We start from the raw sequence: 255,412 nt of genomic DNA, 5'->3' as shown, positions 1-255,412 counted from the left end.
CCTCCCCCATTTGTCTGGCCTATTAGAGAAGAGAAGAGTGGCCTCCTCCATGATAGGCCTTCTCGCTGATCTATTTGACCTTTTTATAAGTATCTTGTACAGACTTCTCATATGCTTTTTAGACAACTACTTTTGTTGGTCTTTAAGGTTCCATTGGACTCAAATCCTGCTGGCACGGCAGAGTATAGAGGGAGAGGTGGTCTCACAAATAGGAAGGATTATGGCCATGTAAGGCTTTTTAGGTGGTAGCCAATAGCTTAAATTGAGCCTAGTAATTGATGACCAGCCAATGGAGTGACTACAGAATAGGAGTAATATGCATTCTCCACCTGCTTCTTGGTAGTAGCCAAGTTGAGGTAAGCCCAATGTAAAGAGCATTACAATAATCTAGTCTTGATGTAACCATTGTATGAATCTAGGTAGACAGATCATCTGTACCAAGGTAAGGGGGCCATCTTGAAGGCTAGACTGAGTTGTAAGAAAGTATTCTTTTCAGTTGCATTAACTTGCTTCTCCAGCACTAATGATGGATCCAGAGGCTATTAACTGAGTCAGCAAGGGTCAGCTGAAAGTCGGGATCTCAATGTCCTTCAATACCTCCACCTTCCCAACCAGCATCACTTCTGTCTTGCCTGGGTTTTGTTTCAGTTTGTTCACTCTTTGCCAATTGACCACAGTAGCCAGGCAGTTATTGCTGTTCCTGATCAGATTTTTTTATTCTATACCTTGTGCATTTTATTTCAGTGGGTGGCACATTCCTGCCTATATTTTTTGTTTCTAGTCATCTGTGATAAAATTCAAAGATACTGAATTTTACACACAAAGAATCCTCTTTGCCAAATTTCATACAGATATAGGCAACACTTTACAATTTTAGAAGCAATTTGAATTAAATTGCATAGGGAGGAATGAGTTGGCATGTGAGGTTTTCCTCCCTGGTTCCTCAAGTAGGAGGTAATCAATTTTTAAACAAATCTGGATGTGTGGGTAAGGGGAACTAACCCCACCACTGCCCTGTGCATTCATGTCTCTGTTCATTTTTTCCCCTTCCAGCCTTGCAGACTTAGTATTATATTCTGACCAGGGGGGAAATGCTTCAATCAATGAGGCCAGCATGGGAGGAGGCAGAGATAATTTCCCTTGCTCACTCCAGAAAATACAGAACCACTACCGTTCACTTTCTTTACACATGAATAGGAGGTTAATTGTAGCTAGAGGGAGCTATTTCTTGGCAGGGGTGGCTGCTTAGTTCTTTTACATGAAATGAAAGATGGTGAGAGGTTTCAGATTCTGAATCAGCAATTCACTCTCAGACTCTCTTAATAGCACCTCATCACTGATTTCTTGTACCTCACATGGTTTAGATTGTTGGGGAAGGTAAAGCCTTTGCCTCTACTCCTGCCTCCAAGTCTTCACAGCAGGAGAACTATCTACTTGAGGGAAGAAACACAGCTTGGGGGAGAGGAGCTAATTTCACCCTTTTTTTCCTGCCAGAAATCACCACCACCTAGCCCAAGCCCAAGCTGGGCCGATTCCAGATGACTAACCTTAAGGCGGCGCATGCCGCCCTGTTCCGGATCGCGACGGGGAAAACGCGAAATATCACGTTTTCTCGCGCGAGTTTGGCGCGATGTCGCCAAACTCGCGTGAGAAAACGCGATATTTCACGTTTTCCCTGTCGCAATCCGGAACAGGGCGGCATGCAGCGCCTTAAGGTTAGTCATCTGGAATCTGCCCTGTTTTCACACCACCTGAGGAATTCTTAAAACCATTCTTAAACTGGCTGAAATGTTTTCAGAGGTGTATGGTTATAAACTCTGGAAATATTTTTTCAAGAAAAAACAATCCAAATGGACCTGACTATTGTGAAGAGGGGGGTGAATTTATAACCCAATTTAACAGCCTGTGACTAGACAAATTACCAGAACTTTCTTGGAATGGTAACCTAAACAGGCCTGTTGTAAGTACTGCTGACATTTTGTATATAGAATACTTCAAACACTCTCTGTTTAAATCCTAAGTAGCAGTATTATCTTTGATTTCGTAAGCTGCAGATCACTCCTGTTACTATTCTGGTAAGCTTTAATCTTTAAAAAGCTGAAAAGTGTACAGCAGATCGACTTATTACTGCTTTCCTTTCCTGAAGACAAACCAGCTTTATTTTTTTGATGAGGATGAAATCTTGGTATATGTGAATACTTTTTAAACCAAAATGATTAAAAATATTGTCCCTTTCAGTTGTTGGCTAGAAAGGCTGAGTTTAATCAAGAATCTGGAGCACCCCAGAGGATGCTGCTGGTGTTTCAAAAGCAAATTGTTCATGAGGCCCACAAGGGAATGGAAGGAAAGCTTCAGAGTTTGCCTTTACCAGCTGGTCCATGACGGTGTTTTAATTTTTCTGTATGAGGAATCAACAAAGGTGTCAGGAGAACAGATGCAAAAAGGACAGGAGGGAAGGATATGGCTTCATAAGAATAATGGAATTAATTTAAAAATGTAAATTGAACAAATAGAGGAACAGATGTGAAGGGACTTGAAGTTCCTTTTTGGGTCATATCCTCTAACTTTTCTGTATTCTCATTCAATTTGAAATGCCATTTTAGTTCTATGACAAAAATGTTATTAAGTGAAAAATAAACACTACATGCACTTTATTTTTAATACTTATTTGCACAGTGTAGGTGTTTACATTCTTAAGGGTGGTACCACTTTACGCTATCCTGGGAGTATCATATAATCTGCAGAAACAATGGCCGATTCTAGACGGCCCTCCCCATGCCGAAACGTCGCGCGTCTTCATGCGGAAAACGCAAAATATCGCGTTTTCTCGCGCGAGTTTTGCACAACGTCACGCAAAACTCGCGCAAGAAAACGCGGTATTTCGTGTTTTCTGCGCGACGACGCGCGACGTTTCGGCATGGGGAGGGCCGTCTGGAATCGGCCAATATCTCGTATTTCTGTTGAATAGAACTATATAACAGTGCGGCCTTGCAGGACCTTACGTTACTAAGATAGCAATTCTAAGCAATTTTACCCAGAAGTAAGTTATTCAGTGGGGCTTACTCCCAGGAAAGTGTTTTTAGGATTGCAGCATAAGGGTGGCCTGTGGAAGGGGGAGTAAGACAGGAGGGAAGTTGCTGGTAATTAATAGATTGTGTGTTATTATTCCTTGTTCATCCATAGCCTGGTCAGTTCACTGTTTCACACTGATGGATTACTCTTTAAATGAAAATAACTGAATGGACATATGTTCTAGGCAGTGGTCCCCAACCTTCTTGAGCACATGGTCACTTTTGGGATTCTAAGAACAGGGACTGAGTGCCTCCACATATGGTTGCCAGGCCGAACTGAGACCAAAGCAAAATGTTGGAAGCTTCTGAAAAATGATGGGTGGTTCCAAGTCAGGCATTCTCTTGCAATGAAGGCAGCTGTTTCTGAATAAATGCAGATGTAGAGATGACCCTTCTGGGTAAAACACATTAGTTCATATGATAGCTGTTGCTGTTCTAAGAGCAGGTCCAAAGAATTACTTTATAGCCATCCAAAGAGCATTTCATGTCATGATAAGCTTTAAATATTTGCTTCATTTAAAAAGCAGTGCCTTCAACATAGGGCCAAAGCCCCTTATGCTTTAAAAAAATTAAGGTCATTATATAAAAAAAGAAAACAAATGCTCTTAAAATTTTGCAATGTCCACAAGCAACTATTTAGATATGATCCCCCCGCCACTTACCTAATGAAGTTTGCACCTTCCTTAACATGTTTTTATACCAGAGACTCTTGCATAATGGGTCCCTCTTCTTGAGGAACAACACCAGAGCTGAGCCTGTGGCACAGAAGTCCACAGGACTGGGTTAAAAGCAGGGCTTTTTTTCAGGGGGAACGGAGTTCCAGAACCTCTTGAAAATGGTCACATGGCTGGTGGCCCCACCCCCTGATCTCCAGACAGAGGGGAGTTGAGATTGCTCTCCGTGCCGCTGAGCAGCACGGAGGGCAATCTCAACTCCCCTCTGTCTAGAGATCAGGAGGCGGGGCCACCAGCCATGTGACCATTTTCTCTGAGGGCAACCCACTGAGTTCCACCACCTCTTTCCCCAGAAAAAAAGCCCTGGTTAAAAGAATTAGTAACAAAAAGAATTAGTAACAGCTAGCTATACAATTTCAGCTTGCACAAAATCTATGAATTTCTCAAAAAAACACAATATTATAAACTAATGAGAAGAAAAAGAAAAGAAATCTAGAAAGATGGCTTAGTGAGGACAAAAATGTTCCAGAAAGGAAGAATGCTGAGGGCAACCTAGGGCTGGAGGAGGTAAAAGGAAGAGAAACCCCCCTCCTCAAGCCTTTGAGGGCTTGTAAAAGCCTCCAGTGGGAAATTTGAGGGGAGTGCAGTTCCTCCTGTGATTGTTCTTGGGCCTCCCAGCTTGTACTACTTTAATAAGAGAGTCCTTCATCCAACCATTTTCTTTCATTGGAGGATGGTAGGTGTGTATTGTAAGAACTAGTTCCAGTTTTGGTGAGGCCTGGGCAGAGAGTGCTCAGCCCTCCTGCCCACTGCTAGGCTCCCCTTCTTGTCCTCTCACCAATATGCCCCCACCTGCCTATGTGTCCTTCCTTTACCCACGCATAAGCTGTCCCACCCACCTGCAGCCAAAGCTGCCCACACTGCCTATATACCCTTTCCTTAGGGTTGCCAGGTCCTCTTACCCTCCTGATGGGAGAGGGGGCCTGGCACTTATCTGGTCTTTGCTTCTCATGTGCATGATGATGTCACTCCCCAAATCAGCTTGCTATGAAAGCGTTCTCGGGGTGATGTGATGACTCCACACCACCCTGGGAGCATGCGCAAGAGGCCCATTCCCATGCCCCCCCCCCTACTGGCAAGGTGAGGGAGGGAGGGAGGGGTGCAGGGTGGGAGCAAGAATCCCAACCTTTCCTTGAGGGTGGTGGGTGCAGCTGCCACTGCCATGGCCACCAGGAAAGCTGATGCTTTGTGCATCACCCACATGCCCTTCTCCAGCACATGCAGCATATATAGCTGGAAGCAGAGGTGACAAAGCACTCAAAATCAGGCAGTAAAAGGGTGTGATTGTAGCCCTCAGAGGGGATATATGAGTAGGAAGTCAACAGCAATGGGCCACACCAGAAAACATGGGCCCTGGCAGCTACCAACCTTGTCATGAGCTGACACTGGCCCTGGCCCTGGCTCTGGTAGAATATAAAGATCTTTAGGATTTTGTATATAAAGGAACTAGTGTGTGATTTTTGTCTTGTTCTTACAAATACCAGATAAAGTGGGATCTATTTCTTGACTTTTATCACTTCATACTGTAAGTGGGGGTTCAAATTATTGGAATGTCTTCCATTGAAGTAATTCCCATTGAATCTCTGGGGCATCTCCACGGCCATGGTGGGATGCTGGACTAGATACAGTCATCTGATACAGCAGGGCAAATACTCCTGAGCAAATATGCATAACATCAGGCTGCCCTTGATATTTCTGCCTGCACAATTTCCTGATATGCCAAGGGCAAGACAGAATATGGAAAGGAGGAATAGTTCCATTGACACAGATCAAGTGTGGGCTGTGATTTTTACCCTTCAAATCGCCATTAAGCGCACAATGATATACAAGTTTTCTTCACACAAAATACCTGTTGTCATATCAGCTACTAGACTGTAACATGATACAAGTATTTAATTACAGAGGAAAGAGGATGGTTAAAATGCTACAGAGGAATAGAGAAAAACCATACTGAACTCAGAACAGAGGTATGATTGATTATCAGGCAGGAAAAGTAGAATTTTCATTGAGGCAGACTTTTCAACAGTTGCAGGAATGTGATCTGATTTCCTGGGAGTCAGAAAAGTGAAACAATAATTACATTTTGTTTTCAAACACCAAAACAAATTGAAACAGGTTAATCTAATCTTATTAGAATGTTTGGTTAGTAAAAAGAATGTGTTAGCAGGCAATTTCTCTTCAGCCCTCTCTAAGAATAACAGAACTTGGTCCTCCTTCTGGCCTGTGTAATCTGATTACCTGCAATACTGTTTTGGCCTATGAGTCAAGTTGCCTCAGGAAATACCCAGCACCTGTGGAACACCACCCACCAGCCATGCCGAGCTATTACCACAACAAAGGAGTATGGTAGGTTTAGACAGGGCTTTTTTTCTGAGAAAAGAGGTGGTGGAACTCAGTGGGTTGCCAGCACAGGACTCAACTCTTGGCAGGAGGTGGTGCCCCTGGTACCACATGTGTGTGCACAAGGTGCATGCACACTCCCTGGACCACACAATGACTTCACTTTGGGTCAGCAGGAACAAGGAGGGAGTTTTTAAAAGTTTAAATTGCCCTTGGAGAGAATGGTCACATGGCCAGTGGCCCCACCTCCTGATCTCCAGACAGAGGGGAGTTTAGATTGCCCTCTGTGCCACTGGCGCAGAGGGCAATCTAAACTCCTCTCTGTCTGGATATCAGGGGGTGTGGCCACTGGCCATGTGACCATTTTCAAGAGGTGCCGGAACTCCGTTCCACCGCGTTACAGCTGAAAAAAAGCCCTGGGTTTAGATCTAACAAAGGGTGTGACACAGTAACCATTCTGAAGCTAAGTTGATCTGTATGTGATCAGTGCCTGGATGGGAGACTTCCTATAGGCCCTAAGATATGCTGCCACCAGCTCCATGAAGGAAGAAAGGTAAGAGGTAATTCCAAATAATTTGGAATTGTATCATGTTAGTCTACAGGTGGGAGCTCTTCCACACAAACAATGTAGTGCAAACAGTAGCTTTCCATCAATCATATTTTTAATCCACCTTTTCTTTGAGGAGTTCAGAGTGCCATACATCAGGTTCCCTTCTGCATTTTATCATTGCAACATGGTTTTTAGACAGTCTACTCATTGAGAGAGTGAGTAGCCTGAAGTCCTAGAGAAAGCTTCAGAATTGTATAGGAATATGACTCTTTCTGGTTAACATGCTGTGCTTAAGTCACAACACACATTCACACTCAGCAGATGGCACCCATTTTCTCCAGGGGATCTGATCTCTGTTGCCTGGAAATTAGTTGTAATTCTTGGAGATCTCCAGCCACCACCTGGCGGTTGGGAACCCTACCACTAAAACTAGCAATAAAACTTAACCAATAAAACCACAAGAAGCAATGAACCACTCAAAACTTAAATTCACCAAAACATAGCAAAATAAAATTTCTTTGTCTATCGAATGCCATTAAAAAGGAAACTAAACTTGTGGAAAGTTATTACAAAGTTCTGGGGCTGTGACCCAAAAGTAGCTGCTCTGGTGGCTTCCACATAAGTTCAGTCATCAAACACACTTTCACTGATCTCAGGCGGCTTGTCCTGAGAAATATATCACCAACATACAGATTCTAAAACATTCTGAGTTGAATCCAAAGAACCACAAGTGGAATGGATCTTGTCATGGAACCAGTCATGGAATGGATCTTCCCTCCCTCATCTTTTCCAAATTCCAGCATCATCCAAAAAGCTGCTCATAAAAGTCAGGGAACCCTTGGGAACAGCATGGGATGCAACACAGGGGCTGCTGAGCAAGTGGAAAGTCTGTAGAAATTGTAAACAGAGCCACTGAGAGCAGCCAATGGAGGTACAAAATTCAAGGGTCCCAAAGTCAGTTTGAGGTTAGTGAAGCCAGTGTCGTGCTGCATTCAGTAAATGCATTTCAATTCATTTTACTTTTAATGCACGTCTGCACTACAACTATGTGGGCTCAGGGAAGGCACAGCACAGTAAACTGCAGGAGTTCTGATCATCTGCTGGCTAAGCCTTTCTGCAAACTTTGCTACAAGGAAGTTGAGACAAGAGATGGGCACGAACTGAAATACGACCCAAAAAAACCTATGAAACAGGCTGGTTCAGGGTTCCTGAACCAGGATTTGTGGAAGCTCCTTTTCTGGAATTTCCACAAACTTTATATTGGTTCATTGGGTCATATTTACAGGGGCAGTTTAAATGGCCATTTCCCCAGGGAAATGGCCATTTAAACTGCCCCTTTAAGGAACTTACAAGGGCAGGGGGGATCCTCCTGCTGCCTGCTAGCTGATAGTTTAAAGGGACCTGAAACGGCAGGTCCCTTTAAACTGCCCAAACCCTAGCCCCCCTGCCCCCCTACCCCCTCACACCCCAACCCCAGCCCCACACTTACCTTGAGGACTCCTGCGGCCCATGGCATCCTCCTTCTCCTCCTGTGAGGGACAGCAAGGGCATTTTTGGCCTCCTCTGCACCTGTGCAGGCCCGCAGAGGGATGGAGGAGGCTGAAAATGGCCTTGCCGCCCCTCAAATGGCTGCGCTGTGCACGGCCATTTGAGGGGTGACAAGGCGGTTTGGCCTCCTCCGCCCCTGCACAGGCCCACAGAGGGACGGAGGAGGCCAAAAACAGCCTTGCTGCCCCTCAAATGGCCATGTTGTGCTGCGTTTTTGGCCTCCTCCATCCCTCTGTGGGCCTGTGCAGGGGTGGAGGAGGCCAAAAACCACCTTGCCACCCCTCGCGGGAGGAGAGAGAGGACCCCGTGCCACAGGGGAAGGTAAGTGTGAGGCTGAGGCAGGGGCTGGGGGTGGGGGAGTGGGAGTGGGCAGCTGGGTTAGGGCAGTTTAAAGGGTCCTGCCACCGGCAGGTCCCTTTAAACTATCAGCTGGCAGTTGGGGGAAATCCCCCCTGCCGCCTGCCAACTGATAGTTTAAAGGGACCTGCTGCTTGCAAAGCAGGAAAGGGCCCTTTAAACTGTTAAATGCCCTTTCCCTGCTGCTGCTAAGCAGCCAGAAAGGGGCATTTAAACCCCATGAACCATGAACCACAAACTGGGTTGTAACTGGCCCCAGTTCCATGCCAGTTAGTGGTTTTGGTCCGTTAAAATCCACGAACCATGAATCTCATGGTTCGGGGTTTTTTTGGTCCATGCCCATGTCTAGTTGAGACACACAGTACCCTATCCCAAGGTACCGCTAAGCCCATCAAACAAGCCAGTACTGGAGCCAGGCAAGATCATCAAGTGCAGTTGATGGCTGCTACAAGAGTTGCCAGGCTGCAGCTGGCTAACAAAGCCATTGACTTCAGTAGCCTATTCCCTCTTCCTTTACTTCCAACCAGTTCCATAGTTTTTAATTTTTTTTTACATTTTCCCTCTTCTCTCTTTTTCCATCTTAATTGTTCCTTCTTCCTTTACTTCCAACTAGGGATGTGCGTTTCGGCATTCAGAATGCCGAAAGAATGCCGAAACAAAAGTGTTTCGGCATTCTTCTGCTATCCCGAAACGTTTCAGGGAATGCCGAAACGTTTCGGGGTAGCCGAAAGAAAAAGCCGAAACGTTTCGGGATTCTTTCGGCATTCTTTCGGCATTCGAGAATCGCCATTTTGTTTTTGCTAGCCGTTTGCCTTAGCAAGCGGCTAGCAAAATCCTGCTGGAAGCAAAGGCTTCCTGCAGGCTCTTAGAAGAGGGGAGGGGGGAGAAGGAGTGAATCACTCACTCCTTCTGTCACCCCCACCCCTCTTGCAAAGGAGGATAGGGAATCCTGCTTTGCCTTGCAAATGCAAGGTGCAAGCATTGCATTGCACTTTGCATTTGCAAAGCAGCAGAGATTCCCACCAAAACTAACAGGTAGGGGAGGGGGAGCAGGAGGAGGGTGGCTCTTGGAGTGTGGGTGGGGAAAGGCAGGGGAGGGGGGACTTTAGGAGTCACCAATCCCTCTGCTGTATTTTCATGCCAGCCAATAGATTTAAATCTTTGGCTGAGGCTGCAGCAGGGGGTTTAAATTTGGAGCTAGACTGTCTGGAGCACCTCTGTTGCTGCCTGCTGCTGACCGAGAGAGGAGAAGAAGAGAGACTGCACTGCACCTGAAGCCTGGAGGACATCTGCCTGGAGGATCAACTGTGCTGCTGGACATCCTGAGAGGACACCTGGTAGGCCTTTTTAAAATTTTTGAAATTTTTTTTGATGCTGGGCAATGTGCTGCTGTGGCCTGCCTCTGCAAAAAGGTGTTGCAGTTTATTCTTGGCATGGCCTGGGGGACAGGTTGGGCAGACAATGTTTGATGGTGGGGGGGGGGTTCAGCATTGGCTGTTGTGCTTGCCTTCTTTAAGCTTGATCTACTGTTTTAAGATTAAAACAAGAGTGTGCCAGCTTTGGGCCTACACAGGCCAGAAGCTCTGCTGGGTGTCTTTGGTGCCTTTCTTCTGGCTGGCTCTCACAGTTATGCTTCACAATCTGGAATGGTGTGGCTTGTTTTTCTGTGTCTGGTCCCCTGCTTGCAAGGATTCCCAACAGGCTCCGTCCTGAACAACTGTGCCAGCCTGCGGCCGACACACAGGTCTGCTGCTTTGGCTAAGGTAACCCTTTTTGGTTGCTGGCCTGGCACTCACAGTTGTGCTTCACAAACTGGAATGGTGTGGGCTTTTTTTCCTGTGTCTGGTCCCCTGCTTGCAAGGATTCCCAACAGGCTCCATCCTGAACAACTGTGCCAGCCTGCGGCCCACACACAGGTATGCTGCTTTGGCTAAGGTAACCCTTTTTGGTTGCTGGCCTGGCACTCACAGTTGTGCTTCACAAACTGGAATGGTGTGGGCTTTTTTTCCTGTGTCTGGCCCCCTGCTTCCAAGGCTTTCAAACAGGCTCCATCCTGAACAACTGTGCCAGCCTGCGGCCCACACACAGGTATGCTGCTTTGGCTAAGGTAACCCTTTTTGGTTGTTGGGGGTTTTCCGGGCTGTATTGCCGTGGTCTTGGCATTGTAGTTTCTGACGTTTCGCCAGCAGCTGTGGCTGGCATCTTCAGAGGTGTAGCACCAAAAGACAGAGATCTCTCAGTGGTTGTTGGGGGTTTTCCGGGCTGTATTGCCGTGGTCTTGGCATTGTAGTTTCTGACGTTTCGCCAGCAGCTGTGGCTGGCATCTTCAGAGGTGTAGCACCAAAAGACAGAGATCTCTCAGTGTCTTTTGGTGCTACACCTCTGAAGATGCCAGCCACAGCTGCTGGCGAAACGTCAGAAACTACAATGCCAAGACCACGGCAATACAGCCCGGAAAACCCCCAACAACCATCGTTCTCCGGCCGTGAAAGCCTTCGACAATACATCGTAACCCTTTTTGGTTGCTGGCCTGGCACTCACAGTTGTGCTTCACAAACTGGAATGGTGTGGGCTTTTTTTCCTGTGTCTGGCCCCCTGCTTCCAAGGCTTTCCAACAGGCTCCGTCCTGAACAACTGTGCCAGCCTGCGGCCCACACACAAAGGCCTGCTGCTCCGGCTTTGGTAACCCTTTTTGGTTGCTGGCCTGGCACTCACAGTTGTGCTTCACAAACTGGAATGGTGTGGGCTTTTTTCCCTGTGTCTGGCCCCCTGCTTCCAAGGCTTTCCAACAGGCTCCGTCCTGAACAACTGTGCCAGCCTGCGGCCCACACACAAAGGCCTGCTGCTCCAGCTTTGGTAACCCTTTTTGGTTGCTGGCCTGGCACTCACAGTTGTGCTTCACAAACTGGAATGGTGTGGGCTTTTTTTCCTGTGTCTGGCCCCCTGCTTCCAAGGCTTTCCAACAGGCTCCGTCCTGAACAACTGTGCCAGCCTGCGGCCCACACACAGGCATGCTGCTTTGGCTTTGGTAACCCTTCCCGTTTGCTGGCCTGGCACTCACTGTTTTGCTTCACATTCAGGTTGTTTATCGTTGGTGGACCTCTTCTGGACTGGACTGCACTTGGTGGACATCGGCCTGCAGATCTCTGCGTGGAGGATCAACATTGCTGGACATCTGCAGTGGTGGACTGGTAGGGTTGTTGTAAAATTTGTTTTTTGAGCTTATGTCTGCTGCTGTGCCTACCTGCGAGCATATGCTTTGGCTAGGTCTTTATGGCTTGGGCTAGGGGGGGCATTTTCTGGTTGGGCAAGAGGACATTGTTTGGGGGTTAGGGGGGGCCAGCATTGATTGCAGTGCCTGCTTTCTTTCATGTTTTATTTGTCAAGTTTGAGTGTGGGGTGGGCTTGAACTACTGTTTCACAGGACTAAAAAATGAGTGTGCCAGCTTTTGGCCTGCACAGGCCAGAAGCTCTGCTGGGTGGATGTGTTTTGTTTTGCTGCTGGTTGGCCCTAGCCTTTCAGGGGGGGGCTGACTTGGCTTGTGCAACGGGGCCTTGAATTTTGGGGGTTGCGTGTGCGGCGTGTGGTGTTGACTCTGTTAACATTTCCAATTTTCTTGACAGCATCGCAGAGGAGAGGAGGACCAGCTGCAAGACCGCCTGAACATCGCTGGACTGCAGGACTGGTGTTAGTGTGAGCGAGTCCGGGTTCACATTTGGGTGGGCTTGGGGGTGGGTTCTTGCTAGCTTGGGAGGGGGGAGGCTCATCTTCAAAACACCACATCCACACCCCACACCGACATACCACAGATACATTGGTCCCGCTAAATAGTGTCTCTTAGGTAGGTAGGCCAGTTGGTAGGTGATCAGTGGATAATTGCCCTCAACATAATTATTAGAGAAACCAAGCCTAGTTTTTTTAAAAAAACTAAATAGGGACTCAGCAGGGAAAGCATTAGGGAGTGAGTGTTAGGTTTGAATTCTCTCTCTCTCTATATATATATAAAAAATTTGTAATAGCTGTCAATAGGCTTCCCATTAGTGCCCCCATAACTAGGGTTCCACTGCCCATCTCTGGCACCCGTGGTGGTGCCAGGCCGGCCCGGGCATACTAGTGTGTGAGTGTTTAAGGCTTAGTCACCTCTGTTATTGGGGTTTAGGGCCAGCTCAATTCCAGAGGAATTCAGCTGATTGGCAGGCTCAGGTTCCCTGACATAAATAGGGTTGCTTAAAAAGGCACTTGATTGTTCATCTCCAAGTCACAGAGCCACTAGAAGCACAGATTTAGAGCAGGTTAGTTAGGTCTTGAAAACAAAGTTGACCTTTGTTTTCCAAATCTTTTCTGATTAGTTAGGGTAGATTTTGGGAGGGGAAAGTATGTCAGAGAGGAAAGCAGAGAGGGGCCCCGGGGGAAAGGCTAGGGAGAAATCTAGAGGGGAGGAGGGGAGGGGGAGGGGGACTGCTGCGGCAGCCCCCCCATCTGAGCGGAGGAGGCCCTCCCCTGCGCTGCTGCCGTTAACCAGCCTGGCTTCTGGTGACAGGAAGAGGGTTCGCAAGACTCTCTTTCCTGAGGCAGCTGCTGGAGGGCCACCCCCAACCCGGGTGCGTGAGGCAGGGGCTGGCACTGGGTGGGGGCCTGCTGCTGAGGCTCCTCCTCCTCCAGTGGTTGCGAGCCAGCTGCTGGAGGAGGGGCAGCATGTGGTGTCTCCTGGGATGGGCGCGGAGCACATGACTTTCCCTGCGCTCCCGCTCACCCCAGGAACCCAGAGGATGTTGGAGGAACTGCCCGTGAGACCCCCCCCTGGGGCGGTCCACCCCAGTTTCCGCTGAGGCCAGCAGCAGGCCTCTCGCGGCTGTGCAGGAGGAGAGGATGCGGGAGGAAGAGGCAGAGACTGTGGTGGAAGAGCCCACATCTCTGCCCCTTCAGCCTCGTCCATCTCCACCTGCCCGGCCGAGAGTGGGACACGGTGTGTCCGGCCAGAGCACCTCACAGTAGGTGCCTCAGGGTGATCTGGAAAGCGCTTCTCCTGGGAAGCGTGGGTTGCCCTTTTCCTCCGAAATCTGGAAGCACTTCCAGACAGCGGAGGATCCCCGAGCAGCCCTGTGCCTGCATTGTAGGCAGCGCGTCAGCCGTGGCAAACATGTGTGGCATCTCTCCACGTCTGGGATGAGGTACCATATGAAGAGGCACCACCAGGCGGTGCTTCTTCGGGAGGAGGGTTCGAGTGGCGCCGCACGGCCGCCAGCTAGCCAGAAGGAGGCAGGCTCCTCTGGTGCTCTCCCCCTAAGGGTACCTGCAGGAAAGGGACGCCAAGCCTCTCTCCCGGAGATGCTTGGTATGCAGGGCGCTAGTGTGCCCAGAGAGGGGATCCGGAGGGCGAGCAGGCGCATCACGCGCCACATCGTCAACATGATAGCAGTGGATGGGCAACCGTATTCCGTAGTTGAAGACTTCGGCTTCTCAGGGCTGCTCCGAGATTGCTTTCCCTGGTACGCCGTCCCTGCTCGCACGTCGTTGAGCAGATCGGTGGTGCCCTCGTTTTACAGGGCTGCCAGGGATCATGTGAAGGCACAGCTGTCCCGGGTTGCTGGGAGAACTGTGCACTTCACATCGGACATCTGGACCTGCCCAAGTGTGCAGCAAGCGTACCTCTCGCTTACTGCTCACTGGTGGGAACCCGAGTCGGTTCTGGGTGGGGGCCGGGGGGAGGTGCCTAGCACAGCTAGACAGGGAAGGATGGGAGACCGCCAGGCCGGCTACTGCAAGCCCTTGCTTCACGCCGAGGTGCTCGACGTGTCCCACACGGCGGAGAACATCGCTGCCACCTTGCGAAGACAGTTGGACGAGTGGATAGGCCAGGGACCCGCCACCGTGGGATGCATGGTGACGGACGGTGGCAAGAACATGAGGGCAGCGGCGCATCTAGTGAGCCGAGAGAGCGTCTACTGTGCCGCTCACAAGCTTCACCTAGTGGTGAGAGATGCGCTGGGGTTAGGCTCCTCGAAGGAACCCGTGGATACCCGGACCCGTGAACTCCAGTTACTTGTCCAGAAATGTCGGAGGCTCACGGGTCACTTCTCGCCCAGCGTGAAGGCCACGCACGAACTGCGCCAGACACAGGTCAGGACAGGTGTGCCAGAGCACGCTCTGATCACTGACGTCAGCACTCGCTGGGACTCCACCTGCGCCATGCTTGAGCGCTTGGTGGAGCAGAAGGCCGCACTCCACGCGTGGCTCTCCGAGAACCGCAGTGCGAGTCAGGTGGGTGAGTTCAGCCGGGAGGATTGGCTCACCATCACCCAGACAGTGGAGGTCCTGAAGCCCTTCAAGGACTTCACTGTGGCGGTCTCGTCAGACACGGCGACCCTCGGTCTGGTCATTCCCCTGGTGCACACACTCCAGAGGAATCTGGCCACCCTTGCAGACAGGGTCGCGCCCCGTGCTGACCTTGTTCCAGCGGTGCGTGCATTAGTGAGAAGGCTGCAGCAGGGCATAGCTGCCAGGCTAACTCCTCTCACTAAGGAAGAGTCATACATGTTGGCGACCATGTGTGACCCGCGTATAAAGGGCACTTTCGCCGAGCGGGACGGGAACCTCACCCAAGCCAGAGACGGGCTCTGCTCTTGGGTGAGGCGCAGGCAGGCCAAGAGGGGACGCCTGTCGACAGGGGGGACACAAGAGGGGCCCTGCCGTGCGGGTCCCTCTGACGCCCCCTCTGCGCAGGCCCCCCCCCCGAGGCCACCACCGGAGTGCCGATGGAGATGGAGATGCTCCGGTGGGCCCTCGTCCCCTCTGGGGTCGTGAGGACCGTGAGAGAGGATCCGGCGGAGGCGATGGTCAGGGACTACCTCACGGAGCCCTGCGAGTCGCTCTCCACCGATCCGCTCAGCTACTGGGCCAGGAAGGAGTCGGTCTGGCCGGACCTCTCCCTCGAGGCGCAGCGGCTGCTCTCATGCCCTCCGATGAGCATGGAGAGCGAGCGCGTCTTTTCACATGCGGGCGACATTGTCGGCCCACATCGCACTCGCCTTCTCCCATGGAGAGTCGAGCAGTTGACCTTCCTGAAGGTCAACTCTCGCCTCTTCGATTTCTCAGGACTGGACTTCCAGAGTGACTGAGGTGAGCCCAACTTGTGGCCTGCATCCTCTGTGAGTCCAATCCTTTGGAATCGCGCTCTCCCCTGTATAAAACCCTGTATATACAGTTAAAACCGGCCAGTAGAGGGAGGGTGGTTAGGAACCAGTGGCAAAGGGAAAACACCCAGCAATTTGAAAGCCCCCCCCCAGGGTATTCAAAACATCTCCCATCACTGAGACAGACCCTGTGGGACCAAATTTATTATGAAAAATAATGCCCCAGAAACATGGATTGCTACTGGAGGGAGAAACAGGTTAGATAGGGATTGCTTAGGTGTTTTTATCAGATGAAATCCTTGTAAAAAAAAATTGAAGAAGAATTGTTGTCCTGTTTTTTGAAAGTTGATGTTCTGTTCATGTAAAAAAAAGAAAAAAAACCAAAAAAAATGTTGTGATTATGTTTTTTAAAAGTTGATTGAATGTTCATGTTTAAAAAAAAAAAACCCCAAAAATTGTTGATGTTAATGTTGGGTTTGCATGGTTGGGGGATGCGGGAAGAGTGGTGGATGGGTACCGGCCAATGATGATCTCTCGCAGATGTTCCCAGGTAAATTCTGAGGCTGGTGTGGGGGTGGGGGGAGACCTCTGCAGAACTGCTCCAGAAATACCATTGTCCAGTGCCTTGGAAGTGCCCAGTTCAGCTTTGTGTGTCTGAACTGAAAGCACAGCCACAGGAAATGACATAGGTTCTGCTGGACCCTGTTGCAGTGGTTGCCCCCCATTAAGTCGTTTTATGGAGGGAGAGTTGTATTAGGCTGGTAGTTATTATGATCATCTTGTCTAGTGTGGGCTTCTGTTTCCATGCCCTGTTGTGCCCGCTTACTATGTAACCTGTGGAAATGTTCAAAACTTTACAGTTTGTCCATTTCAAAAGAAAAATTGTTTTTAAGATTCTCTGATGTGTAGTTAATTGTGTTGTGTTGTGCTGTGAGGGACAATAAGTGTAATATGTTGTGTGATTTGTTGACCACTTGTAATTTGAAAATGATAAAATAAAGTTTTTTTTAAACTTAATGATTGTGTGTCTGTGTTCCCTTCTTTGATGGGAGGTTGGTTCCCAGCATAGGGAACAATGGGGCAGGCTGGCCAGCCTGTTCCTGGGGTACTGGGTGTGGGGCAGGGCAGCTGAGGGTGGTTTTGGTTCTGAGAGGGGCTGAGTGGAGGATTTGGGTCTGTGTGTGGCAGCTGGGGTGGGGGAACTGGGTTTGTGTGGGGCTGTAAGGAGTGGACTATGGGGGATGAGAGCACTGGTCATCCTTTGTGCCCAAGTAGGCCCCTGCTACTGTCCTGGTGTGGGCTTCCATGCCTCTATCAGTTGCTGGCCCTCCTTTGCCATCTTTTTCAGAAATTTTCCTAGGGCTGCCAAACTCCAGGTTGGGCTTGAGTTCAGGTTAGAGAGAGTAGTTCCCTACAGAGAAACTGGCTGCTTCCAAGGGCAATCTCTTTAGAGGGCAAATGTGGACCATGGATTCTGGGGGAGATCCCTACTCAGATTTCCCTTTCCACAAGTCCCACCCCCAAATTGCCAGTAACTTCCAAGGCCAGAGTTTGCCACCCCAGAGAGATCCCGTTCCCACCCTCTTAGCCTTGGCATGAAAGTTGTAGCCCCCATGGAACACTTCCAGGTTCCTGATTCCAAGCCCAATGACACCAATGTAAGACAATCCAGACCTCCATCAAAAATGGATTTTAAGTAGCAGTGGGACTGGGCTGCATTTCAGTCATTCACATATCTGGTTGTGTTCCCAAACATTTAGCTTATGTTTTTTTAAATCAGCGTATGGCACTTAAAGACACTTTTAAATGGTTTTAAAAACATATTTTTATTATGAAGTATTTAAGGTGGCATTGCTCAAGGGCAGGCCTTTTGGCCAAATGAGCAGTATCAGTACAGTAAAATTTAGACAAAGCTCATAGGAAGAAAACGCATTCATACTGTCAAGTGGGAAGAAAGTTTTAATTTACATGTACCATGGACTCCGAAAAAGACATGTAAGTGGCCTCCAGACCAAACCAGGCCTGCTTTCTCCCTTGAAGATATCAATTGATGATAGTGCTTACTGATTAATGTCACATCATGAGAAGACAAGGTTCACTAGAAAAGACAATAATGCTAGGAAAAATTGAAGGCAGTAGGGAAAAGAAGAATACCCTAGATGTGGTAAATTGACTTCGGTTTGCAATACATGGACAAGGCTTTTGGGACATTTTGGAGCTCAATAATTCTAAAGTACACCACAAGTGATTTGAATGCATAAAACATACAGACACATACACATAAAATGTATATACCCCCTCCCCACCAAATTAAAGGTTTATCTTATGCCCCGGTTTTCTCCCCCATGGGAACCTAGAGTGGTTTACACATTGCTGTTCTCCCTTGATTTGTTTCACCCTCATCACAACCAGGCTAACAATAGACAGCTGCTCCATGCCTCACATTGGAGTGACTACATCCACCGATGGCCTTCTTAGTTGTTGGAGGGGGTGGAGGGGGGGGAGGAAGGAAACAACGCACTCCTGCCCACTCTATCTGGGGCCTAGGTGACCAAATTGCTTGGCCTTGGCAAGGAGCCAGTGGTGGGGCGGCACTGGTTCTGGGGCCCCGTCCAGAACATTTGTCCAGGGCCCCAAAATCACCTAGACTGCCTCTGGAAAACACAACACAATTGTTTACTTAGGCTGAGCCAAGAACATCCATCAAGCCTACAAGGCACAGAATCAGAGTCTGCCAGATTCTAGACCAACTCTCTAGCCATTGCACTACAGTGGATATCTAAAAATTGTTCATACCCCCACCAGCAACTTGAACATTTTTCTCCAAAAGGCACACAACTTGGCTGGGTCTCAAAAAGGACTATGATGCATGGGCCTGTTAATGCATACTGGTACTAAGGCTCTGGCCGGGGGGAGGGGGGCATTGTGCCAATGCCACCGTGGCTTTGGAAGGGGACAGTAAAATAGAAGAAATAATCTAGGTTCAGTGCCTCCCCCCCTTCTCTGTCTCTCTCTCTCTCTATAATGTGTGTGAAAACATTACTGACAGACTATACCATCACTGAAGCCTACAGGATACTTAGGGTCTGTTCACACACGCATGATCATTTCATGGCAATGCTCTGGCATGATGATGTCTGTTCTAGGAAGTGATGTGATCATCACACAAGGCTGGGGAGCACGCACAATTCACAGCAGGCAGATTTGGGCCACAAGTGATCCTGCTTTGGCCTGTAGGGCCCAAATCAGCCCACTGCAAAGCACAGGAATACTCTCAGGGCAGCCAGATGACATCAGTGACATCACGGCAGCAGCCCCAGGAGCGTACCTTGAAGGCTCATTCCCTGACTTTCCCCCTTCCAGCCAGGTAAGCAGTGACAGGGGGTGATAGGTGAGAGTGGGGGATCCCCCACCAAGGGGAAACGGATCCCTAATTGTGTCTGAGGTTGTGGAAATCAAATGGGTCATTACCTCCATATTGCTTCTGTCTTTGAGGGACTTACATGCACATTATATTTAACTCCAGATTTCTTGATTGTCAAGGAATGCATGTGGTGGGGGGTGGTAGGAAGGGTGGGAGAAGGGCCCCTGAGGGTAAGGGTGGCATTTGGCATGCAAAATGCCACCCCTGGCAAGACAAGCCTCCCCCAACTGTCAGTGGTAGAGATGAGAGCAGAGCACCTACTTGGGGAGGCCATGAAATGCCCCCCCCCCAAGTGGGAGCAGGCTGAGCCTTGGTGGGGGGGTGGGAGGAAGGGTGGGAGAAGGGCCCCAGAGGGTTGGGGGGGGATTTTGTTGCAGTGGTTCCCCCCCATTAAGTCATGTTATGGAGGGAGAGTTGTATTAGGCTGGTAGTTATTATGATCATCTTGTCTAGTGTGGGCTTCTGTTTCCATGCCCTGTTGTGCCCGCTTACTATGTAACCTGTTGTAATGTTCAAAACTTTACAGATTGTCCATTTCAAAAGAAAAATTGTTGTAAAGATTCTCTGATGTGTAGTTAATTGTGTTGTGTTGTGCTGTGAGGGACAATAAGTGTAATATGTTGTGATTTGTTGACCACTTGTAATTTGAAAATGATAAAATAAAGGTTTTTTAAACTTAATCATTGTGTGTCTGTGTTCCCTTCTTTGATGGGAGGTTGGTTCCCAGCATAGGGAAAAATGGGGCAGGCTGGCCAGCCTTCTCTGCAGGTGGTGGGGGGGTCAGGGGGGTGGTTGTCTGTGTGCCAGGGCAGGTGCTCTTTCCCAGGGACGATTTGGCACTGCCACCATTGTGGCACCCCTGGTCTGTGCGGAACTGCCCTGGGAAAGAGAGTTTAGGGGTTCCCAAAAGGGGAGGGCAGGCCAGCCTGTTCCTGGGGTTATGGTGGGTGTGGGGCAGGTGGGGGTTGATTTGGGTCTGTGAGGGGCTACTGGGGGGATTTGGGTCTGTGTGTGGCAGCTGGGGGGGAATTGGGTTTGTGTGGGGCTGTGAGGGGTGGACTTTGGGGGCTGAGGGGACCTACTTGGGGAGGCCATGAAATGGCCCCCCCAAGTGGGAGCAGGCTGAGCCTTGGTGGGGGGTGGGAGAAGGGCCCCTGAGGGCTGGGGGGCATTTTGCATGCAAAATGCCACCCCTGGCAAGACAAGCCGTGGAGAACAGAGCACCTACTTGGGGAGGCCATGAAATGGCCCCCCCAAGTGGGAGCAGGCTGAGCCTTGGTGGGGGGTGGGAGGAGGGGTGGGAGAAGGGCCCCTGAGGGCTGGGGGGCATTTTGCATGCAAAATGCCACCCATGGCAAAGGAAGCCTCCCCCAGGTGGAATTGGTGGAGAACAGAGCACCTACTTGGGGAGGCCATGAAATGCCCCCCCCCCAAGTGGGAGCAGGCTGAGCCTTGGTGGGGGGTGGGAGGAGGGGTGGGAGAAGGGCCCCTGAGGGTAAGGGGGCATTTTGCATGCAAAATGCCACCCCTGGCAAAGGAAGCCTGTCTCTTCATTTTTTCCCCATAGGAAATAATGAAGAAAGATTAGCAGCAGCATGCTAACAATATGCTGCTCCTTCGCTTTCTTATGGGAGGATGGGGGGACCTGCTTTGGGGGCCATAACATGCCCCCCCAAAGTCCAATCTGTACGAAACTTGGGTGGTTGTTAGAGAAGGGTTAGAGGAAGGTCCCCACCAATTTTGGGCTTATTCGGTGGGAAAATGCCTCCTCCAGGCATCCTGGAAGACGGAGGCATTTTCCCATAGAAAAAAGCCGAAAGAATGCCGAAACAATGCCGAAAGAATCCCGAAAGGCGAAAGCCGAAAGAGATTCTTGTTTCGGCTTTCGGCTTTAACGGTAGAGAATCTTGTTTCGGGTAATCCCGAAACAAGAAAGCTGAAAGTTTTTTCCTTGCACACCCCTACTTCCAACCAGCTCCATAGTTTTTTTAGTTTTTAAATTTGTCCCTCTTCCCTCTTTTTCCATCTTTTAATTGTTCCCTCTTCCTTTACTTCCAACCAGCTCCATAGTTTTTTTTTTTTTAAATTAAAGCATTGAAGGGATACAGAAAGAAAAAAAGGGAAGGGAACAAAAAATTAAATTTAAGAAAAGATTGAAAATATGCATTATAAGGATTATTAGAATGCTACAACCATATAAAATTTTTCAGGTATGCAATATAGATGAATTAATAAAATATTTCTTCTTTCCATCCTAATCACCTCCCTCTCAGATCAACAATATTTAACTATATAATCCAAACTAATTCAGAATAAAAAATTATTCATCATTAACTATTACATATAAAATATTTAACATTATATACTAAAATGTTACTACTACATTGCTACAATAACATTTCTTTTATTTATAATTGCTGTTTTGATAAAGAACCAATACATTTTAAAATAATCCTAGAAAATATTCTAGAACCAGCTCCATAGTTTTGTTTGCTCAGCAGGATATTTCAAAATGGCAGTCCTATTAGTATGTTGTAGCAAAAGACCTCAATCTTTCCTTCTCTTTTCCTTAATTTCGCTCCTTTTCCACACTTTTCTCCTTCATTTCACTCTTTTCTTTTTATGGTCTCCCTTCATTTCACTCCCCCATCGTCACCTTCTAATATTTCAGTGTGTCCTCCCCTACCTTCCCCCACCTCCCTTTATTTGCAGGTCTTGATCTCAGCTTCTATCCTGCTTGGCAACTGAGAATGTACTTAGTAGTAGTATAGCGGCAAACCTTTGTTTCATAATATTCTGTTTATAATATTATGAAAGGAAGAACTGAGTTAATATTTATTTCCCTTTACATGCATGGTAATGAGATGTTAATCTGTTTAGTGGTTATAAATGTGGAACAGAAGTTAGAACTCCTTATTTCCCTTTCCCATTCTTTAATTATATTTTGAACATTTTCCAAGTAGTGGGTTGTTGTTGTTTTATTTGTAGGATATCTAATATCCCTTTGTAAATGTGACTTTACTACTATAGGCTTAAGCTTCATGTTAAATAATAAACAATATAACCTTTAAAAATAAAGGTTACTAAACCAGCCCCAGGTAGGAGGGGGCAGTGGGAGAAAAAGCTGTTACACTGTCAGCTCCAATCAGAGAGGGTTTGCATCTCCAAAGTGTTAGTCTATGGACCAAGAGGCAAAAATTGACATACAGGTATCAAGTAAGGTGACAAATCTTCTTTACATTTTTTCTGGAAGGTGTATGTCTATCTATCATGTTTTGATGTGATAACTCTTTCTGATTGGCAGTTTAAGCTTTTTTATAATTTATTAAAATAAACAGTTTACAGATACGTACAAAAAACAAAATATTTATAAGCTACATTGCCAAATCCCCTTCCATCCTGCTTCCATGGACATATAAAACAGTTCACCATTAACTGACATTATCAATAATATTATCAATACTAATACCATCTATGATATTATCAAAACTACAATACTATTTCCAGTTATACAATTGCTAGTTCCATTCTTTGTATCACTCTTGACCATAAAAGATCTACTCTATAAGTGTATCCAGTTTTTTGATAAACTGGTAATTTCACCAAAGTATAAATCCTCAGCTTTTTATGTCATCATCAAGATGGCCAAAGCCAATTTTTCCGACTGTTTCTGACTTGAACTATAACTTGTGAACCAATTTCAAATTTTAAAGCACTGTTGGAAACCTAATAAATTCCCCTATGTTGTGAGAAATAGTTTGGGGGACCCCTCCTCACTCTCCGTGGGTCCCCATTGGCACCTCGGTTCTTTGTTCTGGGATAGCCACTTACCAAGGTTTGTGTAGATGTGAAGCTAAACTCGCTTTCCCTAGTACTAATCTGAGCTACTGACATAGACAGACACCTTTGTACAGACAGTACTGAAGGTTTATATTAACACAAAAGAGATACAATAGTAGCAGAACAAGGCTCTAAAACTGGGCCTGTCTGCCCTTGAATGTTTCCGATGGTTATTAAGACTGATAATGACACAGACATACAAGCATACAAATAGTAGTACTATAACCTATAACCCTTATACAGACCTAGCAAAAATACTTAACACTATAATATAGAAACCTATACAAACCTATAACAGTTGTATAATAAAGATCCTTATACAGACATATAAGCATGTAAACTTCGCAGCTGTATAATATTAATCCTTATACCTGTAAGCAAGCAAAAAAAAAAAGGACCATAGCACAAATCCCTATCCCCACAAGAACTCTTCTACTCCCTGTTGGAAAACCCAGGACCAAAGGCAGGTCACTATGAGTCAGTGACTGCCATTGACACACACAGGACTGAACAGGGACCTGTGTGTCCCCAAGGGCCAGTCAATGACTACCACTGGGAGGCACAGCACCTAAACAGGTCTCAGTACCTCACCAAGGGGCAGTGAAGAGTATTCCTGTGCCTGGCGCTTTTATAGGCCAAGTCTCTGGGCCTCTGACGTAGCTGGACACATGGGTTTTGTTTTACTTCTTCTCAGGTATTTCCTGACACAGGGATATTAGAGGGAGCCAGCTGAGACCTTCTCTTCTCCTGACATAGGGATGTTGTTAGAACATTCTCTTCTCACATGATAGTCATTTTACTTAACGTACATATAAGCTGAAGCTGTAAATAACAAAGGAATGTGCATATTTTTCCCATCACTGGCAGATTACCATGTTCTAGGAGCCCGATAAAGTGTCCACTTTGCTTGTTCTGTTATATTTTACATGTAGAGGCCAGAAGGGTCCTTGCCAATTAGTCTTTACTTATGACCCTCACTGGCTCTTGTTGTGATTTACATGTTGAGGCCAAACGGCCTTTGCTCAATTAGCCCTCTTTTATGGCCCTCCCTAGTTTTTGTCAGGGAAAGGTGCTGCAGCCTTCAGCCAGCTCCCTCAAGAAACAAACTGACATGCAATGAAACTTTAAATGCAGAGAGAGCCTTAGGAAGGTCTTTTCAAGACAGGACTGGTTCTGTGCTATAGGTTTGGGTCCAGCCTTGGTCCAAACTACAGAATTCTGACCACACCCTACAGATAACTAATACTAATAATGCCTCTATCTGTTACTGGTTTTGTGATATAAGGCATAAATCAAAGAAAAAGTCCATTTTCCCCACATTTTTATAAGATTTACAGTATATGGTGCTTTGCCTAATCCAGACAGTCACCTGAAGTATATTAGACAATTGTGGAAAGGCAATATTGGCAGTCTGTCCACAATAAATGCTGCTGCAATTGAGATGTCAACAGTTTATGAAGTCCTAAACTGTCTGTCAGCATCATGCAGTCTCTGCAGTTATCCAAGACTGTGTGTGTGTTTGATCAGGCACTTTATGCAAAAGCTGTAGAAATCATATGGAAGCATCTATAAAAATTTAAGCATACTATCATAATTAAAATGGGGGTATTTCATAATATATGCATTTTTGACCTTCATTGGTAAGAAGTTGGACTGTAGAATTTGTGCACTGAGTCAGGCACAATTGCAAAAGGATCAGTAGCTGGGGTAATAGATCCACAAGATTCAAGTCCAGCAGCACCTTTAAGACCAGCAAGATCATCAGCTTTCAAGATTCAAACCTCCTTCATCAAATACAAGTAGGAATGAAGATCCTTGAGTCTTTATATTCCATCTGGAAGATGGGATGGGTGTTGTAAGGAAAGGCATCAGGAAGCGAAGGTACAATGGGGTAATAGATGGCCACAAATAGAACCATGCAGTCAGACTTCACAAATTAGTTTATGAAGTGTTCATGCAGCTAGCATGGCAGAGTTTCCCCTCATGTTTGAAGGACATTCATGGAGGAGACATTCTGGTTTTGAATGAAAAGTTGAATAGCATAAACAACCTTTGCCAAGATGTATGCATGGCTTCACTGAAGGAAATCCTTATTAATCCATCATGTCAAGGATTATGGAGCTTTATAAGACTGTTATGACCTAAGATATGAACGTGGAAATATGTTAGCATTCTGGGGTGTATAACATTAAACAACTGCAAGGGCTGAAGTTACAAAAGAGCACCTTGATTTCTCTTCCAAGCAAAATTAAAGAGAAACCCTGCTCTTGAAAGAGAAAAAAGAGAATAAGAGGAATCAATGGCTATATCTTTTTCCATATAATAGAAAAAGAAATTTCTCACACTATAACAGCCTTAATTTTGGGTATCCTATCCGGACATGGTAGAAATTTTTCTGAGCTCAGTTAGAGAATCATGAGAATGTGACTGAATGCTTTACTTGACATGCATCTGGGCAATGATCCTTTGGTTCTTCATCTATGACAGACTGAATTATACCCGCTACCTTCCATCCTATTACACCCAGATGGCCACTCTTCCTCTTGAACATCCAAACATACATGAATATTTCATGCCATTTGGATTTTCAATATAGTTAGGATCTAGCAACCCATTTAGGCAAATTCCTGTAGACCAGACAATAAAAGAAAGAGTGAACTAAGATTTCCAAACATCAGGAGGAACAAAGATTTAGTTCAGGAGCTGTCAGACATCAGAATACAGAAACATGTTTCTGAAGAAGTTGAGAGGCATGATGGCCAATGCAGAAGTAAGATGACACATCCAGATTTCCATCCTAGAAGAATAAAAATAGATGGGACAAGTGTCCAAGCTTTAGCTGACATGATGATGAACAATTATCTGAATTATCTAAGTGCTGCGGGCACTTAGGCTGGGATTTGCATTTGATGACCACTTCTACATGGACAGGGCGCTGTCAATGGGGTGCTCTGTTTCCTTTGCAGCCTTCAAATGTTTTAGTTCTTTCTTGGAGTGGGCATTGTAGTCCCACCTTCATTGTCGGGACATGGTCCATTATCTGGATGACTTTCTTTTCGTAGGACCTGCAGGGATGGAGCAGGGTGCCCACCTGCTAGACGGCTTTGTTCGTCAGGCTGACAATTTGGGAGTCCCACTGGCACACGAAAAGACTGAGGTCCCGGCACCAGTGTTAACTTTCCTTGGCATTTAACTTGATAAAGTGCGGCAGACTTCACGGTTGCCAGCTGAGAAGTTGCACAACCTTAGAGCTCAGCTTACCTCATTTTGGAAGCTGCATAAGGCTTCCTTGCTTGAGCTACAATTGGTTGGGCAGTTAAATTTTGCTTGCCGAGTGGTTGCGCCAGGTAGGGCATTTCTTCGATGCCTCTGTGACCCCATGGGGAGCTTGCAATTGCTACATCATAGGATTAGGATTAATCATGGCATGACAGCTGATTTGGAGTTCTGGGAAGACTTCCTCCACAGTTATAATGGGATTACCTTCTGGAGGGATGACCTTCTTTTGGAAGGTGAGCTGCAGATGACGTCTGATGCCTCTGGGTCCAACCGTTTTGGGGTCTATTTCCGGGGGCACTGGCGTGTGGAGCAATGGCCAACCTGGTGGGTGGAGGGGGGTCTCACTTCAGACCTTAACTTTTTGGAGCTGTTTCCTATTCTGGTTGTGGTCTGTTTGTGGGGAAGAGAGTTTGCGAACCATATGGTCCACTTTTGGTGTGATAACCAATCGGTGGTGCATGTTCTCAACTCCCTTTCATCTACGTCCCCTTGGGTCATGAGACTGGTTAGGGCTTTTATACTGCTTTGCTTGCGAATGAATATTTTGTTTTGGGTGAGACATGTTCCTGCCGTTAATAATGGTGTGGCAGACACTCTGTCTTGCTTTCAGATGGAATGGTTTCACCTGCTCACCCCAGAGGCTGACTTACAGCTGGCCTTGATGCCCCTGGACCTTTGGAGCCTTAGATGTTAGAGGCACACAGGGCGATTAACCTAGTGATTACCCCCAGCACAAGGAAGTCCTATGATCAGGTGGTGCTCCAGTTTGCGGACTTTAGGCTGACCATGGGGCTGCAGCAGTTATGGCCCATCCCTGTACCGCAGTTTATGCAGTTCTGTGTGGAACAAAAAGGTAAGGGCCTTGTAGTGAAATCAGTCAGAGGACAACTGGCGGTGTTAGCCTTTGCTAGTAAAGCAAGGGGTCAGCCTGATGCTACAGGTGACTTTTGACTGAGGAAGATGTTGGAGGGTTGGTCCCGGGAAGCAGGTTCCAGGAGAGATGACCAGCAACCAATTTCCCCCACAGTCCTCTGTGACCTTGGTTCCATATAGGGCAAAGTTTGTAGTTCTGAGTTTGAGGCTACCCTTTTCCATGCGGCAGCCCTCACCACTTTTGGCACTTTACTAGTTAGTGAATCGGTTGCCGGCCCACTTGCAGATGGGTCAGGTTGGGCCTTACAGGTTCCTGACCTTAAGTTTGTGGGTGATAAAGTGTCTCTTCTGGTACGTAGGTCCAAAACTGACCAGAAGGGTAAGGGGGCAGTCATTCTGCTGGGCCCTTGTGTTGAGCCGGGCCTGTGTCCTGTACAGGCACTCGGACTTATGCACAGTGAGGGAGAGGGTCCTTTATTTTGTCATGAGAATGGTTCCCCCTTAACTAAGTATCAATTTGGGGCAATTTGGCCTTAATGAGTGGGCCACAGTTGAGTGGCAGGGCCATCGGAGCTTGAGATGGCCCAGGCTGCTGCCACTGCTCTTTGAGGGGAGGACTAGCCCCCCACTTCATATCATGGTTATCCACTTAGGTGGCAATGACCTTGGCTTGATGAAGGGTAGGGCCCTGACTTCGCAGGCTCAGGCTGATTTGCAGCTGATAAGTGAGTGCTGGCCTGGTGTCCTCCTTATATGGTCTGCAATGCTTCCGCGCGAGTGTGGCAGGAAGCCTTGGACCCTTTGGCAGTTGAAAGAGCTAGGCATAAAGCTGACAGAGCCCTTGAGAAAGCTATGGCTGGGGGCTTGGGGCTCTATTTGCCACACCCCATGATAAGGACTGAGTGTGCTGACCTCTACCAAGGTGACAAGTGTCCACCTATCAGTGGCCAGTAACAATATATTCTTGAAGGGCTTACTGCAAGGGCTCAGGTTGGCCATAAACCACCTGTGGGGCTCAAGGGTCTGAGCAGAGGCTCAGCCCTGGTGGTGGCAGGATAGGATGGGAAATGAGCGGGACAGTGACCCCCTTGGCGTATCCCCATTGGGGGGAAATGGGGGTCAGCTGGTAGGCTTCACAGCAGCCAGTTGTGAGGGCAGACTGCCTGGTGGGACCCCTGAACAAGTCTGCCCCCTCTGGGCTCCACGGCAGTTTAAAGGGGGACCAGTGGCCTGGCTGCTGGATACCAGCCATCCTTTGGAGGGCTCACCCCCAGGGCAGTGGGGGCTCACCCAGGCAGGGCAAGGCGGAGGTCCAGTGCGACCCCAGGGCTTGACCTGCACCACTAGTTAGATCCCTTGCCGTATTCCAAGTTTATGTTGAAAATAATAAAGTGGCCCATAATTTATACCCAAGCACTGTATCTGCCTTTTATTTTGACGGGGGTGGCAAGTCCCAACCCCTTAATTTTTGGCACACAACTCCCATCATCATTCTGAGATTAGTGGTCAGTTTTCTAACACTTTGCATTATTCTCTGATGAGTTATACCTGCCACAAACAGAGAATCTTAGCTCCATAGCAAATAGTTGTGGGTAAGGAGTCTGGAGTTAACCTGGGCCAGAATATTCCAGTTCCTATAATTTTTGGTACTGGAATTCTCATGATCATCCTGAAGCGGGCGGCCAATTTTATTTATTTATTATTTATGTCATTTTGAGACTCTTCACTTTATTTTCTGGTGAGTTATACCTTCCACAAATGGACCTTTTTACTATTATAGATGCATAGTATAAATGTAATAGTATTTGGTTTGTATGTGGTTTGTCATGTGCGGTGTGTGTGTGTGTGTGGAATCTTTGTCTTGGAGCTCATGGTGGCTCTCAGCAGACCTGATTATAAATTCTTCCCTTACTCACACAAGAGAAAATTTAGATCTAGCCCTCTCTAATAAAGCTATTAATGTAAAACATAATGTCTCAACTTCTTGACCAAAATGAATTCAAGTTCTCTTCAGGGAAATAAAGTATGCAATAATTTGATACCTAGCCTTTCTATCATATTTTTGTCCCAGTCTTGTTTCAAGGAGTTCAGGATGCCATATGAGGCTTCCCTCTCTGTCTTATCCTCAAACAACCCTGTGAGGTTTACTAGGCTGTGAGACACTAGACAAAAGTCAATCTATGAGGTTCATATAGGGTTGCCAGCTTCTAACTGGAAATGGGGGATCAATGCATAGCTGGCTGGTGGGAGGAAATGCCTGGGGAAAATGGAGGGGTCAGCTTCCCTGGTGCGATGTTGTTGCTTCCAGACCCAGTGTTTCCCAGCCTTTTTTCCATAAAGGAACATCTAAATTACTTTTTCAATTCCCAATGAGCCCCTACTTATGAAAGTGTTTACAGGCCAGAAACAGTTGATAGAAGAGAGCACAATTCAATTACTGCAACATTATTGTCAAGAAAATTTCATCTTATATAACCTTAATAACCACAATTTTTAGAGGGATATTTGAAATTTTTTCATGGTTTGTTTGTGTTTGTTTGTTTGTTCCATGATTCCTCATAGAACAATTGATGATGTCCTGTGGAATCTGGGGTACTTTTCACACTAAGGTTTTAAAGCGTGTTCGTATCTGTTCTGCATCCTATGTTTGCAGGGATTTCAGACTTGCAAGGCAGTCATGGGATGTGATGCCGCTCTTTTTCCCCATTACCCCCAATTTTTCTTCCTGCTGACATACCCCGATGTTAATTTTTAATCAGCTGCCCAGTCGGGGCAGACTCGATTAATGCCAATGTGAACGTTTTGCAGTGTTCCCCCACTTCTTTTCCCTGGGAGCTGATTGGTTTGTGTGGAATTAACCACACCCACATAGTTCAGCTCTCTGAACTTCTCTTTTCTGCCATTTTTTTGGCTGCACATACCCAATCTCTCCTACTTTATGACTCTTACATATACCTTTCCTTTGGGTGGGACCTACAAGAGAGGGTGGGCTTGTTTAAACTTCACTCCCCTTTCTCTGCTTTATGTGCTATCTCTGCACTCAGGTTTTTGGCATGTTTCATGTGAGCACTGCCTGTTTACTAAGCCACGTTGGGTTGTTTTTCCTCCCCTTCTCCTCAACATGGATCCATTTCCTTTTCTCTTGCTCTCTCAAAAGTGTCTCTCAATGCGCTGTCTTTCAGTGGCGGCTACTCTTTCATCTTCTCCCCCCCCCCGTCCACCCTTTCCAGCCAGCAAGCGAGAGGTGGGGGAGGAAGAGTGAATGGAGGGGATATTAAAGTTACATTACTGGTGAGAGGGAGAGGGAAAGAGAGAGGCATACAGAGAGAGAGAGAGAGAGAGAGCTCTCAACTTCATGCAGCCTGGGCGCTAAGCTCAGCCAAACTGCACCGGCAGTTCAAGAGCTGCCACAGCTTCTCCTCTCCAGAGTGTGAGTGCGCAATCCCTACACAAGACAGAATCTTGCAGCCCCTCAGAAGGCACACCAAGCCCTGGTTTGGCGCATCTCAGCAGAGCCAAGGGTATAAGTCTGCTCCCCTCACTGTGTCTAACCCCTGGGGAGGCAAGTCCTGCCTTATCCCGGGAAGAGTAGGGTGGGGTGGGTGGGTGAAGGGGCGGCATGGGGGGAGGCTTCTCTGTCCAAAAATGTAACACAGGGCTGTTACCACGCATGCTCAAAGTTAAAAAAAAAAAGTGATGTGCACTAATGCCCAGAAAGCCTGAAACTGAAAAGAGGCTTCTAGGCAGTTGTCTGAAAGGAATTGCAAGAGGCCAAATCAAAACTGCTGGGAAGTGTGACAGGATAGGTGCCAAGCCGAAGCCACTACGACTGCTAAAAAATGGCACTTTAAATGGTGAGTGCGAAAACTACCTGGGACTATCCCAGATTGTATTGGGTCCCACATCCCAAGCAGGCCACACACTGCATTTGATCTTTTGGTCGGGGATAAATGTGGATCTGATCATGCCATGGTCAGATCACTTTGCACTGAAAGCCTGGTTGAGTGCGTCATCCCCACCCTGTCTGGGTGGCAAGCAGATCTATGCTTGCCTGCAGAGACTCATGGATCCTATTGGTTTCCAGAATGCTCTGCAGGTTCTGTTACCTCCCAGCGACTCATTGGATAGGCTGATAGAGGACTGGAGTACTCGTTTTTCTGAAGCCATCAATGAAATCGCTCACCAACACCCTCTTCGTTCTCACCCCAACCTGGCCCCATGGTATACAATGGAGCTCAGGGGGATGAAGTGAGAACTCAGATGGCTAGAGGGAGCCTGGCGGTGGTTTTGCAACAAAGCTGCAAGAACATCCTATACGTTGTTTATGAAAACATATGAGATGATGGTGAAAGCTGCTAAATGGGAATTTTTTACAGTTTTCATCACATCCACTAGCTCTTACACAGCACAGTTGTGGAATTTGGGTAACCAGGTCTTCAACATGTCTTACAGGGAGATCCCAAAATGTGAGGAATTTGGACATTAGCTAAGAGGTATTTGAGAGCTTCTTTGCAGACAAAGTCCACCACAACATGCCTGCCACCATTGATACAGTAAGGGAACTGGAGACCCATTGGCCACCTGTGGACACAGTATCTGACGACTTCAGCTGGTTCTCTCAGGCCGACATTGACCAGATTCTGGGTGCTGTTAAGCTGACCACTTGCCTCTTAGACCTGTGTCCATCATGGCTGATGAAGGCCAGCCCCTGATGGACATTATCAATCTATCTCTTAGTTCTGGGGTCTTTCTAGGGGGCTTAAAAGCTGTGGTAACACCACTCTTGAAGAAGCCATTGTTAGATCCCTTGGGTCTTGTCAATTACCACCCAGTCTCGAATCTTTAGTTTCTGGGCAAGGAAATTGAGAGAGTGGAGGCGGAACAGTTACAGAGTTTCCTGGAAGACATATCAAGACCCATTCAAGTCCAGTTTCCACCCAGGCCATGGGATGGAGATGGCACTGGTTGCCCTCATGCATGATCTCCACAGACAGCTGGTCCGAGGCGGGTTGGTGCTCCTGTTGTTATTCTGAGAGTAGTGTTCAATATGGTTGACCATGAATTGTTGACTATGAATTTCTGATGCTGGAATTTGTGGGGTAGCCTTGAAGCTGTTTGTCTTGTTTCTCCAGGGCCAGTGACAGAAAGCAGCACTAGGGGAGAGGGTTTCATGGAATCCCCCAAGGGGAAATCCTCTCTTCTATGTTGTTTAACATTTACATGCAACCTCTTGCCCAGCTGGGGTGGAGTTTTGGGCTGGGAATTCACCAGTATGCTGATGACACCCAGCTGTATCTGTTGATGGACGGACAGTCAGATGCTGCCCAAGGCTGAGAGTCTAGAGGCTGTGATTGGCTGGTTGAAACAGAGTTGGCTGAGACTGAATCCATTGATGATGGAGGCCCTGTGGCTGGGGAAGGGTGATCCAAGGTTGGGGTGCCAACTCCCAGCTCATGATGGCATGCATTTAATACTGGCATTAATGGTCAAGAGCTTGGGTATGGTTCTGGATGCATCCTTATCAATGGAGGCCCAGATCATGAATGTAGCCAGACTGGCGTTTCTCCAACTATGCCAGATCAAGCAATTGGCCCCCTTCCTCTCTTGCCCGGACCTAGCCACAGTGATCCATGCAGTGCTCAACTCCAGACCAGATCATTGTAACTCACTTGATGCAGGGCTGCCCTTGAAACTGACCTTTAAATGACATCTGGTCCAGAATGCAGAAGCAGTTACTTACAAGCACCTCAATGATAGCACACATTCAAACAGTGCTTCGCCAGCTGCACTGGCTCCAAGTTGAGTATTGGATCTGTTTCATGGTTATGATATTAACCTTTAAGGGTCTTCACAGTCTGGGACCAATGTACCTGGGGGATCACCTCTCCTGGTATGTCCCCTGGAAAGCGTTGCACTCGGAAGATCAGAATTTCCTGGTGATCCCTGGCCCAAATGATATCCGGCTGTCCTTGACCAGAGCCTGGACCTTCTTGGCCCTGGTGCCTGTCTGGTGGAACTCTCTGCCAGGGACCTAACACAGTTCCACAGGGTGTGTAAGACAGAGCTGTTCCACTGGGCTTGTAGTTGAAGACAGCAACACCATTCTATCTGTCCCCGTTATTTGTCCCCTTATGGAATGTATGCTGTTTAACACCATCTATAGTTCACATTTTAATGGTTTATTTTAATGGTTTCTGCCTTGATTGACTGTTCTAATTTGTAAATATTTATATATTTAATTATGTAATTTAATTATGCTGTTGGAACTGTATTAGAATGTTGTATATCACCCTGAGCCTGGTCCAATTAAAAATAAATATCATTGTGTCGATATATCACTGGCACACAATTTTCAATAAAATGTTTACCTCCTACCATGCAAAATGGCAAGGTGGGAAGAGCAAAGACAAAAGGTATGGCCACTACGGACAAGCATTACAGAACTCTCTCAGCCCCACCCACCTCACAGGGTGATTGTTGTGAGGATAATAATTAATGACACACTTTCTAAACAGGTCTAAGTGAGTGTTAAATTGTCCTGAAGGGCGGTATATAAATCAACTGTTATTGTTATTATTATTAAAATCAAGCAGTTTCAGAGGAAAAGACGGGCGGGGGGGGAAGAGGTTTGAGAAAGAGCTGAAGAGAAACTAAGAAAAGTTGGGGCATCAAGGAAGTATTAATGAAGTTGTGTGGAAATGATGAAAAAAAACTGGTAATAAAGAGAAAGGAAACTAGCACATTATGGTTGTGTGGAAGACACCATCAGGCCATTTGGGTCATTTCTTTTTCTTTGTCTTAATTTGCAGTTATATTTTTCTGAACTGCCAAATTTATTATTAGAGGATGATCTCCTCTCTCTGCCTTTGTTTTATCTCTTTCCAGGGATTAGAATTGTAAACATATTAAAACAGAAGGTGGTACAATTGATTCCAGGAAGTGAAAATTAAGCACATGATGATTCTACTGAAATCAATTAGATTTAAAAGGAATCCAAGATTCTTGAACTGTGCTAAGACACAGCATACTTCAAAAAAGAAAAGGATGTCAGACTCAGCACACAAAAAGAAAAGGCTTTTCTATAGTGTTTAGTGGTGGTGGTTGCTACTGATCTCAAACTCGTTGATTCTGAGGCTGCTTCATGCCATTCAGCTTGAATGAGGATCACCCCATTATCACATGAGAAGAGTATGAGATCATGAAGGGAGGTCTGTTGTTTTGGTTTAGTGTGTTATTTGTCCAGGAACAAAGTTTAATAAATAACTCCCCCTCCCCACCAAAAAACAGCCAAAGTAATGTCACATTTGTGTACCAATTGTTTACAAATTAAAACGGTGGCTTAACTTCAGAGACATAGGGTTGGATCTAGCACAAATTTTCCACTTGCACTAGAGCAGTTGTACTAGCAGCTGCAAAAGAAAAAAAAAGTGGTAGCCTTTTGCACTAAACCAAACTTATTGTATCCCCATGTGCAATTCTGCTTGCACACTACAGGATCCATGCTACAGGAAACATGTGGAACCAGTTTCTGTGCACAAGGCATTGCAGAAGATCTTGGGCAAGCAGAACTGTTTTAAATCTGTTTTATGTTTTTCCTTGCACACCACAGGATCCAAGCCATGTAGCAGTGTTTGGGGAGGCAAACAATTCTTTAAAGTCTTTACTATTAAATAAAATACTAATATACACTTCCCCGCATTGTAAAATAAGACTAAATAAACGTACAGTAAGTAATAACTCTATGCATGTAAAACACTTGAGGTCTACTCTGTTAGTACAGCATGCAACATTCACTGAATTAGGCACGTTGACGGCTCTATACTGCCACCTCCTGGCTTTCTGGAGGCTTCAGCTCTACATGGATGATAAATTGACTCCTGTCAATACCTCCCCCCTTCACAGAATCTGTAAGTATTAAAATCCTTTCAATACAAATTAGAAATTACTTCCATAGTTTGACTTATATAGAGACAGAAAAATATTTGGAAAGTTCCATCAAGTGAAATAAGCTGCATCATTTCCTATCTTTGCTTCCCATGAAGTATGATGACTCTCTGTAATTATATCATTGATATCTTACCTTTCTTCCATCACAAGACTACAAAACATACATAAGGTTTCCAGGAATTTCCCATCTAAGCACTTATCAGACCTGCTTAGCTTAGGAAAGGTTGCTCTATCACATGCCTGCAGACCAGACCATGTTTGAATGGTAAATAAAGCTGCAGCCAAAGGTCTGACAAAGTCCAGCATAAGACTTGACATTTATTCCTTATTTCAAGGAACCATGCCTTATTTAATATTGAAAGAAATGCTCATGAAAAGGAGGAGATGTGTCATGGCAAAAAGCAACTTTAATCCATTACAAAGACAATGTTAATGTTCTGACACATGTAAAACATTATAGTCTCATAGTATATTCCTTATTTCAGAGCTCTTCCAATGACAACCCTATCCAGGACCAGCACTACTCCACACTTTAAGGTCCTTCAAGTAACTGTATTCAACACCATTATTTTCCACACACATGGCTAGCAAAAGAGCCAGCATAGGCTTTCAGTATGTAATGTGGGTACTAATCTGTCTAGACAAGTGGTATATAAACACACTTGGTATTACTGTTATTACTGTTATATGACAAACTGCAGCAGGAACTTTTCCTTCTTTGGATTCAGGCATGTCATATATGGATGCTACAGAGTTGCAAGGAAAAAACAGCCATACTGCTGATACAGAAGGCCTGAAGAGAAATGAGAAGAGTTACAGATCAGTGGGAAATGGCCTCTCAGGACTTCGGGGGACTTAGAGAACTGCCATTATCAGCCTTCCCCCATTAAACAATCCTTTCTGCCTCCAAACATGGCAGAATGAAGCAAATTAGGTTCAGAAAATGGAGATATGGGGTTTCTTGTGCCAGCAAAACCATTTTCATGCAGAAAAGTGAAAAAAGTGAGCCTTAATCTGAATATAAAACTGAGGCTTTCTTAAGGGGTATCAAAATATTTTTTAAAATTTTCATGGAGGAACAGCAAATGCATTCTGAAATGATTTCACACATAGTAAGTCAATAAAGCAGAGTGCTTCATTATGTCACTGGCACGTTATAAAAACTTTAAGGTTACATTGATAAAGTACCATTTACATTGGCAGTTGGAAATGGAGGCAAGAGATCATTGCAAGCTATCCAGAATCCATTTGCCCTTTTTTGTTACATTCTACCTCCACCACTTTTCCTCCTTGGGATTTCTCTCCCCGCCCCCTCCCCCCGCCTCTCATTTACTTTTTTTTATTCGTCTGGCTTCCACATTGCACTTATTTTGCCTTATGAAGTTTGTAAGTCTAAAGTGCCCTTTTGCACTCATTAAGCTCTCAGTAGAAAATTGCTATAAGTATAAGATGACTCATACTGCCAAAGCATCTAATGCGAGAAAAGAAAACATTGCAGAATTGCTTTGTGTGAGGAAAAAGAGGAAGACATGTGCTGGCCCTTCCTTCTCAGTGCCTAGGCAGTATCAATAAGTGGGCTGGAGGTCACCACAGCATGCTAATGCAAAATTTGCTTTGAGCCAACTCCATAGTTCTTGAACATGGAATGGGGGGGGGAGCTTTCAACTTCTAAGCTTCTCAGTTAAAGTTGCCACATAAATTGATGATACGTGTTGGAAAGGGGTGAGGGGAATAATTTTTTAGATGTCTGAAGGGCACTTGCTCTGACAAGTCTGGTCAGCCCACAATGAAACAATGTTCTGTACATAATCATAGTGAAACAGCTTCTGGCCCTCTCCTCTGGAAATCTTCCCTAATCCAGGTCTTTGGGACCAGGCTGCTTTGACTGGACAATGAAGGACGAATATTCTGTTCCTGCACAGAAGGCATTATTATTATCTTGCACATAAAGACACTGAAAATGGCTTCATGGAGCTAAGCAATAGTGAGCCTGGACTCAAACTCTGGAAGATGGACAGGCAAGGTTCAGATGGACAGGCAACTCTCTGTAAGGCAGCAAGCACAAGGGCTGACTGATAAGGGGTTCTTAGTGTCTTGGATGAGACCAGAAGGGGAATGATATTTATGACCATCAGTGTTTGTGGTGGTACCAAGGCTGGAAAAAAACCTTATCCTGCTGGATAGCAGGGCCGGATCGACGGAGGGGAAGGGGGGTAGTCTGCCGAGCATAGCTGCCAACCCCAGGAGCGTGCGGGCAGCAGGACAGGGGGCAAGCTTGCCGTGTGCCCCCTGTCCTGTGGGGCAGGTGAATGGCACGGGTGGCCTCCCAGCCACTTGCGCTGCCACCACCAGCTCCGCGGCATGCCAGGACAGCCGGCTTGCTTGCTTGTTTGCTTGCTTGCTCGCTCACTTGCTCGCTTGCTTGCTGAAGAGCTGTTTGCCTGAACAGGGAGTGAGAGCAGCCCATTGGGCACTTGGGCAGAATTGTCACACTTAACTGTATGGCAGGCTCAATGGAGCCCCACAAATTTTTCCAATTCTCTACAGTGTCGGGGACAGGTTTGCATGAAGATCATTGTTATGGGTTTCTGATACTTGGCAAGACCCCCACCCTCCACCTACACACACAAAGACCTCAATAATATATTCTACTTGATATCAAACTAGGAATTTCTGGAAGCAGCAGAGATACTCCAGGACACTCTGACCTGGGAGTGACCCACCTGCCTGAATACTTTACAGAGCTATTAATCATGGCCTTATTCAGACTCCGAAGATGGTCCTTGATCCTTTTTTACCATAATTTACAAATGAGGGTGCAGAACAATAAGCCAGTCACCCAATCTTCAGAGAACTCCCTGCATAACTTATTTAACCACTCTTCTACCTCACCTAACCAAATTTCAAATCCTAGCCTAGCCTTGCCCCCAGTACCACACCCCTCCTGGCTAATCCAATTAAGGAGGTATAAAATACCCTTCCAGACCCCATGCTTTTGTAGGCTGTCTTGGATCCCACCTGCTGCCTCATCTACATGTTAGACTCTGCCTTGAACTCTTGTATTTCATCCCTAGACCTGCTTTTCATCACCCACTTGGGTTGCCCTGGGCGCCGGCAACCCTAGATCCGGTCCTGGATGTTGTGCTGGGTCTTATACATGTAAAGAGCATTTTGCCTGTTATAGCCCCTGTACTGGTACCTATTTGGGTACCATTCAATGGAAATGGGAAAGTGCATGAATGGCAAAGCCCATGGTAAGCAAAGCAGACATTCCATGCGGATAATGTTGGAGTGTGTGTGCAGATATACCTTCTGAAGAAAAGTGGGTGGCTACCAGAGGTATGGTCTTCTCTGGGATGGCACTCTGACTCTGGAACTCAGTCCTTATTGCTGTTTCCCTGGTGTGAGTTTAACACGCCCTTTGGCATCAGGTCAAAAGTTTTCTTCAAGCTTTTGCTGATTATTTTTTCTTCCCCTTGTTGCCAAGGAGCCCCCCTCTCCCGTTATAAGGCCTGCAATGAACTGTGTCTGTTTCCTGTGTTGCCGTTTGAAGCTACACTAAAGACTCTCTTTCTGGGCAGCATTGCCCATGCCTGTCTCCTGATTACCCTGCATGTGTGAACTCTACTACATGTGTCTGTTTCCTGCCTATTATCTACTCTGGACTATGCCCGCCTCTGCCTCTGCTATGGACTATGTTGCTTATAGTGTTTCCTGTCTCCATGGACATCTGCCTCACCTGGGCCCAGAGCCATGCTGTTAGCAGCACGGTGCCAGCCAGGGAAAGCCCTCAGCGAGCCTGGCCAGGCACCCCCTGGTCAGTTCCTGCCGGGAGCCTCGCACGGGCTGGTCACCAAGCTTGCCCTCACTACCGGGCAGCCTACTAGCAAGCCCCAGTCATGCCCAGCTGGCAGCCATGTTCCCAGGCAGCCAGAAGACCAGCCTGAACAGCCTGCTTAGAGAAGCCATTTCGTGGAAGCGTGCAGACCACGTCTGCAGTGGCCTGCCTCACCCTGCTCTGCATATCTTGATAACCGCCCCGGAATGGAAGCTAAGTGCCGGCCATCCTAAGCACTTAATGGACGCATCTCAAAGCAGCCTCCGCATTCCAGAGATGATGACATTGTGACCAAGCCCAGTGTCCTGAAACATCCATTCAGCCCGCCTGGCATTCCCCCTCCCTCCTTTGTCCCCTCTTCCCGAGGTGTCATAATAACAATCAGATTCTAAAGTGGCCCATCTAGGGTAGTTGTAGAGCCATTAAAACCTTTGTTTCACCCATGAGAACCACTGGGAACTGCACCAGCCCCAGGGTACATTTTGGCATATTTAAGCTGGCCTCCCAGGCCACATGGTGCGCATGCCATTCCTATCCAGACTCCTTGCTGTCACTCTATATTGGATCTACTGCAGGCATTAGACCATCTCATCTCGCTGCTACGTCTTTGCTCCATGTCGGGATTGTGAGTATACCCAGCTTCATCGCTCTCAAGTGGGCTACCCTGCTAATGCAATTGTCTCTATTTTCCCACTCTGTTTTCCTAGCTCTTGTGCGCAATCTTGTATGCGTGTGCGAGTTCAGGCATACACCACATTATTTAGTAAAACACGTTTTATTGTTATTTAGTCTGTCTCTTTATTGCATGAGCATTTGGAGAGGGACCCAGGTATATATTGGTTAAGACCCGCACTAAAACCCGGACTGCGCTCTAATTTCCCCATTAAAATAGAGCAGTTCTGGTAACACCCTTCCCTTCTTAGAAATGACTCATTAGTTGGCTTTTTATTGTCAGCTTCTATAGAAACTTTTTGATGTTGTTCTATTTGATTTTATTTCACTTTTTCCCTTAATATTGTTTTACTAGTAGAGTACCTTTAATTTGGTGGATTATCTTTATTGTTTTATTGCTTTTATATTAGAAGCCACATCATGATTATTGATACTGAGAGGCAGGATAACAGGCAAGAAGAGAGTCTCCTAATTCTGCAGCTGCTGCACAGAGCACTCTGCCTTTTACATGAGAATATTCAGCAAACAGGACATCATATGCCTGGTGGCTTTATGGGCACAGCCACTATTTTTAGAGACAACAATCTTGTCAGAGAAAGCAGACTTCAGTTGTAATCCCTGTAATTTATCTGCCTCCTGCACCTCCTGTGAAGATGGCCACTGAGTAAGATTTCACTATTATTAACAGGCTACGTGTCAATGCTGTTAAACATTTAAATACCAAAGGAAGAAAAGATGACAGAAGCAGCAGGAACTGTTGACTAATGCAGCTAAATTGTAGTTTGCGTATTCCAGTGTGTCATTTAGCAACTAATAAGCAGCTTCCTAAATCAGATATGGATTCTGATTCCTAAATCAGAATTAACCCAGTTTCATCTGATACTACAAGGAGAAAAATAGTTGTACATAGCATTTGATTGGTCTGTTAAATCTGTTTAGCAATCTGATGTCAAATGCATGAATGCCTTTGCTGTTCTGGACCACTGGAGAGATACTATGGTTATTATCTATCCTTTTTGGTTTCCATCCATAGATGTAGGTTGGCTTTGATAAATGTTTTTTAAAACTACTTTGCTGAACAACATAGTTTGGTTACAATGTGGCTTGGCAAAGAGATGGAAGCAAGGGATTTCAGCGTTTATATTAATAATTACATCAAAATATCCATGATTATGATGATCTAAGTGTGTGTGGCTGAAGTGCTTGAATATTGCAAAGGAACACTAAGATACATCTTGCACCTTGCTAGAATTAAAAACATTGGACCCCAGAAGGATCCCTGTCAGTGGGGGCCAGTGTCAAAGTGGTGGGCAAATTCTGCCCTCACCTCAGCAGTGTCCACTTTACTTTCTCCCATATGAATGAATGGCACATATTCAATGGAGAAAGTAAAGAAATACTTGGGCTTGGACATAATTTGGGTCTGGGGGGTGGGTACTACTCTTCCTTTCCTCCAAGGAGCGAAAGGTAGTGCACATGATTTTCCCCTCCCCATTGTATCCTCACTACAACTATATAAGATGAGACAGCTAAGAATAATTGGCAAGCTTTGTGGCTAAGTGGAGCTCTGAGCCCATGTGTAATGATTCCAAGTAAATGTGTGCATGTATCTTTAAATGCTTGGTGTGAGATAGGTGAAGAGCGGGGGGGGGGGGTGAAAGAGAGGGATGAGTGAGTGATATGATTGGTTGATGACTGAGAGTGTGGGCGGAGTGAATGCAGTTTAGACTGAGAGTGGAGAGAAAAGTTTCAGTCAAGAAGAAAGCAGGCAAGCTGTGTACTGCCTGAGCAGTTTAAGCATTTCTGTGAATAATATTGAGTTAAAGAGAGGCTAGCTGTGTGCTGCCTGAGCAGTTTTAAGCATTTCTGTGAGAGAAATATTGAGTCAGGGAAAGAGAGGCTAGCTGTGTGCTGTCATAGCATGTTTAAGTATTATTGAGAGAAATATAACCTGTGTGGAAACCTGAACTGAGGATGTTTGTGAAAGAACATTCAGTCAGAGAAAGAGAGGCTAGCTGAGTGCTGCCTGAGCAGGTTTAAGGATTTCTGTGAAAAATATTTAGTCAAGAGAAAGCAGGCAAGCTGTGTGCAGCCTGAGTAAACTTAAGCAGTTCTGAGAGAAATATTGAGTGAAAGAAGCTGTGTGTGAAGCCTTAGAAGAGATCTGTGTGAATGAGTTTAAATGAAGTAACTTTAAGAACAGAGAACTACTTTTATGAAACCGATACGCTTCTTAAAAAAAATAAAAGTTTATTTTGTTTTTGTTATATTCCAGAGTAGCTGTCATTGCTATATCCCATTCCTACCGTCAGGGCCACATAGAACCATGAAGGAGCCTGACGCTTAGGCACGTTACTAAAGGGAAAACTTAAATAAAATCTCTTGGAATATAATGTTCCTGGTGGCAGCAATCTACCCAGAGGGTGTAAGGGAAAGATTAAAGGCAAAAATCTACCCTAGAGAATGTAAGGGTCATAACACCATGCTTCCCAGATCCTAATCCAATACTCTAACCATTATGCAACACTTGTTCTCCTTAAATCTTCTCTTTAGTTCTAATGGTTTATGTTTGGGAGACATGCAAGTTTAGTCCCATCATCCATACCCCAGACTATAGCTCATGGACCATAAGTGGAGCTACTTAGCATATGAGGATCCCCTGTCTGCATAACGTTGTGCCTTCAGTTTCATAGACCCATCCTAGGTTCAAACTCTTGGTTGTGTTAAGGAACTGCAGAGCTGACTTTAGTATAGAAAGATAATGATGCTTGATGGAGTTTACCATTTGGAATAGAAGCAGAGTTTACTGAGGCTTTTTCTGACCAAACTCAGAATCACTAGTACTAATAGCAGAGCATAAAAAGTCTCCAATTCGTTAAGTGTGTTGCTCACTTTCTCTCTAAATGCTGCATTCCAACTCTGATCTTCAGCAGACTGTTTTTTCAAGACATATTGTAGATTTTTAGGCATTTGGTGTCTTGGGGAACAGTCTCCACAGCAACCATCTTCAATGCGTCATGAAGGAATGACTGTCTTGATATTAAGAAAGAGGTACTAGGCAAATGACGGTCTTTAGAATAAAGATCTTCCTTTTTCCCCAGCCACTGTACAATAATAATAATAACATTCGATTTATATACCGCCATTCAGGACAACTTAATGCCCACTCAGAGCAGTTTACAAAGTATGTCATTATTATCCCCACAACAAAACACCCTGTGAGGTGGGTGGGGCTGAGAGAGCTCCAGAGAGCTGTGACTAGCCCAAGGTCACCCAGCTGGCTTCAAGTAAAGGAGTGGGGAATCAAACCCAGCTCTCCAGATCAGAGTCCCGCGCTCTTAACCACTACACTAAACTGGCTCCAAAGTGGCCAAACTGAGGACTCCCACAAAGGAAATTCAGTATTAATTCAGGGAGACAAGATACCATTGGCTCAGTTGTGCCATGTTATGGGTGCGCTTGGATCTGATAGCTCTGGCGCAGAAGTCATACAAGTAACCAATATGCAACAGCACACTGTTCAAGAGTCTGGCAACCATGATCCTGGGTGAACCTTTTGTGGCAAACGGAACAGAGTTTTGTGATTTGAACCACTTTCTAATGACAGAATGCAGCTTTATCTACAAAGGCACCAGTGTTTGTTTCAACTGATATAAGTAAAATAGGGTCCGAATGTTACATCCCTAGATATAGCCGGTTTCTTCTATCATGGAGAGAGTAGATGCAGAACCAAGGCAGTTCTTATTGTGATTGAGCCACCCCAACAATGACACTGGAACTACTGACATGTTTCTGCATGACTTACTGCTTTGGTCTTGCCAATTCTACCGTGTCCCTGCCATCTCTGGTATGACTGGATCATCCACAGTGCAATCCTAAGCAAAGTTACTCCATTCTAAGCCCATAGATTTCAATGGGCTTAGACTAGAGTAACTCTGCTCAGGATTGCACTGTCAGTCACTTAAATGCAGAGACTCTGCTCATAATGAACTTGCCTGTCCTCTCCAGTCTTCTTTGGAGGTCCTGCTTCAGAGGATCCCACTGTATGAGTCTAGAAAGGCAGCAACCTGAGAAAGGGCCTTCTTGGTCTTGGTGCCAAAACTTTGGAACTCTGTCCCTAGGGAGATTCCTCTGTCCCTATTGTTGCTTTCCACCAGTGAGTGAAGACTTTTTTGTTTGGTTTGGCATTTCCCCACTATTACTGGCCCTCATTCCTGGTTGTGTTGTTAAGTGTGTTTGTAAGTGTATACGTTTTGTTGAATTCTTTAAATATTTTATATACATTTATATTTAAAATGCTGTTTTTATTGTATTGATGTTTTAATGCCGTTTGTTGTTTTCCACCCTGGGGATCCTGTTTGGGTGGAAGGCTGCATAGACATATTTTAACACAAACAAACATTCAGAACAGTAATTACTGAAGACCTCTTTTGAGTGTGGTTAATTCTTACTTTTAGTCTAAAATAAAACTTTTTTGTGTAAGAGTGAAGCATACTTCCAGTTTTTAAAAGGCTCATGTCAGCTATCAAAAATTTGGAAACACTGATTTAATGGAGTTCACTCAAGTTCAGGAAACAAGACCACGTAAGAGGATGGCCAACTCCAGCTTTAACCATACGACTGAAAATATGATTTTCAAAGTTTATGAAAATGATGTTTTCTATTGCTCTTCGGGCATTCCTTCTCTCCTTTAATGAATCCTATCTACACGTTTCCAGCTTGTTGCAGGCACTTACCATTGATCTGTCTGCCAGATCTCTGGAAAGGTCAAGTACCACAGGGATGTCTCTAGTACTCTTTGAAAACACTTCATTCCCTTGCAGAAAAGAAGATAACTCTCTCAGGTGGCAGGCTAATCAATTCAGCCTTTTTCAGATGGGATGAATTGTATGACGTATAATTTACAGAGGAAAATAAATATAATTCACTCTTGTCTTTAAAAGTTACCATTTTCCCAGCCAAAAATCATGTATTACTACAGTAGGGGATGGCAAGGGAGCACTGGATTCCTTACCTTTGCCCAGGTGTTCCGCACTGCTTGCTGATGACATCATTTCTGGTGTAACCCAGAAGCACTAGGATCACATCACGGCTGATTCTTTGGGAATTAGCCTGGGTATAATGCCATTGCTTTCAGGTCACACCAGAAGTGACATCATCAGCAGGCACCATGGGTGGGTTTATGCCCATTTCTCCAGCCTATCTCCTGGCTTCCACAAATGGTGACCAATCTTCAGACAGCCTGCCTCCTGCTATAATTGCCATGAGATTGCCTACCATTGGTGGGAACCCTGGCAAGGCTTGGGTCCAATATTGTGTTAGCACTCATAGTGTATGTTATTTCTATGCCTATCTCATGTCAAGAAACCAAAGATCTCAAGTGAATCTGAAAACATTATAAAAAGTAGGAAATGATGTGATAGCATCTGTATTAAAACAACACTACTAGAATGCAAGTGAAATCTCAGTAGTTTGACAAATTTATATGCAAGCCTACACAGAAAGTCTCCTTTGTGGATTCAGAATAAGAGCATCTACATCCCTCTATTCAAATAATGACTATGAGAAGGAGGAAAACACGACTGACAACTCATCGTCTACCATGTCTTTTGAGGGGAGCCAGAGTCCACTACCCATCACAAGAAGCATTCTGTCCACCAGAAACAAGAAACCCCCATGGGGAAAAAGACAATACAAACCAAATAAAATATGGAGACTCTGATGTATAATTTTATCTGACAGGATTCTCACAGAGCAGGAAGAACATGTTTTAAATAGAGGCGTATCCTTTGTACTCACACTTCGTCACAATCCAGTAGAGATTAGGTTGGATATATTTAAGTTCATTAGAAATCTGAGATTAAAAGCTTATTTGGCTGAAAATGTATTAGGAAATTGTTTTTCCTCTACCCATTTCCACCCTGCTTCGTGTTTTATACCCCCAAGCCCAGTACCTCTTTCTATTCAGGTATTTGAAAATAAACTATTGCAGGATTTAGAGAAACTTGAAAAAAAAACACCAAACCCTATTGGTCTAATTTTTAAACCATTTAGAAAGGGCAGCTCTAAATAACATGACCCAAAAACATAACATCATTATAAAAGAAGCTCATAAGGGGGGAACTATTATTATACAAAACAGAGTGGATTATGAATCAGAGGTTATGAGGCAACTCAACAATCAAACTTACTATATCCCCTGTAGTTAAGGCCATTTACAATCCATCCAAGAAGATATTAGATTTCTACTGGAGATCATGGGTTATATCTCATCATGAGGAAAAAAATTGTATAATGCAAGCCCTAGAACACCAGTATTTTATATATTACCGAAGATTCACAAAGGCGCAAACCCTTCCCTAAGGAGACATATTGTGTCAGGCAGCAATTCAGTGCTAGGACCTATTCCCAAATATGTGGGTCACTTTCTTAGACTCTTTGTTCCTAACATTTCTTCCTATATTAAGGACACTACACATTTCATTAATATGCTGATTTATCCCATGTAAATGTCATCACCTTGACCTGGATAGCTCAGATGAGCCTGATCTCGTCAGATCTCAGAAGCTAAGCAGGGTCAGGCTTGGTTAGTAATTAGACTCCAACAAAGACCAGGGCCGATTCCAGACGACTAACCTTAAATCGCTCCATGCCGCCCTCTTCCGGATCGCGACGGGGAAAATGCGAAATATCGCGTTTCCTCGCGCGAGTTTTGCGCGTCGTCGCGCAAAACTCGCGCGAGGAAACGCGATATTTCGCATTTTCCCCGTCGCGATCCGGAAGAGGGCGGCATGGAGCGATTTAAGGTTAGTCGTCTGGAATCGGCCCAGGGTGGCAGAGGCAGGCAAAGGCAAACCACCAGTGTTCGTGTCTTGCCATGAAAACCCCACCAGGGGTCACCATAAGTCAACTCTGAGGGCTCTCTCCACCAGATGAAATCAGCTTGTTTGTTACATTTGATATGGCCTCATTATACACTATCATTCCTCAAACAGAAGCTATAAAAATCATAGAGAAGATATTGAATAGAAGATATAACAATTATCCACCTTCTGTTTTAACAGCCTTATCAGAAATTGTGCTCAAGAAAAATTATTTCAAGATTAATAGCAAGTTCTATTGGCAGATCCAAGGTATAGCTATGCGATCTCCAATGGCTCTAGCGGTAGCAAATTTATATATGTGATTTTGAAGACAGACATATATATTCTCCAAATAATCCTTTTCAGTAATATATTATTAAATGGTGGCTTTATATTGAGGATATTTTTATGTTATGGAAGGGAACTTTAGACCAATTACATACATTTCACAATTGGCTTGATAACAGACACATAAATCTAACATTTAAAATGCATGCAAGTGATAAACAGATAAACTTTTTGGATGTTATGGTTTTCAAGGACAACAACCAAATATGTACAAATTCATATAGAAAACCAACTAATAAAAATTCCCTCCTCAGATATGACAGCCCCCACCCACCACATGTGAGAAACAATGAACCTTTTGGTCAGTTTCTCAGAATCAGGAGAAATTGTACTAGCATAAAGGATTTTTCAGAGAGAAGCTTCAATACTACAAAGAAATTTGGAAGACAGGAAACCCACAGCAAGTTCTGCAAACATCTCTCACTAAGGCCACTGACAAAGATAGAAGTGAACTATGAAGGGGCAAAAAAAAAGTGGCCTTGGATGACTTGTATGTAGCTTAACTATAAGTGCAGTCTTTAAAAAGAACTGGAATACACTGGATGACATGCCTATGTGTAGTAAAAAACTAATTGTTTCTTATAAGAAAACAGCTAGCTTGAAAGATTTCTTAGTACATAGCAATACCTATTAGAAAAAGAAACTACAACCTGCATTACCAGGATCTAGCCCTCCAGTGGGCCACTTTCCCTGTGGGCATTGTTGCTTTTTCTAAAAATGCAAAATCAATGAAATACTTTATAAACCCTACAGACAATAAAGAATATTATCTTAAAGAATTCACAACTTGTAATAGTGATGATGTGGTTTATGCAATATCATGTGAATGTGGGGAAATCTATATAAATAAGACAAACAGATCTCTTAAAACACAAAAGTAACATATCACATAAAGAATTGGTGCTTCTCTGGTAAAACATTTCTTAAGAGTACGAGCTTAAACCCACAGACTTTTGGGGGGGGGAGTTATATTTAAATATAATAGACAGAATGATAGAGTTCTGTTGAGGGAGGAAGCAGAATGGATTTTGAAACTGAAAACTCTGCACCCTAATGGTTTAAATGAGAACATCTCCTGACAAACATGCATGTAGACAAGAACTGTGGCAAGCCCAGGCAACTCAGTCGGCTAAAGTTCAGATACAGGAAAGAAACTAAAAGGAAGGTCGGTAAAGTTTGCAGTGTTTATTCATAAACAATTTAAATGAAAAATGTTTGTGATTATGAAATATGTAGTGTATGTTTATGTTAGTTCAGTTATGTAGATAACAAGTAATTATTATGAATTGCACTGCGTACATGCTCTGTGAAATTGTCCTGTGTTTTATTCATGTTTTATTAACCTTTGATATGATATACTAATTATTATTTTATATTTAGTTTGAATTGATAGTTTTCCCTGACAAAGCTGTATGTGAAATGCATAGGAATGTACATTTATCAAAGATTCTTCCTTTTGCACTAATTGCCTTTTCCCCCAAGGAAACTCACCATATGATTGGGATTTTTAGATATAACAATTAGCTGCAGAAATAATGGAATGCTAAACCTGACCCTCACTAGTATTGCAGGAAGGCTTATCAGAATGATTCTGCGAGATACACTCTATTATGATGGAGAAATCCTATTTTTATGTGAAATGATGCTAATTTGATTGTTGCTTACACAGTTAACATCCAGCTATATTGTCTTTCATCATCAGTACATTTTATTCTCAACATGGCCAGATCTGTGGATATCTAAAACTGGAGACTAGAGCCATGAGCAGACAAGACATATCTTTCTACAAACCTGAGAAAAGCCCCAAGTTTGCAGAAAACCCTGAAATCTAAAATATCACATTAGGGCTTTAAAAACCCTGAAACAATAGAAACAACATCTGTCCCTTTAAGAAACAGGTGCCCTCTGCAATGGCCATTGTTGGGGTTGCTAGGCAACCACAATGGTATTGCCAGTTGAAGCCTTGGTTTCTGTCAGAAAATGACAGGAAGAGACGGCAGGGCTTTTCCAGAGCTATTCAAACCTTTGAGGGAAGAGTCAGAGGGGCCAAGCTCAGCAGCAACCACTGAGCAACATGATACCACATGGGTTCTCTGACTTACCCAGGCCCAGCAGCTCACTAGTGTTCAACATCAGTCATCGCATGGGAGTCAGTTTGGTGTAGTAGTTAGTATCAAACTAGGATCTGGGGGACCCCAGTTTGAATCTCCACTCTTCCATGGAATCTTGCTGGGTGACCTTGTACCAGTCATACACTTTCGGTCTAACACTGACTGCATAAGGTTGTTATAAAGATAAAATGGAAAAGAATGATGTAAGCTGCTTGTTGTCCACGTTATGGAGAAAGCAGAGTATAAATGCAGTAAAAATAGTAAATATAGCTGACTATGGGGTAGATAAAATGTAGGTGGGTGGGTGGGTGGGAAGGAGAGAAGAAAGAAGGGGAAGGGGAAGATATGGGGGCAGCCAGGTGATGGGAATATGGAGGAAATTAAGTTGTCCTTCACAAGTCCTTACAAATTTCCCATTGCACAACATGGCCTGGCCCAGCAGCTGGCACTGTGCAACATGGCCAGACTTTTCAGAGGAAGAGTTTGCCAAGGATAGGGAAGGAGAAAAAATTAAGGATGTAGGGTGATAAAGGTAGATGGGCTGGTAGGTGGGAAGGAGAGAAGGAGGCAGCAAAAGGAGATAAACTATGGGGGCTTTCAAGTAAGGGAAATGGTGAGAGAAGTGGAAGTGATATGCCCCTGAAAGTTGCTGAGGGGTCCCCCCATTTGTTCATTTCTATTTTCTAAATCTGCCTTCACAAAAATACAGACTGCAGTTAAATGAGAGCTGATAATTTGCTTCATAGTAAACACACGTCCTTAAAATAGCAGCACACTCCTGGAATTCTGGCAGCTTCTTCACACGATTTTTGTTTAAAATGGATGCTGGGTGTTTTTTCGGCGCATATCACACAAAGAAGCTGCCAGTGTTCCGGAAGTGTGCTGCTATTGTAAGAATGGGAGGAAACAGCTGTAGTTATGCAATGCTATATGAGAGATATAGATATAGATATAGATATAGATATAGATATAGATATAGATATAGATATAGATATAGATATAGATATAATTTCCAAGCTTGGAAATACCTATATCTGTATCATGCTCTTGTACCAAAACAAATTAATAAATGTTCTAAAACAGGCTGGCATTTCTGAAATATTCAAAATAAATTTAAACCAATAATCTGGAGTCAAGTGCTATTGGAGCTGTGTAGACAATGGGGATACCATATTATTCCAAATTTGTTTATAGAAAAGTCCCACTGAGTTCACTGGCACTTATTCCATAGTAAGTGTACTTCAAATTGCAATGTGAATCAAACTATTATTTCAATTTTTTATTCAGGAAAACACAGTCCTGCTAACAATTTATTGTTAATCATGAGTCCTGTTCACAAGTTACAGTAAAGGCAAGCCCCACTGAATGCACATACAATTTAGCATGTTTCACAAATTACAGTGACCACATGTACAGGCTGTGTATACAATGTACACTTGATTATTCTTTGTATGTGCATTGAGTTATTCTTATGTTACAGTAAATGCCAGATGGAGAGGGAGGGAAGGAGTTATTCTCATGTTACAGGGCTGCCAGAGAGAAAGAGAGGGAGGGAGAAGAGCAACCACCTGCCTGCCTGTGTGTGAGAGAAGCCATCCTCTCAGTCCCACCCTTCTCTGTACCTGAGGTATGTACGAACGTTGTCTCCAGGAGCCTGAGCTGCCAGAGAGGGAGGAAGGGAGAAGAGCAAACACCTACCTGCCTGCCTGCCTGCCTGCCTGCCTGCTGAGAAGCCAGCCTCTCAGCCCTGCCTTTCTCTGTGCCTGGGGTACTTTAACAACGTTGCCTTCAGGAGCCTGAGCTGCCAGAGAGGGAGGGAGGGAGGGAGAAGAGCAAACACCTGCCTTGCCTGTGAGAGCGAAGCCAGCATTGAAGCCAGCCTCTCAGCTCCACCTTTCTCTGTGCCTGAGGTACTTTAAGAACATCTTGAAGCGCCTCAGTTGCTTAAATTAATGTTGTGCTTGTCTGTTGTTGTGGGGAATGAAGAGTAAGTTGGATGATGGTGGACATAGGGAGGAGAGCCGGCATGGGGTCAGGGATCCCAGTCCTCTGGGGACATGGGAGCTATGACGGTGGGAGCTGCTCTCAGTGGAGAAGGGCACGGAGATATGGAATGGCTTGGTGCCCTTCTAACCTGCGTCCCATCCTGAGAAACGCTGGTGATGGGGCTAGGAAAAAGATCCTTCCTTCAACACTGATGTTGTGCAATGCCAGGTCCATAAACAATAAGACCGCAATGATGCAAGATCTCTTTGAGGTGAGTGATGTGGACCTGGTGACCAAAACCTGGGTGAGGGAGGGTGAAACAGTTGCTATGGGAGAACTGACAACCCCCCCCCCCAGGATATTCGGTCCTCCACCAGTCCCAAATAGGAGGTTGAGGGGGAGGGGTGGAAATCCTTTTCCGAGAGTCTTTCTCCTTTAGGCCACTCCCCACCCCTGAGATCTCTGGCACTGAATGTGTAGGCCTGGTGTGGGGTGCCGGGGAGCGTTTGTCTATCTGTCTGGTGTACCAACGGCCTAGTGCACCAGCAGATACCCTGTTGCGCCTCCTAGAGGTGGTAGCAGGGTGGGTCTTGGAGTACTACAGACTGATGGTGCTGGGGGACTTCAACATCCATGTCGATGATGCCTCCTCTGTGCAGGCTGTGGACCTGGTGTCTTCCATGGCAGCACTGGGACCCTCCCAATCTGTGTCGACTCCTACACATCAAGCAGGCCACACGCTAGATTTGATCTTTGGGATGGGATTAAATGTAGATCTGGAAGTGGTAGAACCGGTGCCATGGTCAGACCACTCAGTCCTGAAGGCTCGGCTGGGGATACCATCCCCCCCTCGCATGGGCGGTGAACTGATTTATGCTCACCCATAGAGACTTATGGACCCGATTGGGTTCCAGAATGCTTTGCGGGATCCAGTGCTTCACGGTGGTTCGTTAGATGAGCTGGTGGAGTACTGGCAGTGCCGGCTCTCCAAAGCCATCGACAAAATCACTCCCCATCGCTCTCTTTGTCCCCGTGCAAGACAGGCTCCCTGGTATACAGAGGCGCTCCAACAGAAGAAGCGGGAGCTAAGACAGCTTGAGCGAGTGTGGCGACGATCTCGGGACAAAGAGGCAAGATCATCTTATAGGACGTTTATGAAAGCCTATGAGGTAGAAGTGAAAGCTGTGAAGAAAGAGTTTTATGCAGCCTCCATTGCGTCAGCTAGCTCATGCCTGGCAAAATTGTTTAAAGTGGTTTGGTCATTGGTCTCCTTGCCAGAGGGAGGCCGTCAAATTTTGAATTCAGATATTAGCTGTGAGGCTTTGGGGAGCTTTTTTGCTGATAAAATCTTGTCTCTCCGCCACAACTTGCCAGCCACAGCTGATTCAGTGAATGAGCTAGAGACCCCTTGCCTATCTTTGGGGCCAATATTTGATTATTTCAGCCCACTCTTTGGGGAGGAGATTGACAGGACCCTGTGATCAGTTAGGCCCACCACATGTCCCTTGAACCCATGCCCATCGTGGCTGGTAAAGGCTAGTGCCGAGGGACTGCAGTCCTCGCTGGAGGCCATTGTTAACCTATCCTTAGGCTCTGGGGATTTTTCTGGGCCATTAAAGGAAGCCGTGGTGAGACCTCTCTTGAAGAAACCATCGCTGGACCCCACTGACCTGGTCAATTACCGCCTGGTTTCAAACCTCCCGTTTCTGGGAAAGGTGATTGAGCAGGCAGTGGTGGAAAAGTGCAGGGCTTCCTGAAGGATGTCTCAGCCCTAGACCCCTTCCAGTCTGGGTTCCATCCAGGACATGGGACGGAGACGTTGCTGGTCACCCTCACAGACGATTTTTGTAGACATCTGGATTGAGGCGGCTCAGCACTGCTGATATTATTAGATCTGTCAGCAGCGTTTGATACAGTCAATTATGATCTTCTGACTCACCACCTCACCGATGTGAGGATACAAGGGGCTGCCTTACAGTGGCTTGTCTCTTTTCTCCATGGTCGGGGACAGAGGGTGGCGCTTGAGGAGAAATTGTCATCCTGTCACCCTTTGGTGTGCGGGGTCCCACAGGGAGCAATACTCTCCCCTTTATTGTTTAACATCTATATGCGCCCCCTTGCCCAGTTGGTGCGAAGTTTCGGACTTGGATGTCATCAATATGCAGATGACACCCAGTTGTATCTGATGATGGATGGATGGCCCGACTCAGCCCCAGATGTCCTGGAACATGCTTTTGCAGCAGTGACTGGTTGGTTGAAGCAGAGTCGGCTGAAACTGAACCCAACGAAGATGGAGGTCCTGTACTTGAGCCATGGGGGATTAGGTTCGAGACACTGGCTCCCAGCCCTCAATGGGGCACCATTAGTGCCAGTTCCGAGGGTTAGGAGCCTGGGGGTGATCTTGGATGCCTCCTTGAAATTGGAGGCACAGGTCACAGCGGTTGTCAGTTCCTCTTTTTTCCATCTGCGGCAGACCAGGCAACTTGTCCCTTACCTGTCAACCCGTGACTTAACTACAGTGATCCATGCAACGGTCATCTCTAGGCTAGATTACTGTAACTCGCTCTACGTGGGGCTGCCCTTGAGCCTGTCCTGGAGATTACGGAGAACGAAATGGCTATTCCCTTACAAAACAGCAAATAGAAGAGGAAAAACTCCACAGGGAATACAATACTAATTTACAAAATTACAAAATTGTATTAAGAGTGCAAAGGCTACAAAATTCCACCATTGTATTCACATCAATAACAACTTCTTGATGCAATTTTCAGGCACACACATCAACAATACAATAATCTTTACATAAGCATACAGGGCAAGTTGCAGTGGACACACACAATTCCCAACTGTCTTCTTGTTGCTATAACTGCAACAAGAAGACAGTTGGGAATTGTGTGTGTCCACTGCAACTTGTCCTGTATGCTTATGTAAAGATTATTGTATTGTTGATGTGTGTGCCTGAAAATTGCATCAAGAAGTTGTTATTGATGTGAATACAATGGTGGAATTTTGTAGCCTTTGCACTCTTAATACAATTTTGTAATTTTGTAAATTAGTATTGTATTCCCTGTGGAGTTTTTCCTCTTCTATTTGCTGTCCTGGAGATTACAGCTGGTACAAAATGCTGCAGCACATGTTATTATGAGAGTGCCAAATAAGGCGCATATAACACCATTCTTACACGAGCTGCATTGGTTGCCAGTGGAGTACCGGATCAGATTCAAGGTTCTGGTATTGACCTATAAGGCCCTGTGCGGACTGGGACCAGCATATCTACAGGACCGTCTTTCCCCATATATTCCTCAGAGGACACTCCGATCAGGGGACAAATAGCTGTTGGTGGTCCCTGGCCCTAAGGAGACCCACCTAGCCTTGACTAGAGCCAGGGCCTTTTCGGTCCTGGCTCCCGCCTGGTGGAACGCTCTGTCTGCTGAAATCAGGACCTACTATCTTTTTGCTGAGCCTGCAAGACAGAGTTGTTCTGCCAGGCATGTGGCTGAGGCTGGGCCTCTGCCAGCCTGGAAAAAGGGGTGTATAAATCTTAACCCTCCCTGTGAAGGCTGTCCACCATCCTGTTTTAAATGTGTTGTTTTTAATGTACATGAATTTTTAATTGTATTTTTAATATGTTGTTATCCGCCCTGAGCCCGCTTGTGGGGAGGGCGGAAAACAAATCTGAAATAAAATAAATAAATGCATGTATGGCTGAACATGTGATACAAATTCTATATTTATCCAGGTACTGTCCCCAGTTTTATTTATAAAGTGAACAGGTGCTGGCTCTCTCTCTTTTTTACAGATGCATGTGGTCACTGTAACATGTGGACAGGACTTTAATAGTGCAATTCTAAACAGAGTTACACATTTCTTAGACTTAAATGGGCCTAGAAAGATTTTACTATGCTTCAAATGACACTGCATGACTCTTAAAGAAGTCTGAAGTGGGTGGCGTAACATGACTATGAAGAGAGATCTTCTGCTTCTCTCATCAGAGGATGCAAAAAAATCAAAACCAGAATACTTCTTCCACTGAAGACTGGCCCAGATGGACATTTTTTCCATAGGATGAAATAGTGTACCTTTCATTTGTGTACTTTTCACCCATTCACTATGTGACTTTTCATGTCAAGAGGACATGTCAGCTATACTGATGTAGAAAGCTAACAACTCTGAACCTTCTAGTGAAATGCCTGTTCTTCATATCATATCTGGTGTGTTTATGTGAGTACCACCTCCTCAGTACAAACTCACAAACACTGATTATAATCCCCATTTTAAACATTATTACGTTACAGAAAGAATACAAGGGGAAGAAAATCTTACTCTTTTAACTCTCAATACAAGATACAAAATGGTGTATTGAAGGGTAATTAATCGGTATGAATCAATGTTGACCATTAGTTGGTTACTTAGCTAGAAATGAAATGGATCATCAGATAAAGTGAGGCTTTAAAGACCCTGACTTTTGTATTGTAGGGAGGTGGTCTCAAAGAGATGCTTCACTAAAGAGGTTGGGGTCATGGACTTCACCACTATGTTGCTTTACATCCTATCTGTTTCTTTAAGTATGTGCTCCTCTGTACTACCTGTTACTTTAAGTATGACCCTACTGGGTAGTTCTATGTTGTCTAATGTCAGTCCTAGAATTGCTTATGATCTGTTTCAGTATTTCTTCACCTCTGTATTGGATTTTTGCTAACGTTATATCTTTGTAAACTTTCATTTATATACCCTATGGAATTATTTATTGAAATGTCCTTGATACTGACTATACTAATCTCACACTATGTGATCCACCTTGAGTCTCAGTGAGAAAGGCAAGCTATAAAGGACATAAATAAAATAAATAATAATTTAAAAATTATAATAATATTGTAGGTTTTATACGCTTGATATATGTACTTGCAGATCTTTATAATTTGGTTATTCTGACCTTATGGTTTAATGTAACATTATTTTAGAAACCATAATTTTACCAAAAAAAACCTAATATTGAACATAATCTTCAGAATATACACAAATAGTTCTTTTTTATATAGCGTATGAATGGTCAAGTAGTTAATAATCATTTTTAGCTGCAGAGGGCAGCATATCCCCAAGAATTAACTAGGAAATCATTAACCCAAGTTTGAATAATGTGGAAGCAATGTCTTTTTCTTGAAATATCAGTAATAAGCAGAAACACACAAACTATAAATGGTTAAAATGGTTATAATGTTAAAAGATAAAATAGCACTGATAAAGAGCTTTTTTTTGTAAAATAAGAACTGGACATGACTACTTCAGCTGATCTGCAGTCATAAGTAAATATAAATACAAATAAATGAATGGAGGCACTGCAAGGAAAACTCTCAGCTGGTATGACATCTACATGTTGAAGCTTTCCATCTCTCTTCCTAGGAAATCCAAAGTCACACACACAGTTGGGTGACAGCAAATGAGAGCTCAAAAATCCTAATCATTGATATGTCTTTGCCTAATATAATAATTTAATTCCAGACCTTGCATATCAAAGCAAACAGAAAATTTGTGTCTCGTATAGTATCTCCATGGTCAAAAACAAATAAAAACCAAAGAATTTCATACAAGAAGATATATCCTTGTGTATAGTTAATCTCAAGTCCTGAAGGACAGGGTGATGAAAGTGATGCCATAGACTTGTACTAAGATGAAAAAAACAATATTGTTGCACAGTGGATACTTTCCTACATTTACATTCCAGAGAAACATGAAAGGCGTGACTGCTGACAACTAAGACAAAGCTGCATAGTGTATATGATCCATCAGGTTTGGATCACAAGGGCTTGACAAGCCCCCAGGTTTTACTGTCATTGGCCAGCAACAAAATCTGAAGTTTTGTCACATGGCTGATCAACTTCATCTTATTTTGTTGTGCAAGTAGAAGCTAAGAATATACACATGAAACTGCTGTATACTGAGTCAACCATAGGTCTATGACTAGAGTTTCCAGGTCTCCTGTGCCCTACTGGCCCTTCCCCTGCCCAGCTAAGCAGGAAAGAGGGAATGGGAGGTAACTGGCAGCATCCTACCATGATGGCATCACTTCTGGCACAACCAGAAGTGATACGGTCACATTGCCAGTGAATCTCTATAGCATTCAGCAAAAGTCTATGGTTAAACCATAGAGTTTTGCCCAAATGCTAGAATGTCACTGGCAATATCATCACATCTCTGACAAGGGCCCTACTACACATGTGTGTCTCCTGCTGGTTACCGGCTTTGTGCTGGCAACCCTAGTCCTGACCCAAAAGTGGACCCCAAACTTTTGCAGTTACATTGATTTGTGCATGTTCTTCTTTTCTTTTTTTAAGTGATTCACCATACCAAGTAAATTTGGATTTGCGGGTAACCATACCAAATAGGTTGGGGACCACTGATCTAACCCAATCTGGAAACCAAAGGGCTACTGAAATAGGGGCGTGATCAGATATAACAATTACATCTATGTCACAGGCTATAATCCCACAGCCACCACTGGTGCCAATATGAACTTCAACTAATCACCCTGCCCACTTCAGTGCAGCTGAGTCTGTCAGATTGGCTGTAAAGGAAGCATGCAATCTCTCATGTGAAATGGTGAGCTGGACTGTGCTCAACAGTGTGGGTCCTTAATGCTCCTTAGTGTACAAGTGCACTGAATGAAAATGGTGCCCTCCCCCCCTCCCCCGCAAAAAACTTGAAACCAAACTCATTTTATCTTTAACACAAAAATATTCTAAAGGAATATTGGGGAAAGGCTGAGAAAATTTCTTTACGGCTGGCTGGAAACAATAATTTAAATAACAATGATATTCATTCCCCAGCCCTCCCTGAAAAAACCCTAATAGAACACTCTCTCCAAATTCTGAAGAGCACAAGTCCTATCCGCATCTATTTCTCTGCTAGTGAAATAGATAGGCATAGGACTCATGCATTCAAAAAGTGGGAGGAGGAGGACTATTTGTTGTCATATATGTTGGGGGGGGTGTAGTGATACCTGAGAATGGGGCTGTGCCCTCCCCCACACTTACCAGCCCTGCAGGGTCAACCAAGCCTGGTGTGACCACACCAGCGACATGAGGCTTCCAAGCAGCCCAGCAGGCCCAGAACACCCTGGGTCAGAGAAGCCGGGAGGTGCCTTTGAGGCCTCTAGAAGAGGAACACTTGGGAAGAAGGGAATGTTAGTGCAAAAAGGAGACTAATGGCCCCAGACTAGCCCCAGACTAGCCGGGGGAAAGGGAGATGCTGGAGGGTGTACTTCCCTTGGACTCCTGCACCCAACAGGCAGAGTTTGGCAAGTGGTTAGAATGTTGATCTGTGGAAACTAAGGTTCATGTCCACATATAACCATAGAGCTCACTGACTAACTTTCAAGCAATTGTTCTCTCAGTCTAAGGGTTGTAAGCATAACAAGAAGTGAAAGAGACAAAATAGCCTGGATATATTGAATTATTTTCATTTTTTTTGTACTGTGCTTATAGATGGCTAGAAATATTGTAGCCAATTTTATGAGGAGGAAAATCAGATAGGAAGTAAATGCAACAAAAAAGAAAGGGCAAGTTAGCGTAGATGTCTATGCAGTCACATTCAATAAAGTTGACATCTGAAGCAACTAATAGTGGAATCAGAAGAACACTTTCTCAGGAGTAAGCCCCATTGAACACACCTGAATAGGATTCTGAATAGACCTGCTTGGGATTGCTCTTTAAAAGCATTTCTTCATCCGTAACAATATACACTTTTTTGTCCTGGTTTGGCTATATTTTTCACTTTTAAATGTTCAGTTCTGCTTTGACATATGAAATTCAGGCTGCATCTTAAACATGTTCAACATATTTAGTAATGTGGCTACTGTGGGTATGAGCACTGTGATCCGGGACACTCGTAGGCTACCAGCTGATAGTGCACCAGGTAGGAGGTTGAGTCTCCATGCTACCCTCCACCTTTCATGAGGAATCTTGAAACCCAGGAATGGTCAATAGTCCTTTATTTCAATTCCACTTTCACCACAGCACTCAGCCCATGAACAAGGGGCCCCCTTTACTCCTGCTCAGGAGGTGGGCCTCCCTCTGCCTCCTCCTCCAACATCTACACTAGTTTCTCCTCACTACTGTTGGAATATAGGTTGCATGGTCTGACATTCAGTCATTATGGGGTTAATGTGTTTACCCAGCATTCTATTGTTTATATAGACCTGGAAGGAAACCTGGCAGAGAGCCAATAGCCTTATCTATCTGAAAGCCCTGGGAAACTGAGATGTGTTTGTAAACTGCTATTGGTCACTAGGTCAGGTATTTTCCTCTCCTGGGGTCAAGAAGAAGGACAGATTCTCCATTATTACTCATATGGACTTTGTAGATGCAAAGATGTAGGAAATAGATTTCTTTATTTTGTAGGAACCCCGTGTACCTTTTTCCTTGAGAAGTAAACTTTCTTAAAAGTAACTAAAGTGACTGACTCTCTATTGATTCAACATCCATTGCAACTCTGAATTTAAACTATTTTTAACGCACTTTCCCCAACAACTACAGCCTTTAAAGCACTCCCCAAAAGGCAGATCAGCCCTCTGGCCCAAACTCTATCACCTCTTTCCCCACTTCACCAAGCACAACACAGCCATAAAGGCACTCCTTCACCCCCAACAGCAACTGCTACACCTCAACAGTTACACCATAGGAGACTTGAGAGTGGGTTTATATTTGCTGAGAATGTATTTCTTCAGTGACTTTAATCAAAGTCATGAAAGCTTAATTGTGAAGAATAGTACAGTAAGAACCTCAACATTTTTTTGTAGCATAGTGGCTCCAGCACAGGGATTTATTGAAGCAGAAGGGAATGGGTAGAGAGAGAAAGTCACCTTATGAGTCAGAGAGAAAGGGAACTGTCCTTTGTGCATGACTGACACAATGGGACAGATTCACTCCCTGAGAAGAGAGCACTGAACACTGGTGCTTATGATTGCATGCAAAAAGGCTTCCTTTCTGTAATAGAGCTTCAACAGAGGAGTGGATGGAGCTGGAGGAGGTTAAATGAAGGTAACAAGCCCAGGCGCACTTTGCTTCTTTAGGCCTGGGAAGCTCGTAACTGTCTTTTGCAAATGAAAACATTTGCTGCAAATATTTCTGAGAGGCAATCCCACTGTTTCTCCCAATGTCTGGTGCAATGTCAGTTCTTAATTTTGCATTTGTTAACACCTTTTCTCTTTTTTCTTGTTGTTAGTGGCATGGCCCCATAGTCCGATGAGTGTAATCTCAGATTACAGGTTTAACATCAAACAGGAAATGGAGATCCTTTTAAGAACAAGTTTACAATTATTCAAAAACATTAAATAGTACAGTACAATTCAATTTCCTCTCCTTTCCGTTGGCTATATATTTTATAGTAGTCTCATTTTAAGATTTATGCACAATTTAAAAGAAATGGCAGTGCCACAACATCTGATTGTTTTGATTCGCAACCTGTACTCTGGACAAGAGGCTACTGTGAGGACAGAATATGGGGAAACAGAATGGTTTCCAATTGGCAAGGGTGTCAGACAAGGATGCATATTATCTCCCTACCTGTTCAACCTCTATGCAGAGCATATCATAAGGAAAACTGGATTAGACCTAGAAAAAGGTGGAGTGAAAATTGGTGGAAGGAACATTAACAATTTGAGATATGCAGATGACACCACATTACTGGCAGAAAATAATGAAGACTTGAAACTACTGATGAAGGTTAATAATAATAACAACAATAACACTCAATTTATGTAAACTCTTCAGGACAACTTAAACACTCACTCAGAGCAGTTTACAAATTGTTATTTATTATCATCACAAAAATCACCCTGTGAGGAGGATGGGGCTGAGAGAGCTCTAAGAGAGCTGTGACTGACTCAAGGTCACCCAGCTGGCTTCAAGCAGAGGAGTGGGAAATGAAACCCAGTTCTCCAGATTAGAATACTGCCACTCTTAACCAGTACACCAAACTGACACTTTAGCTAGAGAAAGCACCAAAGCAGGATTACAGCTGAATATCAAGATGACAAAAGTAATGACTACTGAGGAATGACAAAATTTTAAAGTTGACAATGGGGAAATTGAAATTATTCAAGATTTTCTATTCCTTGGCTCAATCATCAACCAAAGGGAGACTGCACTCAAAAAATCAGAAGAACATTGAAACTTGGAAACGCAGCTGTGAGGGAACTAGGAAAGATCCTTAAAGATAAGGATATCTCTCTGGTGATCAAGATAAAGATAATCCAAACTATGGTATTCCTCATTAATATATGGATATGAAGGTTGGACAATGAAGAAAGCTAAAAGTTATTCATTTGAAATGTGGTGCTGGAGAAGAGTTTTGCAGATACCATGGATGGCCAAAAAGACAAAAAAGTGGGTTCTAATCAAATCAAGCCTGAATTATCCCTAGAAGCTAAAATGACAAAACTGAGACTATTGTACTTTGGTCACATCCTGAGAAGACAAGATTCTCTTGAAAAATAATAATAATAATGCTAGGAAAAGTGGAAGCCAGTAGGAAAAGAGGAAGACATAAAACTAGATGGCATGACTCAATAAAGGCAGCCACATGTTCCAGTTTGCAAGATCTGAGTAGGGGTGTGCAATTTGGGTTTCCAATTTGGGATGAATACCCAAATCGAATCCGATTTGTAAAGATTTGGGAATCCCAAATCAAAGCTTTCCAAAGTGATTGGGGTCTCTTTGCGTCCTTGCTCCAGATGACGGGCGGGCTCCATCAGTCAGCTGGAGTGGGGGGGGGCTAAAGTGCCCACCACGCTGCTTGAGAGTGATGCAGAGGGCACTTTAGGCTTGCCCATTGCTCCAGCTTACTGGCAGGCATTGCCAGTCAGCTGGAGCAGGGGGATGTTAAATTTTAAAACGCCCTCCACTCTTCTTGTAAGCAGCATGGAGGGTGCTTTAGGCTTGCCCATTGCTCTAGCGGACTGCCAAGGGGGGGTAAATTTTAAAGCACCCACTGCGCCACTTGCAAGCAGCACAGAGGGCACTTTAGAATTGCTCATTGCTCCAGCTGACTGGCGGGCAGCACTAGTTAGCTGGAGCAAAGGGGGGGTGGGGGCTGGCCTGAAACAAAGCTTCCTCCAGGTTTTTCACTTCGATGTGCTCCGAATCTTTATGAAGCATACCAAACTCGAAGCAGGAAACCCAAAGCAGGAAACCCCTGCACACCCCTAGATCTGAGCAAGTCTGTTAATGATAGGATGTTTTGGAGGTCTTTCATTCATAGCGTCGTCATAGGTCAGAGGTGACTTGTCGACACATACACATACTTTGAGGACCAACAATATCTCCACCTGATCAGCATCACAAAACAGATCCCTCTCCCCACAACTGCAGTCCCATCTATGTATTGTCCCATCACCTATACACTTAAGGGAAGCATATATCAGTCTTCCCTCCTCCATTGAAAGTTTACAACAACCCTATCAGAGAGAGAGAGAGAGAGAGAGAGAGAGAGAGAGAGAGAGAGAGAGAGAGAGAGATGGGCTCAAGGTCAGTGAGTCTCCCAGATTACAGTCTGACAATATAACCACTATACCATGCTGGTATGCTCTCTAATGCTGTCAGCATTCATCTGCATTTGTAGTTGATGGCTGCTCATTCATAAATGAAGAATTCTAATGAATTCCAGCAGTCAAGTATTTGGGTTTATCCAAATTAATATTTTAAAATGTGCTCCCAAAACTTTTTAGATTTTAGAATGATCCCAAATACCACAATCAATGTGTCAGATGTCAAGCAGCCGACAAAGATAAATGAGATTGTTGGGCGAACAGGAGGAGAGGGGCCCCTCCCCTCGGGTCCCGCTTCATCTGTACTCCTCAACCTAAAGATATAGAAATCAACAGAAACTACACTATTATGGGACTCAACCGCGTTTTACATCTGTGACATTCCATCAGAGGCTTGAGCGGGGTCTCCCATTAATTGTCTACTTCATTGGATCATCACCTACACGTAACGCAGTGTTTTGTCTATATGAGCAGACTTTTCAGGACTGAAATTAAATAAGACTTTATACACACTGTTGGATACTTGTAAAGTTATACGGTCCATGAATTGCACTTATGAGAATCTATATACCCATACTGATGGTTTGGCTTTTGTATAGAGTCACTATTGGTTTTGTATTTTGAATTTATGACTCATTTACCTATTCATTGAGTGATTCTATATTATAAGAATTTGTATGAATTGTTATTCATTATTCTATTTATGAGTGTGCATTGAGTTTTCTATTGATTGTTTTCAGAAACCCTTGTGAGGACTATGTGGATTTATTTTCTGGAGCAGCCTCTTTTGCTGATATTGTCACCTCTAGTCACCAGCATGCCACTTCCAGGTACAACCGAGAAGTAACTGTGGTAGCTCTAGGAATTACCATAGAGATTTACACAGAGTTGCAGTAATTCCTAGAGCTACCACTTTCACTTCTAGGTTGTAACTGGAAGTGGTGTAATGAAATCAGTGACATCACATACCCTCCACATTCCTGCCCCCCCCCCAACATTCTTACTGGTTGCCAGCCTCAACCCTAGATACACCACTTTAAAAAATCAGGCTGTGAATTTCAGCATTGAGTAAGAACACGGGCATTGCAACACACACAAATAAAAAATCAATTTTTTTTTAAAAAAAGTAGGGATATGGCAGTCGTGGGAGAAAGTAGCATAGATAATTCCACCAGTGTGAGCTGCTGCTAGGCCTATACTAGAGTCCAGTTTTTTTAAAAAGTGTTTTACTTTGTAGTCCTAAGTAGAGTTGTACCCTTCTAAACCCATTAGCTTCAAAGCCCCTCATTGAAGTTAATGGGCTTAGAAAGGTGTAAAACAGCAGCCTGACAGATGCTTCTGGAAATTCCACAAACAAGACATGATGTCTACAGGTTTCCCCAGCTGTTTGTTCTTCAAAACTGGTATTCAGAAGTGTGCTGCATCTTACACATGTTCCGACACAACTGTCACTACCAATAGCCCTATACTCCATGAATTTGTTTAATGCCTTTCAAAGGCTATTTAAGCCCAGTGGCCATCCGGTGACAACAAATTCCATAAATAAATAATATGCAGTATGGGAAAGCACTTACCTTGTCTGCCAGAATCATACCACCAACCAGTTGAACTGAGTGGCCCCTGTTCTAGTACTATAAACTTTAAGCATGCCCCCCTCCAACAAGTACCTGCGGCACTCAGACAACCACAACTCATACAGCATTTGAAAGTACAACAGGAGAGCTAGCTGAAGAGGCAAAAGGGAAAGAAATCACATTTCCCCAGCAACAATGTGTTTCATGTCACTGGGAAAAGGAAATTTGATCAAAAAAGTAGCCTTTCCTCAAGCATGCATTTCTGAATTTCCTGCAGTGGAGAAATCATTGTGCCTTCCGTGATCTTTTTTTTAATGACCACTTGGGTAAACTCTGCAATGAATCTTGGTTCTCTCTGAATGAGTTAAATCTTAATAACTCCTATTTCCTTGCAATTAAGCCTTTTTCCTGACGCTACCATCTGTGAATGAAGCCTATTGTGCTAGTGCTTACAGTCAATTGCTCCCAATACTTATAAATGTCAAGCCATCTCATCACAGGCCCATTGCAATCTTTTCTTATTCTCTTTGCACATACAGGCAAAACACAAAAGGAGAGAAGACATTCACAAAGAAGGTGTCTGTAAAACATTTAATAAGGATCCGAAGAAATGAATGGAGAAAGGAGAAATGAATGGAGAAACAGCATCTCTTGACATTCAGTACCAGCTGCAATGCACCTTTCTCACAAGGAAAATATTTGCTTTCTAGTTACTACAGAGCTAGTTCTTGATTCAGGGGGTGGGTGGGCAGAGAATGCCGGAGGCCCTCCTTGCTTTTCTACTGCTTCACATGCACTCATTCACATCCCCCTTCCCCATCACTCATGTGTTCCTTTCCCTTCTTGCTCACAAGCCCTCTAACCACCCATGAGTCTTGGCACTGGGCAGCATGTATGGCCAGATATGCAGATGGTATGATGGATTTCAACCAAGTGAATCAGTAGGAAAAGGGCACACAGGTAGATGGCAGAGGAGGCACATGAGGCAGTGGCAGTGGGTCCCTGCCATATGCCCTGGGCCTCAGCAGCTGCCCCACCTCAGGGTATGCTGATGCTGGCCCTGCTACAAATGTATTACAAAAAATTATAGTTGTTCAGCAGCAATTTCACCAATGGCCCCATCCATTAAAGTGTGCCTCAGAATATTGTTTTTCCAGAGCTGTCATACTATTTGTCACTGACCTATGCAAGATAATATAACTTTCTGTCTAGAACAATAGCTATGTGTTCTCACCAAGGCTACAATCCTTTGCGACCTTCTCCCTCCATGCCTCCCCACTACTACCTGCCAGGTGAGCAGGGCTGGGGGAAGCAGATGGAGGTGGGAAGGGCTGGCAGGCCTAGACACAGATGTTGATGAACAACAAAGATTTATTTAAAGAAAATAAGGTGTATAACAAAATAAAGTTTTTGTGTGGAAAGAAGGACCTCATGCCTGGCACAAGGTAAGTGCCAGAGACACTACCCTCCCAGCAGGTACCTGGCAACCCTATGCTTGAATGATATAATCTACGTCATGTATGGTTCCAAAGAATGAGTTGTCTCTGGTAATGTGCCTTTGGTGGTTTTCTCAATAACTATGCTTCCTACCTCATCTCCCCCCCCCTCCACCAGTTGCAGGGCAGCTGCTACCACGACCTGCTACTGCTTATTACACACACACACACACACACCTACCACCTTGGCTTCTTCCCTTCTACCACCCAAAGTGGACATCAGAGCCATCAACTATTGCCATCCCCAGCTAACAAACTGGCTGTAGGTACACTCTCTTATTACTACTAGCTGATAAAAAAATGAAGGAAAACTTCAAATAAATGTTTTCCAACTACTTTAAGAGTACAAGAAGATAGATCAAGATGAGTAGCCATGTTAATCTGTCTGTAGCAAGAGTCCAGTAGCACCTATAAGACTAACAAAATTTGTGGTAGGGTATGAGCTTTCGTGAGTCATAGCTCACTTCAGGCTCACTTCAGGTATCTGAAGAAGTGAGCTGTGACTCACGAAAGCTCATACCCTACCACAAATTTTGTTAGTCTTACAGGAGCTACTGGTCCCTTGCTCTTTTCTACTGCTTTAAGAGTATATTTAGCCAACAATTTTCCCTTGTCACCATAAGGGAGCAGTATAGATGTAGGTTATCCAAAGAAAACCAGTGAGTCAGAGTCTCAGCAGTCAAGAGTGTTTTTAGTAACCTAGATCACAGTGACACTAGGATCTGTGCTTTAGTAAAGTCCTTAGACAATCTTGTTTCAAGGTCACTGCAAACTTTATTGAGGGAAACAAATAAGTAGGGTGCAATTCAGTTCAAGACAAGCACTGAATTAAACTGGAGCATGTTTAACTCTTCCAGTGTAATCAGTGGGACTTTAAGAAGCTTGGGCAGATTTTGCTCATTGTTTGATTCTATCCTCAAACTGCTATATAATTGGTATATTAATATCTTTGCCATTCCAACTGATAGCAGTGATGTCTACAAACTGTGACTGTTGGATGGTGCTAGAGGTGCTCAGGTTTCACAGCATTCAGTGCACATTAAGCTCTTGAGGGGGGAAAACAAATTCTTCCGTTGTAAGGTAGGAAATTCAATTGTTTTAGCTGACAAGTCTTTGCATAAACTGTGTCATGTATCAGCATTTAAGCTCCTCCTTGGGCAAAGAGGCTAAAAACTCACAGAAGGAGACAGATGGGTAATTAAAACTACCGCAGAAGGAGGCAGTTGCGATACCTCCTTTGATGTGCAGGAGGAGCCCCAAGACACTGAATCAACCTGCTCGCTCTGGGATACAACTTTGCCTTCTGATTCAGACTTGGATCCAGAATCTTCCACCAAGAGCCTGCAGCTGAACCAGAGGTCTCTCAACTAGAGATGGGCACGAACAGAAATATGAACAAAAAAAGCCATGAACAACCCAATCTGCTGTTCGCGAACAAGCTGTTTGTGAGGCCCCATTCTAAACGAACAACTGGTCATTGCAAGCCTCGTTCGTTGCTGTTCGTCAAGCCAGACAGTCTGGCACCTGCAATCAATTCCCTTGGCAATTTAGGCAGGGATTGTCTGAACTCTGAACTCCTGCTGTTGCCCTGGAAATCCCAATCTAAGCCCAATTTAGCTTGATAGGCAGGTCTTCCTTTCAAGTGTGGAGCTCCAAATTTGTTACAACAAGGGAGCAAAGAGCAGGGGGCTCCCAGCTCTGACTTTGCAGACAGTGGTGAGGGAGAGAGACAATTGCTATTGGCATTTTGATAGAGAGAGTGCATTGGAGCTTGAATTTTCTTTGAGTGTGGTGGGATAGGGATCTACCCCTTCAAGTTCCAGGGCTGCTGCCAGGCTCTGGGCCAAGTTATTATTTATTATTGGAACCTTTCCTGGTGCCTGCTCAGGTCAGGTTTCTGGGAGTGGTGCGGTAGGGATCTTGACTTGGATGATGGCTAGAGGAGAGCCTGCTGGCCCCCATGAACAGCCAACCACGAACATGTTCATGAACAGGGCTATGTTCGTGGTTGTTCATGAGTCGCTGTTCATGGATGGCAATGAACAACAAACATAATGTTTTTTTTCTGTTTGTGCCCATCTCTACTCTCAACCACTGACCCCCCCACCAAGACTCTCAAAGCCCTCAACCACAACAGCCTCTTTGCAGTACTTGCCACCATAACCAGGTGTTGCATCTTTAAGTACTAGTAGCCCAACCCTGGAGGGAAGGGTCCGGTATCTCCACCTCATTGAAAAGGATTTAAAGTTGAAGTTCACCTTCAGACTTCGCTGGAACAAGCACCATGCTATAGTGTTCTTGGTTCCTGCACCCTGTCTAGACTCTGGGACCTTAGCTTCAAGCAGGACATGCTGTTCCTAAAAAATGAACTGTAGTCCATGCACTATCTACAAACTTAAGTGTAAATCTAGAGTTTCTGATGCCACATATGACTTGCAAAGCATACATTCTATTATAGATATTTTATTATTTCAAGACCTATGCAGGCATAATTCATAACTTGAGAGATTAAACTCCAACCAGTGCACTGCAGCATTAGCAACAAGGATAAAAAAATAGGACACAGTGAGTTTATTCCATAATAATGTTTTATTGAGGATTTTTTTAAGGATTAAGGTATTAAAGCAAGCTGAGTAGACATGTTTAAATTGTACTAACATTTTAAGGGCTTTATGTTGTTACTTTAAAGTTAAGGGTAGTCATGTATCTTCTCTGAACTATGGGCACTGTCTTTTAAAATTATTTTTATTTATTTACATTATTTATAGTCACCCTTTCTCACTGACACTCAAGGCAGATTACACAATGTGAGTCAATACAGTCAGTTTCAAAGACATTTTAATAATAGAGTACACGCATACAAATTTGCCAAGATTTAAAACCAGCAGAAATGCAATACAGAACTGAAGAAATGCTGAAACAGAGCATAAGAAATTTTAAAATTTACATATTCAAGAACATAGGAAGTATCCAGTAGAATCATACTTATAGCAATAGTCACAGATTCACAAGACAAAACCTTTATTGGCATAACTGTAACTGTGTCAAAAACAGGCAGAGCCTGTTAATTGCTAAACATTCTAAACACACTTCTCCTCTTGTATACACGGTAAAGGAAGTTTGCCACCATTTCAGTGACTTCAACCTTGGTTGAGGCTACAAATCTTACTCTCAAGAGATTTGCCCTCCAGCGATTGCAGTAGGTAATCCAAATAAAATGCACATAAATCATCATAAAATCTGCACGATAAAAGTACATGGTGTCAGGGCTTGTCGCTGCCGCTGCTGGGCGGGGCCCCAGCTGGGCCGGCCCTGACATCAGAGGGGCACCAGGGATACTGCAGGACCCTGCTCTGTGCAAGGAGGGGCGGTATACATCACCCAGACTCCCTCTCAGTCCACTCGCTGGCCTGCTCAACCTGGCCTGTTACCCTCTGCCTCCTCCATCATCTCCTTCTCCCAGAACTCTCCTCCAAGCCTCCACTCTCGCACTGCTCTCACTCCACACCATCACTCCTTGCTCTCACCCACCACCTCAGAGCTCTTCCTAGCCACCTTATATAGGGTTTCTGTTCCCCGCCCCGCCCTCCTTCTAGGCTTGTTCCCTCTCCTGACTTGGCCCAGCTGTGCCTTCCCTCAGGTGTTTCCTTCCTACTACTAATCCCTTCTTGGCTTCCTTGCCTTGCTGGCAGGGTGGGGTTGAATGCGAGCCATCCCCAGCTGAGGTCTCCTTGGCCTTGCTCATGAGGAGCTGCCCCAGCTGGCTTCTGTGCTGCTGAGCATGCCTGGCCTTGCTTGCGAGGAGCTGCCCTGGCCAGCTTCTGGGCTGCCTGCTCATTGATGCTGGGCGGGGCTACCCATCTCCTCCCCCAGAATGCCAGTGGCAGCTCCACCTGGAGGGGCTTGGTTCCTAGTACCTCCTGAGCCAGGCTGCTGTCCTCTAGCCAGGGTGTGGCTACTTCTCGTCCTTGGCAGGTAAGGGCTCTGTTTGGGCTGTTGCTGGGTCCCTGTTACCCCTGCCTTGGCCCTTTGCCTCTGTCCTGCTTAGCCCCCTCTCTTCCCCCTGGAGGGTGGGACTGGCTGGTCTCCCCCTGCTCCCCCCAGCCCTCTGAGGCTTGGGCCTTGTCACGTTCAGAGTCTTATGTGCTGTACCAACTCCATTTTCTCATGCTTCTAGTGTTTAAGTGCTTCCTCTGCAGGTGCCAAGGTTCCCAGGCAGATTTCTCACAGAGAGAGATTGTTTGGTCTACCGACGTTCCACCCCGGACCGGCCTTGAGAGACTCCAACTTCCCAAGCCTCAAAGACGATGTTTTGAGAACTGTGGGGGAGGCTGGGCCAAGTGGGAACTGTTACTCTGTACCGTATGCTTTGCTTGTCATTGGTAACAATGCTCTTGTACCATCCTGAATATTGTATTCAGGCCCGTGGACTATAATGAACTATTACTTCAGTAAAGATTCCTTATTCAAACAATGGACTCTTGTTTGCTTGTAGAGGATACTCTGAAGTAGAGACATTATCTAGCCACAAGTCTGACATTTTGTTACCAATCACACTTTTCTCACCCCTCACCCAGAGAGGATGGATACAGGAGAGCCGTCCTCACCTGGAATGGAGGAAGTGAGATTTTTTGATCAGACCGCCTGGGGCAGAGCGCATCAGAAAGGCACTCGTCAGAAATCCCGCAAGAGGTGAGGTGGTTCCCGGCGGACCCCGCTACGAAATCCCTGGAGGCCAGGTAGCGAAGGTTGTATCACCCCCATGTTCCCTTACTGGGGGGCTAGCCAGGAACCCATGCCAGGGATAGTGGTGCAGGGATACGTAGTCGAAGATGACTTGGGCTGGCTGCTCCGCGAGGTACCCTCCCCAGTTTTGTGAGAAAGGTCAACAGAGGTGGAAGAGAGCGTAAGTTGCTGCCAAAGTGCCTGGGAGCCGAAGCCGGACGAGGGTGTATTGCCGGTTGTACCTCCCGGGAGGGACAAAGGCGCCATGCAGCCAACACTGCCAACCCTCTGCCAAGTGGATATGGAGGGTCAGACCAACATTGCATTTCCACGTCCCCTGATGGACTTAGCCATAAATCCCTTGCCAAAAGAAGTTAGGGAAACGAGCATAGGGATGCTGAAGGCAGACCAAGGGACCACGGTGAGAGACGATACTTTGGGAGAGAGTCTCCCGGTCCTGAACGCTTCACTAGTGGAACTCAAGGCCTCAGATTACGTGCAAGCTAATCCGGCAGCAGCTGAGAAGTTGCCCAGTGAAGAGCTAGAAGTGTCCTTAAGAAGCTTGGAAGATAGTACAGAATGTATTGCTCACAGAGTGGCCGCTGGTCGCAAAACTCGCCCGTCCATTGAGTTATGGAAACCAGGCGAGACGGCGAATGGTCAGTTACTTATCTATGGAGGAGGGGAAGTGGAGCTGAACCCTGACAACCATGCTGTAAAGGCCCCAAGGAATCCCGGAGGTGAAGAGCTGGCCGCTGAGCGCGGGGGAAGCCTGCAGCCGCGGCCAGACTCCCGAAAAGAGGACTCGCTCCTGCCCACACAGCACCTACGTTTTCCGAAGGAAGCGGTGCCAACTTGAATGATTGAAGAGCTGGCCGCTGAGCGCGGGGGAAGCCTGCAGCCGCGGCCAGACTCCCAAAAAGAGGACTCGCTCCTGCACACACAGCACCTACTTTTCCCGGAGGAAGCGGTGCCAACTCGAATGATTGAAGAGCTGGCCGCCGAGCACGGGGGAAGCCTGCAGCCGCGGCCAGACTCCCAAAAAGAGGACTCGCTCCTGCACACACAGCACCTAATTTTCCCGGAGGAAGCGGTACCAACTCGAATGATTGAAGAGCTGGCCGCTGAGCGCGGGGGAAGCCTGCAGCCGCGGCCAGTCTCCCGGAAAGAGGACCCGCTTCTGCGCACCCAGTGCCTACCTTGGAAATTTTCCGCCGCACAGCAGCCGTCGATGACCACGCAGACAACTGCAGAAGCGGGGCGAATGGCTGAGAAAACTGTAATCTCATACCATCTAGTCCTGCAAGATACTCCAGCACAGCCTAGGATGCAACAAACCTCAGCAACAAACCTTAGGGCTGAAATTGCTCAGCACTGAGCAATTTCACCACCTTCCCCACAGCCGCCTGTACGAGGAGAAGAAGAGGTGCATCCGTTCCTTCCATGGGAGATGGATACCAAGCAATACTTGTTTGATCTGTCTGATAGCGGTACTAAGGGAAGGGAGCTTACAAACCTGATCCAAACGGGTCCTGACTCCGCCAACAACACTGGAATGGATGGAGGAGTGGATCCCGTGCGAGGTGAGGACTCTGTTCAAGGGTGTGGAACAGCACCTCATCTGGAGGCGCCTCGAGAGCAAGTCCACCCGTCAAATGGAGGTGTTACATTCCTGCAGCGCCCAGCACCCAGCGAATCACTAGAACTAAGAATGAAAGCCGAGGGTGAAACCCCAATGCAAGACCAACCAGACGAGGAGCGGTATGAGCTCCAACTTCTAAACCAAGCCTCCAAAGTGCCTACCATACAACAACAACTGCCGCCAACCTCTTTGGGGGAAGAGAGGCAAATCCTTCTGCAACTGCTTCAAAAATCATCAGGGGAAAGGGTGATAAAGGCACCAGCCCGGATAGGCGCGCCCATGCAGCGATCACGGAGGACAGTACCGGTTCAACAGGTGCAGTCACCGCAGCTCAAAGAGCAGCCAAAGCCGAGAGAACGAGCGGGGGCTGAAGCCCCAATTGACTACCAAGATGGGGAGATGCCTACCCCTCGGTTGTCCCCACGTTTTGGTGGAAAAGAGAGGCCTCCTTTGTTACTACAAATGCCTCCCGCCATCCCTCGCAACAGCCTCTCTCAATCGCCTCTCTTACAACCTGTAAGAGGAGAGGGGAGATGTCTTGAATCACTCGGGAGGTAGACCAGGGCAAGAGATCCCGCGCAACAGCAGTTTAGCGGGGAGCCAAATCTGCTGAAGCAACAGCAGCTCACACAACCTCAAACAGCCCTTGGAAAAGACAGACCTCTCAACTCTACGACACAAGAATCCACGCAGCACTCACCTAGCAAAGCAAAATTAAAGCAACAATGTCTGACACCAACGCTGATGAAAGAAAAACCGGTAACGCCGCCCGAAAATCCAGCCCCACCCCAAGTAGGAAAGGGAGAGACACTGAGAAACTTGTCCAAGTTAGAAAGGACTTTGAACAAAAGGACTTTGTTCAAAGGACTTTGTTGAAAGGACTTTGAAATCCTTCTTATGGGGTTCACAGTGATGCAAGTGTTACGATCTTGCCACCAATGGCATCCCAGTTGGGAAGGATGCTTCTCCAAAGATTGGGGGATATTTAGCCCACAAGCACGCCCTGCCGTACGGAACATAAGGAAAATCCTACTACAAGATCCAACGTCTTCATCTGATTTTCCTCAAGCACTAATCAAATTGGATCAGAAAGAAAATACAGAGAAAATAGACCTTGGCATGAAGAAGAACCTCAAAGACTTTGCCAATAATGTACCTGTCTACCTGTTTCCAGTGTTGGCAAAAGATGCAGATTGGAAAAAGGGATGTTCCAAAGCTAACTGGAGTTGGCAGGGACTCCTGAGCACAATACATGACCTTATTAGAGAGACTACTGCTTGCCATACAAGTAAGACTATGCACCTGTCCCCTACTCAAGAACGAATGCAACTTTCTGGGGTCCTAAATGAGCATGGTAAGTCTTTTTACTTTACACTGACCCTGCAGACTTTTAGTAAAAATAAATACACCCAAGTTACTGAGAAGCCCAGAATTATCTTGGTTGAAAGAACTCTAACCATTAAACTGGGGAAGGTGTCCTGCAATTATAACTTAAACCTAAATTGCAAAACCCAGGAGATTCTGTATATGATCTACTATTATCAAACTCCGGGGATCGAAGCCCTCTCAGGGGTTAACTTCTCCCTCTCATCTCCTCCCAACCGAACCAACTTTTTAAGCATGCCCCAAAGCGAAGGGGAAGCGAAACCACTTCTCCGTTCCAGCAAAAGGAGGGAGGGGCACCAGAATAACTTCTCCGTTCCAGCAAAAGGAGGGAGGGGCACCAGGAGTAACCAAGCAAACCTCCTTCCAATCGGACGGGGGAGGTGGACCGTTGAGGGGGAAAGCAACTTAGAGAACAAGGGGGAGCGAATGCCCACAAGGGAAACACCCCTACCGGCTAAAAGGAACGGGTTTCAGAGGGTTGCTCCGTGGTTTAGCAATACCTGCTTTCATCCACAAGAGAGCGTGCAATTACTTCATGTGCAAATATGGAAGGCAACAATGAAGACACCTTACTCACTCTACATATTAAATACTTCTATGCAATCCTGGGGAAGTTCAGGAGTCTTGGTCCAACTTCCAAATAACCATGGCCCCAATGCTATTCGGATAGCCCTGACGTTAAATCATATACAGCCAAGCAACAAACAGAATGGCCATCTGCAGAGACGGTTCACACACCGGAATAGAATTCAAACAGCAGAAACCAACACAACTACCGACTGTGCATTTTTTAACAAATACCGCCATCTAAAACTAAAGACCTTGCCAGCTAAAACCAACGTCTGCTTCTATAGAGGTGAACGACCACAAAAGATCGGCACATTTACACAACTCCAATTGGACAAGGAGGATCTTATAAACTCTAACCTTATACTCCCAGAATCTCCTACTCTACCTAACCTGGCAGGACCTTGCAACGCGCACCAAGGTAAAGGTAGGGGGAGGCAGCCCAACAATGAACTCTCATTAAGAACCACCTTGAAACAGGATTACAAAGAATACGCCGACCGTCACCGTGCGGCTGAAGGAGAATTGCAACCAGGAAATCTTGTTTATCTAACTACCCAGAACGTAAGACTTCCCCAAACCAGCTGTAAACTTGCATTGAAGTTTCTTGGACCCATTCCGGTGCACAAAGTGATCAACAAAGTAACTGTTGGATTTGCCAAAGAAGTTCCGCCATGTCCACGATACTTTCCACGTCAGCTTGTTAAAAATGCCCCAGCTTCTGACAACTGGCACACCAAAGCACCTCCCATCTCCTCTTAATCGATGATCGAACCCACTACGAAGTACAACAAATTTTGAACTTTAAATTCAAACGCAATCAGCTATTTTGTCTTATCTGATGGACTGACCTGGACTCTGGGTATAATGAGTGGGTGAATTCTATACATGTCCCTGCTCCTAGAGTAACCAAAGCTGTTTATTCTCGCTATACATATAAACCTGGGGGGGGGATTTATTTTAGAGGGGGCAGAATGTCAGGTTCAGAGTCTTATGTGCTGTACCAACTCCATTTTCTCATGCTTCTAGTGTTTAAGTGCTTCCTCTGCAGGTGCCAAGGTTCCCAGGCAGATTTCTCACAGAGAGAGATTGTTTGGTCTACCGACGTTCCACCCCGGACCGGCCTTGAGAGACTCCAACTTCCCAAGCCTCAAAGACGATGTTTTGAGAACTGTGGGGGGAGGCTGGGCCAAGTGGGAACTGTTACTCTGTACCGTATGCTTTGCTTGTCATTGGTAACAATGCTCTTGTACCATCCTGAATATTGTATTCAGGCCCGTGGACTATAATGAACTATTACTTCAGTAAAGATTCCTTATTCAAACAATGGACTCTTGTTTGCTTGTAGAGGATACTCTGAAGTAGAGACATTATCTAGCCACAAGTCTGACAAGCCTTTCGCCTCTTCCCCCTGGAGTGGGCAGGTTCTGGACCTGGTTGCTGGCTGGGGTGGTAGGGCCACTGCCTCCCGGTTGCCTCCCACTGCTCCCTCCTGGCAAGTCTGGGGGCTGGGACCCAGACCCCGGACACATGGGCTGTATCCTCGATTTCCAACATCCCACAGGGGCGTAACCTTTCTCCAAATGGGATTTTTTTGAATCTCCCAAATAGTACAGCAGAAGTAGTCGTAGATTCTATGGTCTATCATACTTAAAGCAAAAGGAGTAAAGTCTATGGTCCCTCCATATCTTTTTAGTGATAATTCTCTTTGAGACCACTTCCTTAAAGTACAGCCCTCCTATGTGAGTAAAAAGCCCTCTTGAATCATTCAGTTTTGTATAATTTGCAGAAAGCCAGGAGAATGGGAGCTTTCCTAACCTCTTCAGGTAGACCATTCCATAAAGTGGGGGCCACCACAGAGAATGCACATGTATGGGCAGCTGTTGATTTTGCCTGTGTGCAAGGTGGCACCTGCAGGAAGCCCTATTCAGAAGAGCAAAGCATGGTAGGAGTAGGGTTGCATGGCCACTGTCTGGGGGTGGTGTCAATAGAATTTTCGCTGTTTTATCCATGGTTTTAAATGTAACATATTTTACTGCCCTGAAGGCGTGATAGAAGTTTAATTAATAAAATAAATAAATATTTCCTGTTTTATACAGCTTGCCTTTCTTTCCTGGGATATCCTGTCTACTGTTACAAGGGCTCACCTGCTCCATGAATTAATTCACACTGATAACTGAATGTGTATCAGAGTACAGCTGCAAGAGGGAAAGTTACAAACAATGCTGAATGAAAGGAGATTTGTATCTTCTTTACTGCCTCCACAACTAGCATTATAAAATTATTTTTTCTTCTTCTTCAATTTTTAACATATTACAGGAATGTCAACAGAAGGAATGTAAACCTTGTATTCTGCCTTTACTTTCAGCGAGGGCCAAGGGGTGGGCTTTTTGTCTTTCTCCAGTGTACACATCTCTTTGAAATCTTGAACACATGGAGCTGCCTTATACTGAATCATACGCTTGGTCTATCAAAGCCAATATTGGATGATTCCGCACATGTTGGATAATGCACTTCCAATCCTCTTTATAGATCATTTGGAACGGATTTTTTCATGTGCAGAACAAAAAATCCACCTCAAACGATTGATAAAGTGCATTGAAAGTGCATTATCCAACGTGTGCGGAATCAGCCATTGTCTGCTCAGACTGGTAGGGGCTCTCTGGGGTCTTTCCCTTCATCTCCTACCTGTTCCTTTTATCTGGAAATGCTGGGGACTGAACCTGGATCCTGCTACAGGCTAAACAGATGCCCTGCCACTGATTTATGGCCCTTTCCTATATTAACAAGTGCTAAAATAATAATTGTCTTGTGGAATTCTCTGCCGCAAAGTGCAATGACTACTCATTTAGTGGGAGGTAAAAGGTGGTCAGACACCTCTGACTGTCAGATGCTGGACAGCAGCCAGCCAGTGAAGGCTGTTGCCAACCAGTCCTGCTTATGGCCTCTCTGCAGCACTTGACAGGGCATTGTTGGAAACAGAATGCAGGACATGGTGACCATCAGAAGGCTGCTCTCATGTTCGTTTGTTTATCGGTGGCACTGCCATGAGGGTAGGTGAGTGGGAGACCCATCATCAGCACAGTCCACCAGTAATGATGGTTGTGATTGAGACAGACAGCCTTACAAAACAGAGAGGGGAGTTTACAGAAGATGTCTGCTCGCTAGAGGGGAGGAGCTGCAGGCCCTAAGAGTTGGAGAGTACCCAGGGAAGCTAGGAGAACACTGTGTGTGTTTGGCAATAAACTATGATATTTGTTTTACTCCGCTGTGTCCCTCCTACCCTAACTTATCCCACCCCCAGGAAGTTATCCTGTGCAAAACCCCTCAAAGCCTCAAAGCACAGCTCCTTCCCAGTCATTTCAATTAGATTTGCTAAGGAAAACTTCAGATACATCTTACCACTTGTGTGTGTTGATCTGCAGGGGGTGTGGATATTTGGAACCAAGATATCTTCAGCTTGCATTCTCTCCTTAATTCATCTATCCCCAAATGTCACAGCACAGCTCCTCATGGTTCTGTCTACTACTGGCCCTCCCCTCTAACAGCCACTGGTACAATACCTAGGCCTGGTCAATGTGAACAATTTTGGCTTAAGACAGAGGGCCTCCATCTTGCTGAGCCTGTAGTCTCTGGGGGAGTTTTGGGCATGGGAGTGGACACCACCAAAAACGGCTGCCATGGGTATTAGGGCAAGTCCCCAAATGTTGGGCGACTGCAAGCCAAATATCCTCTTGTGAGGGAGCCAGATATTTCAGAATGTGTGCCCCTTGCAGGCACACTTGGAAGATCACTGGAGCATCAAGATCCCAGATCAAGATTTTATGCAGATGGGATCTGCCAGTGGCAAAAAGCCAGGAACTTGGCTGCTTTGGAGGTTGTACGATGGAGAGGGGAGGGACTAAGGTCCCTCCCCTTGCCTCCTCCAGGCTCCACCCTCCAAGTCTCCAGTAATTTTACAACCCGGAGCTGGCAACTCTAGGTCTAGAAGCTGGAAGAGGAGAGCCAGTGGCTCACTCTCTGCACTGAAAGGGCCTGCTGGGATCAGCACAGCATGAAAGGAGGCTCCTTCCAGAGGGAGGAAGCCACATGCTGTGACTCAGGTCCCTACAACCTCCCAGCCCACTTCACATTGGGCCAATTCAACCCCTTTGGGGCCAAAATTGGCCCCAATGAAGAGCAGGAGCACTCCTACAGCCAGCAAGATGGTGTCACTTTGGGAAGTGACGTTGTCATGTCCTGCCAGGAGCACACCTGATAAGCATTTACACAGATTGCCTGCTGGTGGCGGTGATTGCCGGGTGTTTTGCCACCTCTCACAGATCACCAGAAATTGGTGAACAATGGGGTAAATCCCTGAGAGATTCCCTACCACCAGGGGTCAACTGGGAACTGTAGGCAAAACCCTAGGAAGGAGGGGGAATGAAACTGGACAGCTCTAGGCAGTGGGAGTGGGGGAGCCCAATGAAAAGGGGACTGCTGATGGCCCCCAGGCCATAACTCTATGGCCCCTGCTTTGAATCCATCCTTTCTTTCCATCCCCAACACCATCCCATGTTATCTGCCTCCATCTATTTTCCAGAACATTCCGGGGGGGGGGGCAGGGACCTCAGACCACTCATCCCTGCCCACTGTTTGAGACAACTTGAGCCAGGAGTCTTTACCTCCTCTATAGAATAGCCATTTTGGTGTAGTGGTTAAGAGCAACAGGACTCTAATCTGGAAAACCGGGTTTGATTCCCCACTCCACTTGAAGCCAGCTTGGTGACATTTGGTCAATCACAGCTCTTTCAGAGCTCTCTCAACCCCACCTACCTCACAGGGTGTGTGTTGTGGGAAGAGGAAGGGAAAGTGATTGTAAGCCACTCTGAGACTTCTTCGGGTAGTGAAGTGCAAAGTATAACACCAACAACAACAACAATTTTTTTCTTCCTCTTCTTCTTCTTCTAATAATAGCTGGAGAGATAAAATGGCTTCAGCTGCCATCCCTATGGTGATCTTACAGCAAAATCTTCCTGACATTGTGACTCACCTCAAGCATTCCATGCAGGGACTCCACTAGGGCTCAAGCTCCCGCAAAGACTGGGTCAAGGGGTGGACTGAGCCACCCCATTCCCATTAATAATCTGGAATGATCAAGCCAAGCGGGGAGGGTAAAAGACAGATCTACATGGATCCTCATGGATCCTGTCGGTTGCCCTGAGCCCATTCGTGAGGAGGGTAGAGTATAAATTAAATAAAAATAAATAAAGAATGCCCCAAATACAAGATGTAAAACTCATGTGGAAATCCTGAGGATACATGAGGATCTGTACTTTGGAACTGCATTTTTTGCACCAGGGCAGTGCCACAAAGGGGTTGATGTGTGTTGTTTGCGGTGCAGTCTAAGGATATGAACATGATCTGTTAATGGATGATGAGTTTCTGGGAACTCTTGTAATATCAGGAGGATCCATGAAGATCCATACCTTAGATCCATGTTTTTGTGCCATGGGGATACACAAAGCAGGTAGATCAGTGATTTTTATGGTGTTTCCTAGTGACCACGACATGAACTACAGAGTCATGGTGGTTTGGTTTCAGTGAAAAAATATGAATTCATGAGGCTCCTTGCCTTGTATCCATGTTTTTGAACTGAAGCACTGGATTAAGGTTGCCAGGTCCATATACCCTCCCAGAGAAAAGGGATGACCTGGCACTTACTTCGTGCCTTCTGCACATTTGTTTTCATGCAGGTGCAAAGTATGTGCATGCTCCCAGAACTTCCAGGAAGTGTCATCATCATGCCAGTCGTGGTTGTGCTCCCATGCTTTGTTTGGGGCTAATTTTGACCCATTTGGGGCCAAAATTGGCTCCAGCAAAGTGTGGGAGAATGCCCGCAGCTGGCATGACAACATGACTTCAGGAAGTGTTGTCATCGCGCCCTGCCCGGAGTGTGCCCAGTGCATGCTTTTCTGGGTTGCCTGCCAGTGGTGGGCAATCTCCAGGGAGCTTGCTACTTCTTGCTGATAGCCAGTGATCAGCAGGCAACGGGGCAAACCCCCAGGAAGCTTATAGTGGATCCATGTTTTGTATGTTATAGTCTGTGGACCTTGCTATGATATGTCATTTCATGTGGAATTTGGAGGTGTTCTGTTAAAAAACAAACAGAATGTTTGTTTCACATGACAATATGTGAAGATCCATCTTTTCCTTTCCCCCCTGCATTCTGTACGTTCTCAGAGACGCTGTTCCTGCAGCTTTGCTTTCTCTCAGCTCAAATTCAGCCGTGATCTAGCTGCCTCCCTTAATGTGCTTTTCTCCCTATCCACAAGTGTTTGTGACCTAGGGGAGAAAATTGGTGCAAAACATGCAGATTCAATTGCAAAGAGGGCCCTTGCATTTTCAGAAACCTAGGTATCGGTTTTCTCTGAGCTCAGGCAAAGGGAGCTGCAACAGGCTAGAATAGGCCAGAAAGGGCACTGAATAAATAATAGTACTGAAAAAACAATGGGATACACTAAACATGCTGGAGAAATTTTTTTTAGAAATGAAAACACTGAAATATCACACTTTTGTTAAACCTTTCCCAGCCAAAAAGGCATTCGGATTACCACGGAATGGACTGGAACAGGCACTAAACAAATAGTAGGAGTGCCAAAAAGTGAGATGTATTAAAGACACTGGTGAACAATATTTCAAAAATGAAAGCATGGATATATCAGGCATTGATTAACCTTTTCCCAGCCAAAATGCATCTGGAACACCATGGAACAGGCATTAAACAAATACTAGAACTACAAAAAAAAAACAGTGAGATGCATTAAGAACACTGGAGAACAATATCTGAGATAATATTTTCTTTGAAAGCATTGGGGTGGAACTTGGTCTGTATGCTCAGAATAAATGGACTTTTAAATTAAGATCAAGGTAAGCTTATTTCACATGGCCATAGCTGAAGTGCTGCTTTTGGCATAGCAACAGAAACATAGATATGAAATACAGCTAGCTTTCTGAGAAAAACATGATTTTATTCAGAGAAAAACATTTGTTTGAATCTTGCTGTTCAAAATAATAGTCTCTGTAAGGTTTTCATCATAACTTCCTAAATATAAATAATAAACATTATAATAACATTTTCCCCCCTTATCCTACACCGGCTCAAAGTGCCAAGGGGGTGGCAACGTATGACTTACCATTCGTGGCTGTCGTACAGCTAAGTGTGTTGAGTTGGGGAAAGCAATGGTGAACTACCCTGTAAAAACTTCACTGCGAGACTCTGTGGATCTCTCTCAACGCGCTATAGGATAGAAAGGCCTGGAGGGGGACAATCTACGGAGTAGCCGAGGGTCGGACACGACTGTGTGGCTTGGATTGGATCGGAATAACATTTTTGCTCATTACTACTGCTAATCTACTCAGAGTCAATGTATAGCATTGGTTACAACGTCAGACTAGGATCTAGGAGAAAGCCTCCCTCTGCTGTGGAAGCTTTCTGGGTAACATTGGGACAATCACACACTCTCAGCATAATCTTCCTCACTGGGTTGTTGTGAGTGTCCTCAGTGCATCCCATTATATTTTACAGCACTATGTGCCTGTTCCAGCTTTTACTTTGTCCATGCAATTTTTACTGTAGCTCAGTTCTCATCCCCCCTCAACCTCTTGCACCAGAAAAAAACTTTTTTTTCTTTCATGATTGATATGTTTATTCCCCCAAAGGATATGTATTATGAAATAAGAAGGGTGATATTTTATGGTGCAATCTGTGACATCAGGATTTGAACAGCTAAATCAAAAAAGCTGATATAGAAAGCTTAACAATTTGTTTGTTAATATTTAATTATATGTTGTTGACCCCAAAAAGTAATTCCCCAATAATATAAATAAGCTTATGAAGCAGCATATTTGTCACCCAGGGCAATAAGCTTTAGAATCGGTATTCTCCCAACCCCACCCCATGCACACGTACGCAGAAGTTATTTGAAATCTTGATAGTTGTCTCTGCAATCACCTTTCCCAGAAACATCAGCCACTTTTCTTTCTCTAGTTTTAGCAGGCCATTTCTTTAGTGTAAATTTTGATGCAGCCTTTGCAGTTTTCATTAATTCATGCATTCTTCTTTCTGAAAAAAACAAGGAGTCCTGTGGCACCTAAAATACCAACCAATTGACTGCAACAAAATCTGTTTGTCTTTGAAGTGCCACAAGCCTCCTTTTTTTGTTGCTTCTTCAGCCAATTAACAATTCTTTTCAGGCTGACTTTGTGGTCTCTAACTCATCTCCCATCACTGCACTCCTTGACATTTTGGTTTTCCTCCCCCAGCATATTCTCTTCCCTTAGTAGTACTGCTTCTCAAATTGGATTCATTAACTAATGGCCACACGCCATACAAGATTCAAAATATTAATATATTGTTTAATAAACTACAGTCATTCTTTAACAAATTATATATATATATATATATATATATATATATATATATATATATATAATTTATAATACAATACACACATATACACACACATATACACACACATATACATACATATATGATTTGAGACTGGCAGCAAGCAATTATGTATATAAGTGAGACCGTGAGAGAAGAGCATCCCAGCAACTTCTACTATCTGTCGTGCCCGATCAAACCATTGCTGCAGCTGAGGAGGCGACACAATCGGTGTGTATTAGAGCCATATCTATAGCACATTTTTTCTGTCTACTGCATAGTCCTCATTTCCCTCTCAGCCTTCTACTCTGGACGTGCGCACGCATCCACTGCCCGCGGGTTTTTAACTAAGCCTGGCGGGCGTCTAAGCTTCTTTCCGAGGTACTGAAAGGGGGCGGGAACTATGGCCAGGCGCCGGAAATGACGGTATCAGCACGGCGTAAACAGTTCGGCGAGCGCCTGGTAACCGAGGGTTCGTTTTTCTAGCAGGGAGGGGTGAGGAGCGGCTGCGGTAGCAACAGTCGCTGCCTCCGAAGCCCGTTGGTTCGGTTTAGCGCTGCCAAGGCCAGGCCGGGCCGGGCCTGAGTCAGGAGGAGGGGGAGCCCCGTGGGCGCAGGAAGACGGCGGGGGGCGCTCCGCTCGGGCTCCCCCTCCCTCGCGGGACCGAGAAAGGACCCCGAGGGTAGCGCTGATCGTGGGAGGGACGTGGCCGGAGCTGCTTCTCCTTGGCAAAGAAGGCAGCGGCGGCGGGAACCCTCGGAAGAGGCGGCTTCGCCTTGCCTCAGACTTCTCTTTCCCTTCTCCTCACCTGGACCGAAGGGCGGGGAAGAGGGGCTCGTTCCCCCCCTCCCCGGACAATGGGGCCGGAGGGAGAGTGACAGATAAGGGTGGGGGAGCGGGGGAGATGAGCCTGTGAACGTCAGGTGCTGCGTGTGCCCGGGGAGAAGGTGCTGGAGGGGGCTTCCCCTTCTTCCTGCTCCAGCCACAGGCTGTCCTCGTCTCCCCCCCTCCGCCACCCTGCGTTCCCTGCCACCTTCCTCCTCCTGGCAAAGCTGTTGACAGGGTCTCTTAGCTGTGGAAGATGGCGACACCAGGGATGAGCTGGCAGCAGCATTATTACAGCGGCGGCTCCTCGACCAGCTCTGGAAAATTCACCACCACCTCTTCTTCCTCGGCCGCCTCCTCCCAGCTCGGCATGGAATATAACCAGGATCTCCATCTCAAAATGAGCAAGAAAATAGCTCAGCTCACCAAGGTAGGCGGCTGCCCTCCATCCTCCAAGTCTCCCTCGTGTATACTTCCTCCCCCACTGGCAGTGTGTTCATTCTGTCTTTCTTAGTCCCACATATTTAGAGCATAAAGGGAAAGATGATCTCCATTCTGACTGCTTAACTCTGGCAAGATATGTTTTTAATGGAAAGCTATTTGTTTCACCATGGTTTCTTGGTCACTTTTTGCAGAGTACAACACTGTTACTTTCTTCAAATTCACTTAAAGTGTAGTGTTGTACATCATTTTGGCACACTTTACAGGGCTATTTTAAACTTTTAAAAGACTGGCTTTAGAACCAATGCATGGAGCTGTATTTTCATACTTAAAATCTAATTTTGTGTACTCCACATTACATGTTTTAATTATAATGTTATATTCAGCCTAGCTGTTGTTGATTTATAAATGTGTTTAGTTCTTTCATTTATTCCAGCAGTGGAATTTTCTAAGGATTCTATTTATCATTCCTTTGCATACTAGTTCTACGAAATGTCTAGCTTTGAGAGTTTCAGGTATGAGTGGTGAGAGGACCTGCGATTCCAGACTATTGATGCTGTAGTATGACCCACTGTATTTTCCTTTCCTATCCAGCAGTCTCACAGTTGGATACATTTTACCTTGTGCTTTCGACTAACTGTGAAAATAGGCTGTGTCCTGATTCATGTATGACTGGTTTCACATGTACACCTAAAAATGTAACTCTGAATGAGGCAAGTGTGTCTAGAAGCAGATGGATCACTCAGGTAACATCAGAGATCTTAATGTAATTGTAGCTTTCTGTCACTGATATACACCTGAGTTTGCTATTACATAATATGCATATGAATGGCCTGTGCTGTGATGTGTTCCCAAGGCCACCCCAGTGAGTTCCAGAGCTCTGTAGATATGATGATGTGCACATATCTAAATGCAACAGATTTTTCAGTACATCACACTAGCCTCAAAACCTCTGTAGATCCAGAGGAGTTAGCCGTGTTAGTCTGTAGTAGCAAAATCAAAAAGAGTCCAATAGCACCTTTAAGACTAACCAACTTTATTGTAGCATAAGCTTTCGAGAATCACCGTTCTCTTCATCAGATGCATGGAGGGCAAGAAGAAACTGGTCAGATATAGAGGAGGAGAGGGGAGAGAGTTTAAAACCTCTGTAGTTCTGGCTTTATACTTCAGAATAATGGTTGTATATGTAGTATAAATTTCTCTTAAAATGTATACACTTCAAAGCCAGTAATTGTGCATCACTTATATAAAAAGTATCCTTTGAAAAAGACAAAAGATATATACATTTTTGTTCTAAAAGAGATTAAGGAACAATATTTGCTATAATGATATTTGGGTTCTTTGAAGCAAACAAAAATTTTCAGAAGCTTAGGCTCCATATTTAGATTTGGGAGTGGAAGTTTACCAAGCTATGTTTCTGTATACTGCATAAACTAGTTCTGTTTGTTGGAAATGCTATGGGATGTCTTCCTAACTTCAGTGTTGTCTATTCTGACAATTCAGTGAGTTGTCTAGTGTTGTTGGACAACTGTATATGAAAAGCGGTAGTGTCATTGATAAGGACATGCTTACTACCATGTGTATGAGAAATTAATATTTACCTCTTAATAACAATATTTTCTTATGTTCATCCCAGTGGCCATTGATATTTGTAGGGCTTTGGGTGAAGAAGGCTGCAAGCAGGCTTTCATTGTAGAAAAGCACTGAAGATAGGTGGTGTATTTCAACTCTTTTGAATTCCATTGGGAGTGCAATAATGTCGATTAATAGTAATTTAACTCCAAATAGAAGAGCAGTGGTGTCAGTTTAAAAATTCATGCTTTAATGGATTCTTTCTCAGTTCTTTCTCAAATGTCAAAAATGTTAAATTGGATATGGAAACATTAACTTGGTAGCTGCTCTTCATCCCATATGAGAATACTTCAGTAACCAGTACAAGATTAACTTTAAAATGTTCAGCCACTTGTGTGAAGGAAAGGAACAATCTGATGTACTGTATGGAAAATGTAGTACAGGTATTTTGTATTGGAGTTGTCCCACAACATGCATATTTTGTGCGAAGTGCCTTTTTTTAAAGATGATGGGAAGAAATAGTAGCATATTGAAGGGACATTTCAGCATACTTTGAAAGCCTTTCTTTCTCATTAAACACACTATTCTGAGCTGCAGCATAATCCCTCTTGTAAAGCTACCTGCAGTACAGTGTATGCTGCTCTCCTATAGTGTTCCACCCCAGTGGGTTTTCTAAATCCAGCTTGGCTACCTTAAGGCTGGCTTTCATACACAACTCACCTAATGAGGACACAAATCCATTTTACTTTCCCTTGTTTTAGAGTACTGAACAAAGAAGCAGGCTCTTGACCACTACCAGCCACAGCAGGCAAGTTTGGCTAGAGGGCTTTGAAGAACTGGCTCGCTGTGTATTTTTTCAGCAGTTTCAGGGAAGAGTAGTAGAGCAGTAGGCCCCAACTGTCTTTAGATTTCTAGAATAGTTAATATAGGAATCATTTACCTTTGCATGTGAGACAAGAGCAATTGATATTAAATTAAGTGATGTACTAATATTATTTTAAAAGGACCTTTCTATTTAAGTGCTCGTCATGAAGGTTAAAAACAATTACTGTCCTCTAGTTCGAATCTAGAAGAGGAAACTGAGAAACGGAACAGACACAAACTAAAACAGAAAAAGTGTTAGTTTTGTGATTGTTACTGAATTTTTGTAAAACTAAATACATTCAGTACAATTAAAACTATGTATGCAAATTGTTCCAACACTATAAAAGCAATTTAAAATAAATATATATTCTAAAAATTCATTATAGGTACAAGTGTTTTAAATCTTTGTCTGAATTGGACTCTTGGTGTTAAACAGATTGCCCAAAGGAATCTCTGCACTTAGTATTTTATTTTTTGCTATTTAATGTTTTTTGTTGTGTGTGTGTATATATAAAAAACTTGAATTCATTACTGAACAAAAATAGGGCATAGAAATTTCATAAAATTGACTCATTTCTTATTCCATGTCAATAGAGTATCTTTTAGTTTTAACTTGCAGACCTGTTCCTTTGTCTGGATCTGCATCAAAGTAAATACATTTATAAAACTAGTTGAGACACAGCAAGTACTGAAACAAATCAGACTCAATATGAGGAAGTTTACTTCTGAGTAAATTTGCAGATGTGAGGAAAATATATGTGCACTCTCCATTGCTTTTTTTTGCCATGGCAGCTAACTTTTATGTGAGCTGTATTAGCTTGTGTTCCTTCTGTCCTGTTTCTCTGCTGTCCAGTCATTCCAAGCCTTGTCCAAACAACCTGAAAACTGTACATCTGAACAACTGTGCAGTTTCCTCATGATATATGCACCTCATTTGTTAAGTCTCTATGCTACAGATGTCTTCCGTACACAGTGCTCTCTCAACCCTTTACTGTCTTTATAGTTCTCTGAATGTAAATCTACTGAATGTATTTAGGAATGTATTCAGGATGTAATGTAGTACATTAACTTCAAGTGCAAGTCTGAAGTCTCTTTCAGCTTTGCTTACTGTCTCTCTTGCTCATCTTGGGGAAGGATGGATATGTGAGTACTACTGTTGTAGAATAGAATCTTTGCTCGTTCTACTAAGGAATTCACTGGAGTGGAAATGTTGGCAACTTGCCTAGAATGCAACCAACACTATTTCAGATTGAAGAGCTTGTCTATATGAAAATGCTTAGGAAGAATTTTTCTGTTTTGTTTTTGATAGTTGTGCACTAATAAGTATAGACATTGCTCAAAAATAAAAGTTGAGAAGCATTGTTGCTGTAGTCTGCAAGTGCAAACACAGTATTATGGCACTTGGAGTTTTACATCAGGCATACTCATCAAATGCATTATTGGACTAAAAAGATGGAAGGTTATGGTTATGCACATTTTTCCATTGGTCACTGGAACCCAAGTGTGTGCAACATGCCTATAAAGCTTGGGTTTCTTCAGCCGGCCAGCATGGAGCATCTGTTCTCTAGAATATTTTATCTTGTGTAAAAAGCTCTTGAGTGAGGAAGGACAGCCTGTGAAAAAAGAACTTGCTTCCAATCCTGTGCTAATTTTGTTATTTTAATATTTTAATTATCACTTGTTCACCATCTTGGGGACCGTATTTTGAGTGGAAAGGTAGCATGTAAATGTTTTAAATATATTTAATTAAATGATTATTTTTAACTAGATGAAATATCTTTTATTTCAGTTATGATACTGGAATGATATTAATTATAAAAGACTAATTTGCATTGTGTGTTGCCTGCAGGATTTATTTTCTCTCCCTTGTAATCCTGGAAACTGCCTGCATTCTTTCCTTTATATATCATCATCACTTTTGGAAATTTTACAGCATTTAGAAGTAAACGCCATGCACTTATGTTGGTAGTAGTTCAGGTTTGTTACATGGCCATCTTGTCAGAAGTATTATTAACTCATGTCTCACAACTTTCAGGAATTATAATATAAGCTATATCAAAGCAATAGTAAAATGTTAATGTCTTTTAAAAATTAGCAGCTGTTGTTCTGAATTCTCTAATGTTTTGACAAAAGATTTCTGAATTTCTTCTAATTTTTACAAATTATATAGTTTTGAAACAAAACACAAGCTTAGACAGTTTTGTATTTTTAAACTTTTATATTGATTTGACCGCAAATCGGGTGGTTGCGGGACCCAGGAGCACTGCTGGAGGGGCAGAATGGCCCCAGGAATGCTCTTGTGCCCTACAGCTGCTCGATTTGGCCCCAATTCAGGTTGAATCAGGCGGCAGCAGGGCCTGGGAGCATGGGGGGAAGGGCCTTGGAGTGGGCAGAATCAGCCCCGTTTGGCCTATGGTGAAATTGGCCTCAGGAGCGTGCCGTGCCACCAGGGAGTGCGCCCAGGAGGCATGTTCCCCTGCCTTTCCCCCCCATTGGCCAGTTAAATGGGGATGGAGGGTGGGAACAGGGGATTCTCCTCAGGACCTCCTCAGCAAGCCCTGTTACCGAGGCTCTCCTTTTATCCCCACAGAGGGGCAACGTGAGTGTGCCTGCGATGGGATAAAGGGTGAGTCGTCACCAACACGGCTTCCCTTTTATATGGTAGGATCTGTCATTAAGGTGGGCTGTTTAAATCCAAACAACAAGTATTTATGTTGCATGTTTGCTGGACATAAGTTCTGCTAATTACGCAACTTGCCCTAAACCAGCTGGGATCCAACAGGCCAGGTGTGATTTTTCATGCATACTGTTTCAGCAGCCACTTCTATTCATCTGAAAGTCAGGGACATCTGAAGAATAGCATTCTAGTAGAGTAAGGAGTTTCTGCCAGGAAGGAAAATTATCAAATTATTTGCATGCAGGCACATAGAAGAGTTTTAGGTGAAGCCTCTGGATCCCTGCCATTGTGATTATGGTAAGGGGATTAGTTAGATTTTGATACAGGTACATTAAACATTGCTTTGCTACCTAGAAAGATTTCTTTTTTTAGAACCAATGTCTCAAAATGTAACACTTCTGTCAAGGTCTGAATACTCAATGAATTAATATACAATGGCAAATAGTTGTACCACTATGCCTTGAACAGCATGCTCTTGGATAAATGCTTCAGGTCAAATGTTTCTGTTGTGAGGGTTCAGTTCAAACAGTTTGTGCCTTCTGAAGGCCCAAGAGATTTCTAATTTTTGCCAGGTTCCCCTGTCCCACTTGCAGACCTCATTGTTACAGCCATACTATTCCTTGTGGTCCCTCAGTCTTTAGGAACAGCATTTCAGGGGAGCACTTTGTGTGGACTGCACTGCAGTAGGAAGGGTATGGAAGAAATGTGAGGGGACCTGACCTTACAGTCATTTGGTTCAAACTCTTATTGCTTTTCAATTGTCTTTTGTTCATTGCTAAAGATTCTTTTTTAAAGATGTTACTTTTCTTTTATATCTAGTTAAATTTATAAATACAGATTTTTAGCTTTATTTTTAAAAGTTCAAGGAGCATAGTCTTTTCTTTCATGCATAGACTAATCAATTCTGAATGGTTCAGTATAATCCAAATTTCACTTACAGTGCTAACTGGAATTGAAGTTTTTAAAAAAGGAATAACCGGTACTACCTCTGAGAACAACAGATGTGAAATGACACATTTGTTGATATATAGTATTTGTGTGTATCTTGCATGATAGAAACCTGTAAGCTATTAAAGTTTTCCAGTAGACCACTATATCTTGTCTCAGCTTATAGCCTTCAAACTTAAAGCTGAGCCTCAGGAGAAAATTGGTTTGGAAGAAGCAGAACAGGCTGTGATGCCTAAAGCAACTTTTCAGAAGTCTTTTAAGATATTTGAGCATATACTCACAACCCTTGACGAATATCAAAATAAATAGTTTAACTTCAGAAAAGATACTAATTCACAGAGGAACAAAGTAAGGCTGCCCCCTTTCACCCATTCTGTTCACAGTCGCTTTGGAACCACTTGCAATAACAATTAGAGAAAATAATCACATACAAGGTTTAACAATTGGTCCTAATACCTATAAGCTGAATATGTTTGCAGAGGACATGCTAATTTACATCACAAACCCAACATCATCTCTCCATCATCTGCAATCTACACTTTCAGAATTTGATCAAATCTGGATTGAAAGTTAATCAAGCTAAATCACAGCTATTGCCTATCAGCTTCACAACTAACACTCAAGCAAATTAACTAACTCTGTATCATTGGACATCAAAGCAAATCTCATATTTAGGTATTGTAAGCCCAGTCAACCTGCTAAAGCTAAATCACTTTAAAATAATTAAAGTGATTTAGGTTTAGCTGCTAAATCACTGCTAAATTTAAATCACTTTAAAATAATTGTGCAAATCAAAGTAGAGACATCTAAATAGAGCAAGTTAAACCAATCATGGCATGAAAGATTTCATCTAATAAAATCTTTTATTCTCCCTAAGTTATTTCTTTTCAGAGCTATTCCAATAATGACACCACTGTCGATTCTACTACGGGAATGGCAAGGAATTTTAAATACATTCCTGTGGCAAAATAAGCATCCAAGAATTGCATTCTCCACACTAAACTAAGAAACACACAAGGTGGGTTTAATTATCCTGATTTAGAGTTATACCAAAAATCACTTAGGTTAACAAACTCACTTCAGATGGTTCTACTTAACGGTTCTACAGATTGGATAAAGATCCTTCAACCCCCTACATAACCCGACAGCTATCCAAGACCTAATATGGAGCATTCCCAGTTGCCGACCACCTGATACCAAGCAAAATATCTTCCTGGCAGTGATTTTAAAAGTATGGGACCACTATAGGAATAAAATCGTATCAGAGACATCGAGATTCACTTCATTTATTTCTCAAAAATGGTTCCCACCAGGCCAAACCAAAGCTTTCAGCTCTAAATGGAGACAATTCAATATTAGACACGACTAATAGACATTGCATCAAAAAAGGTATACTAGAAAAAGCAGAACTAGAAAACACACCAAAACAACCCGTGGTTCACTTACTTGCAACTTAGCCATATGGCCTCTCAAATAAACTTTTTAAAAATCAAGAATAGTTCAAAAACAGACTTTGAGCAGTTATTAAACACCACAGTTTTTGTCCAAAACGGCCTAATCTCTCAGATTTACAATATCCTCTTAGCTTCTTCAAAACCCCAAATCTTAGGTTATCAAGAAAAGTGGCATTACGACTGTAATATCATGCCAGCAATAGAACAATGGAATACTATATGGGCCTCAGGAAATTATTTTTGCTTTCACTTGTTGCTTTCACTATTTTTGCTTAAGGCCTAGTTTGAGGGGGAGGCAGTATAACAATCTAATAAATAAATGAATAAACAATAGAAAATGCCTGCGCTTTGATTCATGCCAGGCAGGCCATCAGTTATGTGGGCCCCACACTATGAAGGGCTTTAAAGGTCACAAACAGCGCCTTGAACTGAACTTGGAAACAAACTGGTAGCTAATATAACTGTTTAAAATAGGTAACATGTTCCCATTGGCTAGCTCCTGACCAGAACTGAGCTGCTGCATTCTGGGCCAGTTGCCAGCAGGGCTGAGTCAGCATGCTTCTCCAGATGCCAACAATAAAATACCCCAGAGTCCCTTCTTTTTCTCCCCCTTGTACTCATAGAGTTTTCAGCTAGGCTGTAATGTTTTGCCATATAAATAGTTTTATGTTATGTTTCTGCTGGTTAATGTGGGAGTTTTGAATATTTGTTACTGTGGTTAAAAATGCAGGCCTCTAAAGCAAGAAGGAGGGGGCTGGACGGGTGAGTGAAGCATGCTGTGATTGGATGGTAGCTGTATCCTAGGGGGCGGAGTGAACTGCACTTTGAGAGCAATGAGGAAAAGTTGTCAGTCCATTTTAGTGAGCCTGCCTAGTTCAGTGAGTCCGTGGGAACTGAATATGGCAAGAGGAAAGATTTACTCTGTTATTCTATGAATGAAGCGCTGAAGGAAAAAGTCTCTGTGTTCTGCTTTGTGGGTGAACTCAGCCTGTGCCAATGTGTAGAAAAGAAGTCTTTGTGATTTTGTCTGTGAATAAACTTTTAAGGTTCTAACCCTATTTTGAAAAAGCCCAGCTTATGAACCTATTCTAAAACCAATATCCTTATCAATACTCTGCAACCATTATACACATGTACTTATAAACCCTGTTTCTGGTTAAGCAAAATATCTTTTTCAGCTAATATAAAGGACCCCTTTTCTACCTCTCAGCCACTCCCACATGTTGATTATTCTGTTATACTACTATCTGTTGCTAAGATTTACTATACAGTAGAGCTGCCTTTGGTGACAGCGAAAATCTAAGGGAACACAAAGGAAATCAGGGAGGCAGCAATTTATAGGTCACAAAAAGTGGCAAAATGCCACATACGCTGTCCTCACTGACCAGAGGCAAGAAGGAGGATAGGAGGAGTGGAGGGTCAATCTGTCCTTCCTCCTTCCAGGCTGTCAGGATGACTACAGGCATTTAGCTGGTTCAACAAGAAGACTGCAAGGCACAGGATCCCGCATGACACCTCTCTCCTTTGTATGGGCACTTGTAGAGATAAATGATCTTGGAAAGTGAGTACTGTGGCTCAAGCCAGTTCTGAAGATCTGGTTGTTGCACGAACAACAGAATGTCTGGTTAACTATTGCAATCAAACATCTGGGAAGAAATCTGTTGTGCAACACAGGATCCAGTACAGCAACACAATCACAGCTTGCCCAAGAGTTGAGAGGTGATTTTTACATTGTGATTAGTTTTTACGCAACGTTATGTACACTTACAAAACCTTTACACTTTATGAAAAGTCTAAATTTGGAACTACTTTGTTGGTGTTTTTGAAGCAAACAAAGATTACCCAGACAGAGGGCACCTAGGATCAGAAGCACTTTCTGTTTTATTATTCACATTTTTTAATGGTTAGGTTACTCAAGGTTGTTAAATTATACAGTGCATGCTTTTATCGTTCATTTTTATATGGGTTGAAAGTAAGTGGAGAGCGCTTTCTTTTCCTGTGGGCCAATATGTAGAGCTGATTCTGAAGTGAGGTGGAAAAAAAGTTTCCCATCAAGAAATTGTTCTTAATTTTTCTCTTGAGGTGGATAAGTAACAAAAAAACAAGCTATATTTTTATTTCTTCATCCCTTAAGGAGATCTTTGTCCATGTTAAGTCTGAGACTGGAACTGTCTGTGTAAACCATTACCATTGTTGTCCAAATTGGACAACACTCTGGTTCCCTTTTATCTATCACTGATATACAAATCAATACAATGGAAATGGAGAAATCAAAACAAGTAAAGAACTAATGAAAATTTCATTTGATTTATTACTCATGGAAAAAAATCAGTGAAAAACAAAACAATGAGAATCCGTGGGCAACACAAAGTAATGCAGTGGAGGCATTTTATGCTGAGCATAAAAGATAGAACAGCATGCAGAGTTTACAGAAAGGTTGCAGGAGGAAGAGAGAACAGTGTAACTGACAGGGTAGCCTCTGCGTCTTTGAGGCAAGAAGAGCAATCCTGTAAGCAGGGGAAGATTGGTATCTTGGTTGGGTTTCTCATTGAAATCAATGAGAATCTGTAGGATATACACCTTTTTAATTGCCCTTAAGTGGGCATCCTTCCCCTTAAATGAGATTAAGCAGGTAGGATTCCTTGAGATAGTAGTTTAATGCATGAAAAATCTTACCATTTGGTTGCTGAACACCAAACTTAAAGGTAGAAAGTTTAATCTCCTGTTGAAATCAGCAGAGAATGAGAATGGCAGAAACCAAAAGGAGCGGTATACCAAGGTCAGTATTGTCTACTCTGCTGGACAGTGGCTCTCCAGAGTCTCAGCCAGATATCTTTCACATCAGCTACAATGTGATCCTTTTAAGTGGAGATGACAGGGCTTGCACCTGGAAGTTTCTGCATGCAAAGCAGATGCTCTGCCACTAAACAAGGAACAAGGTTGCATGCATTGCTTGGGATACTGCAGGATGAGAAAATTGATGTGACTTGCCTAACTTGGCTGCAGGAAAATGACATGGTGTGTCTTTCCCAACTAATTCCCCCTGGCTATGCAGTCTTACACCAACCTTGTTGTGGCAGCTGGGGTGGAGGAGTTGCTATCATTCTTCGTGAGTCCTTCAACTTCCGCAGATCTCCAGTATCTGGGAAAGGGATCCCAGATGTTTCGCTAATGAGTTAGAAACCATAGATTTCACCATTATGTTGCCTTACATATTATCTGTTGCTTTAAATATGTACTCCTATATCCTACCTGTGCTTTATGTTGTTTATTGTAAGTCCTAGAATTGATTATGTTCTGTTTCAGCAATTCCTCAACCCCATACTGGATCCTTGCTAATACTATGTCTTTGTAAACTTACATTCTTGTACCCCATGATATTGTTTGGTCTTGACACTGCATGGAAATGCCTGCCCTTGTCCTTGCCACTAATTGTACTAATCTCACACTATGTAATCCGCCTTGAGTCTCAGTGAGAAAGGCGGAATATAAATAATATAAATAAAATAAAATAAAACCATGGACCCTCCTCAAATCCATCAGACTATTATGGTTATGGAGTCTTTGCCATGAGTGCAGAAATTGAGCTGCATTTATCTAATAAATGTTACATGTTTATACTTACAGGTAATATATGCGTTGAACACAAAGAATGATGAACATGAAGCTTCTATCCAAGCCCTCAAGGATACTCATGAAGAAGAAATTCAACAAATTCTTGCAGAAACCAGAGAAAAGATTCTGCAGTACAAGAGTAAAGTTTCTGAGGAAATGGATTTGAAGAGAAAGATTCAGGTTTTAGAAGAGTCATTGGAGGACCATAAAAAGATGAAGCATCAAGCCCTAACAGAATTCGAAGCTTATAAGGACAGAGTTGAGGATATGCAGCTTTGTGCAGAAGCCCAGCATGTCCAGCGTGTAGTGACTATGTCACGGGAAGTGGAAGAGATTAGAAAAAAGTTTGAAGAGCGGTTACGAAGCTTTATACAATTACAAGTACAGTTTGAGAAAGATAAACGTTCAGCTCTTGAAGAGTTGCGAGCTGCACATAGACTTGAGATTCAAGAACTTATGAAGACTCATCAGAGTCAGAATGCTACTTTAAGTAAGGGACAGGAAAAGTTAGAAGAGCTGCACAGACGGGACGTGGAAGACTTGAATGCTAAAGTTGAAGATCTAAGACTGGAAAGAAAAAAGCTAATTGAGGACTACGAAGGTAAACTCAGCAAAGCTCAGTCTTTCTATGAGCATGAACTTGATACTATGAAAAGGTCCCAGCTCTTTACAGCTGAAAGCCTGAAAGCTTGCAAAGAGAAAGAAGTGGAACTAAGAAAAGAATTTCAAAGCCAAGAATCTATTTTACGAAAAAACCTGGGGAAACTAAAGACCGAATTGCAGATGGTACAAGATGAAGCAGGCAGTCTGCGAGAAAAGTGCCAAAAGCTTCAAGTAGCATTAAATACAGCAGAAAACAATGTACAGGTGAGATTACCATTGTTATGTAATTTGCATAGAAGAAAACTAATTTTAAAATGAAAAGTAGTGTTTAGCCAGTCAGTATATGGATTGTTGATAAAGTTTCAAGTCTTTGTCACTACCATTTTGCTGACAGTTCTTTTTTTTCTTTTACTTTGGTGGGTTCCATGTAGAGAATTTACACTATGTGGCTGGTGGGGTGTCTCCCCCCCCCTTTTTTTTAAGAGTCTCCATGTAACGTGATGCTCTTGGCACTGCTGTGAAAGGGATGAGTTGCCCATCAGGGCTGTGTGCGTGATTGTGATTGTTGTTTCCTCAGTGCTTCTGAGCTGACATGATGAATCAAAAATGGAGGCACAGGGTGGTATACACAAGGCCACGGTCAGTGAATGGGCATGTGGATGGGGCTGTGTGAAGGCTGTCCCTGCTGCCTCTACCCACTCACTTCTGCTTCTACATCAGGGGGTGCTGTTTCTCACCTCTGTATGCTGTGTTTCTTTGATATTTTCTTGATGAACTACTTCTTAAAAGTTGAATCTCAAAACAGTTCAGTATTTTCTAGACAATGCTGAACTTTGTAGAAAAAAGCATGGAAAAGTCTCTACATGAGACATCTTACACAGGGATGCTCAAGTGTAGGGAGACCCAATGTTAACCGGGAAGCATAGTTTAAACTACATGAGGGTAGTTTAAAAAGACAGAACCGGTAGAGATCACTCTTCAGAAGGTTTGTTAATTTCATCTTTGACAGAGCCTTTGGGGAGGCAAAGATAAAACTAACAAACCCTCTGAGGAACGATCTCTGCAGGCTGTGTCTTTTTAAACTACCCTTTTGTAGAGAGGTGGAATTGACAGAGTATTTGCAACTCTGTCTTTTTAAACTACGCTTTCTGACTAACAATGCGTCTCCTGGTGGTGTTTTGCCAACTTCTGGGCATGGAGCAGGGGTCACTGGAGGTGTGGGAGGGAGGTAATTGTGAATTTTCTATATTGTGCAGGGGGTTGGACTAGATGACCTTAGTGGTCACTTCCAGCCCTATGATTCCATGACATCCCAAAGCTTCTAGCAGCATGAGATGCTCACCTAGCCTTTTCACACACTTCCCCCCCCCCCCCCCATGTGTGGCCATAAAAGGCAGAGTGAGCAGCTCCAACTAGAAGTTCTCTAAGCTGCTGGTTCAGAAGGAAGATAAGAAAAAAGTGCACATGGCAGGGAAGGAGGGAGGGATGTGTGCCTGCACAGAAGAACATTTGATGAACAACAGTTACAGGTAAGTGCAATCCTGTTTTCATCATCGTGTCTTCTGTGCAGTCCCACATGGGAGATTAGCAAGCTAACTTACCCAGCAGGTGGGTATGCAGCTCTTTAATGGAAGAGACTCTTCAGGATAGCCTTGCCAACAACTGCATCCCCTCTGGAGTCTATATCAATGGCGTAATGTTTGATAAATGACAATGGTATAGACCAGATGGCCACCTTACACAAATCCACTATAAGGATGCAAGTTGAAGGCTGACGAGGTGGATTGAGCTCTTGTAGAGTGTGCCCTTATGTGCAATGGGCATGGTTGTTTAGACTGAATCCTTAATGAGCCAAACTATTCCATTTGAAATAATCTGTGCCCTTTAAACAAGTCAAAGAGATTAGGGTTCTTTCGGAAAGGAGCTGTCCTGTCCAATTAAAAGCACAAAGCACATCTAACATCAAGGGTGTGCAAAAGTCATTCTGAATTGGTTGCAGGTGTAAGGAAAAATACCAGTAAGACAATGTCCTGATTTAAATGAAAAGTGGAGATGACTTCTGGCAGATGGGGAGGCTCGGATGGAGGACAAACTTATCTGTGAACATCTTAATGAAAGGAGGGTCACATCTCAGAGCTTGTAATTCACACACACACACACACACACCCTCCTAGCCAAGGTTAAAGCCACCAGAAAGGCTGTTTAGCTGTCAGTGCCTTAAGGGAGCAGGTAGCTTGAAATATTTATGAATGTTTGAAGTGAGAACCAAGGAGAGACTCCACTGTGGAATCAGCCTGGTGCTGGAGGATATAGGTTTGCTAGACCTCTGAGAAAGGACCTGATTGTGGCTGAGCAAAGAGAAATTTCCCTCTTACGTTGTCATGGTAGGCCAAAATAGCTACTTGGAGGATTTTAATGGAGGAATTAGCAGCAGAAGGAACTTTCTGAAGTGAACATTTATCGGAACATGGAAATACACATCCTTTAAATCTACAGTAGCGTACCAAACTTGACCTCTTAAGAGGTAAAACATCTTTTAATGACAACATTCAAACCTTTTTGGAAACTATAAATTTGTTTAAGGAATGAAAGTCTAAAATGGGGTGGGACTCCCATGACTTTTCTCCACAGTGGAAAACACTCAGTTGGTACAAACTGGAAAACACTCAGTTGGTACAAACAGATGGAACCGGTTTTATGGCCTATTTTTCCAGAAATGATTGTACTTCCTCTTTGAGTAAGGTGGGAAGAGGTTGGACAGAGGAGGGATGTTTGTAGGGGTTGTCTTGAACTCCAAGCAATAGCCTTTATTGACTGTGGACAACACCCAAGCCTCCTGGGTGATCGACTCTCAAGCCCACAGAGGAAGAGAGTGGCTGTCTGACACTGCACAAGAGGGATTGATATCAAAAACTTTGTTGATTGTAGCCAGATGTATCCTTTGGGGATCGGAAATAGTCTTTGATTCGGTTTGGAAGTATCTCCTCTGAGGCTGAACAGGGGCTGAGAAGGAAGGCTGTTGAGAACCTCTGGATAATGTGTGCATCAGTTGAGAACTGATTGTATTTATTATTATAAGGCGGATATGACCTTGAAGGGTATTTCTGTTTGAATGGATGTGGGTAGAGACATGTGATACCCAATGCTCTCGCTGTCACCTTATTGTCCTTAATTGCTTTAAATGCCTCATCTGTAGTTGACAAAAATAGGTCTGCACCTTCAAAGGGAAGGTCTTCCCACCTCATTCTGTGCTAGGGTGCTAGTTCTGTAGTTCTTAGCCATACATGCCTACTTATTACAATAGTGGAGGCCATAACTTCCGGAGAGCAAACTCCAATATGTCTGGCTGTATTAATCTGTTGTTCGGAGAGCCTCAGAGCTTCTCCTTGCAACATTTTTGCAAGCCTTTGCTTGTCTTCAGGAATATGGGCCTGTCTTTTCCCATAAGAAAAACTGGTAGCGGGCCATGATGGCTTCATAATTACCAATTCTAAAGGTTAAAGCTGCCGAAGCATAAACCTTTCTACTCAGTATGTCTAGTTTCCTGCTCTCCTTATCGATTGGAGCCAAATGGCCCATGGTCTTTTGAGGGCCTTTCCCTTGGAAGGACTCAGTGACAATAGAATTGGCAAGGGGGTGAATAAAGAGAAAACCTGACCCTTCTTGTTTGATCTTATACATATTGTCCAGCTTCTTTGATATTGATGGAGTTGAAGCTGATCTGGACCATACATCTTTGGTCATGTCAAGTATCCCTTGCATAATCGGAAAGGCCACCGGTGTGGCTGCTTCCGAGTGCAAGACCCTGAAAACTGGATCTGAAGAGGTTGGAGCAGAGCAGGCCACCTCAATGTCCAAAGACCTCGCCATCTAAACTAACCATTTGGTGTACAAATGGACATCCTCATTTGGGGAAATAGTAGAATCTTCAGTAAGGAAGTCTGGTGGAGATGGTATTCTAGAACCATAGTCGGAAATGATGTAGGTTTAGTTTTAATTCTTGGTTCAGAGTGAACCGAAACATAAGGGTCTTCTTAATGGAAGAAGTAATGAGGGGGTAGGCATGTACTTGGCAAGCCTTCAAATCCGTAAGTGTTGTAATGGTAGGGGGAGCCATACAGAGAGTAATAGAACCAATGGCATCTATGATGAGGAGCCAGTTCCAAACGATTGTCATTTTCAGATGGAACTGAGGAACCCTTTTGCTTTCCAGAGGCTGTATTGGTGATGGCAGCAGTGAGTTTCAGGAATCTCACCTTCTGAGAGAAATGAAACCAAAGTGAGATGATATCTGGGAATTGGGAATGGAGTTCTTAGAACCTTTGAGAGGCTTGATGCAACTGAAGTGGTCAGACCCAAAGTGGTTAAGACCTATGCTCGTAACCACTACACCAAAGAGTGGCGGGACTCTAATCTGGAGAACTGGGTTTGATTCCCCATTCCTCCACTTGAAGCCAGCTGGGTGACCTTGGGTGAGTCACAGCTCTCCAGAGCTCTCTCAGCCCCACCCACCTCACAGGATGAGTGTTGTGGGGATAATAATAATAATGTACTTTGTAAACTGCTCTGAGTGGGTGTTAAGTTGTCCTGAAGGGCAGTGTATAAATAGAATGTTGTTGTTGTTGTTTAATTTAATTTATTGCATTTATATTCCGCCCTCCCTGCTTCAGCGGGCTCATTGTTGTTGTTCTGGCATACAAGAAAGGGTCACAAGAGCCAAATACCAGCTCATTCCTTTATGTACTCTCTTGATCTGTGTACATTCATATTAAGTCAGAGATCACCATAGCTGTCAGATGACCATCTAGCCTCTTCTTAAATACCTCCAAGGAAGGAGAGCCCATCACCTCCTGAGGAAACCTGTTCCATTGAGGAACCGCTCTGTCAGGAAGTTCTTTCTAATGTTTGGCCAAAAGCTCCTTTGCTTTAATTTTAAGCCATTGTTTCTGGTTCAGCCCACTGGGGCAACAGAAAACAATTCTGCTCCATCCTCTATGTGACAGCCCTTCAAATACTTGAAGAGGGCTATCATATCACCTCTCAATCGCCTCCTCTCCAGGCTAAACATACCCAGCTCCTTCAACCTTTTGCTCATAAGGCTTGGTCTCCAGTCCCCTCACCATCTTCATTGTCCTCTTTAGATATGTTCCAGCTTGTCAGCATCCTTCTTAAACTGTGGCGCCCAGACTGTACACAATACTCCAAATGACGTCTAACCAGAGCAGAGTAAAGCGATACCATCATCTCATGTGATCTAGACACTATACTTCTGTTGATACAGCTACTAAAACTCCTAGATCCTTTTCACTCCTGAAGCACTCTACTTGTCAGTCCTCTCCAACAAGATGAGGAACCATTTACAAGCACTCTTTGAGTACGATATATCAACCAGTTACAAATCCATCTAACAGTAATAGGATCCGAACCACATGTTACCAGGAGGGTCACCAATCTTCAGCAGGGCTTTTCAGGGGTGCAGTAGGTTGTAGCAGGTGAGAACAGGTGGGAAAGCTGCATAGCTGTGTCCAAGCCAATGTGAACATTTCTTCTAAATCTCTTCTAAAGACTTAATAGTTCTTAAACATCTTTTAAAAGCCACATTAGTGTGCTACTTTAAAAGAAGGAATTCCATGACAGAAGATCCAGAGGAGTTAGCCGTGTTAGTCTGTAGTAGCAAAGTAGAAAAGAGTCCAGTAGCACCTTTAAGACTAACCAACTTTACTGTAGCATAAGCTTTCGAGAATCACAGTCCTCTTCTTCAGATGCATGACAGAAGATAAAACATTAAAATATTAGTTCTGTATTCAAAACTTTATTTTGAATTAGAGTCCATGGCCATTTCCCCATGGTCTAAAAATAGCACGATACTCATGGAAGACTGGCTTCTTTGTGGAATTTTTGACACCATCCGTTTACAAAATGGAGCCAGGCAGCCACAAAAGCACCATCATCACTGGATGGTGTCAAAAATTGCGCGAGGAAGCTGGCAGCCTCCTGTGTATATCGTGCTATTGTTAGACCGTGGGGAAACGGCCCATATTTTGCTTTGCTTTCGTTATGCATGAAACTGACTCAAGTGATTCAGTGTGCCACTGATACAAGAAGAGTAGGAAGAAGGTTAGTAATATTGTTACATCCATTCTTCTCTCATCACATTCAAATGCTTATCACTTTGCCCCTGGGCAATTTCACTTTTGGGGAATTTGCAAGTGTAAGAAAGTGATGATGACGTAGTCTTCCCCATACATGCACCTAAATGCTACAATGTCCTGAGCATAAAGCCATGGTTGCAACCCTTTCATTTGATGTACAGAAGAGGATGTGCCATATGTACTAAGCATGAGGACAAATCCATTTGCTGGAGAGAGAGAAAGAGAGCAATTGTTTCTCCAGCAAAGCTGATACTGTTTTGGCTGTTGTGAGGTATAGAAGGGGATATCAATTCCCTTTCCCCTACCAGTTTGGTGTAGTGGTTAAGAGTGTGGGACTCTAATCTGGAGAGCTGGGTTTGATTCCCCACTCCTCCACTTGAAGCCAGCTGGGTGACCTTGGGCTAGTCACAGTTCTCTGGAGCTCTCTCAGCTCCACCCACCTCACAGGGTGTTTTATTGTGGGGATAATAACATACTTTGTAAACCGCTCTGAGTATGCATTAAGTTGTCCTGAAGGGCGGTATATAAATCGAAAGTTAGTATTATTTATTATAATTTAAGTTCAATTTTATCCAAGACTCGAATTTTAGACTTGGTTTAATCTTGTTGTCTACTATTAAAATGTAAAAACTTTTTTCTTATACCACCCCCACCCCCGGTTCTTAAATTCTGTTCTATTTCCCATTCATATTGGTTCTTTTACTAATTCAATTGTTATCTGAAAATGTTCTGTGACTTCAGGCAATCAGAAGATCTCATTGCTTTTCAGTGCCTGTAAAGTCTATTTGATTTTCATTCTAAAATACTAAACAATGAAGAATCTTTGGTTTTCTTTGGAATTTTGCATAAACTGTTGGCTAAATAATACAGTCATTAATATTTAGCACAATGGTGTTTTCAGTCTTCTGTCTCTATGCATTTTAAGTATTTAACAATTTTCTATGACCATGATCTAACATAGCTTATGTCTTGGAAAAAGGGTAAAAATTGTATATTGTGTACGTATAATACATGACATTGATTTCCACACAATGAGAGATAGCTTAATCATTCTTTTTTCTTGTTTATTGTAAGCTGCTTTTTAAATTAACATCTTTTAAAAATGAAATCTCATTTTGGTAACAAGAACATAATATTTTTTTCTAAACTACATCTTTACTTGTCATACAAATTAACTTTGTCAACATGTTTATAATATTACTAGATAATTTAGTATAATTGAGTTTTAAAATTGTATTTACAGGAAAGGTAACAGCAAAGGATTAAATTTAGTAAGGGATTGTTTGCTAAGGTCATTTTGTAGAAAGAATACTCAATGGTTATTTTCATGTAGCACCAATAATACTTTGAACATTGGGTTGGATCCTGCTTGGGGAAGTAGATCTTTCCTTGCCATCCTTTTCTTTTAAAACCCCTTGAAAACTTGTGCAGTTGGGTGAGAGAGCCACATGGAGAAATTGCCACGAGACACAGAATAAGGAACAAGAATTTGGTGCCCCCCCTCTTTTCTGGCATAGGAAGAATGGCAATGCAAACTTTCATGCAAGCAGTTTATGCAAGAAAGATGTGGGCCATTTCAGTGATTCTAGTGCCTCTCTGTACCTTGTGATTATTTTGTCTGTGAGTTTCCCTTGATCCCATCATCAGCTTTATGGGCATCTTAGGGGGCTGCTGGATATGGTTGACAGCTGTCAGCATGAGATGTGGGGCAGAGACATGGGGAAACACTCTCAGCCCAACAGTGTGATTAGAGGTATGTGATCCAGGATTCATGATCCATCTTTATAGCTAGATTTATGCCGATCTGGTATAATCTGGCTATTGTCACGGGCTGGGCCAGCCCAGGCAGGGTGGTTCAAGTCCAAACCTTAATGCCAGAGTCTGAGGGGAGTTCCAAGAGCAAAAGCCAGGTCAAACCGGTGGTCAGAGCACGAGATAACGCCAGGAGTGAGTCCAGAGTCCAAGAACAAGGTCAGGTACAATCCAAGATCATTTACCGGTAGTGTCAGGTCCAAAAGTGGGCACGGAACACGGAGTGGTTGCAGGCAGTAGACACGTTGCTTCCACGCCCGGCAGTTCCTCCAGACTGGCTCTTATAGCCAGGCGTGGTTTTCAGCCAGCTGCTGGGGCTCCATCCTGACGCTACTCATCGTCACTCTCCAGCAGCTGGCGTTGGCTCAAGAGGCGAGCACTGTGCCGTCTGTCCTGCAGTTCCAGTCTCTGGCGCTGCCGGCGGCATTCCTTGGGCGTGGGTGAACCTGGGGGGGGGGGTGGCAGCTCTTGGCTGCGCTGCACCTGTAGAAGTCCCTGGCTGAGCTTCCCCTGTGGTGTTGGAGCTAGAGGGTGCTGGTGTCTCAGCTGCTGGCTGCAAGCTCTGATCAGCCAGCAGCTGTTGCTCCTGATTGCTGGCTTCTGCTGAATCAGGGCTAGGGCTGGCTACACAGGGCTCCTCTTCTCCTGAGGAGTCCTGGCTGGCTACACGAGGCTCCTCTCCTCCAGAGGAGACCTCACTCTCAGACTGGGCCATGACAGCTATGCTGGATCTCATAAAATAATCCAGGGAACTGAAATCTGCTCGGCTGAATTATTTGGTCGCAGGCAGCTGCAGCAGAGGCAGAACAGCAGAGAGCAAGTGGGCAGTGGTGTGTGTCTGGTGATGTCATCCTCTTGTTCATCCCCCTCCTGTTCAATCCTCCCCACCAGCCCTGCAGCAGCGGGCACCATCCTCAGGTCTTGCAGTGCCACCTTTGTTAGTACCATAGCAACAGGTGTCTCTACAGAGCCCCAGGCCACCTTCACCATTAGGACAGCAGTAGCCGACGCCCAAGCACAACCCTAGGAGCAGCCTGCAGCCACCCAGCTGATTCACCATTCTCCTGCAGTTGCCCAGACAGCTCAACCTCAGCCTGGTTCACAGGAGATTGCTGTCAGCATAAGTCAGGCACAGGCCCAAGCTTCCAAGGGAGCCAGTGGAGAGGCTCCAGAAGCAGCAGGGGCAATCCTGGCAGAGAACAGCTGGGCTGGGCTGGAATGGAGTGGGTGAGGCCAAGAGACAGCAAAATCTATCCAGCCCTCCCATCAGATAGGCAGAGAGAAAGGCCAGTCAGGGAGGCTCGGTGAGGATTGGGGAAAAAAATCCAGGGAGGTGGGGCAAGGAGAGCCGGTTTAGTGTAGTGGTTAAGAGCACATGACTCTAATCTGGAGAACCGGGTTTGATTCCCCACTCCTCCACTTGTAGCCAGCTGGGTGACCTTGGGTCAGTCACAGCTTCTAGGAGCTCTCTCAGCTCCACCCACCTCACAGGGTGATTGTTGTTGTGGGGATAATGATAACATACTTTGTAAACCACTCTGAGTGGGTGTTAAGTCATCCTGAAGGGCGGTATATAAATCGAATGTTGTTGTTATTATTATTATTAATCCTTTAAAGTCAGGTTCCTGTGAAGGCTGAGGAGGAATTGCAAGGAGAGGCAGCTGAAGCATGCTGTCACTCCCAGGGCAGGACAAGGAACAATAGGGTACAACCCCCTTCCCTGCCCAATTGAGGCCAGAGGACACCTACATGGGGCTCTGGTAGGATGGCAGACTGTCCGATGGGAGCACCAGTGAGGGAGGAGCCTGACACTGAAGTGAAGGCAAGTTTTATGTCATGGTAGGCTGGCAGGGAACAGGAGGCCACAGGTAGATTCCCACCCTGCCCACCCCTTCAAAAGAGCCCTTCAAGCTGCTGCTGGCCTGCTTCCAGTGAGCGCCCCCCCCTCATTTCAACTCAGGTCAGGAAAGATTCTCTACTTTTACACTGGAGTTCTCTAGTTGGAAATTGGAATTCTCTGGTTGAACACTGGGTCTCCTACTTCACTTTGGTTCTGTTGAGTTTCATTGGTTCAGCTTGCATGAGAGTTGGACTTGTACTTGGACTGGCTTTTGGCCAGAGGTTGCCTTTGCTTAAGATTCCCTTTGCCTGGAAAGCTTGGAAATGTTTTCCCCATAGGAAACAATGGAGAGTGGCTGGGGGGCCCTTTTTCAGGGGCCTATAGAATTAGACCCCAGGGTCCAATCTTCCTGAAATGGAGGTGGGATTGTGGACAGGAAGAAGTAGGTTCCCTGCAAATTTGGTGTAGTTTGATTGAAAAATAGCCCCTCCCCCAGTTCCCCAGATGATTTTTCCTCATAATTCCCCATAGGAAATAATATCTGGATAAATTTGAGATTCTCTGAGGGGATTAGATTGTTACAGGTGGGTAGCCATTTTGGTCTGTAGTAGAAGAGTAAGATTCGGGTCCAGTAGCACCTTAAAGACCAACTAGATTTTTGGAGTATGAGTTTTTGAGAATCAAAGGTCTCTTCACCCCAGAGAGAGAGTTCTGATGAAGAGAACTTTGCCTTTCGAAAACTCATACCCTGGAAATCTAGTTGGTCTCTAAGGTGCCACTGGACCCAAATCGTGGTGTCACACCAACAGTGATTTTTAAATTATTTTTTCTTCTGCCAACCAAAGGAACAACATCAGGAAGTGGGGATTGGGTGATGCCATAGCAGGAGACTTGGCAACCCTACTTTTGGGTGGGTGGGCAAGATGCTATTCATGGTTCATGGAATCAAATCCAGTGTACTAGAAAATATGTACATTTTTGGGTGGAATATCAATAGTTTTTTTCCTGAAAGAGTAAAAGCATAGACATGAGTTAATCAAATTTGTGTGCAAACGCCATATAAGAGGTGGTGAAAACTGAAGAATTTTATTAGTAAAGCCCTTCAAAAATATATATGCAAGGAGGTGATTAACTGTCTTTATTTTGGATCCAGAGGAGTTAGCTGTGTTAGTTTGTTGTTGCAAAATACTAAAGAGTCCATGAGACATGTATCTGATGAAGAGAGCTGCGGTTCTCGAAAACGTATGCTACAGTAAAGTTGGTTAGTCTTAAACGTGCTACTAGACTTTTTACTGTCTTTTTAAAATAAATTGGGTAATAATCCATTACTAACATATGTTCTCTTAGGCTCTTCAAAAACAGCTAGAAGATGTCAAAGAAGAGGAGATGTCTTTGTTAAGTAAACACAAGGAGGTTGAAAGTGAGCTAGCTGCTGCTAGGGAACGCTTACAACAACAGGCCACAGATCTTGTCCTAAAAGCCAGTATGTATGATTTTTATGTGCCAATATATAATCTGTGTTATTTATTCAGAATGATGGCTTTTATTCTGTTTTTAACAATCTTAATTTTTTATTTTTATTCAATGTAAGTTGTGGCATAACTGCCTTTTTGAAATCAATGTTGTTTTTCTGCATCTGTTTCCATTTTTTTAATGAAATATCATTTTATGATCAAAAAGAGCAAACTTTTGAGAACTGGGAGGGGGGAACAACGTCCTCAACGTTATGTTGATGCACAATCTTTTTTCCGATGTAAAATCGGACATGACAGCATCACTTTGGGGCAACACTCTAGGATTCTCCCCGAACTAGTTTTGGACAAATCCTAGAGCATCACTGCAACATGATAACATTGTTTCCAATTTAGTGCTGGAAGTGAGGAGGAAATTATCACATTTTTCCACCACTGGCCTTTCGAGTAGCATTGGGGAACAGGGAGCTAAGGACAGGTCTCTGCTATAGTAGGAAACTTGCCTCCCCATTTGAATTAAAAGCTTATACGGTAACATTTCTCTTTAGCTTCAAAATGTTCCAGTATATGCATGAAGTATAGGTTTTCCAGGCCTCCTGTTGAAGAAGGAGGCCTCCAGTCAATTGTCTCTGTTGCCTGCTACCACTCCAGGTGGCAGTGGGAGAAAAATTAAAATGCTGCAGTCCTCTATGCTGATACATTGTACCAGGTTGTATCTGGAATGGGTAGCTCTGAGAATCACTGGAGACATTATGGTAAAATCATAGTTTCTAGCAAACCCTAGACCTTTGTCACTTCTGGGTTGTATAGAGAAATGATATGGTGACGATGATGTCACTGACATCACTCAGCTACCCCTTTGTCTTTGCTCTTGAACCCTTGTGCTAGTTGTCAAGCTCAGCCTGACAAACCTAATGAAATATGAAAAATAGGGGGGGGGGAGCATGCTGCTAAGGTCTAATGAAGAAGCAAGAATGTACCCTGAGAGAGTGTATCCAAGACACTTAATAACAACAACAACAACATTCAATTTATATACCGCCCTTCAGGACAACTTAATGCCCACTCAGAGCGGTTTTACAACGTATGCCATTATTATCCTCACAACAAAACACCCTGTGAGGTTGGTGGGGCTGAGAGCTCCAGAGAACTGTGACTAGCCCAAGGTCACCCAGCTGGCTTCAAGTGGAGGAGTGGGGAATCAAACCCAGCTCTCCAGATTAGAGTCCCGTGCTCTTAACCACTACACCAAACTGGCTCTCCTGGCTTAGAAGCAATAACTATGCTGGATTGACTTCTATATAACTGCCACAATTTAGGGGCCTTGTGGGCAGTTTTTTATCCGATTGAGGACTGTTCCACATACTGATGAATCCTGAGTAGGTCCTTTGCCTGCTAATGAACATACTCAGATATGTGTACCTGCATGATATGCTTGTTTCCCAAGATACCTTATTTTACAAGGGGAATGGATTGCAGGTTGGGCAGATCATATGTACTGATGTACTTACATGTTTGTATCATGCTTCATCGTCATGACTCATCAGTGTGTGAAACTGCCCTAAAATATTGTGCTTAAGATCTGAAAATTTTAGAAGTTCTAAATATTTTGATCCAAAAATTTAAAATTAACATGATCTAAAATAAACATTTTGCCATCAATTCACAGCTGACTTACAGTGACTCTATATGGTTTTCAAAGTAAGAGATATTTTGAGGTGGTTTGCCATTGCCTGTCTTTGCAGCCAAGTTCTAACAAGATCAGGCCAGCTTGGGTTATCCAAGTCAGAGAAAATAAATCTTACCAACTAAATGATGTGGCCTGATTTGGAATACTGGATGCAGTTCTGGTTGCTAGCTCTGAAAAGGGACATTGCAGAGCTGAAAAACGGACAGAAGAGTGTAACCAAGTCAATTAAGGGGTTGATTCTCACCTGTCCTGTGAGAAAAGGCTTAGAAAAGAGATAATGACTAAAGGGGACATGATAGAACTTCATAAAATAATGCCTGGTATAGAGAGGGTAGACAGATTTTTTTCCCCTCTCCCATAATGCTAGTACTCAAGAGCATCCAGTGAAGCTGATGGACAGTAGATTCAGGACAGACAAAAGGAAATGTTTCTTTACATGAGTGGTTAAGATTTTGAATTCACTGTCAGAGAATGTTGTAATGGCCACAGGCATAGACAGCTTTAAAAGGGGATTAGAACAAGTCATAGAGGATAGGCTTAACAGTGGCTACCAGCCATGGTGACTAAAGGAAACTTCCGCTTTCAGAGGGAGTGAACCTCTGAAAACCAGTGGCATGAGGCAACGTCAGGGGAAGGCCTTAGCCTCTATACCCTGTTATTGGTGCACCAGAGTAACTGATTGGCAAGATGAGACAAGATGTGAAACTAGAAGGATATCTGGTCTGATCAAGCAGGGCTCTTCTTACGTTCTTAAATTTGCTGCTGCCTTAATTGTGTATCTGAGGGCTCAAAGAGAAAGCGTAATCAGTATATCTCAGTTGCTCTATTAAGATTGCTTAGTTTCCCCTGTCTCTCTGTCTTACAGTGACAGGGCTGAAAAATTATGGTTTCTCGAAAGCTTATGCTACAGTAAAGTTGGTTAGTCGTAAAGGTGCCACTGGACTCTTTTCTATTATATAATTACAACTCACCCTATACATCCTGCATTTCATGACTCTTTGCCCCTGCTGTTTATAACTTTTTTCATAAACGTGTGTAATTATGTATGTGTTTACTTAGTAAGGACCCACCAAGTGGACTGATGAATTGAGCTATAGACCATGAAATATAATGCTAGATAATTTTTTTTTTAGTTTGTAAAGGTGCCCAAATACTCCTATTTATTTTTGCTGCAACAGACTAACATAGTTACTGTTCTGGAAACAGAATATAATAATTTCTGTTTTCTTGAAAATGATATCCTATTCAATTAGCTTATTAAAATTGGTTATGTAAAATTAGATTTCCAGAATATTTTTTTAGAATGTGTTTTATAAAAACAAACATTATGTGACACAATGTGCATTTGATTATGATTTTTATAAGTTCCATATGATTAAAGTGTCCAGGCTACTCAATCTCATCGGAAACTAAGCAGGATGAACCCTGGTTAGTACTTGGATAATAGACTACTAAGGAAGTCTAGGGGTACTGCACAGAAGCAGACAATGGCAAAAAAACCCTCTGGATGTCCCTTGCCTTGAAAAGCCTGCTGTCATAAATCAGCTGCAATGTGACAGCAAAAACCAAAACAAATGTTTATAATACTTGACCGTATGAGTTTAGTCATTCTAACTCAAAAAGGTTTTCCGGGTATAAACTTTCAAGAGTCAAAGCTCCCTTCTTTATTTGAAGAAGGAGCTTTGACTCTTTAAAGCTTATTCCCTGAGAATCTTGTTGGTTTCTAAGGTGCCACTGGACTCAACTCATGCTGTTCTACTGCAGACCAACACAGCTGCCTACCTGAAATTAACTAAAAAGGTGCAAGAATCCCGAGATTCTAAATTAATGCTATTTTTTTGCAGGTCACATTGGAATGCTTCAAGCTACTCAAATGACCCAAGAAGTTACAATACGGGATTTAGAATCTGAAAAGTCCAGATTACGGGAGAAACTGTCTCAAATGGAAGAAGAAAGAAATCTATTGCAAAGCAAAACTCAAAGTTTGGATGAACGACAAAGGCAGCAAATTCTTGCTCTGGAGAAGGTGAATGTTTTGTCTCCCCTACCAGCCCATCCATAGTTTCTAACTGATATTATGGCTGTATTTAGATGTCACAAACAAACTCGGGTATGTTTTTGGTAAGAACAAACCTGATACATTCCTTTGGGCTCCTCTCTTCTCATGCAGAATCAAGATTGAAGACTTTCTGATTTTCTTCATTCAAATCAGTTTATTATGATGTCTGAATTCAGGCACTTCATCAAACTGAGGTTGTTTCTTCACTATAAACAGGGATTTTAAACAAGGATTTTTAAATATATATATATATTTATTTGTTTTAGTTCCATCTTATTCTAATAACAAAATTAATCAAGTCTTACATTCTTTGGATACATGTTATAAATCATACATTCCATTTCATCTCTACAATTCCATCATAATTACACTATTTTCACTACACTATTATCACTATAAGTCTGCAGTCTTTAATTCTAGTACTTCTTTACTCTGCTCATTCATTTGATTGTATTCTGCTAACATAGTTATGCCTCTATTTTATACTTCCGTTTAACCCATCTATAAAACAGGATTTTAAACAAGGATTAAACCACAGTTTAGAATCTAGGTTTGTACTCAAGAAACAATCTTCAGTTTGCTAAAGCACCTACATTTGGATGTCACAACAAATTATGGTTAGTTTAAAGGAAATCTTCATTTTCAGATTCATGAATGAAGGCGGAGGGAAGGAACATATAAGATCATGAATAAACCTGACTTGTTCTCATCAAAGAGGGATTGTGATGTCTGAACACTGGCACAGAAACAGAGGTAGCAAGTTATATACTTTTCTAATAGTAGCAATTGAGTTGGTGACTGTCACCAGCCCCGTGGTTCCCAGGAAAACAGGAAAGTAAAATAAGAAAGACTACCTAACTAAAACCTAAGTTACTTATCAAGTTTCTCAGCCTTATAATCCAGATGTTACCATGTAAAGTCAATCCACAAAGTCCAAAAAGAACAGAACAGAACTTCAAGGGCCAGTAACTATCTGACTGCTGGTCCAAGATTAAGATGTCCCAAAGACAAAATGGCCAAGGCCAGCAACTGTGCCTGCTGCTAGGCCAAGAGCGAAATGGCCTAGGGCTGACCTTCTAACCAAATGTTAGTCCAAAAGCAAAGGACTAACTTACAACTGCATTTTTTCCCATACTGGCCTGCAACATTGGCTGATTCTAAGAACCAATCAGGGTGTTGCCAAGAGCCGTGAATGTGGCACTTTGAAGCTGAGACAAGTTCCCCAGTCAGCACAACAAGTCCCCACCTGAGCTCTGATCCTTAATAAGATGGAATGAAGAGGATGAACCTTTCTCTCCTGCTTTCAGCTTTGATACTCTCACTGGCACCTGTGTTCTGCAAGCAATATGTTCAAGCTTAACTTTCTAGGAATTGCCTTCTCTGATTTTTTCTAAGTTTCCCAGAATTCTCCTTTCAGGCCTAACCAGGCAGAGCTGCTTGAACAAGAGTTTGGCCAAGAAACAGGCTAGAAATAGGCTAGTTTCTTTACAGTGACAAATCTAGATTATGTACACAACAGAATGTATTATTCCAGCAAAATAAAAGAAATGAGGAAAGTAAGGGAAAAGCTAAGTCATACAAAGTATAACTGAAAGCTTTTTGGTATGTATTCATTCTCATCCAACTTAAAATATGATGTGAAAATTATCTTTGACTTATATTACTGGACTAGTAACAAAGCCCATTGTGGGGAAAAAATACAACAGGCCCTAGAAAGGGGAGGGAGGGCAGGTGGGCATTGCCTCCTCCTCTGTGACTGATCCTGGCTAGATGAAGGCGGGGGACAGGCATTGCCACCTGCTCCGCTCCTAATCCCATTTGAGTGATGGGAGAACGGCATTGCCATCTGCTCTGCTACTGATCCTAGGCAGGTGAAGGGGGGCAGGCATTGCTGCCTGTTCCACACCTGACCCTGGCTGGATAAAGGGGGAGGGGGAAGGCATTGCAACCTTCTCCATGCCCAATTCTGGCATAGTGGGGGGGCATTGCCACCTGCTCCATGCCATATACTGGCTGGGTGAAGGGGGGGGTGAGCGTTGCCTCCTGCTCCACACCTGATCCAATCCAGGTAAAGGCAGGGGACGGGCATTGCCACTTGCTCCATGCCTGATCTCAGCTGGTTGAAAGTGTGGGACAGGCATTGCCATCTGCTCCGCTCCTGATCCCAGCCGGTTGATGGTGGGGGGCGGGCATTGCCACTTGCTCTTTGCCTGATCAAGGCTGGGTCAAGGAGGAAGCGGGCATTTCCACATGCTCCATGCCTGATCCTGGCCATTGTGGAGAAAAATACAACAGGCCCTAGAAAGGGGAGAGAGGGCCGGTGGGCATTGCCTCCTGATCCATGACTGATCCTGGCTGGGTGAAGACGGGGGACGGGCATTGCCACCTGCTCGGCTCCTGATCCCATTTGAGTGAAGGGGGAACGGCATTGCCACCTGCTCCACTCCTGATCTTAGCTGGGTGAAGATGGGGGGTGGGCATTGCCCCCTGCCCTGCACCTGATCCCAGCTGGGTGAAGGTGGGGGCTGGGCATTGCCACCTGCTCCGTGCCTGATCCCAGCTGGGTGAAGGTGGAGGCGGCCATTGCCACCTGATCCACTCCTGATACCAGCTGGGTGAAGGTGGGAGGCAGGCATTGCGGCCCGCTCCGCACCTGATCCTGGCCTGGGCTCCACACCACAGAGCATACTCTGGGGGGACAGGCTGCCTTGTCTGGATTTCCCTCCACAGCAGCGCTCTCTGGAGGCACACTAGGGTAGGAAGTGAGTTGTCAGGAACATGGTTAGCCTTTTATATAGCAAGATACAAAATAATAGTCTAGAAACAATAGGTTGTATCCAGTCTTTCTGGTCCTATCGAAGGAAGACGCTCAAAGGCCGCACAACAGAAATGTAAAAGATTCTCCCATTCCCAAATTACAATCTCTTAAAGGTAAATTCTATGTATGTGTTGTTATATTTCAGACGTGCTTCAAAGTGAAAAGTACAAAGTGCTAATAATAAATATCATTCAATAATACAATATACATACAATATAAAGGAATAAATACAGTAAATAAATAGTTAAATATCAAGATATAAACACATCCAATATAGCAACTTGGTTTAAGGTAAGTCCTCAGTACAATCTGTATGGAGTACGTGTGGTTCCTTCTAATTCATCCTTATAGAGTCAATTTAGGTTGTAAATCAGGAGTTCCATTCTGCAAGTTCATCTAGCTACCCGATAAATGGTAAATACGGTAAATAGATGTATATCCACTTGGTGCAAAATGCAGTTATATAATAATGAATAAAATATCACTCTTACTCCGAAGGAGGTAGCCAAATGCGGCTCAGCCCAACAAACCAAGTCTTTATATTGTATTGAATGATATTTATTATTAGCACTTTGCCCTTTTCACTTTGAAGCATTTTTGAAATATAATAAAAAATATATAGAATTTACCTTTAAGATATGGCAATTTGGGAACGGGAGAGTCTGTTACATTTCCAATCTTTCTGGACAGCAAATTCATAGTACTTTTTTTCCTGCCGCACCTCGCAAAAAGCCAATATTGAAAGTAGGGGGACCTTCAGGAATAGCATGAGATGTGGTACAGTAGACTGAAGCAAGAAGGTGCAAATTATCAGAAATTGCTCCTCTTTGCTTTTATGCAAAAGGAGCAAAAGCTCACACAAGAGAGATTTCTTCCAGTTTCCTTTTTACTGTGTCCCCTCCTGCACTACTTCTAACACTGTTCCTGAGTAGGGGTGTGCAACAAAAAAAAATCGTAAATAAGGGATTTCCGATGTGGCAAGCCGCTTTGAGAATCGCTTCTTTAACCTGCTTTGGTGTGCTCAGTAAAGTTTCGGAGCACACCGACAAACTTCCCCACCCAGCTGGTTATTTCACCCGATGGGAGGGGGAGGAGGGGGTTCCCTCCTCCTCCTTCTCCCATCGGGAGAAATAAGTGGCAGGGGTAGTTTAAATCCCTCCAGCTTCAGCTGCCTGGTGGAGAACTCCCTGCCAGACAGCTGATTTGGGGGTTAAAATGCCCCTTTCCATGCCACTGCGCAGCGCCACGGAAAGAGACATTTTAACCCCCAAATGTACTGCTTGGCCAGCTCTTATGCCTGGAATTCCCTCCCTGAACATGCAGGACAGTTGTTACCTCCTTTTTATTTCTTGATCCCTTCCTAAAATTCTCTTAAACTTTATACCTCAAAATAATCTCAGCTGCAACTAAATCCATGTATCTTTAATTGCATTTGCTAACATTCACCCCTTTCTGAACTTTTATCTCGGTTTCACGATCCCTTACTTCACTTTCTCACTGTCAAATAGGGCAAGCTCCTAGGAGAAAGTACCTTTTTGCTCATGAAACAGTGTGAAGACACACTAATGACACTGAAATAACAATTGCTTGAACAGTTCAGCAAACAGATCAGGGAAAGGAAATTTATTTTCCTTCCCTTCACTCAGCAACCACCACCCCATCCATGACAGTCTGGAGAGTCAGGGACTGCTCAGGAACAGGGGTGTGCAATTTGGGTTTGGGTTTTGGGGAAAATACCCAAATTGGACCCGATTCACAAAAATTCGGGATTTCCGAATTGGCCCCAGCATGCCGGATCCATTTTGGAAACCCCGAATCAAAGATTCCTGAAGTGATTTGTATTGCTGCGCAGCAGCACGGAAAGAGGCACTTTAACCCCTGAATCTACTGCTTGGCAGGAAGTTCCCTGCCAAGTAGCTTGAGTCCAGCTGGCAGCTCCACGGAAAGGGGCATTTTAACTGTCCTGCATATTCAGGGAGGGAATTCCAGCCATAAGAGCTGGCAAGAAAGTTGTGGGCAGGCACTAGATTTTGCAAAGTCCACATTACAAAGTCCATATGGTGAACAAGTGATCTTCACAAGGACTTTGGGTAAAGTGTTCTCCTGGAGTTCTGAATTCACGAGGAGAAGGGGCTTAAGAAGAGGAGAAGGCACATGCTTTCCCTCTCTCTTGCATTGTTTACTAGGCTTGAATCAGCCCAACAGATCTGCTATTCGTCCCATTGGGGAAGCTTTTGTGTAGCCATTTGTATGTTTAAGCTTCTTCAACAAGCATATAGCAGCTCCCCAGAGCTGTTTCCTGTCAGGAAACAGGAGAAGAAAGTGGAAGCCCCTTCCCCTTGTCTGCTACAGTCCTGATCCAAATGAGGCCCCCATCCACAATGGAATTAAGTTTCCAGCAGAGAGTTCCAAGATCATGACTGTTAAAAGCCCACAGGGTGCCATGTGGACTTGGTAATGTGTGAATGAGACCTAATACTACATTAATTAATCAAATAACAGATGGGTTCAAGAGTACGTGATTTTTGGCAATAAGTTTAATTTTGAAATCCTTGTTGTTATTTTATGTTAACAGAAAGTGAATGAAGCAAGGGAAACACAAAAAGAATATTACGAGAAAGAGCTGATAAAATTGCAAGCCAGACTAGAAGGAGAAGCTGTACAGCTAAATGAGGCTCATTCTAAGACTTTGGAGGAATTGGCATGGAAACATCATAATGCTCTTGAGGCAATACATAGCAATGCTAACAAGGAAAAAAAGAAACTGCAGATGGTAAGGGATCCATAATATAGGGAGTATTGCTGTGTTTGTTTTGTAAAGATTTTTCATGTATTTTAACATACTGTAATTGTTCCAGTTTTTTTTCACTGATAGGATAGAGAAAATCTTCACCTACTCAAATTATTTTTGGTAAAGCAGAGACACTGAATATTAATATCTTCCTGCTCCCAGACTTGTTCTAATTGAAGATGGACAGATGGAAGGAATTGGTTTTCTCATTTTTCCAGAATACTGCCTGGAATATGCCACTTTCTGGTTTTTACTTCTTTCCTAGGGAAAGTTGGAAGACTAGCATATGGGACTGTGAGTTAGGAATGCTTCCAGCGCCAAAAGACTTGTGAAAGTGATAAAATATCATATTCTTGACCATGTATTAGTATAGGCATGTGATCTGTTAATGGAGCACTAACTGTCTGAATCGTCAGGATATGTGTGCAGATTGATGGTAAAAGTTCCTGGTTAATCATCTCCAACTGCTGCTGCATTCCATTGGTTGGAAATGTAAGCATTTTTTTTCACACTAGTAAAAAAAATGTAACATCCTGCCTTAGTCTCTTTCCAGTAGAATCCTATGCAAAGTTATTCTTGTTATGTTCACTGAAATCAGTGGATATACAGAGAAATCCTAAGCAGAATTACGCCACTGCATTGTTAGACTGCAGTAACAGCATAAAATTCACTGTGCTGCTTCTTGTTTCCTGTAGGAACATACTTTGTTTTTATTTTGTGGGCTATATAAATATTCAGACGGGGGGACAGAAGAGCATACACCTGTCTACCTCCTTCCTGCAAGTTAGTATATGTATAGTAGGATATGGCCTGGCTATATCCTACTATAGGATATAGTGCTCACTGATTTTATTTTTGCACTCCTACTGATACCTTTTATACTGTGACTAATTTTAATCTTTTCATGATAAGATTAAAGCATTTATTGCTTTAAGATTTAAGATTCAGCATTTATTGTTAATAGAAATGTGGCATATAAAATTTAAGTATTTAAAACTATAGTTTTTACAGTAATTAGGTGAACAGCTCAATCCAGCAGGGCCATGTGCACATGGAAGTAGCCTTTTGCATGCACAATCTTCTCCTACATCTGCAACTGTATCCTCCAAGAAGTATTATGCTTCTTAGAACTGGATTGCTGTATCCATTACTTGGCCTTGTAAGTTAGTTAGAATATTTCTGTGCAGCCTCTTCAGAGTCCTGCTTGAGGCTATTTTCAATTAAAAACTAGTCTTAAAACACAAACCATTAGAAATAAGTAGCATAAAAACTATTGATAAAACAAGCAAACTATAAAACCCCTAATTAAGAATCTGAGTAAAAAGATGTTTTAGCCTGATGCCTAAAAGAAAGTAAAGTAGGAGCCAAGTGAGCCTCAGAGGGGAGGGCATTCAAAAGGTGAGTAAGTGCCCTGTCTCTAGTCAGTACTTACATCACCTCTGAAGGTAGGGGCACAGAGAGTAGATCTTGAGAAGCAGATTTTAACTGGCAGGCTTGCTAGTAAGAGAGGCAACAGTCCTTCAGGAACCCTTGCCCCAAGCTGGACCCACATGGTCATTGAGCGGGCATTCAGTCAACTGAAGATGCACTTCCAATACTTGGATCACACAGCAATCTGCAAAGCCATGCACTGTTGGACATCACCTGCCCCAGCTGGGTCTACATTCATTGAAGGACCGCCAGTACGGCCATAAGCAAGTGCCTGTTTGGTGAAATGGAGGGGAGTTGGTGTACGGTCAGGTACAGGATGCGGCCTCCCAGCTAATGGGCATGCCATGGCTTGTGGCCCCCAGGACAGAATGGGGCTGACTTTCCCCCTCTTCCCATGGCGCCCACTTGGAACACACTAACCCTTAACAGGATGTACCAGAAAGGACCAAGGGAGTCACATTGAATTCAAGACTGTGATGCCCTCCATGGATGCTTTGGACCTTCTGCTGGTCCAAAAGAACTTATGGCAATGATGGCTCCTATCCTCAGTGGATCTTGCTAGCTCTGGCAGGCTTTAGTCCCCCATGGACTCCTCCAAGTCTGCAGTGGCCACGGATCCATCCTTACTGTTTGGGTCCTTTTGGGAGTGAACCAGCACTGCTTGGCACATAGTCATGGAGGTTGATGTTACTCCTGTTTGATCTATCACTGCTTTGGGGTATGGGTGGTGGGTGACTTTATATAAGGGCAGGGGGATGGGGGCCTTGGGGGACACACATGGCATGTGGGGGGCATGGTAGCACCAATGTCCTGAGCAGATTCCTAGGCAAGGTCCTACCCCTACTCACTTGACCTCCAGATGTTGAGGCTTGAGCATGCAGCAGGGGCCAAAGGTACCACAGCATAATCAAGGAACCACCTGGGAGACTGCCTCATGACCTTGCTACCATATTGCCATGACCCCCACTGGCCAGCCCAGTGACTGACTCAGTCCTCAGAGGATGGCTTGAGGAGCCAAGGCCAGGGAGCCAGATGGACCAATGGGATCAGGGAAGGCCTAGTGCTGCAGAGGCACTTGCTGACCCTGCTCCAGCAGCACCAAAAGCCGCCCTTTCCAAACCTGTAAGCGACCCCTTGCTACCAGTCTCTGAGATGACCACTAGGCATCTGCCAGGCAGGGCACAAACTTGGGCTCATAGCTCCCAGGATGCTTTCCCACTCAACAGGAATGGCACCAATGAAAGGCTCAGGCTTAAGGGGCACAAAGGTGAAATGCAAGACTGGCTGCAATCAGACTCTCTGTAGATCCAGAGCAGAGTGCTGAGAATAATCCTTGCAGGATCCTGGCCAGAGTACAGTGCAGCCTCAAGAGCTTCAACACTTGCCAGCAAGTGCAGCTGAGCCTGATTAACACCCAGCCTGTTTAGGCTGAAGCATAAGAAGGCTGCCTTGCTGGATCAACTGATCCACTAGGCACAAGTCCTGTGCTCCAAGCTCTCTTCCTGCAGCTCTACACTCCAGTCTGTGCTCCCAAGTCTAGCCAACCCAGGTGGTGGCCCTACTCCAGAGAAGCCCAGACCTGACTAGCTGAGAGTGCAGGACACTTATGTATTACTGGACTCACTTCCACTTGGCAATATCACTGGCTCCAGAGGCACATCCTCTGTGCCCCCAAACCAATTCCCCTCCCTCTTGGCTGAGCAGCAGTAACTGCTGCCACATACAGCGAAGACCTTAGTAAGGGCCCAGGAGCTGCATGGCTTTGCAGCTTGCTGTGTGATCTAAGCATTAGAGGTTGACTGAATGCCTGCTCAATGACCATGTGTATCCAGCAGTGGACATGGATGTAGGCAGCATGATCTACTGACTTGTCCTTGTCGTAGGGTATGAGCAGGTACTGTAGCAGGAGTAGACTTGGTCACCTGTGAGGGAAAGAAATACAGCCATCAGGGTCCTTCCCAACTGAGCAAGCATACTCAACAGATGTGCACACACACACATTCTGCAGAGGTACAAACCTAGCTGCCAGCCCTTGTCCTGCAGCCAAGTGGCCTGCTTATGGTTGAGACAGGATGCAACGAAGATCTGTGTATTGTGCATGCTGCCCATGAACTTGTCCATGGGGTGTGTGAAGATGCCCTGGTGGTCAAAGCTGGCCTGAATGTGCAAACTGTAGAAGTGGTGTTGGTTGCTGTAGACCTGCAGCTCATCATAGGGGGTTATGAATCCACAGCCCCCATGGTTTTTGGGAAGCCTGCAGACATGGAGAACCTGGCACAAATAGGGATCAGCTCTGCCTCCTCTGTGGGGGAGTGGGCATGCTTCTGCAGGCATAGCAGCATGGGATCCAGAAAGCTGTGAAGGCAGTGGCTAGCCAACTATTGGGACACCTCTAGAATTTCAACCATGAGTTCCTGGAATGAGCCTAATGGCAAGGGACAGCAGCACCTTCTGCAGGATGAGGTTGGCCCAGGGAATGGCTGGCTATGCATCACAGGGCTGAATTTCTCGCACAAGGCTTGAACGGCTGCCCTGTCCAGGCAGAACTGCTCCAGGCAAGTGTTGTCAGGAGCTGCAGGGTGCTGATACGCTCACAGTAGCGCATGGCACAGTGCCTCCTGCACTGTCTCATTGTCATCCAGATGTACACAGGCAAGAGGTTGATTATCTGGATCCCTGGTGGGGGTGGCAGGTAAAATAGTTGTCATGCTGATTTGGGCCTTCCATTGGTTGGGGGTAGGGAGGCTCATTAAACACATGGACTGTGTGGGGGCCTCAGACCCCTTGGCCCATGGTGCCCCTCCTTAGCTTAGCACCTTTACCTACCACCATCCCCAGGGGTGTCTCTGCTGTTATCTTGTGATGTCTCGGGAAGCGACAGCACAGTTGCTGGGAACGCTGGTGCAGTAGGAGCCTGTACTGCAGTAGGAGCCTATACTGTACTGTACTGTACTGCATTTGCCTGGTCCCCATTCTGTGTGGTTTCTGCTAAGGGAATGGACCAGTGGTGCCACTGTTACACCAACAGCTGGCTGCCACCACCGTAGCATCCTTCAGGATTGTGCTGCCTAAGAAGTTTTGTCTGATCTGTCACTCATGAAATTTAGCATACGCATCAATTTTTTATTTGCAATGACCCTATCATTAGACTTGCAATATTTTGTTAATTGTTATAACTTTGCTATTATTCTGTCATTTGTGATGTTGTGCTTAGGTTTTAGATATGGGGAATGAGATTTGACATTTATAGCTCTAGAACTAATTAACTGAAAACAAGAAGTCTTTTCATTTATTTTATGAATAAGTAACATACACAAGTACAGTAGTCAGGGCATGTAGGCAACATACCAACCATTTTCATGTTAAAATTATATGGGAAAAATTGTACCAGTGAAGTCTTGCACTCAAGTTACTTGTCTAATTCTTTTATAAGTATATGTTCTGTTGAGTGGGAATCTGAACCCAGGTCTTCCTGGCCGAAGTCCAATACCCTAACAACTGGCTTTTAAACTTTTGTTTCTAATGTGAATATTGAATCAATATGACATTCTATTCCATGTTTCTATTTTCTTAAGGAGTTAGAGCAGCATTTTGAAAAAGAGAAGCTACACTTGGAAGATGAGAAGAATCAGCTTAGACAGCAGTTGGAAAACCTGAGGGAAGAACTGACAGCCAAGCTGACTTCATCCAATCAGGAGGCAAGAATCAGCTTTGTCTTTTCAGCTAACTGTCATGTGCCTTAAATCATATTTAATCAATAATGATATTATTCTTACTTGATGACTTAGAATTGTATATTAAACTTCGCTAACAAAAGATGTAGTAATGACCACAAGCATGGGGCTTCATGGGCTCACTTCAACCATGTGCCTGAGAACCAAGTGCATTATTTACTAGCTACCAGCCATAACTGCTATCTAGCACCTGTAGCTGGTAAAGCTACACACTCCTTGTTGTTTTGGACCTTCAGTAAGAGATTGAAAATGTACACTGAAAAATCCATCTTGTTCAAACCTGTGCTGTATTCACACATTAGCATTCATTCACAACTAGATTTTCCTATCACAATTCGGGATATGAATGTTTGCTGCACTGCAGTGAACGTGCAGTATCCAGTGACATTTGGATACATCCATGGAGGCATTACCCTGGTCTTTCTGGGGCATAATTAGACCAAAGTAACAGATGGCTTTTAAAAATCACTAACCAAGTTTACAGCAGGTAGGTCTATCAACAGCTATTTTATCTCTCAACATCTTTGTGTACATTAAGATCACAGAGTGTAAGAAAGGGCATTTGGCTGGATGGGCAGTTTAGTTGGGGGAAAAGGGCATCAGAGGTCTTTATGGCTGAGCTTCTGAGGGAAGCGGAGGACATGAAGAAAGGGCTAGTGAGTGGAGGAGGACCAGAGCAGGCCTGCCCTTCCCTTCTCCGGCAAAGGTGTCTGAGCTAAAAGGGTGAGGCACCAGCTGAGGAAGAGTGGGATGGAGCCAAGAGGAGCCTCTCTTGGCATTAAAAAGAAGATCTCCATTTTGCCGTAGTACTAAATGGCCTTTTTCTCTGGCGGGCTGCTTTTAGGGATACCCCAGATCATACAACGAATAAGCAGTTTCACTATTGCACTTTTAAAAAGTTGCTCTATTTTAATCTTGCCTCCCTTCCAAGGAACTCCAGGCAGCATAGAGAAACTTTCTCCTCCACTTAGAACTGCCATGCCTAACCTGAGATTTTATTCTTAGGGTGCCCTGCTGACTTCCTTGGAGCAGTAAGACTTAGTGTTTCTGAAGCAGAACCCCCCCCCCCCCAAAGTAGCATGACTCCAGGCTTCTGCCCCTTTCCTCAGCACCAAAACTCTAGGGTATCGTATCAGTTAACACTACATTTTTTTTCAATTCAGCCTCTCTCCCCAGTTTCTTTAGTAGCCTCACATTATGCTCACCCTTTCTTTCTACCGCTCCCTTTTCCAAATCCCAATTGCTTTAACAGATTTCTCGTTGCTTAACCAGATAAAGTTTTGAAATTATTTATGGTGTTTATAAATATTTATTATTTATTTTATTTTATTTGATTTATACCCCGCCCTCCCCACAGATGGGCTCATCCCTAAGCAAATGGTGGCATTTTATGGCCATTTCAAGCCTTATGCAGAAGCAGCCCCAAATAAGCTATTGAACCTTTCTGACTTTCCTCTCTGAGCTCATCTTCTTGGTCCTCCTCCCCCTGGCCTGTCCCCACTTGCAATTTGAGAACTGTAAAATAGTGTTGTTATGACCATATTACAAGCTGAAAGTGACTTGCCTAATACCACTCAGGCCATTCATGGCACAGGTCGGGTTTGAATCTACAGCTTTCTGATTTGTAGTTCACTTGCCTTACATACCATACGGATACCTACATGCTCATTTAATTTTTAAAAAAATCAAACTTATCCTGCCCATCATTTCAACAGAGGCTCTAGACACAAGTGATTTTTAAAAAATCCCCTTCAACAAAAATTAAAAACGAGAGGACTTCCGGCTGGGGATCATGGAGGTCTGAAGCAACTCAGGGAGCTGGGCTGTCCAAGTTGCTGTTTGGGCTGATGGGGTGCAAGATTGCCCGCGGCCCCCTGCTTTCAGGCGGAGAGCAGGCAAGAACGCTTGAGACCCAGAGAGTGAGTAGATCTCGGCTGAGGGGGGGTTCTGAATAAAGGACTCCCTTTCAGCCTTGAGGTCCCGCTCTAAGGCTTGAACGGCTGCCCTGTCCAGGCAGAACTGCTCCAGGCAAGTGTTGCCAAAAAACAGTGAACTAAATTCTTCACACAATATTCACAAAAATAATTTAGTGAATTTGAAAGTAATATACAGGAGTGAATACAACATGTGAAATTCTAAAACATCATAATCACTATAATATCATCACAATCAATCACACACAGCAAGGTGTTACAACACCGAGTAGCATGTGTATCCTCAGAAAAGGGAAGAATCCCAAGAGTTCTCTTATGAGCTGTCTTCAGTCAGTACACTGAGGATTCCCGCTGAAACTGCGGGGGCAGATGAAAAGTCCCTCCGGACAAAGTGGAAAGGAGCTGGAAGACTGGGAGGAGAATAGAATGTGCAGGTGGAGAACAGCAACCGGGAGCCCCCGAGGGGGACCTCCCCGCCCGACAAGCCTCCGGGTATCTCAAGCTTGTTTCATGAGCACTTCTTCACGGGGCGTGGTTTCTCCTACCACGATGGTATTTCTCTATACAATAAACAAAGGCAAAATGCAGCATCTGCCATCATAATCCTTACCAAACCACCTCTCCAATTCCCAAACACTCACCCGACTCTCCCACAAACTCTTTCACGTGCTGAAACTCTGCGCACTTCCAGGGACCGCCTCAATCTCGCTACACCAACCCCAATTATATTCTGAAATGACTGGTACACTTAAAGCAATATGCACATGAAACTCATACCACAGCTCACTATGAGAGAGAGAGAAAAAAAGGGGAAGGCGAGGAGAGGGAGGAGGAGGAGAAGGGAAAGAGGGAGAGGAGGGGGAAAGGGGGAGGAATGAAGGGGGAAAGGAAGGGGGGAAGGGGGGAAAGGAGGGAAGGGAAGAGGGAGGGGAAAGGGTGGAACCTAGTGAGGTTCTGAATTATCCCACAAAGCAGTTTAGATTAAGATCCAAATTGAGTCCATTAGGCTGTAATGTCTGGAGGCGGAAGATCCACTCCACCTCTCTTCTCAGAAGATCTCGTTGGACATTGAAATGTTCGTCACGTCGTGCTACATGCAAAACTGTATAGACCAAGGAAACAGAGCCGCTGTGCTGGGACATATAATGTTCTACTAATGGTGCTTCACTAACACTATGGCGAATCCTGGAGACATGCTCACTGATCCGGACGCGTATTGGACAATTAGTACTGCCAATGTAAAGTTTATTACACGGACATCTAATAACATATACTACCTTGTCTGTTTGACATGTTGAAAATTGATGGCACTTGAAGTCCGTCAGTCTCCCATCAGTTCTGATATCAGCCTGTGGCCAAACAAGCGCACACGCCTTGCAGTGTCCACAGGCAAAATGCCCCTTGGGAAGATCGTTGCTTTCCACTCTCCTATTAAATGCAGTATGTACCAAACGATCCCCTATGCTCTTGGTTTTTTTGAATCCAATGATGGGTAGAGATTCGCACCCCCTTATATCCGATATAATGTGCCAATGTTGTAAGATAGTCCGCTTGATATCAGTGGCCAGGGTCGTGTATTCTAAGGAGCACGCAATGGTGGGTCGTGAAGATCTAACTCCAGATTCTAGTAAGCTTTCTCTCACAGCCGAATCCGCTCTGTTCTTTGCTCGTTGAACTATCCTGAGGGGATAACCCCTATCCTGGAAGGCTTGACACATTTCCTTACTTCCTGTTTGATAATCACTATCGCGGGTGGAGTTTCTCTTTAAACGTAACAATTGGCCATATGGGATGTTCTTGACCAAGTGTCTGGGGTGGTGGGACTCATAATTTAGGTATGAGTTTCTGTCTGTATGTTTCTTGAACGGACTGACTCCAATCCTACCCGATGTATCCCTAAATGTAACAACGTCCAAAAAACTAATGCAGGCAGTCCCAATTGCCATGGTGAATCTGATGTTAGAATCCACATGATTCATCCACATTTCAAAGGCATTAACGTCCCCTTGATCTTTATAAAGGACATACACATCGTCAATATATCTCAAATATTTCGCGATCTTATCATAAAAAGGATTCACGTCAGCAGACAGAATATATTCTGATTCCAGATGTCCCATATAAAGATTTGCAATGCTCGGGGCGGCCGAACATCCCATGGCCACCCCTTTGATCTGAAAATAGCATTGATCCTTAAACTGGAAGTAGTTCTTCTCCAGCACTAAGTCTGCTAACTGTAAAAGAAATGGGGTGCTGGGTACTTGATGCTCCCTCTGGTGCAAGCACCTCTCAATAACTCCCCTAGCACCATCATGAGGTATGGATGTGTAGAGTGATGAAACATCCATGGTGACGAAAATCCAATCCTTCCCCATCTCCATCCCCTCAACTTCTTTAATGAACATGCGTGTGTCCTTTAAATAGGCTGGCCACCGTACCCAAGCTTCAGTAACACCAATGAACTAATTTGAACATCAGAAACAGTGATTACAACCCAGAAAAGAGCCGAAAAGGTAAAGATCGATATCTGTTCTATGATGCTAGATTTGGACTGGAAAAATAAAGTAAAAGTGGAAATCAGGCTTTGAAATTGAGTAAAGAGCTAATTAAGTTCACTCCGAAAAGGAAATAATGTGAAAATAAGACTTTTTAAAGCTATTAGAGGAGAAAAGAGACTATTGTTTATATACTTGCGGTTTTGAGAGATAACGAACTGTGAGAACAGAGGAAGTATCACGAGAAGGTAGCTGTGAGACGGGAGAAGGAACAGGAAATGCATCAGAAACCATCGAGCTAAGGTGACAGAGGGACTGCTGAGAGGAGAAGGAAGTAGAAAATTGCCATTTTGGAAGAGGGAAAGGGCATGACTTCAATGTAAAAGGAGGTGCTCCATTTTGAAGAAGGGAAAGGGCAAGACTTAAACCTTAAAGCCATAGAGAAAAGACGCCCAACATTTTGGATGATATAAAGTGCATCACAGAAAAAAAATCGAATTTTAACTGATTAAAATAGCGGAAATAAAATATTTAAATCACGGATTTGAGGAAGAGAGCAGACTCGTGGGAGCGGAGTAAATCAAGCCCCACGATGTCGAAAAAAGACTGGCAATCAGCATTTGATAACTTGGATAAAAAAATGGTGGAAGGTAATAAAGAGTTAAAAGAAACTATGCGAGAGATGTTGAAAGATCTTAAGGAAACAATTAAATCGGAGGTGGCTGAACTGGTGAAGAATATGGAAGATGTTAAGAAGGAATTACAAACGACGCAGCAAAATGTTAAAGAAGTTGAAGAAAAAACAGAAAAATTGGCTACCTCTCTCAAAGTGGAAACTTCAGTGCTAAGCGATAGAATGGCTGTGATGGAGTGTAAATACATGGACAGACAACTTTGTTTTAGAGGCGTCCTGGAGGAGGAAGGAAAAATCGCCCAAGAACAGATTTTGGAGATTTTGACAGTATTCTTAAATAAAACACTGGAGGAGATTGCAAGCAACGTGGATGTGGCGTACAGAATTAACTCAACATATGCAGCTCAAAAAAATCTACCCAGAGATATGATTGTGCAGTTTATTACAAAGAGAATGAAAGAAGAAATTCTTAGCAGGCATTTCCAAAATCCACTGGTAATGGATGGGGAAAAGGTGAGAATAATGAAAGAGCTACCCAAGAGAGTTTTGATGGAAAGGAAAAAATACAGAGAACTTTACCCAGGTTCCGAAGGAGTTAAATATAAGATACAGATGGGAGATACCAGAAGGTGTGGGCTTTGAATTTAAATCAACTAGAAGAACCATCAGATCACGACATGAGATGGAGATGTTCTTTTTTGACAATGAAAAAGACTTACCTAAGAGACCCGGAACATAATCATGGAGTGCAAAGTAATTTCATGGAATGTAAACGGTCTAAATTCACCTTCCAACCGCAAGGCTATTTTTCATTGGCTATCTAAACAACAATGCAGTGTAACTTGTTTACAAGAGACCCATGTTAAAAAACAAGATCTAAAGTATTTAAAATATAGTAAATTGGGTAGAGAATTTGTGACTGCAACTAAACAAAAGAAAAGAGGAGTTGTTTTGTATGTTAAAGAAGAGTTACAACCTAAATTGATATTTAACGATTTGGAAGGCAGATATGTGGTGGTGGAATTTATTTGGAACTTTCAAAAAATATTGATAGTGGGAATTTATGCACCCAATCGGGCCAAGGACAATTTTTTTAAAGAATTGATGAATCAACTAGATCAAGTGACATATGCTCAAATAATTTTGGCGGACGATTTTAATGGAGTAGCAAATTTGCAAGCAGACAAAAAAATGAAGGGAATACAAAAGAAAAGGGGACTATTGCCAAAATCGTTTTTTGAAATACAAAATCAGGAGAATTTAGAAGACGTTTGGAGAAGAAGCAACCCTAAGACCAAGCAATATACTTTCTATTCTGCAAGACACTCATCGCTATCGAGAATAGATATGATCTGGGCCTCAAAAGACTTAACAATATGGACTAAGGAGGTTGAAATAATGCCTAAAGTGAGCTCAGATCACAATCCGATTATGTGGAGATTTGGAAAATGCGTGAAAAAGTACAGGTGGAGAATGAATGAATTCGCTGATTAACGCATCAGAGCAACTTAGACATGTTACAGAAAGAAGCCAGATTTTTTATACAATATAACTTAGACAAATCGGTACCAACACCTAAGGTATGGGATACTTATAAAGCTGTCATGAGAGGCATTCTAATGGACTTAAATGTAAGAGACAAGATAAGAAAGGAGGAGAAACGGAAAGAAATTCAAGAAAAAATAAAAGTCAAAGAGATGCAATTAAAGAAAAGACCAGGAAAAAAGAAATTACATCAGGAGATACGGATGTTACAAAAGCAAATAAGAGCTGTGGAGAACAAAGAATTGGAGTGGGAATTGAAAAAAATTAAAACAAAAGATATTTGAAGGGGCCAATAAACCAGGGAAATATTTAGCTTGGCAATTGAAAAAAAGGAGAGAAAAGAGAACGATAACCAAGATTGTGGAGAACGACAAAATGTTAACGGACCAACCAGCTATAAGTAGAGCGTTTTATAAATTTTATGCTAAATTATATCAGAGTAAAAGGGTGGATGTGAACGCTATTGATCGATATTTGGACAAAATTAATTTACCAATGATATCTGAGAAGTGGAAGGAAAAATTAAATGCTGAAATAACAGAAACAGAAATTATGGATGCAATACAATCGACCAAATTGGGGAAGGCACCAGGACCTGATGGAATAACGGCTAAATTTTATAAAGTAATGGCAAAAGAAGTGGTGCCTTTCCTGGAAAAAGTGATGAATGGGATTTTAAAGGGACAAAAAATTCCTGAAACCTGGAATGAGGCTAACATATCATTGATTCCAAAAGAAGAGCAGGATTTATGCAATGTTAAAAACTATCAACCTATATCATTGTTAAATAATGACTATAAGATATTTGCGAAAATATTAGCGGAGAGGCTCAAAGAATGGCTGGTTGAATTTATTGCAGAAGAACAAGCAGGATTTTTACCAAACAGACAGATTAAAGACAATTTAAGGACGGTAATAAATGCAATAGAGTACTATGATAGACATTGTGAAAAAGAAGTTGTTTTCTTTTTTGTGGATGCAGAGAAGGCTTTTGACAATTTAAATTGGAATTTTATGTTCGGCACAATGGAGAAGTTACAGATGGGAAAAGAGTTCATTCAAGCGGTAAGAACTATATATAAAGACCAATGTGCAGCAATTGTAGTAAATGATGAATTAACTAAGAAATTGGAAATACGGAAGGGCACAAGGCAGGGTTGCCCATTGTCTCCACTGTTGTTTGTCATGATATTGGAAATTTTATTGATGCAGATACGAGAGGATGATGCCATAAGAGGTATGATGATTAAGGGATTTACATTTAAAGTCAGAGCCTTTGCAGATGATGTAATGGTTATTGTGGAAGACCCAATTCAAAACATGCCAAGATTGTTGGATAAGATAAAAGAATTTGGAGATTTGGCTGGATTTTATGTTAATAAAAGAAAATCTAAGCTATTGTGCAAGAATATGGTGAAACAAAGACAAGAAGAGTTAATGGAAATTACCAATTGTGAGGTAACACATAAAGTAAAATATTTAGGAATAGAACTTACTGCTAAAAATATTGACTTATTCAAGAACAATTATGAAAAGCTATGGCAACAAATATACAGAGACTTAATCAAATGGAATAAGTTGAATTTGTCATGGCTGGGAAGAATAGCAGCAATTAAAATGAATGTACTACTACGGATTATGTTTTTATTGCAAACAATACCAATAATAAGAAACAATAAACAATTTGATAAGTGGCAAAGGAAAATATCGGACTTTGTATGGGCAGGGAAGAAGCCTCGAGTGAAGATGAAAGTGTTATGTGATGCCAAAGAAAGAGGAGGACTACAATTGCCAAATATAAGACTATACCATGAAGCAATATGTTTGGTGTGGCTCAGGGAATGGATGTCGTTAGAGAATCTTAAACTTTTAACACTTGAAGGATACAAGAAACTCTTTGGTTGGCATGCGTACTTATGGTATGATAAAATTAAAGCGGACTCTATGTTCCCGCATCATTATATTAGACGAAGCCTCTACACAGTCTGGCAAAAATATAAAAAATATTTGGATGAGGGTATCCCGACGTGGGTGGTGCCACTGGAAGTTATTGACCCGAGAACAATTTACAACAGAGAGGAATGTTTGTCATATAAGGAGGTGCTGAAAATGGAGCAAAATATGATTAAACTTAAAACAGGAGAAGAATTATCCTCTTACTATGGATGGTTCCAGTACAGACAGATTAAAGACTTATATGACAAGGATCGTTTAAAATCGGGATTTAAATGGGAAAACTCTGAATTGGAAGAAAGTATACTACAAGAAGGCAAGAAACAGATTTCTAAAGTCTATAAGATTTTGTTAAAATGGTATACATTTTGTTAAAATGGTATACATTTTGTTAAAATGGTATAAAGTCCAGATGGTGAAGTGGGCCATAAATTGTAATAGAGACATAACAATGGAAGCATGGGAATACTTGTGGAAAAATACATTGAAGATATCGACTTGTACCAATATTAAAGAAAATGTTTATAAGATGATATATAGATGGTACCTAACGCCAAAGAAAATAGCATATGGGAACAACAAAATGTCAGACAAGTGTTGGAAATGTAAAAATCATGAAGGTTCATTATATCATATGTGGTAGACCTGTGAGGTAGCAAAGCAGTTCTGGGGAGATATTACAGAAGTTATGACTGAAATTTTACAAATCCCAATAAATAAGAACCCAGAACTGTTGTTGCTAAATCTGAAATTAGAAGAGATTCCCAGGCAACAAAGAACTTTATTATTCTATATGACAACAGCGGCAAGAATTGTATATGCACAGAAGTGGAAGACACAAAAAGTACCATCTATTGAAAATTGGATACAAAAATTGCTGTACATGGCAGAAATGGATAAAATGACGAGAAAGTTGAGAGAACAGAATCCAGAAGAATTTCTTAATGACTGGGGTAAACTAAAACAGTATTTGGAAAAGAAGTGGGACGTAAAGGGACAATTATGGTTGTTAGATAACTATTAATTTTGCAGAAAGGAGGAGATACTGATCTTTACAAGAGAAGAGAGGAGATAAGTTAGAAACATAATGTAACTGAAAGTCTGATGTTAGGTTTTGTTTAATCTAATATATATTATCTATTTTACTAGTGTGTTAAGATAGTTAAGAATAGAAAAGGGGATATAAGTAGTAGATTCAGACAGCGGGTTGGAAAACTGTTGGAAGTCTTAGATTAAGGGGGGAGGGAAAAGGGTGGGAGAATATGGAAGTGAGGGTTTTAATTGAAAATCTGTAATATTAATTTTTACTCACCCAATAAATTTTTTTAAAAAAAAACAAAAACAAAAATTAAAAACAAAAAAGCTACCCTACTTAAGACAATAGAAAAAAAAAAACCTCAGCAAATTTACAGCAGTCTCCTTACTAGTATTCTAACTTTGCAAATCGACTATACACATTATATGATCCAGCCAAAGCTAAATACTTTTAAGTACTATTGACTCTAACGTGAGAGAGCACAGTACCGTTTAACTCTTCCACTGAAATTGGGATATGCGCTGCAATGATCTTGAGTTCAATGGAATTTTTCCTTCGTAAATGTATTTAGGGAAATTGATCAGAATTTCTCTTGAATATATACAGGATTGGGCTTCATGGTTGCAATCCCATGTACACTTACTTGAGGATGTCCCATTGAACTGAGTGGGACTTACTTTTGAATAAACAGGCTCAGGATTTGTTTGCTCAGTTTAAGCCTCAAATAACATGTACAGTGTGTTTTGCATTCCCTATATCAAAGATCTATTTAGAAATTTTATGAATCTTCATTTGAAAAGAGCCAAACACATTCAGAAAACAAGTAAACAATCTTATATCAATTTGGAATGCTCTATCAGTTTTTCTTTCCTTATTGTAGGTGTGTCGTCTTCAAGACATGGTAAGAAAAAGTGAACAGGGCCTTGGTACTGCAGAGGGGCACATCTCCAATCTTCAGGAAAACCAAGAAATATTACAAAAAGAACTAGAACTGACAAGGACAAGATTGAGGGAAGCCACAGATTCTCTATATAATGTTGAGGTAACCACATACTTCTTTACCGTATGTGAACTCCATCAACTTGTTCCAGATGCTCAGAGGATCTTGAATACATTGGTTGTCTACATTCAGACATGATGTACCATAGCTTATAAACTGTGGCTAGATCTAACTCCAGTTAGTTGTGATATCCATATAGAGAACCTAGCACACTGCAGGTTTTTTTTGGTTAGCACCATGTTGCATTCTTGAATTAGGTCTTGGAGCTGGTTTGTTAACTGCAGTGTGTATTAATTGTGATTTATTGCAACATCTGAATTCACAAACCACACTTTGTTTACTAGTGCTGCTGCTCATTGCCTGGCTATAGGGATGGCAGTATGTTCTTCCTTCTGGTGTGTGGGAAAGAGGCAAGAAGCAGACAGAGCTGGATTTATGCACAAGGTGGAACTGTTATTTATGTCTGGTTGACTAACCAGATTTTGTTGCACAAGCCATTGTTTGTTGTAACTGTAAATGCAGTCATGAACTACTTCCCAATTTACTACACTATCAGAGACACCTTCACACTTATTCCCATTGCTAACATTGAACTTCCCTGTGTATACATCAGAGTATTCATTTAGCTTTCAGTCAGGATATGCCTTTATTCATCTTTAGTTTAATTTTGACAGATTTTGAATGGGGAACAAAATAGCAATTCTTTGCTGTAATAGTTTATTTTAGTTACCTAGAGTGGTAGCTTTTTAGCATTGGAAGGGCTCTTGGAGGTCATCTAATCCAACTCCCTGCTCAGTGCCAGAATATGCAACTACAGTATCTCCAATCCATCCTCTGCATAAGACCTGCAGTGAAGGATAGTCTACCATATCCTGAGGCAGTCTGCTCCACTGTTGAGAAAGTTTATCCTAATATTTGCCAAAACTGCTTCCTTGTAATTTCCATCCATTTATTGTCTTCTCTTCTGGTGCAAGACAGCATAAGTGTGCTCTACATGACAGCCCTTCAGATATTTGACCGTGTCTCCCCTTAGTCTTTTGTTTCAAATGCTTTGAAAACATGGTTCTTTTTTATGAATACTCAGGGAAAAGAAGCCCAATTAATAGATAACTAGGCTATTATGAGATTAAAAATATCCATTCTGACTGTAGTCAGTACATTAATTAAATAAAAATAAATAGACTAAAATGTTTCTCCGATTAGCCATTTAAAATTAATAGTAGATTTTGGAAAATATATTAATATTGCTTCAGAGAAAGATATTGGCATGGAATGCATTTTTTTGTATTTTAAATCTATATTGTGAACTTGGTGTTTCTAGGGGGAATTAGACCAAGAAAGGCAGCAACATGAAGCAATGATTGTAGCCATGAGAGAAGAAGAGAAATTCAAAGTTGACAGAATGGCCCATGATCTGGAAATAAAATGGACAGAAAATCTTCGGCAAGTATCTTCCCCCTTCCCTGGCTCATTCATGATACAGGATGAATTACATTTAATAATGTCATATTAATAGAAGGTATTAAGAACATAAGAAGAGCCCTGCTGGATCAGAACAGTAGTCCATCTAGTCTGGCATCCTGTGTCACACAATGGCCAAAAATGGCATAAGAAGCCATGAGTTTCCCCTGAAATTCAGAGGTGTACTGCCTCTGAATGTGGAGGTTCCCCTTAGTCATCATGGCTAGCAGCCACTGATAGACCTATCTTCTGTGAATCTGTCTAATTTTCTTTTAAATGTAAAGCTGTCTATACCTGTGACCATCACTACAACCTCTGGCAGCAAATTACACATTTTAATCACTTGTGTAAAGAAGTATTTCCTTTTCTCTGTCCTTATATATTGCCTATCAACTTTACTGGATATCCTCAAGTTCTAGTATTTTGGGAGAGGGAAAAAAGTTCACTCTATCCACTCTGTTTACCCCATACATAATTTTATAAACCTCTATCATGTCCCCTCTTTAGTCATCTCTCTTTTAAACTGAGAAGCCCCAGACTCTTCAGCCTTTAATAATAGGAAAAGGTGCTCCAACTCCTTAATCACCTTGGTTGCCTTTTTTGTACTTTTCAGCTCTGCAATGTCCTTTTTGAGATATGGTGACCAGAACTGTACTCAGTATTCCACATGAGATCACATGATCTATCCGAGGGAATTGTAATATTAGCCTTTTTATTTTTCAGTCCCTTTCCTAATAATCCCTTTATTATTCAGTCCCTTTCCTAATAATCCCCAGCATAGAGTTTATCTTTTCAGTTCTTTAGCACACTGGTTTGAAAGTTTCATTGAGCTATCCACTACGACCCTGTAATCTTCTCCCCCTCTCAGTCTCACAAATTCAGACCCATTAGCATATACCTGAAGTTGAGGGGGGGGGGAACTGTTTCCACTGTGCATCACCTTACACTTCCATTAATCTTCATTTGCCACATTCACCCCTTTTGTGGAGATGCTTATGGAGCTGTTCACAGTTGCCCTTGGTTTTCACCATCCTGAATTCACCATCTGCAGCCTTGCCATTACACTGTTCACTCTCAGTACCAGATCATTTATGAACAAATTAAATAGCACTGGCCCCAATATCAATCTTTGTAGGACCCCACTGCTTACTTCCCTCCATTATGAGAGCTGTCCATTTATTCCTTCTCTCTGCTTCTTGCTGTTTAACCAATTTTTAATCCCTAAGTGAACCAGTCCTGTTATCCGATGACTGCTAACTTACTAGGGAGTATTTGGCAAGGTACCTTGTTGAAAGACCTTTGAATGTTAAAGTATATAAAGTCTGTGGGTTACCATTATCTACATGTTTGTTCACTTTCCCAAAGAACTCCAAAATGTAGGCGAAGCAGGACTTCCCTTTGCAGAAGCCGTGCTGACTTTCCCTTAGCAGGCTTTGTTCCTCTGTGTGCCTAATAATTCTATCTTTGATGAGAACTAGTGTGATGTAGAGGTTAGAGTATTGAACTAGGATCTGGAAGACCCAAGTTCAAATCACTACTGTGCCATGGAAGTTTGCCAGGTGATCTTGGGCCAGTCACACACTCTTAGCCTATCCTACCTCACAGGGTTGCTGAGAGAATAGAAAGGAGGAAAGGAGAATGTTGTTAAGCCACTTTGGGTTCCCATGCAGACAAAGGCAGGGTGTAAATGACGTAAGTAAATAAATAAATTACAGTTTCTATTAATTTGCCTGGGACAGCTGTTAAGTGAACTGGTCTCTAATGTCCTGGTTCCCTCCTGGACCCCTTTTTAAAAATTGATGTAACATTTGGGGATGTGCTACTCAGGTTTCCAATTCGGGATAAATACCCAAATCGGACCTAACTTGTAAAGATTCAGGATTTCCAAATCAGGCCCAGCATTGCGGGCCCGATTCAGGAATCCCAAATCAAAGCTTTTTAAAGCTTTCCGGAGCCTGTCAGTCAGCTGAAGCAACGGCTGGGGGGTTAAACTTTAAAACTTGTAAGTGGCATGGGGGCACTTTAAAGTTTGTACCCTTGCTCCAGCTGACTGGCAGGCTCCGCCAGTCAGCTGGAGCAAGGGCAGGGGTACCTGCGGCAGCATCCTCCACCGCCTCACTGGTCGTTGCGGCGGCGGCAGGCCCTCCTGCCACCCAGCTGTTCATCGCGGCAGCGGTGCCTACAGCGGCCTCTGCCACCACCCAGCTGGTCATCATGGAGCTCCCAGCTGCCTCCTGGCCTGCCAGCCAGGTAAATTCAGGAAGGTAGGGGGGCTGGGCCAGGACAAAGCTTCACCCAGCTTTTTCACTTCAGTGTGCTCTGAATCTTTACAGAGCATACTGAAGTGGTTTAAATACCTGAATCCCAAAGCGGCTTGCCACTTCAGGATTCGAGTTATTCTAGATTGTTTTCCCGCCTCGGGAAACCCATGCACACCCCTAGAAACATTTACTACTCTCCAGTCCTCTGGTACAGTGGCTGATTTTAGTGACAAGTGATATATACAGGTTAGTAGATCAATACTCTTACATTTGAGTTCCCTTAGAATTCTCGAGTGTATGCCATCAGGACCAGGTTTTAATTTCCCCAGTAGGTCTAGAACTTCATCTCTCATCACCTCAATTTGACTCAGTTCATCAGTCTCGTTTCCTGAAAATTGTTGCTGTAGCATGGGTGTGAGCCCCACACTTTCCTCAGTGAACACAGATGCAAAGAATTCATTTGGTTACTCTGCCATCCCCCATCTAGCTTTAGCAATCATTTTATTCCTTGGTCATCCAAAAGTCCAACTGCTTCTCTGGCTGGTTTTCTGCTCTGGATATATTTAAAGACATGTTTATTGTCTTGATGCTTTTAGCAATTCCTTAAATTCTCTTTTTGCATACCTACTTATTAATTTACACGTCTTTTGCCAGACCCTGCGGTCCCTTCTGTTTACTTCATTGAGGGTAGACCTTCTACTTTTTAAAAGAGACTTTTTGCTTTTTAGAGCTTCCTTGGCTTGAGTAATTAACCATGCAGGCATTCTTTTAGCCTTGGTACTATCTTTCCTAATCTTGCAAATATATTCTATCTAGGCTTCAATTATTGTGATTTTAAATAGTTTTCAAGCATCCTCTAAGGAAGTGACCTTCTTGTGCTTCCTTTTCAGATTCCTTTTAACTATTTGACTCATTTTTAAAATCAATTGTTACTTTTTTGGATTTTAGGGCTAACCTTCTATTGACATAATAGCATTGTGGTCACTGCTTCCAATTCCAAATCTACATTTCTCACCAGGTCTTGAGTTGTGCTCAGCACCAAGTTCAAGATTACTAACCCTTTGCTTGGCTCTGTGACCAGCTATTTCAGGGCATAGTCATTTATGATGTCTAGGAATCTCATTTCTACAATATGACTCAGGCACATTGTAACATTTTGCCATGCAAATATTTTGTGTATTTTATTTCTGCTGGTTAATGTTGGGGGGTTTGAATGTATGTTGCTATGCTTGAAAAATGCAAGCCTCTAAAGAAAGAAAGGGGGGTGGATGGGTGAGTGAAGTGTGCTGTGATTGGATAGTAGCAGTACCCTGCAGTTTAGTCAGAGTCGATCAGAGGGCAAGTGTTCAGTAAGTGTGGAAGCCAGAGTCAGTCTGTGTCAGTGTGGGTGAGAGGAGAGAGTGAAGTGCTGAGAGAAGAAGTCTGTGATTTACTTTGCGGATGTAATTTGCGGATGTAATCTGCCCATGTGTCAAGTGAACTTCTTGGAACACAAAGAATTCCATGTGCTTCTCTTTTGGGGATATTTTTAGCCTAAGTGGCATCTGTGGGGAATATGAGTCTTTTGACTGGGTTTGTGAATCAACATTTAAAGTTCTATACCTATTTTGAAACCACTACATTTATGAACTATTTTGAAACTAATACCCTTATAAATTACTCTGAAATCATATGTACTTATAGTTATGTACTTATGTACTTATGTGCATATGTACTTATAATTAAAGTTTAGTTTTGGTTAAGTAAAATACCTATTTCATCTAGAATAAAGGATCTCTTTTTTATCTCATGGCTACCCCAAGTGCTAACCATTCTGTCATACTACTATCTATAGCTAACATTTTCTATCCAGTAAGTCAAACTGAGAGAGAACTAAGGCAAGAGCTTTTGGTGGCAGCGGAAATCTAAGAGAACACTAAGGGAATACAAGTCACGTAAAGGGGCAAAACACCACAGATTGTTTACCCATTCAGTGTGAAGATAGTTGAAGTCACCCAGTATCAGAACATTACTTGCTTTAGATACTTCCCTTCATTTCAAAAAAATATTCTCCTAGTTTTATTAAGGCCCAGTGTGTGTTTCTTCTCAGGCAGGAATGTAGTAAACTTCGGGAAGAGCTGAGGCTTCAGCATGAAGAAGATAAAAAGTCAGCAATGACGCAACTTTTGCAGCTGAAAGAGAGGGAAAAAAATGCTGCCAGAGATAGTTGGCAAAAGAAAGTAGAAGATTTGTTGGATCAGGTAACTGGAATTATTTACAAATGTTATCATCTTTGATATAATTTAACAGAGATATACTGCTGCAGAACTAATTAGTTTAGAATTTGTGAAATTAAAAAAATTATGTTTAGAGATCTTTGTTCTGATGCTATACTGATACTATGCATATTTTAAGAACTCTAAATGTGCTGTGCAGAAGTAGCTAACTGGAAAAATGTCTGTACAGGATAAATTATAACTATCCTCTCCAGTGTACAGCTTTGGAACAGGAATTTTGTGACCATCAGGTCATGATCCAGGCTCATGGAGAATCTTGGTTCAAAATATTGGAAAGTCATGAAATTCCAGTCCATTTATTATTTTCCTCCAAAAGGTCAGGCTTCCCAGTATGGGAAGAATAACAATACTCTCCCAAATCTAAAAACATATATGTATTAAGCTATCATGGCCAATATAGCTAGCAAAAAAAATTGCACAGCCTAATAATTTTACACATAAGAGTGAGGAACAAAATTCACAATACTACCTTAATTCTGAATTTCCAAAAGCCATGTAGAATACACACATTTCAAAAAGAAAACAAAAATATAGACATATGCTGAAGACTGGTTATAAGTATCTTAGTTATAAAGCATATCACAATACCAAAAATTTGTTCCCGTCAGAGACTACCTGGTTTTGTGTATGGAGTGCTTCATAACTACAAATCATACCTAAAAATATCAAATCGTTGTTGCAGGCTCTCTATAAGCAAATAAAGAAAAACAGGTTTAGACTTGTATTGCAGTCCATTAGACAAGACAGGCAAAGCATAGGAATCGATTGCACAGGGAGATAATAAGTCTTATTATGGCATAGTTTCAACTAGGCCAAAATGTTCCCCTACTAACGGAATTTCTCCTTGTTTTTTTTTCTTATATCTTCGGAAAGTTTCAAAATGAAACTTGTGAGATTGACCTTTCATTTTCTGAAATTCAGCATGTTAATCTGCTAGAGTTAAAGTAAAGTAGAGGCACCTTGAAGAATCGTATTGTAGTATAAGTTTTTGGGAGTTACAAGTTCACTTTGTCTTATACATGAAGTCAGCTACAGACAACAGAAAAGTGGAGAGTTATTACAAAGAGAGGTCAAAAGGCCTAGTTTCCCAAGATTGTTTCAATTATATTGCAAAACACAGATGAAAACAATATCTGGTCAGAAAAGAAAAATTCATTCAGAATGTGGACCACTTCCAATTGTTGATGAATTAACAAAGTAGAAGGAATGTAAATATTGTACCAAGAAAGGGGGGGGGGGCTCCCAAGTCTGAAAGTATCAGATCTGCATATGAATTCTAACTCTATAGCTTTCCCCTAGAATCTCCTTTTGAAACTCTTTTGCTGAAGTAGTACAATATTGGAGTCAATTGAATATTCAGGAAGTATTAAAAGCTCCCCTTTGGTTTCTGAGGTGTTCCATTTTTAATGTTCTATTTGTGTCCATTTACTCATTTGCATAGAGAGTATCCAGTTTGACGAATGTAAAAGTCAGAAGGTCATTGCTGGTACAAAATGTATATCTCCTTGCAGGATATGCCATCAAATTAGTCTTTGATAGCTATAATTGTTGAGTCCTGCAGTAGTGTCACAGAGCTGAAAACTGGGATTCATCATCATGGTGCCTGTGCCATCTCACATTAGTTCTATGCATGTGCAGGCCAGTCATGGAGAGATTTTTAGGAGCTCTAAACAAGTAGAGGGTGCTCCTTTCACCTCACGCACACTGTTTTCGCACCTTTGTCAGAGGGAAAAGGAGTGGGGAGGAGTGCCCCTCCCTTAGTTCTCTCCCACTGCTTTTGTCTTTTGTCAAAGCTCCTTTGCAAAAAGTTAAATCTCACCATTTATTTTCTCCTAAGGAAAACAGGGCACAGATTTTTCTTTAAGTCCAGTATTTTTCCAAAGAAAAATAATTAAGAAAGAGCAATCAACTGCTGAATATGGCTCAGAAAGCTCTGCTTAGAAAATGTACATCTTGTGCAGCAAAAATTCCTCACTCCAACAGCCATACACATTACCTACTCTGCCTTGATGAGGAGCACATCTCCAGATGCTCCACAGTAAACAGTTCATTCCAAAGCTGAAGTATGAACAGGCTTTTTGCCTTAAGGCAGCATTGTGGGAGAAAGTCCTTTCTGGCTCAGTTTCTGAAAGCCATTCTTGCCCAGCACTGCTATAGACTCCTGAGAGATGGGTGACTCTTAATAAGTTCCAATGTTTCCAAAAAAATTCAGGTAATCTGGATCAAGGTTTCAGAAATACCAAAAAAAATTCAGTATCCCTAAAATCCAGGTCAGATTCTCTGATCCAGATTAGAGAATACATGAGCCAATTGGGCACCTCCAAAAGACAAAGCTGCAACTACAAAAAACTCTGGAGGAGAACTATAATACCCACACTATACTGTTTTTAGAAAAGTTTTTTAGCAAAGTACTAATTATGTGCAATTTCTAAGCAATATAAATATTTACAAAAGTATACAACAATAGTATAATTCTATACTCTAAATATCAGTATACCCAGCAAAGACAATAAATAGCACAATCAATAACATAGTCCATCAATCAATAAAGACAATGCCGTCTGGCTTTACCAACTGAGTGATGCATCTGAGTATTGTCGGTGACCATGTGTAGTAACGACACGAGTCAGGGTCTGGATGCAAAGTCTGTCCCTCCAAAGATGGAGGCGAGAGTTTTATTAGTTTGTATTCAGGAAGTCCCGGATGCCCAAATATGGTTATAGCAACAGTTACAAGTTACACATTCCATTCTCAGCCAACTAAGCAAAATATGCTGTGATCAGACTTTTGTCTTATCTAGGAAGTATAACGGAAAGAAAGGTACATCATGAGCCTCTGAGCATAGGAGAATGTTACTTGGAGTGTATGGGAATGTTGTGCTCTGTGAATGGTGAGAGACTTATTGTTACACATTTAAACTACTCCCTGAGTCTTCCCGTGTGGCATGCCAACTGACCAGGAGATCAGGAATGTAGAAATGTAAAGAGCAATTAATGGAGGCTGTGTGGCATGCCTACTCCGGCCTACAACCATGTATAAAAGTTATGCCCATGAGGAAGTATTAGTATGAAACGGGAATTGGAAACCTGCTAGCAAAAACCCGTCGGCTGTCTGTTTGAAGAAACGTTCAGCTCCAGTTCTTCTCCACCTGACTGATGGTCGTCTTTATGAAAATAACATCTATCCAAGAAAATGAAGGATTATTAGTATTTGAGTTCTCACCAGTTGGACTATTATGATCTTTATTGAAATATTATTGTCTTGATTGATGGTCTATGTTATTGATTGTACTATTTATTGTCTTTGCTGGGTATACTGATATTTAGAGTATAGAATTATACTATTGTTGTATAATTTTGTAAATATTTATATTGCTTAGAAATTGCACATAATTAACACTTTGCACTTTGATAAAAAACTTTTCTAAAAACAGTATAGTGTGGGTATTATAGTTCTCCTCCAGAGTTTGTTGTAGTTCCAGATTAGAGAATGCCAGATTTAACCAGCCATTAATCCCTATGGAGGAAAATACCCAGGGGGTTAAGGAGTATATTTTAAAGCTAACTCAAAATTTGCAAGGAACCTGCTCCTAATTTTCCCTTAAAGATCCCCAAAATTTCTGGCACCTTGGGGTCCAGTTCTGTGGACCCCTGAACAAACTGCCCCCAGCCACTCTCCATCGTTTTTTATTGAGGAAACATTTCCAACTCCCTTGCAAGCTCAACAAAGCACAACAGAACCAAATGGCAGCAAGGGAACCAATATCAAACCTGGGAATCCTAATATTAAACCAGAGAATCCCTTGAGCTGCAAAGTTTAAAAGGCACCTGATGGCCATGGCTTGATGGGCTCTTCTGGACAGTTAGGGAGGAGCAGAATGGTATGGGAATCCACTCTGTCTGCTGCCTCCTCCCCGTTATTTATTTAGTTATTTATTTAGATTTTTATTCCGCCCTCCCCATAAAGGGCTCAGGGCAGATTACAGCATATCAAAACACATTAAAGTTAATTTATACAGTTAAAACCATAATAGATTGATAAAAATATAATATAATATAATATACTCACATATAAAAATATATATTCAGATGGCGGCAATCAATAGCAGCAGACATAACTCGACACGATAAGGTGGGGAACAACCTTAGTAGGGAGGGGTTCAAATTTTATTCTTCTCCATTTTCCTCCATTTTTGAGCCAGTGTAGGCCAAGCCTGACCTCAACCTGGCGGAACATCTCTGTCTTGCAGGCCTGGCAAAATGATAACACATCCTTCCGGGCCCTGGTCTCAGTAGACAGAGAGTTCCACCAGGCTGGAGCCAGGACCGAGAATGCTCTGGCTCTGGTTGAGGCCAGGCAGGCCTCCTTGGGGCCAGGGACCACCAATAGATGTTTCTCTCCCGACCAGAGTGTCTTCTGGGGCACATATGGGGCACATACCTCTCCAGCCTTGTGCCACACTCCTGGAGCAGTGCGGAACTCAACTTGACGGCTTAGTGCCGCTGCCCCTCTCACTCGGTGTCTACAGTGGCTGCCTACTGCCTCCTTTCCCACCCTGCTAGCCTTATGCCACTTTTCTGCTAGGTTTAGTGCCACTGCCCCTCTCACTTGCTGCTAGGTTTAGTGCCACTGCCCCTCTCACTTGCTGTCTGCAGTGGCTGCCTGCTGCCTTCTCCTTCCATCCTGCCAGCTCTCGGTTTGACTTAGTTCTGCTGCCTCTCTCGCTCACTACCTATGGCAACTGCCTACAACTTCCTGCTGTGGACAAATAATCTGGCCCAGCAGAGTTTGACCCCCAGATTGGACCTAGTGTTTGCCCTGGGAAACCAGCAAAACCAGATTATTCCAGATCAGCATAAATCCAGCTTTTGGGCTGGTTCCCAGACCCGAATCACACACCCCTCATTCTAACACCTTTGAGTCCATCTTGAGTTCCAGCCCAGGACCTTGCCTTCGATTCCAGCTACTCCCAATCACAGCATCTCAGAGCTGCCTCTGAAGATCGCATACCATAAGCACAAAATCATGATAAGGCAGACATCTGAAACTGACCAAGCCATCTTGGTGCGTGTCTTCTCGCAAGAGTTTTGCGCAATGTTGTGCTAAACTCGTGCGACATCGCACTAAACTCGCGCGTGAAGATGCGATCTTCCGCGTTTCTTGCACTACATTTCGCGATGTTCCGGAGGCACGTAAGTAGTGTGAAAAGGGCCATACGTTGTAGACCGCTCTGAGTGGGCATTAAGTTGTCCTGAAAGGCGGTATATAAATCAAATGTTGTTGTTGTAATAATAAATAGGAGCTGCATCGGGATTGCCTTTTTCCAGTTTTCCAACACTTGAGCACTCCTGTCATCAACCTATTTGCCAACAGCACCAACAAACAGTGCAGGTACTTTTGCTCCCAGGCAATCTGGGACCCAGCATCTCTAAGGGACACATTTCAACTTTCATAGACACAGGTCATCTTCTGCACCTCCCCCTCCTTACCTCTGATTCCACAAGTCCTATTCAAGATGACAGGGAATAAATTAGAGCCATATCTTTCTGGCCAAGGCAAGCTTGGTTTCCTATCCTACTAGCAGTATCTCAGGGCTGCTACCACATTTTTCTTCTGGAGATCAGTCTTTTTCAGGGACCTTCCTGTTCACAGACATTTCCAGCCTTCATTTTACTGCATGGCTCATTTATTTTTGAATTAATCCTTTTTAAACATGAAGTTAGTGACTAAATGCTAAGAAACCTTCTACCTGGTGTTCCTATTCTTTTTTAAATGAAAGTGTTTTTCCATCTGGGATGAACAAAAGGGTATTAACCCTATTTTCTGTTCCTTGGGAGATATCTTTCATTAGATAACAGCCTTCCATATCCATGTTAAACGAAGGTCAGTTTTTCCTAAAAGGACTCCGTGTATTTCCTAAGGGATTTATTTCATCAGTTTCATCAGTCATATCCACCATCCTGGCCAGAATGGAATATCTCCCTAGTTTTGGCTAAATTAATGGGCAAGCCTCTTGAGCCTCTGGCTACCTGACCTTTCCAGCTACTCAGCATGAAAACTCTATTCCTTGTAGCAATAACTTCTGTCCATAAAGTCAGGCCTTCCACCTTTTCCTTAAGATTTTTGATTCCAGGGTAATTCTACACCCATTACTTTAATTTCTACCAATTTCAGTGGTCTCCAAGTTCCATGTCAGTCGGGACATTTCCCTACCAGTATTTTCCCCACATCTCCAGGATTACAGAGAGTCTCTCTACACAAGATACTTCTGTGCATGTTCAAGTGAAGGGAGATGCAATGTTAGCTGGGAAGCATAGTTTTAAAAGACAGAGCTGGTGGAGATTGCTCATCAGAGGGTTTGTTAATTTCATTTTTACCTCCCCAAAAACTCCATCAATTGCACCTCTCAAGTCTAAAACTGTGTGGGGTTGCAACAGAGGGCCGCAAGGAATGGAAATGGGATGAAGCTGCCTTCCAGAGCCGGGCTTGGACCTGGAGAGGATATAATGGGCTGAAGTTTTCCTTCTGGCATTTCACATCCTCTTCATACAGCTCCAGCGTATAGCAAAGCCTTTGCCCTGCCGCCAGCTCTGTCTTTTTAAACTACCATTCCCGGCTAATATTGCATCTCCCAACATGTGTTCTTCATGTGTCAGATGTCTCGCGTAGAGACACTCAGAGAGTGTGCCCTACATATACTTGATGTATGTGGAGCCTGATTTTTTTTTTGTATTGGACTAAATAAGAAAAGGCTCAACCTGTTCATTTCTTGTTCAGGACCCAAGTCAGGACAAGTTTGGCCCAATTCATCTCCAGGTGGATTGTCTCCTGCATGAGTTTCTGCTATGAGCTCACATTAGTTGATGGCCCCCTGACTGTTCAATGCTCATTTGATTCCAGCACAAGCAACACCTGCTTCTCTTCACCGTGGTCTCTCTAGCAATGCAATGTGCAAACCAGCAGCTTGGTCCTCCTCCTGCACATTTGCAAAGCACAAAAGATGTGAATAGGGCTGTGCGCTTCGAGTTTTGCTTCGGGTAAAGTTACCCGAAGCAACCCAATTCGGAATGCTTCGGTATTCCCAGAAGCAAAGCTTTCCGAAGCATTCGGAAATGCTTTGGAAAGCTTCGGGGCTTGTTTAAAGGGCCCCGCCGCTGCTTGCAAGCAGCGGGGGGGGGGGGCTTTAAACATTAACCCCCACCTCCCCTGCCACCTACCTTGTGGTGGCTCCAGGCCGGCTCCTTGGCCGCCATTGTGCTGCCGCCTGAGCTTACAGGGTGGTGGGGAAGGCCGGAGCCGCCGCCTCCGGCCCTTCCTGCCCCTCAAATGACTGCGGCATGCCAGTGCCACGGCAGCCATTTGAGGGGCAGGAAAGGCCGGAGAAAGCCCTTCCTGCGCCTCAAATGGCCGCCGTGGCACTGGCACATCACGGCCATTTGAGGGGCAGGAAGGACCGGAGGAGGTGGCTCCGGCCTTCCCCACCACCCCGCAGGCTCAGGTGGCGGCGCAGCGGCAGAGGAGCTGGCTGGCTCCAGGCCACACAGTCTTGTGCTGCTGCCGCTGCTGCCACCCAGCTGATAACCCAGGTAAGTGGGTGGGGGTTGGAGGGATCTCCCCAGGGTTGGGTGGGGGTGGAGGGGTCTCCCGGGGATGGGGGTGGGGGTCTCCCCAGAGGGGTGGGGGGTTGCCCCAGGGAGGGTGGGTGGTGGTGGTGGGGAGTTCCCCCCCTGCTTCAGTATGCTCCGAATCTTTACGGAGCATACCGAAGCAATTCCCGAACCCCGAATCCGAAGCAGCTTGCCATTTTGGATTTGGGGGTATTCCAAATCGGTTTGCAACCCATGCACAGCCCTAGATGTGAAAGTTGGAAGAGCAGTGCTCCAATCCTTGTTCACCTAGAATTGAACTGCCATAATCTGTTAGTCAGCCAGTTATTCTCCCATGGGGGAATGCACAGGCATTCCAGTGATTAAAACATGATTGCACTTACCTGTAACTGTTGTTCTTTGAGTGGTCACCTGTGCAGGCACCCATCCCTCCCTCCTGCCTTGCTGTGAGCTCTCTTTTTAAAATAATTTTTAGTAATGGCACCTCTCTCAGTGACAGCTTCAAGAAACTGAAAAAATGGACTCCTCGCCCTTTTTTCTATGCTAAAAAGGCTGGAAAACTATGGGGGGGGTAAGGAAAGAAGCATCCTCTGCTGCTTTAGAGCTTCTGAAATCCTTCTGCAGCTCACTTGTGCACACGCAGAACTCATGAGGAACAGTTACAGGTAAGTACAAACATGTTTTGATTGCACAGAATAGTTCTAGATTTGTATCTAGTATCTTTGTTAGGCAGGAGTTGCTTCAGGTGTTTGGGGGGCAGTCTGTAAAGACAAGCATATAATCTCCTTTTTCCTTCTGTGGGGAAGAACTAGGCAGTTCATAGTCCTGATGATGCACTATAGAGGTTTTAGATGTGAGCTATAGGTGACAACAACCAATGGTGGTCTGCAATCTGGGGCATGTCCTGTAGAAGATGTGTACCTATCTAGCCTTGTTGATGTCTCTTCCTCCTCCAGGTGGGTTCTGTAATTTTAGGAATGCTTTGTGTAAATTCTGCAGCTGTTTGTCCCTGTCTGAAGGACTGGTAGATATGGATGTATGTCAGGGCTTGGCTGTAGAGTGCTGGCTGGTAGCAAGAAGTGATAGGTAAGTGCGATGATCAGTAGTTACACAATGGTGTCCCAAAAGTGAGCCTGCTGCATGTACTGGTCCCAGCTCAGATTAATAACAAGGAAATGTATTTGTATTTGTTACCCCTCCCAGTTTAGTATCATCTGCAAATTTAATAAGCATTCCCTCTATTCCTTCATCCAAATAATTTATAAAAATGTTGAACAGAACAGGTCCCAGGACTGATCCCTAAGGAACTCCACTTGTCACTCTTCTCCAAAAGGATGAGGAACCATTAACTAGCAATCTTTAGGTGCAATCTGTCAACCAGTTACAGATCCACCTAATAGTAATAGAATCCAAACCACATTTTGCCAACTTGTCGACAAGGATATTATGTGGAGCCTTATTAATAGCCTTACTGAAATCGAGATAAACTATGTCTACAGCATTCCCCTGGTCCAGCAAGGTAGTAACTTTTTTTTTAAAAAAAGAGATAAGGTTAGTCTGACATTAATTGTTCTTGAGAAAGCCATTCTGGCTCTTAGTAATCACAGCCATCCTTTCTAAATGCTCAAGGACTGACTGTTTGATGATTTGTTCCATCCAGGATTTGTTGACATCCAGGTATAGATGTCAAGCTGATGGATCACTAGTTACCCGGATACTCCTTTTTCCCCTTCTTGAAGATGGGGACAACATTTGCCCACTTCTAATCTTCTGGCACCTCACCTGATCTCCAAGAATTCTCAAAAATAATGGACAGAGACTCAGAAATTACAAGTGCCAATTCTTTTAGTACCCTTGGGTACAGTTCATCTGGCCCGGAGGGCTTCGTTCCATTTAAAGAAACTAGGTTTTTATGTACTACTTCTTTGCTGATCCTAGACTGTAACTCCCTTCCCCCATCATGTATTCTGTTATTGCCATGTTGAGCATCATTTCCCTCGCAGGAGAAGACTGAGGAAAAGTAGGAATTGAGTAGTTCTGCCCTCTCTTCATTGCCTGTTACAATTTCACTTCCCTGTCCCTGCAATGGGCCTACCATGTCTTTGCTCTTTTTCTTACTTTGAACATAAGCAAAGAGCCCTTTTTTGTTGTTTTTAGCATCTCTTGCTAGCCTAAGCTCATACCAAGCTTTAGCTTTTCTAACACTCTCCCTACAAGCATTGTTTATTTGTTTATATTCATCCTGGGTTATAAGGCCCTCCTTCAATTTCCTAAATGAGTTTTTTTAATTTCTCAATTCATTCAAAAACTGTTTATGAAGCCACCATGGCTTCTTTAAGCTTCTCTCATTTTACCTTCTCATAGGAATTGTTTGTGATTGTACTTTCAATATTTTGCTTTTAAGAAACTCCCACCCCTCTTGAACTCTCTTCTCCTTAAGTATTTCTGACCATGTGATTCTACCCAGCATAGCTTTCAGATTGTTAAAATTTATTTTCCTGAAGTTCAACCTATATGTCTGACTATGTACAGCTTTTCCCTTCCCCAAGACTGTAAATTCCAAAATTACATGGTAACTGCTACCCAGGGTGCCCTCTACACTTTCACCTCATCAACCAGTTCTTCCCTGTTGGTGAGTATCAAGTCCAAGATAGCATTCTGTCCATGCACTCTTCACCTTCCCTTATTAAATTGAGTGTGGACAAGCATGCATCAAATAAAGAGAATTAACTAAAATATTAAATAGAATAAACTCTGCATTTTAATGTGTTTGACAGACAGCATATCTACAGGCACATTTTAGAAGTGTGATAGCAACAGTTAAATAAACAGTAATAAATAAACAGTTAAATAAAAGGAGGTAGTCTATCAGTGCCCTTCTAATGAAAAATAGCATGAGTAAAAATTTGCTTTAGAATATGGGGAATATTATGCTTGAGTTTAGCATAATTCTCAGAGGTGGCTCTGAGCTGTTTTCACTTGTTTGCTTCTGCCAGTACATGTAACTAGCAAAGTTAGAATCTTGTATATTTTAAGTTAGAATCTTGTATATTTAAAAATAATAATAAGTGTGTGTGTACATGTGTATACACACACACACACACACACACACACAAAAGAAAAAAAGTGAAAAAACAGTATATACACAGATAAAACCAATCACATTCCACATTTTTCTTGACACAAACCTTGTATATTTTTTATTATTTATTGGGGGGGGGGATCTGCCTTATTGCACTAAGGCAACTAGCAATTCAGATTACATAACTTTAAAAATTTACTAGTGTTATACCACAGTAAAACTGACAACTATTAACCATTTTAAGCCCCCCAAACTGATTTGAATTACACACAGCATATCTAAGAAAATGAGAGATTTGAGGCTGACTTAGGGATAGTTTATAATGTATATCCTCATTTAGATGCTAGTAGTACAAGTTGGCTTTAACATTAGTTTAGCAGAAGGCTGTTACAATTTCTCAGATACGTTTTGTATAAACAATCCGCATGTTTCATAGTCTAGGATTTCTGCAGCTCATTCAAGATTTTGTACGCTGTAGTGTATGTCACAACTACTGGAAAAAGTTATTTGATTTGTGTGTTGCACTTGAATATTGAAGCTTTTTGCAAAAGTAGATTTTGAAAAAAAATTCTACTCGTACTTTAACAAATGGAAAGCCATAAAACATTGAGCAGCTTATTGAGGTCCTTATTGGTTTGACAGATGAAACACGAAAGGAAATTAATCTAAAATGACTGATGTCTGAATCATAAATCATATATCAAGCAGTGAGATTACCCACCATTCACTTTTTACAGTTGTACTAATTGTATGTTATGCCTGATGTATATGGTGATGTACCACTTATACATGCTGGTAGTACATTTTCAGCTTGTTAGTAAATGGTGCATTATTATTATTATTATTATTATTATTACTATTATAACTATTATAACTATTATATAAAATATCATTTTGCTATGGATCTATGAACAAAAAATTAAGGGAAATTTGTATCTAAATCTAAAAATAAAACAATATTTCAGTAGAACTAAGACTTTTGGGGGCTGGGAATAACAAGCTAACATATATCATATTGTAAGGTTGTTTAAAAACAACAGCAAAACATGTATGTTAGCTATTTCAGAAATGTAGCTGAACATTTTTTTAAATATTTAAAGTGATATGCCAAAATGTTAAAAGTGAAAGGCAACAAATACTTGACCTTTCTGCCAAAGTTCATTTACTGAAGGATCAGATGCATCCATTTTTGGACCAAAAATTTGAATGCAGGAATATAATACATTTCTGAGACCTACACCAAAAGGTTCCCCCCCACCCCCAGTTTTTAACTTTAAATAAGAGATAAAACACTATACATGTGATTTCCTCATGTGTCTCATGGTTTTATGTAATAAACCATAGCAAAAATTTTGTATGTCAATTTTTTCCAAACAATTTTCAGCATATTTTCCTTGTGAATTAATATTAATGTTTTGTGTTCTACTGTCCCTTCTTTATTCCATCTTCTTAGTTATTTCTGAATGTTTCCCTTTATTCCTGTGATCTTTCCTTCATAGCGGCACTGTCTGGGTGAAGCTTTGCATAAATCTATCAGCAATGTAAGTGAGTTGCACTTACAATTTGTACATAAGGGCATGCTTGCACTTCTCAGCTTGCGTTCTGGCCAGTGCTGCTTCAAAGCATTAGCTTCTGATGTATTTTAAAGAAAAGATGTTCAAAGGAAGCAGTTACACATTAATTTCATACAAAGCTCTGTGCTGCATTCATTCATGTGTGTATATGTTCATATCATTCAACATCAAGCATCACACAGTCATTTTATGTGATGTTAAAGCAAGCTTGCAGATAGTAGATGTGAACATTATAAAACTTTCTATAAAGCATGAAATGTGTGGTTCTTGATTATAGTTTACAATAATAATAATGCAACCCAGTTATAGTTGAGCTACCATATTTTCTTCCACTGTTTCTCCAGAGAGGGATTCAAATTACTGTGCCAGCACACTACACATTCACCAGTGCTTTTCACTCCCCTTTGTGAAATCTCTCTCACACATACCACAAATAAGCTAGCCCTTGTGGGTCAAGAAACCCTCTCAAATACCATGCAATGCAACACAGGTAAAGCCACTGGGTGATGAGGAAATCAGTGACTCCTTGGTATCCATATAGAAGTTATTGACTCTGAGATGGGGATTTGGAGCCTAGCCAAAATTTTAAGGTAATATTCAAGAAACATCCAAGCATATTAATACCTGATATCTTTAGGACCAAGAAATAGTCTGAGAGCCCCATGACAGTGAATTGTTATAGTAAATAATGTGAGAGTAAAGCTCTTTGGCTGTGCCACAGTTTGCCAATATAGCTGCAGCAAGTTCAAATCTGGAGCTAAAATAGTCCCTTAGTGTCTTAGTGAAACCCTGGACAAGTTAGTAGCCATGTTCTGCAGTTCTAGACAGCCATATACTTTACAAGGGAAGAAGCACAACTTCAGCTAGAATTGCTTTACTGCAGCTGGTCAGCTGTCAAAATTGGCACACAGTATTTTGGTTTAAAACATGTTTTCTCATTCATTCAAGTGAACATCTGTAAGCAAAAACTTCCATAATATCTCCAGCTGCATGTTGACATGTGGCTCAATATTAAAGAACATATCCAGTAAAAACAAACTGCATGCTAAGGTCTCAACTAGGGGTGTGCACAGGGAAAAGATTTGGGTTTCCTGCTTCAGCTTTACCCAAAGCAGGAAAAGAATCCGAAATACCCCGAAGCTTGCTGCTTCGGGATTATGGCATTTCAGCCACTTCGGTATGCCTCGTAAAAATTAGGAGCATACAGAAGATCACAGCAGGAGCTGTCGGCTTTTTCACCTGATGGGAGGGGGAAGAGGGAGCTCCCTCTTCCCTTCCCTTTCACCCCCATTGGGTGAAATAGCCAGCTTGGACTTTTTCTAAGCTCAGAGCAGGACTTTTCAGCGCTGCTTTGAGCTTTGAAAGAGTATCCAAGCCGGCTATTTTCCTCCCACTGGGTGAAATAGCCAGCCTGGATATTTTCAACGCTCAGAGCAGCGCTGAAAAGCCCTGCTCTGCTTTGAAACCTCCACGCTAGCTATTTCACCCAGTGGGAGGAAAATAGCCAGCCTGGATACTCTTTCAAAGCTCAGAGCAGTGCTGAAAAGCCCTGCTCTGAGCTTTGAAAAAGTCCAAGCCGGCTATTTCACCCAATGGAAGGGAGCTCCCTCTGCCTCCCTCCCATTGGATGAAATAGCCAGCCTGGATACTTTCAAAGCTCAGAGCAATGCTGAAAAGCCCTGCTCTGAGCTTTGAAAAACTCCAAGCCAGCTATTTCACCCAATGGGAGGAAAAACGCCAGTCTGAAAACTTTTAAAGCTCAAAGCAGTGCTGAAAAGCCCTGCTCTGAGCTTTGAAACCTCCAAGCTGGCTATTTCACCCAATGGGGGAGTTCCCTCTGCCTCCCTTTCATTGGATGAAATAGCCAGCCTGGATACTTTCAAAGCTCAGAACATCGCTGAAAAGCCCTGCTCTGAGCTTTGAAAAACTCCCAAGTCGGCTATTTCATCCAATGGAAAGGAGGCGGAGGGAGCTCCCTCCCATTGGGTGAAATAGCCGACTTGGGAGTTTTTCAAAGCTCAGAGCAGGGCTTTTCAGCGCTGCTCTGAGCTTTGAAAGAGTATCCAGGCTGGCTATTTTCCTCCCACTGGGTGAAATAGCCAGCTTGGAGGTTTCAAAGCTCAGAGCAGGGATTTTCAGCACTGCTCTGAGCTTTGAAAATATCCAGGCTGGCTATTTCATCGAATGAGAGGGAGACAGAGGGAGCTCCCTCCCATTGGGTGAAATAGCCGGCTTGGAGTTTTTCAAAGCTCAGAGCAGGGCTTTTCATCCAATGGGACGGAGGCAAATGGAGCTCCCTCCCCTTGGGTGAAAAAGCCAAGGGCATTTCCCTTACCCTTGGATCAGCTGTTTGGTGGGGATTTCTCCACCAAACAGCTGATCCCAGTTTAAATGCCCCTTTCCTTGCTGCTTTGCAGGGACAAGGAAAGGGGCATTTAAACCCTTGACCCAAAGCTTCCAGAATCAATACGAATTGCTTGGGGAAGCTTTGATTCGGGGTTTCTGAATCAAGCCCAGCATGCTGGGCTTGATTCAGAAGTCCCGAATCTTTGCAATTCGGATCCGATTTGGGTATTTTTCCCAAATTGGAAACCCGAATTGCACACCCTTAATCTCAACTTCAGTCTCTGTGACATCTACTTTTAAAAGATAAAGCAGCTTCTTCTTGCTTTCACTGTTAGTTATGGCTGTATAGCATTGTTGACATGGTAAATAATGAAAATAATATTTATTATGACTTATAAATGTGGCTTTTAAAATGAGCTGTTTTATTATTATTTTATTTGTTGCCCAAATGGGAATATAGAAGAGGAAAGAAAAACTAAAGATAATCATGCCAATTAACACAATTGGATTGCTTCTTTCATTGTGTGTTATTTTGAAGAAATTCCTCTTCTCTAAATGCTTATATAAACCTAAAGCAATTGTGCTGTGCAAAAACGGACATTTCGTATTGCTTTCAATAGGGTTTTTAAAAACATGATTAAATATTAATTGTAATCATTAAAATGTTACACAATTACAGATTTTAATGCAGAGGCTCTTAAATTCTGCTACATGAGCTGGCCTAGTTAGGCACATGATAGATATTATCATTGATAATTAATAAAATTGAAAAAAATAAGGTTTTAAATTGTAGATTCCTTATATACATGTTTGTCATATTAAGGGCTAAGTAAGTTTCATAACTCAGGTTACTTACTAAGGGTGACTGAGTTGAATTTTCCCTGCTCATCCTTCTGTTCAAAAGTAAGTTTCTAAGATTGGTTTATATAACTAATTGTATGAAACAACTAATTTCATGCATGTTTGCATTGCACATAAAACATCTTAATTCTACCTCTTTTGTAGCTTTGTTTTCAAGAAAAAACATTTTTCTGTACCAGATATGTTCCCTGCTAAGCTAAAGAATAATAAATTACTTTCACTAATCTATACAGGATATTTTAGGGTTTCTTTGTTTCTGTACTATGTCTAAGCCTGGTCAGTGCTGGATGATTAGAAACTGAAATAATTCCAAGAAGAAATAATTTAATTACAGTGCCGGAGCATAAAACCCAAAAGTAGAGCTCTGCTCAGGCAATTGTCGGTCAACTCCAGGGTAAATGCTGACTAAGCAAAAATGGCAATAACCAAACCGAGTGAAACAAATATGGCTTCTGGCAGAATAAGTAGTCAATGGTGAAATCAAAACTGAGACTTTAACACAAAATCAACCGGATAACCATCGTCTTGCATTCTGTTTGCTATTGAATGTTGGCCATCTCAACCATTTATGGACTTGGGGGCATGGTGTAGCTACTGAAACAATTCTTTTTAGTACTAACAGTGTTAAGCTTAAGCTGTTTACAAGGCTTTGGTTGTACAGGCGCCTGTCTTAAGCCCTAGATTCACAATTATGAGGCCCCATAGATATATATAGAAAATTAAGATTTTTTTTAATAAGTTCAGATTTAAAATACATCATAAATTTTAGTTTAATACTAAATTTCTTATAATAGCCTTTCAGTTTGTTGTATCTATCATATATATGTATCCTTTCTCCATCTGTTTATAAATCCAGTATAAAGTAACTAGCTCAATTATTACTTGCATTTGGGGTGTAAAATCTATTTTAAATGTAACTTCACTTACACATTGCTATAGCTTGCCTTTCTGGGAAATCAGCCATGTTAGTAAATAGCCCACGGGAAGATACTGGACTAGTCCCAGTATCTTTACCAGTTCCTTAAGGGAGCAGCCATTTTTTCATTTTGCTATGTTAGTAAATAGTACTGCAAACAATTGGTGTGCTGATCATATTTCATTTTAGCTGTGAACGGTTATAAACAAGTGCAAAACATATTAATGGTCACAAGAATGTTTTCAAGCAAGTTTGTTCATTATGGAGAACCATAATCTCTACTGCCAAGTTGCTTGAGGGCCAGTACATGATGGCAGGATGGGGGAGGTTTCAATTGCAGGGAGACAAATGTGACCAACTTTGGGTCATAGAATGGTATTACCCAGGGAAAAAAATGATCTTGATGGCCCCTGAACAAAGTGAAACCTCTGCAATGCACTTTCTTTTTTGGTGGTGAAAATGCCATTTGGATTCAAAATGACATCCAGTTCCCTTGCTGACTGTTTTGTTTTTTGTCCATACAACATACTATAGGAGCAGCACTGCCCAGGCCACAATTAGTGTGTGATTTGCTTTTGAACTGATTGACCCCACCCCCACCCCACCCATGTTGCCTCTTACCTGCTTGGTAGTTAGATTTGTGGGTTGTGTAGGAAAACCTCTAGTGGCCTGTTCACGGGCTGCCAATTGGCAATCAATGATCTAGAAGGGTGCAAGATATGTCACAAGGTCAATAGTCTGGGGAAAAAATCATTACAATTAAAAGAACATCGATTTTTCTTAAAAACAAAAGAGAATTAATTATTGATTATGTTGATAATGATTATGTTGATACAGTGGCACTTACTAATTCCAACAGTTTTAAAACTATAGAACAGTCTGATATTTAATCTCTTGAACTTAATAGTGGGATGCTTTCCTTTTAAAAATTACAAATGATTTTCATCCATAAACAACAACAAAGTAGCTATTTATCAGAAGTACCAATTAAAAGGTTTACATCAGAGCATAGAAGAATCTTGAATCAAGCAATAACAGTACAAGAAATTAATGATGCTATTAAAAATACTAAAGAAGGATAAAACATCTTGACCACATGGCTTGACTGCAACTTATTATAAATGTTTTGAAGAAATATTAGCAATACCTCTGCAGAAAAGTAATGAATGAAATACAAGAAAGAAAATACATACCACCTACTTGGTGAAAAGTGAATATAACTTTAATATATAAAGAAGGGAATGCTCTATTATTACTACAGTCATACAGACCTATTACATTACTAAATGTGGACTATAAAATTTTTAGTATGGCTAAGAGTCCAAGAAAATATATTCCAGATTTAATTCATGAAGATCAAACAGGATATGCTCCAAGAAAGATATATGAAAGATAATATCAGATATTTGTTGAATGCAATAGAATATTCAAGGAGAAAAGGAATAAAAACGGCATTCATGTTCATGAATGCAGAGAAAGCTTTTGACAATGTATCTTGGCTATTTTTAATTAAAGTTCTACAAAATATGTACTGTGGAATAGACTTTTTACATTGGATGCAAAGTAACTACACAAGTCAAGAAGCCAGAATTTTAATAAATGGTTTTTAATAGCAATAGCAAATAGCAAAAAGAATGTGACAAGATTGTCCAATATCACTGTTATTATTTCTTTTGGCAGTAGAAATATTGGTTATTAAAAATTTGACAAGACACCAAGATTTTTGGAATAAAAAAAATAAGAAATATAAGATGAAAAGTTATGCTGATGATGTTATATCAGTAATTGAACCAAGTATTTCTCTGAAATGTACAATGGAACAAATAGGTTTGGAACTTATTCTGGATATAAATTAAATAAAAAGAAGACAAAGATAATGTTATTAGTGATGACCAAAGTAGAAGAAAGTAGAAAAAATAACTGAATGTGTTGTTACCCAAAAACCAATAAACTATTTGGGAATATATGTAAAAGGACAAAATGACAAATCTTTATAAAGATAATTATCAAAACATGAGGGCAAACATTATTGAAGATTTACAAGGATTAGGGAAAAGTCATTGGACAAACATATTATTATCTGGAAGCGCCTTACTGACTTTTTGCGAGAAATAGAGAGAAATGAATTGATGATATGCATGTTTGACAATTAAGATTTGTTTTAGAGGGAAAGGATAGTCACTTAGGGTTAATTAAGTGCCAAATTATACTATACTGTTGAATACGTGTATATCTTTTCACAGAGAAAATTGGTACCTATTTCTAATTTCAATTGTTTTTTCTTTGTATCCCTATTTTTCTCCTTTTTTCTTTTTTTCTCATTTATATTTTTTATGTACTTGGAAAAATCTTTTCAATAAACAATTTTTTAAAAAAAGGTTTACAAAGAGGGGAAAGGTTGAAAATTTCTGCTGTCAAAATGAATATATTACCAAAGTTGTTACTCTCTATCTATGCAGTCTTGAGGGAAGGGGGCTAAAAGTGCTCAGGGAGCGAACTAAAGGTTACACTGGCATATCTCATACTTATGCGGGCATAACCCCCTATGACAGCGCTCTTCAATGTTGCCCCCCCCAAAGCAGGGTTTCTCTCAAGCCAGGCGCTTCTGTTGGAGTATGGCAAACCCAATCATGGGGCTCTCTCTGCCCTGTGCACTTACTACCTGTGAGGCAGGGGAGTAGCCCTGGCAGTTGGCGAGAGGAGATGTGGCTCAGCCCATGAACTGGCTACAGCTTCCCCTGTCACTCATGGCACTGTCAACTGCAGCTGCCCTGCTGGCATTGCTGGGGCAACTGGGGAGCATTCTTTCCTGGCTATGCCTTGCCAGCCCTGCCCCCTGGCGGGCTGCAACTCCCACTAGAATAAAGGTTTTTTTAAAAAAGTGAAATATTAAAAAGTAAATTTAAGTAAGTTCTATATTATCTGATTTGAGTGTAAAAGATTACAGATGTATGAATTTTATGTTTGTATGTTTGTAAAATGAAATATTAAAAAATCAGTAGCTAGAAGAATGTTCAACTTATCTTATAGATCTGTGGGACCTTCACAGAGTCTGACGCCTTTTCTGCATGGGCGATTTTTGCCACTTTTGACCCCATACCTCTTCTGATGTTCTTACGAATTCTAGATGTTTAACTCCTTCAGATTCAATGTGGCATTTTCAAGATTTTTCTTTGGATTTTCTGTCTGTGCTTATTCCTGATGTTTTGTTGTGGGGATAATGATGACATATTTTGTAAACCGCTCTGAGTGGGTGTTAAGTTGTCCTGAAGGGCAGTATATGAATTGAATATTATTATTATTTGTTTTCTTGATGCCGTTTTTAGTCAGTTTTTTCAATCATGGAGAATTTTCCTTTTTATTTTTTGTCCGTCCTCTGTTCCACCCCCCCTTCCCCACAGACTATTTCTTACAGATTGCTCTCTCCATCCTCCTCTCAGCTCCTCCCTCCTCCTCCCCTTCTCCTTCTCCTCGTCCCCTCCTTTCCCAAGACACTTTCTTGTGATGAAAAATTAATGACATTGTAACATAATGTTGTTGTTACTACATTGTGTTGGTTTGCACACACACACACACACCCAGTGCCAGCCTCTGCTTCCCTGCTCTGAGTCAGCCTGTGTGGGGCTCTCCAGTTTAGACTGCAGGGGAGGGGGTAAATGGTAAACAAATATATCTACTAGGAGCATCATTGATCTGTATCAAAGAATTTTTTTTAAAAGCAAGCATAATGATGTTATAATGCTATAACGTCATTAGGCTTGGTAAAAAAATTTCCCCATTACAGGACAGTCATGCTCCAAGTAGACATTTTTAAGCATTTACAATCCCCCTCCAATTGAAACCAGAGGGCCCCACGCAGGCTGACCCAGAGCTGGGAGGCATAGGCCAGTACCAGGAAGACAAGCCCGCACAATGCTGTAACAATGATGTTACCATGTTATTATGTCATTAAGTTTTCTTCACACACACACACAAAGAAATGTGTCATAACAGTATAATGTTGGTTAATTTATATTTTGGTTTCATGTATCTCTTTTAGGTTTCTATGCTTTTAGAGTTAAAAGTTCTGTGTTTGAGGTGACTCTGTGTCAACACTCACATGCTCCATGCTGGGTTTCTTTTTGCTTTCATTTCTCTCTTTTTTCTTACTGTTAACGTCTTAGTGCTGGATGCCTTTGGTTGTCATAATGTTGTAATGTAAAAACACAATTGAGCATATACAAAAATAAAAAGATGTGGTTGTGATTTGATGGCACCAGTGACACCAACAGTGATGCCAACGATGACATCTACATTTCACCACATACCCTTCTTTATTTCATGGCAGTGCATACAAAAAAAGAGAGTACCCTCACTATCATTAGGAGTGATGTGGGGAAAAATAGATGGCCAAAACAAATCTGATCCTTGAGGAATGAACACACAAAAAGAGAGGAGTAAATCGTTGATGCAGAAAAGGCCTGACAGTACTAAGGTAGTTTCTATAATGTAAAGTGGCAGCTTGTTTGCCGAGTTTTCTTCTGTTTTTAATTATAAAATAGTGTTATGTTTAATAATTTATTGGCAATACAGGGGGACCAGAATTCTGTTAAAAATGTTATTGACAAAATAAGCCACAATCCTCTGATGACATTTAATGAAGTGTAAGAGTTTTTATTTTCCAACAGTGAACCCCTGTCCTGACTGTCCCCATACTAGCATACCCTTCCACCATATTACAAATTGTTTGGTATAGTAGGAAAGTGTTGCTATTGGAGTGGGGGGATAATCATAGAGATGTATAATAAATATAAACACAGATTTCTAATATGATACTTCTACTAATCTTTGCTTTTCTCTGAATTAGATCTCTCTGCTGAAGCAGAATCTAGAAATGCAGCTGTCTCAGTCTCAAACATCAATGCAACAACTTCAGGCACAGTTCAGTCAGGAGCGACAGAGGCTTGCCCAAGAAATTGAAGAGCTAGAAGAACAACATGAGCAAAAGAGTAAGTCCCTCAAAGAAGCACACATCCTTGCATTTCAAACAATGGAAGAAACAAAAGAACAAGACCAAAAGGTATGTTAATTTCAGCTTTGAAGACATTTAACATAATTGAATGATTGAACACAATAAAAGTAGAAAAGTTGTTTCTTTATTTTGAAATATTCAGCGAAGAATCTTTCCCTTCTTTGGGAACCCAGCAGGTTTTTGAGAAATAGTAATTTTTATAGCCTTTATTTTATGATCTCAGAAAACAACCGTAACCAAAATATTGTGCCAACAAAACAGTAGTCAGATGTAGAGGAAGAAATGAAGGCTATGCTATAATGTGATGAGAGTGGGTTGCATCTAATGGGCATTTTCTGCTATCAGAAGAGCACTTCTACCAACACAGTAAATGGAGAGCAAGTTTTGCAGATTTCTTTCTTCCTGCTGCAGACCATCACATGATGTCCCTTTGCTGTTCTTGGGGGTCCTTTGAACTCAATGGACAGTGTTTTTGAGCCATGCAGTATGCTGCAGCAATGTGAAAGAAGACAGGAAAGATCATCTTTGTGGTTTCTGTGCAGGCACACATTGGGACTAGAGATGGGCACAAACCGAAATATGAACCAAAGTTCGTGACGAACCAGGCCAGTTCGTGGTTCGCAAACCAGCGGTTCATCAGAGCCCATTTCTGACGAACCGCCACGAACTTTAGGCTGGTTCATTTGGTTTGTTTTTTGGTTCATCACTGCAGACAGCCTGGCGCCGATCAATAAGTTTTCTTTGCAACAGGGGATGGACTTCCTTCAGACCTGCTGACCCAGAAGTGGCCTTCTGCTGGCCCGGAAGTGACAATTTGCTGACCTGGATGTAACATTTTCACAAACCAAATGAACTGGTTCGCGAACCAGGGCAGGTTCATGAAAGTTCATGGTTCATAAAATGCGACGAACCACAAACTGCATGGTTCATTTTTTTCCCGGTTCGTGCCCATCTCTAATTGGGACTGCACACACACAGACCAGCCCCAGAGATTTCCAGAGCTTTCTAGAAGACTAGGAGCATCCCTCCTAATGTTTCATTTTTAGTATGCAGCACTTCCACCTGTGGAATTAGGATATTGTGGGTTCTAATGTAGATGAATTTTTATTGTATTTTAACATGTTGTTATCCGCCCTGAGCCCGCTCGCGGGGAGGGCAGAATAGAAATTTGAAATAAATAAAATAAAATAAATAACGTATGCTCCCCCCCCCATTCATAGTGTTTCACAGTTTTAATGAGTCCAATGTCTTAGCCAGGATTCTCTACCAGAGGTTGGCTTTCAGCCCCCATGGCTCACAACATTGAGAGACCTGATAGTACCTCACACAACCTTTCTTTTGTGGGTTGGTAGAGGTTATCACACTCTCGTGAGTGCATAACTGTTCAGTGTCCTTTACTTAGTATGGTTCTCCCCACTGTTTTTGCCTTGCTGCATTCCTGCTTGTACTTTGACAGGTACACTTTTAGAGAGCTCCCTGCTTCTTTAGAAGCACCTCTTGGTTAATAGCAATGAGACACTGAGCATCTGTTGGGAAGGTGGTCCTCCATAGTCTCTTACTTTGAGAGCTTCACACCCACCTCCTTCAGTCAGTGAGCTTGCTACTCTCCTAGTGTGGGACTGCACAGAAGTCACAAAGGTGAAAACAAGGTTGCACTTACCTGTAACTGTTGTTCCTTGAGTGGTTGTCTGAGCAGGTGTACATCCCTCCCTCCTGCCTCACTGTGAACTCTTTGGGACCTTAGTTTCTGGGGGGCCTCCAGCAGCGGCATGGAGATAACTGAAGGAATAGCACCTCCTCCTGGTCATATTATGTTTTGGGCAAGAAAGGACCAAAGGAAGGAGGGGCTCTCCTCATCTTTTATAAAGCTCTAGAAATCTTCTCTGTGGCTGGCCTACGTGTGCACAGTTCCAATGTGTGTCTGCATAGAAGACTACTTGATGAACAACAGTTACAGGTAAGTGCAGCCCTATTTATCAGACTAGTGGCCCATCGAGTCCAGCATCCTCTTTCATGCAGCAGCCAACCAGTTGCTCTGCAGGGAAAACAAACAGGGCATAGAGGCCAAGGCCTTCACCTGATGCTGCCTTCTAGTTACTGGTATTCTGATTTTGTTGGCTCTTTACTCACTATTACTAGTAGCATTGATGAATCTCTTCTCTGTGAATCTATCCAATCCACCTTTAAAGCCATCTACACTCGTGGCCATCTATATGTCCTCTGCTAATAAATTCCACAATTTAATCACTTGTTGAGTAAACAAGTATGTCCTTCTAGTACTTCCTGAATTTATTGCAATGAACTTCATTGGGTACACTTGAGGTCTAGTATTATGGATCACAGTGAAAAAATTATTTCTACCCACTTTTCCACCCCATGCATATGATGACCCTTCTTAATCATTTTTTTCTAAACAGATAATCCCCAGACACTTTAGCCTTTCCTCAAAAGAAAGGGGTTCCAACCTCTGAATCATATTGTTCTGTACTTTTTCCAGCTCCACAATATCTTTTTTAAGATGCAGTGACCAGAACTGCGCACAGTATTCCAAATGAGGCTACACCATAGATCTCTACTGGGACATTTAAAATATTTACTATTGTCTGTGTAGTAATCACCAGGAAAGTCCAGACCAATCCATGCATTAGCAGATTAACATTTGAATTTGTTAGTTGGCTTTTGTCTGCTGCAATTTTATTTTTCTAACCATAGGCATGGTTAGGTACTGCTGTAATTAATACTAGTTGTAAACTTAATCAAAATCCTCCAGAAAATTAGAATATCTCTTCAGTAATATGTGGGGTGCTGGTGTACAAATAAGGCAGAAAAAATTTGTACAGCCTCTCAAGTTTCTTTCCTTCCTGTTCTAGTTCATAATATTAGTTTTATTAGTTTAAGGCAGGATCGGGAAGGAATTTAAATGCCATCCCTTCCTTGATCCATCTTCATGTAACAGGCACTCTGAGCAAAAAGCATTATTGCTCATCTTAGGTTAATCTGCTGAAAGGATACTGTCTTGTACCAGCATACCAGCACCAACCTTTATGCTCATCTCAGTCACATAGACAGATACAGGCAAGCAACTTGTGTTGTTCAGGTTTCATAGAATATACATGATAATTAAAATGCTTTGAAATAAAAAACACTTCAGGCTTCAGTAAATAATGAGCAGAGGTGGTTTAACAGTAAAGGAAATACTAGACAAAAGCCCTGCCTATCTCACTGTTAAAATATTTTTATATTTTTATTGAGCAATTCTTTCAAATTTTTTAGGAACTTGAACAACGTTTGCAGCAAAAGCATTCAGAGGAACTTCAGGCTTTAAAAGAAGCCCACAAACAAGCTATGGAAGCTTTCAAACTAGAAATGGAACAGGAATTGCAGACGCTTCGTTTTGAACTGGAAGATGAAGGGAAAGCTATGTTAGGTACAGTACTTTCATGTTGCTTAAAATTTTGCTTCTGGTGGAGATGACTGACAGAAATTGCTGCCCAATATATAGAAAGCAAAATAGGGACTGTTTTCCAGGGTACAACTAGCCATGTTCAAATGCTGATTACTTTCTGAAGAGCAATTTATTCTCCAAATTGTATCATATAATATGTGCATGTTTCATAGCCCTGTGAAGCAATTGGCACTGCACCCTGTAATGTGTCACCCCTTTTTCTAGTTGATGATCTTGTTTGGAGGGGGCGGCTTTCTTGCATAAAAAATTTTCCATAATTGTTCTGGACACATGTTTCACCCTGTCCCTCTTTCTCACTCTTCTCCCTATCCCCAGTTTTTCAGTGTAAAATATTTGTGCTGTATCACACTATTCACCATATTTTTTTTCTCCTTTAGTAGAAGCTAAATATGGCTGCCTCATGATTTCACTTCAAAGTTCACTTGCTTTCTTGCTTGCTTTCTGGCACATTGCATCAAATGTATCATGTTCTTGAATGCAGTGCAGTTGTACAAATTTAGAGGTTGGGGGAGAGAACCGGTGCTCACAATTCTAGAGAAGGAAGCAAATTTCTTTGCGGAAATCATCATTAATACCAAGAAAAAATAGGAAAGAAATGTAAATAAGCAACATTTCAGGTTAAAAATCTTGAACACTGGGAAAATAGAGGCTAGTAGTATGAAATTTAAGAAAGTCTAGTGAAAGACTAACTTGCTGCTAAAGTTGTGTTATAAGTACCTTTCCAGTTGGTTAAAATACACTTTTCTTTTTTTGTTGTACCCCACTATCTTCATTCAGTTTCCCTCATTCAGTGTTACTTGCCATGTTTTCAAAGGACATATGGATGCTTTCTTGTTTGAGTGATAAAGCAAAAAAAACCCCCACACTAGATCTTCTAAATAAGAAAATAATATTACTAAAATAAGACTTCTTAAACCAAAAAGCATGGAAGAGCATTGTGTTGCTTGCCACTAATGTTACAGACACAGTCAGCTGAAACTAGTGACATGTATGCAACCACATGTCACTCAGCAGCATTCATAAGTGCTATCAGGGAAGAAACAGGGTTTTTTTCCCCAACTACAAATATTGCTAGTTGTTTGTTAGGAAAATATGATCTTCCCTAGCATTTGTTCTACTTTGTAGAAAGGTAGAAATGTATCTTATTGATGATATGTTATAAAGTATTTTCACTTTATTAATTCATTCCTTTTGTTGCTGATATGACTTTTTTTTCAACTTGGAGAGGGAAAACAAGTTTGATAAAAATTGGCTTATTATTTTCCCTTACAAAAACAATAAGTCATATACTGTGATATTGTCCATCCATGTAGTTTTGTTGTGATTATTTGCTGAGTTATTTTTGTTGAAAATTCCTGCTTATTTCTATTTCCCAGCATCATTGCGCTCAGAATTAAATCATCAACATGCAGCAGCTATTGATCAACTAAGGCATAACCATCAACAAGAACTGACAGCAGCTAAAATGGAACTTGAGAGAAATCTAGAGCTCAGCAGGCATCAGGTACCTTCCCTATAGCCAAAAGTGTATAAATATGCTTTTATCTCTAGGTACATAGTATTTGTTCTGCAACTATCTAATCTAGTGCATTTTTATCTTGCCCTTCTTCCAAGGAGTTTAGAGTATCTTACATTGTTCTCCCTTCCTTTTTTTTAACCCTCACAACCATCCTGTGAGGTAGGTTAGACTGACTGGCCCAAGGTCACCCATTTATTTATTTACTTCATTTACACGCAAAACATCTTATAACATGCTCCCAGTCTAACACTCTAACCACTACGCAACACTGGCTCTGTATTATGTGATGATTATAACTTCATTGTTGTGAATCACAGTGCAGTACTACATGAGTACTGTACCCTACTAGGCCTGCCATGGAAGAAACTTCTGGAACTCTAAAGAACACCTAGCTTGCTCCCCGATCCCATCATGTCCATGATTTTCCTACATTTTTTCTGGCATACTAAGGGGGAGTGGGAACACCTTCCCCAAGTTTTCTCGCTGGCATTATAGAAAGTAGTTTTTTACAGTCCTTGCTGAGTGTATTACCTTTCTTTTTAATTTTTTAATTTTTATTAGACTTCTATTCCACCCTCCCCGTCAGGCGGGCTCAAGGAAGATCACGTCATTTAAAACACATTAAAATGTGATTTCCTACAATTATACATAAAAACATTAAAAACACTAACAATCTAAAACCAGTTTTTTAACAATAATAAATAATTTCCAAGATGGCAGCAAACACTGCTTGGCTATTTGTTTAGTCATACTTTGGGTGGAATAGGCAGCAGCTGATATAATAACCAAGCAATTGAAACAGTGTGATGGACAGAGCTAATGGAAGGTTTAATAATTCACTTCCTCCTTCTACAAGATTGGCGGAGGCCTAGCCCAGACTCAGTCATATGCCTGGCAGAACATTTCTTTCTTACAGGCCTGGCGGAAAGATAGGAAGTCTTGCTGGGCTCTAGTTTCGGTGACAGAGAGTTCCACCAGGTTGGAGCCAGGCCTAAAAAGTTCTTGGCTCTGGTTGAGGCCAGGTGGGCCTCCCTAAGGCCAGGGACCACCAGTAGTTGTTTTTCTGCTGATTGATGCATCCTCTGGGGTAAATATAGGGAGAGGTGGTCCTGCAGATATGCTGGTCCCAGTCCGCTTAGGGCTTTATAGGTTAATACCAAAACCTTGAATCTAATCCGGTACTTCACTGGTAATCAATGCAGCTGGAGCAATATTGTCAAAACTAAATACATCATGTTATTTTTACTTTTACAGCGATCTACAGATGATCTAGTTATTGACTTAATTATAATAAATACTTATTTTCCTCCCTCAACGAATATAATTCAATCAGCAAGATGGGATAATTTTTCCAAATTTTTAACTTCTTTACAAAAAATATACCCTTATGCCCAGTATATTTTATTAGGAGACCTTAATGCTCAAATTGGACCAGATAACCAAACTTTGAGTTTACGACTGGGCTGCAAAGACTCTGAGGAATCACTTCCCCCATCCTCTCCTATATTCGAAATTCGAAAGATCCTTTGATTAATAGAGCAGGGATCGACCTTGTGTTCCTAATACCACTGTGATTACATATGTTTCTCCCCGGGGCTGCCGTGCAGTAGATTATTGCATCTGTTCGCCCTCAATTCCTTCTTTTATTGGTAGCTTTTCATTGGGTCTAGTATAAAAAGTGACCACCTCCCATTAGAGATTATTTTAATTTGTAAAAACAACTCTCAGCCTAATGAACCTCCTTTTGTGCAGGACAATCCTGAGAATATGCTGAAAAACATAAGGTGGTCCCCTATAATAGAGGAAAATCTAATTATGCTGCTCAAATCTGATTCTGCTACCAACCTAAAAGTTTCTTTAACCTCTACAAGTTCTCTTGAAGATGCTCTCTGTCTCTTTTACCAACTAACTGATTTGACAGGCTCCCTTCCTAAACCCACTTCTTCAGTTCCATGTAGCCCTATGTCCTGGTTTGATGTAGAATGTATGCAGGCAAAAAAGTCAGTAAGATCCGCTTACAGTGGATTTCGCATATCGAATAACTCTGATAAATTAAAAAAACTATCGCTCATCATTCTCACTGTCTACTCTAAAACAATGTCTCACTCCAACCCCCGCCCCCCTGTTAACGGTCCTCATTCCCAAAGGTGGGAATATTGCCTATAACTAACCTTGCTAGCCCTGCATATGTCACTTCTGCCAATTTCACTGTCTGAACACACTGGCCACTGCAGTGGAGGCGGCGGCGGCGCAGGCCCCGCAGGAGCCGGCTGCACACTTCTGCACCGCCCAGCTGGCCGCTGTGGCAGTGGCGGAGGAGGTACGGGCCCCGCAGGAGCCGGCTCCATGCTTCCATGCTGCCCAGCTGATCATCAGCCTCCCCTATCCCTGTCTCCCAGTTAAGTGGGGGTGGAGGTTTTTCCCGGGAAGTAGGGGTTTGCCCTGGGGGGGCAGGGCAGTTGCTCCCCCTCACTTCAGTATGCTCCAAATCTTTACGGAGCATACCAAAGTGAGCTGAAGCCACTTCGGGATTCTGGTAATTCCGGATTTTTTCCCAAATGTTTTGGCGTTGCACATCCGAATTTTTTGGCAGCGCACACCCCTGGTGCAGATCTCTCTCTGTGTTAATCTTTGTAACTCCTCATCTTGGCACTTCCAGTTCTCCACCCCCCACCCCCAGCAACAAATCTCACTATTCCCCCCTCTGAATGCATGGTCAGAAAATGCGCAAGACACTTAACATCTATTTTGTTTGGCCAGGGTGTCAAATGGGAGGCTAAATGCAACCGCGGTCTTTAACAGCCTGCTTAAAACTAATGGATCAGAGACAGGGAAAGGAAGTTAAAAAGGAGAAGAAGCTAGGCCAGCCTGGGGTCTATGTTGAGATAACGGGTTCCTAACATGATTTGCACGTAGTTGTGCTTCATTCTGCCTATCTGAACACTAATAGCACTGGGAAAGAAAAGCTAGATGAGATCCCTTAGGCCCATCCCCAGGCTGCTGACCCTGCCAGAAGCAGTCACTCAGTGCCACATGGGCTGTGGTAGAGAGAAGGGAGAGGGAAAGCAGAGTGCTTCCGAGTGCCTCTTCCCCTAGCAGAGGAGCTACTCAAGACCACTTTCCATGCCAAACTTGGCAGAAGCAGCCTCCTGCCACCTCCACAGCTGCTGCAGGGCCTTGGGAGTGCGAGGCCCCACAGGGGCAATGGCAGGGCCTACCCAAGATATGCAGCCTGGGAGGCCACTTGCTGCCTAGAGGTGTTCAGTTTCCAAAAAAGACCTTAAAGTCTCAACACTGCCCATGTCTCATTGGATTGTGCCCACCATTGGCTTTTGTTATGAGTTGTCTCGGGTTGAATATCCTCTTCAAGTCCATGCATATTCTACAAGGACCCAGGCTACATCATCTGCTTTCTGTGCTGGTCTCTCCAATGATTTGATTGTAGGGCTGCTATGTGGCCATAATCATCTACTTTTGCTGTTTACCATGCTTTGGACAAAGCAAGTGCAAAGTATACAGCAGCGGGAAAAGCAGTATTACAATTACTGTTCCATTGAGAGATTCACACACCCACCATCTGTTGTAAGTTAGCTCACAAATCACCCATGTGGGACTGCACTGTGACTATGATGATGAAAATATGGTTGCACTTTCTTGTAACTGATGTTCATTGAGAGATCTGCAGTGCAGTCACACATCCCTTCCTCCTATTGTGCTGTGAGCTTTCTCCCTTGCAGTAGTCTGGATCCTTGTGCTGAGCTCTCTGGCAGTTCCAGAGAGAAGAATGAGGGAAGGCACTCCCTCTCTCCCTCAGCATGCCAGGAAAATTGGGCTCATGATGGGGTCAGGGTTCTTTAGAGCTCTGAAAGTTTATGTCATGGCAGGCCTGCTCATGCTCAATACCCATATGTGACTGCACTGGTGTCCAGTTGAACATCAGTTGCAGATAAGTGCAACCATATTTCTCTAGTAAACCAGTTGAGAAAGAATATAATTTTTCAAAAGTTCTCAACCTCGTAATTTCCTAGCTCTTGCCAATCCATATTACATTTCCTTCACTCAGTTTGAACAAGTTTGTGCAGGTCTCATTCTATTTATACCCAATTGCCAGTTGTGTTTTCACTTACACATAGGGACTTAATTGAAGAAACATTGTGTCATTAACTGTTGTGTTTACCCTTGAAAGCTAAGCTGTTTTTTCCCACTTTTTTAATCACTAAAATATTGTTTTAGTATATTATGACATCCCAAATATCTAATTAGGGAGAACCAAAGAGTCAGAGTGAGTCTACTATTGCAGAGAAATAGCATGGGTTTGGAATGTCTCCCCACATCCTTCAGGACCATCGTGAGTGAAAATTGTGGCCTATATCCAGTCAGACAGATGAGAAACTTGTGTCTATACGTTTTTTTTTTTTTAAAGAGGGCATTGAAATTTTGTTCCTTGGAGTCAGGGGACCCTCAGTAATAGCATAGTAGAAGTCTGCAGTAGGAAGGACTGCCTCTCCCGGTATAACCCTCCGCATGCCTTCCACTCTGCAACTCAGGACCTGTTGGTGGTTCCTGGCCCTAGGGCCTTTCAACTGTCTTTGACCAGAGAGAGGGCTTCTATGGTTGTGGCTCCCTCTCTTTGGAATGCATTAACAGAAGAGACTTGCTTCCTTCAGGATTTCGTGAAATTCTGGAGAGCCTGCAATGCAGAGATGTTTCTTCTGGCATTTGGAGGCTGATTCAGATTTTATTGGATTGACACCATATGATTTATTTATTATAGATAATAGACTTGAGTAGGATTTGGTGATGGCACTGTTCTTTTATAGATGTATGGATTTTAATGTTTGTATTTTATTGTCTTACTGGTTTTTAATATTTGTATTCCTATTTTAATATTGTATTACCTATTTTAATGTATGTATTATTTTATTTTTATTATTATTTTAATAGTATTTATATGCATGCTGTAAACTGCCTCAAGTACCAAATACGATGGAAAGGCAGTATATGTTAAATAATTAAATAATGGAAATATCTGCTCCCTCTTAAGAAAGCTTAAGTACCCTTCTTTGAATTTGGATCAGTACAGGACTACATGTGTATACTTCTATTACACATGCGGGCTAGACACTAGAAATAAACACAGTTCACAGATGCTAGACCTGGGCCCACAAAGGAGGGGGATCGTGTGAGATGATGAGAAGTGTGCATAACTTTCTCAAAATTCATTCCCTCTTCCACAATGATTGCTCAGTCATTCCTTCACCTCCAAAGTCACTGCAAGTTAAATGAATAAACAGGCCCTAAATACTTTTTTTTGTAAATATTTTTTTCAAAACAAATAGGGATACATAAAGAAATGGGAACAAAAGTTTAAATTTTTTTTAAAATTAAAGATATGCATTACACGGACTATCAAAATGCAAAACCCATATAACATTTAAAATATAGTTTTCAGGTATTTAACACAAACATACTCAGGAGTATTTCCTCCATCCTAATGAACCTCACTAATCAAGCTGGTTAAAATGAAAAAAAAAATGATTTAACATTAACTATTATAAATTGTAAAATATTTAACATTATATATTGAGATACTTTTTTCCAAAAGGTATATTAATAAACTTACCTTACATCTAGAATTAATTATATATGAGCTATTATATCATAAAATTATTAATACAGATTATGTTATACTGATCAGTTAAGTAACATATATATATATATATATATATATATATATATATATATATATATATATATATATATATATATATATATATATATATATATATATATATAAAAATATATATAATTATATATATTATATATATATATATTATAATTATAATTATATAATTATAATTATATTAATTGTTATAATTAATTGAAGAATTAAAGCAAACTTCATTTCTATTGAAAAGCCAGTTTGGTGTAGTGGTTACGAGTGAGAGGACTCTAATCTGGAGAACCGGATTTGATTCCTCACTCCTCCACTTGAAGCCAGCTGTCAGTCACAGCTTCTAGGAGCTCTCACAGCCCCACCCACCTTGCAGGGTGTTTTGTTGTGGGGATAATAATAACATACTTTGTAAACTGCTCTGAGTGGGCATTAAGTTGTCCTGAAGGACAGTATATAAATCGAATGTTATTATTACTTCATGCAAATCAAAACATCACAGAATTAGTCTGTATCACTTATTTCCCATCTTTATCTGTAATAGTAGTGCATATTCACCACATGTGGTAAAAATACCTTCTGTTTCTTTAACAACAACAACATTCAATTTATTTACTGCCCTTCAGGACACTTAACACCCACTCAGAGCAGTTTACAAAGTATGCTATTATTATCCCCACAACACCTCACCCTGTGAGGTGGGTGGGGCTGAGAGAGCTCTGGAGAGCTGTGACTGACCCAAGGGTCACCCAGCTGGCTTCAAGTGGAGGAGTGGGGAATCCCATCCCATTGCCCTTAACCACTACACAAAACTGGCTCTTAACCACTACACCAAACTTTGCACTTCCAACACACCCCTATGTATTTTTTGTCCATTTTTTCAGTATCTTTCAGGGTAATGTACCATCAGTAAAACATCTTATATCATTTTTCTCTTAATGTTTGATTTGCAGTAAATTTTATATCTTTCATCCATACATTTTCCCACTCTTGGAATGTTATCTCTTCTCCAAAATTCTGGATCCATTTCAACATATGACCCTGAGTACTTTCTCATAATCAATTCCTTGCAGGGGCAAAGAGGAAAGAAAAGAATCCTTGGCCACCCCACAAATTCCCTGCACTTCTATTCTTTCTAAATTCATTTTGAATTTTTAAGTAGAAAGATAAAGGTGAGTTTTACCTTATTCAGACAGGGACAAATGTACCACATAGAAACATTGTAAAACATTCTTTATTTTTTGATATTTCCTTACTAGGAAAATGAATTTGTGTGCCGGATATCAGATCTACAGGATGAACGGCGGCATCGAGACCACCATATATCTGAACTGGATAAGGAGATACTTGCACTGCATGAAAACATAAGTGTACTAACCAAGGAACTAGAGTTCAAAGGGAAAGAAGTTCTCAGAATACGTAGTGAATCTAACCAACAGATTAGGTATGAATATTTGCAGCATCAGGTAACATGCTGTAAGTTTTAGTGGCTGGATTATTCATTCAAGACTTAATTTTTTAGATGTTGTACAGGCTATTTTTAAATTTATTTATTGGTTTATTTACAGCATTTATATCCCACCTTTCTGCCCAATCAGGACCACCAAGTTGGCTAACAATTAAAACAAAGTGTTACAAACAGGTCACAAAACCAATTAAAATCAAAACTAAAATACATATATAAATCACAGAGATGACAATTGAAACATAAAGCAAGAAGGAGGGGGTCATTGAGGGAACGCCAGACAAAACAAGAAAAAATCTTCGCCTGCTGGTGGAAAACAGTGATAGAGGTGGACAGACAAATATCCCTGGGGAGGGACTATCAACGTGGGCACCATGACCAAGAAGGCCCTCTTTTGGGTTGCTACCTGTCTGACCTCAGACAGTGAGGGCACCCAAATCAGGGCCTCAGAAGATGACCAAAGTGGTTGGTTAGGTTTTATAGGAGTAGGTAATCCTTAAAGCATGCTAGCCGAAAACCATATAAGTCTTTAAAGGCACCAGCACTTTGAACTGGGCCTAGAAGGTGCTGGTGCCTAGAAACAAAGCAATTTGGCAGCCAGTGTAGATCAACAAGGCTGGAGTGATATGGTCGCTACTGCAGTCAACATGCTGGATGCAGCAACCTGCACCAATTGAAGACGCCAAAGACTGTTCAAGGGCAACTAAATGTAGAGCACATTGCAGAAATGTAATCTAGATGTCACCAAGGTATGCACCACTGTGGAGATCCTTTCTGCTCAGGAAAGGCTGCAGCTGGCTAACCACTGGAATCTGGTTAAAGGCACTCCTCGTCACCATTGCCAGCTGCTTAAGTGGCAGTAAGATGAAGTCCAGAAGCACACCCAGGCTATGGAACTGCTCCTTCAAGGGGAGTGTAATCCTATCCAGAACAAGACGATAGTTCTTCCACTCACCAGTAATACTTCCATCTTGTCAGGATTGTGCTTCAGTTTATTAGCCTGCATTTGCCAAAAACTGCCTCCAGATCCCAGTATCTGGGATCAGATAGAAGAAGGAGATAGAGCTGAGTGTCATCTGCATATTGGCGACAGCTCAGCTCAGATTGCCAGATAACCTCACCCAGCAGCTTTGTATAGATGTTAAGAGCATGGGGAATAAGATGGAACCCTGCAGGATTCCATAGATCAAAGGCTACTGCTTAAACATCTAGTTAATCTTAAAATATCCTTAACATGTTTGTTAATAAAGCATTAAAGTGTATGATCTACTGAAATAAGGTAGAAAGCTAAAGAAATGTAAATAGCAGATCCAGATTTTGTTGCTTTTATTAATTCTACTACAGAACAGAGTCTTTGCAAACATGGCAGGAAATCAAGATGAACAAAGCTAATGTAAGAATAACCTTTTTAACATAAAATAAATTAAACAGGCTGCATGAACAAGATTTAAACAAGAAACATGAGAGAGAGCTGGATGTCATGACAGCAGACCACATCAGAGAGAAACAAAGCTTGCTGGCAGATTTTAGTAAGACCCAAGAGCTGCTGAAGGAAATTAATTCAGCTTTGCAAGTTTCGTAAGTTTTATTACATTAACCAATGTTATATGTCAGCTAAGTTTGAGTGGAATTATCTATACATTGATAAATTATGACTGATATTTGAGAGACATACATATGTAGAAACATTGTGTTAGTGGGCACACCAAGCAAGAGAAATTTGGGGGCGGGGGACAGAACCCTAGTGTAGCTACTGACCAGCGGAGACATTTTGGGTCTAAAATGAGTGCATGATTAGACTCACAGAAATGTAGAGGAGCCCTAATTCTTAATATATTGAAAGGATTGAGATACATTGCTGTGTAGTGTGTATTAATAAAGTTGCTTAATATTACAAAAGTCAGTTTATAAGCACCATAAACATTCGAAACGACACCAATTCTTGGTGAACCATCTTAAATTTATTTTAAAATTACTGAGATGAGTGGAAGGCTCCTTTTTAATTCCTTACAATAGGAAATTGTTTTATATTTATTTTCCCATTCTGTAATTATGAATTGATCAAAAGCAGTGTGCTAGTACTCATTTCCAAGCATTACCAAGTTAGCAAAATTACCAAGATAAGGCTGATGTTATTGAAAGCTGTCTCTGAATGTATCTCTTTGGCTACAGAATCCTTCTTGTCCTTTTCATGTCAATTTCTTTCTCTCCTTCTATGTTCTTGCCACTGTGTTGTTGTTTTTTTCCTACTAGGGCAATAAAAGGTTGAAGGGGAAAAGGGACATCCTGATAGCCTTATTTTTATACAGAGGGAGATTGTAGAAGGCAGAGCCCTGCAATAGACTGTTACCCTTCTTTAAAGCAATTATTTTTCATATTAAAATATATTAACTATCACTGCACACTTAAAACAACATTTTGATTAATAATTCATCTTACAGGTACCATGGATTACTTTGTATGTTACTGCTCTCGATTTATATTGTGATAATACAATGATATACATAAATTAGGATAATTAAGAGGGTGGTAGCAGAACAACTACAGGTATTTGTGGATGAATCCTCTACCCTGGACCCATTCCAGTCTGGCTTCCGGCCTGGCCATGGTATAGAGACAGCCCTGGTCGCCCTCATGGATGACTTACGGCAACACCTAGATTGGCGCGGGTCAGTGATGCTGGTACTTTTAGATATTACAGCTGCATTTGACCTGGTTGATTACAATCTCTTGACCCACCACCTTGCCACTGTGGGGATCTGTGGGACAGCCTTGCAGTGGCTGAGCTCCCTTCTCCATGGCCAGGGACAAAGGAGATGGGCTGGGTTGTCAACAGTATGAGGATGACACCCAGCTCTATTTATTGATGGACAACCAGCTAGATGCCACCCCAGATTCCTTGGCTGCGTCTGGACGCTGTGGCGGGATGGTTATGAAGACGGAGGTTCTGTACATAGGTTGTGGGTCGACAGGCGTGGGATCCCAGCTCCCAAACCTCGACAATGTGTCACTACAACTGTTGTTGACAGTGAAGAGCCTGGGCTTCGGATCACTTTGGAAAGCTTCAGGTGGGAAAGGGGCGCTTTCAAACCCCGCGGCTGGATTCAGCTGACTGGCAGAGGAGGGGGCTTCCCCACTGGTTAGCTAAAGACTTCCGCGGGGTTTGAACTTAAAGCGCCAGGCAAGGCCGCAGCCAGGGGTGCACACACCACCATTCCCCACAACCCTGCCACCATTCCCCGACGGCCACACTGCCCACATGATAGGCACACGATTGGCAAGCAAAGGCACAGTCAATGCACAGGCACAATCCCTGCAACTTGTCAACACCTCCTTCCCTCCCCCCCCACTAGAGAGCAGGCAGCTGGGGCCTACATGCTCCCACCATCACAGCACCCACATGGAGGAACACAAGTGGGAGGAGCTGCCCGACTAAGTGTCAGGTGAAATGCCTCCCCCCGGAGGTGCAGCCTATGGCAAGGGGGACATGTGGCAACTGCCCCTCCTCAAGAGAAGAACTCACTGGAGGGACCGGGTCACTGGCCCCCCTGCATGGCTGGGGGCTGTCTCCTGGGCCACTTTGCCAGACAGGGCTGGCCTCCCCACTTGGCCGTGCACACATGGATGCAAGGGGGTGGCCTGCTCCTCACCCCTGTCTCTGCAAAGGATCTGTGTAGATAAGGGGGGCATCCTGGCCAGACCCGATCTCAGTTGTGCCCTGCCAGGAGGTGCTCACAGGAACCTCATTCTGGCGGCTTCCACAGCCACTGTGGCCACCCCTGCAGCTGCTGGCCAACATACCCACACCAGGACAGAAGGGCCACTTGCCATGACCCAAAAGACACCCCCCCCCGGAGATGCTGGGAAGGGAGGTCATAAGCAAGTGGCTCATCCAGCTCAGTCTGCCTTTGGGCTACTTAGCCTGATCCGATTAAGATTGTTAATCTTGAGAATACCACTAGATAGCTGGCAGATGCTTGCAGGACCACACACATGCTCCAACCTCTCTGGACCAGTATTCCACATGGAAGTACCAATCCAGAGAGGACCACAGCACTCTCACCACCTTTTTTTCCCTTCAGTACTCCCTGCCCAAGAGCCCCGCGGCGCAGAGTGGTAAGCTGCAGTACTGCAGTCCAGGATCTGCTCACAACCTGAGTTCGATTCCAGCAAAAGCTGGGTTCAGGTAGCCAGCTCAAGGTTGACTCAGTCTTCCGTCCTTCCGAGGTCGGTAAAATGAGTACCCAGTTTCCTGGGGGTAAAGTGTAGATGACTGGGGAAAGCAACGGCAATCCACCCCATAAAAAGTCTGCCAAGATAACGTAGTGATGCAACATCCCCCCATGGGTCAGTAATGACTCGGTGCTTGCATAGGGGACTACCTACCTACCTCCTGCCCACCGTCTCCGGATAGTCCCTGGGTTAACAGTCCCAGTCAGAATAGGGGACTGACAGGCAGCCACCTGTCCAGACCTCCACTTTCATTGGTGAAGGGAAGAACTCCTCTGGGGCCAGGGAGCCCCCTGTGGGTGAGTGTGTGCGCACGGTGTGTGTAGTGGCCCACTCCTCCTCCTGTGGATCATTCTCACCCCCCTGGCCACCATGGCCATTTGCCTGGTGCCTCAGACCCCAGCAGCACTGAGGGAGGCTGATGGCCCTCTCCCCGCACACAGGTGAGCCCCACATCCTACCCCGTTTGCTTTGCTACCATTCAAGGTGTGCCAGGCAGTATGGGGGGAGCGTGCAGCAACAGCCCCCACGGGATCAACAGACCCCCATTCCACTCAGGGGCTGAGCCACCCATTGGGGCAGAGGCACCTGCTGGATCCTTGGGGGCACTGCTTCTCAGGCAGCCCTGGGCCAAGGACCCCCCTCAGGGATCCCAAGTAGACTGCCCAAGGGGGGAATGAGGGGGAGCTACTGTCAGCCACAGGTGAGCAAAGAGCAGGGTGTGACTAGTTGTTCGACACAGACTTTATTGAACTGCCAACACAGATGAGGATGTCTAGCTGCTGTAGCCAACTTCCCTTGGCTGGGTTGGGAGCCGCACCTATTTGCACAGCAGTCAGAGCCACAAGAGCTGATCCTTATGTTGCCTTCTCAGGAGCTGGGTTGAGTCACTGGCTGCCCGGGGGACGGTCCATGGCAGGGCTCAGATAGCAGCTGAGAAGGATCACCGGAAGCTGGGACAGCCATGTTCCCTGGCCCCCCTGACAGGTCACAACCTGCCTGAAAGGGAAACAGACACATGCATGGTCAGGGGCCAGGCCTCGTACAGACCACGGCCAGGTCTGTCACATCCTGGGATGCTGTTCATGGCTGGGGACAGCAGCGGCAGCTCCATCGTCACAGGTGCTGTTGGTAACCAGATGCCTTCTCCAGCAGGGAAGTCATCCTTGTCTACTTTTGGTTGTTCTGCTCCCGGGGTTGCTTGGAGTTCTGATCCTGAGAGGGGGACAGTCAAGGAGTTACAAGCCTGCCATCGTGGGGGAGTTGCAAAAATTGGTGCCCAGTCATCCTGATCTGTGCCTGCACTGTCTCCTTGGCCAGAGGAGGGGGGAGCCCGGCAGCAGGGATTGGAAAGGCAAGGGCTGCTAGGAGCACCCCAAAAACAGCTACATTGAGCATGGCTCTATAGATGACTGTCCTGTGGCAGGCATAGGCCACGCCAACTCTCGGGTAGGCGCCATGAGCGCCAACTGCAGAAGCCAGCCTTTGGGAGGGTGTGGGTGGGGAAAAAGGGAGGCCAGTGTCGATGATCAGGCCAGGGCAGCTGCCTCTCCAGGTCCTTCTTGCCTGTTGGTGCCCTCACCGCTCCCCAAACCAGGAGACAAATAACCTGTTAGGGAACTTGAGTGGTGGTAGTTAGACATTCTGGATGTGGTTCTTCTCCCACATGAGAGTGCAAGGCATGCCTCGAATTTCACTAAGTTCCCCCTGCACATTCTTGCCCTGCCACCCTGAGACCCTCTCCTGCCTCGTGCTCTGAGTCCCCACGGCAGGGTGGTCTCGGGAAGAACCTCCGTATGCCTGCCACTTACCTGTCAGAGGTGCCCTGGCTGGAGGTTATGTAGGGTGCCCAAGGAGCTGATTAGGCATGGAGGAGGGGGCTTGGCTGCTGTGGGGGTGCAAGCAGATTGGTCCCTGCAGTAGTTGGCGTCCTATGCTCCACCAGGTTGCTTGAGTGGGGCTGGCATGGGGACGATAGACTTTTCCCCCTGCAATGGGCAGATATGGGCCACACTGACATTTTTTGTGGCATAACTTTCTGCCACTGCTGGGGCATTCCCATGCCCAGATCAGCTTAGAAAGCCAACTAACTCACGGCCTGCCTCTTGGCCCGCTGGCGTAGGGACTTAAGCGCTGGTTACGCTCGTGCCCAGCCACCGTGGTGGGCACCAACAGAGGGATGAGGTAGAGCAGCGCTAAGGGAGTTACACCAGCATAAATCCGGAATAAGACAGCATAACTCCTAATCAGCTTCTAGGGTGCTTTCAGCCCCCCCCCTCAGGATTGCACTGTTAACTTACTATAACAGAGAAATAAGTAGATTTATTTTAAAAATAGGCTTTGGTTATTGAATATTGGGATGTAAAATTTCTTAACTCTGTCCATCCATATCCCGTATTTTCTCTGATATGAAAAAGCTATCAGTTATAAAACCTGAGCTAAATGGCTCTTTTTAACTTTTCACACAAGCAGACTAATACCAGTGAGACAGAGGACAATATCTTAGTGTTAAATGGTGAGATGTATTTAATAAATTTTTGTTCATCAACTGTCATTCAGTTGAGCTTGAAGCCTAGAAAGTAATATTTAACCAGATCAAATATCTGCTTCTGAAAAAATGCTCCTTTGAATCTGTAAATTACATCTAGTTCAAGATGTTTTCAGAATAAAACTTGGGCTGCCTAAATGCTAGAACTTTTCCGAGGTATTTCTGCTACTTCAACTCTCTAAGACTTTTTTGAAATTCAAAATAGACAAAATGTATAGAAACCTGTGTGTAGACTTACCATCATTGCTTGGGGGTGGGGAGGGTGTTATTGTTTTTTCTTCTATGTGTAAATAATTTTTTAAATTATGTTTTTTAGAAAATTTTATTATGATAAGTTGGACAAGGTTCATGGCCCAGGCATATAAACCTTGTTCTTGTTCTCTCCCATCTCCAAATAACTTCATATCCAGGTCATGTGTGAAGAAGCCCTTAGACAATCGGTAATTATGGCGCTTACATTCCAATCAGGAATGTGGTTCATACCAAACAGCGATCAGCAGTTGTATTCAGAAGTTATGTAGCTTTGAACAAATGCAAAGCTTTATTTGCTTGGGGTCTTCCATATTGCTTTTCTGTACATTTGTGTTTATTTCCTTCTCTTCTTTAATGCATCTTCACCTCGTTTCACTGCTTTTCACAGTTTTCTTAATTGCTATTTTTCTTTAGTATTGTATCGTTTGTGCTGAACTGTTTCACAAGACAAAACATACAGTAATGTGATACTATCTTCCAAATTAAGCATTTTATTTTATCTTTACTGAAGAAGGGGATATTGCTTGTGGCTCTGCGTAAGTCATATTGCTAGCTATGACAGATGAAGCTCAGAGGACTATTTTCTCCGTCATAGCCAACAAAGGGAGAACCACACTTGAACGTAGTAGACTGTATCACAGCCATGTTGTTTGTCCTTTCACTGAATTCATTTGTTAGTATAATATCACAGTATTATACTTGAACAAGTTTATTATAAACCCATAGTTGATGTTTTTGTCTCCTATAAAGTTTAGAAGAAATGGAAGAAAAATATCAAAACAGAGAATCCAGACCAGAAGATTTGCAGCTTATTGCAGAATTGAAAGACCTGATTGCAGAAAGGGATCAGCTGATAAAGAAATTGATTGTAAGACAGTTTAATGGTCTTTTCTGGTATGAGCATGCAAAAAGTTAATAACAATCTCTTAAAAAATAAAGATATGTTAATAGGGCATTAAGGGGAAAATTTCAATAGAACACAGACATTCCAGAAATTGTATATATCAGGAAGAAAATGATTTATTTTACTTAAAACATTTATTACCCTTTCTACCTTAGAGGATCTCAAAAAAACTCCTTTTTTGTTACTTCAAATTATTTTAAATCTTATTTACATAAAATCCAGACATACTTGAGCTTTGATTTTTGTGTTGATTTAAAAAGACTGTTGTTTTACTACATAATCATCTTGATCATATATAGAAAAGCTAGACTTAGCTGAAGCAAGAAATAACGCTTTTAATAATCTAAAGATGCCTACAGGTGGGTTCAAGATTTTCGGACTCTTAAGTAAGCGCGCTAAGAGATTATTCGTAACAAGAATGAGATGGGATGCACAAACTAACATTAATCTTTGGGGCTTTGTGCAGTCCCACATTGGAATTGCACAGACCAGCTGCAAAAATGATTCCCAGAACTTTCTAGAAGACTAGGAGTGCCCCTTCTCCTTGGCACTTTCCCACCAAAAACATCACATAACCAGGAGTAGGGGCGCTATTCCCTCAGTTCTCTTTTCGCCACTATGGAGAGATTTCCATTGCTGCTCTCCATTTTTCCTCAACTCATTCTTGAGGCTGAGAAGACTGACTTCTCTTTAAAGGTTTTTTTTATCATAAGTAGTCATTCTGGTGAAGAATAAAACCAAATTTAGAGAAGAAAAGTTTCCATTTTCCCTTTGTCATGACTCAAGACTGTGCTGGCTGTGCCTTTTAAAAAGATGCTGAAAAATATCAATTCTGTGTGCCATATCTCTTGGGGATTGTATTTATTTATTATTTATTTTATTTATAGTTCACATTTCTTATTGAGACTTAAGGAAGATTACACAGTGTAAGTCAGTACAATCAATTTCAAAGACATATTGTCGAAGGCTTTCATGGCCGGAGAACGATGGTTGTTGTGGATTTTCCGGGCTGTATAGCCGTGGTCACACTGAGAGATCTCTGTCTTTTGGTGCTACACCTCTGAAGATGCCAGCCACAGCTGCTGGCGAAACATCAGGAACTACAACGCCAAGACCACGGTTATACAGCCCGGAAAATCCACAACAACCAATTTCAAAGACATTTCAATACACGTGTAATAGGGTATATTGCAAAAATTTTAAACCAGCAGAAATCCAATACAAAGTTGAAGAAATGCTGAAATAGAGCATAAGTAATTCTAAGATTGACATATTAAACAACATAGGATCTATCTAGTAGGCTCATGCTTACAGCAATAGTAATAAAAGCTACAGTATATCATACGTACAGCAATAGTAGTAAACTCTATAGTTCCCTGTCCCTTTACTGATGCATCTCTGATTAAAGGGTTCTCTCCCTCCTTAGCTGTGTTGGCTTTGAGGGGAGACACCTGGAGGTACAGCTTAACAGAGACCTTGGATCTGAGGCTGCAAGGCTTTTTCCTAAGGGCTTTGGATATGTGCTTGCCTGACTCAAGAAATCCCTCCTCCTCCCAGGAAACCTTGATTCCACTGTGAGGTCCTTGGAAGCAAGGGTTAATAGAGCTAACACAGTGACATAGCAGCCTTGGAACTTTCCTTGTAATGGTTGCTGAAGATCATAAAGGAAGACCTTACTTTCAAATCCAGTTAAATGCAGAAATATGAGTACTGCTAAAAATCTTGGTACAGATAGTCAATGTCACTAGATGGACCTCCAGAAAATGGACGTACTAGAAAGCAAGATGATTGATAGAGAATACTACAACCTGAAACTAAGCAATACTTTCATATGTCAGAGGACCTAAGTGCTAAATGACTATTTTAGAAACTTCTGATACTTACATATAGCACAGTAGAAATCTTTCAATGTGCATATTTCCATATGCTGAACATTAAACCACATAAATTTGGCTTTGTCTTATTTAACTGTCCTCAGTGTAATCCTGTATTCTTAGTAAAACATCCTATGAAGACAGCTTACACCGGCCCGATCCTTGACGTTTTGGCCGCGAAACGGGCCGTTTTGGGCCCTAAATAGGCCCCAAATGGCCCAGACCAGGGCCGAAACAGCCCAGATTGGGGCAAAAACAGCCAGGATCAGGCTGGTGCCAGACCAGGGAGGGTTCTCCCACCTGGCAGTGGCCCGTTCCAGGCCTGTTCAGCCCCAATCTGGGCCATTTGGGGGCTGTTCTAGCCATTTAAGGCACAAAATGGCCAGGATTGGGGCCAAAACAGCCAGGATCAGGTCTCTGCCAGATGAGGGAAAACTCTTCCACCTGGCAGCGGCCCAATCTTGGCCATTTTGAGCCCCTTTTGGCCATTTGGGGCCCAGTTTGAGCCCCAAATGTCCAGGATTAGGCCTGAAACATCAGGGATTGGGCCTCTGCCAAGTGGGGGAACACTCCCCCACCCAGCAGCTGCCAGATCATGGCTATTTTGGGACCCTTTCGGCCAATTTCAGCCCAATTCAGGCCTGAAATGGCCAGCATTGGGCCCAAAACAACCCTATCCAGGCCGTTTTGGCCCCAATGTGGGCCGTTTTGGTGCTATTTTAGGCCCATTTAGGGCCCAAAATGTCCCAGATCTAGCCCAAAATGGCCAGGATTGGGCCAGTGCGCTGGCAGCAGCCCGTTCCAGGCCTGTTTGGCCCCAATCCGGGCCTTCTGGGGGCTGTTCTGGCCATTTGGGGCCCAAAGCAGCCAAGATTGGGGCCAAAATGGCCAGGAACAGGTCTCTGCTGGGCGAAGGAACACTCCTGCGCCTGGCAGTGGCCCGATCTTAGCCATTTTGATTCCCTTTTGGACATTTTGGGCCCAGTTTGGCCCAAAACATCCAAGATTGGGCCTCTGCCAGGTGGGGGAATACTCCTCCACCTGGCAGCTGCCCAATCTTGGCTATTTTGGGCCCCTTTCGGCCAATTTGAGCCCATTTCAGGCCTGAAACAGCCAGGATTGGGCCCAAAACGGCCAGGATCGGGACGCTGCCCAGCAGGGGTATGCTCTCCTGTGTGGCAGCAGCCCGTTCCAGGCCGATACAGGCAGTTTCTGGTCCACTTTGGCCCAATTTGGGCCCGGATCGGGCCCTAAATGGCCAGGTTCAGGCTGCTGCCTTGTTCTCTCATGTGGCAACAGCCTGTTCCAGGCTGATCTGGGTCATTTTGGGCCCATTTGGGCCACTGCTGGGCTGGGGAGTGCTCCCCCGTGGCGGTGTGGCCCATTCTGGGCCAAATCAGACACCCCCCAATGCAGCACAGGAGTGCTCCCGGGGTGGCCATGCCTGCATGATGACATCACTTTCCAGAAGTGACATCATCATGCAGTCCTAGGAGCACATGTGCGCTGTGCACGCACGCATGTATTGAGAGGCACACCACCCCCTTCCAGGAGTTGCCCCAGGTGAGAGTTCCCCCACCTCTTTCCCCAGAAAAAAAGCCCTGATCCCAACCCTTTTGGAAGATGTTTTTTTCCTGTTGGTTCCAAGTATGCTCACATTCCCTTTTCCCTACTAGGTAATTGCGCTGGCTCTCCCCAAGGGTCTCATTCTCATTGTTGTAAGATTCTGCAGTCATTTAGGATGGAATGTGCAGACACAAAGTAACTTTATTCAGCAGAAACAAAGAACATAAGGCCTAGCACAGCCCTTCCCTAGGGCTGTCCTTCAGCCAGTTTACACAGACATGCGTAAAATGGACTGGAACTGTTCCAGATGCTGGTATCCTGTGTCTAAGATAAAACATGGAACAGAATCCACAGCATTACATTTGCTACTGTTGGGAGACAGTTCTTACCCAGATTCAGATGCCACTCTGCTTGAAAGGCTTGCCTGTGGCCTTTGGCCCATTATGTTCTCTCAAGTCTGGCCTGCTTTGCTGGGTTGTTGTGGAATGGAAAGGTGTAAAATATTATAGCCACTGAGTCTCTGGTGAGCTGCTGAAAGGTGGGGTTTACACAAACTCCACATTCATCTTTTTAAAGGACATCTTACGTTTCTACTCACAATGGGTGCCCAAGGTCAAAAAGTTCTTGACACACAAACTTTCATTACATTGGCTGCTTTCAGAGCCTCTACTGCAATCCTTTAGCAATTTTATACTTGATTCTAGTAGTCATCATTATTGTTGTTGATGGCCTGCAGATTAAATAGCCCTTCATCTCTAATTCAGTCACTGTGAATGCTGTAAGCTGTTAGCCTATGTGAGAAGCAGAATTCCCCTGTTGCAATTTCCCTTTAAATTGCTAATTATGATCCTGTAAAGGCTAACATCTATTTGATATGAGCCTTTGTGGATTCAGCTTTCTCCTTCAAATATCTGTTTCACACTCTATAATTGTTGTTTGTTTGACAAGTCTGTTCCTGAATGAATGAATGAATGAATGAATGAATGAATGAATGAATGAATGAATGAATGAATGAATGAATGAATTTGCGGTCAGAGACCATAACAATGACAATACATCCTTAGCAATCAATAGGATAGTTAAATCCAGTGTAAAAATGTAAAGGACATAGAAAAATACATTTAGCATTTAAAATCTTATCTTAAAATGTATATAGTTCTCTGGGAACCACAGTAATTCTAATATTTAAAACACTGACGTTAAAATAGTTAAAATTGTAAAAAGAGCAGGACAGACTATGTATGGCTATTTTTTTATTATGGAATTTAACCAAATAGAGACAGAATTTGGCTATTTGCCTGGAGATAGTTGGATTTTCATCAATTAGGAGTTTCTCCAGGCAGGCCTTATTTGCCTCTGCAATTGGTGTGTCTAAGAGTGGGGAAATAAACTGGTCCCTATAGACTTGATGGAAAGGACAATGAAAGAACATATGAATAAGTGATTCCACTTCAACAATGGAGCAACGGCAGCGTCTGTCCTCGTACGGGATCTTTCTAAATTTCTCTTCAATAACTATTGAAGGGATAACTTCACATCGGGCCAGGGTGAAAGCTCTTCTATAAGATGGGACATCCAAATGAGTGAGATATCTGGCCATACCCATAACATGTCTAGATTCCCTAGGGGGCAATAAAATGAGGAGCTAAATCTCGTTGGTGCTCTATGTCTCTCACTCTTTGTTTAACAATACTTTTTGCCTGGTCACTGCCTTGAGTCAGTAGGTCGTCCGGTGAGAGTCACAATCTTTCTAGGTTGCTCTTAACCATCCACATCCACCTCGGCTGGTAAGGATCTTGGTTTATTAGAGGAAGAAGGCCTTTTTGATTGTTATATATCTTGAGCCACTGACAAACAGAAGATAGCAATATTCTGGCTTCAATTCTCATTTGACCTGCATGTACTTTGGCCAGGAACTTGTAGACAGCTCCCTGCTTCTTTATAAGCACTTCTAGGTGAATGTCAATGAGATGCTAAACCTTTTAGGAAGGTAATCATAGTGTCTTACTCTGAGAGCTTCATGCCCACCTCCTTCAGTCAGCAAGCTTGCTACTTTTCCAACGTGGGGCTGCACAGAAGTCACAAAGAGGAAAACAGGGTTGCACGTACCTGTAACTGTTCTTCATCTAGTGGTCTTTTGTGCAGGTACGCATCCCTCCCTCCTGTCCCTCTGTGAATTATCTGCAACGTTAGTTTCTGGGGGTCTCCAGAGATGGCATGGAGAGAACTAAGGGAATAGCGACCCTCCTTATTATCATGTGATGTTTTTGGTGGGAAAGTGCCAAGAGAAGGAGGGCTGCTCCTAGTCTTCTAGAAAGCTCTGGAAATCTTTTTCATAGCTAGCCTGCTCGTACCTGCACAGAAGACCACTTGATGAACAACAGTTAAAGGTAAGTGCAACCCTGTTTTCTCAAATACTGCCTCTGAGTCTGTGGATCCCGTGTAGAAGAAGAAAATGGAAACATTGTTGAGACAGTGGGCCTTTTGCTGATCTAAAATTCCAGCAACTCATGACCTCATTACCCATTTCTGTGAGTTACTACACTGGCAATAGCCACTGATACACTTCTGTACTGAATTTCTGACACACACAACTACAGTTGATTACCTGGACTTAGGACCTTATCCCAGTTGACTACAATGGCCACTGCACTTGTGATTTTCTCCTTCTGTGAAAGTAGGTCACAGCATAGTAGGGTGGACTGGGACATAGGTGATACCAATAAGTAGGTTTTTAGAAGCCAGGAGATGAGATTCAAGACTGTCAATGCATCCTTGTATACAGATTTTCATGAAATGGGACCAGGTAAAAGAGACTAGTTGGATTTCTCTGTGCCATTTGAAGGTCAGACTTGCTTCCATCTATACTTCACATAGTGGCTTACAGTTCAGTCAGTTCACATTTTTTTATATAATAATTTGTACTAGATTTTTTAAAAAGAAGAAAGCTTTTTAGTATCAGGTTCGTGTACAAGATAGTCATTATACATCAAAATTTCAAAAAATTTGCAATACTAACATCAATCCATAGAAAAAGAAACTGAGTAACTGACTACCCCCCCTTTCCTCCCCCATTTATACAATACACAGTCCATTTAGATCTCTCCAAGCACTTTTTAAATTCCTTGCTCTTTTACCCAACTACTCAATTCCTTTTCTCATTTCTTACAATTATTTATATTCTAAGTGAGCAGCTTCTTAAGGCCCACTTCAGTCCTTTAGTTCTTAAGCCCAGGGTACTAAGCCCATAGCCAGTCCGGAGACAGAGCTAAGAATGTCAGTTCACATTTGAGGGTTTGGCAATTATTCTGGTATTATCTGGTCAGAGTGTTAAAAACGTGTTTAAAAAGATGGCATTAATGCAATAATCTAATATTTCAAATAGATCTTGCTTTACTAAATAGAAAGTTGAAGAACTTAGAAAGGAGCCAGTTGAAGGTTCCTAAGACACAACCCTCTTGGTGATATTTTAACACCATTGGTACTTGTCTGTATGCATCCACTCCAGGGTGATTATTTGTGGTTGTCTACTTGCTGATACTATTCTGTGTGAAATTGCCCTTGCAACTGAGATTTCATACAAGCCAAAGTAATCTGTTTCCTGTCCATTTTTAGCTATAGTTTCCCTTTCACACCTGATGCACATTGACGCCTCCCCCCTCCCCGTGTTCTCAAATGACTCTCAGGATTCTCCACCCACCCTATTTTAGGATTTTTTTTAGGAGCATGGGTAATACTACATAGAAATAATATGATCTGTTTTTAAACAACTTTTGAAAGACATATTTGCAGAGATAACTCCCTCCCCTCTCCCTGAAAGGCAGTTTTTTTTAACCCACCGGATAGGAATAATACAATACTTTTATAATCTAAAAAAAAATCTCCTTTGACAATACCCTCCTTTCTCTCTAAAAGGCAGGCGATTCTCTTCTGTTATGTTAATTTCTGCAGGGGACTAGCAGTCATCAGCACATGAAAGAGTAACGGACTAGAACTTTGTTTGCTCCCCTTCAGACACAGAGACTGTGCCCATAACAACTTTCTTGTCCTGAGCTCTGCAGGCAGGCCATTCCTCTGGAGTAAGGTCTCAGGCTTGGCTGGCTAGATTTGGGAACATAGACTGGAACTTTGAACTTGAAGCACAGCAATGCAGCCTTCCCAAGCCTCAGCCTCAGGAGTTGATCTGGCTCAGCTGTACTTCTGATAAGTATTGAGGCTCCTGAGACTGGGCTGCACCTTGGCCAGGATCCTGTGAAGCGGCCCTACTCTCAGAGCACTATTCAGGATCCAGACTGGGATTGTGTGCTGCCAGTCTGGCACTTTGCCTCCTTTGCACTATCTCTGCCCAGGCCTTCCACTGACACTGCACTTATGGAGTGGGACCTGGACCTGAGGGGGTTACAGGCTGGGTTCATGTCCTGCCTGCCAGAGGTCTACTGTTTATCTCAGAGATTGCTGGCAAGGTTTCCCTTGTAGGCTCTGGCAGGGTAGCTTCTGGTATTACTGCAGTATGGTCAGCAGGTGTCCCTGCAGTGTCAGGCCACCCCTGACTCCTCTGGTCCTCCTGATTCCCTGGCCTTTGATCCTCAAGCTCTTCCTCTGTGGACTCTAAGTCACTGGGCTGGTCAGAGGGGTCATTGCTCAAGAAATATTGGGGGGTGCAAGTTTAAAATAAAGCAGATTTTTGTGTGGAAGGAATGGGCTGGGTCTTTACACAAATGGAGGATGACATCAAACTGGGCAGGAGGAGAACCACACCAGTCAGGAAGCTGAAATGTGGGAAATACTTGGTGTGGAAGCAGCCATACACTTAAGTTTCCCTATTGCTCAAATAAAAATACAGTTGTAAATCACTAAGTATAGTTGAAACAATATTTACCATTCCTACATTACCACATAATAAGGTGTCTGAGATGGTACACAAGAACAAAAGGAACAAGTATGGAAATAAGTCAAAATCAGTTAAAAAATTAAACCAGCAGCAGCAATACCACTAAAGGGATAAAAATGAAACAACAGCAGATTTTTAAACTGTGTTCAATTAGTTAAATTTATAAATAGTTTTATTGTTCATTCTTTATCAGGATGACAAGAAATTCTATCAACTGGAACTAGTCAACAGGGAGACTAACTTCAACAAAGTATTTAATGCAAGTCCTAATGTTGGTGTTATTAACCCTCTAGTGAAGGTACGTATCACAATTTTATTAATACTTGTGAAGATGTTGATAATAGTATAAAAATTTGCTCAAGACCGAGCTCAACAATAATCCACATTAATTATAAGTAATAATGAGCTACCCATCTTCTTTCCAGAGCTTGTTAAGATTAAGTTCAGATAAGTCTATTGCAAACCTTTGAGGAGCTCCTTTCTAATCTCTGTTGTTTTTTTCTGCACCTTGGTCTCTCTAGATGACCAGTGCCTTGTGCAAGGAATGTACACTTACTACGAAAATGGTATACAGGATCTAAATCCCTTTCCCCCAGCTCTAGCATGCCTGCATAGGGATGGTGTATTTTTGGCTTGACATATAAAGAAGATAATTATTTATTTCTGCAAAAGTAGTAAATCAGTCATTCTAAAATATTATCAGCAATACCACCGGCTCATCTTTCTCTGAGTTTCACTGTAAACACAGATTCATGTATGCCATCTAGTGGAAAGATCTATACTTTCTGGCAGAGATCTGAACAGTACCCTAAAACTGTGAGAAGATAACAGCTTACAGAAATAACAGTACCCTAAAACTGTGAGAAGATAACAGAACTTACAGAAATTCAGAATGAAAGATTTAGTTGCATTTTTCCACACAGGGTAGGCGAGCTACCTGTACTTTTCAATCCAAAGGAAAAAAGAAACATTTAAGATAAATCCTGCTTTTTAAGAACAGAAGCGATAAAATATCAAATTATAGGTGGCTGTTGTGGGTTTTCCGGGCTGTATTGCCGTGGTCTTGGCATTGTAGTTCCTGACGTTTCGCCAGCAGCTGTGGCTGGCATCTTCAGAGGTGTAGCACCAAAAGACAGCAGTCTCTCAGTGAGAGACTTCTGTCTTTTGGTGCTACACCTCTGAAGATGCCAGCCACAGCTGCTGGCGAAACGTCAGGAACTACAATGCCAAGACCACGGCAATACAGTCCGGAAAACCCACAACAGCCATCGTTCTCCGGCCGTGAAAGCCTTCGACAATATATCAAATTATAGGATTATCAACTGCCTCTGAGCTCTTCACTTATATTTTTCAGTCCATCAACTGCTTGATAAAACCACCAGTTGTTATAATCAGCCTGAGGGTGCAAGTCCAGGTTATGGTCTCATTCATGGCTAGTGGGACACAAAGACTTGATTTAGATTATACTTCTGCCACCTGTACTGAGGAAAGTAGTGAAAAGTTGAGAGCTTTTTAAAACAGGAAGTGGAAATGTTCAATGCAAATCTAAAAGATGCTTCCCTCACCAACACAGTTTGTCTTTATCTCTACCCAACTTGATGCCATTGACCCAGAATCATACAGTCAATGGTGAAATGGTATGGGGTGGTGAAGTAATAATAATAATAATAATAATAATATTCAATGTATATACCACCCTTCAGGACAACTTACTACCCACTCAGAGCAGTTTACAAAGCATGTTATTATCATCCCCCACAACAATCACCTTGTGAGGTGGGTGGGGGTGAGAGAGTTCCTAGAAACTGACTGGCCCAAGGTCACCAAACTGGCTTCAAGTGGAGGAATGAGGAATCAAACCTGGTACTCCAGATTAGAGTCCGGTCGCTCCTGACTACTGCACCAAACTGGCTCATGATAAAAGCCTCGTCTCTCCTCCATATAGTTAATCTCAAGTGTGAACTGGACATTCTGTGGAAATTTATGCTAATTCCACATCCCTTTTGAGCAGAAAGAATCACATGGATTGGACACTGGCTAGAGGCTTCATGTCATATTGGAGACTGGAGGAAAGAGGTTCACACCATTCCTCCAGTGCTACTCTGTCTTAATATATGATCTGAGGCTTTTAGAAATAATAATCTGTAAACAAGCTAAATCTGCTAAAATAATTTAAAACTAAGCAGGAAAACAGATGGTAACGTTCTAGTTTTCTCTAGAAAATTCTGTAAGTGCAGCAGTAGTAGGTTTTTTTAAAAAAAACTACACACTACCAGACAAAAGAGAAAACGCACAAAATCCCCACGCAGTTTCCTCATCTGTTCTAATGTATGGGCCCTTCCTTACATTTGTTATTTTTAATGCAGCAAAAGAAGAAGAATGATAAATCAGCAAACAGGTTTGTGAGTGTCCCCAATCTAAGTGCTCTGGAATCTATTGGAGTGGGCAATGGACATCCTAACCGTCTGGACCCTATTCCTAATTCACCCATCCACGATATTGAGTTCAACAGCAGCAGACCACTTCCACAGCCAATACCACCCAAAGAGCCCAAGACGTTTTTGAGGTGAGCACAGCCTCACCAGTTTCCCCCCACCCCTAACGTGGAGAAAAATTCAATTTCTTTTTAGCTGAACCACACGTCTTAAGAACAGCTCAGGAGTATAAATTTTGTGGAATTTTAATTTTCATACTATATTTTAAGCCTCTTTACAGTATTCCTTTTTATTGCAAAACATTGAAATGTGAGATTTTCCTGCCTATTAAGCCTTGAATCCTCCTTTTAAATTGAGAGGAGCTATACTATCAGTTTGGTTCATGTGCTTTCAATTGTTTACATTTATGAACAATTGTGTTAAATGTCTGTGTTATTACTAGCTCTCCTTTATGAAAATGTTGTAATCCCTTATTAAAACTTATTATTGTGTGGTGGTGGTTCTTACCCAGCAAAACTGTTTATGTGTGATGAATGTATGTTGATTTACTCCCTTTCTTTACCTCAGATAAATTATTTATTTAAATTAAATTTAGAATACATGGGTATATGTGCATGCATTAGATGTTTAATGCTTCAGCATTAAAACACTCAAATTTAGTTTTTATTTTAGGCGGAAGTAAACTAAAACAATAAGGTTTGAGTTTTGGGGAGAATAAAAGTTTTATCCATCTTGCTTTATGCTATTTGTAAAATAAAGTTGGGAAGAGGGGTGAATAAAATTCCAAAGTAATTATGTTTTATTTCTAAGTGCAAAACAGAATTCCTTTATATGTTTAATGTTCCTTATTTTTCCCTATGCATGTTGATATGCATGTGTATGCTCAGACATCATTAACATGCATGTGCATGAATTCGTGGATTGTGACGCTGGAGTTTCCGTTGCACATTATTTCGTGCCTTGTATTACCAAATTAACCGGTAGGGATTATTTTCTTAATTTCTGTAACCAAAGAGAATTTTATTAAAGCATTAAAGTTTATATAGAAAATATTTGAGGTTTGCTTGGGAATTACATTTGTGGGTAAAAAGTGTGCTTGCTTTGCTTGTATACACCCCATGTGCATGAAACTACAGTAATTCAGTCTGAGTTACATAACATTTTAAATGTCACTGTTCTCTTGCTGACTAGTCTATTCAGCATGTCTTTTAAGACTATGATGCTTGCAATCATAATTCTGACCACTAATTTGACCAGAAGAAAAGGATGCTGAAAGAGGATCTTTCAAAAATCCCCTTATCCAATGCTATTTTGTTTTTGTTCAAAAGCAGCAACCCCATTCATTTTTCTTCAAAATGCTATTTTTTGCACCTTGTCATATGGCTTAGTGACTTTGTCTGTACTGCTGATGCTCTCTAATACAGTGGATGATTGGAGGTAGAAAAAAAGGGACATTAAGCTACACCACATGCTAGTTAGATTCGATCATTGATTCATGAATAAATGTGTGCTATATCTTGGGTTCTCTGTGCTGTTGTCAGGCCATTTGCATTTTAGCTTTTGGTTGTGGTTTAAATTTGTCTTTTCTTTTCATGAATTTAGCCCTCTTCAGACTGAAGCTTCTCCAGTGGCTTCACCAGATCCCCAGCGCCAGGAATGGTTTGCCCGTTACTTCACATTCTGAGAAATAATTTTTGTGTGTGTGGCAGAGCGTGGTGTGGAATGTTCATAAGAGCATGACCTTAAACTAAACCCTTACATGAACAAGCTTTCCTGTAATATGTCAAACACTGTGAATGAGAAAGTATTTGTCTCTGATTTGAAAATGCACTGTATTTTATGTGATATTTGTTGGAATCACTTGACATGGTAAATAAATGTGTTTAATGACACATATTTTTATTTAAAATGGAAGAGTCTTTAAACTTTGTAATTACTGCATAATAAATTTTCGTAGAAGAAACAATGCTTCCCCCCTTTTCTTATAAATATGTATTTTCTTTGATTTCAGGAAAGGCTGTCCCCCACTCCTGTCTCCCTTCTGAAATGCAATGAATTGCATGGTTATTGTATATCCAAATAAACTATCAACAGTTTTTTTAATTGTTGCAAGATATGTTTAAACCCTTCTGGTTTTTTTTAGTCATCTAGTAGAATTTAACTTTGAAAATTGTGTTTATTCTAAAAATGGTGAAGAATGGAAAATAAATAAGTCTATTGTAGCATAGCTGGTGGCCTTTAGAGCTGAGTGATTTTTGTTAAGACCATAGTAAGAAAAATAGCATCCTTATTTCTTGTCTACAACTGATCTGTCCTCTAGTAATCATATTTACTATATTTTAATGTTAAATTTCATCAACATTTTGTCATAAATGTTTTATAAATACCTATAAAGAACATTTGGGGAACTAAACTATGTATTGTTGTATAAATGAAAAAATCATTTATGGAAATCTGCATTTTGAGGACATAATCATCCTTTGGGCAAAACTCAGGCTTTACAAAAATAGTGCTAAACTAATTATGCATAATAAAGCATGTAAACCTTTCATTAAAACTCTAGCATATTTAATTTACAAAGAACAGTATTTTTTTCCACTATAAAATTAACCCAGGGACCACATGACCTTTTTCATACGGAGAGTGAGCTTGATTTTCCACTCTATTACACCTGTCTTACAGTTGTGCAAGTCCTCTGGCAGAAAAGATGTAATACACTGGCAAATCTGGTCTACATACTTTTGTTGATGTTGTTGTTAATTCCAAGATTACCACAATGTAACCAACACTGGTAATCTCAGGGAGGGTTTTTTGTTTTATGAATGTACTTTTAAACCTGATCTTTGTATCTTTAAGGGGGTGGGGTGTTGCTTGATTATTTTAAATAAGATTTTTATCCTTAGATAAAAAGATAGCTCTTATTTCTGCTGATGCCCAGACTATGTCTTCCCATTTTGCAAAAGCATAATTAACCAATCAAAGATACCATCACTAGTTATAATAGTAAGTTTTATATGTAGCATATGTATAAAATAATAATTTGTATGTTTTCATATAAAATATTCTAAATCAAAATTTTAAAAATGTATCTCCTGTATACTCAGCCTGAAAATGTTCCCACATTCTGCTGCTAATCTGAAGCAGTATTTGGCAGATACTCTATGGTTGATGGATTTAACTGTAGGTATATGCAACCTTTACTTTAGAAGAAAGCCATATTGAGTCAAAGTCAGATTTCTTGGCTGTTACCTGAAATAAAACACACTGGATAATTTTGATATGATTAAGTATTTCTTGTGTTTTGTCTGTTTTCTTGTTCCATAATTTAGTTATAATGGCATTGAGAGATTTTTGCACCTAGAATTAATATATATTGATATTTACACTTATTGTTCGCTTCAATATACTGTGTAAGGAAAAAAAATGAAAACACAGTACTGTAGATCAGAGGTTTCCAAACTTATTTGGCCTACCGCCCCCTTTTCATGAAAGAAAATACTCAGCACCACCCTGGAAATCTACCTTCAAGAAGTGGACAAAAAGATGCAGTGACAAATATGCACACCCCAAGCAGGCAGCCCAACCTAAAGTAAAGGGACACTAATTTAAAAGATCCTTTTACTAATATTCTCCTTTTTAAAAATATGTATTTCCCCCAAATCTTACCTTTTAGGTGTCTTCTTCAGTCCGGGTAGAGTCCACCACGATCCATGCAGCCAGGCAGGCCAAGGTAGGCACAGAACAGCAGCAGCTGAAGGCCTGAAGCCAGCAGCAGCCACAATAGCCCAGCAGCAACGCCAGCCTTGCAAGGGTGCACATGCATTGCATGGCTGTGATTGGCTGTGGGGACCCCTCACCACCTCCCCTCCCTCCCTGATCCCAGGGAAGACCAGGAGAAGGCAGGAAAAGGCTGCTTTAGATAGGTTCTGGACTCTTCTTTCTTTATGCTTCCACCACCCCCTTATTTTTATTCAACGCCCCCCAATTGCACCCAAGGCTCCTACCGCCCACCTGGATCATTCCAGGTGGTATTGCCCACTTTGGGAACCACTGCTGTAGATGGTGTTATCAGTGGAACTTGCTATTAAACAGTCATCTTTCATAGAGAAACAGAATAATCAGTTTGGTTCCCAGACTTAGTATCTGCCATAATATTGTATATTTGGAAATCTACCGACTACACAAAGACATAGGACAGATTCTATCAATTAAGTTTATTCCTACTTGCCAGTATTTTCATGTTAAAACTTGAAAGACTTTGTTTTGCCCTTTTGTAACAGTTTGATTCAATGTTTTTCAAATTTCCTATAAGGAAACTCTTGTTCACATACTTTCATTTGGTGAGGAACCCTTGCATGTTTGCCAAGAAATCCCTGTGAGTTGAGTAGGATTCTAGGCTATACTATCCATTTTTGCGGCCTTCCCTGTTTGGCTTATTTAGTTATCACTTATTCTATCTTTTCTCCAAAGAGCTCATAGGCCAGTTTCCCATCTTCCATTCTACCACCATTATCAACCCTGTGAAATAGGATAGGCTGAGAGTGTGACTGACTTAAGTTCACCCAGCAAGCTTCCATAGCAGAGTGGGGATTCAAACCTGGGTCTCCCAGATCCCAGTACAACACTTTAACCACTACACCACTTCAAGCTGCCCTACGCTCACAGAGATAGGATGTATGAGAATGTGCCCATTATTCTCTCACACCTGCGCACAACAAAAGACCAGCACCGATGGCCATGCTGTGTTTCATACATTGTCCATTGTTCTTGATCTTGATTGATGAGCCCCTGCTAAGTTTCAAAGGAATTCCATGGTTTCCACAGCTCAAAACCATCATCTTTAAAGGTCTATATAACCCTTCTTCTGAAAAGCCTACTTTTATGCAATTCACAGTAAAGATTTCAATTAATTGGGTTGCTCTATATTTTTGTTCAATAAAATTAGTAAAGTGCATCATGTTTTCCACAGCAGAATATACATACTTCTTAACATAAGGTTTCTCACTACCAACTCGTTTTCTTTTCCATTACACAGAAACACAGTTTTACCCTATTAACAGTTTAATGCCTGCCCATAATTTCTGTGATTCAGAAATAAACTTGGAGAATACTGCCTTTTACTCTTTGTAAGGGCTGTTCAGAGAGTCCACAGAATACGTTGTTAGATCACATAGTATGGACAAGGCTTGCTAGCAAAAGTAAGTGAAGCTGCATAGTGCTATAAAGAAGTTTGATCGGAACAAACTGTACACTGCTGGTTTGGTTAGGGAGACAAATCTTTTCTAATTCTCAAAACCTCACTGTTCAGGGTTACAATAGATCTACATAATTGTGGTATGTGCATGTGATATATCTGTGTATCAACAATAAACTCTGCCTTTTAACTTGTCTTTTCCCTCAAATTTGTCAACAAGTTTGCCCTATCCTGCCTTTCTGTCCTTATTTTTCAGCATGTTCCTGCCTATAATTACCATTCCAAATCTAGGTCCTCTGCTTTCAAATAATTGTCTCCATTTTTTCTTATGCTTGGAACTCGCTCCCTGAACACTTCTGAGTTGCCACTTCATTAGAATCCCTCCTCAAAACTCCATTTTTCCCATGAAATGTTTGACTTAATCTTTAATTATCGTTAAAATTTAAGTCAAACATACTACACTTGATCTTAGCCAAAAGGCCAAGAAGCAATATTATGGTACCTGTCAGACTGAGGCTTGAATAAAAGTTGCAATCCAGACTACCCCTTGCAATGAGACAAGAGTTCATTGGTTTCAAAAGGATTTACTGCAGATAAACAACTAATATAAGTCCACACTCCCAGATCCAAGGATCAGGGCTGAGCTTAGAAATTGTTACGAATGACAGGCAAAAGCAAAAGTACAGAATAGCAGTTCCCTGCGGGCCCCATCCTCCCCCTTAGTTCTCAAAACAATCAGCCCGAGGGTGAGAAAGTGAAAGTTTCCCAAGGGCGTTGGAAAGGCAGATATATGTAGACATAACATTCCTCTTCTCCTTGTGAGCTTCCAGTGGAAGGCTTGCCACCTGCAAAGAAAACACTTAATATACAGACAGGGTCAAAATGGAGTTTCTTTGGTTTGAACACAGTCAGAACCTGACATTCTGCTCCAAGATGCTCCTCCCCCAGGTTTAAGAGGATATAGAGTATTTCACAAATACTATTTGTGAAAAAGAAGGATGGAGGATTACGATTATGTACAGATTTCAGAGGACTCAATGCAGTCTCCTCCACAAATGCTTATCCAATACCCCTCATCAGAGATCTACTCAACGTCGTGGCTCAAGGCAAGATCTTTACAAAATTGGACTTAAAAGATGCTTACTTCCACGTTCGCATAAGAGAGGGGGATGAATGGAAAACCGCGTTCAATACGCCCTTAGGACAGTATGAATATTTAGTCATGCCATTTGGCCTGGCTGGAGCCCCTTCAGTTTTCATGTCCATGATCAATGAAGTACTTACATGAATTTTTATATATTGAGCCAAAATTGGTTCCCACAGGAGCACAGAAATATGTAAATGCAAATGATATTAAAACTCAATATAAAGGTTTGTGGGGTAGTGGATTGTCAGCTGAGCTGGATCCAGGCATGATGATGAGGTACATGACCAATGTCTATACTCTGGCGTGATCCATGACAATTAGAAGCTACATCCAGGCACAATAATGCTATGCAAATCATCATTAAAACTTCATTCAAGGAAATCTGGAAGCATGCTACAAATCATTAAGCCCTTGAGCCAAGTTTGCAATATAAGCATGCACTGTGAAAACTCACTCTCTCTCTACACACACACACACACACACACACACACTGTACTGCTATGCTTGTGGGATAAACAAGTCAGAGTGGTAAACTGCTAGAATAACAGTGACCATATTTAAGGTTAAAATCTCAGAAGCGTAATAGAGGATGATACTATTTCATTTGATCTCTGTATCTGACATTGCTACAACTGCATATTCTTTGTAATAAAAGAAAAATATTCTGCACAAAGATAAGCTTATCTTTTAAACTGTAGGACAAGGAACAGAAGAAGAGAGGTTCAAATCCCCCTTCAGCCACAAAGGTCCCTAGGTACATTTGCCAGGTCCCCTGGAGCCCAAACCAGGGGGGGGCGCTCAGGAGTACTTACTTCCTACTTCCTTGTTGTGCCAGAAATTACATCATTCTTGGCATGTCAAGGAGGTGAAGGCCCCAGGCAGGGCTGATTTGGTAAAGATCAGTCCCCAACACTAGATTGGGCACCAGTTTTCATCAAATCAGCCCCATGTGGGGGTCTTCACTTCCATGTCATGCCAGAAATGACATCATTCCTAGCATGACAAGCGTGCTGCAAGGCTTCTGGGCCCATTCCCTACACCTTTTCCCTTGCTTGCCAAGTGAGTGTTGGTGGTGGTAGAGGCTGGGAGCAAGGAATCCCCCGCCCCACCAGGGGAATGGGATCCCTATCTCTGGATGTTAGGGGCGAGTCACTGCTCTCTCAGCCACCTTTAGAGGGTTGTGGGAGACTGAAGAACCATATATGCTGCTCTGAACTTGAAGAAAGACCAGGATAAAAATAAAATACATAATTTAGAAAATCTGATCCCATTAGTCATGGGCACTGAAAATATGATCACTAGCAATGGTGCTCAATTCTTTCCTCTTATTCCTACTTCCCATATTCATCTAGTGATAAGCAGCAGGCTCTAGGCAGTCTATCGGGTTGCCTAAACAAAAATTTCAGATAGCCAGTGATCTAAAAAATCTAAACGCACAATACCTTTTCTCTGATCCAATTAAAACTCTCAAACGTAAGCAGGACAGCACACACGGTTTACAAGGCCTGGGATGAGTATGTTGTTACGGACCTTGCTACTACTGCCTACAATGAGCAAAAAGAGTTTATTTAACATGTTCCATACCATATGTTCACAACACTTTAAACAGTTAAGCTTCAATATATCGTGCATTATGTTTTACACATAAGTATGTATAATATTTAATTCTCTATGATTGGAGATGGTTCCATTATGTCACTATTATATGTTGAAATGCAATGTGATCAACATTCGTGTGTGTGAGAGAGAGATAACTTGAAACGAAGCAGGGGCAGCCAACTATCAAGAACATGTGACCCTGATATTACAGAAAGTAACACTAGCTACCAAACTGCTCCCAAGCACAAATCAAACGTGTTGGTTTTGGCCTTTAAAACCCTATCTATTATGGGTTGTTGTGACCAGGGTATCTGAAGGACCTATCTTTTCCTATATGTTCCTGCCCAAGACAAGTTCACAGGGAGGGACCCTCCTGACTGCCCCATCTGCTAAAGCTTCCCTTGTGGGTACACGAGAGGGACTTTTCAGGGATAGTCTCATGATTATGGACGTCCCCAGGGAAGTGCACCTGGCCCCTTCACTATAGATCTTCAGGAGGCATTTTGAGACATTTTTATTTAGGAGTGCTTTTAATTAATTCTGTTTTTATGTTAGCAGTAGTTTTAAACTGTTGGTTTTAAACTTTGTTTTTATCTGTGATTGTTTGTATTTATATTGTAAGCCATCTTGTGTTCCTGCAAGGAAGAAAGTCAGCTAACAAATCTTTTAAGTAAACAAACTGTGTACACTGCTGGTTTAGTTAGGGAGAAAAATCTTTTCTAATTCTCAAAACCTCACAAATAAATAACAACAAAAAAGAAACAAATCCTGCCTTGAGAAATCTTAAAGCCTCATTGCTCATCCACCAGAAGTTAGTTTTGACCTATGGTTTCTTTAACAAAAGAACCCATGACAGCATTCAATGATAAAACCATCTCAGGATATGACCACCAGCTTAAACTGTCTAAACCATTTCCTCGACCTCTAGAATGTTTAGATCCACATCTTTCATCTCCCTCTCTCTCTCTCTGGAGGTTCTATCTAAACGCAACAGAATGGCAGCATATTTTCCAACTGTAATTGATCTTTGGATAAGATCATTGAAACTGACTAATAGCAACCAAATTCCATCTTTTAAGGTATTATCTTGGAACATCGCAGGATGGAGGGAAAAGGCAGATGACCCTAACCTTCTGAATTTTCTCAAGAGCCATGATATTATCCTTCTCCAGGAAACCTGGTCCCAGTCTAATGTACAATTGGATGGATCCTTCTCAATTCCAGCCTCTAAAACAGGACAGTGAGGCAGATGTAGAGCAGGGCTGTGTTGTTTGATCTCCACACAGATGGAGACTGAGCTTAAGATATTGCCCTCCTACCCGCCCCCCCCCCCCCTTGGCCCAAGTTGTTCTTATTAAACTGGCCCATTTAAGCTTGCTCATTTTCGGCATATATCTACCGCCATCTTATAGTAGTACTGAGCTTTTGGACCAATGGAGTTGTTTTAGTGAATATGTCGAAGCTCTTGAGCGTGAACATCTTTCAGCAGATTCTATGATTGTGGGTGACCTTAATGCCAGGATAAGGAAGGACAACCAACTTTTGTATGAGGCTATGGGTCTGGTTACTAATGATCCATCATTTGAGGATTTTATCCCCACTAGAGATTCTAAAGACACTCATGTTAGGGATATGATGACTAGCCAAATTCTGCTTGTTACCTAGCAGATTAATTTTAAATAGGTCCTTCTCTCATGATATGCCAGGTGAACATAATTTTACTTCTAGCTGGTGTTGTAGTGTAATTGACTATGCTGTCATCTCCCCAAATTTGAAAAGATGGGTCTTGGATTTTTCCATGGGCACATATGATGATAGTGACCATTTTCTACTTATCATTGGCTTGTCTGGCAAAAATTTAGCTTCTACATTCTATATTCCTTCCCTTTCTCATGAAAACAGTGTTTCACTCTCCTGTAACTGTTGTTCGTCGAGTTCATTCTGTGCACACACACATTGGGACTGCGCTTGCGCAGGCCTGCCTCGGAGAGAGATTTATAGCTCTAGAAACATCGAAAAATGGCTGGTCCCACCCAAAGCGCATACGTGGCATTTCGTGCCCAAATGCAGTGTAGAAGGGCAGGGCACCATTTTGTCCCCTGGTTCTCCTACGCCGCCAGAGGTTAACTAATGATGAATTCCTCACAGCAGGGCAGGGGGGAGGGAATGTGTGTCTGTACAGAATGAACTCAACGAACAACAGTTACAGGTGAATGAAACCCTGTTTTCGTCATCGTTCTTCTGTGCAGCCCCACATTGGGAGTATAACAAGCTACTCACCAATGGGGACGGGTGTGAGGAACATCTCGTCATATCGTAATATACTGTAATCATCTTCCCAGATCCCTTCCTTTTTTTTAACCTGTTCTCTCTTTTTGTATTCTAGGTGAATAAGGACTGAAGGACTGCGTTTCCCACCGCAGCATCTGACCTGGAGCCCACATCTACTACATAATGTTTGATAAAAGTATCTGAGGACGACCAGGTGGCAGCTTGACATATCTCCCATAAGGGTGTTCCTCGAAGAAAGGCTGCTGAAGAGGACTGAGATCGGGTAGAGTGAGCCCTGATTCTGCCAGGGCATGGTATTTTAGCTATGGCATAGCTATGGATCCCAGTGCCTCTGGTTCAGAGGTCACTTCTGGGGGCACTGGGCTGGATCCAACTGTGGGGTAGACTGTGCCAGCTAGCCATCTTGCTTCATTTGGGGGAGGCTCCTTAAGGGGGAAACCACAGGAGTATGTACCCAGCTCAGGGGGCATTGTCCAGTTTTGCTCCAGGGGGCATGGGAACCACAGCACAGCTGTGCCAGGTCAGATTACACCTCATCTCACCCCATGGTTGACTCCCAGCGGGTGGTCTGGGAGGGATGCCATCGAATGACAGTTGGATTTTTTAATGCTTGGATCCATGTCCTGTCTACAACCTCTAGGGAGCTGGGGAAAGAGGGATTATATAAAGTCTCATGGACAAAATTTAGCCATGTACTTAGATATGGGTCTAGCTGAAAGGTTCAGTGAATGGAAGCCTATAGCCAGTCCTTCACCAGTAGCACCTCTTATTTTGTCAGGATTCAGTTTCAGCATATTTGCCTACATTCATCCCAAAATTGCCTCCAGGCACCTGTTCTCTGTTTCCACAACCTCCCTAAGCTGGAAGCACAAGATGGAGATGAGTGTCATCTGCATATTGATGGCAACTCAGCCTCTCTCTCTAGATGACCTCTCCCAGCAGCTTTACATAGATGTTGAAAACCACAGGGGACAAAATGGAACCTTGAGGCACCCTTTTGGTGAGAGGCCAAGGGTCAGAGCAGCAGCCCCCCCCCCCCAGCATTACACTCTGAAACCTACCCTCCAAGCAGGACTGGAACTGCTGCACAACAGTACCTCCCAGTCCCAATCTTAAATGCAGTCCAAAAGGATACCATGATCGATGGTATCAAAAGCCATAGAGAGGGCCAGGAGAATTAACAGGGTCACACTCCCCCTGTCCATCTCCTGGCACGTCATCCACCAGGACAACCAATGCTGTTTCAGTCCTATAACCAGGCCTGAAACTAGACTTGATCCAAACAATCTGCCTCATTAAGGAATCCTGGAGATGGCCAGCCACCACTTCTTCAATCCCTTTGCTCAAGAATGGTACGTTTGAGATCAGACAGTAGTTATTTAAATCTCCAAAGTCCAGAGTAGGTTTCTTTAGGCATGCATATACCACAGCCCACTTCAAGGCATGAGCGACTACCCCCTCTCTCAGGGAGGCACTTATGCCCACCAGCCCCCTCCCAGTAGTTTTAAGCAGCCAAGTGGGGTAAGGGGAGTACAAGAAGGTGGTAGGTTTCAAACTTTCAAGACTCTGGTCCACATCCTCAGACTGTATTGTTACCTAGAGGGAGGAGGCTCCTTGCAAATGTAGGGGAAATTAGCAAAGCAAGGAGCAAACTTAGCAAGAGGTAGAGATCTGCTGCCCACTTTACATAGTCCTTCTCACGGGGACGCCACCAAGAAGACGGGTGCTCTTTCTAAAAACAAAGATAGCTTTTATTAAGGAGGAAGGGTATCACACACAGAGACACAAACCAATTGCATGCAAGAGCCTAGGATTACAGATTGAACGGGGAAAATAGCATAGTTACCATCAGAGATCTGAGGAAGGAGTCAACCGCCAGCTTTCTTGGTAAAGTGCTTCGATAAGGAAACTGAGGGTGACATACTTGGATCTGATGAGTATGCACACCCAGACTGGGCCAGAACTGAAACATGTATAGGGTGAAAGGGACCTTGGAGCTGAATGTTCCCAGGCACTAAAGACTTTGATATCAGTCTCCTAGGAGTGAAAAGGACTCTGATGTATTTTTGATCAGTATTCTGGCCGGAGTTCCTGCCGATAAAACTAATCCAGCATTCCATTCTGGGGCAAGAGGGGCAGTTGCTTATTCAGGTACCAAGTAAAACTATTATTCACCCAGTATCTCTAAAGATTGGTGAAGTGTTACAGAGTTTTAATTAAGTCTTGTTCCAGGAAGAAAAAAAACTATCAGAGTTGACAAATGACTCCTGATATCTGGATAGAGTTGCACTGGGGTTTCTCACTAAATGGGGATGCGAGAGGAAGGGGTGTCAGGAGAGAATCTTCCCAGGACCTTTTTTGCCAAGAAGCTATTGGTGAGGCTTGGGAAGGCAGAGTGCAATAAACTTAATTGCCCTGCATTCCATTTGCCATTTGTTTGGTCATGTTGTGCTGTAATATGAAGTACATCAGATTGAGAGGCTCATATACTTCATATCATAAGCAGCTTTTGCAACAGGGGCCACAGCCTGCCACTCACAGTATAAGCTAAAAGGTATCCCTCACAACTGGACAAATTGGCGCCTTGAGACCATCTGATCCTGTTGCTGCTAATGCATAGTCCAAGTTGGAACAGATGCAAGAGATTTTATCTGTAAAGTACTTAGCAAAATTTTTGGAGTGGGCTGCTAGGCTGGAGCCCAATAGTCCCTGACCAACTAAGAATTCTACAGGTTTTCATTTTGTAGATGCAATGGTGGTGGAGAAATATTGTTTCTTTGCTGCCATCATCACCAGAGTAGGTTTTAAAATGAACTCTAGCCTGTACATTGTGAAATTCATCCCAAATATTTCTCCACTATCATTCTTGTCGTCTCCCTTGTCTTTTCATCATCCAACTAGACTCTGAAAGATTATCTTGATCAACTGTACTTCATTTTTGGTGCAAAATCTGTCAAAGCACCACAGCTTCCGCATGTCTTGCAGAAGCTTTAAATTGGCTTTGTCTCTTGTCTTATTAGAGATTTCTTCCTGCAATCCTTGTTCTAATTTAGAACTTCAGGCAAGTGTTGTTATTTAATGCTCTGGGACTAGGATTTAATGTTCTTAATTTTATTTTTTAAATTTGACAAATACTGGTAATCTAAAATGCTCCTTAATCTAGGATATTACTGCCAGCAATTGACTTCTGAAAAGATCACAGGAATATCCATAGTAGTGATGGTTGCTGTGGGTTTTCCGGGCTGTATTGCCGTGGTCTTGGCATTGTAGTTCCTGACGTTTCGCCAGCAGCTGTGGCTGGCATCTTCAGAGGTGTAGCACCAAAAGACAGAGATCTCTCAGTGTCACGAGAGACACTGAGAGATCTCTGTCTTTTGGTGCTACACCTCTGAAGATGCCAGCCACAGCTGCTGGCGAAACGTCAGGAACTACAATGCCAAGACCACGGCAATACAGCCCGGAAAACCCACAACAACCATCGTTCATCTTCGTTCTTCTGTGCCTCCACACATGGGACTGCGCAGGCGCAGGCCAGCCGCCGGAGAATTTTCTAGAGCTTCCATGGCTCCGAAGGGGCCGTTTGTCGCGCGCCTCAGCGACCGTTTTCCCGCCCAAACGGTCACGTGATCCTCCAGCGACCAACGGCCCCTTCCCTCAGTTCTCTTCTTGCCGCCGCTTGGAGAGAACGTGAGCTTCGTTGCTCTGTGCTTTTTTGTGCTTCGTGCTTTATTCTGACTGATTGCTTGGCTTTTGACTTCGGACTTCGTGACCTCGACTATTCTTCGGATCTCGTTTTGGACTTTGTTGTGGACTCGGTAATTTGACTCGGACTGTTTTTGACCTTCCTTTCGCGTGCCCCTGAAGATGGCCTCGAAGGCTCTCTTCAAGCATTGCCTCCAATGCCACACGAAAATGGCCAAGACCGATGGCCATGAACTGTGCCTGTTTTGTTTGGGGGAGACCCATAATGTGTCGGCCTGTAAGATTTGCCAAGGCTTCACCAGCAAGGCCCGGCAGGAGCGCAAGGCCCGACTGAACTCCTCCCTGTGGCAGAAGGTCATGTCCGGAGGCGCTCCGTTGCCCTCCCCCAAGGCCGGCCCTAGCCCCTCTGCCGAACGGCATTCAAGAGCTGGCTCAGTGGCCTCCGCGAGGTCGGGGTCGAAACCGCGTCCCCCGAGTACCTCGGCGTCGAGAGCGGCCTCTCCGGCGCAGGGACCGGTGCGGCCGCCCCGTAGCGCGTCATCTACCAGGTCGGATCCGAGACCAGCTTCGGAACCGAGGATCCTGGTACCGAGTCCCCGGTCGGAACCGACGACCGGTTCGATCCCGATCAAGGCGAAGAGGTCGAAGCCGAGGTCCCCTTCGAAGGCGAGGAGCGCGTCGGTTCCGAGGTCTTCTTCGGAACCAGCGAAGAAGAAGAAGAAGACCAAGCATCATCGGTCGCCGCGTCCCGCTCCTCAGGAGGAGGTCATCGTGCTTCCTCACACGCCTTCCCCTCACCTGGGCTCCCCTGAGCCAGAAGGCATCTCCGTGCCGGTGCCGGATCCGATGGCCTTCGAGACGGTGCCCGCAGAATTCTCGTCGGGGCCGGAGCCGAACCCGCACCGTCGGAGCCGACCATCGCTTGCCCTTCGGTCGCCGAGGCTGGAACCGAGCCCGTCTCCTCGTCGGAGCCGTCCGTCGCCTGTCCGTCCGTCTCCACCTCCGGTCGGTCGTGAGCGGCATGGTTCCGGAGACAGTGTCCGATCAATCCGGTCCACTGCGTCCCGGCATCGACAGGCTTCCTACCTCCCCTTGCCATACCGTTGCCAATGGGAGGGGGCACCTGCGGGCTTCTCCGTGTCGGAACCGAGGCCTTCGACATCGAGGTCGGCGTGGGCTCCCCCTCCGCTCCAGGTTCCGGAATCCCAGCTCGGTTCCGATGAGGAGGATGTGGAGAGCTTTGGCGGCTACCAGTCGGAGTCCTGGTCCGAACCATCGCCAGCTGAGGAGCTAGTGCCATCTGCGGACTCGCCATTCGAGGACCTCCGCATCTACGCCGACCAGATGGCAAGGATGGCCAAGGCTCTCGAGATGGATATCTCTTCGGCAGTACCCCAGACCAAGGACAAGCTCCTCAAGCGTATCTATGGGGATAATCCGGCGTACGTTGGCTTCCCCATGCTCGAGGGTATTGAGGAGATTGTGGAGAAGGTGTGGCAGGTGCCCTGTGATCAACCTCCAACATCCAAGCGCATTGAGCAGCTTTACAAGATCAAGCAGGGCACCTGGCCGGCGTTGGTGAAGCACCCTCCACCTTCCTCCTTGGTCACAGAGGAGTTCAACCCCCGGCGATCGGGTCACTCCTCGGTGCCTGCCGATAAAGAGGGCAAGAAGCTGGATGCCATGGGCAGGCGCCAGTACATTGTCTCTTCGCTGGGTCTGAGGATCGCCAACTACCAGACCATCATGGCAGGGTACCAGCTGTACCTCTGGGAGAAGTTGGCGTCCTATACCCGAGACCTCCCTCCTGAGCAGAAGGCTGTGGTGTCCCTGCTGCAAACAGAGGCTGTCCGGCTGTCTAAACAGCAAATGAACGCTGGGAGCCACGCTGCTGACACTGCTGCTAGAGGGATGGCGTCGGCGGTGGTCCTCAGGCGCCACTCTTAGTTGCGGTCGACGGCCCTGTCCCAAGAGGTGCGTTCCAGGGTGGAGAGCATGCCCTTTGAAGGGGACTCGCTGTTCTCCAAGTCCACCGACGAGACCCTGAAGAAGAAAAAGGAGGACAGGCAGACGGCGCGGTGTTTGGGTCTGGCTCCAGCGGACAAGCCCTCCTCCAGGTCACGGTACGCTCCCCGGTCTGGCCCTTACCATTACCAGGGCAGATACCAACAGCGGCCGGGCTACCAGCAGTATCCTGCCTACCAGCAGCGGCCTTACCCTCCCGCACAACAGCAGAGGAGGCGTCGGCCCTTCAAGCCTCGTCCGGCACAGCAACCGGCCCAGCAGAAAGATCAGCAGGGCGCCGGGAGGCAGTACTGACGGGTCGCGCCAGCCGTATCCCCGAACTTTTCGGACAGACTGAGTCCACTCCTCTCTGAGTGGGAGTCAATAACATCTGACTCATGGGTCTTAACTATTGTTGAACTGGGATACGGGCTGGAGTTTGTTGAGCTGCCTAGATGCAGTTCGCCCCTGACAGCTGTCAATAACACTATGGCCGAGCTGGATGCGGAGATCGTGTCGCTCTTGGCCAAGGGTGCTGTGGAAGAATTGCCCTATGAGGACTCTGTAAAGGGTTTCTTCTCTAGGTTCTTCCTGGTCCCTAAGAAGGATGGGGGCTTACGTCCCATTTTAGATCTGAGGGGCCTTAATGCCTTCCTCAAGGTGACCAAATTCAAGATGGTTACGTTGGCGGCTGTGATCGCCTTGCTGAAACAGGGAGATTGGTTTGCGGTTCTTGACTTAAAAGACGCATACTTTCACGTGGGCGTACGGAAGGAGCACAGGAAGTACCTGAGCTTTGTTTACCGGCAAAGGGTTTTCCGGTATAAGGTGCTCCCCTTTGGCCTGTCCACTGCCCCACGAGTGTTCACTAAATGTGTGGCCCCAGTGGTTTCCTTCCTACGGGAAGAAGGCTGTACCGTCTTTCCGTACCTCGATGACTGGCTCATCGTGGCTGAATCAGAGTCTAGGCTGGTACAGGACATTGCCTTGGTACTTAGCACTTGCCAACGCCTGGGGCTCCTGGTGAACTTGGAAAAATCCAAGCTGGTGCCCAACTGCAAGGTGTCCTACATTGGTGCACTGTTAGACTCTGTGGAGGGTAAGGCCCTGCTCCCCTTGGAGAGGGCTCGGTCCCTAAGGGGTCTAGTGTCCATGTTTAAAAGGAACCGGTTCCAGTCTGTGCGCACTATCCAGTGCTTACTAGGGCATATGGCAGCGGCCACCTCTGTGGTGCCTTTCGCTAGGCTGCGTATGCGCCCTCTCCAGAACTGGTTTGTGCGGAGGTACGATGCTCTGCTGCACCCTCCGTCCCTCAAATTCTCTATCCCGAGGGTCATCCTCTCCTCCTTGGACTGGTGGCTGTCTGATGACAACTTGTTTAGAGGGACCCCTTTTGGGTATCAACACCATGACATCACGGTTACCACTGATGCCTCTCTGTTGGGATGGGGGGCTTACTGTGGTGATGTGTCTGTGCAGGATGTCTGGTCTGACAGGGAAAAGACCCTCCATATCAATGTGCTTGAACTAAGGGCCATTCGTTTCGCACTTGTGTCTCTTACAGCACTGCTGAGAAATCGTCAGGTCTTGGTGCAGACGGACAACACGACTGCCATGTACTACGTGAATCAGCAGGGGGGCACAGTGTCCATGGCCCTGTGCCGGGAAGCCACGCTCACTTGGCAGTGGGCTATCAAGAACGGCGTGTCGCTCCGTGCTATACACGTGGCTGGCTCAGACAATGCCCGGGCAGGTGCCCTCAGCAGGGCCCCTTTACTAGACCACGAATGGGAACTGAACGGAGAGTGCGTTGGGCCGATCTTCCAGATGTGGGGTCATCCAGTGATAGACGTGTTCGCCACTGCGGCGACCACCAAGGCCCACACGTTCTGTTCCAGGGCAGGGAGCGACCCCCTCTCTATTGGGGATGCCTTCCAGTTTACGTGGACGCAGGGCTTGCACTACATGTTTCCTCCGTTCCCCTTGATTCCCAGGGTCCTGTGCAAGATAGAGGAGGACGGGACGGACTGCATCCTAGTGGCCCCCTTCTGGCCACGGCAGGTTTGGTTCCCGAAGCTCCTGCGGATGTCCCAACGGACATATGTGAGTCTGCCCCCTCGGCAAGACCTTCTCTTAAACGGGAGCCTAGTCCACCACGATCCCAGGAAGCTGCACCTAACGGCTTGGCGGATCGTTCCTCACCGATAGGCTTTACTGACGAGGTACAGAGGGTCCTCCTGAATGCTCGTCGGCCATCCACTAGGCGCGCTTATGCGGCCAAGTGGCGCAGGTTTGAGCTCTGGGCACTTGCCAGAGGAGTGGTGCCTGACAGCAGTCCCTTGGGGGTTGTGTTCGAGTATTTGTGCCACTTGCGTGGCCTGGGCTTGAAGGTTTCCTCCCTCAAGGTCCACCTGACAGCGATATCAGCTGCTCACACCCGAGTTGAGGGTGCTACGGTGTTTTCTCACCCACAATCCCGCCAGTTCCTAAAGGGCATGTACAATCTTTACCCACCTGTGTCGGCGCCAGTGCCTCAGTGGTCACTGTCCTTGGTGCTCTCACGTCTCATGTTGCCTCCATTTGAACCAATGGCTACCTGCCCCTTGGATATGCTATCCTATAAAGTGGTGTTCTTGGTGGCCGTCACATCGGCCAGAAGGGTCAGTGAGCTGTCCGCGCTGCGGTCTGACCCTCCCTTTCTTGTGTTTCATCCCAACAAGGTGGTCCTGCGTCCCTGCCTCGGGTTCCTGCCCAAGGTGGTGTCCGCCTTCCACCTCTCGCAGGATATCTCACTGCCTGCGTTCTTTCCTCAACCTTCCTCTAAGGGGGAAAAGGCCCTTCATTCCCTAGACTTGAAGAGGGCCCTAGCCTATTACCTGGATAGGACAAAGGAATTCCGCACCTGTCCTCACCTGTTTGTATGTTTTGGGGCCAAGGACAAGGGTAACAGGGCTTCCTCACAGACCCTGTCTAGGTGGATTGTGGCGGCCATTAGCAAGGCCTATTCCCTGGCAGGGGTGGCTTGCCCGCTTCATGTCAGAGCCCACTCCACGCGGTCCCAAGCATCCTCTTCGGCACTCCTCAGGGGGGTGCCCCTGGTTAACATTTGTAAAGCAGCCACATGGTCCTCTGCAGACACCTTTGTCAGGCATTACGCCGTTGATGTCAATGCGGAGCAGGATGTATCTGTGGCCAAGGCTGTCTTACACTCCCTTTTTTCCTGAGGGAGTTTTGGAATGACTTTCTTGGCGTACCTGCTGGGTACCCTTGAGTGAAAGTGTGTATATATGTACCTGGGGGTGTGTATATATGTAAATATTGAGTATTTATGTGTCCTTACACAGTTTTTTACATAGATGTATATATGCATATCTATTTATTGTTGTTCTTGTTTGTTCAATAAAATTGTGTTGGACTTCACCCCCGCCTTCCTTATTGTGTGAAGCTTGGTACACTCCCATGTGTGGAGGCACAGAAGAACGAAGATGAAAACAGGGTTAACATACCTGTAACTTATGTTCATCGAGTTCTTCTGTGCTGACACACAACCCTCCCTCCTACCCCGCTGTGAACTCCAATGCACAATACTGTGATGGCTGTAACGGATATTGGTGTTTTTAAGGTGTTATGGCTGAAGTGTGTTGGTCAAGCGGCGGCAAGGGAGAACTGAGGGAAGGGGCCGTTGGTCGCTGGAGGATCACGTGACCGTTTGGGCGGGAAAACGGTCGCTGAGGCGCGCGACAAATGGCCCCTTCGGAGCCATGGAAGCTCTAGAAAATTCTCCGGCGGCTGGCCTGCGCCTGCGCAGTCCCATGTGTGTCAGCACAGAAGAACTCGATGAACATAAGTTACAGGTATGTTAACCCTGTTTTCTCTGGCCGTGAAAGCCTTCGACAATACATCCCTAGTAGTCTTTTGCAGCAAAAATAAAAGAAAGTCTTGTGGCACCCTAAAGATGAAGGCATGGGTTTCCATGGCTTAGAATTCACTTCACTTCATTACCCATTTAGGTGTAGCAGTTGCTGGGTAGCCATGGTGCTTGTTGGCTGACCTTAAGCCAGTCACACTCATCTTCACTACCTCAATGGGAGGCTGCCGTGAGGCATAGGGGAGAACCACGTGTTCCTGATGTTCCTGAGGAAGAGCTGAATGCACTAAAATGAATAAACACTGCAGAATAGTGATTTTTGCACCAGTTCAAAATCTAGTAGTTGGACAAGTCCAGCCATTCCGTAGCCGGCTCATCTGCACCCATAGTTACAAGTCCTCAAAAGAGGCCCCGTGCAACACCAGCTTATTCCTCCATCCCACGGGCCGCAAATCCAGCATAATTTCTTTTTCGCAATTTCGGTCGGGTGTCGAATCCCGAAACGAAATTCCGACCCAGCGGGCGAACAAGAAACCTCTGCCACAGGGGGACACGGCCCACTCCCCGTTATCGACTGCTCCGGCCCTTTTCTACGGAGAGGCCACATCCGCCCTCTTTTCCCTTCCTTCGCCGGCTCCTGGCCGCCTGCTGTCGGCCCACGGACGGAAAGCAACCCGCTACCGCCGCCGCCGCCTCCTCCTCCTCCTCCACCGGCTCCCTTCAGCTCGTGGGCGGAGACCGGGACGCGTCTCGTTTGTCTCACCCAGGCGGAGCTCCTTCGGGCGGAAGACAGCAGAGACAGAGCCGCCCGTCTTTCCTTTCCGAGCCGAGGGCGGCCTCGTACCAGTCCCGCGGCGTGGAGGGGAGGAGTCAGCGGCGGCCGGGTCCTTCTCCGAAGCCAGTCCCCGCGCCTTCCCTTGGCCGGCTGCCTGGCCGGCCCTTCGCTCTGCGCTGCTCGGGGTATGTTCGCGCGTCCCCTCGCAGCAGGTCGGCTTGTGTGCTTTTCGGCGGGAATTTTGCTCCTGTGCCTGCGGAAGGCGGCAGCCTCGGTTCAGTGGCGCGGGTCGCTCTGCCGTGGGCTTCTGCGGGGAGGAGCCCGGTAAGCGCATCCCGGGGAGTTTGGCGCGAGCGGAACGCGCTCAAGGCGTCCAACTCCGCGGGATTCACTTGCCGAGCGGGTTCCGACCGCGGCTTGCGAGTGTTGCGCTTTGACGGCGGAAAAGCGGCTGGCTCGGGTTGAAGCGGCCGCCTCTTCCTCTCCGCTGGTTTCCGCCCGCGGTAGTTTGAATGACTCAACCCCTTAAGGGAAGATTCCTTCCAAGGAACTACAGCCGTTCTTTCCCTGAAGTGATCTGAGCATAATAGACAATACATTGCCCTTACCATGATAGCTACAGTACAGAGCTCTCCGGTACCTTTTAACTGTAGCACCGACCAGGAGGGTTGAGAAGGTCCGGCTTTTCTCACTGCTCTACCCAAATGACTCTTATTCTAGCAAGTTAAGGAGAAGAATTTGAGCCTAGTGTTAACTTAGAGGCCAACAAGATTTTCAGGGTGTTAGCTTTCGAGAGTCAGGGCTCCCTGCTTCAGACAGCTCGCAAACATACAGCCACGCATAGTTGGCTTCCGCTCACCCTGGAACTGCCAAGTCAGGGCTGTCCGGGTCAGAAGGCGACGCTTTCGAATGAACTCTTGTGCCTCTTTTTAGAATTGAACCAGTTTTCTCTTTCGGTATGTGGGGAAAGCATCCAGAGACAGGGCTGAAACTAGTGTGGTGTCATGTCAGGCTAGGGAGAGCCAAATTCAGGTGCTCCCTCAGCAATGGATTTTTAAAGGGCACATCTCTTTTTCTTTGGGAAGCCCCATGCCAGTTATCAAAACCAACAACAGGTTGAAAGGTTAAATCCCTCTCCCTACCACATGTGGCCTTAATGCATGCTTTTGTCTTTGCAGGTGGGCTGAGATGTATGACCTTTGTTGCATGTACTTCCACTTTCACCTTGGGTTAGTCCTGCTCTCTCAGACAGGGAGACATGCACCCCATTTTAGCCCGCAACATCTAAGGATTATAAGTTCCTTCTACCTTTGAAATGGAGGTCACCTTTAGTTGTTCATAGCAGATGCTAATGGATCTCTTAGCTGTTACTAAGATAAAATGACACAGGTTCACCAAGAAGAAATCTATTTGCATGTTAGGATTTAAATGTGCAGGACTGAGAAAAATGTAAAAAGCCAGATGTAGAGCCAGAGTGATATAGTGCTAAAGTGACAGACTAGGATCTGGGCAACCCAAACCCTCCTCTCCTTGCTCTGCCATGGAAGCTCGCTGGGTGATCTTGGGCCAGTCACTCACTGTACCTCACAAGGTTGTTGTGAGAATAAAATGGAGGAGAGGAGAACTATGTAACCTGCTTTGGGGAGATAGGTGTCACATAAATGAAGTCGATAAATATGTAAGAAACTATGCTACGTAGAAAACATAAGTTCAACTGAAGTGGTTAAATTTGTGCTATTTGTTTGAAATTCTATTTGTGATCCGCGAACAGTGTAATGAAGTGTACTTTAACTGGTCAGTATAATTTTGTCTGTCTTCTAATTGTAGGCCCATGATGCTTCTGAATACAGAGCAGGTGAATCTAATTGGACAAGTATTTGAGTCTTATATTTTGGAATACCACAAAAATGACCTCTTGCAGATTTTAAGAGAAAGAGATGATGACACTCATTACCCAGTCATTGTTGATGCTCTGACACTTTTTGAAACAAACATGGAAATTGGTGAATATTTCAATGCATTTCCTAATGAAGTACTCCCTATTTTTGATAATGCATTACGAAGGACAGCACTGTCAGTTTTTCAGTCTGTTTCGCAAGCCCATGACTTCAGCATTAAGCAGAATCTTCATGCCAGAATCTCAGGTAAGATGCATTTCATGCAGCTGCATGCACATTTTGTATGGCATTAAAACTGGGAGCCTCTAATTCCTGTTGTAGATGTCTAAGGCTGGGTAGCTGAAGAAAGCAGTAAGTGAGGGTGTTTTTTTAATTACATATTTTTCCGTGCCCTTTCTTCTAGGAGCTCAGGGTAGCATCCATGAGTTCCCCTGCTCCCCTCACCCCATTCAGACACCCCTCTTTCTTTCTACTGCACTGGCTCCTAGATGATATTCCTGACTTTTAAATTTTGAAAAATATTTTTCATCTCTGCCATTGATTATTTTTTATCATTGTAATTCTCACTTCCATTATCATTTCCCATGTATTCCTGTTACCTATCAGCTTTTTTCCTTCCATTCTTTATCATCTTCCATTCCATTCTTAATTACCTTCTTAATCAGCTATTTTAACTGTATTTCTTCATCGGCTTCCCTATGTGTTCTGTGTCTGCATCAAGCTTTTCCTTCTTTCTGATACCTTTAAACTATCTTACCTTTCCTGTCTATATCTTATTTTATCCTTTGCATTCTACCAGTATATGTGGTTCTTAAACCCAGGATTTTGTCTCATTTGTCAATTTGGCTCATTTTTTCTACATGTGTCATAGAACTCATTGTAAGAAAATTCAGGTGTTTAACTGACTACGTGTTGTGATTGCCCATTATCTTCATATTTCTCTTTGCGCTTTGTAGCAGAGTAATTATGCAAAGATGAAACAACAGTGTAATTTACTAATCTGTAATTTATTTAGGGGCATGTGTGCATTTCCGAAAACACAGTTTCAGCAAAGAATAAATAAGACAGTCCCTTTCATTCTTCCAAGTGCATCTGTTTTACTTTTGTATGCCAGTTGTTCTGACACTTTGTCTGACAGTCATGCCAGAAAGGTGTGTGATAGCTAGCTGAGATGCTGAAATTTTCTCTGACTTGGGATAGATGCAGGGTGCTTTAAGAGGGCTGTAGAAGGCCTATTAATAGCAAAAATGATGCCGCAGGCAAAACTGTAAAAAAAATTGCAATACTTTGTTTTTCTGCAGTCTCATAAAATATGAGAGAATTGTGTGTGGTTTTGAGTGCTAAATGACATAGAGAAACCTTTGTGCAAAAGATGTATAGTATGTTTCTGGTCTAATTTTTTTTCATTTCAGTAAAGTTTTCCTCCTATAACATGGTGTGCACCTCAAGTATACTGAGGATTACGAGAACTCCTAAATCTGGTGTATGTTTTTTAAAAAAAAACTTTCTAAGTGAGCATTAGTTGCGCATCTAGCAGTGTACTTCTAAAAAGAGTTACATCCTTCTAAATTCATTTACTCCAATAAATTTAGAAGGGTATAACTGTTTAAGATTGTACTGTAAAGGATAATATACTCAAATAACATACTCATTTTTCCTGTGTTCAAGTCAGCTGCCTGTTCATAGATCTTTCTCATGCCATACCCAATTGCTTCTGAATTTTTGTGCAAAAATAATCAGGTAAAAGATTACCCGCAATATGCATTTCTATACATAGCAGATTAATAGACAGATGGTCAAAGACGAATGGCCCTTTAGCAAGGACCACTAATCTTTGTCCCAGAACTGAAGAGGCTGACCAGAGTAATGAGGTCATTCTGAGCATATTCCAGAAATAACTGGCCATAATTATTCTTGGGCTTTGGGACAATTTTCCTTCTAGTATTGGAATTCACTGGCATATTGAATTCTATGCCAAAGCAAAATAACTGTTAAAGATTTCATGGGCAAACATTTGTGCAAATATTAATTTATTTAGCTGGTGCATTCAGACTCAGTTCTAACAGTCATGCTTTTGATAAAAAAATAACGTGGGCTTTGCTTGTAAGTATACTTTTTCATTCATGGTTGGAATTTGCACTTAAGGAAAAAGAAGACTTTGATTTTTGCCAATCCTTCCCATTTTGGGGTTCTTTCAGGGCTACTGCCCCATGGGACACAATTTCAGAGAAAATGAAAAATCACCGCTTAAGCAACTCATCTCCAGTTGCGCTATATAGGCTTCAGTCCTCAGTTATTAATATGATCAATTCCTGTTTTTCAGATAAAATATATGCAATTATATAAGCAATAGTAATAATAATTTCAAATATATTCTATTAGAAGACTGTAGGCTGCAGTCCTGTTCACACTTACTTGAGAATAAACCCCTCTGAATGATTGTTTAGTTACATAGATATCACGCCTGTCTTCCATGGAACTTCAGGTGGGTTACATGGGATTCCCAGGAGGTGTCCTGTATAGGTTCTGACCAGCTCCAGATCAGTTTAGCTTCATCATGGCTGCTGTGTCATGTGCCATCCAACCATGCCATGTGGAACATACTTCCAAGTAAACAAGGATAAGATTGCAGTGTTGGCCTGCAAGCTTTGAATATCAGAATAATTCAAGCAATGAATTCCCTGTATTTCCAAAAATACTTTTTTTTTTAAGCTTTAAGTTGTCTTTGTCAGCTCTGTAGTGTATGCCCCTCCTCCTTCTGTCATTAAGCATGTGATGGAGAGGTGTAATTGGCTTACTGTTTTTTTCTTCTTTCTTTGCTTGAAGATTGAAACTCATGGATCAAGTTAATAACTAGCAAGTATGTTTCTCGGCTGTCTCCCTGTTTCTATTCAGGGTGTGTTTTGTTGCCTTGTACTAGGGAACAGAAAATTCAAAATTCAACAATGATGTAACTGAAACTGTAACCTCTTGTAATTTACAAGATAAATATTCCCTATATGTTGTACTAGGCTTGCCTGTTTGCCCAGAGCTAACAAGAGAAAACATCCCAAAGACCAAAGATGTGGGACATTTCCTGTCAGTCACTGGGACTGTTATTCGAACCAGCCTAGTGAAGGTCCTGGAGTTTGAACGAGACTACATGTGCAACAAGTGCAAGCATGTGTTTGTGGTCAAGGCTGACTTTGAACAGTACTACACCTTCTGCCGTCCATCAGCTTGCCCCAGTGAAGAAGGCTGCAACTCATCTAAGTTCACTTGCCTCTCGGGAACATCATGCGCTCCCAGCAGTTGCAGAGACTATCAAGAAATCAAGATTCAGGAGCAGGTTTCAAAAATATTTAAATTAAATATTTAAATTAAAGAAACTCCATTTCTTTTCTGGATCCTAATCTGCTTTAGGAACTCATGTATAAGTTTAGCGTTTCCCTTTTTGACATTAACTATGCCACAACTCATGTCTTTGCACAGTAAAATCTGAGCTTGTTTCACAGATAACCCACAACTGGATGTGCTGCTTTTTCAGCTGATGTGGGACATGGTTGCCCATCTAGCCACCTTGAGAACTTGAGTTGTGACTGCGGGATTAAATAATTGTAGAGTTAGGAAATTGGAAACTGACAGTTGGGTTTTCTCAAATTAGCAAAATATGTAAACAAGTTCTGATGCAACTGATGGCTGCTTTGGCCAATATATGAAATTGAATGCAAGGGTAGACAGTTATTCCAAATGCTGTTTGCTCTTCCACCTGCAAAAGCATTGTAAGCCTCAAATATATTGTGATGAAATCTCATTGAATTTTCCCCATAAGACATAAACAACACAACAATTGCCACTGTATTTATTGAGAAGTATTTTCCCTGCTGTCTGCATTTTGATTCTCTTTCATGTGATGTTTAGATTAAACTCTTTATGCTTCAGCAAAATCTCTGTTTGCATCCTTTTAGGAACAGCTTCATCTTTAAGTAGGCAACAATATCTGAAGCGAACTGTTACTTCAAACTATTAGGCATGCTTTGACTAAACTGTGAATAACAGCACCATTCAATGTTGCTATATAATTAGTCTTTTTATAAATAACTTTCCAACAGATGTTGAGAAATGAAAATCAATCATTCAGTTGAAAACACCTAAAATGCTTATGGTTAAAGACAAGTTTCATTGTCACTGGTGGGCAAAATTTCATGGAGCAGCATGCTTATTTGCAAACTTTCTCATTGAGAAAGATGGAGCTTTTCTATCTGCAGGAAAATAAAATGGTTCTATTTAAGTGGTTTTTCATTAAGGTATCTATGAAACCCATAACAAGAGCATAGCTTTGGAAACTACTTTTTTTAGTGCATATCCAGAATCTGTAGATGGGCTTAAAGCAGGCTTGTAAATAGGCCCTTATGTGGTAACCTGTGTGAACAAGAATCCCTTCTCAGTGACCAAGAATGACAGCGTTACAGTTTGGCCACAAATGACTAGCACACACGTTTTGGAGCAGATAGGCGAGCAAATTGTCTTTTTAAAAAATACTATTTTTGTCATCTAGGTTCAAAGGTTAGCAGTTGGTAGTATCCCTCGTTCTATGATGGTCGTTCTTGAAGATGACTTAGTAGACAGTTGTAAATCTGGTGAGCTCTTTGTCTGTTTTCCTTTATAAAACTTCTTTTTCTAGGACTCTGCAAATTTGGAGAAAGCGAACTAGTATTTTTTTCTAAATACATGGTTACTGTCGAGAGCTTGTATGACAGCATAAATATTTATGCCATGTTACTTTGTTGGTGTTAAAATAATTGTAGTCATACAGCATGAAAATGCTGTAATTTTTGCTACTTGAAGCTTCCAAGCCCTGACAAGTTTATTTTGAAATCTCTAACAGTACAATCCAGTTTCCTCTAAAACATTACCTGAGTATTTTATCCACATGTAAAGACGAACATTATCATTTTGGCAGTGTGGTTTCTCATATAGGATAAAAGACCAATTTAAAAAAAAACTTTTGTATCAAAGAATTTTAAAAATTGCAACTGAATGTGCTTCTGCATTAAAAAAATTTTTAAAAAATACTTTTCTAAAGAAATGGTTGCAAAAAACTTCTGTTTTGAACATCATGTTATCAGTCTTACCACGTCTGTTTGTAGTCATTAACCAGAGTTAAACATGAGAGGGGGTGTAGCTTTGTGGATTGTGCCAAGCTACTTCCTGTCAGATGGACCAATGGTCTTGACTCAGCATAAGGTATATTTCATATGTTATGATTATGTAACCCTTTCAGTATTATTATTGCCAGTCTTGTTTTTATTCTTAGGTGATGACATAACAGTTTATGGAGTAGTAATGCAGAGGTGGAAACCTTTCCACCAAGACGCACGCTGTGATGTAGAAATTGTCCTGAAGGCCAATTATATTCAAGTGAACAATGAGCAGCCGACAGGACTGATAATTGATGAGGAAATCCACAAGGAATTCGAAGATTTTTGGGGGAAACATCGGAGTGATCCTTTAGCAGGTTTGTAGAGAAGGATTAAAAAATAGTGCGCTCAGTTAAATGTTATTGCATCACTTGTGAAGGTTTTTTTCTCTTCCCTGTTGAGCCATAGTCTCAGGTGATTTAGATCTGATTTCTGGGATGCCTGGCTTTGCAAGGATTCAATTCTTACTTCAGCTGGATCCTGTCCAACTGTCAGAACCTGCCCCAATAAGGCACTTCTCCAAGGAACATCAAGGAAGTTCATTCTCTTAGGGCTTTTCTGTGCAATCAGTTGTTTACTGTAAGGTGCATGTTTGATTCCTGTTTGTTGGATGCTATCTGCAAGCTATTTCATATGGTAACAGTTAGGTTATGGGGATATTACAATTTCTGAGAGATCAAAGTGCTAAAATTTACACTTTGGATAAATGCAGCCCCTTCTCCCATTATTAATGTGAAAACTGTGCACAGTGTAGTTGCTCAAATGACATGGACAACCTCTTGGAAATGATTTGAGGTCATTATTAAAGAGTGACATCTACCATCTCTATCCACCCATCTCATGCCTGCAGTTCGGTGGTTATCCTGGAACTATTATCAGATATTATTCTTCTCGATATTTTTGCCATTTCTCACTGAAGGAAGATGTTGTAAAGATAGAGTGCCTGCACTAATGTGAACATGATTTATAGTTCCATGGCAGAGTATGTTGTTTGCATGCCACAGGTGTCACGTTCAGTTCTCAGCCATATTAATGTGCAATGTATGGCATTCAGTTATCTTTATAATAATTGCTATTTTAAGTGGTAGAGATAGGTGAAGAGGTGATCGGTGGTGGAGAGCCATGCTATAGTGTGTCATCCTAGTTTGCATTTTACTGTATACCGTTCTAGTTGCCATATCTGAAAAAGAATATTGGAGAGCTGGAGAAAGTGCAGATAAGGACAAACGATGATTAAAGGATTGGAGCACCTTCACTATGAAGGTGGAGAAAATAGAGACGTTTTTCTTTCTGCACCATTATAGTAGTCCTCAGGGGCACCCAATGAAGTTGATTGGCAATAGGTACAGGATAGACAATGATGTGGACAAAATTGAGAGGGTGCAGAAGAGAGTGATAAGAATGATCAGGGGTCTGGAGACTGAGCCCTACGAAGAAAGACTGAGGGCCTTGGGAATGTTTAGTTTGGAGAAGAGGAGATTGAGGGAGGACATGATGGCTCTCTTTAAATATTCGAAAGGCTGTCATTTGGAGGAGGGCAAGGAGCTGTTCCAGTTGGCAGCAGAGGATAGGACCCAAAGCAATGGGCTTAAATTACATGCAGAAAGGTACCGGCTGGATATTAGGAAAAACTTTTTCACGGTCAGAGTAGTTCAAAGGTGAAATCAGCTGCCTGGGGGGGCGGGCGGTGAGCTCCCCTTCTCTGGCAGTTTTCACAAAGAGGCTGGATGAATATTTGTCAGGGATGCTTTAGGCTCATCCTGCATTGAGCAGGGGGTTAGACTAGAAGGTCTGTATGGCCCCTTCCAAATCTGTGACTCTGTAATTAAATTGTTGAATTAACTGCTAGTGGGTGTAGTAATGGCCATAAGCATGGATGAGTTTAAAAGGGGCCCAGATTGATTTATGGAGGACAGACTCATCAAAGGCCATGGTGACTAAAGGGAACTGCCTTATGCAGAAGCAGCAAACCCCTCAATACCTGTACTAGAAAACATTAGGTAAAGGCCTTGGCCTCCATACCCTATTTGTTGGCCCCTTTAAGGCAGCTTGTGCGCTGCTGTGTGAAACAGGTTGCTGGACTAGATGTACCCTTGTTCTGATCCAGTTGGGTGGTTCTTATGTTCTTATTGAGGCTACGGCTGTGGCACGTGAAAAGCACGTTGTTCAGCCATACGCAGTGTCTTATTGCTTCGTCTGTATCTTGGTCATGCTTATGTGACCAAAGGACAGAAGCTAGAAGCTGGCTTATATGCATATGATAATATGTATTGCACCAATCTAGAGTTCTGCATAGCATCAGATATACATATGGTGCTCTTGCACAGACAGGGTTTCCTTTTCACTTCAAAGGACAGACCTTACCAATGCAGACCTTCTTCTATTTAAATGAGTGAAGGAAAAAGTTCTTGGTGATAGAAGTCTACATATGTCTCTGAATTCCATCATTCATAACTGAGAGCTTTCTCTAATCCTTTCTCACCATCAATGAGAACTAAGATTTAAAGAACATAATTCATTAAATTAATCTTTAAAAGTTTATCATTGGTACTAATTGTGTTTTCTTCCCTCTTTCCAGGAAGGAATGAAATTTTGGCCAGCTTGTGCCCTCAGGTTTTTGGGTTGTATCTTGTGAAGCTGGCTGTAGCCATGGTGCTTGCAGGAGGTGTTCAGAGAACAGATGCTGCAGGCACTAGAGTCAGAGGTCAGTATATAAAATCTTTCTTTTTCGAGCACGTTTAGGTCATGTCCTTCTTTTCCATATTATATGAAGTCTATGAGCAGCATGTTATAAAATATTTAAAATCAGCACAAACAAACCTTGATTCTTAGCAACAAGTAGTAAGGCATTTGTAACGTAAGTGCTAGTAAGCAATCCTTACGCAGCAAAACTAGAGTTTAAATACTGCAGGTTATGGAGCCTACACATGTTCAGTTCTGTTCATATATATGCATACTGCACTTTATTCACAGGGCATGTAAGCAAATCTAGTCTAGGGGGCAGGTGGATGTGATCCTTCTGCCACAACGTGCATTGAAATGTACAAATCCAAGTTCTCAAGAAAAGATTTTTAATTTGAACTATCGGATATTGATGGGCACCACTGCAGAATTCTGCAGCTTTATTATGTCTTGATTGTGCTATTGAATTATTATAATTTCATATAAAGGTATCACTTTAGCAAACATGTCTAATTTTTTGTTTCTCTCCAAGGTGAATCTCATCTTTTATTGGTTGGAGACCCTGGAACGGGGAAATCTCAGTTTCTGAAATATGCGGTAAAGATTACCCCACGATCTGTACTTACAGCAGGAATTGGATCCACAAGTGCAGGTAAATACTGATGATATAATGTGGAGGAAACATACTAAAATAGATTGAAATAACAATCCCATCACCCAGCACATGAACAGGAGTCACATTTGTAATTTTGCACACCAAAACTCCACCCACATGGATAAAGGGCGGGGATCCATCTTTAATTTCTAAAAGGATCCCATACCATCCAACCCCAATGTGCTGCTTTTTCTCATAGCCCGCTAAAATCCCTTCACAACTACTGTTGCTGCCCATTTGAGATCCCAATTGCTAGTGGACCTCAGCTGCCACCATATTTTTCTAACATAAAACATCTCTATTATTCTCCTTTTCACATTCTCTTCCTCGTCATAGCAGAAAAAATTCAGATCTCCCATCTTGCCCACATTTCCTGGGCAATTCTGACTTAAATAAAATGGGGTTGGGGAGAAGTTGCTGTTGAAGGTAGGTAGGAGCAGCCACTGGTGGATCAACCTGCTCACGTGGCTAAAGGCCATGTTTCCTGGTTGTGAAGGTGTTTCAGTAAATTGTGGAGCGTCGCAGGGTGCCCCAGACTTCATTTGAGTCTCTTGGCCTTTTGTTTGACAGCCCTTTTATATTAAAGGTGCCATTTAACCTACTGATTTTTGAGTTAACTTGTAACCAGGGAGCTTGCCTAGTGGCTCAGTGGGAAACAAAACATGGGTTCAAGTAGTGCTGGGGGAGGAGGTTGAAATTCTGAGAGAAGTTGCTTTCAGCATCATGTTTTGTAAGAAAGCATTGTTTTTATCATTATGAACAATCAGTTCTCTGCATATTCAATTCTATACATTCATTTCTACTAAGCTTGTGCATTCTTACTACAATAATGGGATCCAAGAAGTTTGTTGATTTAAGCTCAGGCTTACCTACTGTGTTGATTGGCAGCAATGTAGAGGCCTGCCAGGGGCTTAATAAATCCAGTCTGCAGGTTGGAAAGGAGAAGGCACTCATTTAGCAAGCCACAGTGTGTGGCGTGAAGGCTGCCCTCAGCTTGGTATGCTGGGCTGCCCTGGTCAAGCTTAGGACCATACAAGACTCTTCTAGATAAGAAACAGAGTTGGCTGATGCGCTGAAATTAGTGGGATAGATCCAGCCACTCTGCTCAGCAAAGTCTGAAACTTTCCTCAGGATTAAATAGCTCCTCTGCTGGAGGAAAAACTACTTAAGTTGGAAGAAGGCTTCAAACACTGCCCAGTGGAATGGTAGGAACTACCCCAATGTTTTTCTTGTGATTAGGATCTAAAGAGCCACACACCTAGGTCTATGTGCCCAAAGGGATTTGCAGCATATGTTTCTCAAATAGCATCCCACCCCCACCCCCTGCCACTGAGCCCCTTACACCTTATTAATTAATGTTCATTTTTAGGGAGGGCTATTGCTATCGGGTTACACACATGAGAAAATAGGGGGTGGCCACCAGGCTCCTAAACTAAATTAGGAAAATGTGTGCTTTAATCACAGAGCCCATGTAAGGTACTCTCTGTCTCTGTGTGTAAAATAATGGGGAAAGTCTATTACAACTCTAATAAGCATGCTTCCTGTCCTGCCATTTATAGTTACATGAAGAGCATATGTATATTCATAGGCTTAATACAGACTCAACAAAATTTCTCAAAATTACTTAAAAATAGTTTTATTTATACATCCACTCAAATACTTTTTTCCTTATAAACTTTCTACAGCATATGGGGCTTTTTTAAACAAAGTCTTCACATTTTTTTTAATATGTAACTTTAATGTAACTCCAGGAAAGAGGTTCTGGTGCTGGCTGGAGACGGACTGTGTATGGTTTTGTTTGTTTGTTTTACACAACTTAACACATACATAGCACTGAAGGGATGGGTACTCAGTCACATGCAGTCCATATGAGATTCTAACATAACATTTAGTGAATTTTCTGATGTTGACCACCCTTTTGAAGCGGAAGGCAATGCATCTGTAGAGAGGAGTGACTGGAGGTTTGGATTACTGCTCTCTGCATCTGTCAGCTTTTCAGTATTGTCTTCCCAGTTAATATGGAATCTTGTGACCCTAGGGTTAGACGCCAAAATATTCCTTTGGAGCTGGAAAACAAAGTTCATCAATGTTTCAGAATTACACTAAGTACTCAATTTTAAAGCAATCATACAAATTTCAGGACAGGGAAAGAAAAATTACGCTCCTGCCATTTTACTTCTTTTAATCTTCCATTCTGTGGTAACTGTTCTTTAAGTACAGCTGTACAGAAAATGCCTGAAGCATAAACAGAAAAGAAGGCCCTTCTTCCCTTTCATACTGTTCTGTGGTAGAGGCATCTCATACACAAATTAGTACTGCCACTTCCCAACCACAAGAGATGTAGTAGGTCTGACCTCAGTCCATTCTGATAGACATTTAGCACAGCCACCACACAAGAAACTATTGAGAACACAATTGTGTGAGATTTTCACAAAGGGCCAATCAAAATTTGGAGTATAGTTCCAAGCTAATACTCCATCTTACACAGCTGGTGGCAGCTGGCTCTGGCATAGAGAGATTTCCTTATGGAAGGCATACTCTGATAAGCGGTCCTTGCACATTACTGCTATTGTCATACAATGGCTTCTCCTAGGGCAATCATAACATGGGAATCAACTGTTAGAGTATGTTCATGGTTGAGTTTATCTAGAGTATTAGTATCCCACTTTTCACCAATACTGAATAGCTTACCAAAAAGCCTATATATCCCCAACAGGCATTCTCCCCAGCACAAAGTTCAAGCAGATAATGAGCCACAAGGTCACCCCAAGTCGGAGATGGTTCCACTGGCATATCACAGCTTGAGCCACAAACTAAGAGCCAAGAGTCCTGTGGTTTGTGCCTCTGGCCCCATCCAGGCTTTAAATTACCTGCAGAGTTCATAAGTTACCAAGAGCAGAACAAGAGAAGAGACTTCCTGCTATAGCTGAATTTGTGGGTGTCTCCTGCAGTGAAATCTTTTCTCTCCATATGTTCTCTGGAGCTCCTTACTGCAAATTAGGTCCAAAATCTTGCTTCAGTCATTGGAAGCAGAATAAATCTACCTGCTCTAACCTATTTTCAGATAATTTGAGGCAGTCCTTAGAATTTAATCTCTTCTGTCTTAAACCCATGGCTCCACAAGACACAGCCACTGCACTGTATGCCCCTTATTTTTGCTGTTTTGATTTAGACTTTCTCCAGAATACTTCTTTTCTTTAGCAATTTGTGTTTCATGGCTCAAATCTTTACACTCTAACTAACAGACTACTATGTTCTACTATATGAACTCATGTGACACAACTGTTAAACCAATTACAGAAGAACTGTGTGATGGAGCTTATTGTCTGAACAAATTCTGTTCCTGAACATTTTAGTGTTCCCAAGTGACATGTCATTAAACTATTCTGCTTGTTAGAATGTAAACTGCACATTTTCAGCACACAACTTTCCTTAAATGGCCATATTTTCACAATTACTAGAGCCATTTTAAAGGGTGTCACTTTGAATGAAATCAAGCGATATAACTGATGCAGTGTTACTTGGAACAAACAGAAAAACTTGAATGGGTTAGACATCCAGTCATTGTTAAGTAGGTCAGGTTTTCACAGGTAACTGCAGAATTAACACATGTGGGCATTTTGTTTTTTGCAAAGCAGAAACATTAAGGTTTGTAGACAGAACAAACAGGACTTCATCACAAGCGCTCTCAGATAATGCTTCTGAAGTCTTAAACCTGCACAGAAACCTTGTCCGTCCTATAATTCATGTTTCTTATGTGAAGAATTTATACTATCCATCACACACACTCAGTATCTTTTACTTTTCCATTCCTAAACCCAGTATTAAATGTTGATGGGAGCTAATCATGGACTGATTCAATGTTATTCAATGACACTTACTACTAGGAAACTATCCTTGGTATCACACCGTAAATTCAGTAAATAGGCAGGGAAGATGACTGTGGATTTAAAGGCACCCATACCAGTATGTAGAGGCACAGCCATTCTAGTAACTGACGGCTAAAAATGATGCAAAATATTGTAGTGTCACTAATTAAAAACCCAAGACGAATTCAGATCAATATATTCCCTCTCAGATTTCTTAGCCACTACTTTTTTTTGCATATGTAACTTTGCTTTTGTTATTTAACTTCTGGTTTCATATGACTTGCTTATTGTATTTAGTTTGTTTCCTCATTGTTTAATTGAAGTCATATATTACCAAAACAAACTATGTCCTACCTTAGAAAAGTCTGGTTTTACAGGAGGATTTTCTCTCAATTCTGTTTCAGTATATTCATTATTTACATAATAGCCAACTCTAATAAATTCTTGACCTCTGTAGGTGCAGGTGATTAATACAACTGTAACTCCTACAGCATCTGCATCAGGAATAAGTCCTGGATTGGGAGCATCTGCCTGCAAGAAAAAAAGAGGCAGTGAGAGCAGTGTTGGTCAAGACTTTCCTACCTTAAAAAAATCAAAGCATTTATAAGTATCGTTAGGGAGATCTGTACTGCAACCGTAAGAAGAGTTATGCCTTTCAAAGTTCATTGACTTCAGTGGACTTAGAACAGTGTAACTCAATTTAAGGTAGTTTCAGGTGGGTAGCTGTGTTGGTAAGCAGTTGAAGAGCATGATTTGGGTCCAATAGCACCTTAAAGACCAACTAGATTTCTATAGTATAAATTTTCGAGAGTTAAAACTCTCTTCATATACAAGTGGAAACCTCTGCCTGATTATAAAGACTCTTTCCTTTTTCCACTCCTCATATCTGAGGGGAACTTTGATTCTCAAGGGGTCATATCTTGGAAATCTAAGTTGCTATTGGACCCAGATCTTGCTCTTGTACTAAAGGTGGTCCTGTTGATATAGCACATAAATCAAGTGGATTAAATAGTAGTGACATTCAAATATGAAAAACATTTACTTCAGGTTTCAATTAACATTGTCCCTTTTTTCAGGACCTAGATTTACGGAGAGTTCAGTCTTAATTTTTGTGAGGATTATTTTTAACTCATTTCCCACCCCCCTCACCCCTGCACGCCATAAAATATCTTAAGTACATGATCAAGTGAAAACATGTTCTTATGGTTCTTATAAGACCAAGCTAGGCAGGTCCTTGAAGATGTGTAATTTAACCTTAAAAAGCAGCCATCTGTGCAATCTGGATCAAGCCCAGAGTAATGATGAACGGGAGGCTAACTTTGCCCATGCAAGCCATTCTCTCCCTGCCTCAGTAGGAGAAAAAACACACACAAGGAGAGTAGTCAAGTGTCCAGTTGATTGGATATAAAATATTATTCACAGAGCACAATAAGATATTTCAAGACAATTTTTTTCTTATTAAGTACAGATAAACCTTGTAGTGTCATTTAATCTTAAAAGTAATACACTATACAGGTTTCAAATCAAACAATTCATTTAGCAGTTAGTTGGAAATGGTCTCAAATTAATGAGTTTTCTCAAAGTTCTCCACACTTCCACAGCATTTTTAAAATAATACTGAAGATCAAATATGTATCTTTCCAAAGTGAAAATGTTGTTACCCCTGTACTTGCTCCACACCAGTTCCAGTAAATGTAAAAATTTGTCCATGTAGTTTGCATGGTGCACAACATACACAGTATCCTAAACTATGTGGGTAGATCCAGGGTATTTACAACATATTTACAGCATTGTAAAATATATGTATAAAAGCCACTCTGTTTTCCCTCAAAGTTAGAAGGAATTTCACTAATCTCATTATTCTCTCTCCCTTGTGACCTATGCACCTTTATGGTTTGTCAGAAGGCCAGATTTCTGTTCCTTAATAGGATAAACTATTATAACTATATTCACTGCGTTGGTGGGATTCATATTGGAAGAACTCTGCCCATTTAAAAACTCAATCACCCCCCACAAATATGCATTTGCAACACGGTTGACCTGATCCAAAGAGGTGGGGTAGGCTGGTGGGCAATATGAAGAGGGACTCTAGAACCTCCCTGGTAGACAAATGGATATGTGGAAGAATCCTAAGGTACATCTGAAAAGAAATGGGTTAGGAGGTAACTAATACCTGGAAAGCACAAGGGAGATACACCAATGTGGCCTATTGTAATAAATGCTGTCCACATGTTATAGTGAATGCATATACATCCTGCATGTATGTGCGAATATTTGTAAGAGACAACATGCATTTACTTTACAAATGAAACTTAGAATCATTAAACGTATAAATGTGTGGTTTAATCCCAAGTTCAGCTGTACATCAATTGAATGTAACAGAACTACTCAACACATAAAGAAAAACCAAGTGTCCAGTACACATGGATTATACATGTGTTTATTGTAACTTGTGAACAGGGCTAGATTGTACCGTCATTCAACCTAATTTGTGAACTGGGCTATAGCAGCCAACCATTCCTGTTTAAGAGTGAAGAGGTGTGAGCTCCAAACTCTCAGATATGAGCATCTCTGCCATTTAACAGCTAGTGGAAGATATTGTAAAAAACCAGTTCATATCTGGAGTAGCACAAATGTGCCTTGCTTTTATAAAAATGTCCCTTCTCTCAACATAAACCCCTGCAAATATCACAGTGGAAATGCTTCTGTTGTAAAGAGTTTATATCCGACAAGCGAACTCACTTTCCTTTTATTATCTGATTTAACAGCTCTCTTCATACTGGTGCCAAGTTGTTTTTAACTTCATGAGAAACAGCTGTTTGCGCACACTTGTCATGAAATTGACAATTAACGTCCACACAAGATAGTTGACCACAATTTTGAGTTAAAGCTTTGACTTGCCAATCTCTTAAGCAAATGACAGTGCCAATCTTCACTGACATTTGTAATGCCAGGATTTATACTTATAATGGAACATCTTTTTAAAAAAAGAGCAACATCCAAACATAAACACTATTGGGAGTGTTCGATATATTGTCGAAGGCTTTCACGGCCGGAGAACAATGGTTGTTGTGGATTTTCCGGGCTGTATTGCCGTGGTCTTGGCATTGTAGTTCCTGACGTTTCACCAGCAGCTGTGACTGGCATCTTCAGAGGTGTAGCACTGAAAGACAGGGATCTCTCAGTGTCAAACTGAGAGACACTAAGAGCCGAAACAGACGAGACGAGTTCCCTCAATTCAACCTGGGTTGAATTGCCTCAAAGTTTGACGGGAAATGTAGGCATTTCTCCTTCCCGTCGCTCAGGGGAGGAGGGGGGAGGAGGAGGGCTCCTCTCGCCCAGCCTCCGCCGTTCCCAAGCGCAAGGGACTCGAGGAGCCTGGAAAGTGGCGGGGGGATGCTCTTAGGCTGGGGCGCTGCGGCGGCGGCGCTCTTGCTGCTGCCGCTCGCCGCCGCCGCCTCTCTCGCCGCTGGAGAAGGAAGCCAAGAGGAAGGAGGACAAGAGGAAGAGGCTGGGGCAGGGGGGGAGGGCGGCTGCAGCAAGAGCGCCGCCGCCGCGCCCCAGCCTAAGAGCATCCCCCCGCCACTTTCCAGGCTCCTCGAGTCCCTTGCGCTTGGGAATGGCAGCGGCCGGGCGAGAGGAGCCCTCCTCCTCCCCCCTCCTCCTCTGAGCGATGGGAAGGAGAAATGCCTACATTTCCCGTCAAACATTGAGGCAATTCAACCCAGGTTGATTTGAGGGAACTCGTCTCGTCTGTTTCGGCTCTGAGAGATCCCTGTCTTCTGGTGCTACACCTCTGAAGATGCCAGTCACAGCTGCTGGCGAAACGTCAGGAACTACAATGCCAAGATCACGGCAATACAGCCCGGAAAATCCACAACAACCACTATTGGGAGTATTTTCAAAGTATTTAAACAAACAGACTTACCTGAAATACAAACATGTGTCTTCCTGCAGGAACAGGGCCCACCAAAACAGAATCTAAAACTTGGTCATACTCCTCACTTTCTGCTGAGCCCACATAAATAATTTTCCATTCCAAATCTACGATAGAAGAAAAGCTTTAAAGTAAAACTACACTATGTAAATACTTTAGTTTTACTTGAAAATTTCCCCATCCAACTCACATGGTACCTTCCAACTCCTCATTCTCAATCATCTAGTAATTTAAGTCTCAAAATTAAACACAATCACACATTTAAAAGAGTCCAGTAGCACCTTTAAGACTAACCAATTTTATTGTAGCATAAGCTTTCGAGAATCAAGTTCTCTTCGTCAGATGCATAGTACAGAAACTGGTCAAATATAGAAGAGGAGGGGAGGAGAGAGAAGATGCAGTTAGGGGGGGAGAGGGAGGGTGCAACCAAAACATTCCTTTGCTAGTAAATGTAAACATCTCCTTTTGGTGTCCTTTTGGGGTCAGTTGGCTTGGGTGAGGCTTCAAAGGAGTTTGCCCTGTTAGTTTGCAGCAGTAAAATAGCTAGACCATCCAATTCCTATGTAGTATAAGCCTTCGATAACCACAGCTCTCCCCGTCAGATGCATCTGACAAAGAGAACTGACAAAGAGAACTCTGAATCACACATTTAGAATCAAGTACTGTAAAAATCAGTGGAATTTATTTTATTGACATGCCAATGAATTTCCCAAGCCCCATAGTGCTATAGTTGCTAATAACTGAAAGGCCCGATTGTAAGAATGCGGGATGACTTGCAATAAATCCTCATTTTATTGTCACACCAACACCTGAAGCAAATTAGGCTGCAGAATAGTGCCTCATTCAAGACCATCCACTGAGTTTCATAGTCAAGTCCAGATTTTATCCACCACAACTTAATAATTTTTAATAGTACAGGCAAGTCAACAGTTGTACTGCAAACACTTTTAATGCTCTGAAAAGTCAAGCAACTCCCCCCTCCAATTCTGTCCTTTTATTGTGCTCTTCTGTTAATTATATGTGGTGATCTCTATTGAGTTCCCCCCCACTAAAACCATACAAAATAGTCTTTATTATGTTTAAGCTATTAACAGCCAGGCCTGTTAACCATTCTAAAGATGATAAGGTCAATTTCATCTCATCAAAGTGAATGGGTTAAAGTGAGCTCAGGTAGACAAGTATTTTGCCTGAGTTGAGCTATGGCTCAGACTTTCAGTCCAATACAATGGAACAGGCGAGGAATAAATCAATTAATCCCTTCTACCTGCTTTCTTAATAAGTAATATGCATGTTCCATTCACATTTCTTCACAATTTGTCAGTATTGTCAGTTAAGGAGTATGAAAGCATACCCCGAATCCAGTGAACCCACATTCAATTAAAAGACAAAGTTTTGGAGTAAAATCATAGGGTTGGAAGGGAACTCTAGGGTCATCTAGTCCAACCCCCTACACAATGCAGGAAATTCACGCCCCCCCCCCCCACACACACTCTTATTGCATGCCCAGAAGATGGCCAAGATGGGTTTCATTTTGAACAGGCTCAGCATAGGCTGAGGTGGGGCAGCTGCCAGGACTCAGGGTGTCCTGCAGAGCCCTCTGCTGTTGCCCCATGCCTGCCCCCCACCAATGCCTGCCCAGTTGCTCCCCCCCGCCTGCTCACAAGCCCACTTGTCACACAGCAACACTTCTCCCATTCAGCTTTCATTGTCACTGTGAATACAGAGGCTTTGCAATAGCAACAGCGCATCCATGAGGCAGTTTTCCTTGTGTCTTCTTTGCTTCAGCCCCCCCCCCCCCGGCCACAATCCTTCCCCATGGTATCAGAAGGGGTTTTTAAAGTTAGCAGTGGAATGTCACTATAGAATAACTTATCTACTTGTTCCTCTGAATTCCCAGCTTTCATTTTTTTAAAACATTAAAGTCTTCAGCTGCTTTCATTGTAGAGATAAAAGGGAAAGGCATATCTCTGCAACAGAAAGGCCTGGAGACTAAAAAAATGAAAGCTGGGAATTCAGAGAACTAGTAGTTAATTTATTGCAATGCTACAATGACAGTTATTGCTGATTTTTAAAAAAAAATCCTGAAAAAGCCCTCTCATGGGGGTGGGGAAAATGGTGGCAGGGCACAGGGCACAGAGGCAAGGAAAAAAGCACTGATGTGGGCGGGACCTGCAAAAGCATGCACTTTCCCATCCACATAGCATTCAAAAGTGCTTTGGTTCCAATCTTTCCCAAAAAATCATACCAAACTATAGCAAAGCGGGGGGGGGGGGGGGCGAGGACACAATTAGGAAATTGTATGTGGACCTCCATGTGGAAGTAGCCTTGTGCCAGAGTTCAGTGCTTGAGCATCATTACAAGAAATTGTACCTTCTGGTCAGGTCTTGAATAATACCTTAGTAGTAGTAACATAGTCTGTCAGATTCCTGAAGGAGTGGGGCTTGGGAGGAGAGAGAACTGAGCCTGCTTCTGGAGGGAAAAATGTGTCCACTGTCCTCCCTGTGGGTACCAGCACCTCTGGGGAAACAACACTCAAGAATGGGCAATGATCTGTTACTCCAGAGACTTTTTAAAGTCCCTTAAAACGCCCTTTTTAGAACGGATATATTAATTAGAGTTATGAAAGCATAAATATTTTAAAGCAGTGCCCAATTTCTTTAAAATCTGTATAAAGGACTCAATGGCCGTGCCCTTGTTGATCGACGGCTAGCTTTCAGCGGCACGTGTAGCGTGTTACATGGCATCTGGTGGTTTTTTAAAGAAAGTGCTAATCCCGCCCTTCGGCCCCCTGCAGCAACAGCTCGCCGAGGCAAAGGGGAGCCCGCTAAACTTGCCGAGGCCCCCTGGCTCCGCTCGTGCCCCGCGGCGCGCTCAGCCCGAGGCAGGCGAGACATCCTGGCTGCGCCCTCCTCCTCTCGCGTGCGCGCCCAAGAACCCACGAACATCACAATGCTGGCAACATGGCTGCTATCGCCACTCGAACAAGTTCCTTGCAACTTAAGGCTTCCTCTTCCAGAGCAGCAAGCCCGGCACTCGGCGGCTGCCTTTCGGTCGCGCAGCACCGGACCCGGCAAGCCGATCCCTCGAGACCTGCTTTGCGGGGACCCCGGCCCCGAGCATCCGAAGCAAGGAGCGAGCCCCTCGTCCTTTCACCCAGCGAAGGCGAGAACTGTTCCAGCAGCAGCAGCAGCAGCAGCAGGCCTTTGCAAAGTTTAAGCCCGGAAAGGGCTCGCCCAGCAACCGAAAAACCTCACCGGTCAAGCCGTACTCACCTTCCGACAGATCCTCTATGCACTCGAAGGTGATTTCGAACTGGAAGGGGTTGTAGAAGGGAGAAGGGTTATCCAACACCACTACATTGTTCACCTGAACCTTTGCCATATTTTGGGGGGAAAGCAATCTCAAACAATAGTAGCAGCGTGTTGCCGCAGCCCCGCAAAGTCCAGAGGAGTCTCCTTTTGTAGAGAGCGCTCCAGGGCCAGTAGAGGAGCAAGCCTGTGAGTTGGAGAACTTTTTCCCTCTCCTTATTTTTTGCCCCCCTCTTTCCCCTTTTTGAAAATTTTTTTGCAAGACCACTCCGCACTGTTTTGCAGCTTTCCTATTCCACTAACTACAGCCCATTCTGCTCGCTTAACTGGCAGCGCTGGCGCGGATTGGCTGCACGCTGAGCTATGGCCCGCCTCCCGCAGCAGAAGCTTCCCTGTCAGAGCAAGATGGGCTTCCGTAGCCGGAACGGACTGCTCGGCATCAGCTGGCGCTCCACCTGCTGGAGCTAAGGGAGGCAGCGGGCCTGGAGCAAACTCGGCGCTGCTGTCGGAGCGAGAAGAGGCGCTGGAGGAATAGAGGCGCTTAGAAACCAATTCCTCGTCCTTTCGTGTCTAGCTGGAGAGTGGAGATCATGTCTCCTACTTTAAAGGGCGGTTTGGTCATAGTCATTGTTTCCAAATTGGGGGGGGGGGGGTAAATTTGGGACTTTGCTTTTTTTTCTCGATTTAAAAATAATTCCAGAAGGATTGCCACATTAGTCTGTTACAGCGAAAATAAATAGGAGTCTTGTGGCGCTTGTTATTCCATCATAAGATCTGTGCCTACTTCATCAAATACTTTAACATGCTACAGAACTCTGAAATAGCCAGGGCTTTTTCTCAGGGGAAACACTAGTTCCGGAACCTCTTGCAAATGGTCACATGGCTGGTGCCCCCCCCCCCCCCCGATCTCCAGACAGAGGGGAGTTTAGATTGCCCTCTGCGCTGAGGAGGGCAATCTAAACTCCCCTCTGTCTAGAGATCGGGGTGGGGCCACCAGCCATGTGACCATTTTCTCCGAGGGCAACCCAGAGTTCCACTACCTCTTTTCCCAGAAAAACCCTGGAAATGGCTATATGTTGTGCTTGGCATTGATCGTCCTAAAAAAGTTAGTTGTGCCAGTTTCAAATTGTTTAAAATATGCTTTTGTGGCATGGTTGTCATAGTCCTGAATGTGGGGGAGTGTGCAAATAACACTGCAGCATATGCCAGTTTCAGCCATGTTTTTAAATGTATCCCACTTATCTGAGCAGCGATGCCCGATATTGATTCCCTCTGTAAGAGATCACTGGAGACATGCTGTTTTTGTAGTATTGCTATATTTATAGATATACTAGTAAAAGACAAGTGGAAGGCAAAGAGGCTGGGCAGCAGATCTGTTACCCACATCAAATCTCCAAAGGAACAGAGGTCCTTCAAGCCCATGGTGCAAACTTCCCTCCTCCCCTGTGGGGGGAGGGGCTGAAGAGGGTGGGCACCTCCTTGTGATGCAAGAGATCCACTACAGCACTTTTAATTAATGGGGCATAGACTGCACACCTTGGGGGTGGGGGAAGGTATGGTAGTTGTTTGGTGTTTTATTTGGTTTTTAAATTGTGATTTGTAAGCTGCCTTGAGCATAAGGAAAGGTGGGATGTTCATATTTTAATAAATAAATAAATAAAATTGTTTCCCACAAAACCTAATAATACCTCACCCAAACCATTTAGCTTCAAAAAGACTATCTTTCAAATATTATATCATCCCTGGACAGGGTAGAGTTAAGGTCTGGAGATGTGTGCCTCATGACATGTCCCCCCTCCCCCCGCCGCTGCCATGCTCTAAAATGTTATTGTCTAGATTGAGCCCATTTCCTCTCTTCCCTCTTTTTCTTTCTTTTCCTCTTCCTGTCACTCAACAAGCTTTAAGCTTCTGCTTAAAACTCAACCTAAAAAAGAGCATTGCATGAACCCATTAAACTGTTACTTTACTAATCACTTTACCAGCCAATCAGCACTGTCTACCGGTGGCTTTCAATACAAATTTGCAGAACTTTTTCAGTGCTCAGTCTTGGAAAGAAAAGGACTAAATCCATTGAAGGCTCTTTTAAGTACTCCTTACTACTTTAAGCATGTTATATTCCTTAGTAGCATTATAATCATCACAGGCTCTAAAGCTGAGTTTTAGTAAGACTTGTTCTCAAACGATATTCTACATCCTTTTTGTGTTCTTAGATGACTCCATTTGTAAGGTTCAGGTGTTTTAAAGGAACATTTTATTTGGAAGGTTTGACAGTAACAGCTGTGAAGGACTCCGGAGAATGGAATTTGGAAGCGGGGGCACTGGTGCTGGCTGATGGAGGCCTTTGTTGTATTGATGAATTTAACAGCATCAAGGAACATGACAGAACCAGCATTCATGAGGCAATGGAACAACAGACCATCAGCGTAGCCAAGGCAGGGTAAGTAGCTTTCAGTAAGAGTGATGAATTAACGTCTGCAGCCTATTTTTGATCTCTTCATTCCCCTGTGCAGAGACTATTTTATCTTGCTTGCCAAACTTGGTGAAACTAAGTAGAGAGAAGGCCTGTGAACTTGCAGAAGTGGTCTGAGTTGTGTGTTGCCCTCACATGAGCCAATCCACCCACTTCCATGCACTTACAAGCAATGTTTATCACACTTGCGTAGAAATGAACAGGTAGGAGGAATTTAAGATGTGCCAATTGATTTTTTCAAAGCCCTACAAATAAAAATAAGCAAAATGGGCCCATAAAACTTAAACTACAAAATTAAAAGAGTAAGAACTATAAGGTAGCTGTTTTCCCCATCCTTAGCCTGAGTTTTTGATTAAAAGAAACAGCTATGTGTGAACCTTTAAGTCTGAAGACTTACACATTATTTTACTACGTTTACTATAGTGTACACTTTTTATGTATCAACATATATATACTGTGCTTTCTCCTGGCGCAAGGAAGTTTATAAAAATAATTTGAAAATTACGAATTAAACCCAAATATGACATCCCCTTTGTTGCTGTGCTGCCTCTGTAAAAATTGGTCCTGCAGTGTTTTGAAATAATATTAAATGTGACATGGCTTGTTCAGTGGAGGAAAAAAATATGGTGCGCACACCACAAAGAACAATGCTTCCTTCAGACTGCATTCTACTCTCTGGGGGAAAATACCCCTGTCAGTCTGGAGCCTATGCACATGAGACCAGGAGGCAAAGGGAGTGTCCAGGGATGCTCATGCTGAATCTTGTTCTGCTTCATACCCAAGGACTCCACTGTGTTGTTTATAGTGAGCCGCCACCTCTTTGTGACAAGGTTCTCAGTGTCATAAGGGCAGGCATCAGGAGCTGGCATCATCAAACAGCAGCAGGAAGAGCTGCTGCCAATTCCAACCCAGTCATGCTGCTGCAGACATCATTACCCACCCTTCTTCAATGGCTGTGCAGTTAGGACCCCCAAAGGGATTGGGCCCTCCCTTGATGCACTCACTAGGAAGTTTTTCTTCCTCCCTGCCAGGCAGCAGAGGAGGGGCGAAGGCTCAATCCTGATGTTGCTGCTGTTGCTAGACCTGCTGCTTCTTTGGGCAGCAGAGTGAGTAGTCACAGCAGAATCTGAGCTCTTCCTCCTCCTCACTGTTGCACTTCTCCTTCACCTGGGCAAATGAACAGGCAAGTGGCAGTGGTATCTAGAGCAGCTGCTACGAACTTGCTTGTGGGTTTGCATCGACTTGCCTGCACAAGCAGCTGCCAGCTCTGAGAGAGAGAAGGATGGGCAAGCAAGTGAGCAATGGTTACTCTTAGGCACCACAGCTGCTCTCTTCTTCATTCACTGAACAAGCAACGGTCACTCACTGTGCCTCCAGGCAGCAGTGATGGCAGAAGAAAAGCTATCAGGATTTGGCCTCTTGGAAGGGATTGGGCTCTCTTCCCTGTCTTGACAAGTAATGGTAGATGTCTTTTCCATCTTGGTCTCAAAGCAAAGTGCAGGTAGCAGGGGTGGCTGTTTGCCTCCATCTGCTCACTGAGCTTTCACTCCAGGGAGAGCAGTAGCCATCACTTCAGCAAACCCCAGTGGCAGCAGGAGCCTCTGACACCAGTCCTCTGTGGAAAGAGGGGAGGAGCAGGAAGCCAGGTGAGAGAGGGTCCAGGTGGCATCTTGCTGAGCCTCCTAAAAACCTGGAGTTTACCATGGCCATTGCATAAACCAGGGGTTCTCAGTTGGGTCCCAGCACTGGGTCACAACTTTTTTGCTGGTGTGTCTCGGTCAGGAGGGAGACAGTGAAACAGAAAGAGTTGCAAGAGGAGGTTCTGGGAGGCTTAAAGGGCAAATTTGGGTTTGCTTCTGCACATGAAAAAAATGGCCATTAAATGCTATATATTAATAAATAGTGAAAATGAAAAAATATAAAGTTGTTTAGAGTTAAGAGATGTGATATTTCTTGCATTTTATGTTGAGGAGATGAAGTTAGCATGAGGAATAATTTTGCAAGCTGGTCCCCAAAAGCCAAGTAAGTTTAGAAGTGGATCCCACTTCAAAACATTTGAGAACCACTGGCAGTCCTACATTTTGGTGATAAATGCTAGCCATTTTTAGATCTGTACTGGGATGAGGTGTTGTGGATTCTTTTGATTGACTATTTCTTTCTGTCTCAGTATGTAGCAGTGAAAGAATAAGAACTAAGTTTTTGATTTTCAACAATGAATGATAAACGCAAGCTGCATAGATGGGAACAAATAATGCTTTTTGACTTGATGTTTACATCTTCCTTGTACTGATACAAGATTAGACATGAGCACAGCCTGAAAATGGAACTATTTTCAGATCTTAATTTCGAACTATTTTCAGTGGAAATGGCAGACTGCTTTCAGTCAAGAGAGCCTAGAAACCGTTGTTTTGTGTTACTGAGGAAACGTGAGACCCTTTTTCCATTCTAAGTCTGTGCATCTAGGGCGTCATCCTTTCATTTCCATATTTAGAAATCCTTAAGGCATTACAGAGTGGGGGCCAATGTTGATGTCTTTTTTTCTACTTCTGTTGCCACTGGCTAAGAGTCAAAATACTTTTCCCATGTTACACACCAGAAATGTGAAAGGAAAGATTCTTGGTGCTATACTTGTTGTCTCTCAATATATGAGGTATGGGCTAAGATGGCGCCAACTGGAAATAGATCACTTATAAGTCAGATTTAGAACAGGTGTCTAGATAGCTGCTCTGAAAGAGTTGTGCTATATCTACTTGGAGCTCTGAAAACAAATCCCAGCTCAAGGTCAAATGAATTAAGGAAGGGGAAAATGTTGCACTGTACTGATTCTCGGGCACTCCTATAAGCAGAGCTGTTTCTGCAGTGAAATTTGTGTATGTGTGAGCACATCTGTGTATTGTGAATTAATACATGAGAGGAAGGGTGCAATATGCCCGTGCATCAAATAGACAGCCCGCATATGTATGTATGAAGGCCAATAATCAGGCTGAAAAGACATATGCCTTTGGGTGACAAGCATACACTTATTATTAATGCGCCAGTTCAATTTACCGACTTTTGATTAAAAAACAAAATCGACCAAATCTCTGGGTAAGAACTTGTTGGGCTGAAGATGAAGTTTATGTTACCTGACAAAACAATTTTATTGGTCAGATCAGTAAAACTGCTTGGCACTAATGTCACCCTTATCCCTGCCTATGTTAGTCGCCCTCTGCATACAAACATGCCACACGCTGTGTGACTTTTCAGTCACTTGTGACCCGTCATGTTACCCCTTCAGCCTACATGCAGTTTGTGAAGATGTTCTGCCATAAAGTTGACACATTCAGTTTTGGGTGACCCTGCTCAAAATTTAGCTCCTGTGTCAAGTGGAATTAATGTAGATCATCTCTCCTCAGCTTAGTGTGCAAACTGAACACGAGGACCACCATACTGGCAGCAACCAATCCAAAGGGCCAGTATGACCCTAACGAGTCTGTCTCTGTGAACATCGCACTTGGCAGTCCTCTTCTAAGTAGGTTTGACCTCGTCTTGGTATTGTTGGATACAAGAAATGAAGAATGGGATCGCATAATTTCTTCTTTCATATTGGAAAATAAAGGTATGGCCGGGCATCTATTTGGAAGGATGTCTCTGTACACTGAAAAGAGGGCTTCCTGTGGTGTTCAAATAAAGTATTCCCAAAATATCGTCTGAAAAGGATTAACACTGAATAGTGAAGTGATCAAAGTGTAAATTTTGAAATAGTCAACCAAGAAGATTTGGCTAGTTTGCTTATCCTCAAATAGTACATCATTATTTTAAACTGGCTTTTGGTTAAAAAAAAGCATACTTTGTCGTTTTATGCTTATTGGAATCAGACTACACAAGATTATATTGAATGGGCTGTGATTATCAACTTTGATAGACTCAGACTTAAAGTACAGGATATGTTTATTAATGAGTCAGAATCCTGACCTGCTTTCCCCGCATATTTCCTTACAGAGTTTAACAATTATCTCCTGCTGTCAAATGAATGTGGACTAAATCTAATTTATAAGCTTTTGCTGTCATAAATCCTGTCTCTATTGAAATATATAAACATACTATACCTAGTGATGCCAATAAGAGCCAAACTAGATGGTATTTTTATTAACCAGATCCATAACAGTTCTCCTGACCTGACTTGCTTTCCCAGTAGCCACACCACGGCTGTGGGGAACTTATTTCCCCAAGTGCCAAAGGGTCTGATTCAAATTAGAAATGTGGTGCCAGGAGGAAAAGAGCTCCAGCCTCTTTCACTTATGGGATAGTCGGAGTACAAAACTGTACCAGACTGACATCCACACCCACCCCATTCTTATGAGCCTAAATGCCAGAATAGACAGCACTGACCTTCGTAGATCAGTAGTCTGACTCTGTATAAGATGGTTTTATGCATTCATCATGTGTATGTTTGCATTCCTCAGACCCAGCTCTTTCCCCGCAGTCACACAGCAGTTGCATAGAATGGCATTTTAAAGGTCTGCAGGAGTCCAGTTTGGCTCAAGACTGCAGCATCAGGGAGGGGGACTCCTGCCATTTTCCCAAGCCAAAACAGCCCTGGTGGGCGGGGGAGGGGGGAGGGGGCAGAATTATTTGCCCTATTTTGGAGCTGCATGTAACATGTAGTTTGGCTCTTAGGCTGGAGGAACTCTACATGGGATTTATATTTATACCCCATCTGTTTCCACAGTGGGGACCCAGGATAACTTACATAATTCTCCTCTTCTGTTTTATCCCAACAGTAATCCTGTGTGGTAGATTAGGCTGAGGGAGTGTGACTGGCCGAAGGTCACCCAGCAAGCTTCCATGGCAGAGTGGGGATTCGAACTTGGTTCTTCCACATCTTAGTCTAACACTCTAACCACTACACAATGCTGGCTCTCACTGTTAAGCTCAGTTTTGACATCACATGAACCAGGGTCTGTTTTAACTATGGTTAATTTTTGAAACTAGGATTTATTTCCCAGTTGGTCACTCAAATCCTGGTTTGCCTCAACAGAGATTGTTTTCATTATATTTTTCTCTGTAGCCTAGAAGGGTATTACTGGGGAACAAGGCAGACTAAATCAGAATTCTACATTATGAAAAGTCACTGTAAAGACTAACTGATCTATTAACCACAGTTAGTCTTAACTGTGACTTTTTGTGATGTACAATGGCAGACATCCTGACATAATTCTGCCTTGTTCCCTAGTGATCTTGGTTTCATATCCTGGTTTGATGGACCCCAACTAACAATAGTACTCATAGTTATTTTAATTAAATCATAGTTTTGCATTTTTGGAGTGAACCCGTGACAAATACATAAATATATTTTTATTGTCTCTTTTATTTCAGTACAAAATACGTATTTTAACATAGTTTCTTTTATGTAGGTTGTCCAAGTGTGTCTGAAAAGCTGTGGACCATGGAAAGAATGAAAACCTACTTCCGTCTCATAAAGAACTTACAACCAGTGTTGACTGAAAAAAGCAACCTCATTCTTGTCCGGTATTACCAGATGCAGCGGCAAAGTGATTGCAGAAACGCTGCCCGAACTACTGTCCGCTTATTGGAGAGTTTGATACGGTTAGCTGAAGGTGAGACCTAGGGTTTTTTTCTTCCTTTTCCAATTGTTATATTGTACAAAAAACATTAAATGTTGACGGAAGAGGTAGAGCCAACAGTTCATACAGCTCTTTAGACTAAATGCAGTCACTTAAATACAAGTTTGATACAACTGAAACCCATTTTGAATATTATATTGAGACCACAGAAAAATGCTTGTGTGTGATGGCACTCCACATGGTGGGCCTAACATTTAGGTTCTAGATGTGTGTTTGTGCATTATCTACATGTCAGATTGTTGTACATTCCAGGCAATGACTACAATGACTTGCATATGTACAAATTGGCTCAAATTCTGAGAAATTTTTAATATCTGCCACATGAAAACCAACTTAGACAAGTACTCAGAAATCATTGACAGTTCCAGGCCCTACTACACTTCGGGTAGTGTTTCAGTTGATGGAAGGATTTCTGCCAGAGGAGTATAACATCCTCACCTCCCTCCTCTCACTATAGCCCAAAATGTCCCCCCAAATGCTGTTCTAGAGTAGGGGGGGTATCCTCCGGGAGCATCTTTTGGGAGACAATTTGTGCTGCAGCGGGAGGGGGGGAAGGAGCAAAGAACATCTGCATTTGTGCATCGTGCAAAAGCCGTCAGCAGAAATGCTATGTGGGACCCAAGCCATGGCACTTCTGCTTCTGAGTAGGTCTATGAAGCTCCAAGATCAATGGGAGGCCTGAAGTTGCTGTGCTGTGCCAAGTGACTTGAGTGATTCCATCCCATGCTGTCTGAACAGCAAGATTGTGCACTGAGTCTATCATAAAAAGTGGAAAATATCATCAGCGTATTCAGCTGTTGCCATCGGTGGCAAAAAAAAATTCCAGTTTCTTTTAAAACGGTTATTGTTAGGATATCTCACCTCGAGCTTTCTGAGTAGATAACACAAACATACAGTTTTGCTATTCAGTTTTACTAATCTGTTGTTTAATTTTAAACACTCTATTAGCTCATGCCCGGTTGATGTTTAGGGATATCGTGACTGTGGAAGATGCGATAACTGTGGTTTCAATTGTGGAATCTTCTATGCAAGTGAGTTTCCTTATACAGATTGTAACAATCCTGTATAGAGCATGTGACCATAAGCACTAGAAGGAAGATTGTCATAGGGCCGTGCTCACAATGTTGAGAACTCCTTGAGTGAAATGCCCAATTTTTGTACAATTGAGCCTATGAATAAGATGCCTCTGTATCACACTAGTCACACTTGTGACCTTTCATGATAGGCTTTTCTTCATATGTAGCATTGATATGTTTTCCTAAGTGGCTTTGTAAGTTATTTTGCTGTAAGATTTATATAATGCTACCTCTCTGGTAGGCACTGTACTGAAGTGACATGCTGTGCAATCCTGGGGGGGAGGGTAGCAGAAGCAAGCAGAGTCATGCAGAAGTTACACTGGCATATCCCGGACTTACGTCGGCATAACCCCCCCCCCCCAAGCTGGCAAAGTGGCCCAGCGCTGCTCCACCTGGGGCCTCTGTTGGTGCCTGGCTGCGGCAGCCAAGCGAAGGCATAACTACAGCATGTGTCACTGTACCAGGGGGTGGGGCATGAGTTAGCTCCCTAAGCCATTTAGGGTCCAGGAATGCCACCCGAAGCAATGGGAAGTTACATCTCAGAAAATTATAGTGTAGCCAACAGGCACCCATTTGTACAGGAAAAGTTGACTGTGGAGGTATGACCCTCAGCTCATGCCTCCATAGCAGCCGAGCTCCCTCCCTCGTGCCCAGTCAGCTCCTCAGGAACCCTACATAACCTCTGGCCAGGACATCCATAACCCCAGGTAAGTAGAGAGGTGGCCAGAGGCTCTGCCCCTGCCATGGAAACTTAAAGCACAGGTGGGAGAGGATGTTCACTGTGGCGGGGCAAGAGTGCATAGGGGGAAGTTTGTGGAATTCAGGGCTTGCCTCACATTCACATGGGAGCAGAGCCCTGCCCAGAATGTTTAACAACTGTCCTTTCACACATCCCAGTGAATGGTTTCTGACTCTAGGCTGGTATGGATGAGGTGACCCCAAAGAGGTTCCAAGTGCCTCCGTCCATGCCTTTGTGCGGCTCTGCTGCCAAACGTGCAGGTGTCCAGTGGCACCTTGGAGGCTCCAGCCCCACCCAGCTTCCCTCCCCCCTTCCCCCCTCAAATTCACGGCAGGCAGCAGGGTGGGACTTGAGGTGTTGCCTCTGTGTGTCTTGCAAGGCGGGGCATTCTCTGACAGGACTGCTGGTGTCTGATAAGCCAAACAGAAGACCACTGTATGTGTGTGTGGGGGGGAGGGGGGTGATGCTGATGCTGAGATGTAGGGGGGGGCGGGATGTGGAGCAATGTCCTGGAATCTCTGAGGCGCTTCTCCCAAAAGACTTTACCAGTCTCCCTTTTGCTGTTTGCAGAGACAGGGAGGGCCTTCAGGGATCTTGCACTGGGATGGAATGATGGCCCCTGGAGCAGTTCCTCTGGTCCCAGAGGCCGTCATTCCACTCTGAGGGCGGTCATCTTGGCACCAGAGCAGAGTTCTCAAGGTCCACCCCACATTCTCCTCACATTGGCCGATTTCAGACGGGCACAAATAAAGCGAGTGCTTTCGCTTTTTCAGCAACAGCACTCGTAAAAACCCGCAATTTCCCGTCCCAGCTTACCTGCGGTCCATGGCGCTCGGTTGCGCCATATAAGCGGACGGTGTGAACGCGGTATGGCGGGTTTGCACACTTCTGGACGCTTGGTCATCGCGGAGAGGCCCTCCCCTTTCCCTCCTTTCTTTGCCGGCCGGCCGGCAACAATATTCCCTTAATTTTTTTTTAAACTGGACGCCATTTGTGCAGTCGCACGTTTGCGCACATCAAACTGCGCAAATGCGCACAAAAGCACACAAACATCGACGCTGCGTATTCGCATACCTGCACGTTTGCGCATTTGCGCAAAACACGTAAAAAAAACTTTCTGTAGGGCAGGGGGGTAGCATTGGCAGCTGGTGACAGCAAACGCCACCCAGCCCACACTAGTTACGTCTTTCCCTGCCACTCATAGTGCTGTCAACTGCAGCCGCTCTGCAACTGGTGGATTCTGCCAGCATTGCCAGAAGAACTAGGGAGTATTCTTTCCTGGCCATGCCTTGCCGGGCTCGGCTGCCAGCACAGCTGTCCCACCAAGATCTTTAGGGAGTGGGTGAGCAGCACCACAGGTACACGGGCATCCTGACACCAGCAACACAGCTGGCTGCAGGACTGTGCTGGTGATGTATAAGAGAATGTGGTGGGGGTACGCAGCAAACATTAGATAAGGACACTGGGGGCTGGGCATTTGGATAGAGATCAGGGATTGGTGCCAAGTAGCAGAGATGATTCACGGAAGAGCAAGTTAAGACTAAGATAATTCTGTTAAGGATTTGTTGTGAAAAAATGTTTAGAAAGTTTTTTTTTCCAGGAACCAAGGCTTTTGAAAAATGCCGTTTTATTTGAGGTACTGTGGCCCAGTGCTCATTCGGATGCTTCCAATCTCTTATCTGCAATTAAGAGATACATAGTACTTCAGGCTTGCATGCTCCTCCCTCTTCCTCCTTCCCGCTAAGGACTGACCCCTTCCTTTCCTGCCCTTATTATGATTAGCATTCCGTCTGCACAGCACTGGACATTAATCATTTTTAATTTTAGACCAGCATTTGGTTCCAGCATTTAACCAAGGTTTCATATTTCAGTTTAAAATAAGCTATGAGCCAAAGTAAACATGGTAATCATCCTGTTAACCACAAGGAGCTGTATATGATTGTATTATGTCTATCCCCTCACTTCTCATATAATGATGATCAATTTATCTGTCCCCATCTCCAGATACTTTATTCTGTGGATCAGGGCCAGGTGTAGAGAAGGCCAATTTTTTTTACAAACTTGGGGGACTCCCCAGGTTTGCAGAAAAATCTGAGAAGCTTAAAAACATTACATGGGTATTATAGAACCCTAAAACAGAGGAATAAGTTTTCTGCATAAGTGCAGACAATGTAGTTAGCAGCCTTGGGGAGCAGTGGAGGAACCATGCAAATCTGTGTGCCAGAATACAGCTCACCCCATCTCTCCTCTGGAGAATAGTGAGCCAGGAGGAGCAGGGACAGCCACCCTTACCAAAGAAGTGGTGGCACTGGAAGTGGGTAAGTAGGAGCAGGAGCCACTGTCCCTTTTCAGTCAGCCAGGTGGGTGGGCAGGGCAAGGCAGGGAATTCAGGGTTGCTGCCCCCCCCCCCACTGCCAAGCTGCATGGAGAAGGACAGATGTTGGGTGGGCAGGCACTCAGTGTGAGCTATTCATTGACTCCAGGTGCAGTGTGGAGAGAGGACTTGATTCACTCCCTACACGAGTCTCACGGGTCCCCACTTGTATATTTATAATACTGTTTGGATAACTGTCTTACATTCCAAATGAAGATGTCAGAAGCCAATTAACCTGTTAACACCCGGGTAGATATTGTTATACCAGTTTTACAAACCTCGAAAATTATTTACAGAAAAGCAGAATCACAGTAATTGACAGAAAGGGACATAGGACTTCCTTCCTTCCATTCCTCTGTTTTTACTATAAGCCAGGCTTCCTTTCACACCTTTTAGTGTTATCAAATGTATCAATAAAGAAGGCAGAACTTGTTCAAGGCTTTCCGAAACCTTTCTCTGATAATGTTTTTTTTTCATTAGCTAAGGATGTGATCTCTCAAAATAATTTTATTCATTGTTTTAAAAATATAAGTTTAAATTAACTCATGAAATTCAAACAAATGCACTCAATTACAATCTTTTCTTCCCTGTAGGGGGGTGCACTTCTTGGAGGTGTCAATGCACTGCACACTTCTTTTCCTGAAAACCCAATGGAACAATATCGAATGCAGTGTGAACTGATCTTGGAGAAGCTGGAGCTGCAGGACATTCTGTGTGATGAACTCCAAAGACTTGACAGGTGAGAAACTTTACCTGGGAGGGAAAGAAGGAGAGGGGGAAATTTTCATATCTGACTGCATAATGAAGCTGTGTCCCTGATACTGTGTGGAAATGAGGGAATATCAAGGGACTATTAAAGCTAGCTTTATTATATGCCCAGTGACTGCAAATGACTGGTATCCTAAGAAGTGTTATCTTTCACATAATGAATTTTTAAGCCACAACCATGCGGCAGCATTTGAATCCACTCAAAGGACTTTCATGACTGGTATGAGAGCAAGGGAAAATAATGCTTGCATACATTCTTGCACAACCTACACACACATGTTTTCTTTGGATTGAAAATAACATCTGACCATGCTCAGCTCCCTCTCATGCTGGGTTCACATATGTATCAGCTTTCTACCTCCCATAGAATGGAAGACGCGTTAGAAGTGATGAATGGCACACACAGTGACCAGAAAGTTGTAGCTGGTTATTCGTTAGCAAGAGGACACAGTTGCCTCATTGATTCTATGTGTGTGGCAATGATTCTGTATCATTAAGAGCAAATGTGTTAAAACTGGGTAAAAAAGTTGGTATTTAAAATAAACAACCCAAAGAAATAACCTGGTCAGTTCTGCCATCAAAATGGAATTATATTTTTAAAGTTAATTTTACTAAGATGGTTTGGAGGGTATGCTGCTAAATCCTTTTGAAGCAATTGATGTACAACTGAACTATTAATGCTTATATAGTATGTGTTTATTTACATTTTTAAAAAATTAATACTTTTCCTGTATTATAATATAATGAAATTGCATTGAACTATCTAGATATTGCATTTTCCTATTAAGATTTTATTGTTTTCCCACACAAAATAGTAAGTATAACAACAAACTCCCTGTAACCCTACCACTCACCTTCCCCCACCCACCCTCTTCCCCAACATAACCCATGAACAAGAGAACAAAGTACGAGCAACATTAACTCAGGTAGCTAAGAGTAGAGATTAAGGGGAAAGAGAAAAGGTAGAGTGGCGTGAGAAGTGGGGGGAGGTGAGAAGCGGTAATTTTTGGAAAGTACTGTCCATAACATTGAAATTGCTGTTTAAAAATGAAATATAGCCACCATTGAACTAAAAGATTGTTTGCCTAGAATTTTAAAAATTTGTATATGAGATACTCTGTTCTGGGGAAAATATTCTAGGTTTAACTTTCTCAAATTTGTTAAATTGTATAAATGCCATTTTCTGTGTCTTTAAAATGCAGAAAGTTTGGCACTGGAGTTGTCACTTAATATTCAGACAATAAACTTGAAATCATGAAACAAAATCAAAATTTTAAATTATGACTTTTGTTTAAAAAAGTATAAAATATGTTTTATTTTGTAGATTACAGCCTGAAAATTCATATCATTTTCAGCAGTCCTTGGAGACAAGGAACAATGGTACCGAGGCATCTTTTAGCAATAACACACTTGGGAAACCAGACCAAACATCTCATCAGCAGTATTCAGATGGAGCAGACAGTACTGAGGTCCAGCCTCACCTAGCTAAAAGGAACCCCGAAAGTGATGCATACCCAGGATTCTTAAGTAGCCAAACATCTGATGTAATACCACAGCAGAGCAAACAGAGCAAGAGTACCAGCGATGGCAGCTTACACTGGTTTGACAGTATTATGGATGGCAGTTCTGAAACTGAGAAGAGCATTTGTGAATCTCCATTTGCCAGAACATCTCAAGATAGTTTGATTTGGAAAGCACTAAACAACGGACCATATTCTAAAGAAAAAAATTATTTAATAGAAACTGAGCATGCTGAGATGGGAGAATCACTGAAAAAAACAGCTCCAGGGGATACACGCGAACAGGTAATTGTTTCTGGCCTTGAGGAGGGAAAGGAAGACATTCCCCCAGGGTTCCCCTCAAAAGCAAGCCATAAAGATCCAGCTGTATTATTTCCTTCTCTACCTGATTCAGTGATTACCCAACGGACCTCTAAGAAATGGCAGAGTATGAACCTCGAAAAGGCTCGTGGATTTTGTGCAAGTACACCAAATCCTGAGGCCGTAAGTGGTCTTGCTCCACTTTCTCCCCATCCTGCAGGGGCTTCACAGTCTCCTACAAGGGACTTGAACATTCTTGCATCTCACAGTGTGTCAATGAATCAGAGGTTGGTGACTTCAACCAGGAAACGGAGCAGAGATCAGATAAAGAAAGGAGGTGTGACAGGAAGTTCTGTTGAGCCTGAAATCCAACAGAAATCTGGACAAAAAGCTGCCAAACTAGCAAAGTTTTTATTTAGGCAGAAGTCAAAACTTGCTAAATCTTCTGAAAATGAGAATCACGCCAAATTGCCTGTTTACAGCCCTCACAGTATTGCCAGAAATGTATCAGAGAGAGAAAGGACCAAGGAAGAAGGTTCTGAGAAGTACCAGAAAGAACACAGTATTAACAATGGAAAGTATAACATGAAGGAAAGATCCTGTAATAACACTGGAGAGGAGCAGCAGCAGCTGCAAAGGAAAGCCATATCCCCACCTTCTACAAAAACGAAAGGAATGGGAGAAGAAACAGTGGAAGGACCCAACACAAAGAAAGTGTGCGCTAGTACATTGGTAAAATTATCCACATTTTCATTCATACCAGCTACTGAATCCAAAGTAGAGTCTCCCTCTTCCTTGACTGTTGCTAGGAATAACATGGAAAGGCAGAGGCTGCCACTGAAGAACCACACTGAAAGTGCAGACCACACAAGGAAATGCTTTGAAATGGGGAAAGTCAGCAAAGTTACAGGGAAATCTTTGTTCTCACTACCAGATTTTGATGACGCAGCTCTAGACTTTGATTGGGATGAAGAGATTAAGAAAAAACCCAAATCTTAAAAATATTTGGTACCTCCTCAATTTTTTGATAATTTAATTAGAAGGCCATAAATAAAATCTAATCTTGCATAAAATAATAGGATAAGGAATGGGCTCTTGCTTCTGGTCCTGCTGGAATAAAAGCATATTTCTAATTCTAGCTGAGTCCAGTTCAACAGCATCCTAGAGAAGACTGCACTGCATGGTTCAAGCCCTGACAGGAGTCACATTCACTTTATTCTGTTTGAGGGTAACTATCTGAATTGTGTAAAATAATTTAATTCCATGAAATCTCTTGCGCTATCCTTTGAAGAATAACCGCTAATGATGAAACAGAGATTTCCTTTTTTCTACTTCAGTTTTAAAAAATACATGATTTCAGTAGGTCCAGTAAATGTCACATAAATTAAACAAACACTTTCAAAAATTGATCATGCAAGATTTTTTCCCATGTTTCGTAAATGTCATCCTGAAATCACTTTTGGTCACGTTGTAAAAAAATGGCTTTCAGTCTGGTGTTTTTTTTTCTTTCAAATAATGTTAATAAATATTTTCTCATTTCTGTTGCTTCTCATGAAAATAATGTGAGTGGGCTGTGCAAGAATAGTCAAGTGGAATAAAGCTTCTTGGTTATTTAATGAGAGACAAAACTAAGTATTGCACAGATTTCTTGAAGGAAAAAGAGTTGCTCTTGCTGTATTAGCAAACATAGGTGACCATTGTCAAATAATTGCATATGTAAGTAGGGATATGCACCTGGAAAGAAACACAGTATTTTTTACACTAAGATTTTGAGAAGGGTATAAATTCCAGTATTTGAGGATAATACCACTTTGGGATTTGAGTTTATTTTTTTTCCAGGATTCTGGAATTAATTTCGGTTCCATTATTCCCTGTGGTGAGGGAGAGGATAGAGTGGCTATTTTTTAGTCTAATAACACCAAAATTGCAGGGCAATGAGTGCTGTTGTCATTAAAGACCAGCCCTCAACCAAGTTGCAAACAAATTCACAGAATCACAGAGTTGGAAGGGGCCTTATAGACCTAGTCCAACCTTCTGTCCAATGCAAGATGAGCCTAAAGCATCTCTGACAATATTCATCCAGCCTCTTCTTAAAAACTGCCACCTCCCTAGGCAGCTGATTCCAACTTTGAACTACTCTGACTTTGAAAAAGCTTTTCCTAATATCCAGCTGGTACCTTTCTTCATATAATTTAAGTCCGTTGCTTCGAATCCTACCCTCTGCTGCCAACTGGAACAGCTCCTTGCCCTCCTCCAAATAACAGCCTTTCAAATACTTAAAGAGAGCAATCATGTCCCCCCTCAATCTCCAATTCTCCAAACTAAAACTGAACCAAAGAATCCAATTCTACAGGCCGCTGAATAAGATGCTCCCAGCCATCCTTTTCTCCATCCAGAGCAAACCTCGTAGCCAGTTTGGTGTAGTGGCTAAGAGCGATGGGACTAATCTGGTGGACTGGGTTTGATTCCCCACTCCATGGCTGAGTGACCATGGGTCAGTCACAGCTCTCCAGAGTTCTCTCAGCCTCACCCACCTCACAGGGTGATTATTGTGGGGATAATAATAACACAGTTTGTAAACCACTCTGTTTGGGTGTTGTTGTCCTGAAGGGCGGTATATAAATCGAATGTTATTAGCCAAACACACAACAGCAAGCAACCACTGGCCAAATCCTCCAAATGCAAACAGAACCAACAAGTCTAACAGAACCAGCATCAAACCAGCAAATCCCAGCAGAACCACAGGCCAACGTGACAAGACCAACACAACCTATTTCAACCCAGAGAATTCAAGTCAAACCAATCTGCCAAGGCAGCTAGCCAGATTTGGCAAAATACTGACACACACTGTTAGCAGTCAGACCTCCTCCCCACACTGAAAGGGCAGTTTATGGATATGGAATATCATAAGCCCCTTGCCATAAATTCTAGGCACTGCCTGGCCCCAGGCAGAATCGATGCCAGATGGCCTGGAGACTGCTAAGTTACCAAGCCATGAGTCAGAGAGGGGGGTGACTAACTGATGGCCCCCACATCCCAGTGAGAAGCAGAGGTAACGAGGCTTCCTGAGAGAACTCCCTGCCTAATCTCAACACCTTCCTCTACCTCCCCTTTCCCACCTACCTAATCAAAACTATTCAGCACATCTGATAGCCTTCCTGCCCAGTACTCATCATCTTATCAAGCAATATTTTTACCTGTAGACCATCCTAGATATTCATTTCAAACCTCTCCCAAGTTGTTGTCCTTGTTTTGGGGCAAAGATGTCAGATTTGCCCCAGGATATGTTTTGCCCTATAACTGGGCTTCCCAGACATGTACTCAGTGAGTGTGTGCCTTTGTACCTGTCCACGTACCTCCAATCTGTTTAGGCTTCTCTCTCTGAAATGCTGGTCATTTTGCTGCTCCTCTGCAGACCTCTTCTTCTCTGAGACTGGTAATTACCTCCCTTTCCACGAAACTACTTTCCCATTTCCTCACTGTCTTCTGAGTGTGTTCAGTGTGCACTTTCTGTATGCTTGCATTTTATTTCTTTGTTAATAAAAAACCCTTTCCTGTTGAACATCTGCCTGTTTATTTGAGAGTTCTCTAAGGGAACAATCCCAATAGGTGGAGAATCCCAGTTACCCCCTCTCACTGCTTCCTAAAGGCTAACCCTCCCAACCAATTAAGGAGATCTAACAGCATGCGTGCACACACACACACATCACTTCCATAAGGAAGGCCTCAAATTGAGAGTGAGGGTTTTGAGGCACAATACAGACTCTGTTTCAAGAAAACCTTAATTAATTTCATTGGAGCTTCTGACATCTGTTTGAAACATGGTGTTGCAGCGGTTCTTAGTGGGTTGGTGTGTGTGTGATCGCCCCCTAATTCAGAGATGAAGGAACTGTAGCATCAGTAAATGGTTGAGACCATCAGGGATTCCATCAAATGAGCCTCTCTCCCAGTCTTCCCTATGTCTGTAGGGGGGTTATTGACCATCTACCCCCCCATATATGAGCAACCATGTATGGTTAAGCTGCACCTCCACCTCCATCAGATGCTATATGGTTTTTTATACGGTGAGCAGGTGTTTTATTGATGGCTGTGTTAAATTATTGTGATATTATCTCTGTATATTTTATCTACTGTTGTGACCCTCCTTGAGCCCGCTTGCGGGGAGGGTGGGATATAAATATAATAATTAACAACAACAATAATAATGTACCATGGGTATCAAGCTAAATATCAGTTCCATAAATCTTACCTATGTGAGCAGTTTCTCATTTATTACATATATGAGTCTGCTTCTGCCATGAGGTCCAGCTACAACATTTCTAACACACACATAAATGGACTAGCAGCTTAAACAACTACGAGTCGAGTACATTTTAGTACATGATGCAGAATGATACTATTTGCCCTTCTCCTTTTATCTATATCTATTACGTTTGAGTTTCCTAGAGGTTTTGTGATATTCTGTATTAAAAAGTGGTCTCTACTGTTAATTTCGAATTATATTAAGATCTCAATCATACCTGATATTTGGGTTGCTTTATCACCCCAAGACCCTTTAATGGGCATGGATGTCTACAAGTGGGGACTACTCTGGCTTGTGAAGCAGGTTCAAAAGCAAAGTTAGAATTCTTAGCAGATTAATAAAATATTAACTTGTTCTCCCAAGTGTTGTATTGCATATCAAATGGGATGCATTTATTGATGGAAGACAGTATTAAGTGCTCAGTATTGGTTGCAATAAAATCACTGATGTCATTAATAATACATACTAATTGCTTAAAAAAAACTCTTGAGTACTAATGTTACCTGTACCAACCATTCTCAAAACAGATTTTTTTTTCCCTGTTGTGCATGAGAACTGAAGCTATTTTCCTTAGAGTGATATTGTTCTCCCGTATCAAAAATTTCAGTCATCTTTGAACGGATCTGCAGTATTTTGTCAGATAAACCCTTGGTCTTAAAGTGTTTCTATGCTGCGCTAACTTCTCTTGCATGCCTCTCCATATCATAGAGCATTAGTGTGGTGTATCAAACTATTGGACTAGGCTCTAGGAGATCCAGGTTCAAATCTCCACTCTGCTATGGCAGCTTATTGTGTGGTCTTGGGCCACTCACACACTGTCAGCCTAGCTTACGTCACATGGTTGTTGTGAGGATAAAATGAAAAGAGAGGAGAATGATATATGCTGCTTTGGATCCCCGTTTGGGAGAAAGGCAGGGGATAGCTGAAGTAAATAAACAAACTTGGTTTTATATTTGCATCCACCCATTTTAAGGCTGCCATGCAACTTTGAAGTAAGCGCCATTTTAAAAAACTTCTAAATAAGCCTGCATAGGCCTAGGCTAAAAAACATTTTTCAGAGAAAAGTTTGTCAGGTGCTTCTTTCTCTGCAATCCATCTCTAAAAATGATTGATTAATGATTGACATTAGCTGACTTCCACACAGCTAGTAAAGGCGCAGGAATTTCTTCAAGTCAGGCCTTAAAAGTGATTGCAGCCTTCATTCCACCACTGAAACATTCTGGAACACTCAGGTATTTCAGTGGCTAGCAAGCGATCTAATGCTTATCTTCATGCCCTTGCTCCCCACAGGAGAAGGTTTAGATAGCTGTAAAAGAGGATTAAACAAATTCTTGGAGGATGGATCCATCAGTGGTAAGTAGACCTGGCTAGATAGAACTTCATGTTCCAAGGCAGTATATTAACCAAGGTCATCATAAAGGATAAAACAGAGGAGAGGAAAACCATGTAGTTAAGTACTGTGCTCCTTGGACAAAGGTTAGGATTTAAAAGTACTAAATAAATAGTTTATCCTAGTCTCCTAATGGTAGTTTTTAAAAACTTTTTCGAAAATCTCATTCTCGAGGTACATAAGATTGCTATCATAACAATAAAATTCATGCTTCTTAATTGATCGTTATATAGTTAGATACATTGGGAACATCTTGTTGAGAGGGAATCTGGCTGGTGCTGTTAAAGAATTCCTTTGGTTACGTCTTGCTTGTAAATTGTCTCCCTATCTAGATTCTGTTAATTTAGCTATACTGGTCCATGCAACCTCCAGATTGGATCACAGTAAAGTACTCTACGCACAGGCTGTACTTGAAGATGACCTGGAAACTTCAATTGATACCAATGTAGCAGCTAGTTACGAACTAGAAATCTGAAACATAAATCCTGTACCTGGTGGTTTATGAGCCCAGTTCAAGTCCTGGTTCTTACCTTTAAGGCCCTTCATGCTCTGGGACCATTTTACCTAATGGACCACCTCTCCAAATATACTCCTGCATGCCGGTTGCATTCCTCAGATGATCTACTTCTTGTCCCTCACCTAGATCTGTTCATTTTTCAGCTTGAGCAAAGGCATTTTCAGTTGTAGAGCCACTGGCTCTCCTGAAGAAGTGCAGAGGACACTATCAGTTCCTATTTTCTGTAGGCCATGTAAAGGTATTTTGTTTCAGAGAGCCTTTTTTACAGATGCAGATGTGTATTTTTAGGCTGTCTATTTCTGTTGTATCTGTTGGTGGAATTAGTGTTTTGGTTTTGTCTTGACTCTTCAGGAAAAAGTAGAGTCTAAACGTTTTTATTAAATAAATAGATTTGTATGTGTGTACTTTTTTCATTTTGGATTGTCTCGTCATAGGGTTTTCAAGGCAAGAGATTAGCCGAAGGGATTTACCATTGCCGCCTTCTGCTTCACAGTACTAACCACAGTTAGTTGAAGTGACAGCCGTTATCTGTGAAAGATCCTCGGCCAGTGTTACCTTCCACTAAGTTGCCACAGGTCAAAGGTCAGAGGTGACTTGACAACACATCACACACAAACACACACACGTATGTATTGCAGCCCAGAACTCCTGTCGATCATTGGTTTTGGAAATCATCAATGCTGTACAACAGTTTTTTTTTCTGGCCACCAGAGGGCACTCTGATGTTTGCAGTCCCATCTTTGCATTTGTAGTTGGGCTGTTCTTTAAAAGAAGAAAAAAAGGTCAAGTCTACTCAGAATCCTATTTAGGTCTAGTCAGTAGGGGTTACTCCCAGGAGAACGTTATTGTTAATATAAGGGCTGCTATATTTCCTCTCTGCTTTTGATCTTTCAAGGGATCTGTATGGCATTAGAGAAACATTTGATCAACTGCTGGCTATGTTTTCAGTGGGGTAGCTTCCAGTTTTTTGCTGCTTGTTCTCAGTATGTCAGGGGTGCAGCCTGATACTAGCCACACCCTGTGCCCATTGAATTCAGCAAAACATTCTACACAAGCTGACAAAAAAAGGCCTGAGAGAGGGTTCCCCCCCCCTCTCCCATTTCATTTTTTACATCCATCTTGATGAAGAGTTCTGGAGAACTTGAAAACTTGCACATGGTATTGTGTTATTTTGGGTGGTCCTGCTATATGGTCGTACATGGATTTTGCTTTGGGATGTCGCTATGGGCTAATGGGATTGCCTACTTCTTTTACTCCTTTTTTGCCCTAAATGAAAGGATGATTGTTTAACACTGAAGCTCTAATATTTTTCTTCTTTTCCATCTCATTCCTTGCCTCGAAGGTTAAGAATTTTTTTCCAAAAATAATTGCTAATCAATCTTTTAATTATGCTTAATTGTTTTGTTAAAAGTTTATCTGGGCCTGTATCTTTTAAGAGTGCATTTCCAGTTCAACCTTTTTTCTTACGTTTTATGCTTATAAAATTCTGCTAACATTCCAAATCAGTGCTGGTTCTACGCTTTGTTCCTATATTATAGAAAACAAAGGCATTGTGCCCTTGACTTCTGTACATGTGGAAACATGCAGAAGTGAGTAACGTGTATCCTATGCAGAGTTACTCGAGTCTAAGACCACTGTTTTCTTTAACCGTCCATTGGACTAACTGCATAGAACTGCATTATAAGTGCCACACTCATCTATTACATCACTACCTAGCAGCCTTCAGGGGTTGTTGAACTCTGGAGAGTATATGCAGCCTTTTAATAATTCCCTACCAGTGACAGACAAGCCATAATTTTCCATGTCTTCTACTCCTCCCATCCCTCCACTCATCCCCTCTTCCAGCCTACCCTGGAACCAATGCTTATTCCAGAAGAGAGAAAGAAATGGAGGGCAGATGATGGGACTAAGAATCAGGGGGAAGTAACAGTTGCATTCTAGTGTGTAGCTGCAGAGGTATAATCTGGCAACAGTCACTTTTTCTGGGGTGGCCAACTGATTATGAAGATGCAACCTGTGCCCCTCCTGTGCCTTTAATTGCTATTTGAGCTTCAGAAATGGAGTTAAATGTTTACATCTGATAACTGCTGCAGATCAGAGGCCGCTAAAGGCACAACTAAAAGGGTCTGTTCAAAAGTTGGCAATATGAGCATTTACAAATCATATTATTTAGCTTTGATGAGGACACGTCTCCAATGTCTTTAACCAAGAGCTGTAGTTTATCAAAGAGTTATATGTGAACTACCTGTTGAAGTATTTTGACTCAGTGTGGCTGTTCTTCCTCTCTACTTAAGTGCAAGTTAATTATGTATTGATACTATTGTTAATG

At 43.1% G+C, this 255,412-nt stretch overlaps 3 protein-coding genes and 1 pseudogene across 9 annotated transcripts; 2 read left to right on the top strand and 2 right to left on the bottom strand.

The window, feature by feature from the left end:
- The first annotated feature begins 82,770 nt into the window (after positions 1-82,770).
- FAM184A (family with sequence similarity 184 member A) lies at positions 82,771-193,167 on the top strand. 6 transcript variants are annotated; one of them, XR_008597080.1, is made up of 19 exons: positions 82,771-83,530; positions 94,684-95,538; positions 106,426-106,561; positions 110,085-110,266; positions 115,693-115,890; positions 120,915-121,037; positions 131,551-131,712; positions 132,992-133,117; positions 137,486-137,632; positions 158,901-159,113; positions 162,339-162,492; positions 163,908-164,035; positions 170,984-171,168; positions 172,621-172,767; positions 178,970-179,087; positions 187,648-187,752; positions 189,821-190,020; positions 190,777-190,869; positions 191,492-191,574. XR_008597080.1 is itself a non-coding variant. In XM_054981115.1 (18 exons), exons 1-18 carry the CDS (start codon positions 83,357-83,359, stop codon positions 191,571-191,573), a joined length of 3,294 nt encoding a protein of 1,097 aa, XP_054837090.1. In that variant the 5' UTR covers positions 82,771-83,356; the 3' UTR covers positions 191,574-193,167. The 6 variants fall into 6 exon arrangements, 5 of the variants coding, with proteins under 5 accessions (XP_054837090.1, XP_054837107.1, XP_054837077.1 ...); XM_054981115.1 differs by lacking the exon at positions 190,777-190,869 and having other exon boundaries at positions 131,551-131,571; positions 191,492-193,167; XM_054981132.1 differs by lacking the exon at positions 190,777-190,869 and having other exon boundaries at positions 189,821-189,852; positions 191,492-193,167.
- A 2,323-nt stretch (positions 193,168-195,490) lies between these two features.
- Positions 195,491-195,575, bottom strand: LOC129345823 (U2 spliceosomal RNA; annotated as a pseudogene).
- Positions 195,576-210,432: 14,857 nt separating this feature from the next.
- MCM9 (minichromosome maintenance 9 homologous recombination repair factor) lies at positions 210,433-248,845 on the top strand. 2 transcript variants are annotated; one of them, XM_054976415.1, is made up of 13 exons: positions 210,433-210,655; positions 212,298-212,614; positions 215,380-215,696; positions 216,906-216,987; positions 217,665-217,865; positions 220,127-220,252; positions 220,763-220,882; positions 234,262-234,436; positions 237,865-238,067; positions 239,866-240,069; positions 241,045-241,127; positions 244,879-245,024; positions 246,378-248,845. In XM_054976415.1, exons 2-13 carry the CDS (start codon positions 212,302-212,304, stop codon positions 247,870-247,872), a joined length of 3,465 nt encoding a protein of 1,154 aa, XP_054832390.1. In that variant the 5' UTR covers positions 210,433-210,655; positions 212,298-212,301; the 3' UTR covers positions 247,873-248,845. The 2 variants fall into 2 exon arrangements, with proteins under 2 accessions (XP_054832390.1, XP_054832398.1); XM_054976423.1 differs by lacking the exons at positions 234,262-234,436; positions 237,865-238,067; positions 239,866-240,069; ... (1 more) ...; positions 244,879-245,024; positions 246,378-248,845 and adding an exon at positions 225,212-225,289.
- On the bottom strand, positions 222,538-232,343 carry ASF1A (anti-silencing function 1A histone chaperone). Its single transcript, XM_054976434.1, has 4 exons — positions 231,964-232,343; positions 228,683-228,798; positions 225,109-225,285; positions 222,538-222,951 (listed from the first exon to the last, which is right to left on the bottom strand). Exons 1-4 carry the CDS (start codon positions 232,070-232,072, stop codon positions 222,739-222,741), a joined length of 615 nt encoding a protein of 204 aa, XP_054832409.1. The 5' UTR covers positions 232,073-232,343; the 3' UTR covers positions 222,538-222,738.
- Positions 248,846-255,412: the final 6,567 nt, after the last annotated feature.

The sequence above is a fragment of the Eublepharis macularius genome, chromosome 1 (genome assembly GCF_028583425.1).
Source record: "Eublepharis macularius isolate TG4126 chromosome 1, MPM_Emac_v1.0, whole genome shotgun sequence".
In the NCBI taxonomy this organism is placed as follows: Eukaryota; Metazoa; Chordata; class Lepidosauria; order Squamata; family Eublepharidae; genus Eublepharis; species Eublepharis macularius.
The sequence above is the reverse complement of the archived record's forward strand: the minus strand, read 5'-3'. Positions and strand labels throughout refer to the sequence as shown.

Excerpts from the sequence above, each read along its gene's own strand:
- FAM184A (XM_054981102.1), top strand. The coding sequence starts at position 83,357 with ATGGCGACACCAGGGATGAGCTGGCAGCAGCATTATTACAGCGGCGGC. Across the intron at positions 131,713-132,991 it reads ATTCTCTATATAATGTTGAG|GGGGAATTAGACCAAGAAAG; the intron begins GTAACCACATAC and ends TGGTGTTTCTAG. Across the intron at positions 162,493-163,907 it reads TGAAGGGAAAGCTATGTTAG|CATCATTGCGCTCAGAATTA; the intron begins GTACAGTACTTT and ends TCTATTTCCCAG.
- ASF1A (XM_054976434.1), bottom strand. The coding sequence starts at position 232,072 with ATGGCAAAGGTTCAGGTGAACAATGTAGTGGTGTTGGATAACCCTTCT. Across the intron at positions 228,799-231,963 it reads CATAGAGGATCTGTCGGAAG|ATTTGGAATGGAAAATTATT; the intron begins GTGAGTACGGCT and ends CTTCTATCGTAG. Across the intron at positions 225,286-228,682 it reads GACACATGTTTGTATTTCAG|GCAGATGCTCCCAATCCAGG; the intron begins GTAAGTCTGTTT and ends TTTTTCTTGCAG.
- MCM9 (XM_054976415.1), top strand. The coding sequence starts at position 212,302 with ATGATGCTTCTGAATACAGAGCAGGTGAATCTAATTGGACAAGTATTT. Across the intron at positions 220,253-220,762 it reads TGCAGGCACTAGAGTCAGAG|GTGAATCTCATCTTTTATTG; the intron begins GTCAGTATATAA and ends TTTCTCTCCAAG. Across the intron at positions 245,025-246,377 it reads GAACTCCAAAGACTTGACAG|ATTACAGCCTGAAAATTCAT; the intron begins GTGAGAAACTTT and ends TTTATTTTGTAG.